The 282,500-nt window shown below is 36.1% G+C and overlaps 9 protein-coding genes and 3 long non-coding RNA genes across 20 annotated transcripts; 4 read left to right on the forward strand and 8 right to left on the reverse strand.

Moving 5' to 3' along the window:
• Positions 1 to 14,325: 14,325 nt before the first annotated feature.
• On the reverse strand, positions 14,326 to 20,494 carry LOC127855522 (dipeptidase 1-like). 4 transcript variants are annotated; one of them, XM_052391182.1, is made up of 9 exons: positions 20,338 to 20,475; positions 19,856 to 19,968; positions 19,410 to 19,512; positions 18,765 to 18,912; positions 17,561 to 17,693; positions 17,002 to 17,152; positions 16,365 to 16,437; positions 15,839 to 16,015; positions 14,328 to 14,748 (listed from the first exon to the last, which is right to left on the reverse strand). In XM_052391182.1, exons 2-9 carry the CDS (start codon positions 19,941 to 19,943, stop codon positions 14,608 to 14,610), a joined length of 1,014 nt encoding a protein of 337 aa, XP_052247142.1. In that variant the 5' UTR covers positions 19,944 to 19,968; positions 20,338 to 20,475; the 3' UTR covers positions 14,328 to 14,607. The 4 variants fall into 4 exon arrangements, with proteins under 4 accessions (XP_052247144.1, XP_052247142.1, XP_052247141.1 ...); XM_052391181.1 differs by having other exon boundaries at positions 14,336 to 14,748; positions 19,856 to 19,980; positions 20,338 to 20,494; XM_052391183.1 differs by lacking the exon at positions 14,328 to 14,748 and adding an exon at positions 15,152 to 15,520 and having other exon boundaries at positions 19,856 to 19,980; positions 20,338 to 20,494.
• An 829-nt stretch (positions 20,495 to 21,323) lies between these two features.
• Positions 21,324 to 33,880, reverse strand: LOC127855521 (dipeptidase 1-like). The gene is made up of 12 exons (XM_052391180.1): positions 33,790 to 33,880; positions 33,181 to 33,284; positions 30,482 to 30,578; positions 29,643 to 29,790; positions 28,985 to 29,117; positions 27,857 to 28,007; positions 27,185 to 27,257; positions 26,060 to 26,236; positions 25,554 to 25,650; positions 25,084 to 25,159; positions 22,697 to 22,832; positions 21,324 to 21,506 (listed from the first exon to the last, which is right to left on the reverse strand). Exons 2-12 carry the CDS (start codon positions 33,281 to 33,283, stop codon positions 21,414 to 21,416), a joined length of 1,284 nt encoding a protein of 427 aa, XP_052247140.1. The 5' UTR covers position 33,284; positions 33,790 to 33,880; the 3' UTR covers positions 21,324 to 21,413.
• Positions 33,881 to 36,813: 2,933 nt separating this feature from the next.
• On the forward strand, positions 36,814 to 38,582 carry LOC127856592 (cerebellin-3-like). The gene is made up of 2 exons (XM_052392889.1): positions 36,814 to 37,359; positions 38,082 to 38,582. The coding sequence occupies exons 1-2, from the start codon at positions 37,128 to 37,130 to the stop codon at positions 38,510 to 38,512; spliced, it is 663 nt and encodes a 220-aa protein (XP_052248849.1). The 5' UTR covers positions 36,814 to 37,127; the 3' UTR covers positions 38,513 to 38,582.
• Positions 38,583 to 41,367: 2,785 nt separating this feature from the next.
• Positions 41,368 to 44,152, forward strand: LOC127855720 (uncharacterized). Its single transcript, XM_052391511.1, has 2 exons — positions 41,368 to 42,077; positions 42,850 to 44,152. Exons 1-2 carry the CDS (start codon positions 41,983 to 41,985, stop codon positions 43,676 to 43,678), a joined length of 924 nt encoding a protein of 307 aa, XP_052247471.1. The 5' UTR covers positions 41,368 to 41,982; the 3' UTR covers positions 43,679 to 44,152.
• A 47-nt stretch (positions 44,153 to 44,199) lies between these two features.
• On the reverse strand, positions 44,200 to 96,800 carry LOC127855719 (WD repeat-containing protein 75-like). Its single transcript, XM_052391510.1, has 18 exons — positions 96,651 to 96,800; positions 86,282 to 86,411; positions 85,374 to 85,439; positions 84,184 to 84,271; positions 78,877 to 78,995; positions 72,073 to 72,149; positions 71,259 to 71,446; positions 60,922 to 61,077; positions 59,003 to 59,199; positions 58,248 to 58,435; positions 54,839 to 55,002; positions 53,806 to 53,992; positions 53,092 to 53,183; positions 50,094 to 50,180; positions 49,438 to 49,667; positions 48,423 to 48,551; positions 47,292 to 47,383; positions 44,200 to 44,566 (listed from the first exon to the last, which is right to left on the reverse strand). The coding sequence occupies exons 1-18, from the start codon at positions 96,794 to 96,796 to the stop codon at positions 44,236 to 44,238; spliced, it is 2,667 nt and encodes an 888-aa protein (XP_052247470.1). The 5' UTR covers positions 96,797 to 96,800; the 3' UTR covers positions 44,200 to 44,235.
• On the reverse strand, positions 93,325 to 94,478 carry LOC127855721 (uncharacterized). Its single transcript, XR_008037657.1, has 2 exons — positions 94,025 to 94,478; positions 93,325 to 93,722 (listed from the first exon to the last, which is right to left on the reverse strand). It is a non-coding gene; the product is annotated as an uncharacterized LOC127855721 (long non-coding RNA).
• A 3,854-nt stretch (positions 96,801 to 100,654) lies between the features above and the next one.
• On the reverse strand, positions 100,655 to 114,043 carry LOC127855431 (1-deoxyxylulose-5-phosphate synthase YajO-like). Its single transcript, XM_052391005.1, has 8 exons — positions 113,879 to 114,043; positions 113,050 to 113,112; positions 110,440 to 110,625; positions 108,442 to 108,600; positions 107,386 to 107,564; positions 102,996 to 103,047; positions 102,073 to 102,234; positions 100,655 to 101,510 (listed from the first exon to the last, which is right to left on the reverse strand). Exons 1-8 carry the CDS (start codon positions 113,990 to 113,992, stop codon positions 101,415 to 101,417), a joined length of 1,011 nt encoding a protein of 336 aa, XP_052246965.1. The 5' UTR covers positions 113,993 to 114,043; the 3' UTR covers positions 100,655 to 101,414.
• On the forward strand, positions 114,025 to 151,659 carry LOC127855425 (sperm-associated antigen 1-like). The gene is made up of 22 exons (XM_052390969.1): positions 114,025 to 114,152; positions 115,152 to 115,284; positions 115,497 to 115,571; positions 115,847 to 115,931; positions 117,254 to 117,376; positions 117,826 to 117,896; positions 119,156 to 119,330; positions 120,563 to 120,662; positions 121,682 to 121,759; positions 123,983 to 124,089; positions 125,145 to 126,066; positions 127,110 to 127,281; positions 128,178 to 128,258; positions 128,731 to 129,121; positions 134,383 to 134,490; positions 135,019 to 135,108; positions 136,804 to 136,917; positions 139,663 to 139,822; positions 140,599 to 140,979; positions 143,347 to 143,421; positions 145,034 to 145,129; positions 146,894 to 151,659. Exons 2-22 carry the CDS (start codon positions 115,160 to 115,162, stop codon positions 146,986 to 146,988), a joined length of 3,624 nt encoding a protein of 1,207 aa, XP_052246929.1. The 5' UTR covers positions 114,025 to 114,152; positions 115,152 to 115,159; the 3' UTR covers positions 146,989 to 151,659.
• A 1,284-nt stretch (positions 151,660 to 152,943) lies between these two features.
• LOC127855430 (probable proline iminopeptidase) lies at positions 152,944 to 175,635 on the reverse strand. Of its 2 annotated transcripts, none has more exons than XM_052391003.1 (8): positions 175,499 to 175,635; positions 165,894 to 166,059; positions 162,291 to 162,414; positions 161,258 to 161,433; positions 158,949 to 159,033; positions 158,095 to 158,282; positions 157,096 to 157,240; positions 152,944 to 154,132 (listed from the first exon to the last, which is right to left on the reverse strand). In XM_052391003.1, the coding sequence occupies exons 1-8, from the start codon at positions 175,539 to 175,541 to the stop codon at positions 154,022 to 154,024; spliced, it is 1,038 nt and encodes a 345-aa protein (XP_052246963.1). In that variant the 5' UTR covers positions 175,542 to 175,635; the 3' UTR covers positions 152,944 to 154,021. The 2 variants fall into 2 exon arrangements, with proteins under 2 accessions (XP_052246963.1, XP_052246964.1); XM_052391004.1 differs by having other exon boundaries at positions 165,894 to 166,046; positions 175,499 to 175,596.
• On the forward strand, positions 175,598 to 193,321 carry LOC127855426 (probable serine carboxypeptidase CPVL). 5 transcript variants are annotated; one of them, XM_052390972.1, is made up of 12 exons: positions 175,598 to 175,655; positions 177,159 to 177,334; positions 177,707 to 177,825; positions 182,234 to 182,348; positions 183,828 to 183,966; positions 185,157 to 185,223; positions 185,832 to 185,960; positions 186,913 to 187,044; positions 188,241 to 188,339; positions 190,844 to 191,017; positions 191,654 to 191,839; positions 192,303 to 193,321. In XM_052390972.1, exons 2-12 carry the CDS (start codon positions 177,160 to 177,162, stop codon positions 192,399 to 192,401), a joined length of 1,434 nt encoding a protein of 477 aa, XP_052246932.1. In that variant the 5' UTR covers positions 175,598 to 175,655; position 177,159; the 3' UTR covers positions 192,402 to 193,321. The 5 variants fall into 5 exon arrangements, with proteins under 5 accessions (XP_052246932.1, XP_052246933.1, XP_052246931.1 ...); XM_052390973.1 differs by lacking the exon at positions 175,598 to 175,655 and adding an exon at positions 175,723 to 175,857; XM_052390971.1 differs by lacking the exon at positions 175,598 to 175,655 and adding an exon at positions 175,756 to 175,920.
• A 22,930-nt stretch (positions 193,322 to 216,251) lies between these two features.
• On the reverse strand, positions 216,252 to 219,673 carry LOC127855435 (uncharacterized). The gene is made up of 4 exons (XR_008037527.1): positions 218,880 to 219,673; positions 218,185 to 218,380; positions 217,765 to 217,973; positions 216,252 to 217,459 (listed from the first exon to the last, which is right to left on the reverse strand). It is a non-coding gene; the product is annotated as an uncharacterized LOC127855435 (long non-coding RNA).
• Positions 219,674 to 240,173: 20,500 nt separating this feature from the next.
• LOC127855434 (uncharacterized) lies at positions 240,174 to 246,941 on the reverse strand. Its single transcript, XR_008037526.1, has 4 exons — positions 246,454 to 246,941; positions 241,473 to 241,604; positions 240,853 to 240,978; positions 240,174 to 240,376 (listed from the first exon to the last, which is right to left on the reverse strand). It is a non-coding gene; the product is annotated as an uncharacterized LOC127855434 (long non-coding RNA).
• Between the last annotated feature and the right edge of the window lie 35,559 nt (positions 246,942 to 282,500).

Below are 282,500 nucleotides of genomic sequence, written 5' to 3' on the forward strand. Positions count from 1 at the left end.
CTACATTGATCGTGACTCGCAGATAACCCCTATTGATTTTCAGGTCACTAGTGTCAAAGGTCAGGTCACAGTGACAATGGCTTCCACTACAACGGACAGCCCATATGGGGGGCATGCATGTTTTCTATAGATTTCAGCAAGACCCACCAATGGATAATAGACATACAAGACCCCACTGTTGACATTATATGTTTACAAGGCATTGAGGCAACTGTTAAAGACACCCACAGTCTAGAATCTATACAGGAGTCAGAGCCTCTCATGATACAACAGGCCAGTGTTAACTGTGCTGATCATATGCAATCTACAGGTTTCACTTTGGTTCTTTCAGAGTCCATGTCAACTGCTGACAGTGAAGAGCCAGGCAGTCTGACCCATGATAGGAGGGAGCCAAGTGAAGAGCCAGCCAGTCTGACCCATGATAGGAGGGAGCCAAGTGAAGAGCCAGCCAGTCTGACCCATGGTATTTCTATTAACATATAATAAAGGCCCACCTATTGATGATAAAGACATGACCCAACTGTAGACTATATATTCTAGTACAATTTTCTGTTGTCCAAGCCAATATATATTTATGCCCCCCTTCGAAGAAGAGGGGGGATATTGCTTTGCTCATGTCAATCGGTCCGTCTGTCCACCAGGTGGTCGTCAGACGATAACTCAAGAACGCTTGGGCCTAGGATCATGAAACTTCATAGGTACATTGATCATGACTTGCAGATGACCCCTTTTGATTTTGAGGTCAAAGGTCAAGGTGACCCGAAATTGTACATGGTTTCTGGATTATAACTCAAGAACGCATACGCCTAGGATCATGAAACTTCATAGGTAGTTTGATCATGACTCGCAGATGACCCCTATTGATTTTGAGGTCACAAGGTCAAGGTCACGGTGACCCGAAATAGTAAAATGATTTTCGGATTATAACTCAAGAACGCTTTTGCCTAGGATCATGACACTTCATATGTACATTGATCGTGACTTGCAGATGACCCCTATTGATTTCAGGTCACTAGGTCAAAGGTCAAGGTCACAGTGACAAAAAACGTATTCACACAATGGCTGCCACTACAACGGACAGGCCATATGGGGGGCATGCATGTTTTCTATAGATTTTAGCAAGACCCACCAATGAATAATAGACATACAAGACCCCACTGTTGACATTATATGTTTACAGTCATTGAGGCAACTGTTGAAGACACCCACAGTCTAGAATCTGTACAGGAGTCAGAGCCTCTCGTGATACAACATGCCAGTGTTGACTGTGCTTATCATATGCAATCTACAGGTTTCACTTTGGTTCTTTCAGAGTCCATGTCAACTGCTGCCAGTGAAGGGCCAGCCAGTCTGACCCATGATGAAATGAGGCAGCCAAATCCTCAAGGTATGAACTAAATTTGAAGACGGGTTTCTCTGCATTTTCTATCATTATGTGACAGAGTCTTATGTCATGACTGTATTAAAGTAAATGAGTAGTCCAAGTCAAGTGTGATGCTCTAGACGACCTCCTCTGTGATCTACAGGGTTACAACAATGTGCTTGTAAAAGTCCTTGTAAAGTACAAAGTAGGCAGTTTGCTATGGAAGTTAATGTTAGTACTTGTTCTTCCAAGAAATGATAGTTCTGCGAACTGTCAGTTCTTATATGTGTGAAAAATTGTTTTAAACTGGTGTTAAAACAGTTTCAGTTCATTTTACCTCCTAACATGTTCAGGTTTTGTGCATTTTTATCAGGAAAACCTTGCTCTACAATATTCAATCATTGTATCACTTGCGGTGTTTCTGCCGTGAAATTTTACTGTTGGGGACCCTTTAGGATTACAAAAGTGGGGACAAAAAGAAAAAATATGGGGACACAGAAATATTTTTGTAGCAGAATTAAATGTGTGGAAACTAATAACCTTTAACTTGATTAAACTTGCTTAAACTTCTAACAGTCAGGTTGTAACATTGTTATTAAAACTGGAACATTCAAACAACTTTTTAACACTGTCAAACAGTTGTCAACATATTTACAAAACTTTGAACAGATTTATGGTCATTGGACTCCGCATGGCATGTCAAAGTACTTGTTCGATAATTAGAAATACCGATAGTAAAGGCGTTTTCTTTTTTGCTTTATGCACAATCTGCATGTCATTTTGTTGTTGTCAAACAGTGACCAAGGACATTTTTGAAGCCAATTTTCTTGTAATGTACGTTTAGGGGCAGACTTTTTCGTAATTGCTAAACAATGTAGGGACTTGGGAAGACTCTGTTGGGTTAACAACCCAACAGAGTCTTCCCATTTTCTAATTTTACTTGCCGGAGGAAAAAAAATAAATGGATTTTTTTTTCTCTGGCCTGTCACTTTAAGCCATTTTGATAGTTTCGGAAATTTCCTTGATATCTGATTGGTTGTTATAATCTCAACTTACCAATGAAATAGAGTGTTAATATTAAATAAATTAACCATTGGCTGCGAAATGAGTTATGTACAATGAAATAGTTTGTTCTGGTTACACATTCACTCGATTACTTTACCGACTTACAAATTGAATCGATTAGTTTTTATTTCTAATTCATGTGCGCCCGCGGACCCATATACAGAAAACGGGTGGGGACAAATATTTGTTTTTTGCGACAATAACACAAGGGCGCATCCACGGCAGAACACTGACTTGTTATGTTGATACTTTGTGTGCAAGGATCAATTCAGTAGAAAAGTCAACAAAATAAACGGCTTACAGTCACTGACCAAATGAGTTTGCTGCTTAGAGTGTATATTTTTCCCAAAAATATTTGAAAATTTCCCCTCTTGGAAGTGTAGTTCAATTTAATCAATAACTCGTTTAAATAATTCACAGAAAAGCCAAAAAATGTTGATCTTTGAACATAAACATAACATGTTGATGACAAAAAAAGTTGGAATAATGTTTTTCGCTCTGTGTATGGTGAATTATGGTGTTACAACTTGATTTTGTATGTTACTTGCTTAGAATTGAAATTTCCCCTTTTATGCGTGAATTATCCCCCTCTCAGGGGACCCGACCCCTTTCCCCCAAAACTGAAAAAAACACTGACATGATACTCATTGCTATTTTATTTTTATATCTATTCTTGTTTTAGGGACAGGGACAAGAAAAGGAATGAAACGAAAGTGGGCCAGCGAAGAGAACATATGTTTCATGAACTTTTTTAGAGATGAATTAAGAGAAAAATAATGCCATCTGGCTCAAAAATAATGGGGTCCCTAAAAATACTTACCGGAAGAACAGTGGCCCAGATAAGGGCAAGGGTCCATAACATTATTATGAAAAAACAAAAATGGAAAAAGAATTGTTGAACTGTGGAATATGTTTATGCCCCTGGTAGGGTGGCATATAGCAGTTGAACTGTCCGTCAGTCAGTCAGTCTGTCCATCTGGCCGAAAACTTATATGGCCATAACTTTTTCAATATTGAACATAGCAACTTGATATTTATACCCCTATTACAATTGGTAATGGGGGCTATATAGGAGTCACGTTTGTCGGTCTGTCCCGATATTTCATCCGATCTTCACCAAACTTGGTCAGTAGTTGTATGTAGATAATGTCTAGGTCAGTTTGAATATGGGTCATGCCAGGTCAAAAACTAGGTCATGGGGTCACTTAGTATGTTTTAAACTGTAAGTTTGTACGGACCATAGCTATGTCATTTATTGTTACATTTTTAAATGACTCGGTACATTTGTTCACCATCATGGAACGGTGTGTCTCGTTAAAAAAAATTACGTCAATATCTCAAAGGTCAAGGTCACACTTGGGAGTTCAAAGGTCAAATGCTTGTCCGGGCCATAGCTTTGTTTTTTATTGTGAGATTTTAAAATCATTTGGCACATTTGTTCACCATCATTGAACAGTGTGTCGGGCGAAAGAATTACGTCGATATTTCCAAGAACAAGGGCACAATTTGAGTTTAAAGGTAAAAAATGGCCATAATTGAGCTTGTCTGGGCAATAACTATGTTGTTTATTGTGCGATTTTAAAATCGTTGGCTCTTTTGTTCACCATCATTTGACGGTGTGTCGCGCGAAAGAATTATGTCGATATCTCCAAGGTCAAGTTCGTAGTTTTAGTTCAAAGGTCAAAAATGGCAATAAATTATCTTGTCTGGGCCATAAATATGTCATTCATTGTAAGATTTTAAAATGACTGTACATCAATTTTGTTCAAAGTCATTGGAAGGCTTGTCATGTGAAAGAATTCAAGAGTTCAAAGGTCAAAATGGCTATAAATGATAATGGCATAATGATTCTTAAAAAATCGCCATAAATTGTATTATCTTGTTTTGTGAAGACAGCATACAAAATAATCAATCAATCAATGCGGTATGTGGGGGTAACAGACAAAGCTCCAGTTGGCATGCATGTGCATCTTGTGAAGCTGCACATATTGAGTGGTGAAAAGTGAAGGTCAAGGTAATTCTTCAAGGTTAAATGTTAAATATATTGCTTTTGTCCGTCCGTCTGAAAACTTTAAAATTGTGCCATAACTTTTGAGCTCACCTGAGTGCAACATGCTCATGGTGAGCTTTTGTGATTGCCTTTTGTGCGTTGTATGTCGTCAACATTTTGCCTTGTGAACACTCTAGATTCCACATTTATTGTCTGATCTTCATGAAATTTTGCAGAACATTTGTCACATTGATACCTCGACTGAGTTCGAAACTGGGTCATGCTGGGTCAAAAATTAGGTCACTAGGTAAAAAAAACAACAAAAAAACTTGTGAACACTGTACAAGTCCAATATTCATGTAACTTTGTCAAAATGTTTGTCTAAATGATATTTTGGTTGAGTTAAAAATTGGTTCCGGTCCGTTGAAAAACATGGCCGCCAGGGGCGGGGCAGTTTTCCTTATATGGCTATAGAGAAACCTTGTGAACACTTTAGAAGTCAAAATGTTTGCCTTATCATCATGAAACTTAATCAAAACATTGGTTTTATTTATATTTTGGACGAGTTCGAAAATGGTCCAGATCAGTGAAAAAACATGGCCGCCAAGGGGCGGGGGAGTTTTTCTTATATGTCTTTAGTTAAACATTGCTAACACTCTAGAGGCCACATTTATTGTCCATTCTTCATGAAATTTGGTCAGAAGTTTGGTCTCAATGATATCTTAGACGAGCTGAAAATGGTTACGTTTGCTTGAAAAACATGGCTGCCAAAGGGCGGGGCATTTTTCCTTATATGGCTATAGTAAAACGTTGTGAACACTCTAGAGGCCACATTTATTGTCCAATCTTCATGAAATTTGGTCAGAATATTTGTCTCATTAATATCTTGGATGGGTTTGAAAATTATTATGTTTGCTTGAAAAACATGGCTGCCATGGGGCGGGGCATTTTTCCTTATAAAAATGGCTATTGTAAAATCTTGTTAACACTCTTGAGGCCACATTTATTTTCCGATCTTCATGAAACTTGGTCAGAATATTCATCCCAAAAAATATCGTGGACAAGTTAAAAAATGATGCTGGTTGGTTGAAAAACATGTCCGCCAGGGGGTGGGGCATTTTACCTTATATGGCTATAGTAAAACTTTGTTAACACTCTAGAGGCCACATTTATTTTCTTATCTTCATGAAACTTGGTCAGAAGATTTGTCCTAATGATATCTTGGATTAGTTCAAAAATAGTTTTGTTTGCTTAAAAAACATGGCCACCAGGGGGCGGGGCATTTTTCCTAATATGGTTATGTATCATGCTTTACTAAAACATTGTTAACACTCTGTAGGCCACATTTATTTTCCGATTATTATGAAACTTGGTCAGATGATTTGTCCTAATGATATCTTGGATGAGTTCAAAAATGGTTCTAGTTGGTGGAAAAACATGGCCGCTAAGGGGGCGTGTCATTTTTCCTTATATGGCTAAAGTAAAACCCTGTTAAAACTCTAGAAGCCATATTTATTGTACGATCATCATGACACTTTGTCAGAAGATTTGTCCCAATGATATTTGGACAAGTTTGAAATTGGTTCCAGTTGCTAAGAAAAACATGGCCACCAGTGGGCGGGGCATTTTTCCTTATATGGACTTATAAATCTTCTTGAAACTTTGTCAGTATATTAGTTTAAATGATATCTTGGATGTGTATTTCAAGTTGACATTTAAAGCTTTAACTTTGTATGATTCTAAATATGTGTCAATGCTGTCAGTTGAATTTTGAAATGTGAAGTTTTACATTTTTTGTAGATTAAATAATTTGTAAAATGTTGCAGTTTCGTCAATCAGTTTTATAAGACATTGAGCTTTAAATATGATGCAGATTGTAAGATTCTTAATAACTTTCAATATTGTGGATAAGTTTGAGATATCAAGCTTTGAATTTTATGCAAAGTGTATGATTTTAAAATGTTTTAATGGTGTTGATCCGTGTAATGAAGATTGCATAATTTTTATGTTTTAATTCTGTCTATTGGTTTTCAAAATGAAAGACTTTGATTTTGTAAGTGCACTTTTATCTCCTGAAAGATTCTTTTCTAGTGTTTAGTTTATATTTTAAGGCTGTTTGCAAACTCGAAGTGAAAACAGTTCTATTACAATTTGGTAAGGACATGACATTGCATATCTGATTTTAAAATGTACTTTGCTGGCAACGTGTAATTTTCTGAAATGTCTTAGTAAGACTGTTGTTTGCAATCAAAAGGTCTGTGCTTCATATCCAGGGTAATGCATGTTTTTTGTCCAAATTTATGTCGATTCAGACATTGTTCTATGTAAATATGGGGTTTGCTTGAAGGTTCAGTCTATTTTTATGTCCCTCACTATAGTAGTGGGGGACATATTGTTTTTGTCCTGTCTGTTGGTTGGTTGGTTGGTTGATCTCTTTACGCCAACTTTAACATTTTGCAATAACTTTTGCAATATTGAAGATAGCAACTTGATATTTGGCATGCAAATGCATCTCATGAAGCTGCACATTTTGATTGGTGAAAGGTCAAGGTCATCCTTCAAGGTCAGAGGTCAAATATATGTGGCCAAAATCGCTCATTTTATGAATACTTTTGCAATATTGAAGATAGCAACTTGATATTTGGCAAGCATGTGTATCTCATTGAGCTGCACATTTTGAGTGGTGAAAGGTCACGGTCATCCTTCAAGGTCAGAGGTCAAATATATGTGGCCCAAATCGCTTATTTTATTAATACTTTTGCAATATTGAAGATAGCAACTTGAAATTTGGCATGCATGTGTATCTCATGGAGCTGCAAATTTTGAGTGTTGAAAGGTCAAAGTCATCCTTCAAGGTCAGAGGTTAAATAAATGTGGCCCAAATCGCTTATTTTATGAATACTTTTGCACTATTAAAGATAGTAACTTGATATTTGGCATGCATATGTATCTCATAGAGCTGCACATTTTGAGTGGTGAAAGGTCAAGGTCATCCTTCAAGGTCAAATATATGGGTCAAAATTGCTCATGTTATGTTACTTCTGCAATATTGAAGCTAGCAATTTTATATTTGACATGCATGTGTATCTCATGGAGCTGCACATTTTGAGTGGTGAAGGGTCAAGGTCATCCTTCAAGGTCAAACGTTATATACGGGGACATGGGTTTCACAAACGCATCTTGTTGCGTATGTAATTAATTTTGCTTAATTTTTGTGATCCCCCGCCAACAGCGGAGGGATATTAATTTGGCGTTGTCCGTCTTTCCGTCTGTCCGTCCGGCACTTTGTGTCCGGAACCATATCTTGGAAGTGCTTTGGCAGATTTCATTGAAACTTGGTATGAGTATATATATGGATAAGAGGATGATGCACGCCAAATGGCATTGTACATCCTTGAATAATAGCGGAGTTATGACCCTTTGTATTTGAAAAAATGCTTTTTTTGTGTGTCCAGAGCCGTAACTTGTATCCAGAAGTATAATGGCGGGGGATATCAATTCAACGAATTTGCTTGTTAAATCAGTTTTTATTTTCATGATAATCATTTAGTTCGTACTGCAACTTATGATGGATTGTTACTACTATCTCCAGTTATTTGTTTGTCATGGGTCCGTCACCATTTATCTCTTATTAGCTCATCTATTTTTTGAAAAAAAATTATGAGCTATTGTCATCACCTTGGCGTCGGCGTTGGTGTCCGGTTAAGTTTTGCGTTTAGGTCCACTTTTCTCAGAAAGTATCAATGCTATTGCATTCAAACTTGGTACACTTACTTACTATCATGAGGGGACTGGGCAGGCCAAGTTAGATAACTCTGGCGTGCATTTTGACAGAATTATGTGCCCTTTTTATACTTAGAAAATTGAAAATTTTGGTTAAGTTTTGTGTTTAGGTCCATTTTATTCCTTAAGTATCAAAGCTATTGCTTTCATACTTGCAACACTTACTAACTATCATAAGGGGACTGTGCAGGCAAAGTTATGTAACTCTGACTGGCATTTGGACGGAATTATGGGCCCTTTATACTTAGAAAATTGAAAATTTTGTTAAGTTTTGTGTTTTGGTCCACTTTACCCCTAAACTATCATAAATATTGCTTTCGTACTTCGAACACTCGCATACTATCATAATGGTACAGTAAAAGGACAAGTTGCATAACTCTTGTTGTCATTTTTACGGAATTATGGCCCTTTTTTGACTTAGTAACTTTGAATATATGGTTAAATTTTGTGTTTTGATCCACTTTACTTCTAAAGTATCAAGGCTATTGCTTTCAAACTTCAAATACTTTCATGCTATCATGAGGTTACTGTACCTGGCAAGTTGAATTTTACCTTGACCTTTGAATGACCTTGACTCTCAAGGTCAAATTATTAAATTTTGCAAAAAATGCCATAACTTCTTTATTTATGATTAGATTTGATTGATACTTTTACAAAACTACTCTTACCTGACATACCACAATAGACTCCACCCAAACCATTCCCCGTGCCCTGCCCCCCTCCCCCCCCTTAATTTTTTTTTTTTAAGATCATCTCACAAATGACCACCACACCCTCACACTATACCCCCGACCCCACCCCCCAATTTTTTTTTAAGCGGTTATTATTTTTATTATTTTATGTTTGAAATACCGTCCAACCATCGCACCCAAGAATCCCCCCCACAACCCCCCCCCGGAATCCCCCTTATTGTTGTTTTTTTTGTTTTTTTTTTAAGATCATCTCACAAATGACCACCATCCCCTCACACTATAACCCCCCCCCCCCCCCAATTTTTTTTGTGAAACTTAAAAAACAAAAATATTTATTTTTATTATTTTATGTTTGAAATACCGTCCAACCATCGCACCCAAGAATCCCCCACCCCTCCTCCCCGATTTTATTTTATTATTGCATTTTTTTCCCCGCATTTTTGGAAGATAATGTAATAAATGTCCACACCACCACACTATACACCCCTCTTCACTCCACCCCTCCCTCTTTTGTGATTGAAAATGAAAGTCCCTTCACCTTTAAAAAGAAAATAGATGAGCGGTCTGCACCCGCAAGGCGGTGCTCTTGTATAATACTTGAATTGAGCATTTCACAATCTGACAATCATGCATATCATTTATTAGTTTCATAATAAAACGTCTGACAAGGGTCAGATAATTTTAACATATATTGTTGTTATAATTTGTCATGTGTTGTATGAATAAATGACACTTCCATGATAGAGAAAATTTAAATATATTTTTAGAGACATTTGTAAAATGAAAATGAAATAACTATACATTTTACAGTGGCTAGTCGTACGGCTAGACAAGAGGCTAGCCGCACGGCCCCGTACGGGTAGACAATAGGTTTGCCGTACGGCTCTGTACGTATAGCCTTTCCTATGGATATTGTCTAAGTTAAAGACAACCATTTTCAGTGAACTGATATATTGCTTGTATGAAACCATATATTTATCCATTGTCTGAACGACAATTAAATTATTTGTGTGACTCCATTTCTGAGCAGTACCTTGGCCGTCATTGAATTTCATAATATCGATGCCGCAACTAATTAAAACAGTTTTCACTCCTTACATAGGAAAGTCGTCTTATCAAAGAATCAAATTAGAAACCGATTTAAATTGTGTGTAAGTCAATTTCTAGAACGTAACTTTGACGGCTGTCGTCATTAAATTTCAAAATATCGATGCCGCAACTCTTTAATACAGGTTTTTCACGCCTTAGGAACGTCGACTAATTAATGAATCAAATAAGCAACCGTATGACATGAAAGGAAGCCGTGAAAGATGAAGAATTTTTAAAGCGAGATTATACGATTTTTTCAAATATTTATTAATTTACATAAAATGTGTATTAAAAAAAACAACTTATTAAACATATATTTGAACATAAACTTAAATAAAAGTTAAGAAGAACATGTGTCGATATATGCAAAATAAGCCAGATATTAAATTCTGAAATCGAAAATGTATGTACAGTCGAATTCGCCAGCATGTAAATCGTGCATGTACGATGTGAATCTAAATTTAGTTTAACGGTTCATTTTTAGTGTGAGCGTCAGCTAACGCTAATGTTTTTGCAAATCGGTATGTGCGTAGAAGCCTTAAATGGGCCTTTTCACAGATTTTGACATGTTTTTAAGTTTGTCATTAAATGCTTTATATTGATGAATGTAAACATTGGATTTTTAACGCTCCAGAAAAAAATCAAAAATAAAATTTAAAAATGGAAAAAAAAAGAAGCCCGTACAAGGGCTCGAACCAGTGACCCCCGGAATCCTGGAGTAAAAAACGCTTTAGCCTAATGAGCTATCCTGCCAAGCATACATGAGAGGTGTATTCTATACCTGATATAAGCAATCTTCGTAGTTTCACAAATTTAAACGATAACAACAGAACTCTCCAAATTATTCAATCGTTTCGCGTTGCAACGCTCTATAATTTTTAGGTTTTTAAATCGTGAAAAGATGCATATAATGGCTATATTAGACCATGGTGAATGTTCAGTAATACTGATTCCTCACAAATATCATAACTAAAACGAAAATTTGCGAATCTGAAACAACTATTTTCAATTTTGTCAATTTACCAAACCGTGAAAAGATCCCTTTAACTATGACATGGAAAGACAACCACTGTCCGTTGCAGCAGACTACACATTCTTCTAGCGTCTGCTAGGAAAGATAACCACCACATTTGCCTGTTTATAGTCCACCACTCACTGGTGCACTGCAGTTGGTGTATATGAGTAATAGAGTTTAACAGCTTGTAAGACGATATTGGCCAGTCTAGTGTTTATCATTGAAAATCTGCACATACTGGCTGCTTTCAGAGAAAACAGGGCTTAATGCATGTCAAATAAGATAAGCCTGTGCATACTGATTAGCTTGTGCAATGCAAACACGCTAAACAAGGACGACATGTCGTATTTTATAATGTTTAAAGGGTCTCTTGTACTGGGATGACAATTTATGCATAAGCATTTAGCCCTGTTTTCCCAAAACGAAGCTAAAAATTTATTTTTTATTAATGATTTAAAAAAAACCATCTGAACCTGTGCTTTAAGACACACTCTTTATAATTTTGAATGGATTGTGTCCATTCAAAACTTGCAATATAAAAAGCTATAACATAATTTTTTAAACTGATGTGCGTCTAAACTTATACAACAACGAACACCTACAGTGACGTCAGCGCTTTGATAAATTCCTGCAACCATTTATTCGCCACACGAACACTAACTAAAAATACGAATGCTTCAGTTATAGGCTACTATTCCATCTGTCCGCAACCGCATATCCGCATCCGCAAAAAATAAAACAAGTAGAAATGCACTGCACTTATTCCATTCATCCGTATCCGCACGCGAATAGGCGTCCGCAATAGAACGCTCAAGTGAGCATTCTTGGGCTACTATTCCATCTATCTGTAAATGTATCCGTATCCGCAAAATATACGGACGCTATATTCCATTTATCCGCATACGTCGAACGTATCTTTATTTTTGTATATGGATAAAACTAAAAATTATAATTATTGAGATAATTATAATGAAGGACAAGCTGCTAAGCGTGAATTTAAGTAGATATAAGGTACAAATCATCGTTCTGTCCGTAAAAGGATACAAATGGTAAATACCTGAAACATCTTCTTTTAGTGCCTTGGCTATGATTTTCCATACATTTAAATTTTAAGTATAATCAGAGTCACGATATGCAGAACTGCGTTGGTTGTATAATTCCGGGTATTTTTTCACGAATTCGATAGATTTTCAGTTTATTTTTTAGATGACAGCTACTCTCATCGTGCTAAATGCCGTCCCTATCTCGTCCGCATCCGTTTGCGGATAAATGGAATATAGCGTCCGTATAACGATTTTGCGGATACTGACGCGGATACGGATGCGGATGCGGATTGGTGGAATACTAGCCTTATTTTAGGAAAATATGTACGAAATATCTTCGTCACAATCGGCTCGGGCGCTTATTTGTCTTTGCTGCATATTACTGATTAACAGCACTAAATGACAATTCTATACTTTATAAGCCGTACGGCTAGACAATCTCAATAGGAAAGGCTATAATACGTACAGCGCCGTAAGGCTAGCCTATTGTCTAGCCGTACGGGGCCGTACGGTTAGCCTCTTGTCTAGCCGTACGGGACTGTACGACTAGCCACTGCCTTTAGTTATTGGAGGTTCTTATGTATTATACCCAGTCGCAAGTGTTATAGGCTATACTCAAATCTTTTCGTCCGTCTGTTATTGGATACTGTGATGGGTTATGTATCACATTCAATGTTTTTTTTTTGTTTATAAGACAAAATCAGATTTTTTTTCAAAATACCTTCCTTTTAACTAATTTGAAAGCATTTTTACAGGTCCATTCTTGCGAAGCAATAATGCAAGTTAAAAAACTGGTTTTACAAGTCCCTATTCGATATTTATGACATAACTATGACTAAAATCTTCAGAATAGTTCAAAGCACGAAATGAATATCTTTCTGTTGGACATGAGGAAGTGGACCGAATATCGATGACTGGATCATTTTCCACGAAGGCACATAAAACTACAGTAAAGTTCCGCTACTTTCAGCTTGGTCTTAATAGCATGTCGGACTTCATAATTAACAGGGTATTTTGTTCTTTATTCAATACTTTGGGACCATGCAATCTTGAAAAATTGCAATTTACAGTGTTCAATGTGGTCTTAATAGCGGTACTCTTCTTGTACTAGGAATCGCTGCGTGTTTTAGTCATTATCTTTGAAATCCTTTTCGAAGCTATCATAAAAAAACATTTATACTCGTGTCACGCCAGGGTGACATCACGTCAGGTTTAAACACAATAAGTAAATACATATTGTTATAACGTTTAAATATTCGTTTGACTTCTATTTTTCATTTCAATTTAATAATCCTATAAATGTTTTGTTTTTGGTTGTCATATCTATTTACCATTAACGATCCGCAACTGTTTTACCTTTACGTATCTTTGCAATGAAACTGTTATAGCGACAACTGTTTCATTATAGCTGCTTGCATCACACGGACACCACTGTTATATAATTCAATGATTTCTACAAGGATGATTCTATCCTACATTATCTCAATTGTTTAACCAAGGACATTGTGCTTTTAAAAGTTCCGGCGACTACAAAATCACGCAACAGGAGAAAATAACACGATACGTAGTCAAATAATGCAAAAATTCAAAAAAATATTAAAATAACATTAAACACATATTTAGTTCACCATTGTGTCATTCCCTCTGTAAAATGAATTCGACTCAAAATGTTATTAAATGTATTATGCAAGGAAACCATGCAGAGCGATTCATGCATAGGCCACACAAATACAAACAAATCTGATCGTGAGGATTTAATATATAAAGTTTGAGGTCGAGAAGATCTTAACCACAATTCTAATGCGAGTGTCGCAAGATATAACTATGCTCAAGGCCAACTCATTTTTTAGCAAACAATGTTTCGTATTTCAAGTGACACTATCTCAGGGACCCGGTATGTCGGTATCAAGTATCACAGAGTATACATATATAAAAAAATAATTGGGTCATGGGGACCCAGATACGAGGTTTAAAGTAAAAAAATGTATATGTTATTTGTCTGCAGAAATAACTAGATATATTAAGTTTTGAGTTATATATAGGTTGTTGAAGGTAATTCGCATAAAACACGCTATTTTTCAGTTGGATACTAGCATGGGAAAGGGAAGTACCCAACACTCCGGAAATATATCACAGACCCTATAGTTAACCCAGTATGAGTATATATATATATATATATATATATATGATACTGAAATATTTTTTTCTAAGATGTTGATTTTTTGTTATAATTTGATTATTTTGCATTCGAAATGGTATTTTTACTAATTAAAATCAAAGCAACAAGCAAACCGCCTGTGATGTAAACCATCACTTTTCACATTATTTACACATAAATTCATTTAAAGAACTGATGTTTGTTGATTGTTTTTAAGTATTGCTTGGCTAATTATGCTTAACTAAACATACATATATTGTTTAAATAAGAAGAGATGCTACGGTTTCGGAATATATGGTATTTCCCATATAACGCTTTAAATAATAATTAATAACGCGACGCATGGTTTTATTTTGGACTAACGATCAAACATTTATATTATTTTGCGTATTCAGTCATAAAATTGACTTCACTTAAGAGGCGCGATGTTATGGTAATCAGAGCAATACATACCTGCGACGTCAGAAAGTGTAGCTTCGGTTTTGTAATTTGGTGAGCACGTAACAAAGAACGTGTAGAAATTGACCATAACAACTCCACCGTTTGCTTTCTGAAACGCCACATAAAGACTGCAAACTTATAATAAAATAAGATTCGCAAATTTTCATCGTAATCATGATATTTGTACGGCGGCATAAAGGAGACATAGGAAATATTTTTATTTAACTATTTCTATGACGTGCGCACTTCATAACTATGACGTGCGCACATCATAACTATGGCGTGCCCACGCCATAGTTATGGCGTGCCCACGTCATAGCTTTGACGTGCCCACGTCATAACTATGACGTGCGCACGTCATAGAAACAGTTAAATAAAATATTTCCTATGTTATATTATTTAACTATTTCTATGACGTGCACACGTCATAGCTATAGCGTGCGCACGTCATAGCTATCGCGTGCGCACGCCATAGCTATCGCGTGCGCACGTCATAGCTACGACGTGCGCACGTCATAGAGACTGTTAAATAAAATATTGTCCCCTTTGTGCCACCGTATATTTGCGAGGAAACAGTACTACCGAATATTTACCATTTCCCAAAATATCAATTATAAACATGTTTTGACTTTTTCAAAACCTGAAGTTTATCAAGTCACACGATTGAATAATTTAGAACCTCTGTTGTTATCGTTATATTTTGTGACACTACAAGTATTGCTTATAAATATAAGTATAAACTACACTCTCACTGTATGAGCATGGATGGCCGAGTTGTTTACGTGTTAGACCTTCAATCCAAGGATCAGTGCATCGAGCCGTGATGACGATTACTATTTGTTCTTTGTTTCATTGTATTCTTGTGCTGTTTTTTACTCGAGCTATTTAGTTCCAATGTCAACTTGTATCAATTGAAAGCATTTTATGACAAACTTCAATACATGATAAATTCTATGAAAAGATCCCTTATATAAATCATGTTTTATTTTAGTTAAGTTTATTTTTATTATGTCCGAAAATTGTTAACTTAGTGGTTCGAAATTCATTTATCTTTTAAATAACTGTTTAACTTAACATATTTCAACTTCTTTTGATAGGGTTAGGGTTAGGGTTAGGGTAAGGGCTGACCCTAACCCTAAACTTGTATTGTTAGTTTATCTAAGTAAAACATGAAACAGGGCAATAGTAAAGTTAAATACCGTCTTGAGCAGTACGTCATCCTGCACGTTTCTGTGGTGGTTACACAGGCTGAACACGGAGGAGTGCGTGAACAGAACCGGAGCACGTGTCACATTGAGTACGTCCAACATGGTCTTCTTGGCCACGTGCGCGAGATCTACAATCATTCCCAGGCGGTTCATCTCCAGGATCACTGTCTGAATTCATATCAGGAATCGTTGTTTATCACTTCAGAACCATGTACAACAAAAGTGGATCGTATTAACTTATCTACCTATTCGTTGATTCATGCTAAATAAATCTTTGTAGTTAATCGTGTCTTGTTTAATAAATAATATTATTTTGAAAATTGTTTACAGCAAAGGTCAATGAACATAACAGCCTGTCTTGACAATTGTTATTGCATACAAATCGATTAATGTCGATTGTATGCTAACCGTTTATATTTATAGATGCACATGCATTTATAAATAAGGCGATTGCAAAATTTAAAATGGCAATTTGATTCAGAATGGTTGCCAAAAGGAATATAAAGTTAAAGATGACCTTTCCGAAAGGTGTTAAACCGTTCAAGACCGTCCCGTTGTAAGTGGGCTCATCAACCATCCAGTTATCAGCCCTTGAAAATAAATAAGTCTAGTTTATGGTGTGTTCTGTTATTAGTTACGTATATATAATATATTTAATTCAGAGTATATTGAAATCAATTTCAGATTGTCTTTAGTTATGCACGAAATGAACGCATATTTTAATAAAGTGTTTTTAAACGCATGTGTTTTTCTTTAAGATCCTCTTAGTAATGGAAAGTCAATACACATTGTAAGTATAATACTAAACTAATGTTAATTTCATTTATTTATTAAAATTCCCGTTTATCGACGTATTTAACATATGTTGGCTTTGACAAATCACCATTGAAGTATTTGATTACCGGCTTCCAGTAAAAAGGATTTGTATGAATATTGTGTAGTTAAACAGTACATACAAACTATCTTCATGCATAAAAACATACGTGTTCACAAACTAAATTATTATCCTATAACCCATCAACTTAAACAGACAAACACATACGGTTTACGTAGTCAAACATTCTGCACATTAACAACACAGACTGATGCGATAGCGTGTAACTCTAATTGAATAACTGATTTGCCAACCCGCGAATTTATTTATTTGTTCCTACCATGGAGTGTTACAGCTGTGGGTTACGGTCATGTAGCGCACACCCAACTCATAGTACATGCGCAGTGCTCCCAAACTGCTGTCGATGGAGTGACCGCCTTCAAGGCCTATCATACTCGCTATCTTCCCCGCATGGAAGGACTTCAATACATCTAAATCAAAATAAGTTATAAAGTAATTGTGAATAAATATTTAACGCCAAATATCAAGTTTCATATCGATATTTTCGATTCATATCAATAAATTTAACCTGATAATCGATGGGCCTAACATTTAATATTCGTTATGTCTATGTATTATTTATTAATTTATTCTTAATAAAATATTGACGCTATATTGTTCTTGCGGCACATTTGATGCTACGTTAAATGTAGGTGATTTTTAAGTAAAAATGTATGCATAATATGGCAGCTACATGAATATCGGTCATTGTCTGAACAATATGTACCAAAACCGAAAAAATAGCGTTTCGTTTTGACATAAACATTTCATTTAATCAAATTTAATATGACCTGCTTGTTATTATTTGAGCTGCTTTTATGTCTATGATAGTATATTACCATCAGATGTGTCGACAAATTGAAACGTTCCAGGGTAGTAGTTGATAAATCGTTTGATGACGTCAAGTTGCTCCAACGTCATGCGAACAGCGTCACGATATTGTGCGTCACATGGAACCCAGCACGACCAAAACTGGGATGATTTGTAAGAAATTACAAATGAGCGCACTGCTTCATTTCATGAATTGTATTTAAATTTTTGTGTTATATGTATTGTCTTCGACATTAAGATACAAAAACCGTATTCGCTAATTGAGTTTTCTGTCTCTGTATCCGGAACACTTTCGTATATGAAAACAATTGACTATTGGTTTATACCGGTATGCATAATAAAATTTATCACATGCTATACCCTGTTTCCCATGTAATACAACCATTACACATTTTTTTATTACACATGTGTAATGCAACATTTTTAAGCGTTTTCATTGACTTAGTTTTCGTTTATTGACCAATCGAATTTTGGTATTTTGCTGAAATGACGTTGCAACGTCAAATGACGTCACGAAATGTAAACAACATTCGGGATTTATCATAATGTTTGCGTAAATATTTATTTAATTTGCTCATTTAAAAGCAGGTGATAAAAAAGATCTGACCCTCGTTGTCATATCATACCATATTTTATTAAACTCGTCCAGGATATTTGTTAGCAAGCTCGCCAAAGGCTCGCTTACTAACAAAATTCCTAAACTCGTTTTATAAAATATGGTATGATATGACAACTCGTGCCAGATCCTATATATATGTCATTAGACATTACTACAATACTATATATATATATATATGTATATATATATATATATATATATATATATATATATATATATTGGTTTATACCGGTATGCATATATGCATATATATATTAGTTACGAAATAAACTTTCCTCCATAGCATAAATGATTAAAAACACAGATGTGTGACATCGTTTGGAGGAATAAAATGTATGGGAACAATAAAATGGGGCGTGAATTGTGTTGGTAATATGCAAAATACTATATGAGAAATATATTATTACAAAAGTATGAAGTATGTAACGTAAAGTAAAAAGTGTCAAACTCAAAAGTCGTAACTCGACTCATTCATGTTGTCAAACCACTACAAGCAAAATATTCTACAAATAGCATGCGTTACGGTGAAAGATTAAAATAATATCTATATGTCTTACCCTTCATGGGTCCACATGGAACCTGAATTCGCTTACCTGACCACCCAGGAGACCCATACGAAGCTTAGGGATGTCCACCCGCGAGTAACTATGGTTCCAGACGAACGACATGTCAGAGTTGAGATCTACGCTGTACACGGAGTCATTGGCGAAAATGCCATACAGTGCCGCCAGGTCATTATGACTGCCGAGTTTGATATGCAAGAAATTGAAGTATGTGCTTTCTTACCTTTAATAATATGTGCCTTGTTCTGAGAAAACGGGGCTTAATGCATGTGCGTAAAGTGTCGCCCCAGATTAGCCTGTGCAGTCCAATTTATGTTATTTTTCGTTTAAATGAAGTCCCTTCTTACCGAAAATCTTGTTAAGGCAGAAAGTTTCGTCCCTGATTAGCCTGTGCGGACTGCACAGGCTAATATGGGACGACACTTTACGCACAGGCATTATGTCCAGTTTTCTCAGAATGCGACACATATAGTCCGACTTATTTTAGATTGATTACAATGAAACTTACTTTGTATTGCAAAGGTTACATATGATACAAGCATTAAATGCTATATTGTGCAATGTTCAATCATGCACTTTGTTTACCTAGTATTCATTATGTACACTTTTTAATTTTTCCGCAATTTGCTGATTTCGGTTGTTTCTTTGTTATTTTGTACAGCAGAGTTCGTTTACCCGTCAATGAGAGGATATGATTCCAGTACACATCTTGCTCGATCCAGATGTATGTTTGTAGAGTTCTTGCGTAGAGCACAACGCGCAATGTGTTCGATGGTTGCTGTAATCCGTTAACACTATCTTTCACACATAATCTGTTCATCAGTGGGCAATAAGATATTATAATAAATACAAAATACATTTAAAATGGAATTTTGGTTTAATTGATTTAATTTTTTGTATGCTAACAACTGTCTGTACTGTTATACAATGTGTTATACTGTTTAAATACTTAAAAAACAAAGTATGTTCGTTATGTTTATAAATCCATGTATAGAAAGTTATACATTTTAATCAATTTAAATAGTCATTGACTATGAACTATATTTTACTATATGTCATTCATATATTATAGAAGTTCGTGAATTATACTAAGTGTAATTCGGTACCATTGTGTTACTTGCCATTAGTGGCGCCAAGCACAAATCTTGTATTGAGTGGATGACAGGATATTTGGCTCGCTATTAGTATGATCAGCAAAGCTTGCAGCATTCTGCCCGTTATTATTGGTCCGTGTCTGAATATTTATCTACCAAATGATTGGTTACACGTGTTGTAAATGCTTTACTTTTTTTATTGATTTCGTACGTTGGTTACAAACGATCTGCTATTTTAAAATTGGCTCACGTCATAATTGTATGTGTCGTGCTTGCATGCTACGCATCATTTTGTTATTGTACGACTTATTTCAATGTCATATAACAAAACTGTGAACATTTCTCTTTCTTATGTTGTATGAAATCTTTAGTAAATTGCGGCTAAATATGCATACTTGACAATATAAACTTCCCTAATGAACACTAGACAAAAAGCATAAAGTATGTTTTATGAAAGTTAAAATTACACCTTTTGCTCGAAAACATATTTTCATTCATAACAATTATACCTGTTCCTATGGTGTTAATATACCGGAGGATTGCCGCTTACTGCATTAGTCAAACCGCAGAAGATTTGTGTCGACGATAAGCAGGTGAGCAAGCTCACACACCTTATCTTTCAGGTGTAATGTCACTATTGATAGGCGCTTTGAAGGCATTTACGTTGTGTTGCTTTAAATAACCTCACACGTTTGCGATCATGCCCTACATTGAGGCAATGTTTTCAAAATGTTCTGCAGTGCGCCCATACCTGTGATCATGATATAATCTATATATGCATTTAGGTTGTACTCTGAATAATGATACTTGACACTCAGTTGTTTTAATAAACGAAAATACTATAGTTCATGTCAGTAATTTGTAAAATGGAAAACTTGCTTCATTTCTGTCTGGTTGTCTTAACCAAATAATTTGAATTCCATTTTGCATGAAAAATGATCTCTATAAATACATACACAAATAGAACTATACTCTACACCTTTTTTGATATCATGCTGACATATTTTGTCAAAGACTAAGGTGATTCCTGCAGCTTGTTGTTTCATTGACTTACTGTTAACTATATACGCATTTGGCTCACATTGGAGTTATGCATTCAATTAACATTAACCATATTCTTGAATGGTAATGCATAATGTCTACTCAATTGTTTACCAAATACAGCGTCTGACATGAGCTGACCAAGTATTAGTTCATATTGTGACGAGCAGACCGTAAGGTCTTAGGTTTGTCTACAGCAATTCCTTAACAACTGAGTCATTTCATGATGTTCAATGTATTATCTGGTGGTTCTTAAACTCCATGTTAAACCTATTTGATCTAGTCGAACGATTCTTTATCTGTTCATTGTCCTAGAGTGTATTGGTATGCGTCATAGGTTCGAAGAGATAATTATCAAGTGTGATGTTGAATTGCATTCAAAGTGTAAATAACTTTAACAAGCAAGCATCGTTATGAGAGACTATAAAGACCATATGTTAATATAAACCCTTAATTTCTTGTATTAATTTTATTTCTATTGATAATTCACTGAAAGTCTTGTAAAGGAATAAATACAATTGCAAATCGAGCAATAATATCTCGCTTAGTACCAAGTAGTTCGGCACTTCCGGTCGACCTGCTCTGACGGTTCAAGGTGGTCCTCAAGTGGGTTCATTGACTTCATGCTGTCACGAACCTGTATCAAAATAAGTATCATACTCATATTTCAAAATAAATCGACTAAGAGTAAATAAAAAGTTCTTGAATTGTGTCATTGCGTACATAATATTGCTTGCTAAATAATGTAGTACCTAAACGATGCTTCTAATTTAAATTAAAAAATATATACGTATTTCATAAGTGTAATGACTGAAGCAACACATTTGTGTATCAACATAATATCCATATGCGTGGTTTCAATACATCGAACTCGGAGCTTCACTTCCTGAATAAGTGTTAATTTTGGTGGATGCTTTTTAGCTCTACTGGCCGAAGACCTGAAGAGTTTATGTCATGGCGTGGTGTCCGTGCGTGCGTTAGACTTTTTCTTGTTTACGCGAAAAAGTCCACAGTTTTCATCCGATTCTTTTCAAAATTGTTTAGTGTCTTTATATTAATGAGGACTCAACCCCTATTGAAAATGGGTTACATCAGAGTAAAAAGTCCAGAATTATCTCCCCTTGAATTTGAGAAAATTGTGAAATAAGGCTCGTTTACGGAATAAAGTCAACAGTTTCCATCCAAGCATTTCCCAACTTGCACAGTGTCTTTATCTGAATGATGAGTCAAACCCTATTGAAAATGAGCAATATCGGAGTTATAAGTCCAGAATTATCTCCCCTTGAATTTGAGAAAAAAATGAAAATCTATTACATTTTGCCATAACTTTTGCAATATTGAAGAGAGCAACTTCATATTTGGCAAGCATGTGTATCTCATGGAGCTGCACATTTTGAGTGGTGAAAGGTCAAGGTTAAGGTCATCCTTCAAGGTCAAAGGTAAACAAATCAAAGCGGCGCAGAAGGGGACAAAGTGTTTCCGACAAAAACATTTCTTGTTTGTTTACATATAAAGTTCTATCCTTTTGAAACTTCAACGGATGTTTTATATCATCAAGGGCCAGAACCCCATTGAGAGTAAAGAAAATTTGTCCAACTTATTGCTGAAAAGGAGCCATTTAAAGTTTAAATTTTACGTTTTTTCTTGTTTATGCGATAAATTTCCCATTTTGGGTATGTTTATCTAAATCTTACTCAGATTGTTCATACTATCAAGGGCTTGAGCTTTATTGATTCCAGCCAGTAGAGCGATTCAGGCCCTCATGGGCCTCTTGTTTTTAAGTGCCATCTTATATATCAATAGCAATCATTTAATATAAACATATACCTTCTCCACTTCAAGGAACACGCGAAGGACATTTCTTCCCGCCAACTTTTGCAGGTCAAGGTCACTCCAGCCTCGTTTCACCAGCTCGGCAAAGAGCTCAGGATAGAAAGAGACATTCTCCAAACCAATTGGGAACCTATTTATATACATATTTAAATTATAAGTATTACTTATTCTTTGAAAATGTGTTTTTGTTTATTTATTATAAATGTATGTATATATTTATTTTTTATTAATTAATTAATTGAAGAAAAAACAACAACATAATGTCACGTATTTAGTAATGGCAATTAACGAAACACTAGAAAAACAACGCCACAATAATGTGTCGAAACATATACAGTAGCAATTTACATACTTATATACGGTTGGACTTTTTAATTGACGCATACTACGTAATGTTCACTCTACAATAATAATGATCTATGTTAAATAGCTGTTCCAAAGTTTTAAAATTTAACCTATTTCACTGATATGTAATAAAATGATTTGTATTGGGTATGCTGCTTCGATAATTATTTCTTAAAAAAAGAAAATGTTGCCATCAATAAATTGAACAATCAATGACATTATTGAATGACCCACTGAGACGCTACAGGAGCTTACATGATCAGAATCAAGTGATGAAATCCACGTTTCTTTGTTGCATGTTTTCTAAGCGTTGACCTTATTTCAGGCCTTTAAAATGCACTTTGAGAACACTGATAGAATATTAATTGTGTCTATATCGTCAGGTGAATGTGATTTTTTAAATAAATAAAGAATTTCCAAAGTTTTCCAGAAAAGTACCGTATACGCTGGTTATATTTATTCAGATGGATGCATATACGTTTAATCCAATAAGCTTTGGGACAATTTACAAAGCTTTCTATATAAATCATTTTAAACCGCAAATTTTATTTTCTTGTATAATTTGATCACGTTAAATCCTGTCGGGTTTCTCCTTCCAAACAAATTTGAAACTTTGATTTTAATGTTTCTATTTCACTTTCATCTGCTCTTTCTAAAATGGCAAATGGGTATATAAGGTTTGAAATGAAAACCTTTTAATTTCGAATTTTCATATAAGGAAAATATTCAATGCTTTCCGTTTAAGTAAACAGCGTTGAAATTCCACAATTTTATAACATATATTGTGTTCAGCCTTTACATATGTGTTGTTGTACATTGTTATCCAAAAAATTTCGCGCTTTCAAAGTCCCAATCAAACTTTTTATGTTGAAACAATGTTACATTCCTGCTTATAAGTGCACCTAACTTCACAACAGAACATTTATTGTTATTTAATTATAAAGATCATACAGTGAAACACATCTCAATGCTGATATTTTAATATTCAAATGATTTTTACTGCAGCGGGAATCACCTATATCTTATATAATTAGCCAGACATTCAATGCATTTGATAAACATATAAAGGGATAACCTTACCTTAATCCGTGTTTAATGGCGAGAAATTCAGAAAAATACCCATTATTAAGTACACAAGATTTTGTCTAACTTTAAAATAAATCACCCACTGTATTAGAAATTGGCTTAATCCATTCGAAACATTTTTTCATAAAGTTATGGTCTAAGCTATCAAACGCTTTTTGAAAATCATGGCAACTGATCAATCTTGTTTTAATGCAATCGTTTACTTTATCAATTACTTCATTCGCAATAATAAAGTTTCTCCCATTTATCTCTCTTTTATGCGTTTGATCCGTGTGTATAAGTTTTTTAATTTAAAGGTTGTATTCTATTAGCTACAGGTTAGCTGGACATTTTATAGTCAAAATAAAACAAAAAGACTGGCTGCCTATAATCTATAAATACAACATCTTTATTTGTTTGTCAAAGTGGAATAACACCTTGTGCTTGAAGTTTGGTTAACTTTCATGTTTCAAAGGAATAATGAATCGAACTGAAAATATGTTTTTAAGTCGGTTCTAAAGAGTTTATCATTGTTCATGTATGCTTGGACACATTTATATTCGTACCAATGGTCGGGAATTGTTATCAATTATCCAAATTCAATTAATCGTTTTTTTCTTGGTCCAAAATAACGTCTATTTAATAAAGTAAAGCGTAATATTGTTTAACAAGTGTAAATTGTACCAAAATAACATGTGCACACTTGGTAATACTGTTAAGATACAATTGAATGTACCTTACCTGTATTAAAATATGCATAAAAATATTAGAATGGCCTTGTCATACAGTCAAAATAATCAAGTGTTTACCTGTGTTTGTGACCTACATTAAATCCACTTGAGATCAATGTTAAGAACAAAAAACTTTTTTCAAACAATTGTTTGTTGTTATTGTGTTGTTGTTGGGTTTGTTTTCTCTCCAAGACACTATATGGAAAGACATATTGATACAAATAAAAAGAGATGACTTACGAGTCTGCTCCGTCATAATCACCTCCCACGCCCACGTGGTCTACTCCAATCAAGTTTTTAATGTACTCAATATGATCTAAAATCAAAAAGCATTTACTACAAATGTATTCGTTGAGAAAAGGCTTTATTATTTCTTGTTTTTGTTGTTTATAGTTCAATATAAAATAATGGTCCCAAATGGTTAACGGCTAAGCATTAAAGGCAAGTTGTTAAACAAATACAGCAAAAACAAACAAAAAACGTGTGAGGACCCTTCACACTGGCTTTAAATACATGTATATATGATTAATAACCGAGTTTATGCCAATCACACGCCCTCAAAGGGTTGAGGGTAAAAAACTTTATGGATCCTTATTTGTATGTGGTGCGTGGTAGCCATGTTCCAACGATAACTGTACAATTAAGCCCCGGTAAAATTAATGCTTTTAATACTAACACAAACTGAGATTCGGCTTCGCCGTGATGCATACCTGCGACATCTGTTAGTTCGGTCGTGGGTTTGTTGTTCGGTGAACACACAACAAACGGTGTGTAGAAATTCACCATAACAACGCCACCATTTTCTCTCTGCAGGACAAAATTTGACCACGTAAACAAACACAAAAGTAATCTTTAGTTAGATCATGTAAATGACAAGTGGACAATTGCTGAACAACAAACAAAGAGATGCAAGAAATGCATGTAAAATGTTAAGAGGGTGTATTAGTGACACGCTTATAACTCGATAGGTACCATGCTTATTAAATAATTCAGTTTCTTATTATTTGGAAATACATTTTTGATTGCAAATAATTGAAATTTTCAAAGTATATGGTCGCGCATCTTCGGCTCCAACCTCAATATGTATTTACGCTTTACAGTTGCTGGTAATCCAACTTAATACACGGAGGCAATAAGCAATGACGATCGCTCTAGAATTGAATTAAGCGAACCTTATACAGAACAACCTCTTTCTTTGCAATAACGTTCACCTTACCGTCTTGAGTAGTACGTCATCTTGAACGTTTCTGTAGTGGTTACACAGTCTGAATGCGGACGAGTGCGTGAACAAAACAGGCGCACGTGTCAGACTGAGTACGTCTAACATGGTCTTCTTGGCCACGTGCGCGAGATCTACTATCATTCCCAGTCGGTTCATCTCCAGGATCACTTTCTGAATCGATTTTTTTTAGCAGATTGCGATCAAATGAGCATAGTAGTATCGTGGCTACGTATAAATAATTCTTATAAAATATGACAAGAGATTTCATTGTACAGTTCATTATATATCGATAGAAAAAGGACACAATATAAAAAAAATGAACATAAAACATAGCTGAAATGTCGCTAACGGTACTGGACGAAAATAATGCTTTTGTATTAACCGCTTAAAGCTAGCGTTAGTTGGTTCATAGTTTTGTATAAACCGCTTAAAGCTAGCGTTAGTTGGTTCATAGTTTTGTATTAACCGCTTAAAGCTAACGTTAGTTGGTTCATAGTTTTGTATTAACCGCTTAAAGCTAGCGTTAGTTGGTTCATAGTTTTGTATTAACCGCTTAAAGCTAGCGTTAGTTGGTTCATAGTTTTGTATTAACCGCTTAAAGCTAGCGTTAGTTGGTTCATAGTTTTGTATTAACCGCTTAAAGCTAGCGTTAGTTGGTTCATAGTTTTGTATTAACCGCTTAAAGCTAGCGTTAGTTGGTTCATAGTTTCACTGAGTGCCTAGTAACGCATGTGACTGAACGCCTTATAATGACTCTACATACTTTACAACAACAAAGTGTGTGCTTGTTTAAAGCCTCAATATCAAGTTTCGTAGTAGTATTAGATGCAACTTTGAAAATCACGTACGTTCTGTTTTCATGACGTTTACGTTTATTATTAAGATTTAAGATTTAATTATTTAACATTTGGGTTATACAATATTCTCAAGAGGATACTGTATACTTGCATTATCAAAATAAAACGTATTAAACAATTTATAAACATTTGAATAAAAATATGTTTTAAACAATGCCTTAAATTATATCAAAACGTACACTTTTTCTTAAAGTCATGAGTAACACTTGGGTCTGATTTTCTGGTCAAAGATTGTAAACGGGGAATACAACTACAACGTTACTTTTCCAAAATCTGTTAACCCGTTCAGGACCGTTCCGTTGTATGTTGGCTCATCTACGTGCCAGTTGTCTGCCCTTGAAACTCAAGAAACATTATATGAGTCGCGTTTTGAGAAAACTGGGCATAATGCATGTGCGTAAAGTGTCGTCCCAGATTAGCCTGTGCAGTCCGCACAGGTTAATCAGAGACGACACTTTCCGCTGTTATGGTATTTTTCGTTTGAAGGAAGTCCCTTCTTACCGAAAATCTTGTTTAGGCGGAAAGTGTTGTCCCTGATTAGCCTGTGCGGACTGCCCATTATGCCCAGTTTTCTCAGAACGCGACTCATATATTTATATATTCAACATATGCTATGTTTTATTAGCTGTGTGTGAAATATTGTTGTTAATTAAATTCAAAAGATTTTTATCAGAAAGTCTTTGTTTAAACATGTCATGTAACAGATAATATTGTTTTCTAAAACAATTCATTCTTAACCATAATTGTTTAACTGGTAGTTTGTCAAGTATGAAATCTGTCAAATATATTGCTGTGATAAATAGCACGCTAAAACGCTTTTAATTTATCATTTAATATATCTGAAACGACTCATCCATAATATTAAAGCATCGCTGACATCGACTTTAACCTATTGACTTTTAAATTGAAAAGGAGAATAATTAGTTTGAACTACCAAGGAGTGTTACAGCTGTGAGTGACGGTCATGTAGCGCACACCTAACTCATAGTACATGCGCAGTGCTCCCAAACTGCTGTCGATGGAGTGGCCGCCTTCAAGGCCTATCATACTCGCTATCTTGCCCGCTTGGAAGGCCTTCATCACATCTAAAGTGAATGTTTAAAACATGCAAATTCTATTTCATGTAAATAAACAGCAATTATCTAAAATATTGTTCCATGATTAACTAGTTGTTTCTTAAATATCCCCACCATACAACGACACTAATACAATGATTCACATGCTATCATTTAAATTGAAGGAGTAAAGGGGAAAAGAGCACAAAGAACAATAAACATGTACTCATTTCCTGCGGATACGTAAGTTCACAGAGAAACTCGTGATTCATAATTACCAATAAATGCTTACAGTGATGATTTTGGAATATTTAAAAACTTGTTAACCTTGTTTTCATATTTCATTGAATTTGTGTGCTTTCTTTATAGAATTTCGTTTACATTGAGAATATATCACACAAAACATCCATACGATCATGCCTAGAATTGTGACAGTGTTAGAACAATATTAATATGGGGACGTTTGTCATCCCATTTTGCTTATACATTGTCTTGTGAACTCACAAATGCGCTGGAAAGAAATAGCGAACTAGTAAAACGTCTTAATTATATTAAACGTGCTTGTTAAGTAATGGAAGTGTTCATGCTTTATATTTGAGATGAACCTGTAGACAGTTTTCTATCTTATTGGTGCATGGTCATTAGTGTGTTCACATTAAAAGGCTGACTTAATTTTATAAGTTCTGAAAACAGGCTCTTTCTTCGGCTTTCAAATATTCAGAAATACTGTTACGTTATTTTATCATTTGAATGACAATACTGATTTTGATATTTGATTGTTCCATTCAAGTTCCAAAGCTATATGTTCTTCGTAACGTGCCTTAAAATCCCTCGAAAAGACCACTGCAATCCAGAAAAATAACGGACCGGAGAAAACGTGAGATATAACCAATACGAACAAATCGCTAAACGAGTTCCAGATGTCGTATTTAAATATGCGCTGACCTTGACAACCAATCAATTATATGTTATGCATTGATTGTATTTGAAAGAGATATTATGCGAACCATCGGCTTTATCGACGAACTGGAATGTTTCTGGGTAGCGCGTTATGAACTTTTTGATGACGTCAAGTTGTTCCAGTGTTTGGCGCACTACGTCGTGATACTGAGCTTGGCATGTGACCCAGCAAGACCAAAACTAAAATGCATAATATTTTCCATTTACATCAAGTACATGTATAATTAGTTTGGTTTGATTAAAACACTTTCAAGCACTATATTCTATGAAAGTCCACTAAATCGTTATACATCATATAATTGCATTGTATTGGCTAGTGAAGTCTGATACATCATATGCCATAATCACGTAATAATCAGAGAAGTCTAACATTCTACCATGACAACTTCTTTTTGCAATTTTAACAAGCACAATCAATACTTATGTTGACTCAAGATCAATACTCGATTGTTTGTGTGTTGTTGATTTTTTTTATCAATTATCGTCATGTTCAGTTTTCCCTATTTAGTTTTTTTAAGTCATTTTCCTTCTTTGTCGACATTCTCTGGAATATCGAAATTTTATCATAAGCAAAAATTAGTACGGACGCAGAACCATGATCGGCCCAGATCATATTTAAACTAAGTTAACACACTGACTCAAACAATATGTATTTTGTGCTAACCTGTATGCCCAGAGCCATCTCACTTTTAGATCTAGACTTACCTGTCCTCCAAGCATTCCTTTACGCAGCTTGGGTATGTCAACTTGAGAGAGAACCTTACCCCAGACCAAATCCAGGTTCGAGTCTAACTCTACACTATACACAGAGTCGTTGGCGAAATATGCGTATTGCTCGGCCAGGTCGTTGTGGCTATGTGATACGGAAAATTTAACCCATGTATGCCTAGTGGACTCTCCCATCCTTCTAAATTGGATCAATTTATTCCCAAAATTAGGGATGTCTAGTATATTTATTTCTATGTATAGAATATTTCTTACAGAAATTCCTTTAAACAAACAGCGCAGACCCAGATGAGACGCCGCATCAAGCGGCGTCTCATCTGGGTCTACGCTGTTTTCCAAGTTCTTTTTTCTAGACGCTAGGCATAAATGGTTTAAAGTACAGAATTTGGTAATACTTTCACTATAATTTTTTTTAATTGACAATACAATCTAAAGGCCAAATAGGGTCATCACAGGACTCAATTGAAAGTCATTTGACGAAAACAACTATTAGTTCAAATGATCGCTTATGACGAAATTCCAGCATATCGTTATTGAAAATCGTTATTAAAATATGTGAACATTTAAGAAAGACTTTTCAATAACGATACGCTGGCATTTCGTCTAAAACGATAACACATTTATGTATTTTCACCGCATTTTTTTTTGTTCTATCGCAACAAGAAAAAACTATTGTGCACATAATTGATAATTTATATAAGTGTTACATATTGATTGAAATAAAACAATAATTTTGTGAATTTAAAAATCACGATTTCGACATTAATATTACCAAATAACTTTAAATAAGGAGGTCGAACGCTCCCAAAATGCCTTACCCATCAATAAGAGGGTATGATTGAAGCACGCATTTCGCCCTGTCGAGATCCGGATTGGTGGAATCCCTACGCGGAACGCAGTGTGCTAGGTGTGTCGCTAAAAGAGCATCAACATTACTGAAAACTGTGTACTGAAATATCAATAATAATATCAAACACCGGTGGTTTGCTTAAAAAGAAACGAAAAACCTGACAACATTGTGTTTGGTATGTACCTGAAAGTGAAATGAAAACACTGAGCACTGTATGTTAGATGGGTTGCGGAAGTAGCAAATACAACACTGAACCCAGTTTGATTGGTCGGTTGTTGAAAGGGAAATGAAAACACTGAGCACAGTATGTTAGATGGGTTGCGGAAGTAGCAAATACAACACTGAACCCAGTTTGATTGGTGGGTTGTTGAAAGGGAAACGAAAACACTGAGCACAGTATGTTAGATGGGTTGCGGAAGTAGCAAATACAACACTGAACCTGGAGTGACTTGTAGGGTTGTTGAAAGAGCAAAGACAAACTCAAAACAGTTTGGTGGATTGATTGCTAAAAACAACAAAACAATGAACACAGCAATAAAAACACTAAAAAAGTGATACTGAGCATAGTATCCTATGTGGGTTACTGAAAGAGTTACGAATACGGTATTCACGGTGTGGATCTGAAATAGCATCCACAACACTCAACAACGTGTTCTCAGTTGGTTTATGAAAGATCATCGACAACACTGAACAATGTGTGCTTAGTTGATTTGTGAAAGATCAAAGAAAACACTGAACAACGTGTGCTCAGTTGGTTCATGAAATAGCATCGACAACACTGAACAACGTGTGATCAGTTGGCTTATGAAATAGCATCGACAACACTTAACAACGTGTACTCAGTTGGTTTATGAAAGAGCATCGACAACACTTAACAACGTGTACTCAGTTGGTTTATGAAAGAGCATCGACAATACTGCACAACGCGTGCTCAATTGGTTTATGAAACACTGAACAAATAGTGCTGGTTGAGTTGAAAGATCAAACAAATGCATACAATGTAGAAGGTGGGATACGAAAGAGCAATGAAAACACTGATCAGGGTTCAGACGTAATATGCTGAAACCTAAATCACTGTTTAAATTAAACAAGAAATTTATTTAAAATAGATATACGGCGTTGATTGTTGTTGTGGTTGATGAAAGACAAAGAGTTATATCAATGAGACAGTAAATGCCTTTTTCTGAACAGTTCTTAGCAGATTCACATGCAAATCAATTACGTTGCGCCAGATTTCGTGGTTTATTTCGCATTTAATATTAGATATTATTAACGATATATCTATAGATATAAAACAGAAATACAAAAGAAGAATGGAAATTAAATGAAAATATACGCGTCAACGGACCTCACACGCATCAACCGTACATATTTGAAATATTAATAAGCGCGTTCTTCAAACAGACATGTTGTAGTGGTTTTCCGGACATTCGATTCGATTGTTTATAGTATCGCGAATCATCGCGCTCATGCATAATAAATTGGTCGCTATGGTGGAATAATTCTTAATAATCAAAACTTTTACTTGTCATGGAATTATTGAAAACAAGAAATATCTTTTTAAAAAGCTATACTGCGTTGATTGTAGTTGGAGTTGGTGAAAAGTAAAGAGTTCAATGAATGAGATCAAAGATAGCGAATGTCTTTTTCTGTGCAGTTCTTAGGTGCATCACACGCAGTACGGGATGTTACGCGGAGTTTTCGCGGCTTATTTTATATTCTTACATATTGCTGGTCATAAACATACAGATACAAAACAGAAAACCAAAAGAAGAAGTGTCCGTACATATTTTAAACATTTATACGCGCGTTCTTCGAACGAACCTGTTTTAGTGGTTTATCGGGCATTGCTATTTGATCCGATTATTAACAGTTTCGAGAATCATCGCACTCATGCTTTATACATTAGTCAATATGTTGGAGTAATTCTTGTTAAATTAATCAAAAATAATATTTATCATGGCATTGACATACCATAATTATATCGCTGAATATCTTCATTTTACATATTTCTGGTCTAAAGAAAATTCCAGTTCACCTAGTTCACGCGATAGTGTCTATTTATAACGATTATTTTACTTGCCGCGAACTGACCCTGATACTTAGCGGGTTGGAATGCAATGTATTAAAGTTAGGCCACTCTTCCACTGCCGGAACGACGGCTTTTTTAAAACTTTAAACTTTTACATGTTAAATGTTTAATTTCGAAAACAATTTAAAATGGTTGGGCCAAAACGAATATCAGGATAGTGAAAAACGATATTTTATGAACTTAAATATACTAGTACACTGACAGGAATATGGAAGTAATTACAAAATATGAGATCATAGCCTTTAAGTTCAAACGCACTGGCGCTGGCAATCCTCTGAAAATAAAAGGTGCACGCACAAACTGTATTGATGTCAAGAGTTGAGGTTAAAACTGTTCTATCTATCAATCTTTTTTATGAGAGATAAAATTGTTTCATGCTGAACACGCAGTATAACAGAATTACAAAGACGCGTTCATGTTTTCAATGTTCTAGTGGTATGCTCAAATCAGCCAATGGAATAAATGAAGTGTATTCATTCGTGTCTAGCCGCGGGAATGGTCAGGTAAGGTCAAAAGTGACTTTAAACAGCTATGCCGAAAAACTATTTTCGCGTTGTAGAATATGCACGTATTACCATTCCCTGCGCGGTCATTGTTATCCAGCAGGTATCGATTGCTCATCGTGTGACCAGAAGCATTTGACGTCAGTATCAGCAGCAACACCAATGACTTCATCATACTGTTATTTAAAATAAAATTGACATCATTTTATCAACAATTCTTATCTTAAACAAAACCGTACACCAAAGATTAAAACCTGTTAGCTTGATTGACGGTTAAAGTAAATGTTTGTAGAATATTTTTGGTACATAGCCTGATATCGATGCAACATCTTCAGTCGAATTTCACAATAACACCCCTGCTATCAATCACTAGGATATGATTAACCGATTTATGCCTAGTGGACTCTCCCATCCTTTTAAAGTGGATCAATTTATTTACAAAAGTAGGTATGTTAAGTATATTTATTTCTATATTTAGAATATTTCTTACAGAAATTCATTTAAGAAAACAGTGCAGACCATGACGCTGCATCATGCGGCGTCTCATCTGGGTCAACGCTGTTTGCCAAGTCATTTTTTCTAGACACTAGGCATGAATGGTTAAATACCATGCTGAATACTGTTATTTTGATGTGTGTCTTCTATACAAATTGAAATAATTTGCAAGTAACAAAAGCTTACCTTTCTTAGTTCCACTTAAGTGTGCACCTAGGTCTGACGAGTATCTCCAGACGTCGTCCAAGTGACACAAGGAAAAGGTTATCTCTTTCTGTGACCTTGAAGATAGGAATCGAGATGGTTTGGGGAAGATTGTGGTACCAAAATAAGCTTCCCGTTTGGCAGTATAAATTTGCATTATGATAAGTACTCCCTAACACGGCAATTGGTCCTGAACGCGTATTTACGGTTTAATTAGGAACGTACAACATGCATTTTCTAGACTCTTCAAGATTATTTTCCAGACTAGCCCATTTCCATTTTACAATTAGTCTAGTTTCTTTTTTAAGACTAGTCTAGTTTATTTTTAAGAATAGTCTAATTTATTTTTTATAAACTCTCCCCCCCCCCCCCATTCACTTGCGTGACCTAGTCGCCTCGTTTAACCTATGTATATCATATTTTAGAGTCAAACAAGTTTCGAATATTAGTACCTCGCTTGGGACGTAAAAAGTCATATATTTCTACTTCGTACTTACTACAGTCAATTACTGACTATTACAGGAAGGCCTTATTATAGGCAGATATGGACACTGTCGAGTCCATTTACTGGGAAGAACCAGTTCTTGGTGTCTATGGAGGAGATAATGAGAACGCTCCCCGAGTAGGGAGTGAACCTACGAACTCCCGGTCGCTAGGCGGACACCTCATCCGCTACACCACCGCGACCTCAGTGTAAATGTGTATCATATGTCAAGGTCAAAGCAATCAGCGGAAATGCAATAAAGTAATGGGTTGGTCTCCATTTAGTAGCTTTTCATAAGCGGGTATGTTGTGAATTACAAGTGCTGGTAGTAAATATTAATTACATACATAATCAGGGACGACACCTTCCGCCTAAATTGGATTTTTAGCAAGAAGATACTTCATTTAAACGAAAAATGTCATTAAGGCGGAAAGTGTCGTCCCTGATTAACCTGTGCGGACTGCACAGGCTAATCTGGGACGACACTTTACGCACATGCATTATTCCCAGTTTTCTCAGAACAAGACTCAAATTATCATGAGGCACATGCTATCTCTCGTAGTTATTGTTCTTCTTAATTGAATTCATTGTCAAATGTTTAGGGAGCATCACTTCATCACAGACTGACATCAAAAGTGGCAGAATTATTTTGCATTAAGAACATAATGTCTCAACATGATTAACAAGGAAAATCTCTAGTTCTGTGTACAGAAAACTTCTACACAATGTATATTACACGAACTTACTCCTTTAGCTGCACGCAATCGCCGTATTGCGTTAGAAATATAGTTACTAACACGTAACAAAATATGATTTGATAATTGTTTAACCCTAAATACATGTTCGCTTCCAAAATTACTTTTCGAATACGCAACATTTCTTAGGTCGGAAAAAGAATATTATTTTGCATGTGTACCTTGGTTTTATTTCACCGCCATGATATTTGAGTTATACACTTTTTATTAAAATTTATTTTCCAAAACGTCATGTTTTTACAGTTCCTTGTTACTGGGATAGATGGTACAATCCAAATAGTGAAGTGTTAGCGAGAATAATACTAAAGGGTATCACAGATGTCGAAGACAAAATGAGTTCTTGTGGATTTCGCGGGAATTTTCGTCAGGTAATTGTATGTTTCTACAGTGATTCATTTACCTTCGGTATAAATCGTGACTTTTGTCTGCGATTGAATACGTCCCTCTCTTGATGTATCGTGGGGACATCCCGGGCGGGCGGATCAGCTGTAAGGCGGCACATCCCGGGCAGACAGATCAGCTGTTAGGCGGCACATCCCGGGCGGGCGGATCAGCTGTAAGGCGGCACATCCCGGGCAGGCAGATCAGATATTAGGCGGCACACCCAGGGCGGGCGGATCAGCTGTTAGGCGGCACATTCCGGGCGGGCGGATCAGCTGTTAGGCGGCACATCCACGGCGGGCGGATCAGCTGTTAGGCGGCACATCCCGGGCGGGCGGATCATCTGTTAGGCTGCACATCCCGGGCGGGCGGATCAGCTGTTAGGCGGCACATCCAAGGCGGGCGGATCAGCTGTTAGGCGGCACATCCAAGGCGGGCGGATCAGCTGTAAGGCGGCACATCCCGGGCGGGCGGATCAGCTGTAAGGCGGCACATCCCGGGCGAGCGGATCAGCTGTTAGGCGGCACATCCCGGGCGAGCGGATCAGCTGTCGGCCCGAAAATACTTTTTGCTCTTTTTAGGTCGTAACGTTTTCATCGAATCTTGATCCAACTTTCCATCAGTGTTTGTTCACAAAAAGAAGAAGCCAAGTTCGATAACCAGCTAGTTGGACACCTTGCACTTCAGAGTAATTGCCCATTATTTCTGATTTAAAAACAAAGGAAGAAAAATTCGCCGTTTCCACTTTTTTAACCTACAGTATTCATCTTAACCCAACTGTATGGCGATGTTAATTGGCAAACAGAGGCCAAGTTGTATAACCTGACGAATCGTGCAAGGCACTTCAAATTTATTGCCCTTGGAAGTGTAATAATAAAGTACGCATTTGTCTCGTGATGCATTCGTTTAACGAGCCGTTATTGCATCATTGAAACAATACAATTTAAAGAGTCGACACACTCATATATGCATGACCGTAAACTAACAGACCTTGTTCATTATATTGCTTCAAGTATTAAGAATTGTTAAATTACATATCGTTATTTAACATCAATTTATAGTAACCGTTTGATAAATTGGTATGCTTTCCGACGTATGCACTTTACCCTTATGCAGTTTTAGATGTCTTCTAATCGTCGGTACTGTATTTGTTAGAAACGTACGAGAATTGCTCTATGAAACATTCAATATCTTCTATTCTTTACTATAGTTAACAAATTGACCCTCTTGGGCTTTATCAAAAAATAAAAATGCCCCTTTATTGAAAGAAAATAGGTCTTCAAGAGCAAGTACATGTTACCAATGCGAAGACAAGCACTTCTCTTGTGTTCCAACTGTATCACTACTTAGAGATAAGATATCTGCCTGAAATGTATTTATGGTGAAAACGCTCGTATTCTCGAAGAGCACTTTCATAACTAAGATGACGACCATATTGTCAGTGGGGGGCATGTTGGTTTTTATTTGTGTTTATAAATGTTGAAGCGGTAACAGATGGGGACTTTCAATCGGTGCTTGCCAGGCTTTATGCGCTCGAAGAAAAACAAGCATTTTCCGAGCAACGTTTCGCTGCGCTGGAAACGGAAAATATGTTGTCCCAGAAAAGAATCGCCGACTAAGAAAAGTACAAGACATTTTCCGAAAGAAGGGTCGCTGCGCTTGAAAGAAAAAACAGAAGAAATGATGCACTTGCTAATGTAATGAAACTGTTTGCACAACAAGCCGCGCTTGAAAACGACAAGAGACTGTCCGACAAAGCCACAACGAAAGGATTCGACAACACTCTGTCTGACGGATTATTTTCCTTGCTTGATAAGGGCAAAGTATTACCTAGCAGAAAAATGTCTTCTATTAAAAACGAATATGCAGTAACACCCAACCGGAGTGGAAATGATGATAGACACACGGAAACTGCGAATCGGTCAAAAGCTGGTAACGTTTCGTTATTTGTATTTTAATATTTGTTTCAATGAATGTTTACATCAATCTTTGCTTAACACAAGTACATATATGTATTGTGTTCGGATTTCTTAGCCTCTAACTATTATTAATGGTAGAACATAAAGTATTTAATAGAAAGCATTTTGGTGACTTTTGACTAATTTAAGGGACCTTTTCACGGATTTTGGCATGTATTGAACTTTCTCGTTAAATGCGTAATATTGATAAATGTAAACATGGGATCTAAAAAGCTTCACTAAAAAACAAGAATAAAATTTAAAAAATACAAAAAGTAACTCCCATCTGGGCTCGCACCACTGACCCCTGGAGTAAAAGTCTTACGCTTAGAACACTCGGCCATCCATGCTCATACAGTGAGTGATGTATTTTATACTTTCTATAAGATATCCTCGTAGTGTCACAAAATATAACGACAATAACAAAACTCTCCAAATTATTCAATCGTTCCACTTTGCAACGCTTTATAATTTCCAGGTTATTAAACCGTCAAAAGATGCATATAATGGATATTTTAGAGCATGGTAAATGTTCAGTATTACTGCTTCCACACAAATAGCATAACTACAACGAAAATTTGGGAATTTGTAATACTTTTTTTCAATTTTTTCGATCTACAATAACGTGAAAGGCCCCTTTAAAATCCTCGAGAATATTCAATACGAATATTTGAAACTATAGAAATTTCGTTGCAGTGCTTCAATCGGAACACAGACGATTTGTTGCAGAAGGGACTGTAGAATTTTCTGCAATAAAAACAGATCACCAAGAGCACATGGGCGTTAATCAGAACATACTGTTCGGCAATGTTCTCACGAATGAAGGAGGCGGCTACCATCCTAATCTCGGTGTATTCATAGCTCCACAATCCGGCGTTTACGTGTTCTCATCATCGATTATGACTAGCGTTAATGTAGAGCAATATGCTGCCATAGCAGTCAACGGAAACCTCGTCGCGCAGATTTATGGTCATTCAGACAATGGAAGACACGACCAAGGCAGTCAGACGGTTGTCATAAAGCTGAATGCTGGAGATGAAGTCGCTGTGCAAAGTACGCAATCAAATGGTGATGTCTGGGGGAATCAGTTTTCGTCATTCAGTGGCTGTTTAGTATGGCTGCAATAAAATAGTTACCGGCTTATGGAACATCTGTAGAATATCACTGGACCCGGGCAAATAAAACTAGTGAAGAAAATCAACTACGTGAGTTAGTTCCTAAAAATGTAAAACGTCATGTCGACCATATCCAGAATACAAATTCTTTAATGAAATGCAGTATACCCTATGTAGTTAGCTTATTTCAAGCGGTTAATTGATGTCTTTTTACCGGTAGATGAGTAAATACTAACCAAACCTCTTTGCAACTCACAGACCTTTAAATAAATGCCACACTTATGAAGATGATAATCTTTAAAATATATATTCTTCGTAGTATTAATTGCGCAGTTAATTATTAACTGATATATGTGCATACAGAAAATAACGTTTATATTTAATTAAGAATATAAACTAATTATCAAAATTATTAAATTTTAGTATAAATAAGATACATATTTTATCTATGCAAATTAGAATTTATCTGGTGGTTGCAAGGTATAAATCCGACTTTTGTGCGCTTTAAAACTTAAAAATTATCGCGTTTGTCGAAATGGACGTATACGTCTAGAAATCCTTCTTTCGGTTTTAAAAGCGGTATCGTTTGAAAAATAATAAATTACTTGCTTACTTGTCTATAGATTTACTGACAATTTTGCACACTTTCAAATTGCATCTTTATGTATTGATTAACATGTATTTTATTTCAAAGTCAGCGGCAAGGTTTGTGGCTTTAAATAACTCAACTACATTTACAAAAACTTGGTCGACTGCCGTCATTGAAACGTAGGTATCTTGTTTCAGAGGCAATTCCATTACAAATAAATCAAAGTGACACATATGGAGGAAAAAGTGCTGTTCTCAGGTGCCATATAATTCTCCACTTCCATGTACTAAACATTTAATTAATACTACAGCGCTCATGCAATCACTTCATTGAAAAGTGAATTTGAACGTGTTCTAAAACTAGGTTATCGCACAAGATCTGTTCATTATTTAAAGCAAACGTATGTATCGTATATAACGGATCGATACTTTATAATATTATAACAATTCTGAGAAAGCATGACTTAATGCACGTGCGTAAAGTGTGTCGTTCAAGATCTGCCTGTGGAGTCAGCTCAGGAGTATCAGGGAAATTACTTTACGAATTTATGAAATGTGTCCTTTAAATGAAGAATGATCTGATTTAAATCTGGTCTTGGAGGAAAGTATCGTCCCTGATAAGCATTTGCGGACTGCATAGGCTAATCTGGGACGATACTTTCTGCACGTGCATTAAAGGCCGCTTTCGATAGTGATGTTCAATTAAAATTGGAAAGTATGTGTTTTCTACGGAATACCGCTAATGCCACCGTGGTTACATATTAAAAATCCAGATCACGACAAGACGATAGTACGATGGCGACAATGCGATAGTACGATGGCGACAATGCGACAACGCGATAGTACGATGGCGACAATGCGATGGCGAAAGAGCGATAGTACGATGGCGACAATGCGATAGTCATATCGTACTGTCGCTATCGTATCATCGCATTGTCGCCATCGTACTATCGCGTTATCGTAGTGTCGTCATCGTATTATCGCATTGTCGCCATCGTACTATCGCACTGTCGCCATCGTATTGTCGCACTGTCGTCATCGTATTGTCGCACTGTCTTCATCGTATTATCTCACTATCGCAATCGTACTATCGCCATCGTATTGTCGCACTGTCGTCATCGTCTTATCGCATTGTCGCCATCGTACTATCGCGTAATCGTACTCTCGTCATCGTATTATCTTATTGTCGCCTCGTACTATCGCAATGTCGTCATCGTATTGTCGCACTGTCGTCATCGTACTATCGCATTGTCGCCCTCTGGATTTGAATGTGTAACCAGGATGACATTAACGGTATTCCGTAGTTTTCCGCCAAGTACAACAAAATTTAAATAGAAACTCCAGGCAAATGATTACACGGAACACATAATGAAGTACCCGGTAAAACCTATTATAGCGTACCGGGGTTTCCCGCGTATTAACATGTTCATTGTTATTATAATAGTTTATATGATGTACTCTAATTGTTTTAATTACGAGTATTATTGAAGATATTTCAAACACAATTAAATGTAAATAAAACGCATCCGTTATCAATTATCAGGACATGAATTCACGGTGATAATAAATCGAGTCATCGGCTATTGTTATGAATCTGATCGTTATCTTGCTAGTTTAATTGTACTTCGCAATATTTTATGTAATAAGAAGACAATAGACACTAACTGCGACTTTCTTTTAAACAGTTAAAGGGGTATAGTCTACCAACAACAACATCAGGACACATAATTTCTCTTCCAATCCCTTTTCTGCATATTGTATTACACTAACCTCGGTTTCGTTACGAATACATATATGCATGTATTCGTATTCTAATACTTTCTATTAAGTCTTTAGGTCTCGTCGGATATGACGACATCACAACCATCTCAAATGTTGACCTATAACCCGGCCCAGGGCCTTACGAGGGCCTTACGAAGCTTCGGCCAATACAAGTGGGATCTTGCATATGTACGCATCAATGACGGTTCGTTCTAGGAAAACTCATGCAGTCCGCACAGGCTAATCAGGAACGACACTCCCCATTGACTGGTTGTTCGTTTAGAAGAGACTTTCTTAAAACTTAAATTTCCAAACAAGTGGAAAGTGGCGTCTCTGATCAGCATGTGCGGACTTCAAAAGCAAATCTTGGACGATACTTTATGGATATGCATTTAGCCTGGTTTTCACACAGCGAGGCTCATTTCTTTTTAAGAAACGCACAAACAATGATTGTAGAACTGTTATGTACAAGTTATATTTAGTTACAACTTTCATGACACATTCCACTTCTATCATCCACGTCGAAAGAAATGCATACGATGCGTTGAGCTAGTTTGAAATGTCCCTTTAAATGGGTAATCTATTGCGTGCATTAACAAGGTGGTGAACAATAATTAGTATTCACATATCATTATGTCGGATGATTGTTAAATTTAAGGTTACTACCAGATGTGGGATGTTATACATATAATGTACATGGTTTAAACAATAACCAAACAAGTGCGCATTCGTTACATATTATTAACATGTGACGCCATATTCCATTGTTAATACGTTGTATATATTACCGCAGGAGCTGTTTCTAGTGTATGTTAAAATTATGATTATACAGACTACGAATCTTCGTCTGGTATGTTATTTCTTTACAAAATCAGATGAATTATAAATCAATTGTGGATTACACAAAAATAATAATGCATACAGCAATTAAGCGATAGTGTTTCGAGGTTGTACAACTATTTAGGTTTGGTGTAATCTGTTCGATTGAAAGAGGACGTCATCCCTAACGGTTTTGTACAGTGCCCCTTAAAGATATAGTGAACAATACCACAAAAGGGAATAACGTTGAATGCATTTTTTTAAATTGGCGAACACCTCATCACGACAGTTTCGCTGCTAACGTGTCTAGCGTCATGGACTTCGAGGAACAGATAGCTGTCGGCATGGCAGCAGCTATATCTGGTCTGGCTGTCGCTATAGCTAGCGTGGTCGCCGCAATGGTGTACAAGTAAGTACGTGAAGATGAGCGAGGATCGTCATGTAAATTTAAATCGCAGGATTACAATGATTATCGACAAATATAAATTATTAGGTTTAACTGATTCGATAACTTATCAATATTCTTAAGGACTTTCTTATAAATGTCTTAATTTTGTAATATGACATATTGCACGTTATAGGGATGTTTGATGACCAGTATGTGGCAAATAAAGAAAAGGAGCCTTGCTCTGGAAAACGGGGTTAAATGCATGTGAATAAAGTGTCTTCATATATGAGCCTCTGTAGCCCGCACGGGCTAATACGGGACAACACTTCGCCTAAACTGGATTTCGTTTGGAAGACTCTTCCTATAAACGTTAAATTTGATAAAAGTGGTAAAGTGTTGTAAAGACTAATCTGGGACGACACTTAACGCATAGGCATTAAACTCCGTTTCTACAAAGCGGCTCAACTAATTTTTAACAGTAAATCACTTTACAATAACGTATCAAAGTTAAGGATAGTAAGCATAGTAATGTACTACAAAGCAGTATTTGTCTGCAAATAAATATGTTGAAAATACGTGAATACCTGCAAAATATGCAACACACCACAATTATGCCACTAAAGAACGCTTTCATTAAAATGTTGGTAAGCTGAGAAAATTATGTTTATCATAATTAAAAGCGTTGCCATATATCTGCTGAACTTACTTGTCTGCAACTAATTGTACGGATCTGGTTCTTCAAAACATAACAAACATCTTTTAACCTTAACAGATGTATTGCAATACATTACAGAAGACGCAAGTTAAAGCAACGACAAAAACTACTAGACGCCAACATGCAACGAGGTACTTCCAGACGTATTCAAAGAAATCCCAGTTTCAACGCGCAATACCAGGGCATTTCTGAGACGACATTGTCTACTGACGCACCGTTCATTATTTCGGGAAACTTTATCACACCAACTTCGGAAAGAGTGAACCCAGTCTACTTGGACGAAGATGGCTTGACATTGAAGAGAAACCAGTCTCTGCGGCTCGATAACAGCATTTCAAGCATCCCTAGAGCGCGCGTTGGAGACGCCAGGAAAACATGGGGATATGAAAATGATACCGATTTTGGTGAGGTCGATGTGCATTGTGGGAACTCAATGACCGCAAACAGACACGAACCCTATTCGGCGTCTCAGTGTCAAAATCGTGACCGATATGATGGTAGACCAACTTCCGCGGTTACATCGCCAGCAGACGCTTGGTTCAAAGGAAGACTGGGTTCTTTTCGCTACATGGATGACTCGTCTGCTACTGGTACCGACAGACATATTACTCATGGGACCGGCAGAACACTTTATGGGAATCCGATGTTAAAGCGGGTACAGTCTACGCCCGCACGCAGACAGGGTCAGACCGCAAAGGAAAACTCCGCTTTCAATCGCAACCAGTCGTTGATGTCACGTGACCAAATAGTCCCTGCCCCACAGACACAATCAGAGAAGGCGGGCGTTCATTTTTATCGCGCAAACACCCCGGGAGTTGAACAATCGGATGACAACAGGACGCAGTTTTCAATGAGGAGAAGTGGAAGTCTACTGTGGCGGGATAACCGCATCGGCAACTTTTCATGAGGCATCAAAAAGATGATGTTAATGAAGTTAAAATATCTTTGGAATGCTTATTATGAACTTGTTTATGAGCGCAAATTAATACTGGACACATACGCTATAAAGATATTTTATCCCTACACGTCAAATTAAAGAAGTGCAATGTCTGGATAACGGTAGCTGTAATCTGCATACAATTTGATCTTTTGTTTACCGGTAAATATCTTTTAAATACAATTTTAAAACAGACTGTGTTCTACTAGACATTGTAGAAGAATACATTTTGTATAAATTTTATATAATTTGCATATTGTACAATAGATCAGGTAGGCATTAAGAAATTATGTTCATTGTTAATAACATCATTATGTGATCTGTAAATGTTACATGTGTATAGAGCTATATAGCCCTAAATATATTCTAAACAATTTATATGTACCAGTATATATTTTGTACATCAAATGTCAAAATGCAAGGCAATAAAAACTAAAATAGTAACTGTTTCTCATATACACAGTATTTATTCATAAGATGTGTTCTTATATAGATCATGAAATATCAGTTTACACAAACATACTGAATTAATTGATCCAGTCTACGTTTTCTGACAGAATTTCATCTAAATCAGTATCAGTTGTGTCCACTGACGATACAGTTTTATCTGAAACCATGGAAACCAAAGGGAGCTTTGTTGAACCTGACTGTTTAAAAACATGTTGTTTGACATTATTTCTTCTCATCCCACTGTCTGTATCTGATGCGTCACTATCCTTGCCACTGGCAGACTGGTTCACAGATATTTCTACATCCATGTCTGAATCCAGTCCAGAGTCCTGTGACACAGTCTGGGAATGGTATAATGCAGTCTCCTCCTCCTCATCATCATCACTGTTACTGTCTCGTTGTTCTTTGCTAAAAACAAAAACAGTAAAAAGTATGAATAACTTGAAGCAACTTTTTGTATGCACATAAAGTAAAACATAAACAATTTCTTTATTGTTCTTTTAATATTTGTTTACACTTAGGAAACAATTGTTTTTATTTCAATATGCATCATCAACTATCCTCATTCAAAAATTGTGTTTGTTAATTCGTATTTTCAACTCTAATTTAGTTATAATCCGTCCTATCAAGGCAGTCTGTTAACCTACTCACACTTTTTCTGGGGAAGACAGATTAACAAGTACTGAGTGCATATACTATACTGACAACTAGAGGTACAGCAAAGGGACTAGAATGGCCAAAAAATAATTTCAAGACGAAACCCCCAAACAAATTATGTGGCTAAGCCAGAAATTGCAGCTGTCATCCTCATATTTGTGGCTCAGCGTTCGAAGAACTGCGCCCGCCCAATGCTACTATAATCCTTCAAAATAAGTACAATGAAGACCTTATTAGAGAGAAGCATCTCTCCAATATACTACATAACTAGTGGTTTACAACTGCTGAATGGGGTTATGAGGTATTATCAACAATGGCCATGCTTACCAGCAACAGTAATAAATAATTACTTAGCCTGACAGGCTAATCTGAGGATTGCACAAGCTAAAACACTTAACGCACATGTATTAAGTCCACTTTTCCCAGAATGCTATATAATTGTCAATTGACATGAACTGGGCTGAGGGGATGAGTAGAGACTGTATGAAGGGTCTATGCTACATAATTGTCAACTGACCTGAACTGCGTTTAGGGGATGAGTAGAGACTGCATGAAGGGTCTATGCTACATAATTGTCAACTGACCTGACAGGGCTGAGGGGATGAGTAGAGACCGTATGAAGGGTCTATGCTACATAATTGTCAACTGACCTGACAGGGCTGAGGGGATGAGTAGAGACCGTATGAAGGGTCTATGCTACATAATTGTCAACTGACCTGAACTGGGCTGAGGGGTTGAGTAGAGACTGTATGAAGGGTCTATGCTACATAATTGTCAACTGACCTGAACTGGGCTGAGGGGATGAGTAGAGACTGTATGAAGGGTCTATGCTACATAATTGTCAACTGACCTGAACTGAGCTGAGGGGATGAGTAGAGACTGTATGAAAGGTCTATGCTACATAATTGTCAACTGACCTGAACTGAGCTGAGGGGATGAGTAGAGACTGTATGAAGGGTCTATGCTACATAATTGTCAACTGACCTGAACTGCGTTGAGGGGATGAGTAGAGACCGTATGAAGGGTCTATGCTACATAATTATCAACTGACCTGAACTGCGTTGAGGGGATGAGTAGAGACCTTATGAAGGGTCTATGCTACATAATTGTCAACTGACCTGCACTGCGTTGAGGGGATAAGTAGAGACCGTATGAAGGGTCTATGCTACATAATTGTCAACTGACCTGAACTGCGTTGAGGGGATAAGTAGAGACTGTATGAAGGGTCTATGCTACATAATTGTCAACTGACCTGAACTGAGCTAAGGGGATGAGTAGAGACTGTATGAAGGGTCTATGCTACATAATTGTCAACTGACCTGAACTGCGTTGAGGGGATTAGTAGAGACCGTATGAAGGGTCTATGCTACATAATTGTCAACTGACCTGAACTGAGCTGAGGGGATGAGTAGAGACCGTATGAAGGGTCTATGCTACATAATTGTCAACTGACCTGAACTGCGTTGAGGGGATGAGTAGAGACTGTATGAAGGGTCTATGCTACATAATTGTCAACTGACCTGAACTGCGTTGAGGGGATGAGTAGAGACCGTATGAAGGGTCTATGCTACATAATTGTCAACTGACCTGAACTGAGCTGAGGGGATGAGTAGAGACCGTATGAAGGGTCTATGCTACATAATTGTCAACTGACCTGAACTGCGTTGAGGGGATGAGTAGAGACTGTATGAAAGGTCTATGCTACATAATTGTCAACTGACCTGAACTGCGTTGAGGGGATGAGTAGAGACCGTATGAAGGGTCTATGCTACATAATTGTCAACTGACCTGAACTGCGTTGAGGGGATGAGTAGAGACCGTATGAAGGGTCTATGCTACATAATTGTCAACTGACCTGAACTGCATTGAGGGGATGAGTAGAGACCGTATGAAGGGTCTATGCTACATAATTGTCAACTGACCTGAACTGCGTTGAGGGGATGAGTAGAGACTGTATGAAGGGTCTATGCTACATAATTGTCAACTGACCTGAACTGGGCTGAGGGGATGAGTAGAGACTGTATGAAAGGTCTATGCTACATACCGGTAATTGTCAACTGACCTGAAATGCGCTGAGGGGATGAGTAGAGACTGTATGAAGGGTCTATGCTACATAATTGTCAACTGACCTGAACTGGGCTTAGGGGATGAGTAGAGACTGTATGAAGGGTCTATGCTACATACCGGTAATTGTCAACTGACCTGAACTGGGCTGAGGGGATGAGTAGAGACTGTATGAAGGGTCTATGCTACATAATTGTCAACTGACCTGAACTGGGCTGAGGGGATGAGTAGAGACTGGATGAAGGGTCTATGCTACATAATTGTCAACTGACCTGAACTGGGCTGAGGGGATGAGTAGAGACTGTATGAAGGGTCTATGCTACATACCGGTAATTGTCAACTGACCTGAACTGGGCTGAGGGGATGAGTAGAGACTGTATGAAGGGTCTATGCTACATAATTGTCAACTGACCTGAACTGCGTTGAGGGGATGAGTAGAGACTGTATGAAGGGTCTACACAGACTCTTCACTGACGGCTGTACATGGCAGGCCGAACTGAACAGCTGTACATGGAAGAAGTAAAATATTGTAAAACATCTCTATACACATGATAAGCGAGGGGGGTGACTGAATCAAGAAATGGGAAAATACTACATGAATTTATGTGAAGAGCTTTATATGGTAGAAGTATTGTAACACCTATCTATACACATGGTTACTGAGGGCGGTTTCTGAATCAAGACATGGGATAATATTATTTAATTTTCAATTTACAACTGAAGACCTTAACATAGTAGAAGGAAAAAACATCTCTAAGCACATGTTAACTGAGCAGTTTCTGGAACAGGAAATTGAAAATATATTTTATTGACTTCAATTTAAAAATGAAGAGCATTACATGGATGCACGAAGACATTAAAAACATTTCTATATACATGTTTTATATGTTAACTGACAGCATTTTAATCAAGAAATGGGAAAAAATATATGTTTTAATTTACAACTGATAGCTGTTTCTTGTAAAACAAGAATCGGGTTAAATACAAATTACTTACATTCTTTGTATTGTTAATAATTTTTAATTTGGAGTCGGACAAAAAACAAACTTCAGAAAAAAGTCAACAAATACTCTTCTTTCAAATGAACATTTGCAGACCGCACAAACAGGCAGTGAACTGTTACACTGTTTGAGTATGTCAGAATCTCGATAGCAACCAGCATTTACACAGTGGGTGCATAAAATATTAAACAGTACCACAAATAACCCTCTAACAATATCTCCCAATGGCAAACTAGTGCTAACTACCATATCTTTGTTCAGTGTGGATTGAGATCATTAATCAACCTTTTTCTTAACCCTTATGGTGATGATTACAGAACCAATATTCATACATTTGAACACTTTTTACCACCTCAGAATCCCAAATAAAAATGTGGATCTAGGAAATTTAAGCGGGTTGGTCGGGATGGGGGAAAAAACTTACTATTATTTTTTGACTAAGGTGAATAACAAAGACCCATTTTCATGTAATATTCATTCTAGGCCCTAAGGTATTTTTTTACACAATTAGTTAAAACAATGCACATAGCCCCATATCTCACCTCTCGTAGAAACTTGCCAGTTGGTTGTCTTGTAACCTTCTCAGTGTTGACCTTTGAACCAGACTTGTTTCTATGGTGACTCATTAACAAACTTAGTGCTGACCTCGGAAGGTTGGACTCGAATTGAACCTTGAACAGAACAACAAAAACAATCACATCACAATATTGCATTACTATCAGGCAATTACAGTTCAAACTAGACGTTGTCATAGCAATGAGGAGCATTCCAGACGTGACATGTAGTTATATGTAGCAAGTTGTACAAATGACCAAACTTACCCCTATACAGTAGGTAGTCAGTTTTGTCTACAAGGGCAATAACGTTACTGAAATTCTAAGTAGAACAAGCAAATTCGTTGAATTGATATCCCCAACCAAAATGCTTCTGGACACAAAAGTGTTATATTTGACACTAAAAAAAGCATTTTTTCAAGATACAAAGGGCCGTAACTCCGTTATTAACAGATGGTGTACAATGCCATTTGGCGTGCATCATCATTTTATCCATATATATACTCATACCAAGTTTCAAAGAAATCCGATAAAAAGCACTTCCAAGATATGGCTCCGGACGGACGGACAGACAGACAACGCCAAAACAAAACATCAAAAGTGCAATGATTTGTAAGGTAGGACGATACAAATCCCACATGCACAATAATTTAATGTGTTTTTTTGTTGTTAAAAACTGACATACTAACATATGATACTTACAGCCATGGGGACTCCAGTAAACCCCTTTTAACTTGGTATCAATATTGTATGCAGTGATATAGCAATAAGCAACTGCCAAAAATGTTTCAATCATGTATATTTTAAGTCTCAAAATTAAACACCAAGGAAAATACTGATAGGTTTAAGATAAAATATAATGTAACTTTAGTAACCAGTTTAATGCCAACAACACTTTACAGTTATTTTTTTTCTAAATTTGCTGTTATTTCTTCCAATAAATCATCCATTTATAATTATCAAGATAACCCCACACAGATAAAGAGACTGTACCATTACGTACCACATCCTGCTTATTCCTAGCAGTCTTCGTTGTGTCATTCAAAGCCACTGTGATTAGCTCCTGATCGTTATTCATGAAGTATAACTCTGACTGCGCCTGCCATGACAGAGTTGTCCCCCTGTAATGACTCTTCTTGGTGTGAGGTATGAATGCTGCACTGGCCACTGCACTCTTACTTACAGCAACATGGCTAAACAGTGGTGTCGGGTCAGAGGGGCGGAAGACAAACACTGAAATTATCATAATGACTTGAAGGACCAAAACAAAAGTTCAAACAAGGTCTACACCTTACAATTGTTTGTATATCACTTATAAAGGTTGATGTTTTATATGACAACATCAATCTCAATATAAAGACTGACATCAGTTCTCAACAACAAGATGACAAAATGATGCCACACTATGGCTATCTACAGTCATGAAAATATAAACTTTTTTCAAGTAATGTTATATACCAGGCGTGATATTTTAATCAATATAAACAAATTATTGTAAAAAAATACGGTATTTTAGAACTTTTCTTTTTTCGTCGTTTGCGGTTGACAGCCCCTTAAACAATTAATACACAAATGTTTGTTTCTATTAAAAACAGTTACGCAATGTTATGTCTCCATGACAACAAGACAGCATAGTTATTTGTCTGTGTGTCAACTTACAGTCCTTGTTTGCGGTGAAGAGAGCCACGACATCAGACAAGGGATCCTGGGCCACACACTGCACGCTGATATCCACTGTCCATAGGACTGCAAGCAAACCATCAACACACTGTTAGGAGCTGCCTGATGGGAAAATGAAGCTTACTGCATGAGCATAAAGTGACGTCCCTATAAGCCTGTGGAGTCCGCACTTTTGCTTAGAGAATTTTCATTTAGAAGAGACTTCCTTTATATAACAGGTGCCAAAGCTCGGCTGCGGATGCAGTTTTGAATAAATGAAAACTTGTAATTTTTTTTTTTAGAGGTCACAGTGACCTTGATCTTTGACCTAGTGACCCAAAAATGGGTGTGGCGTGTAGAACTCATCAAGGTGCATCTACATATGAAGTTTCAAAGGTTTTATCACGGCGGATGGCAGACGACGAGCTGGCTATGACAATACCTCGGGTTTTCTCCGAAAACTGCCGAGCTAAAAATTCCATAAAATGGGAAATGTCATCCTCACAGGCTTTTTCAGGATGACCCTTTATGCACACACGTTAAGCAATCTTTTCCCGGAGCACGTCTCCAATCAACACACTGCTTGTCCTTGAATGACTAACATTCACCATGTGATTTCTTAGTGAAAAACGATGCTAAAATCCACATGTGGCAAATATACGAGTTTTTGAACAAACAATTAAACACTTAAGTATCAGTTTTATTCATTTTATTTGTCGAACATTTAGAAAACATACCTACATAAAGATAAGAGCATTCAGTCACTAAACAAAACAAGAGGGCCATGATGGCCCTGAATCGCTCACCTGACTAACCAAATACAATCCCAACCCAGTTTTCATCAAGATAAACATTCTGACCAAATTTCATAAAGATTGGATGAAAACTGTGACCTCAATTGTCTACACAAGGTTTTTCTAATATTTGACCTATTGACCTAGTTTTTGACGCCAGGTGACCCAAATACAATCCCAACCCAGATTTCATCAAGACAAACATTCTGACCAAATTTCATAAAGATTGGATGAAAACTGTGACCTCTATTGTCTTCACAAGGTTTTTCTATTATTTGACCTAGTGACCTCGTTTTTGACCCAAGATGACTCAAATACAATCCCAACCCAGATTTCATCAAGATAAACATTCTGACTAAATTTCATAAAGATTGGATGAAAACTGCGACCTCTATTGTCTATACAAGGTTTTTCTATTATTTCATCTAGTGACCTAGTTTTTGACCTAGTGACTTAGTTTTTGACCCCAGATGACCCAAATACAATTCCAATCCAGATTTCATCAAGATAAACGTTCTGACAAAATTTCATAAAGATTGGATGAAAACTGTGACCTCTACTGTCTACACAAACAAATTGTTGACGGTTTTTCTACTATTTGACCTAGTGACCTAGTTTTTGACCTCAGATGACCCAAATACAATCCCAACCCAGATTTGATCAAGATAAACATTCTGACCAAATTTCATAAAGATTGGATGAAAACTACGACCTCTATTGTCTACACAAGGTTTTTCTATTATTTGACCTATTTTTTGACCTAGTGACCTCGTTTTTGACCCCAGATGACCCAAATACATTCCCAAGTCAGATTTCATCAAGATAAACATTCTGACCAATTTCATAAAGATTGGATGAAAATTGCGACCTCTATTGTCTACACAAGGTTTTTCTATTATTTGACCTAGTTTTTGACCTAGTGACCTAGTTTTTGACCCCAGATGACCCAAAATACAATCCCAACCCAGATTTCATCAAGATAAACATTCTAGGTTTTTCTTTTATTTGACCTATTATGTGACCTAGTTTTTGACCTAGTGACCTAGTTTTTGACCCCAGATAACCCAAATACAATCCCAACCCAGATTTAATCAAGATAAACATTCTGACCAAATTTCATAAAGATTGGATGAAAACTGTGACCTCTACTGTCTACACTAACAAATTGTTGACGGACGGACGCACGCACACACGCACGCACACACAACGGACGCCGGACATCACACGGTCACATAAGCTCACCATGTCACTTCCTGACAGGTGAGCTAAAAACACTTCATTATGAAAAAGATAAAACATACGAGAATTAAGTATAAAATACTCCTAGAACCACATTTATTTGTAGCTAATATCTAAATTATTTTATTTGTTAAAATGTATCTTGTGAATTTTCTGAATACATATGAGCCTCAGTTTTTAAAAGAGATTTAATGCATGTGTGTACAGTGCAGTCCATGTGCATACAATGCAGTCCATGTGCATACAGTGCTGTCCATGTGCGTACAGTGCTGTCCCAAATTAGCCTGTGCAGTGCCCACATGCTTATCTTTAATGCATGTGCATACAGTGCTGTCCCAGATTAGCCTGTGCAGTGCTTGCATGCTTATCTTTAATGCATGTGCATACAGTGCTGTCCCAGATTAGCCTGTGCAGTGCCCACATGCTTATCTTTAATGCATGTGCATACAGTGCTGTCCCAGATTAGCCTGTGCAGTGCTTGCATGCTTATCTTTAATGCATGTGCATACAGTGCTGTCCCAGATTAGCCTGTGCAGTGCTTGCATGCTTATCTTTAATGCATGTGCATACAGTGCTGTCCCAGATTAGCCTGTGCAGTGCTTGCATGCTTATCTTTAATGCATGTGCATACAGTGCTGTCCCAGATTAGCCTGTGCAGTGCTTGCATGCTTATCTTTAATGCATGTGCATACAGTGCTGTCCCAGATTAGCCTGTGCAGTGCACACATGCTTATCAGGGCTGACACTCTATACCTAGACTGAATTTTCATTTAGATAAGACTTTTTTAGAACAAAAAAATCCACAAATGCGTTAAGTGTCGTCCGTGATTAGCCTGTGCAGACTGCATAGGCTAATCAGGGAAACACTTTACGCACATGCATTTAGCATCGTTTTCACAGAGACAAGCTTGTGTTCATTGAATTTTTTTAATAAACATGTTTGTAACCATGGAGATTTCACTCACTTCCACATGTGATAAGACTCCACACTGTGAGAGTGTTTTGTGTGGTACTCAGCAGGTACTGGCTGCAACCATGACGACCAAACATCACGTGTCTGAAATGGAACACATTTTATACAAGTACTCCAACATCACATGTCTGAAATGGAAACCCAGTATATACAAGTACTCCAATAACCATTAACACTCAGATACGTATTTGACTCATTTACAGTCGCTTAGAAAATAAAATTAAATTTAAGAGCTTTCATTATAGATTTATATTTTTAGACTTTATTTCCATCCAAAATGTACTGATGAGCAGCAAACAAAATTAAACTTAAAGAGACAGTAAGTTACTCCCAGGCTGTTCTGGTTTTATGATGGTTGCAATTTTCACTTTGCTTCTGAAAGCATTATACAAGTTTTCCAATAACCAAGAAATATTTTATTGACAATTCTGCTGTACTCGCATAAAAGATAAATTGAGAAAACTCCTGAATATATAAAAGACTGTAGCATACAAAAATTCAATTGTGATTGAAGTTAGAACTTACAACAATTATATTATCTGTGTAATACAATACCTGATTTACATCATTTAATGTTAAGTTGATGTTACCTTTCAAGACCCATTCACTAACATTATATAATACCTATGGCAAAATGCAGTGTGGGGAGGGAGAAATAAACAATCATTCTCTATCTAATCAACCTAAGCAATTCCCTAAGTCTTACTTGACACAGTGTGAGGAAGTGTTGGAGACCAGAGTGTGCCTGAGGAGATTATTGTCTGGTTCCCACAGTGTGATGCAGGGCCCAAACACCACAGCAAGCAGGGAACCATCGTCCGAGAACTCCACACTTCCTGCTGCCAGGTCTCTATAGAAACCCACAGACTCACATGTCCACTTCGTGTTGGATCCTGCAAACATGGAATTCAATGAGTCTTGCTTTGGGAAAAACCTTGGCTAAATCCAGGTGTGAAAACTGATTAGCCTGATCAGTTAGCACAGGCTTATCAGGAATGACATTTTTCCGTCTAAACTAGATTTTTGTTATGAAGAGACTTCCTTCAAAGGAAAAATACCATAAAAGCAAAAAGTGTCATCCCAAATCTTGGTGTACAAACCAAGCTGACAGATGACCCATTTCAAATCTAAAATTCACATATGGGAACAACTTTAATTATATGATTCACGTTCTGAGAAAACTGGGCTTAATGCATGTGCATAAAGTGTCATCCCAGATTAGCCTGTGCAGTCTGCACAGGCTAATCAGGGACGACACTTTCCGCTTTAATGGTATTTTTAGTTTCAAGGAAGTCCCTCCTCACCGAAAATCAAGTTTAGGCAAAAAGTGTCGTCCCTGATTAGCCTGTGCGGATTTCACAGGCTTATCTGGGACGACACTTAACGCACATGCATTAAGCCCAGTTTTTTCAGAACACGACTCATTAATTGAAACTACCAGTGGTAAACAAAATTTGCTAACCCTGTTTGTAACTACGGATAAGATGAATTTCCAAAATTCTGGAGGTCTACATAACTAAATGAAAAAGTTAATATTGCAGAACAATACAGACTCTAACAAAACATTTTATGTGCATTATCAAGATCTATAAATTTATCTGCCTCAGCAGTCACTACATTTTTGTAAGTATGATAGCAATTATATTCATATCTAGCTATCATGTTCATGCACTTGTTTGTAAGCTACAATGCGTATTTGTAATTATTCAAACAAATGTTTCCCACTCAAACACACTTACTGTAGATATCAGTGTCATCAGTCACCCGCCACAGTTTGAACTTGCCATCATTGCTTGCAGTCACTGCCATGGCCTGTGACCCCTTGACCCCTGACCCAGGCCTCATTTTCAGCGTGTGCACTGCCTCCACGTGTGGTGCCTCCACTGTTGTGTTCAGTACATAGCTGCAATCAACAGGTATTGGTATTCAAACTCCCTTATAAAAGAAAAGAGATTGCCAAGCAATATTGTCCCCTACAGGTGAGACTCCACCATTGTCAGAATTTAAAAAATATATATATTTGTTGCCATAGCAACCAGAATTCTTGACGTAGAAACAAAATGAAATGACGTGACTAGGACAACTAGATAACTTAACACATTCAGTCCACTTATAAAGTAAGTGGTCGCCTTTACAAGGTCGCTGTGGTGTAATGGACATGGTGTCTGAGGTTTGATCTCCACTGAGGGAGCGTTGCTTAGATCGGCCAAAAAGACACCAAGTATTGGTTCTAGACCCAGGCCATTGACTCAAGAGCGTTCCAAATTAGTAGCTTAAAATATAGATTTAAATTAAACTGAAACTACTGTAATTACTCTATGTTTTCGGACACTTAAAAATAATATAAAAAATTCGTGTCCGAAAACTTAGATACGAAAAATATTCACAAAATACAGATGTCAGAAAACTTAGAGTCGAAAATTGAAGTGTTCGAAAATAGCGTCAATTGTATCAACGACTACCGGTAATAGCACGCGCTTGTAAAATACCATGCCGTATAGTATAAATTACAGTTATAAATGTTTGCACTGCATTTAAAGTAATTTTAAATGCTTAATTTATTTGACAGAAAGTTACTACAAGGCTGTACTTTGACCAACGAGTTCAAAGATGAGCATGTGATGTACCGATACTCACTAGTATGAACCTGTAATTAGCGCAATAAAAAAGCAAACTATGAATTCTTTGTTTGTTTATTTCCGATAGTTGTTGTCTAACACCTTCCATTGTTCGTAAAACTTGCAATAGGGTGCATTACACTTTGAAGCGTTTAGTATTTGTCACAGTTATTTGACTAAGAAGAGGTAGTACCATTGCGGTAGATAATTGAACTGTTAATTGGCACTACCCCTGGTAATTGTCATAACGCTTATTCTATCGGGCGAAACCATTGTTTAATACCGGTTTACAAGGTTATTTACCCAATAACACAAATGTAATGGTCCGTTGCCCTCAGGCATGCACCTGCCATGTTTTATGATGTTAATCTGGTTGTAAAACCCCATGATCGAAGTGTCATTAGATCTTGAAAACAGGACTGAAATTTGGTAACATAGCGCTGTAAAATATACTGTCCGAAAACTTAGAGACATTAATTATGGACGAAAACTCATGTGTCCGAAAATTAAGAGTCACGAAAAATAATTATTTTTGCTAAAAAAAGGGGTGTCCGAAAACTTAGTGTGTCCAAAAACAGAGAGTTATTACGGTACATATGAAATACTAGATATCTGAGCGCAGTTACTTCCCCTATAAAGTACTCCATAACTGAGCAGTTATTTCCCTTATAAAGTACTACATAACTGAGCCAAGTTTCACAAACCAATAAGGGGTTTTTAAACTAACATGCTGTTAACTTAAGATATTAAATAAATAGAACATGTTATACATCTGAGAAAATGTGAATAATGTTTTTAGTATACCTTATATATTGAAGTTTATGCATAGTTTTGTCATTTAATACATACAAATTATAATTTTTTTTTTAAACTAGTTAAGGTAATTTTAAAAATGTTCGAGGCTGATGACACAATATGTCTTATAGTGTCATATAAGTGATATCAGGGGTGTGATTGAGGCAAAGCCAGAGGGGAGGAAAATTCTATCGACTGATTTTGACTACGCGAATGGCACGCATAACGCAACGACAAACCTTAAAACAGACTTTAAAATAAATAACTTCTTGAACTTCATAACAATATTTCTTCATTAAAAACCTGTTAAACTTCACATTTAACATACTGAGGATGCAAAGTAAACAGTATTTATTGTGATTAATAGCAGCAGTTTTTTAATGTATTGAATTAAAGTAAATGAACTAAATATAAACAAACACACTTGAGTGTTCTTCTTGTGTTAATGATGTATTAAACAGAGTTAAAGTAATATATTTAATTTGTTTACCTTTCAAATATCTTGCATTTCACATCTTCAGTGCAATGCTATTTCAGTTAACTGAACAGCGTGACAAACATAATAAAGCAGAATATGCATATGAATCTGATTATACACAGATCCACTATCATATAAATCAAATCATGCTTGTCTATTTCCCTGTTCGAACGATAATCTTCTAAATTGTTTTACTTCGCGAGTAGACTGAACTCCATTTTGCTAACTCTGGTTTCCGTGACACAAATTCACTGTGCACATTTCTAAACAAAATATGTGGTGCTTGTATATAAAACGTAGTCTTTTTCGTTGACAAACACATTTCATTATTCCTATCAAACTATATGATGTCAGTCGTTAATTCGATTGCTATTTGTCATTTCAATAATCGTAATTTTCGCTTCACAACGGCGCCATTTCCAAACGAATCAGCTTAAAAATACCAAACACATTTTAAGAAACCGATTTTAATTGGAAGATTGGGAAACGACAGCCAATTATATCGCTCGTTTTAAAAATGCTTAGGCAGAATCTACCAGTGTAAAATAAGGAGAGATTTCGCGAGCCGCGGATATTTCGGGCCGCTTATGAAATACGTCTGCAGAATCGGTGGTACAAATCCGCGGATCCGCGGAAAAATCACACCCCTGGATATAAAATGTTGTATATGAATATGGGTAGAATGCTGATATTGGTCTTGTCTTTCAAGCAAACAGGAATTATTGATTTTTACTAATACTTCTGTAAGTCAGTTTTCAAGGAATGCTTTTAAACTTATTTTTGTCTTTTCTATAAAATCTGTATAAATTATGAACATACTTTTTAATATAAAGGCAATTCCAAAAGAACAACTCATAACAAAATACGATGTTGTTTACATCTAAATTTTTCCATTAAATTGGTCTAAACCTAGCAAAGAAATTTTAAAAATAAAGTTTGACAATCAGTTGAGTCCTTCAGTGTAAGGCCTTTATGTTGCAAGCTCAGCTATAGACCGGCCCTCCCTTACCTTCAGTGTAAGGCCTTTATGTTGCAAGCTCAGCTATAGACCGGCCCTCCCTTACCTTCAGTGTAAGGCCTTTATGTTGCAAGCTCAGCTATAGACCGGCCCTCCCTTACCTCTGTGTTGAGTCCTTCAGTGTAAGGCCTTTATGTTGCAAGCTCAGCTATAGACCGGCCCTCCCTTACCTCTGTGTTGAGTCCTTCAGTGTAAGGCCTTTATGTTGCAAGCTCAGCTATAGACCGGCCCTCCCTTACCTCTGTTTTTCCTCATCAAAGAACCAGAACTTCAGCGTGATTTCCGGTGTGATGATGTCATCGTTCCAGTACTCCACTGTTGCCAGCCACGTGCCAGTGTCATCAAATGCAGCACATGTGACATCTGTCACCACCAGGGGTCGGTCCAGATTCTCGGCTGAGATGAAGTTCTGGCAGACAATGTCAAGCTGCAAGGAAATGATCAAATTGATAAGCATAACTGAAAAGCCTTGATTATCTCAATGGTGAATGTGAGTCCATCTTTGGGAAAACAGGATTTAAAGCATGTGTAAAATGTATTATCTGATTATCAAGGCAGCATTAGTGGATTTTTGTTCAGAAGGGACTTACTTTAAAAGAAAAACTCCATTACATTCGGAAACATCGTCACAGATACAGACTGAACATTTTGGGAATGGGGCCGAGACCTTTTGGATTGGGAAATTGATTTGACTTAAATTTAGAAATTGCTGATATTGTTTAGTTTTTTTCTAAAAAAATAAAATAAAAAATAAATAAATGTGTTGTCAATACCCTATTTACCAAGGTTCAACTTATAGAGCTGGATAAGAAAATGAACTTAAAAAAAAAAAAAATTAAATTTAAATTAGGAAATTTAGGCAGTGATTTAGAAATAATTGGGAATAACACATGTATATATTTTTTGAGGTTTGAAATGGGGCCAAATTTCTGCCACAACTTTGACCACTTAATAACACTCAGAAACCTATCAGCAACAATGCAAATCCACTCACATTGTACATCTGTCTGTCAGCATGCACGGAGTAGAACTGTAGGTGTCCATGTTTCCCGTTGAGTACGAGAGCCCCTGACCGCGGGTCACACAGCAGGCCCGTGGGACAGGGGTGGTGTGGCCCGTGCAGGTTGTGGGTGCGAGTCAGGCCCTGGTACACCTGCTTGATGGTGAACGTGCTGCTGATCACTTGGATAACTGCAGAGAGGGTGTAACACATTTAAGATGAGCCTCACTGCAGAGAGGGTGTAACACATTGAAGATGAGCCTCACTGCAGAGAGGGTGTAACACATTGAAGATGAGCCTCACTGCAGAGAGGGTGTAACACATTGAAGATGAGCCTCACTGCAGAGAGGGTGTAACACATTGAAGATGAGCCTCACTGCAGAGTGGGTGTAACACATTAAAGATGAGCCTCACTGCAGAGAGGGTGTAACACATTGAAGATGAGCCTCACTGCAGAGAGGGTGTAACACATTGAAGATAACACATTGAAGATGAGCCTCACTGCAGAGAGGGTGTAACACATTGAAGATGAGCCTCACTGCAGAGAGGGTGTAACACATTGAAGATGAGCCTCACTGCAGAGAGGGTGTAACACATTGAAGATGAGCCTCACTGCAGAGAGGGTGTAACACATTGAAGATGAGCCTCACTGCAGAGAGGGTGTAACACATCGAAGACAAGCCTCACTGCAGAGAGGGTGTAACACATTGAAGATGAGCCTCACTGTAGAGAGGGTGTAACAAATTGAAAATGAGCCTCACTGCACAGAGGGTGTAACACATTGAAGATGAGCCTCACTCTGGGAAAACAGGGCTTAATGTATGTGTGTCTAATGCAGTTTCAGAGGAGTCTGTGCAGTTGGCACAGGCTAATCAGGGACAACATTTTCCTACACTTGATTTTCGCTAACATGAGACATCCCTCAAATTAATAATCAATAACAGCGAAAAATGTCGTACCTGATTAGCCTATGTTGACTGCACAGGCTAATCTTGGACAAAACTTAATGCACAGTATGCACGCATTAATCACATTAAGCCCAGTTTTCAAGAGCGTTGCTTAAATTTATTAAAAAGTAAATGCACAAAAAATAGTTGCCAAAATCTTTATTTCAGGGTGCAATCCATGTCTGCTTCATTCAACTTGAAAGCTAAGAACTGTGTACATATTAAGCTAATTGCATTGACTGGGCACAAAACATCCATGCATGATCTTCTTTGTAATAAAAATTTGCAAACATAGGTATTAAGGTAGTTGTTTGATTAAATATAAACTTACTTAACTTCCACTAAATATAAATTAACATTATCTATAACCTGACAATAGCTCATTAAGTTGATGAAAATAAGATGCTGTGTTCAATAAACCCATTCTCCCCAAGTGGGAGCCTTGTCATTATTGATAGATCATTAACCCTTTGCATGCTGGGAAATTTGTCGTCTGCTAAAATGTCGTCTGCTGAATTTCTAAAATAAGCATTTTCTTCGATTTTTTTCAAACAATACTATAAGAAAAGCAAACAGTTTGGATCCTGATGAGACGCCACATTCTGTGGCGTCTCATCTGGGTCCAATCTGTTTGCAAAGGCCTTCAAATTTCGGTTCCAGCACTGAAAGAGTTAAGTTGATAAAAACATTCTCCTCCAGTGGGAGCATTGTCAGTATTGTTTTTTTGTTGGCCAATTTGAATAAGTTTAAGTCCAAATTGGTCAATTTCAAGGTCAAAATGAGATCAGATGATGCAGTTGTGTTGAAAGTGTTCATATATAAATTCCATGCAGGTAATAAGAGCTTAGTAGCACAAGAGCTTTGTAGAACTTGGTATCGATGTCAGACAAAACACGTTATTTTGGTTCAACAAGAATTTTGACCTTCTGAAATAAGTCAAAGTCCAAAATAATAACACTGTGTTACCATTTTCTGTGTGGCATGTGGCGTACAGCTGGTTGTCATGGGAGCAGGTCACATGGTTGATGGGTGAGCCCAGGCGTGGCAGGAAGTCTTTGTAGCCCGAGTCCATGTGCCACTTGACCAGGACACACTCGTGACCACCACTGAGCAGGTACGAACCTGCAAATGTAGGCACAGGCTAATCAGGGATGACAAACTGGATTTTTGCTAAGAAAAGATTTCTTTCAAACAAATATAACAATACAACAGATTGCCAAGCAATATTGTCCCCTACCGGTGAAACTCCACTATTGTCAGTTTAAAAAAATATATATATGTGTTGCCATAGCAACCAGAATTCTTGACATAGGAACATAATGAAATCACATGCATAATCTCCATATTGCCATCTATCCATGTTTCAAGTTTTATGAAAAAATATGAAGAACTAAGTTATCACAGGATCCAGAAAAGTGTGACAGACAGACAGACTGACAGACGGAGCGCAAACTATAAGACCCCTCCGGTTTCACCGGTAGGGGACAATAAAGGGAAAGTGTCATCCCTTATAAGCCAGTGCAGACTGCACAGACTTATCCAGGACATGACTTTACGCACATGCATTAAGCCCCGTTTTTCAGAGCAAATCCTCTGGTCAGCATGTAAGAACCTGCAAATGCATGCATGGGATTTTGTAGAGCTTTGTTCTGTGAGAACTGGGCTGAATGCGTGTGCATTAAGTGTCATCCCAGAGTAGCTTGTGCAGTCCACACAGGCTAATCTTCTAAAGAAGGACTCTTGAAAACAAAAATCTAGTGTAGGTGGAAAGTGTTTTTCCTGATTAGCCTGTGCAGACTGCACAGGCTTATCTAGGATGACACTTTACACATATGCATTAGGCTCTTGGAGATTATTTGAACTAGAGCTTGTAAAAGCAGTGACATTTACCCCTGATGCTTCATGTCATTCTTGTAAAAGCAGTGTCATTTACCCCTGATGCTGCATGTCATTCTTGTAAAAGCAGTGACATTTACCCCTGATGCTTCATGTCATTCTTGTAAAAGCAGTGTCATTTACCCCTGATGCTGCATGTCATTCTTGTAAAAGCAGTGACATTTACCCCTGATGCTGCATGTCATTCTTGTAAAAGCAGTGACATTTACCCCTGATGCTGCATGTCATTCTTGTAAAAGCAGTGACATTTACCCCTGATGCTGCATGTCATTCTTGTAAAAGCAGTGACATTTACCCCTGATGCTGCATGTCATTCTTGTAAAAGCAGTGACATTTACCCCTGATGCTGCATGTCATTCTTGTAAAAGCAGTGACATTTACCCCTGATGCTGCATGTCATTCTTGTAAAAGCAGTGACATTTACCCCTGATGCTGCATGTCATTCTTGTAAAAGCAGTGACATTTACCCCTGATGCTGCATGTCATTCTTGTAAAAGCAGTGACATTTACCCCTGATGCTGCATGTCATTTTCGCAATTCTTATTGTGTCATGATAAACATAAATGAACAACAGTTTATGAAATTGTACATAAACACATGGGTGCTTACTAAAAGAACATTGATAGCAAGTTTAGCCGAGTCAACAACCTTGATTTCTGGCATAAAACAATACTTACAATCATTATAAAACAATACAGTGTAGAATATGTAATCAGGCTTTTTACGCTCTTCCATGAGCATAAACATTGAATTTATAAACGCCACAAAGGCAACATGAGTGATCTTTCATCAAGTCTTACAAATATAGAGTGTTGTATGTAAACCCCAAGTAGTGAATCACTAGTTGAGACAACAGGTGTTTCACATAGTTTGTACACCTTTTAAACCCACAACCAAACTTGCTGTACGATTATTGCTTTTGTCAGACCTTATCTCACGGGACAGATTTGCATATTTACATGTAGTTTGCAGTTTGCTTGTATAACAAGAGCTGTGTTTGTGAAACACAATGCACCCTATACTGCGCTTTGAAGCCGCATGGCAGCTATTTTAGAAAACAAGAGGGCCTGAAAGGCCCAAAGTCGCTCACCTGAGATAACAAGATATTATTGGGACAAATCTTCTGATCAAGTTTCACGGAGATCGGAAAATAAATGTGGCCTCTAGAGTGTTAACAAGGTTTTACTATAGCCATATAAGGAAAAATGCCCTGCCCACTGGCAGCCATGTTTTTCAACCAACAGGCATCATTTTTGAAATCTTCCAAGATATTATCGGGATGAATCTTCTGAGCAAGTTTCATATAGATCGGACAGTAAATGTGGCCTCTAGAGTGTTAACAAGATTTTACTATAGCCATAAAAGGAAAAAATGCCCCGCCCCTTGGAAGCCATTTTTTTCAAGCAAACATAATTATTTTCGAACTCATTCAAAATATCATTGAGACCAATCTTCTGACCAAAGTTCATGAAGATTGGACAATAAATGTGGCCTCTAAGGAAAAATGCCCCGCCCCTAGTGGCCATGTTTTTAAAGCAACCAAAACCATTTTCGAACTCATCCAAGATATCATTGGGACAAATCTTCTGACCAATTTTCATGATGATCGGAAAATAAATGTGACCTCTAGAGTGTTAACAAGGTTTTACTATAGCCATATAAGGAAAATAGCCTTGACCTTTCACCACTCAAAATGTGCAGCTCCATGAGATACACATGCATGCCAAATTTTTGGAAATTCACACACACACACACACACACACACACAATGACAGACAGACAGGCCAAAAACAATATATCCCCGATCATTTGATCCGGGGGCATAAAAAAGGGACGTTTTAAGCGACCAGCGGCTCCTGCATGAATATTTTAATGAAAATCTGTTCATATCATCATTTTAACTTCTTTCCTTTGCATTTATTAATATAAATAAATAATAATATTTCTAGATTAAACACGCCATGTAATTTGTCAGTTATCTGTGGAAATAGAAAATACCCCTCAATATTCCTAAGTACCCTTTATGGCTGAAACAAAGGAGTAAAATATACTTTAACAATAATATCAGGGGGTAACATACCCTTGCGACTAAATACTTATCTGGAGCTCTGGCATCCTCATCAAACTCATATACTTTTGATAAAAGGTGTGACTTTAAATTAATTTACAGATATTAATTTGTAATTTTCATTCAAATTAATGTGTTTCATTAATTATCAGCAATGGGTCTTTGTTAACATAACATTGATTGCAAAACAACTGGGTGGGGTAACCACCTGGCAATACTACCAACTGACCGACAATCTAAAAAGTGGTCACCTGAGAACAACAATCACCTGTCTACAAAGGTCACTCTGGCCATTTCCCTTAACTGACATCTGCTTTCAGGTTGAACTGTACTACAAATGGTAGAGTACGATACTGATTTGTATATAAAATAACAGTTTTATCTCCCCTGAGAATGAAATGCTGAAAGGGAGCTATTATCATGCTGTATAAGTCTTGGGTCATTACGTCTTTACTTCTCTAGTGCCACATTGTTCACTTCATGTTGATGACATTAAAATATTTATATTGAGAATATCTAGGTCAAGTTTGAATATAAGTTAAATTTGTCAAAAACACTTGCTCACAAGGTCAAATCTAAGAAATACCTTGCGACCACTTTTGAAGTCTCATGTACGATTAACTATTTTCGAAACAGGCCAGATTTTTATTATTACAATATCAAGGTAATGTTCAATTCTGGGTCAAAATCTTGTCCATCAGGTCAAGCTCTCGACAATCGGTGTCCATTAACCCTTTGCATGCTGGGAAATTTGTCGTCTGCTAAAATGTTGTCTGCTGAATTTCTAAAATTAGCATTTTCTTAGATTTTTTTCAAAGAATACTATCAGAATAGCAAACAGTTTGGATCCTGATGAGACGCCACGTTCTGTGGCGTCTCATCTGGATCCAAACTGTTAGCAAAGGCCTTTAAAATTCGGTTCCAGCACTGAAAGGGTTAAACCCAGGTGTGCTGTTTTGGGCCATCATGATCTCTTGTTGAGTGGTTTGCAGCAAAAGGAGGAAAAGCATGTTATGACGTTGAATGCTACAAATGTGGGTATCAGTAACTGTGTTCTTTTGACTCTCATCTTCTTTCAGCAGAAAATGCAAGGTCCAGCCCAGTATATACATGGTAATGTTTCTTGTGCAGTCAAGCACTTTTTATCATTTAAAATATTTATCCCAGTGCTCATCATAGATGACAGCTTGGGAGAAATAATCTTCTAAACAAGAGTGCCAAACTGTCACAAGATACGCCCATTTTAAGGCTTTTGACAACTTGATAACTTTACCATGACTTATATTTGAACTTAACTTACATACCATCTAGACACAACTTCTGACCAAAGCTGGTGAAGATCTGATGAAAACTACTTCATTTAGAGAGCGGACACCATGCTAAATGCTTGAAATGCACTAAGTGACCTCGTGACCTACTTTTTAACCTGGCATGACCCATATTTGAACTTGACCTACATGAAGATATTGTCTAGACACAACTTCTGACCAAATTTGGTGAAGATTGGATGAAAACTACTTCAATTAGAGAGCGGACACCATGCTAAATGCTTGAAATGGTTTAAGTGACCCTGTGACCTAGTTTTTGACCCGGCATGACCCATATTTTCGAACTTGACCTAAATATTGTCTAGATACAACTTTTGACCAAGTTTTGCAATTATCGGATGAAAACTACTTATATTAGAGAGCGGACACCATGCTAAATGCTTGAAATGCACTAAGTGACCCCATGACCTAGTTTTTGATCCGGCATGACCCATATTCGAACTTGACCTAGATATTGTCTAGATACAACTTCTGACCAAGTTTGGTGAAGATCGGATAAAAACTTTTTGAAATAGACAGCGGAAACTGCTTTGGACACCGCCCGCCCACCCGCCGCCAAGGTGAAACTATAATACGTCCCGTTTTTTAAAAACAGGCTTAAAAGTAGGACTTTCTTCTGGGGAAAAAAATGTTTGATGAAACTGCTCCCTTAAATTTTTACAACTTCTCCTTTTTTCCCCAAATCTATACGAGGCTTGATTTATATGAAAATGATCCACACTCTGGGCAAAACAGACTTAATGCATAAAGCACGTCCCAGATTAGCCTGTGAACCATTCACTTTCCTAGTGAATAAACTTACTTTCTTTTAACTAAAAAAGTTCAATGAAAGTGGAAAGTGTTGTCTCTGATTAGCCTGAGCAAGAATGACAATTTACCCACAAGCATGATTAGCCTGTGCAAGGATGACAATTTACCCACAAGCATGATTAGCCTGAGCAAGAATGACAATTTACCCACAAGCATGATTAGCCTGTGCAAGGATGACAATTTACGCACAAGCATGATTAGCCTGTGCAAGGATGACAATTTACCCACAAGCATGATTAGCCTGTGCAAGGATGACAATTTACGCACAAGCATGAAGCCCAGTCTTCCGAGAACGCGGCTCAGCCTACCTTCAGCAGTGAATGCAAGGTCCAGCACAGGCAGAGCGTGCCAATGTAGCTGACTCCTCACTATTATTTCTATCTAAGCCTACCTTCAGCAGGGAATGTAAGGTCTAGCACAGGCAGAGCGTGCCAATGTAACTGACTCCTCACTATTATTTCTATCTCAGCCTACCTTCAGCAGTGAATGTAAGGTCTAGCACAGGCAGAGCGTGCCAATGTAACTGACTCCTCACTATTATTTCTATCTAAGCCTACCTTCAGCAGTGAATGCAAGGTCCAGCACAGGCAGAGCGTGCCAATGTAGCTGACTCCTCACTATTATTTCTATCTAAGCCTACCTTCAGCAGTGAATGCAAGGTCCAGCACAGGCAGAGCGTGCCAATGTAACTGACTCCTCACTATTATTTCTATCTCAACCTACCTTCAGCAGTGAATGCAAGGTCCAGTACAGGCAGAGCCTGCCAATGTAGCTGACTCCTCACTATTATTTCTATCTCAACCTAGCTTCAGCAGTGAATGTAAGGTCCAGCACAGGCATAGCGTGCCAATGTAGCTGACTCCTCACTATTATTTCTATCTCAGCCTACCTTCAGCAGTGAATGCAAGATCCAGTACAGGCAGAGCCTGCCAATGTAGCTGACTCCTCACTATTATTTCTATCTCAACCTAGCTTCAGCAGTGAATGTAAGGTCCAGCACAGGCATAGCGTGCCAATGTAGCTGACTCCTCACTATTATTTCTATCTCAGCCTACCTTCAGCAGTGAATGCAAGGTCCAGTACAGGCAGAGCGTGCCAATGTAGCTGACTCCTCACTATTATTTCTATCTCAGCCTACCTTCAGCAGTGAATGCAAGGTCCAGCACAGGCAGAGCGTGCCAATGTAACTGACTCCTCACTATTATTTCTATCTCAGCCTACCTTCAGCAGTGAATGCAAGGTCCAGTACAGGCAGAGCCTGCCAATGTAACTGACTCCTCACTATTATTTCTATCTCAGCCTACCTTCAGCAGTGAATGCAAGGTCCAGTACAGGCAGAGCGTGCCAATGTAGCTGACTCCTCACTATTATTTCTATCTAAGCCTACCTTCAGCAGTGAATGCAAGGTCCAGCACAGGCGGAGCGTGCCAATGTAGCTGACTCCTCACTATTATTTCTATCTAAGCTTACCTTCAGCAGTGAATGCAAGGTCCAGTACAGGCAGAGTGTGCCAATGTAGCTGACTCCTCACTATTATTTCTATCTCAGCCTACCTTCAGCAGTGAATGCAAGGTCCAGCACAGGCAGAGCGTGCCAATGTAGCTGACTCCTCACTATTATTTCTATCTCAGCCTACCTTCAGCAGTGAATGCGAGGTCCAGTACAGGCAGAGCGTGCCAATGTAACTGACTCCTCACTTTTATTTCTATCTCAGCCTACCTTCAGCAGTGAATGCAAGGTCCAGTACAGGCAGAGTGTGCCAATGTAGCTGACTCCTCACTATTATTTCTATCTCAACCTAGCTTTAACAGTGAATGTAAGGTCCAGCACAGGCATAGCGTGCCAATGTAACTGACTACTCACTAATATTTCTATCTCAGCCTACCTTCAGCAGAGAATGTAAGGTCCAGCACAGGCAGAGCGTGCCAATGTAGCTGACTCCTCACTATTATTTCTATCTCAGCCTACCTTCAGCAGTGAATGCAAAGTCCAGCACAGGCAGAGCGTGCCAATGTAGCTGACTCCTCACTATTATTTTTATCTCAATACCTTCAGCAGTGAATTCAAGGTCCAGAACAGGCAGAGCGTGCCAATGTAGCTGACTCCTCACTATTATTTCTATCTCAGCCTACCTTCAGCAGTGAATGCAAGGTCCAGTACAGGCAGAGCGTGCCAATGTAACTGACTCCTCACTATTATTTCTATGTCAACCTACCTTCAGCAGTGAATGTAAGGTCCAGTACAGGCAGGGCGTGCCAATGTAACTGACTCCTCACTTTTATTTCTATCTCAGCCTACCTTCAGCAGTGAATGCAAGGTCCAGTACAGGCAGAGCGTGCCAATGTAGCTGACTCCTCACTATTATTTCTATCTCAGCCTACCTTCAGCAGTGAATGTAAGGTCCAGTACAGGTAGAGCGTGCCAATGTAACTGACTCCTCACTATTATTTCTATCTCAGCCTACCTTCAGCAGTGAATGCGAGGTCCAGTACAGGCAGAGCGTGCCAATGTAACTGACTCCTCACTATTATTTCTATCTCAGCCTACCTTCAGCAGTGAATGCAAAGTCCAGCACAGGCAGAGCGTGCCAATGTAGCCGACTCCTCACTATTATTTCTATCTCAGCCTACCTTCAGCAGTGAATGCAAGGTCCAGTACAGGCAGAGCGTGCCAATGTAGCTGACTCCTCACTATTATTTCTATCTCAGCCTACCTTCAGCAGTGAATGTAAAGTCCAGCACAGGCAGACATTGCCAATGTAACTGACTCCTCACTATTATTTCTATCTCAGCCTACCTTCAGCAGTGAATGTAAGGTCCAGCACAGGCAGACATTGCCAATGTAGCTGACTCCTCACTATTATTTCTATCTAAGCCTACCTTCAGCAGGGAATGTAAGGTCCAGCACAGGCAGAGCGTGCCAATGTAGCTGACTCCTCACTATTATTTCTATCTAAGCTTACCTTCAGCAGTGAAGGCAAGGTCCAGTACAGGCAGAGATTGCCAATGTAGCTGACTCCTCACTATTATTTCTATCTCAGCCTACCTTCAGCAGTGAATGCAAGGTCCAGTACAGGCAGAGCGTGCCAATGTAACTGACTCCTCACTATTATTTCTATCTCAGCCTACCTTCAGCAGTGAATGCAAGGTCCAGCACAGGCAGAGCGTGCCAATGTAACTGACTCCTCACTATTATTTCTATCTCAGCCTACCTTCAGCAGTGAATGTAAGGTCTAGCACAGGCAGAGCGTGCCAATGTAACTGACTCCTCACTATTATTTCTATCTCAGCCTACCTTCAGCAGTGAATGGGAGGTCCAGCACAGGCAGAGCGTGCCAATGTAGCTGACTCCTCACTATTATTTCTATCTCAGCCTACCTTCAGCAGTGAATGCAAGGTCCAGTACAGGCAGAGCCTGCCAATTTAACTGACTCCTCACTATTATTTCTATCTCAACCTACCTTCAGCAGTGAATGCAAGGTCCAGCACAGGCAAAACCTGCCAATGTAGCTGACTCCTCACTATTATTTCTATCTCAACCTACCTTCAGCAGTGAATGCAAGGTCCAGCACAGGCAGAGCCTGCCAATGTAGCTGACTCCTCACTATTATTTCTATCTCAGCCTACCTTCAGCAGTGAATGCGAGGTCCAGCACAGGCAGAGCGTGCCAATGTAGCTGACTCCTCACTATTATTTCTATCTCAGCCTACCTTCAGCAGTGAATGCGAGGTCCAGCACAGGCAGAGCGTGCCAATGTAGCTGACTCCTCACTATTATTTCTATCTCAGCCTACCTTCAGCAGTGAATGCAAGGTCCAGTACAGGCAGAGCGTGCCAATGTAACTGACTCCTCACTATTATTTCTATCTCAGCCTACCTTCAGCAGTGAATGCAAGGTCCAGTACAGGCAGAGCGTGCCAATGTAACTGACTCCTCACTTTTATTTCTATCTCAGCCTACCTTCAGCAGTGAATGCAAAGTCCAGCACAGGCAGAGCGTGCCAATGTAGCTGACTCCTCACTATTATTTCTATCTCAATACCTTCAGCAGTGACTTCAAGGTCCAGTACAGGCAGGGCGTGCCAATGTAACTGACTCCTCACTATTATTTCTATCTCAGCCTACCTTCAGCAGTGAATGCGAGGTCCAGCACAGGCAGAGCGTGCCAATGTAGCTGACTCCTCACTATTATTTCTATCTCAGCCTACCTTCAGCAGTGAATGCGAGGTCCAGTACAGGCAGAGCGTGCCAATGTAACCGACTCCTCACTATTATTTCTATCTCAACCTACCTTCAGCAGTAAATGCAAGGTCCAGTACAGGCAAAGCGTGCCAATGTAGCTGACTCCTCACTATTATTTCTATCTCAGCCTACCTTCAGCAGTGAATGTAATGTCTAGCACAGGCAGAGCGTGCCAATGTAACTGACTCCTCACTATTATTTCTATCTCAGCCTACCTTCAGCAGTGAATGTAAGGTCTAGCACAGGCAGAGCGTGCCAATGTAACTGACTCCTCACTATTATTTCTATCTAAGCCTACCTTCAGCAGTGAATGCAAGGTCCAGCACAGGCAGAGCGTGCCAATGTAGCTGACTCCTCACTATCATTTCTATCTCAGCCTACCTTCAGCAGTGAATGCGAGGTCCAGTACAGGCAGAGCGTGCCAATGTAACTGACTCCTCACTATTATTTCTATCTCAACCTACCTTCAGCAGTGAATGCAAGGTCCAGTACAGGCAGAGCGTGCCAATGTAGCTGACTCCTCACTATTATTTCTATCTCAGCCTACCTTCAGCAGTGAATGTAATGTCTAGCACAGGCAGAGCGTGCCAATGTAACTGACTCCTCACTATTATTTCTATCACAGCCTACCTTCAGCAGTGAATGCGAGGTCCAGCACAGGCAGAGCGTGCCAATGTAGCCGACTCCTCACTATTATTTCTATCTCAGCCTACCTTCAGCAGTGAATGCAAGGTCCAGCACAGGCAGAGCGTGCCAATGTAGCCGACTCCTCACTATTATTTCTATCTCAGCCTACCTTCAGCAGTGAATGCAAGGTCCAGCACAGGCAGAGCGTGCCAATGTAGCTGACTCCTCACTATTATTTCTATCTCAGCCTACCTTCAGCAGTGAATGCAAGGTCCAGCACAGGCAGAGCGTGCCAATGTAACTGACTCCTCACTATTATTTCTATCTAAGCCTACCTTCAGCAGTGAATGCAAGGTCCAGCACAGGCAGAGCGTGCCAATGAAGCTGACTCCTCACAGCACTCTGTGGCTCCAGGAACTTGTACCAGAGCAGGATGCGGCCGTCCTTGCATCCCGTTGCTAGGCAATGCCCGTTGGGGTGACAGGCCACGCATGTGAACTCTTGACCTTCCTCTAGTCTATGGCTGTAGATTTGGGAAAAGAGAAATTGATCAAAACTTTCCTTAGCAGGGCTTGCATTCAGTAGAGTTTTGGAGAATTTTACTCATTTTTTTTAAATATGAGCCATGTTCTGGGAAAACTAAATGCATGTGCGTAAAGTGTCGTCCTCAGTCCCAGATTAGCCTGCTATAGTCTGCTATTCAGACACAACATTTTATGCCTAAATTGATCTTTTTTAAAGAGACATCATTTAAACTAGGGCTTTTTTCTTGATTTGGGGAGAAAGGGCAAAATGGAAGGCCAAACAAAAATTCCATAAAAGCATAAAGTGTTGTCCCTGACTAGCCTGTGCAGGCAGCCCTGTTTTTCCAGAACGAGGCTAATATAATTGTCAAAATTGCAGCCATGGGAGAGAAATCAATCTAAAACAAAAAAGCAAGAAACCAATGGAAATCTTTTGGTAAACTCATCTTAAACAAATCTTATTGTTTTAGTTCTCAAATGTTAAGGAATACATTCAATATATAAAATTGCTTTGTGTATTCTGGATATATGCTACCCATTTTAAGTGATATATATCAATTAACACTTGTCTAAGTTATTTTAATTACATGTACATTTGATTTCTTGATGGAGCCAGAAGACTTACGTTATAATTTTCTGCTTTTTTGCTGCTAGGTTTTTCACAAACAGTTCCCCTTCGATGGTGGTGACACAAAAGAAACCCTGGAGAATATAAACATGAGAACTATATACAATGTTTAAATCATTGAGAATCACTCAACTTTGTAAGAAAAGAATAGAATAATTCATTTCATAATGAAATATTATTCACAAATAACCTTCTTAGAGACTTACTTCAAATGATACCATACAAGAGGGCCATGGGCCCTAAGGCGCTCACCTGAGACCCAAAGGAACTAAACTATTCTGGGAAGGTGGAGTTCAAAATAATAAAAGTACTTCAGACGGGCGTACATACTTAACTTGCGCTTTATAGATCGATTATTTAGTGTAAAATCTTCAACAGAGGACGAGTGATGAGCAGATAGGCGGTAGTACAGACTTAGTGTGCTCTATTATTTAAATACGGTTTCACTGTGTTTGCATTCAAAGTTATTTAGAACAGTGATACTCTGATTTTCAAGTAATACTGCATTTCACATATCTTACATGACATCTGTATATAAAATTAATTAGAACAAGACTATTGCCAAGCAATATAGTCCCCTACCGGCTCCACCATTGTCAGAAATTCCACCATTGTCAGATTAATTTTGTATTTGTTGCCATAGCAACCAGAATTTTTGACGTAGGAACAAAACGAAATGACGTGCATAATGTCCATATTGCCATCTATCCATGTTTCAAGTTTCATGAAAAAATATTAAGAACTTTTTAAGTTATTGCAGGATCCAGAAAACCACCATTTTCAGCAGTATTTCTAGTCTATTTGTTGCCATAGCAACCAGAATTTTTGACGTAGGAACAAAATGAAATGACGTGCATAATGTCCATATTGCCATCTATCCATGTTTAAAGTTTCATGAAAAAATATTAAGAACTTTTAAAGTTATCGCAGGATCCAGAAAAGTGTGACTGACTGACGGACTGACAGACTGACAGACAGACAGAGCGCAAAATATAAGTCCCCTCCGGTGAAACCGGTAGGAGACAATAATGGTATTTCTGACTTTCACATAATACTGTATTTCACATATCATCCATGTAGGCCTACATGACTTTTGTATATTAATCTGTATTGATGCAGGTTTTTTTTTGGCCCGATTTTATAGCCGAAATGCGGCTATGTTCCCAATCCCAAAAAGTATACTTTTTTCCCAAAATGTAGGAAAAAAATCCCAATTTCCAAAAAAAAAAAAAAAAAAAAAAATTATTTTTTTTTTTTTTTTTAGAAAGAAGTGTCTTATGCGTATTTTATCTCAATTTTAATTCAATTACATCTAACAAAGTATTTTATGATTTTGCTCTTTTAATTCTAATGATTAGAAAGTGTTATATCAAATTTAGTATTTCCCTAATTAGTGGACTTTTCATGTGAAAAAAAAAGGCTAATGAATTAATTTTCCCAATTTCATGAAAATGCCGATAAAATTCCCAATTCCAAAGCCATGGGCTATCTTCCCAAAAAGTGGAAAAAAAACCCTGTGATGATTTAAAATGAAATTTCATACTTCATTTAAGAGTTAATTTTTGTTAATTATTAACATTTGTAAGTGTTGTTTGTAAACAATTCCTCTACGCTTCTACTCTTTATTTACAACCAGTGCAAAACTAAAATGCATTTTAATTGTGAAATTTATTCTCAGATACAAGCTGCATTTAATATCATAAGTATCGCAAATAGTTGGTTTTAAGTACATTTTCTCTATCTCTTTAAATCTTGAACAAAGTATATCTGTGATATGATATGTGTACATGTAGACACGATAGTTTTTTGACAATAAATGTTTAACAGTAAAGTTGGAGAATATTTCACTCTATTTTTTATTGATCAATATAATTGAATTTTGACAACAGTTGCTACCTAAGCTGTAAACGATATTTTTACGTACATATCTTTACTTTCACTTCTTGATATTCATAAAATACATTGGGACTTTGTGATAGTTATAAGTTAAACAATAGCCATATTGAGTAAATTCAATCAGGCATCACTGTACTTAGAGCTAAGAAATATAAAATATTACGCCCATAAAATTTATATATATTGTATAAACCTTTCTTGGAAATATATAAGTACATAATTTTGCTATTTCAAGAGCTTGCTTCAATGTTGTAATTGTTCTTTTTATGCAGTCAGCATGCTGATTTTTATACGAAAATAAATGCCAGACAGATGTATTTATGTGTTTATCTCTATATTGATACCACTGTATAGCAATTGCTGTTCCATGCTGTTCACTGCAAAGGTCTGTAAACAAGGGGTTAGGCATCAAGCAACTGTCAGAGATATCGAGGTACCTGCTGTGGCTAATGGTTATTTCATTGGTCTGTGGTCATTCAATTACATGCAACAAAATGTGTGAAAATCGGCCAGCACGGGAATTTGGGGCCTGACTCTAAACTGTACAGGTATAAATGAGTTTTATATAGAGTAGCCTAGGATAAGTGAATGAAAAGTCAAATAAGATTCATATGTAACACTTCTTGTTGTTTTATTGGTTTTACCACTATGTTAAATTTCTGCAAAGATATAGATAACAATCATAAGTAATGGCAATAATTAATTTGAGTAATGCAATAATTATAATTAGATATTTGAGTTGTGGTTAATGTTTCTGAATCCATTTCCAGTATCATCATAATCATCATCATTATCATCATCATCATCATCATCATCATCATCATCATCATCATCATCATCATCATCATCATCATCATCATCATCATCATTGTGCACAAACATCCGCATTACAACTAGATTGTTAACATGGTTTTAATATAGTCATATTATGAAAACTGCCGCTACCCTGGCGGCCATGTTTTTCAACAAACTGTAACCATTTTCTAACACAGCTATGCTATCAATACAACAAATCTTCGGACCAAGCTCCATGAAGATTGGGCTATAAATGTTATTTCTAGCGTGTTAACAAGGTTTCACTATAGCCATGTAAGCAAATCTGCCCCGCCCCCTGGCGGCCATATTTTTCAACAGACCAAAACTATTTTCAAACTCAGCCTAGCTATCATAAAAACAAATGTTCAGACCAAGTTTCATGAAGATTGGACAATAAATGTGACTCCTAGAGTGTTAACAAGGTTTAACTATAGCCATATAAGCAAAACTGCCCTGCCCCCTGGCGGCCATGTTCTTTTACCGATCTGAACCATTTTCAAACTCAACCGTCATTTCCAGGAAAAAAATGTTCTGACCAAATTTCATGAAGATTGGACCAAAAATGTGACTTCATGAGTGTTCACATGTTTTCACAATATACATATAGAGAAAACTGCACTGCCCCCTGGTGGCCATGTTTTTTCACCGATCTGGACCATTTTTGAACTCGTTCGAGATATCAATGAAACCAATGTTTTGACCAAGTTTCATGATGATTGGGCAAAAATTGTGACTTCTAGAGCAGGGATCATCCTAGAGGGCGACGTAGGCGACTTTGTCGCCTTAAGATGCTTGATATCGCTTTCTGATTACATCAAAGCGAAAACAAAATCGCCGACATTTTTTAATATTTTCTCCTTTGATAATCTGCCGCACGTGTGCGCAATGCTGTCACTAATACTGCCATTGTTTGCTGTGTGCAATTATCGGTTATCTGATCTACTGATAGCGAGAGGGTTTGCTACGCATCACTGACCGCTGATGCAAGTCGCCTTGGTTTATTCCAGTTGAGGCATTGTGCACATGCCGGTCTTACCGACAATAGTGTAATTGACGTAACCATCTATGTATAGAATGCCAGGCTCCCGACCTCATTTTTTCAATCGGCTCTTGTTATTTGTCAAGGCTGCCGGGAACCAATACAGCCATTGTTCACATGATGGTCATTTATTGTTATGCTTGACGATTTGTACAACTTAAAACAGTCCGAATCTCACTGCTAAATTTCAGTCATAATATATTTGAGTACTGAGCTTAACAAATATCACAAACAGAGAAACAGACTTACCGTAATTACTCTATGTTTTCGGACACTTAAAAATAATAAAAAAATTTCGTGTCCGAAAACTTAGATACGAAATATATTTACAAAATACAGGTGTCCGAAAACTTAAGAGTCGAAAATTGAAGTGTCCGAAAATAGCGCCAATTATATCAACGACTACCGGTAATAGCACGCGCTTGTAAAATACCATGCCGTTCAGTACAAATTACAGTTATATATGTTTGCACTGCATTTTTAATAATTTTAAATGCTTAATTTATTTGACAAAAAGTTACTACAAGGTTTTATATTTGACCAACGAGTTCAAAGATGAGCATGTGATGTACCGATACTCGCTAGTGTGGACCTTTAATTAACGAAATAAAAAAGCAAACTATAAATTATTTGTTTGTTCATTTCCGATAGTTGTTGTCGAACACCTTTCATTGTTCGTAAAACTTGCAATCCTGGGTGCATCACACTTTGAAGCGTTTAGTATTTGCCACAGTTATTTTACTGAGAAGGGGGAGTACCATTGCGGTAGATAATTGAACTGTTAATTGGCACTACCCCCGGTAATTGTCATAACGCTTATGCTATCGGGCGAAACCATTGTAAAATACCGGTTTACAAGGTTATTGACCCAATAACGCAAACGTAATGGTCCGTTGGCCTCAGGCATGCACCTGCCATGTTTTATGATGTTAATCTGGTTGTAAAACCCCATGATCGAAGTGTCATTAGATATCGAAAACAGGACCGAAATTTGGTAACATAGCGCTGTAAATTATACTGTCTGAAAACTTAGAGACATTAATTATGGACGAAAACTCGTGTGTCCGAAAATTAAGAGTCACGAAAAATAATTATTTTTGCTAAAAAAAGGGGTGTCCGAAAACTTAGAGTGTCCGAAAACATAGAGTAATTAAGGTACACATTAAAAGTTAAATCCAAAAACGCAGTCAAGCACGTGGGAACATTCCATTTAAGTCAATGACGCCATTTAAACATAAGAATTACCGGCACGCGACACTCAGTTGGGAGAATTACAATTTGGGGTATTTCAGAATGTACGGGTGTGTTACATCAATTTATGTATTTATAATCGAATAAAACACAACAAATCTTGAAATAATTTAGCTATGGCCGGCATAGAACATAAACATGTATTGTTGAAGAATCTCCCACGAAATGTTCGGGAGGTTTTTAAGAGAACAAGTTACTCTCTGTCGTTAGTCAAATTGCAAATTGAGACTGCTGCATAATGCGGAATTAATTGGGATAAATTGCCAATTTATATTCAGTTAAAAATGTGCATATGCGATAAAAATCGAATAGAAATAACCAAATGCTAAAGAGTGACTTATTGTGGGCAAAGGGGATAAAATATAGCATTACGAATATATACTATTTGTATTTTTATTGTTATGCGTTTATTATATGGCCATGAGACATTGTCCGTTCTTTAAATTATTGATTTCTGATTGGTACTGACATGAGCAGTAACTGATGAAACCTCTTCGGTACTATCCGAAACCCGTACAATCTATGGATGTTGCTAATGTCTGTAATCTTGCTATTTTAAACTATCTTTTAGCAAAGTAAAGCACTGCAATATTGTATTTTAAAGCAATATGTCAACCAAATAATATATTGATTGCGTATTTGCTAGGTTACAGGGTACTGGTTTTAATTTTCTGCCGTCAAATGATATGCATGTGCAGAAGACGTATATCGCCATGTTTTTGGACAGTCGTTTTCGGATACGAATGGATTGTCGATTTTAATTATTTTTGTACGTCCTTTATTACATTTTTATAGAATGACGAATAAACATGCAATGTTACGGATGGTCTGGTTGACAATATTTCGCAATGTACTAACCAGAAATTGCATCTAGAAAGTCTAAAAAAACAACAATATGCTAGGGCTCTGCCCTATATTCCCTTAATCCTACATCCTCAGCTCAGGCTTTTGGCTTAATTAGTAATTACATATGAATGAAATTTGTATTTTGGCCAAATTAAACACACGTTTCACAGTTTTTAAGAGAGCAATATCTCTTTAACATCATGGCTGTTTAAATGAAATGTTTAGTGTTAGTAAGTGTTTCAGCATATATTATTGCAGATATATGTATGGTTATTTAGTTATTTATTGTGAAACATAAATATTAAAGTACCTTTACGCGTGTGATCAAAGGTCCGCTCACTTCTCCCCAATACAATTGGAAGGAGAAGTTACTTCTCTCTAAAATTTTGGGCTAGGATGATCCCTATAGAGTGTTCACAAGGTTTCTCTATAGCCATATAAGGAATACTGCCCTGCCCCCTGGCGGCCATGTTTTTCCACGGACCGGAACCATTCTTGAACTTGACCAACAAATCACTAAGACAAACATTTTGACAAAGTTACATGAAGATTGGGCATTAAATGTGACTTCCGCAGTGTTCACAAGGTTTTTCTTTTTTGTGACCTTGTGACCTAGTTTTTGACACAGCATGACCCAGTTTTGAACTCAGTCATGGTATCATTGGGACAAATGTTCTTACCAAGTTTCATGAAAAGCGGACAATAAATGTGGCCTCTAGAGTGTTCACAAGGCATAATGTTGACGAGGAACGACAGACGACGGACAAAAGGCGATCACAAAAGCTCACCATGAGCACGTTGTGCTCAGGTGAGCTAAAAAATAGAAAGTATCCTCCCTGATCAGCCTGCACAGACTGCACAGGCTTATCTAGGACAACACTATACGCACTTGCATTAAGCCCAGTTTTACCAGAGCGCAGCTCAAATAACAACAACAAAGCAGCAGTTTGAACCTTTGGTCCCACAGCCACATTGTCTGGACTCGAGTTGCAGTTGTGCAACAGCGTAGTTGTAGCTGAAGAACTGGTAGAACTGGTGTTCTTATCTAGCGTCATTTCACACAGGTTGTAGCCTTAAATTAAACATAGAAAACATACTAATAGATTTTAAATAAAATGGGTTAAGTACCATACTATCCAACATGTAAAATGTCCAATATGTTAGGTCACATTGTAATAAAGGCAGGAGTTGAACTTTCATTCTTTAAAATGATGCTATAATGTTACATTTTATATTGCCCCCTTGGTTCAACAAGAGATGAGTTTGTCAGAAACACAATGCCCCCTACTGCGCCGCTTTGATATATTTATTTTTATTTTTGATTACCGTAAAAAGTTGTGTATAAGGCGCACTTTTTCCCCAAAATTTCATTTTAAAAACTTGATGCGCGTTATGCACAACTACAGCCATGCCAAGACATTTTTTCCCTGTCAGTTACCCAGTTGCGGTAATTCGTATCATTCTGTTTCCCGGTGTTTAAACTGTAACTATGTTAATAATAGTGTTAAATTAACGATCTGAATAAGATGGACAATCATTATAAAGTTAACATAAATATTTTCTATCTTTTTCAGGTACGTACAGAGCATTGAAATCAAATAAATTTGAAGAAAAGAATGAAAAACAAGGAAGCCATTTTTATTGAAATGTTATTGTTTTCCCAAAATATTATACCCTACTGTACTTGGGTTACACAATTTAATTTATTTGGGGACACATGTCGGCAAGGTCTTTTCCGATATATTAATGATTATTTTCTTGCTTTTTAATGTGTTAATAAAATTGATGTTGTGTTTGTTTACACGTTTTCATACGTCTTGTCAAGATTGAGGATGTGGTTATCGAGCAATTTGCGTCACCTGTCAAGTTTTGTGTGGCTGGGCTATTATCAAAACATGCGAACCGGCAAACGGCTTCACACTTCCATTGTTTGTTTATCGCCGGTAATGTCGTAAAGGTGTTGAGAAGTTTGAGTCGTTAAAGTCTCCTGTCAATTATAGACACTCGAAAAGAACGCATGATATCAGCAATGTAAATAAACGCGCGGTTGTGAATAAGTCATGCATGAATAACCACGTGACAATACCAATCGATAATGTCAGTTTCTTAGTTATAACTAATCCATCCGTTATGTGAACTCCTCCACAATAAAATCGTGGACAGTTACTTCGGAGACATATGATGAAAACCTTGATGGTATCCTCGTGGAAAGTGTGCATTTCATGCATAATTCATTTAAATCCAAACATTTTTACGCATAATATGATTGTAAAAAAAAACACACAAACTAGTTGTATCATTATCGTCTTTAAAATAATAAATAATTGAAGCAATAAAAGAACACGGCTAAGCTTAAAAAAGTCGATGCGCGTTATACATAAATGCACATAATACACAGCGTTTTACGGTATATCCCTTTAAAAAAATATTACTTCCCTTGTTACTTCCCTTGGATTTTTTTTACCTTTGACCTTGAAAGATCACTTGACCTTTCACCACTCAAAATGTATAGCTCCATGAGATACACATGCATGCCAAATATCAAGTTGCTATCTTCAATATTGCAAAAGTTATGGCCAATGTTAAAGTTTTCTGACGGACGGACCGACCGACAGACAGTTCAAATGCTATATGCCACCCTACATAAAGGCATAAAAAGGTACCATATGACATTGAAAATAGAGCTTTGTCACAGACATGACGAATACCCCCACATGCTGCATTGACACAGAATATTTTGCATGTTGTCTTCACAAAAAACAGCGGACACCATGCTCAATGTTTAAAACGCAATAAGTGAACCCGTGACCTAGTTTGTGAACTTGCCCTTCACATCATCTAGATACAACTTCTGACCAAGTGTCGTGACAATCGGATAACAAGAGGCCCATGAGGGCCTGAATCGCTCTACTGGCTGGAATCAATAGGGCTCAAGCCCTTGATAGTATGAACAATCTGAGTAAGTTTTAAACAAACAGACCCAAAATGGGAAATTCATCGCATAAACAAGAAGAAACGTAAAATTTAAACTTCAAATGGCTCCTTTTCAACAATAAGTTGGACAAATTATCTTCACTCTCAATGGGGTTCTGGCCCTTGATGATATAAAACATCCGTTGAAGTTTCAAAAGGATAGAACTTTATATGTAAACAAACAAGAAATGTGTTTGTCAGAAACACTATGTCCCCTTCTGCGCCGCTTTGATTTATTTTTTTACCTTTGACCTTGAAGGATGACCTTGACCTTTCACCACTCAAAATGTGCAGCTCGATGAGATACATATGTATGCCAAATATGAAGTTGCTATCTTCAATAAGGCAAAAGTTATGGCAAAATATTAAAGATTTTCTTTTTTTTGACCTTTGACCTTGAAGGATGACCTTGACCTTTCACCACTCAAAATGTGCAGCTCCATGAGATACACATGCATGCCAAATATGAAGTTGCTATCTTCAATATTGCAAAAGTAATGGCAAATGTAAAAGATTTTCATTTTTTTCTCAAATTCAAGGGGAGATAATTCTGGACTCTTATAACTCCGATATTGCTCATTTTCAATAGGGTTTGACTCATCATTCAGATAAAGACACTGTGCAAGTTGGGAAATGATTGGATGAAAACTGTGGACTTAATTGCATAAACAAGCCTTATTTCACAATTTTCTCAAATTCAAGGCGAGATAATTCTGGACTTTTACTCTGATGTAACCCATTTTCAATAGGGTTAGAGTCCTCATTAATATCAACACACTGAACAAGTTTGAAAAGAATCCGATAAAAAATGTGGACTTTATCGGATAAACAAAAAAAAGTCTAACACAAACACACACCCACAGACAGACAGACGGACACCATGCCATCCCATAAGCTCTTCTGGCCTATGGCCAGTAGAGCTAAAAACTACTTGAATTAGAAAGCGGACACCATGCTGAAAGTGTAAAACGTACTAATTGACCCAGTGACTTAGTTTTTGATCTGGCATGGCCCATGTTCGAACTTGGCCTTAAGATCATCTAGATAAAACTTCTGACCAGGTTTGGTGAAGATGGGAAGAAAACTACTTGAATTAGAGAGTGGACACCAGGCTGAATGTTAGAAAACGCACTAAGTAACCCCGTGACCTAGTTTTTGGCCTAGCATGGCCCATGTTCAAACTTTGCGTAGAGATCATCTAGATAAAACTTCTGACCAAGTTTGGTGAAGATATTGGATGAAAACTACTTGAATTAGAGAGCGGACAACATGCTGAATGTTTAAACAGCACTAAATGATCCTGTGACCTAGTTTTTGACCCAGCATGACCCATATTCGAACTTGACCTAGATATCATCTAGATACAACTTCTGACCAAGTTTGGTGAAGATGGGATGAAAACTACTTGAATTAGAGAGCGGACACCATGCTCAAGTTTAAAACGCACTAAGTGACCCGTGACCTAGTTTTTGACCTGCTGTGACCCATGTTCGAACTTGGCCTAGACATCAACTAGATACAACTTCTTACCAAGTTTGGTGAAGATGGGATGAAAACTACTTGAATTAGAGTGCAGACACCATGCTTAATGTTAAACATGCACTAAGTGACCCCTTGACCTAGTTTTTGACCCGGCATGACCCATATTCGAACTTTACCTAGACATCATCTAGATACAACATCTGACCAAGTTTGGTGAAGATGGGATGAAAACTACTTGAATTAGAGAGCGGACACTTAATACGGATCGACCGACCTACCGACCGACAGACAAGCTCACTCCTATATACCCCCCTAAACTTTGTTTGTGGTATAATTTGAAGGCACATGGTACCTTTTTGCACCAATGGGGCGATTAATGCAATTACTTTCAATGTGACAATCAAACCACTTTTGAAATGATAAAAGGTAAAGATTTTTAATACACTATGTAAAAGATAATATAAATGACTGCATTGATATTATTTTGCAACAAAACACTGCCATTTTATATTAAAGCTATCAGGAATCATAATTTTTAGACAAGTCCAAGTTCCAAAATTTACAAACAAGTGCATGTCAAACATGTGCATTTTTGTCTAATGCCTCGGATTTTTAGCAACTAAAACACATTTAAAGTTTAATTATGTATGTTCCTTGTGCGTTTAAACTACACAAAAACAATAGGATTAGGTTTACAAAACGCCTATATTTTGGTGTCCAATTTGTGCATACCTAAAAAAAGTGCAACAGGTATTTTTCGCTGTTTTCCAGCCAAAATTGGCAAGAAAGTGATAAGCTTAGATATAGTACATGTATTAATATTGGCTCTATATCTCAACTTAACTCGCTGCAAAATTCTAAATGGGTCACACAATTACAGCCCCCCATAAAACAATATGCAGTGACTGAAGTTGAGATAAAGAGCAATTATTAATACAAAATAACCACTTATCACTTTCTTGCTGATATGGCTGGAAAGCGGCATTTAAAGTAACAATCACGCTCCAAAATATCGAATATTTCGTTAAATAAAGCTAACCCATAAAAAAATCAATGTTCCTTTTAGCAAAATGCAAAATTTTAACGTTAGATGTTGTCTGGTAGAATTGATTTAACGAGATACAAAATGCTCGTTTTTATTTTTTTGTGGCCACAAATAATTCCCTTTATATCTCCCGTGAAATATCCAAACATTTACGGGCGAACACGAGATTGGATACGGTAAGCGTCGGAAGCATGACGTAGCTCTCATGAATAATCATTCTGTGAAATCAAAATGAATTCTGGGTAACTGGAACTTAGCGAATGCGAAAATGGCTTGTATAAATTTTGCAAATGAACGCAACCCGAATGAATCCGATCCTGACTCGAAAGTGAAAGTAGATTACATCGTGGAACGATATTTAGATATTTACATGTAGATGCTTAAAACTTGCCGAATGCTTGTAATATAACGTTTTTACATCAATGTTACTTGTTTTTAGGGTCTTCCTATTGTAATTAACCATCGTATGCCTATGGTACTACTTGTTGTCGAATGTTTTTTTTATAGCATAATGCAGCAGCCGTATGTATTGGTGAGCGTGATAGTGACTTTAAACAATTATTACAAGTCATAAAGGGTATATAACGGCGAAAAATAGCTGTCTTGGTACAGACGTACCCATCTTTTTCGTAACTTAATTACGCCCTCTGTTTCTAAACAATTTAACAACATAATAAACAGCTGTCAGTTACTAAGTGTATAAATCAATTTGTCAGTCAATGGCACTGTAAAGAGGATATCACCCAAGCTGAATGTGTACCTGACAGGGCGTTCTGTAGCAGGAGATAGACACTGGGTCTGCCTTCCACAGTGTAGATACCATGAACTGGACCCAGGGCTCTAACTCTCTGAAACATCACCACACAAAGCAGTCAGTCATATAATAATACAGAAATGGCACAAACATTTAAAACAACCTTAGCAAGAAAAACACAGCAGTATATTTTTTTTCATTTCTACATATTATAAAAAATATATAAAAAAATAAATAAATAAAAAGTATGTTGTTTTTGTGTTGTTGTTCTGGGTTTTTTTTTGGAGGAAGGTATACATTAACTTAGTATTAATATGTATGTCTTGTCTACTTCCAGATCTTTGTGGACATCCTTTAGACGATTAATAAATCCATATAGAGGAAGATAGGATCTTAGATATTGAAACAGCAAACCCTAAAAAACTTACCTCTATGAAGGGAGATAACTAAGTATTAATATGTATGTCTTGTCTACTTCCAGATCTTTGTGGACATCCTTTTCCATCTTCCACATTTTAATCTAGTCAATTTGTTTTACAGCATACCATACAAACTTTAAAGCTTGGGTAGGAGAGGATTCTTGTAATTTGTTACATTGTCTGATTGCTGTATAACTGTTAAATTTGTGTGATTTATGTAATTGAACTTGTTTTATAATGTCGTCATTATGGAAAAGTTATTCCATCCTTTGGACGATTAATAAATCCATATAGAGGAAGATAGAGACTTTATTTATACATGTTTGTTGCAATGCTCCATCTAGGTCTTTATTGAAAGCACCATGTCGCCCCAAGGTCCCACACTGCCCGCTTATGCCTTTTTTTAAATCTGATCACACATTTGTACATATACATACTTGTACAGCAAATCTTTAATTAGTTTAAATTAATGCTCTAAATTTACAAAGTAACACTGGTTTAATTAATTATATAAACAATGTTTAAAATGACAATACATTTATTATGAAATATATAACACATTTATATTTAAAATATGCCACAAGGATAATTTGATCTTATGCACTGAAGTAATTTTTTTTTACAAACTAGCTATTTCAGCAAAAATCCTGTCTTTTTCAAATCATAACTTGAGCAAAATTTTCTCTGAACAGAATATTTATTAATTTTGCACAATAACACATTGTTTTAAAACAGTTCCCACATACTTAGGATATTTCTTTGCCAATAATTACTCACGCGCAATAGAACGCCATCTTCGTAGTCCCAGATGATGACCTCTGTATCCAAGGAACAGGAAATCACCTGAGAAATACAGTATACACATATTTTTGGTTCAACACTAATTAACCACATGTTCGAAATGTACAATTGAGCCGCGTTCTAGGAAAACAGATTCTAATGCATGTGCATAAAGTGTCGTCCAAGATTAGCCTGTGTAGTCTGATAAGGCTTATCAGGGAAGACACTTTCGGCCTCTAGTGGATTTTTATTTAGAAGAAACTAACTTTAAATACAAAATTCCATAAAAGCAGGAAAGTGTCGTCCCCGATAAGCCTGTGTAATCTGCTCATTTATACATTGTATGATTTAATAGTAATAAACAACATGTTCCATTTATACACTTGTTTTTGTTTATTAAATATGTTTTTTTGTTAAGAATCTACAAATTAATCATTCCATACTATATATTTTACTATTACAAGTAATCAAATATACAAATGCATCATTCCATACTATATATTTAATTATTTTACTATTACAAGTATTTAATCTACAAATGAATCATTCCATACTATATATTTAACTATGACAAGAATTCAATTTGAATCATCTTGAATCTTTCTCTTGGAAAACAGGGCTTAATGCATGAATGTTAACTGTAGCCCCAGACTAGCCAGTGCAATCTGCACAGGCATATAAGGGATGACTCTTTTATGGAATTGTTTGTTTGAATTAGTCTTTCTTTAACAAAAATCAAATCAAGAAGGAAAGTGACATCCCTGGCCTTATTAGCCTGTGTTGACTGCACTGGCTTATATGGGGTGACACTTTACTAACATGTTGACTGCACTGGCTTATATGGGGTGACACTTTACTAACATGCATTAAGCCTGGTTTTGTCAAATCTAGGCTCATTTTAATACCTGAAGTTTATTCTTTGGGTGTAGAACGAGACCAGTCACATAACTTGTATGTCCACACAGCTCACGCACACAGAGACCACTCTCTGTGCTGAACACCTTCACTGCTGATCCAGAACAAACAAACAGGTATCTGAAAAACAGAAACTCGTAGTGTTCCCTCGTCCATTTTTATTTGAGGTTGAAACTACGTTTGGTGCTGGTTTAATAAAGTTTGTTTGTAAAATTGGACCATGTAGAAGCATGCACATGTCCACCAAGTAAATTTTGTAGTTGTTCATTTGACCTGCATAAATAAGCACATGAAATTGCATAGTTATGTAATATTATGATCATTAATTTTGGTGTTGACTAAAGATTCTGTTTGTTTATTTGATTTTTTTCCAAATTTCTTCAAACAATGTCATTGTGAAAACAATTAAAGTCAGGAACCCAGTGTTTATTGATCTTTACATATAAAACATTTGTGTGGTCTTATGCATATGAATTGAATATCTACATAAAGATAAAAAGGCATTGGTCATTGTGTGAGTTAGAACACATAAAGACACATATATTTTGTTATTACAATACCAGTGATTCATTTTGCCCTGCAACCCACATCCTATACACAAGTTTTTTTCCTGTGAGAACATCAATCTCAAACATGTGTGTTCGAAAGCATGTGTGTCTTTCGGACACATTGCATAATATTCCGAATTAAAACATTTAAAAAGTTTTAAATACCAGTTCGGTTCATGGATATCCTTTATTTCATGATGTCCCATAAATACCCAGTCAGCTGTTGACCCCCTTTTTTTACCCCCTTTAATTTTTTGCATAATCCTACACTGATAACTAAATCCAGTTAGGTCCAGTTGTTTGTGCCTTCATTGTACATTTCATTCAACAGCGTTTTATTCACCATTTTTGTTTGGACGGTTTCCTGACGTTCCCCCCCCCCCCCAAAGACGTTTCCTCCCCCAGACGTTTCCCCCCCCAAGACCCAAGACGTTTCCTCCCCAGACGTTTCCCCCCCCATTTTAGTTTTAGTGCAGACGTTCCCCCCCCCCCAATAAATTTATAATTGTTTGGTTGAAGTATTATCTTGATTTATTATCAAATTGATTACTTTGTTTATGAAGTCTTTAATAAATTTTATCTATGAAGCAGCTTGTTTGTGTTTTTTTGGTTCTAGAGTTCTTTAATTTTGTTAAACTGTGTAAGGAATGCATGTAAATCATTAGTAAGTGCATGTTGGTGTACTAGTGGAATAAATGGAATATTCTTAAAATCTTACTGAGTATCTTATACATGTTGCTCATTTGGGAGCACAAATGCAACCAAGAATAGTGTGTCATCCAGACCCATTTTGAATATACAATTAACACATTATTTCACTTTGAGTAAACCTGGACAGGGTTGTGGAACTTTAGTTGTTTTTAATCCAATTAAATAGGGTCAATTGGTGAATTGAAAAATGGTTAAATCACATTTATATTAATTTCAAAACTGTTTTGACAACTATTCATTAATACAATAGTTATAATTGTTTAATTTGTAACATACTTTTCCACTTAAAATGACCATCAAAGAACATCAAAGATGTGCTTTTACTCAATTTTTCAATGCTCTCAATTAATGAAAGCAAAATTGCAGGCACTTATAAACACAAGAGGGCCATGATGGCCCTGTATCGCTCCACTGTTTTTTTTATGCGAAAACAGCCTGCAATGCACATGGGTTGAAATGTACTCAAGCATGTGACTTTCTCTTTCTATCCCTCATCTCATTGGGCGCTTAAAGTTGGAAGGGTGAGCATTTTTATATATGGAAAACGTAACTACCGTGTTAATTAACTAAACAGACTACAAAGCCCGGGAATTGTCGCACAGGTCCATTGCTTATAATGTAGGTACATTTATCTCTCCAATAGATATTGTCGTTCTTTCTATTTCACATATTTTTAGATGCTGAAGATCAAATCTACGCATTCGATTTGAAACTGATTCACAAGACCATAGGAATCAAAATGCCTTAACCCTTTACCAACCAACACATTTTGGACTTTCCCCAATATGAAAGAGGTTGCAGACGACAATTGACCAGTCGCCAAATTATTGATCGCTCCGCCCACATAGTCACGTGGTCTAGTGATTAGAAAACTCCGACAAGCAGATCGCAATTATAGCACATTACGTGAGTGAAATACTATACTTGTAACGATGTATCATGCTCTTTTTATTAAAACCGCACACTAAACTAAACTGCTTTGTACAACTTTAATACAATCATAAATGCTTTAGAGAGAAATGGCGTAATCAAAATAAATGAGTTAACTATCAGAAACGTTTCTTATACATATTATAGGAAGTTGATGAAAAATCAGTGGTAAAAATGAGCATTTATTTCATATTGATTTTGAACTTGTATTAAACCGTCTGGCAGTTGCTATTCATATATAATTTTGAAAATATTTTTATTAAATGCAAATGACACATCCATATCATGATGGGTTTTTTGTTTATTAAAAATGTTTAGATCTTTGTTTTATTGTGTTATTTTTAAAAAGACACTGATTTTTTAAATTTAGATATAAATTAAATTTTGATTGTAACCATAATATAATACAGGCCTAATTTCGTGGTTTCATTAACAGATCTAATATGCATTTTATTTCATTTATGTTTAATGGGAACCTGCTACATTTCACTATCGAAAAATGAAATTTTGGTATTACGGTGCTGTTCACGAACATTCGAATCGAATACATTTAGCATATTATGCATTTGTTTATTTATAGCAAGATGGCCCTTATATGTTAATTGCAATTTTCACATTTCTCCCCGTATCAATATATGTTGTATTAGAAATGTTGTTGTATTATAAGCCTTACATTTTACACTTGAAGTCGCTTTAAGCTAGCTAAGCCGCGTTGAAATCACCTTTTTGTCGTTTTTACTTTAGTTAAAACAATATTTAAGTTAACAATTTATAATGATTTCCATTGTTTATGATCCACAGAAAATAAATATATAATTGGAAATCATTTAAGTAATTAAATAGTTCTTTTCTTGTGTACAGTACCTAACAATGCCTTAATGTTCATTCATTCTGAGATCCAAGCAACATACTGTCATTTGTTAATCATCGACAATTACGCTGAGATTAATAAGCACGTGTGGCAATTATTATGTTGCCCAAACTGCTTAATAATATTGTGCATCAAACGGTATAACACGTTTTATAGAACACACAACTGGTGTGGTTACACTATTTATTGTGTTTGTTTTCTCATTACTCGTTCATATGTTCAAGAAATAAAGATAAAATAATAACCTTTTATAAAGTATGTATAGCACCTACAATTTTGAATAATGATCGAACAGTAATGATCATGCATTTGATATAAAATCTGTGTAAACTCTTAAAAATTACGTCCATTCCATATGTACGATACGCTTTGTTTGTCGGACAAAATGGTGGCCAGATAAGCGTTGCTGAGGGGTGTGTGAAAAATCGATATCTGATTGGCTGATCGAAGAATGTGGGCGGAGCGATCGATACTTTGGCATCTGGTCAATTAAATTGCAATGGAATATGAAGAAATGATCAGGTAGGGTAAAAATAATTGTGATAAAAGGAGAAATTGCTCATCTTGAGCAATTTCTCCTTTTATCACAATTATTTATTTGGTCGTCAGCTACAAACCCGTAAAATCCTGTTAGTGTTTGGTAAAGGGTTAATAATTTTTGGTTCCTTCTCAGAGCTTTTCACACATTTATAACAAATACAATAGTAGCATCTTTCTTTGTAAACAATCATCTCAAAATATAATTAACAACCCACACATCCCTAAGACCAATAGGCCTGAGAATATTATGATAATCTAAAGATTATTTCTTTTTATTTATAAATGTATTTAATAAAGTAATACATTTGACTTCTAAGATCAATTCAGAACTTATATTAAGAAAATTATAAAATGGTCAGAAATATATATGGATCGTTGAGCAATTGACAATCATATCCACAATTCATGAGTAACGATTCACAAATGGAACAATAATCATTAGTAATTAAAAAGCAGCATATACGATAGTTAAGAACATTGCACATCATTAATTCCAACACCTCTTGGATACGAAGACGTTTGAGTTTACCATGCAGTATCATATATTGACTTTTCTTGAAATAATTATGTTCATGGAAGTTGTTTTTTTTAAATCAATAAGATATTATTAAACTGGTTTAAACACTCCAAAAAAAGACATGAAATTAACATGTCATCCGAAATATGTTTATCCGGATATATGGTCACTTTCGACATATTTAAATAAAACCCGACTTTTTTCAGTTTATAAGAAAAACATGCATAACACATGTTCTTACTTCAATTCCTTTGTAAGCAGTCACCATCTGATCTAAAATGGCACTAAATGACAGGATTTTATCTCATGTTTACAAGATGTTGTTGATGTTGTTGGTCACAGCCACACGGCCGCAGTAATCTCCCCTGGTAAACGTCATATGTTCAGTTTTGTGACCCCCGGGGCAGGGTCAAATTTGAGCCCAGGGGAATAATTTGAACAAATTTAGTAGAGGACTATAAGATGTCACTACATACCAAATTTAGATGCCCTAGGCTCTATAATTATGAACAAGGAGATTTTTAAAGTTTGCACATAAATGGCCTTATTTAAGCATATTTTCATTTTTATGACCCCAGGGGTAGGGTCAAATTTGAGCCCAGGGGCATAATTTGAACAAACTAAGTAGAGAACTATTACATGTCACTACATACCAAATTTGGTAGCCCTATGCCATATGGTTATGGACAGAAAGATTTTTAAAGTTCTCACAAAAATAGACCCTATATAAGCCTATGTTCAATTTTGTGACCCCCGGGGCAGGGTCAAATTTGACCCCAGGGGCATAATTTGAACAAATTTGGTAGAGGACTATTAGATGTCTCTACATACCAAATTTGATAGCCCTAGGCCCAATGGTTATGGAGGAAAAGATTTTGAAAGTTTTCAGCAATTTTTCAATTTTGTGACCCCCTGGGTAGGGTCAAATTTGACCCCAGGGACAAAATTTGAACAAATTTGAAAGAGGTTCACCCCAGGAACATTCCTGAGAAATTTTATCAGAATTGGACCAGTAGTTTAGGAGAAGAAGATGTTTAAAGAAAAAGTTAACGCACGGACGCACGCACAACGGACACAGGACCATGACATAAGCCCCGCGAGCCTCTGGAGCTAACAATTATAATAAGATCCATTTAATTGGTAAAATTTGTCAGAGGCTTCCCTACAAACAACCATCAAAAATCATTAATTAATATTTTAATCAGTCAGGACTCAATTTATCAATTTTTTTTAATGATTAATTATTAAGACACATAAAATGCACTCAATTTTAAAACTAATTGATAAAGTGTTTTTTTTCACATTATGTAGAAGTTTCACCCCCAAAATGGGGGTGAAACGTATAGGGAGGAAACGTCTGGGGAGGAAACGTCTTGGGGGGGAAACGTCTGCCACCCTTTTTGACAGGGGCTGGGTCCTTTAAGATTGGGAAACAGCATTCTAGATAAGCTGCGTATCAGCGTAATATACGCATTAGAAATATCAAGATACGCTCAATTTATCATTTCCGTGCGTACATTTAAGCAAGTCAATCTGGACTTAGGCAAATGATATAAATTCTCTGCGTACAACGTAAACAAAAAATATAAACAGCTGATTGTTTTTTGCCAAAATATGAGATTGGTTATCGCAGTGCTCTAGATAACATGCGTAAAGGCGTAAAAACGAATTAAATTTCTTAAATAATGATTTAGATTTAAACTCTTTGCGTTAAGTTACGCATTGAAAAACTAAAACAGGAATTGAAAATTTTCGAACGTGCGTAAGACTTCCAGTAGCAAATTATATACGGTAAACATTTCATCCCGGTTCTGACTCGTCTAGGCACTCAATTAAAACTACAACTTTAAGTCAACGTCACTCAAGCGTTTGCTGTGAGGAAGAGCAACACCTAAGAACGGTCGAAACCAAACGGTCTCGATTCTGTTCTCCTAGTATTGCAGGCGAGTCATTACTGTTTAGTGTACCTTTTTAATTACCCTTATCGTAATTTTTATAAACAAGTAATATACTGTATACCATTTCAAAATGTCATTAAAATTAAATGTTAAACAAGAGCGCCAAACTGTCACAAGATACGCCCGTTTGAAGGTTTTGGACACCATGCTCAATGCTTGACATGCACTAACTGACCTCGAGACCTAGTTATTGACCCGGCATGACCCATATTTGAACTTGACCTAGATATCATTTAGATGTAACATCTGACTAAATTTGGTGAAGATCAGATGAAAACTACTTCAATTAGAGAGTGGACACCATGCTTAATGCTTGAAATGCACTATGTGACCTCTTGACCTCGTTTTTTACCCAGCATGACCCATATTCGAACTTGACCTACATATCATCTAGACATAAATTCTGACCAAATTAGCTGAAGATCAGATGAAAACTACTTCAATTAGTGAGCGGACACCATGCTAAATGCTTGAAATGCACTAAGTAACCTCGTGACCTAGTTTTTGACCCGGCATGACCCATATTTAAACTTGACCTACAGATCATCTAGACACAACTTCTGACCAAATTTGGTGAAGATCGGGTTAAAACTACTTCAATTAGAGAGCGGACACCATGCTTAATCCTTAAAATGCACTAAGTGACCCCGTGACCTAGTTTTTGACCCGGCATGACCCATATTCAAACTTGACCTAGATATTGTCTAGACACAACTTCTGACCAAGTTTGGTGATGATCGAATGAAAACTATTTGCATAAGAGAGCGGACACTGCTGTGGACGTCGCCCGCCCCCGCCGCCCGCCAAGGGTGAAACTATAATACGTCCCGTTTTTAAAAACGGGCGTATAAAAATTGATTTTAGGTTGATGACAATGATAAACAGTTGCCTTTCTATAGTACCCATGCACAGTGAAAAACTCATGTACCTGTGGAAATCATGATTAGATTGAAGGAAAAATGAAACTTACCAATAAACATGTTGTTAAAAATAACTCGTTTCAAAAATCGCGAAAAAAATAAACCCGATGAAAATATCGCAAAATAAAACTGGATAAAAATATTGCATAAAAATATTGCATGTGTTAATCGGTTGCATGTCTCCAATCAGACCTGACTGATATATAATCTATATACTACCTCTGACCAAGTTTGGTGAATTCAACTTGAACTAGAGCTTTGTCACTGAATGTGACTTATACCCCCATACCACTTTGACGCAGGATAAAAAGTTGTTTAAAAGTTTCGGATGAATACAATTTGAATTAGAGTCCGGACAAAGTGGCGCCGTTGAAAATGCACTAATTGACCCTATGACCTAGTTCTTGACCCGACATGACCCATATTCGAACTTGACCTAGATATCAACTAGATGCAACTACTGACCAAGTTTGGTAAAGATCGGATGAATACAATTTGAATAAGAGTCCGGACAAAGTGGCGCTGTTGAAAATGGACTAATTGACCCTATGACCTAGTTTTTTACCTGGCATGACCCATATTCGAACTTGGCCTAGATATCAACTAGATGCAACTACTGACCAAGTTTGGTGAAGATAAGATTTATACAATTTGAATTAGAGTCCGGACAAAGTAAAATGCACTAATTGACCCTTTGACCTAGTTTTTGACCCAGCATGACCCATATTCGGACTTGACCTAGATATCAACTAGATGCAACTACTGACCAAGTTTGGTGAAGATCGGATGAATACAATTTGAATTAGAGTCCGGACAAAGTGGCGCCGTTGAAAATGCACTAATTGACCCTATGACCTAGTTTTTGACCCGGCATGACCCATATTCGAACTTGGCCTATATATCAACTAGATGCAACTGCTGACCAAGTTTGGTGAAGATCGGATGAATACAATTTGAAATAGAGTCCGGACAAAGTGGCCCCTTTGAAAATGCACTTATTGACCCTATGACCTAGTTTTTGACCCGGCATGACCCATATTCGAACTTGGCCTAGATATCAACTAGATGCAACTGCTGACCAAGTTTGGTGAAGATCGGATGAATACAATTTGAATTAGAGTCCGGACAAAGTGATGCCTTCCGCCTGCCGCCCGCCACCCGCCCGCCCGCCCGCCAAGGGGTTTCACATAATACGTCCCGTATTTTATACGGGCGTATAATATAGTTTTTGATATGACTTTAACGGCGACCAAAATGCCATTATGACCTAAGCCGAAGTGTCAGTGACCGTTTTACATAAAAAAACGAAATGGCCGACCGAAGCGTGGAAGGCAAAAAAGCCATTGCAGTGTCAAAAGCCCACGCTGCATGCATTCTTTCAATTAGATTCAAATACCCAAAGCATGGTTTCGTCAATAATTGATGAATTTATAAGCTCTTGCGTAAATGACTCAATTTGTTGATGTGTCAAAAACAATGAATAAACAATTATTTTGTAATATATTGTTAAGAATTAATTTTAAAAATAGACGTAAAATAAGAATTAAGTTTTAAAATAGGGAGTAAATAAGAATTAGACCAAAATTTTATCTGGAGCTCTGGGTTATCGTAAAAATTAGAGCTAATTTGTGCGCTGGATTTTAGAAATAGTTAGCCAGTCCGTATGTATACTCTGTATCATCTAGACGCATTGTAAATTTAGTATTGATTTTTTTAAACAGACAGTCAAGCGTTTATTTACATGAAGAGGTCAGCAAGGCTTCTTCATAGCCAAAACAAATTACCTCTCAAAGTTAAATTGATTATTTTTATACGGCACAAGTTGTATCAAGTAAAAACATTGTACTTCCAATACTGAATGATTTAATTTCCTCTGTTTTCAAATAAAAAAGGACACACTTGAAAGCTAATAAAAGAACTGTTGAAAGTTAAGTGTGTTCAGACCTGGCTTAGGAGGAAAAAACGAAGGAGGAAAAGGCTCATGGAAGCCAATAAACCAAGGACAGTTAAAAAAACAAACTTGAAGAAACCTACTACTATGAAGGAATACACATAGTTAATGGTTTATTGTGTTTAACATGATCAAAGTAGTGAGTCTGTACCACGGCTATATTCTTGTTTTACTTTAAGCAAATTACCCTTCAAGCAAGGCAAAATTTGACCATTTACCCCCATGCTTTGAAAAGTTGGGGTATTTACCCCCAATGGGTCAAAAATTATCTATAACGCTGGCGAAAACATTACGAGCTTTTTACTACAATTGGGAAATTAGTGCTGTTTTGTTTATGAAGAGGTGCATATGGACTCCCAGAGCCCCCATAGCAAAAATTAAGGTTCTGTGAGTACGGTTATATAGACTACAAACGTCCCTTGCTTTAGCTATCAATAAGCTAGTTCTGGCTACCATAACTTTAAATGTTGCTTTTTATGATTTTTGACAGGCGTGACTTTATAGTTATGGACCAACCCCATTAGGAAAGTCAACCAGAAATTCCCGAAAAGTTGACAGTTCACAAAGACCGTTCCAAAACAGCTTTAAAATTCAGTTATTGGCCCAAATCAAGCACTTGATGGAAAGATTGACATTTTTCACATTTAACTGATATATTCTTTCACAAAATACTATATTAAACATTTAAAATTTATCTATTCTGCTCTTACATATCGAGAAAAACAGCGATGTGACAGACTTTCTTGAAATGCGAATCTCCAGAGATTTCACGGTCATATGATGTTATTTCTATTTTAGTAACATACCATATGATCAAGTGTTTTCAAATTCAGAATGACATTTCCCAGTATTTTAGATTATTCTGGCTTGTTTTGTAAACAAATTGTAGTGTAAATACAAACTCAAGGTAAATAGTATTTAAAACTACCTGATTCACACTGAAATCAGTCTTATAATCCACCAGAAGTAAGTTGTTAATCTCAAATAATAGATTTTAAAAAACGAAAATAATGTTTACAATTTCAGCAAAATTTGTTAAGATCGATCCGAAAGTATCCAAATGAAAACTCGTCACGTGACAAAGCGACAATGGCGTCAAAATTGTGAATTTCAGACCGAAGAGAGTTATTTACATCTATTGTAAGATGCATTTGAAACATTTGAACCTTAAAATATTCCCCGATGCAGTCATTTATATTCATTCACCAATATACGTAGAAATGTATCCAAGAAAATTAGCTTTCTTTGATTTATAGCGTGACATAAATATGTTACGGCTCTGGTTGACTTTCGATATGGGGTTGGCTCAGCGTACAGGTATGTCAATACTATATAAACTGTACGCTGAAGTTTCTTTAGCTATCAATAAGCATGCAAACATCTGAAACTTTTCAGTCGAGATTGAGTACCTACTTATCATCATTTGAAAATATTGGCTTAGCCTTAACTAAACTCGCTCCTGACTTGATTGGGAAATAAATTTTATCTTCTTTCCTAATCGTGTCATCGGAAGAATACATGCTTGTTTCTGTAAACATGTTCTCTATGGGCGCAGCCATGTTTAGCAGTGATGTTTTGTTTCAATACGCATGCGCAGCAATCAGTCGAAACGGCCAAGTAAATAAGCACTCGGTCAACACGGCAACTAAAATATATGGTCTGAAAAACGACAGCTCTGCATATTCCCAACTGAACTTTTATTCTAAAACGGTTAAAGGCATTATAACGTTGTAAGTGATGAACATAAAAATTCAATTTCCTCTAACTCGACTGTTATAATTTACATTTTCTGTCACTTACTTTATATAAGATGGTGAAGATATATTTGAAATGATTTAATAATTAATGTTGCAAAAAAGGTCTTTGTGCAAGTGTGCTATATCTAATGTTTCATCAAGGTTGGTCAATGCAACCTTAAGTGTATGACTGGAAAACGCAAATCAAAGTACAATACGGGATTATTCTTTTTATTGAAGAGTTGCAGTAGATAAATTAATACACGCTGCTCTGTCATTTCTGGGCTATAAAGGTGTGATTTCCTTATTTTGAACAGGCACATAAAAATATGATTAACAATATATTCCTGATTCTCATTAGTTTTTTCTTTGGAGAATTTGATTGACAAAAGTGTTCAAAATAACTAACTGGTTGATAGCCCCCCCTTAAATCGCCAAAGTAAAGTCAATTCATTTGATGTTTCACACTTAACTAGATCTAAATCACCTATTTAAACTCATTTTTCTTCTTTTTCGTACAAAAAAATTCCCACTTATCACAGAAAATCGCTAAACATTTTAACTTTAGACTCTCTGTCGCCCGGTTTTTCAAGTCGAACTTTGCGATTCTAATGTATTCCTCTGTTTGCACATTGATACTCTTACTGAACAGCCTAGTGATGCCTTCAAAAACACTAAAATCGTGGAGCTTTCAGGGGGCTTTGCCACCCTCGACCCCCTAGCAGGACTTTGCCCTGCACCCACCAGGGGCCCTAGTGGCCCCCTGGACCACCAGCAAATCTGTCAATTTCCCTTCCCCTAACCAGAAATCCTGGATCCGCCCCTGGATAGTAAAAGAAGCCATGTAGTTGAGCTCATGCACCAACCACACATGCAAGTTATGTATTACATTAGCATCACATTACACCTAGTGAATGTTTGCTCCACTATCAACTTGTCTCTGTCAAAAAATCATCAATCATTTTGTTACGAGTTGTGATGAGTTAAACAATCGTCAGACACCCCCGGTCTATTCATTATATTACTCTCCATTCCTATATATATGAGTGGAGTGTAATCAGCAGCCATGGGTATCCGACCATGGAGTTAAACATGGTTTTAACAACTCGATCTTCAACCCTTTTGTCTACAGGAACTGAATGGACCCATATACCCCGGTATTCGGGAATGTATTAACATTCCATTGGAATTCAGCTGATATTGTTAGTTCACAAATTAGACATATATCTGAATCAAAGTATTTAGTTGATATTAATGATACTGAGCAAACAGGAATGGATACTTATTTAGTGAATGTTTTAATGAGATTAACTATTTAATGATTTTCATTGGTAGTTGACATTTTTTATTGCATTATTTTGAGACATTCTATTTTGAGTGATATTTCCGATTAAATCACAATTCATTGAATAGTGGATCAATTAAAATTAGAATTTATAGGTCATAAAATAATAAAATATGTGTTCATATTCCAAATTTTGAAGAAATCTGTTCATAATCTGTTGATTAATAATCGAGAAAAATATTAGTATTGTGTTAGAGGTGAGACTGATTAATACATTCAGTACATATATATAAATAAACATTGATTTTAAGCAAAAAACAAACATTTTTTACAGTTCCAAATTTGAGCATTATTCTATTTAATTGTATATCAGAATAATAGGTCCTGGGGTGTAACCTCAAATACTGAGTGAAAGAAATTCACAAAGAATGTATTAAGTTTCAATTGGATACCAGCAGTAGAACAAGAGATGTGTTTGTCAGAAACACAATGCCCCCTATTGCGCCGCTTTGAAGCCACAAATTTGACCTTTGACCTTGAAGGATGACCTTGACCTTTCACGACTCAAAATGTGCAGCTCCATGAGATACACATGCATGCCAAATATTAAGTTGCTATCTTCAATATTGCAAGTTATGACCAAGGTTAAAGTTTTGTGACACAGACAGACAGACGGACGGACGGACGGACGGACGGACAGACAGACAGACAGACAACAGACGACAGACAGACGACAGACAGACAGACAGACAGACAGACAGACAGACAATATATCCCCAATCATTCAATCCGGGGGCATAAAAACAAAATGATGAAAACTAAACAATGATGCCTTAAAAGGCTTATATAAAAGGCAATAAACAAACATTCCCAGTGCAATTTATAGAGCTATTCAATGTTTCTAAGATATGAGCCTCATTCTGGTAAAACTGGGCTTAATGCATGTGTGTAGGGCGTCATCCCAGATAAGCTTGTGCACTCCGCACAGGCTAATCAGGGACAACACTTTCTGATTTTATAGAATTTTCATTAAAAGAAAGTATTTTCTAAACCCAAAGTCTAGGTGGAAAGTGTTGTCCCTGATTAGCCTGTGTGGACTGCACAGGCTAATCTGGGATGACACTTAACGCAATCGTATCACGCACAGTTTTATGAGAATGCAGCTCATATTATCATTTTGAACATTTCTTAGAGTTAATTGAATATAAGATGAACACCTTTAGACAATTGAATAGTCTTTAGTGCCAATTTTAGATAATTCAAGAGTCATAACTCAACAAATAATGAGGATTTTAGAAAATCATTGAAAATCTATATTATTCCTAAAAATGTTCATGTAGTCAGAAACTGTTTGGATGAAATCTATTGTAATATAATTACAACAAGAGCTGTCACCATAGGATGACTTGTGCCCCCTATAAACGCTTGATAGAAGTTATGAGCTTTTTTTGAAACCTAAACACAGATTTCGAAACCTAAACGCGGACCCTAAATTCAAGGTCAAGGTCACAGGGGTCAAAATTTGTGTGCGTATGGAAAGGCCTTGTCCATATAAAAATGCATTCCAAATATGAAGGTTATATCTCAAAGGACATAGAAGTTATGAGCATTTTTCAAAACCTAAACGCAGATTTTGAAACCTAAACGCTGACCCTAAATTCAAGGTAAAGGTCACAGGGGTAAAATTTTTGTGCGTATGGAAAGGCCTTGTCCATATACACATGCATACCAAATATGAAGGCTAAATCTCAAAGGACATAGAAGTTATGAGCATTTTTCGAAACCTAAACGCAGATTTCGAAACCTAAACGCGGACCCTAAGCTCAAGGTCAAGGGGTTAACTTTTTTGTGCGTATGGAAAGGCCTTGTCCATTTACACATGCATACCAAATATGAAGGTTATCTCAAGAGACATAGAAGTTATGAGCATTTTCGAAACCTAAACACAGATTTAGAAACCTAAACCCGGACCCTAAGTTCAAGGTCAAGGTCACAGGGGTAAATTTTTTTGTGCGTATGAAAAGGCCTTGTCCACATACACATGCATACCAAATATGAAGGTTATATCTCAAAAAGAAAGCCAAGCAACTGATATATATGCACACTTATATGCCATTCCATCTTCAAAGTACATAATAAACATTGAAAAGCTACTCGTCTTTCATTATGCACCTTTATTAGTTCACAATTTGCATTAATTACATATAATTTGCTATTTATATAAGTACACATTAGTAAACATACATCAAATCAATATTATGGCAATCTGTTCACAGAACAGTAAACGACTGCAAATAATTAGCGTAAACAATCAATTATAGAATCACATAAACAATCAAATCCTGCTTGATTAAAACACCTAACCACATATAAGATATAGATGCTTCAAATTGAAGCTACCATTTGGATTAATAAAACAAAACTATTTGAACACAAAAATTGAAATTAAAAACTAACATCATGACAAATTATCTGGAGCATTATTTTATTACAATAAATATTGAACCCATGTTTCTCAGTGTACAATATTTCAAATATAAATATTGATTTTAATTTGTAAAGTTTCATATGATTGTATTATGGAATTAAATATTAAAAAACAACCCATTTTTCTTATAACCTAATCGACTTGGGCTTTAATCTGGAAAATCAATAATAAGTAATGCTCAGAAGAAAAAACGTTTTTAATAAAATAATACATTAAAATGTCATGACTAAAATGATGTTTTTCCAATTTTAGACGCATAGGAATAAGTGAATGTATTTTATAAATGAGTCTTGGTTTGGGGAAACACTGGGCTTAGTACATGAGCGTAAAGTGTCATCCCAGATAAGCCTGTGCAGTCTGCACAGGCTTATCAGGGACAACACTTTCTGCTTGAAATGGGTTTTGGTAAAGAAGAGACTTCCTTTTATCAATGAAGACCACTTACGCTGAAAGTATTTTCGCAGAATTAGGCTCAAATTACTTAAATATGTGTCATGTACCATCCATTGTCCCTATCTAGTGTTAAAAATGGAAGCATTCATTATCAGGCAGGGGGTGTCATCACCCACAGTTTTTATCTGGTGTTAATATTTGAGGTATTCATTATAACGCAGAGGTGTCACAGTGCCGAATGTAACCATTATCGAGCTGTGATGGGGGTGACAGGGTCATTCACATCTGTCAGGGTGCATCCACTGATCCATGGTGGTCCCAAGCTTCTCCTTAACCTTCTCTGTAACCAATGACAACTGGTGCATGAGCTCCTGAAATGGAATAGGCAGAATCTGTAAAAAAGCCACGCTTTGGGAAATCAGGGTTTAATACATGAGTGTTGTTGTCAATGCATCTACAAGATTTGAAGTTTAACCTTCATTGTCACACTGTCTGGCCTTGTTTCCTTGCCATCAAAAGGACCTATATTAAGGTTTTTCCTTTGCCTAAGTTCCGCATTGTATATATTTTGAAATGGCAATACCAGATCAATATTTATTTTCTCAAAAAAACAAAACATTTTTACAACAATTACAGTTTAAAAGAAACATGTCCAAAATTGGGGAATCTCAGAAATTCTGTGCAGATAGTCAATCAAACTCTTTGTAAGGTCCATTAAACCTGTTCTGGGAAAACTGGGCTTAATGCATGTGCATTAAGGATCATCAAAGATAAGTCTGTGCAGTAATAACAGACTATTCAGGGATGAACACTTTCCACTTTTTTGGAAATCTTTCCTTCAAAGAAAGTCTCTTCTAAACAAAAAACAAGTTTAATGCTTTACGCACATGCATTAAGCCTGGTTTTCCCATAACAAGACTCTTCTGAACTTACATCAGTTATCTTCATCACATTGTAGTTGTCTACAACCTGCTCAGGTGAGCTGCAGCCAACGATGACCACCGGCCGTATCTCTTGCTGCAGAATCCAAGACAGGGCAGCCTTTGCCATCGGAACATCAGCCTTGGTGCACAAATCCTTCATGGCATGTAGGGCCTATAAATAAAGGAATACAAGATAATTTTATTCAAAGAAGTTTAAGGACATCAGTCCAGTAAAGTATCAGATTTTGTTCCTTTACCACTTATATACCTATTGTTTCACTTATGTAGTCCCTTAGAAAGTTTAATTTAATAAAAGACCTGTCTCACTGGATTCAAGTTTTAAAGGCTTCATTTCCAACCCTTTGATACTGATAAGCAGCAAACAGCATGAAATCTGAACAGACTGCGAGTTACTTGCAGGCTGTTCTGGTTTTATGCTGTGTGCATATAGCCATTTTCACTTTGCCTCTAAGTGGGAAAAGGGTTAAATTAGACAATTCATTTAGGAAAATCAGCAGAAGATTTTCAGAATGAAAATATTTTGAAGATGTTCATACTAGAAAAATAATTTTTATTTTAAACATTAAGTTTACACTCTAGATTTGAAACAGTGTTTGCCACAAATACATACCATTGCCAGTTCCAGATATGAACTCTTTACTCAAGATGATTACATGAACATGGGTGTCAGCAAAAACAAAAGTGTGCCTCAAATTCAAAAAAGATACATAGTGGATACAATGTGTGTGTGTGTCATAAAGATGTTCTGGCTTGATCCCTTGATCCCCTCTCCTTGATAGTTGTTAAGCTCAACCCCAAAAGGCAATACACCAAGTACTGGTTCACCCCAAGAAACAGACTCAAGAGTCCCTCAGCTTTTAATGCCATCAACAAACAGATTTTAGTGGTCTGTCACAGCTTGCAAAATCTCACCTCAAACATTTCTGGTTCACAGCCTGGTTGTCCATGCCTGCTCTTCTCTGTGCTGAAACATATGAGTTGAGCTCTGAGGAAAGGGGGTTTAATGCATGTGCATAAATCGTCGTCCCAGATCAGCCTGTGCAGTCAGCAAAGGCTAATCTGGGACAACACTTTCCATCTAAATTTGATTTTCGACAAGAAGATTCTTCTTTTAAATGAAAAAGGCAATACAAACAGAGAGTGTTGTCCCTTATTAGCCTGTGAGGATAACACAGGCTAATCTGGGATGACAATTTATGCACATGCATTAAACCCCCTTTTCTCTGTGCTGAAGCATACAGACAATATAGCTTTCAAGTTATCAAGACTCTCAAACGGAGGACTTCAAGTTGGACATTAACTCACTTCAAGTTATTACATAAAAATCATCACTATGAAAAAAACAGTGGTGGAATTATACAAATGTCATTCAGAAATGCCTGCAATGGTAAATTAAATTTTGAACAAGGCATGTTCAGATTCTAACTTAATATCGACATAATACAAATGATATATGATTTTGATTGGTTTGGCGAAAATGCTCACCTTGATTATAACTTATAAAGATCATTTTTACAACAAAGTAAGTCAAAGCTTGCAGTTAAACCTTATATTGAAAACAATGAGAAACACAATGCCCCCTACTGTGCCGCTTTGAAATAAAATTTGTATTTATCATTTGGCAGGTATAGAAATCATTTCCCTTTAAAGCTTATTACTTCCCTTGGATTAAGTCCAATCCAACCGGGGGGGGGGGGGGGGGGGGGGTTGTCTACAGTCAAAAATGACCAAGTCAGACATCACTGACAACCAAGGCCTGTGGTTTATCAAAGAGATCATAGCCAGAGTTCATCATGCATCTATGGACATAAGTCCACAGGTATGTAATGAACCCTACCATTCACAAATTAGTACAGGAAAGAAATGATAATTATATCATTAAAAAACAAGAGTTCCGCGGTCGGAGATGACCGCATTGAAGCCGGATTTTTGATTTAAATGACAGGAAAGTACCTTTCGTGTTTTTGTCAATGCAATACTTAAATTACTGAAATATTGTTCAAAGGTCAAAATGAAATGTAAGTACTTTTCAAGGCATGAGCAAACCTTGTGTTATGTTTTGACATTTTTACCTACCAAAGTTATAAGAACTTTAACATTTTTACATTCAAGGTCACAGTGACCTTGACCTTAGAATGAATGACCTTGAAATGACCAGTGGTCATCTAAGTGTGCTTGCAAACCTTCATGTCAAGTTTGAAGACTCTATGTCCAAGCATACCAAAGTTATAACAATTTTAACATTTTAACATTTAAGGTCACAGTGACCTTGACCTTCAAATGAATGACATTGAAATGACCAGTGGTCATCTTCTAGTACTGGCCAATCTTTATTTCAAGTTTGAAGACTCTAGGTACAAGCATACCAAAGTTATAACATGAAATAAGAACTTTAACATTTTTACATTCAAGGTCACAGTGACCTTGACCTTCAAATGAATGACCTTGAAATGTCCAGTGGTTACTTACTAGTTCTGGCCAACCTTCATGTCAAGTTTCAAGACTCTAGGTCCAAGCATACCAAAGTTATAACAACTTTAACATTTTTACATTCAAGGTCACAGTGACCTTGACCTTCAAATGAATGACCTTGAAATGTCCAGTGGTTACTTACTAGTTCTGGCCAACCTTCATGTCAAGTTTCAAGACTCTAGGTCCAAGCATACCAAAGTTATAACAACTTTAACATTTTTATATTGAAGGTCACAGTGACCTTCACCTTCAAATGAATGACCTTGAAATGACCAGTGGTCATCTGTTTATCCTGGCCAACCTTCATGTCAAGTTTGAAGACTCTAGGTCCAAGCATACCAAAGTTATACCATGAAATAAGAACTTTAACATTTTTACATTCAAGGTCACAGTGACCTTGACCTTCAAATGAATGACCTTGAAATGACCAGTGGTTACTAACTAGTTATGGCCAACCTTCTTGTCAAGTTTCAAGACTCTAGGTCCAAGCATACCAAAGTTATAACAACTTTAACATTTTTTATATTGAAGGTCACAGTGACCTTGACCTTCAAATGAATGACCTTGAAATGACCAGTGGTCATCTGTTAATCCTGGCCAACCTTCATGTCAAGTTTGAAGACTCTAGGTCCAAGCATACCAAAGTTATAACATGAAATAAGAACTTTAACATTTTCGAGCACGCCGCCACCCCGCCACCCCGCCACCCCGCCACCCCGCCCGCCCGCCCGCCCGCCCCGCCCGACAACATCAATCTATAAGCCGAGATTTTTTCGAAAAAAATCCGGCTAAAAACTTTAACAAATCAATCATTTGAGTTATAAATAATCAAAATAAAAAATATGTACAGTAACTGTGAAAAGAACTTAAATTCTTGGTAAGAAAATATATACTCTGAGATTTATAATTATATAAATTACTTCCCTTGAAAATAATTGTCTCTAACAAATCTCTATTTTTAGTAGCAAATAATTAAAAGCCACTACCTTGACTGTAGATTCACCACTCAAAATGTGCAGCTCCATAAGATACACATGCATGCCAAATATCAAGTTGCTATGTTCAATATTGAATAATAATCTCCCTTTAAAGCTTATTACTTCCCTTGGATTTGTATTTTTGACCTTAGACCTTGAAGGATGACCATGACCTTTTACCACAATGTGTTTGTCAGAAACACAATGATTTATTTAACAAAACAAGGGCTGTTTGTAAAACATGCATGCCCCCCATATGGGCTGTCAGTTGTAGTGGCGGCCATTGTGTGAATACGTTTTTTGTCACTGTGACCTTGACCTTTGACCTAGTGACCTGAAAATCATTAGGGGTCATCTGTGAGTCATGATCAATGTACCTATTCAGTTTCATGATCCTAGGCGTAAGTTTTCTTGAGTTATCATCCGGAAACCATTTTACTGTGTCAAGTCACCGTGATCTTGACCTTTGACCTAGTGACCTGAAAATCAATCTGCGAGTCATGATCAATGTACCTATTCAGTTTCATGATCCTAGGCATAAGCGTTCTTGAGTTATCATCCAGAAACCATTTTACTGGTTCGAGTCACCGTGACCTTTGACCTAGTGACCTGAAAATCAATAGGAGTCATCTGCGAGTCATGAACAATGTACCTATTTAGTTTCATGATCCTAGACGTAAGCATTCTTGAGTTATCATCCGGAAACCATTTTTCTGTGTCGAGTCACCGTGACCTTGACCTTTGACCTAGTGACCTGAAAATCTATAGGGGTCATCTGCAAGTCATGATCAATGTATCTATGAAGTTTCATGATCCTAGGCCTAAGCGTTCTTGAGTTATCATCCGGAAACCATTCGGTGGACGGACCGACAGACGGATCGACCGACATGTGCAAAACAATATACCCCCTCTTCTTCGAAGGGGGGCATAAATATATAATTTGGCAGGTCAGATAATTATGTCCATTTAAAGCTTATTACTTCCCTTGGATTTGTTTTTTTCAACCCCGAAACCTAGTTTTTGACCCGGCATGACCCATATTCGAACTTGACCTAGATATTGTCTAGATACAACTTCTGACCAAGTTTCGTAAAGATCGGATGAAAACTATTTGAATCAGAGAGTGGACACGAAAAGTGTGACAGACCGACTGACGGACAGTGTGAATTCTATATACCCCCTTTTCTTCAAAAGGGGGCATAAAAATGTGTACCTCCTACGGCACTCTTGTATGTCTTAAAGGGTAAACTGGTTGCCACTTAGCAGCCTTACCTTGTTGGTGCAAACAGTTTTCCCCTCCTACGGCCCTCTGGTACATCCTGCAAGGTCATGTAGTTGCCACTAAGCAATCTTACCTTGTTGGTGCAAACAGTTTTCCCCTCCTCCAGCCTTCTGGTACGTCCTGCAAGGTCATGTAGTTGCCACTAAGCAACCTTACCTTGTTTGTGCAAACAGTTTTCCCCTCCTACGACCCTCTGGTACGTCCTGCAAGGTCATGTAGTTGCCACTAAGCAACTTTACCTTGTTGGTGCAAACAGTTTTCCCCTCCTCCGGCCCTCTGGTGCGTCCTGCAAGGTCATGTAGTTGCCACTAAGCAGCCTTACCTTGTTGGTGCAAACAGTTTTCCCCTCCTACGGCCCTCTGGTACATCCTGCAAGGTCATGTAGTTGCCACTAAGCAACCTTACCTTGTTGGTGCAAACAGTTTTCCCCTCCTACGACCCTCAGGTACGTCCTGCAAGGTCATGTAGTTGCCACTAAGCAACCTTACCTTGTTGGTGCAAACAGTTTTCCCCTCCTCCGGCCCTCTGGTGCGTCCTGCAAGGTCATGTAGTTGCCACTAAGCAGCCTTACCTTGTTGGTGCAAACAGTTTTCCCCTCCTCCGGCCCTCTGGTACATCCTGCAAGGTCATGTAGTTGCCACTGAGCAGCCCCTGCTGTAGAGGGCTGTAGGCCAGGACCGCTATGTCCTTGTCCTTGCATATAGGAATCACCTCCCGCTCTGGGGATCTCCATAGTAGGTTGTAACCTATCTGATGTCAAAGAGGTACCACAGTACATTGTAACCCATCTGATGTCAAAGAGATACCACAGTAGTTTGTAACCTATCTGATGTCAAACAGATACCACAGTAGGTTGTAACCTATCTGATGTCATAGAGATACCACAGTAGGGTTGTAACCTATCTTATGTCAAAGAGATGCCATGTTGTTATATTGAAGAATTGTTTATATAAAGGCCGTGCATTTTTTTAACAGTTGAGCTACATGTTATATAATAAATAGCTAAATGTATAATAATGTCATTATATAGCAAGTGATCATCAATTACGCCTTCGTCGTCACATATAGATTATTTAAAGCAGTAACATGCAAGTGTATGAAATATTCATGATACACTATATTGATTAGAATTGTTGAGCAGGAAAGTTTGCATTTCAGCGTGTGTCTGAGTTATGTAGGCTTAATGGTTAAGTCCATCAATATATTATTGCTAATTCAACAATATTATAAAAAACTTTATTTTTTAATTGATGTGTTGAGTTGAAAATAATACGCAAAATCATGCCCACATTACTATTTAGATTCTCTTGTTATTCATCCAATGTTAATCACTCATGTGACCCTTTAAATTGTAAGACTCAATAGTTATTACTAGAAAACAATTATTATGACACAAATAAGCATCAAATTAGTAAGGTGTCCTCGGTTTAAAAGGGGCTTAATGCATTTGCAGTCCACACAGGCTAATCAGGGATGACACTTTGCTTTTGTGGTATTTTGTAAAAGAAGTCTCTTCAAAACAGAAATCAAGTCTAGGCTGAAAGTGTCTGCACTCGCTTATCTGGGAAGACACTACGCACACGCATTAATCCCATTTTTCCCAGGACAATGCTAAGGTAATACCTACTTGGTTACTGACTGGAATTTCTCCCATGTCAATCAAGGACTTGAGGTTTTTGGGTCCGAAGTTGCACACCCCCCAACTCCTGATCCTGCCTAGGGAGACCTGCCTCTTCAACTCTGTGATGGCCTCCTCTGTGTTAGAGATGAAACTCGGGAAGTGAGCCTGAAGGATACCATAGCACCCATGTACCACAGTCCGCATATAAACACACATATTGACCATGGCCTGAAGGATACCACAGTACGCATATAAACACACATATTAACCATGGCCTGAAGGATACCACAGAACGCATATAAACACACATATTGACCATGGCCTGAAGGATACCATAGCACCCATGTAAACACACATATTGACCATGGCCTGAAGGATACCACAGTACGCATATAAACACACATATTGACCATTGCCTGAAGGATACCATAGTACGCATGTAAACACACATATTGACCATGGCCTGAAGGAAACCATAGCACGCATGTAAACACACATATTGACCATGGCCTGAAGGAAACCATAGCATGCGTGTAAACACACATATTTACCATGGCCAGAAACCATAGGTGGCATGTAAACACACATATTCACCATGGCCTGAAGAAAACCATAGTACACATGTAAACACACATATTGACCATGGCCTGAAGGAAACCATAGCACGTGAGTAAACACACATATTGACCATGGCCTGAAGGAAACCATAGGTGGCATGTAAACACACATATTGACCATGGCCTGAAGGAAACCATAGGTGGCATGTAAACACACATATTGACCATGGCCTGAATGAAACCATAGGTGGCATATAAACACAAATATTGACCATGGCCTGAAGGAAACCATAGGTGGCATGTAAACACATGTTTTCACCATGGCCTGAAGAAAACCATAGCTGGCATGTAAATACATGTTTTGACCATGGCCTGAAGGAATCCATAGCTGGCATGTAAATACTTGTTTTGACCATGGCCTGAAGGAAACCATAGGTGGCATGTAAACCCACGTTTTGAGCATGGCCTGAAGGAAACTATAGGTGGCATATAAACGCACGTTTTCACTACGGCCTGAAGGAAACCATAGGTGGCGTGTAATACATGTTTTGACCATGGCCTGAAGGAAACCATAGGTGGCATGTTAACGCACGTTTTGAGCATGGTCTGAAGGACACCATAGGTGGCATGTAAAAACACGTTTTCACCATGGCCTGAAGGAAACCATAGGTGGCGTGTAATACAAGTTTTGACCATGGCCTGAAGGAAACCATAGGTGGCATGTAAACGCACGTTTTGAGCATGGTCTGAAGGAAACCATAGGTGGCATGTAAACATACGTTTTCACCATGGCCTGAAGAAAACCATAGCTGGCATGTAAATACATGTTTTGAGCATGGCCTGAAGGAAACCATAGGTGGCATGTAAACGCACATTTTGAGCATGGCCTGAAGGTAACCATTGGTGGCATGTAAAAACATGGCCTGAAGGAAACCATAGGTGGCATGTAAACGCACGTTTTCACCATGGCCTGAAGGAAACCATAGGTGGCATGTAAACACATGTTTTTAGCATGGCCTGAAGGAAACCATAGGTGGCATGTAAACGCACGTTTTTAGCAGCCTGAAGGAAACCATAGGTGGCATGTAAACGCACGTTTTGAGCATGGCCTGAAGGAAACCATAGGTGGCATGTAAACGCACGTTTTTAGCATGGCCTGAGGGAAAACATAGGTGGCATGTAAAGTCAAGTTTTGAGCATGGTCTGAAGGAAACCATAGGTGGCATTTAAACGCAAGTTTTGAGCATGGCCTGAAGGAAACCATACCATTTATGTTAACACACATACCGGTATTGACCAGAGTAGCCCACACTGAGTTCTTACCAACCTTCTTGTATCGTGAACATAAGGCAGTGTTTTTTATGGTGATATATGGGGCGGAAATGCGGCCCCATTTTAAATCTCAAAAGTTTATACTCTCCCAAAGGACTAACTTATCCACACCCACCTGAAGAAGGTCAATGTAGTCTGTCTGCAGCTTTCTCAGGCTCTTAGTGATGGCCTCATCAATCTGCACAGCTGAGTATGCTGGGGTGCCAATACCATCTCGGAAACCAAACTTGGTTGCTATGATGGCGTCCTGGCGACGACCTAGAAGGCATCTTCCTAGAATCTCCTCTGAACCAGCGTATCCCTGAAGAAATTTTTTTGGACTTGTTTTGTTTTTTTAGTGTGTTTCTAAAGTAATTTTTTCAGAAATAGGTGCAAATAAGATTACCAGCTGTCTAAATCTTTTTTGAACCGATTGATGGCCGGGGGGGGGAGATGGGGAATGTTGATGTTGTCTTGTTACTGTTAGCAAAAGCTGTAAAGAAAGATAACCCTCTTCAAATCAAATTTGTATTAACAATTATATAACAAGCAAATTCGTTGAATTGATATCCCCCGCCAATATGCTTCTGGACACAAAAGTGTTATATTTGACACTCAAAAAAGCATTTTTTCAAGATACAAAGGGCCATAACTCCGTTATTAACAATTGGTGTACAATGTCGTTTGCCATGAATCATCCTCTGATCCATATATATACTCATACCAAGTTTTAATGAAATCCGCCAAAGCACTTCCAAGATATGGCTCCCGACACACAAAAAAGCATTTTTTCAAGATACAAAGGGCCATAACACCGTTATTAACAGATGGTGTACAATGCCATTTTGCGAGCATCATCCTCTTATCCATATATAAATTCATACCAAGTTTCAATAAAATCCGCCAAAGCACTTCCAAGATATGGCTCCGGACGGACGGAAAGACAGACGGACAACGCCAAAACAATATACCTCCTCCTATGGCGGGGGATTATAACTAGAGTATACAATTTCATAATTATATATTTTTTAAGAAGTGTCTTATGATTTTTATATTATATCTCAATTTTATTTCAATTACATTTTACATGTAACAAAATATATAACTATATTTTATATGATTAGGTTCTAATTTGCAATATAAAAAAGAGGTATACAATATTTTATTCCAAAATCTGTGGATTTTTTTGTACCAAAAAATTCCCAATCCAAAAATTGCATTTTTTCCCAAAATAGCCAAGAAAAGGATTGAATGCTGCCGATAACATTATTGTAATGAGTATTATTGCTTAAGAGAGATACAATAGATTATTACAGTTTCCTGCAATTGTCAATAAAATGTCAATCACCAAACAAAATTATGCAACAAACAGCACATTTGATAAATGTTTTGCAGTTAAATTATTGTGTGAATTAATGCACGTATATTTCATGAGAGATGTACTTGAATAATTGATCATATCAAGTTACCATAAACTACTGTTCAACACGATAAGGCCAAAAAAAATAACAGGTCCGTTTAGGGTCTCCTTGAAAAAAAAACAGGGTCAGTAGGTAGGGATTTTATTTTATTTTTTTATTTTTTTAGGGGGGGGAGGAGTACTAAAATGGAAGGCTACTAAAGCTTTTAATAAGAAATACATGTATACATATGCTTTGTTTGCTTGATATTACATTTTATATGAACGAAAATGAAAAAAAAATAATAAAATAATTATTTTTTTATTTTTTTTGGCGATCCCAATAAAATGTTGAGGGTCGGCGCCGATTTGGGAGACACGGTCGGGAGAACCGAAACGGACCTATTTTTTTTTTGGCCTAAAATGAATTTGCAACTCAAGCATTAATCAGGAGATAAGAGACAGTGGCTCAAGATGACTCTTGTTCAAATAGTACTGAAAGATAACCTTGTATGTGGCTACCTGTTATACAATTCTTCACTAAATTACTGCTGTAACGTCACATACTGATAACCATAAGTGTAAACAGACAACTGATAAAATGAATCATGTTCCTGACCTGGATTCAATAAATGTGAAACAGTATACGTTAACCAAAGAATTATAGCAATCTGTCCAGTGTAAACAATCTTTTTTAAGGTGTATTAAAAACACACATCAACACAACCTCTTAAACAAGGGACAAAATTGTCACAAAACCAGGTTTTCATTGTGAAAAAAAATCTGATAAAGGGAGACAACTCAAACTGAACTTTTGAAATGAACAAACAAAATTAACCCCCTTTGTAAGTTTGTTTTAAAATAAATCTATTTTTAGTCGTGGCGACCTTGACATTGGAGATATTGACGTGATTCTTTCGTGCGACACACCGTCCCATGATGGTGAACAAATGTGCCAAATGATTTTAAAATCTCATAAGGAATGACATAGTTATAGCCCAGACAAGCTCATTTATGGCTATTTTTTACCTTTGAACTCAAAGTGTGACCTTGACCTTGGAGATATTGACGTAATTTTTTCGTGCGACACACCGTCTAATGATGGTTAACAAATGTGCCAAATGATTTTAAAATCTCACAATGAACGACAAAGTTATGGCCTGGACAAGCTTGTTCCGCCAGCCCGCCAGCCAGCCAGCCAGCCCGCCCGCATTCGCCAATCTAATAACCAGTTTTTTCCTTCGGAAAATCTGGTTAAAAAATGTAAATAGCATAAAATGCTAAATAAATTTTAAATAGCATCTATTAAGAATAAATGTCTTGAGTCTAAAAGTTACTTCATTTTACCTCTGCTGTATCGAAGAAGTTAATACCGAGTTCTAGACATTTGTCAACACAGGCCTTCGAGGTCTGAAAAAAGAAACTTTAATAAATTGTGTGTACAAATATATAACAATTGCTTTTAGATGGGAGTTTTTAAGTAGAAAACTATTACAGACACTGATGATCCCACAACACATGTTTGAGCACAAATAACTTTTACTTTATATTCAAGAGTGGACAATAAGACATAATTCTGCCAACACTTGTCACAAGCAAAAAATTACTTTCTTCATGATCATCTAGGCATTTATTTATAAGTGAAATTTTGAGCAATATGGGTCATGCTGTTAAAGAGTAGTTGAGAACACAAGCTTTAGAAAAACAAACAACGTGCAGTAATTCTGCCAACAATTATGTTCTTTACAATCATCTCTAAATTAAGGTCAATCAACTGCAAAAATTTAAGCAAGATCTTTACTGCAATAAAAGGGGAGTAGTAAATTCTACCTTTGGAAAGTAGGAACAGACAGACATGTGCAATCCTTAATGGCAAGTTAATGCTTTATATTAAAACAATACTGTACAACTTAGGAAAAACTTAGTACTAAATGAGTGACTCATTTGAAACTGAATAATGCCAACATAAGAAATACGTTATTAAATATTGATTATACATTGCTTCTAAAATCGGCAAGTTTATGTTCATATAAACACATACAAATATGACTGTTGAGTTGAAATCTGTTCCGTTGCTTTCTGCTAATTAATTTTCTTGTCACTCATTTTACAAACAACCGGCTTATGCGTAATTTTGCAGCGAAAAAATATGTACTTATGGGTTTATTAGACTTACTTCATACGGCTGTGCGTCCCAGTTGATGTTGGCATTGTTGCCATTCATCTGCCAGCATCCTAAACAGATGCGAGACACCTTCAAATTTGTCCGTGGGAGTGTAACAAAATCCATCTTTGCGTTAATTTTCTTTCCTTCGGTTCATACTAGCCACTTCCGCTTGGAAACGAAACCCGAACGAGCACGCTCTTTTGCCTGTCGGCTACTAATTACTGGATATATGCTGTTTTAAGACATATTAATTAGAATTGTTTAAAGACATTCTGTTGTTATAGTGAGTATTGCTTACATTTAATTGCAAAAGACTCTTTAATGTAAACCTAATTTGATATGTCAATCTACTTTCTGTTTCGAAACCGATGTCAAAATCAATACAATTTATCAGCTGTCAAACACTAGAAAAACCTGGTTGGGATAATCAAGTGTTTTATAAGGGAATGTTTTATTGAGATGTGCATTCGAACATCAGAACGTTCATTCATAACACCAAAACAGCTTTTTTTTATACAAAACATCAATTTTTTAATTTTTATGAAATGACCCTCAACAAAATAAAATCAAAACAAAATGTCTAAAAACTTGTTCCTGACTTTCAGATAAAAATAATTTCTAGAAAATGATTAATTTAATTGATGTCGCAAGATATTTTGACTGCTTGTTATACCATGCTTCACTTAAGGATGCTCAATTCGTTGTTGTCTACTCAGGTACGGAAAATATACATAAAGGCACCAACCATACTTTTAAATATTACCAGGGCAACCCATGCAAAAGACTTCTTACCTCGGACATTTCTGATTAAATTTGTTGAGGTCTGATTATAGTTTCAAAACTGTAGAATCTTGTATCCGAAAAAAACACAATATGTAAAGCTTTTGGTTAAAAATGAACACAAGATTATGAAAAAAACTACGGACTGGTTTAATTTTTATTTTACTTTGACATTTTTGTTTAAATTAAAAATTAAACAGATTTTAGCAACCAGTTGAAAAGTGATTCTCGTTTATATCGTATTAATATTCACTCTATATCTCGATGTAATATAGTGTCTTTCTGGTTCGGTTCAATGTCTAATTTCACTATGGTCAGTATATAAAACTTAAAACAGTTTCTTTCAATAATATTGTATTCAAGCTTTCAGCCATTCTCCAGGGTACTTTTAAGTATATTTTCAGTACCCAGGGTTCTTTGTAGTGAAAAAGGACCAGTGAAGCTTTAATGACTGCTCTAGTAAAGGTCACATACCAGTAACCAACTAAACATTTTTTTACAGAACTGGAAATGGACAATCCTATTATGCAGGGGTCAACAAAAAAATATGACATTCCACTTGCACATCTGGACTTCAGTTACATCAGACAGTGCAAAGATGTCAAAGAGCTGGAGAAGATATACAGAATTCTGAAGTAGGTTCTGCTTACAAAAAAACACCCACTAATATCCCAATTTTAGTCAAAACAGAGCATTCCCAATCCAATGGGACCTGGCCACTTTATCAAAAATGGTTTAAAAAAAACACGGTCATTAATATTCAAGCCAAGTTAACCGAATTCAATTACTTTTGATTTATATTTATACATTATTTATAATGTTTAGCTTCATATGTACATTTATCTAGGTCCAATGAGGAAGGTTATTTCCCAGATCTGGAGAAGTGTTGTGAAGAAAAAATATTGGAACTTAATCCTAACAGGTAAGTCAAGAAATGAATTGAAATCCCTTGTTAAGAACACTTTATTGTAGCATAAATTGAAATTGCTTTTTAAGAACAATTTATCTTAAAAATATCAAGGCAATGCTGTTACTTTAAAATACAATGTAAATTGTTTTTTATTTTTTTAAACTTGATTTAAAATGAAAGCTGTGTTTCATGACCATGTTATCACACTTTTTACTGATCCATTATCGTAAAAGATTTATTTCTATACCCTATACATTGATGGATATTTGCTCTGTTTTGTTTATCAGTCGATTGCTCAGAAAGGAGACTCCTCTCTTCACTAAAAGAGATCTGGATCTGGATGAAAGACAGCAAATTGATGAAGATGTTAAGGTATGACAAAGTTTACAGAATTTAACATTTTACAAATTGAAATAGTCTACATCAGACATGGTGTTTTCACACCGGCTGACTGTCTTATAAAAGATCTACCAATACATTTGGGTAGTGCTCTGTCAAAAGGGTGTTTAATGCTTGTGCCCAAAGTGTCATCCCAGATTAGCCTATGCAGTCCTCACAGGCTAATCAGTGATGACACTTTCCCCCTAAACTGGATTTTTGCTAAGAAGAGACTTTATGTAAACAAAAAAATATTAAAGCGGAAAGTGTTGTCCCTGATTAGCCTGTGCGGACTGCACAGGCTTATCAGGGGTGACACTTTACGCACAGGCATTAAACCCCCTTTTCAATGAGCACAGCTCATTTAAGTTATGACTGGTTGTAGGCTGACAATAAGTAAAGATCCATGATCACTATGTTCCTTGAATTAAGAGCATGGAAAAGATTTTAATTGAATTATTGAAATATTCTTATCATAGAGGCTGCTGCTTGTCAAATAGTTTTCTTCAAAGATTGAATCTGGGTTTGAATCCCATTTGAGTTGCACTGTGGGAAAACTCGGCTTTATGCTTTCATGTAAAGAATATTGTCCCAAATGAACCTGTGCTGACTAATCTGGGACAATACTTTAACCCTTTCCCTCCATAAGAACTAAAGTAAAAATGGCTTTTGCAACCAGCACAAAACCAGAACAGCCTGCGAGTAACTCGCAGTCTGTACAGGTTTTATGCTGTTTGCTGCTCATCAGTAAATATGGGTTGGAAATATAGCCTTTAAAACTTGAATTGAGTAAGAAAGGTATTGGATTAAATGTAACTTTCTAAAGGACTTCATATGCGTCAAAATACGTTTCTAAGTGGTTAAGGGTTAAAATACGTATCTAAGTGGTAAAGGGTTAAAATATGTATCTAAGTGGTAAAGGGTTAAATACATATCTGAGTGGCAAAGGTTAAATAGGTATCTAATTGGTAAAGGGTTAAATACCTACCTAAGAAGTGGTAAAGTGTTAAATACGTATCTAAGTGGTCAAGTGTTAAATACTATCTAAGTGGTAAAGGGTTAAATACATATCTAGGTGGTAAAGTGTTGAATACTTATCTAAGTGGTCAAGTGTTAAATAATATCTAAGTGGTAAAGGGTTAAATACATATCTAGGTGGTCAAGTGTTGAATACTTATCTAAGCGGTAAAGTGTTAAATAATATCTAAGTGGTAAAGGGTTAAATACATATCTAGGTGGTAAGGGGTTTAGCGCATGCATTAAGCTTTGTTTTCCCATAGCAAGGCTCATTGGACAAAGTTACCAACAAATTTCAGACCTGGTCCAGTGACATGAAGATGATGGAGGGAAATGTTGCTGGTGGCATCGCTTCTGGCACAGATTATGTACCTGATCTACCGCCTGTTCGCTCAGGAACCATAACTCTCACAGCAGAAGGGGTAAGAATTCATGGTTGTTTTACTGCTGTTTCAGGTACAGAAAATCAAAGACAAGAGCTGTGTTTGAGATTGCTGTTGCACCATGACCTCACTTGTATCCCTCCTTGTGAAATAATTCAGCAGTTAGTGTACTGTCCACAGGCAATGAAAACCACAAAACAATCTTGCTAACAGCGGACTGATCTATTTTGATTCACTTTATTAATTTACTATTTTCTTTGTTTGTTTTATGATTTGTTGAATCATACAATTATATTCTGAAACTAAAATTATTAATACCATGTTTAAAAGCTGGCCACCATTTAATTGCTTGAATTTTACATTTTATCCGTGAATGATAAATATAAATGATGTATTTTGAATTTTAGAGAACAAGAAAATTGTATCATATTGTAGAATATTGATTTTGGCAAATACAATTGTACTGTTGCATTATGTATATATTTTAGGCAAAGAGTAGTAAGCCAGCTGGCCAATCAAACAAAAGGGTGACACCCAGAGATTACAGAGAATGGGATAAGTATGTCTGTTTTATTACAAAATAAGCCTCGTTATGGGAAGTGACACCCAGAGATAACAGAGAATGGGATAAGTATGTCTATTTCATTACAAAATAAGCTTGTTATGCGACTGGGCTAAATGCATGTGCATAAAGTGTCTTCCAAGATTAGCCTGTGCAGACTAATCACGGACAGCACTTTCCGCTGACACTGGATTTCTTTAGAAAAGACCTCCTTTAAATGGAAAATATCACAACGAAAAGTGTTTACCCTGATTAGCCTCTGCAGAATGCACAGGCTAATCTGGGATGACACTTTACACCAATGAATTGAGCCTACTTATCCCAGAACCATACTAAAATATTCACTGTATTTTGAATGTAATTATTTGTTAAATGTAAAGTTTAACTTGTGATTATTCTGCAGGTCTGTTATTTTGCAGTTTGCATATCCACGGTTCGCAAACTGGTTTGAAAATATAATATACTCTTATATTATTTCTAAATAGTCCAAAGTGAATATTTTTTTCCATCAATAACAGCTAATACATTTAATATGTAATCATAATTATGGGTTAGCATGTTTACTTCGTTACAAATCTTATTTATTATTTGAACTAATGGTAAGATAAAAGTAACAATACTGTTTACATCAGGACATTATTATCTCACGCTTAAAGTCATGGGGGAGTTATTGCCCTTTATTTAAAAATACTTATAAAAGCACCTGTTACTTCATGTTCATTTTCTTCAACAATGCATCTGTGACATTGAATACACTTTCTGTGACTGCTTCTTGTTTTCTTTGAAGAAAGAAATGTTGAATATGAAAAGAAATGAAAACTGCAGATTATGTGCCCATACAAAGTGGAAGGCATTCAGTGCATTGGAATGTACATGTATACATATCTGGAAAACTTTCATTGACTGTAACTTTATCATCTATCATGTAATTTTAAAGTAATTTGCCACAAATGATAACTATTGAGGGTCAGTGTTTACAGTCATCACATGTGTTATTAGCTCTAATGTCAGGTGAGAAGACATCAGCAGTAATTTCTTAGAATGTATGAGACCTGCATATGTATTTAAGTCAAACTTGTGTGTGTGTGTTTTAAACAAACTTATGCACAAAGATCTGGAATGTTTTTGTTATTCATGAATGCCTTGAGCAGTTTGTACCCATTTGTCAGGGTTACATGGAAGTTGTGAAGTTTTATTTATGAATGGAAAGAAAATAAGAATGTAACAGTTTGAAAAACGGTAGACATTTTATCTAGGATCAATGTAGACAAGGAGCTAGAAAAGGTGGATGAAGATGACAAGAAGAAGAAGGAGAGGACATTTGTGGGCAATAAGGAAGTAATTAATCTGGAGGACACATTGGACCCTACAGGGCTCACAGAGGCAGAGAAGCTGGTGAAGGCAAACAGAGAAAAAGACAAGGGCAATGAGGTAAGAGCCATGTATCATGAACATTTAACCCATTACCACTTAGATACGTATTTTCACACATTTGTAGTCTCTTAGAAAGTTAAATTTCTTAAAAGGCCTTTTTGACTAGATACAAGTTTTAAAGATTTCAGTTCCAACTCTTAGATACTTAATATGAGCAGCAAACAGCATAAAACCTGAACAGACTACAAGTTACTCGCTGTTCTGGTTATATGCTGTTTGCCCATAGCCATTTTCACTTTGCTTCTGAGTGGGAAATGGTTAACTCCGAAGATGAATTTTAAAGTTTCTACTCACCTGAGCAATGAGAATGATGGTCAGCACATTCTGAAATTTCAGCTGCAGGAATATGTACATGTTCTTCCTCAAACTCAGGGTTGAGTCAGACTTAAAACACATCAAAAAGTTTCTGTTATTGAACATTATGGTAAATTTTATCTCAAAAATTGAGAGAAAAAGTTGAGTCAGACTATTGACTTAAGTATGTACGGTAAGTGTTACTTAGCAAAGGAGAAGTGGAATTAGGATTAGACCAAAAACAGAGAGGTAAACCATAGCATTGAGATAAGAGATAATGGATTTTGGTGAAGGCCAAAAACCAAGAGGTAAACCAGGATTTGGATGAGGGATATGTGAGTTTGGTCTAGACAAAAAAAACAAGAGGTAAATGAAGGCATTGACATAAGGGCTAATGGAGTTGTTTGATACAAAACAATAAAAAGGTATACAAAGGCAATGAGGTTAACGGCAGTTTAGTTTGGTTAAGACCAAAAACCTAGAGGTAAACAAAGACAATTAGATAATGGGTAGTGGTGAAGACCAAAAGATACTTGGCTGTTGTTGTTTTTTAAATAACTCTTATTTTCTTGTGGTAAGTCTTTCTCAATTTTGTGAATGAGACTTTCATTGTATCTGTCTCTATTGAAGTTTCAAGTAGCACTATGAGTAACAATGTTAGCCTCATTCTAGGAAAACTGGGCTTAATGCATGTGCATAGTGTCTGGTAGAATAGCCTGTGCTGTCAGCTCAGGCTAATCAGGGACAACACTTTCTTCCTTGACCAAACTTTTGTTTACAAGAGACTTCCTTTAAACAAAAAGATTCATAAAAGCAGAAAATGTTGTCTCTGATTAGCCTGTGCTGCGCAGGCTAATTCCAGATGACACTTGTGGCTCATGCCTTTATCCCAGTGTTTCCAGAACGTGGCTCATATAGTGTGTATGTTTTTGCAGGCGTTCCGGTCCAATGACTTCAAGGAGGCTGTGACGTACTACTGCAGAAGTATCTGCCTGCTCCCCACTGCTGCTTCATACAACAACAGGGCTCTTGCACGTATGCTGTTTATATGCTTTCAAAATGACTAATGACAAGAGTGTTTTTTTTCTTGTTTTCAAGGGAAGATAACAACACTTTTTTGCTTATATTTTCTTTATTCCCCTTATTAGAGCTTATTTACTTATTAATAAATTATGCATTTATATATGACTCTAATAACTCTAAGCTTTTGGACACTTGTAATAACAATGATTTGTGTCTGAAATTTTAGATACAAACAATATTTAAAAAATACAGGTGTCCATAAATTTAGAGAAAAAAAGATACAGGTGTTAGTTAGAGATGCTGTAATTAAACTATCGCATGGACGATCAGATAAGGGTATGCTATGTACATCAATTGTTTCAACAAGTAATACATCATGCTTGTAAAATACCACTCCGTACAGTATAAATTACTTTAAGAATTGCTTCATTTTAAGCTGTTGGCTAAAACCAATACATAGTTATTTACCAAATTACGCAAATGGTTGATCGCCTTAAAGCATTTGTCTGCTAGGTTTTATTACCTTGATCTGGTTGTAAAAAATGATCAAAGTGTCCCCAGATAACCGCAACCGTGCAAATTTCTGGTATAATAGCATCGATAAATAAACTGTCTGAAAATTTAGAGATATTTATTATGGACGAAAACCTGTATGTCTGAAAATTTAGAGTCCCAAAAAGTAATTAATTTTGCTAAAAACGTGGATATCAAATAAGTTAGATTGTCCATGAACTAAGACTAATTACGGTCACATATACCTTAAAAGTATTACTTGATCTATTTATTGGTTCATACGTTTGACATTTCAAAATTAACAGCTCAGAAATGGGGAAAACGATGGAAGCTTGGCAACTTACAATGTCATTATGTCTGAGAATCCTAAATTTTATAGTTAAGTACATTTTTCTTAAACTTCGATTTTGGATACAGGATAATATAACAAAAAATAGGACATATGCAAGGAAAGAACAGTTAATCAAATTGTCGTATTACAGTTAAAATGTTTAGCATTTCTTTGTTTATATTTGCAGACTTGAAACTGTCACAGTGGCATGAGGCAATATCGGATGTGAATACTGTGTTGAAAATGGAACCAGACAATGTTAAAGGTAGGAACCAGACAATGTTAAAGGTTGGAACCAGACCATGTTAAATGTAGGAACCAGACAATTTTTAAGGTAGGAACCAGACAATTTTAAAGGTAGGAACCAGACAATATTAAATGTAGGAACCAGACAATGTTAAAGAAAGGAACCAGACAATGTTGAAGGTAGGAATCAGACAATGTTAATGGTAAGGACCAAACAATGTTAAAGGTAGGAACCAGACAATGTTAAAAGTAGGAACCAGACAATGTTAAAGGTAGGAATCAGACAGTGTTAAATGTCGGAACCAGACAATGTAAACAGTAGGAAAAAGACAATGTTAAAGGTAGGCCATTGTTACTGTATTAAGGCTTGTTACCAAACTTAATAAGTAAATCCTAAATCCAAACCAGACAAAAATAAAACCAGAGCTTTGTAACAGACAAATTGGACCTCCATGACTAGGTTTATGTTGTCCATTAAAAAACAAAATCTTCCTCAACCTTCTGTCAGTAGTTTTGAGTTATTGCAAGAAGCAGATTTTAGTACTCAATTGTTTCTCTAACCATGCCAACCATAATTTCATACATGCCATAAATTTTCATACCAATTCCGGGACATTGAGCTCAATTTTCCGGGACTTTTGTCGATTTTCCCGGACATGTTTACATATAGCGATATATATAGACATATATGCATTTTTGATACGCATTTTTTCACATCGTAAATTGCTAAGTTCGAAAGACATTGTAAATTGCTAAGTTCTAAAGACTATCTAAAATACACAAGATCTATTAACGTCAAATTAAACATTACTACTTCCGTTACTAGATAGAAGCCACGTGCTTTTCGTGTGAAAAAAGAGCACCAAATTAGTTTTGTGTACCTGTCACATATCTGCAGGAAACGCGTGGGCGTATTCACGGCCGCATAAAAACTTCGTAGCGCATTTGTTACTATTTAAAGATTTGATGAAATAACATCTAATCGGGCGTTTTTTTCCCACTGAACGCGCGTAAATCGCCTGACGTGAAGTTAATTTTTTTACACAACACAAAATACACCCACACTTTCCACTCGACGTTCTACATGTCTGCATGACTTTCGCGCGCTTTTTATTGACAAAGGATAAAATACTGTTTATTTGATGCTAGAATTTGTTAATGTCGCGTAAGCATTAAAATTCGGAAGCGTGTTTCGGATTGCAAGTTGAATAATGCTCATTTGAGAATCGAATGAAACATTTACAGTTGTGCGTAATTAATTCATCAAACTGCCATAAAATCACACGCTTATGAAAATTATGTCACTCGTCGTCTGCATGACTTACTGCAGGTGCTCTGCTTACGAGTGTTGTCGCTCATTCAAAGCGTGCGCCAACAAAGTGCCATCAAATCAGTATATTAAAGCCAATTAACAACCACATTAAACAAAGCCGCCTTTTGGGTTTGACAGCCAACATGAGACAATCGATATGATAACAGGACCCTTGTTAATTGATCGATTTTGACACTTAGCCTAGTAACCTCTTCAGGTAGGTATTGCCATGGAGACTCTGCGGATTAGTGGGAACGCAGTGATTCGAGGTGTAGTTCAGCCTAAAATAAGGTACATGAATATATGGATTTTGTAAAATCCGGGACATTTGACAGATTTTCGGGACTGTGGGACATGTTCTTCATTTCCAGGACAATCCCGGGCAATCTGGGACGTATGGCATGTATGCATAATTTTGAACTATGGAACAATTTACTGAAATAATATTCACATTCACAATACGGCCCTCTATTCACATACCAAAATAAATAAGCCTATTACTTAAGCAGGATCCATTATTTCTAGCAATGACCATTTTGTCTGACAACAAAATACATGAATATTCCCCATATGGCACTGTACCCACTTCCTGAGTTTCATTTACCTAGCTTTAGTACTTTTTGACTTATTGCAGGAACCAGATTGTTTGGACGGACTAACGGACAAACAGGCAGACTTAACTGAAATAGATATGCATATTCCCTATAGGGGGTCCCTAGGACAACATGTTTCGCAAATGTTCTATGTCCAGTTTTTCTAGAATGCAGCTCAGTTGGTGTCTGAGAAAGTCTTAGATCCCTCAAATGATCTTTGATTAGATGTCATCAATTCATTTACTGTCCACTCTGACTATACCACTGTTCTATACATTTACACACGTATAACATCATCAAGGTACATTAAATAATGTAACCTGTATATCATGTTCAGCCCTTATGAGACGTGGCACAGCCTACAAAGGCCTGAAGATGTTTGAAAAGGCCAGGCAAGACCTGGAGATTGTAGTCAGCAAAGAACCAAATAACAAAAAGGCACAGGTAATTCTCTTATATACATAATTTTGCATAATTTTGTTAAAAAATGTGTGGTCATTTGTGCTGCATATCCTGGTATTTTACCAAAATGTTTTAAGAGCTGTTAAAATTTTTATGTCCCCCACAATAGTAGTGGGGGACATATTGTTTTTGCCCTGTCTGTTGGTCTGTCTGTTGGTCTGTTTGCGCCAACTTTAACATTTTGCAATAACTTTTGCTATATTAAAGATAGCAACTTCATATTTGGCATGCATGTGTATCTCATGAAGCTGCACATTTTGAGTGGTGAAAGGTCAAGGTCATCCTTCAAGGTCAGAGGTCAAATATATGTGGCCAAAATCGCTCATTTTATGAAGACTTTTGCAATATTGAAGATAGCAACTTGATATTTGGCATGCATGTGTATCTCATGGAGCTGCACATTTTGAGTGGTGAAAGGTCAAGGTCATCCTTCAAGGTCAGAGGTCAAATATATGTGGCCCAAATCGCTTATTTTATGAATACTTTTGCAATATTGAAGATAGCACCTTGATATTTGGCATGCATGTGCATCTCATGGAGCTGCACATTTTGAGTGGTGAAAGGTCAAGGTCAAGGTCATCCTTCAAGGTCAGAGGTCAAATATATGTGGCCCAAATCGCTTATTTTATGAATACTTTTGCAATATTGAAGATAGCAACTTGATATTTGGCATGCATGCGTATCTCATGGAGCTGCACATTTTGAGTGGTTCAAGGTCAAGGTCATCCTTCACAAGGTCAAGGTCATCCTACAAGGTCAAACATCATATAGGGGGACATTGTGTTTCACAAACACATCTTGTTATTTGAAAAAAAGGCATCCCATTTGAACTTACGTCACCAATTCAATTGGCATGTTGGATGTATTTTTCAAAATATTCTCCTATGTCGTTAAATTTGTTTTGGCAAGATCTGTTTTATTTTTGTTATGATAACTTAAATAATAGATGTAAAGTTGTAAGGTGATTATCATATGCCATCAAATTTATGAATAATGTAATAATGGTTGTCTAAAGTGTGACATAATTGAAATTTAAGGAGGCATTAGCAGAAATAACCAAAGCAAAAGAAGAGAAGAAGAAAACAGGCAGAAGAATGCAGATTGAAGAAGTTGATGAAGCCGAGGATCAAGAAAAATATACTTCCAAGGGAGTTAATCAATCCCAAAAGGGAGAGAATCATATTGGAAAGGGAGATCACTTGACAAATGCTGGAAATGTCAATGGTCTTAATGAAGCTAAGAAGCCTGCTAGAAGAATGAAAATTGAAGAAGTTGAGGATGACGATGATAAGAACAATGAAATTGAAAATCATGGAGAGAGGAACAAACTGAATGGAAATGCAGAAACTAGGTTTGAGTGCACAGAATATACAATCGCAAACAATAACAGTCAAAGAGCAAAAGATATATGGAATGAAGATGAAGTGACTAAAAGTAATGACAATGCAATTACCGGAGTTCCAATTGTAGAACAAGAGTTGGTAGCTAGTGATATGGCGATAAATAAATCAAACAGTGCACATCAGATGGCAAATGGTTCAGTTGAAATGACAAATGGTGAACAAAAGACTGAAAGCAATCAGAGAAGTGGTTCTCCTGTTGAAATAAAACCAGATATAAATATGTCAGAGACTTTTGACAGTGAGTCAAAAGAGAACAAGGATTCAGTATTAGCGGATAATGGGGTGAATGATGATGACAGCAAAACTCCAGAAGTTCAGTCTGATAAAACAGAAGACAATGATGTGGATGAATTTGCAGATAATGAAGGTGTTGAGAATGATAAAAAGGCAAAGCCAGAGCCAGTAGTTCAGCATGTGAAGCGTCCTGTGTTCTACATGACAGATTATCCACTGGACTGCCTGAATCTGAAGGAAGAAGCCACCACCCTGTTCAGGAGCGGTCAATATGGGGACGCTGCTAAGGTGTACGGAAACATTATTGACATTTTAGAAAAAGGTATTGGTCAGTATTTGAGCGACCTTCTGGGCGAACTGAGCTTTATACATGTGTGTAAAGTTTTAGTAACAGATTAGCCTGTGCATTGTGCACAGGCTAGTGAGGGATGACACTTTCTGTCTACATTTGATTTTTGTTTTGAAGAGAATTCCATTAAAAATAAAATCCATACAAGCAGAAATTTGTGTCCCTCATTAGCCATTGTGTACTGCAAAGGCTTATTTGGGATGACGCTTTACGCACATGCATTATGCTCAGTTTACCCAGAATCCCACTTGTTTGATACATGTTTGGTTTGAAAATTTCTGTTCTCTTGCAAAAGTCTGTCTTACCCCAGACAAAGCCTGTAAAACTTACTGCTGGCGAGGATAGTTTGCTCTAATTGTAGTTATTGAATAAAATCTACAATAATTGTATACAAATCTATCATGGTCACAAAGTGATGTTTCAAAACCAAGCAGCCAACAGAATATTGTATCTGCACCAAATTTGATTTTATAAAGAATGATCTTTACCTTACGTTACACATAGCTCGTGTTTAAATGGCTTCACATGTAAAGCATCTTAAAATCTTATACAAGTGGGATGATGTTATATAAGAGTCACTTTGTCAGTTTGTACTTTGGTTGATCAGTCTGTCCATATAAGTTTATGGAGTGAAACTTTCACAATTGATAAGTCAGGTATGTGACAACTTTCTAGTTAAGGTTGCTTTAGAAGGGTCAAACATGATTTACAAACAGCTCCTATTAGCCCTTTCTCATTTAGAAGCAACATGAAAATGGCTATGTGCAACCAGCATAAAACCAGAACAGCCTGCGAGTAACTTTCAGTCTGTTCAGGTTTTAATCTGTTTGCTGCTCATCAGTATCTTCAGGTTGGAAATGAACCCTTTAAAACTTGAATCTAGTAAGAAAGGTCTCTAATTTAATTTGATTTTCTAAGGGACTTAAAACATGTCAAAGTGTCTGAGTGGTCAGGGGTCAAAATGGTGTCAAATTCACTGCTCAAAACTTATAGTTATTCCTTGCCCATGTCCCCAGCACCAGACCAGCAGGTGAACCTGTCCCTGATGTACAGCAACCGCGCTGCATGTCACCTGAAGACAGGGGACCTCCCCGCCACTGTACGGGACTGCACCACCTCCCTTGATATCATACCCCATATGGTGAAACCCCTTGTCAGGAGGGCCAGTGCGTATGAGCATCTAGAGAGGTAGGTAGGCTCAGCTCACATGGTGAAATGCCTGTGCTTAAAGTGTTGTCCCAGATTAGCCTGTGCAGTCCACACAGGCTAATCATGGACCTCACTTTTCGTCTGTTTTTTTCTTTAGACAAAAATGTAATAACAGCAAAGTTTAGTCCTTGATTAGCCTGTGCTTTCTGCACAGGCTAATCTGGGACAACACTTTACACTTAAGAATTAAGCTCAGTTCTTATGTGAGATAAGATGGCCTTGTTTTGCTGTTACCTTGAGTGAACACAATGTTTTTGGTTTGCATGTAAATTAAGTTTTGACTAGAAAGTGATGTCATAATTAAGGGAAGAACCACATGGAAGGAAAATTACCCCCCCCCCCCCCCCCCTCCCCCTCTCTGGCTTTATGTATGAGAGGAACTCTTACTGTTGGACAGACCAAGTAATAGTTAGACTGGCTTAGTTCACTCTGCTTTTCTGTTTATGCATGGTTGTTTTTCGCTTTTTCAAACATAAGAAGTTTATCACATCATGCAATGATTGACCAATAAAATATTAATGGATGTTTTGCCAGAAAATACACCCCCACATGCTACATATGAGTTGTTTTTTGTGAAAACTGGGCATAATGTATGTGCATAAAGTGTCATCCCAGATTAGCCTGTGCAGTTCACACAGGCTTATCAGGGACAACAATTTCCGCTTTTATGACATTTTTCGTTGAAATGAAGTCCTTTCTTAGCAAAAATCCAATTTAGGCGGAAAGTGTCGTCCCTGATTAGCCTGTGCGGACTGCACAGGCTAATATGGGATGACACTTTACGCACATGCATTATGCCCAGTTTTCACAGAACACGACTCATTTTGACATTGTATGTTGTGCTTAACTGGACCTATATGTATTTCATGTTGCAGGTATAAGCTAGCCTACAGAGACTATCGCCATGTGTTGTTGCTGGACAGTCGGGTAGAGCAGGCTCATCTTGGAACTAAAAGGTCTGTCAGTAGGCAGGACTCTGAAATGGTTGGGATTGTAGCATTCATTATTGTTTACTGATAGTGATTGGTATAGAAACATTATAAAATCTCTCGGTCTTTAAAACTTGATTTACAGAGATTTTTATGAGACAATTATTTAACTTTTAGAATGACCATCTTTTTTATCAAATAACATTGTCACTCATAAGACCTGCAATAGCCATGAATTATTTGAACAACAATTTGTGCCTTTTTGAAATTTTCTGTAGAATTTCAATAAATTTCATGAAATGGAAGGCAAATATAGCATAATGATCATCACTATATAAGAATATCTAGTAGCAAGAATATTAAGTGACAAGAATATCTTTAACAAACCTTTAACAATTTTGTTAGCCAATAATTTGCAACAATCTAAATAAAAAAAAACCAGGAATGTGTGACTTACACATGAGTGATCTTATTACAGTTATGGTAATGATTGTTTCAGATGTCAGGGCTATTTGACTGAAAAAGATGGACCTCACTGGAGGGCAAACGTTGAGCTACCAAAAGTGAATCCTACAGAAATACCTGACATAGTAGGTCTAGATGGAAAGTCTACCTCACAGATGGTTTATCCATCACTTACTCCCAGCCAATCAGATCAGGACTTTGCCAGCACTGCTCAGCTATTGGCTAGCTCTCAAACATCCAGCCACCAATCAGATTCCAGTTTAGAAATAAACAGCAAATCAGATGTGAGCTCAGAAACAAATAGCCAATCAAATGCAACCACAGGTTCTGGTGACAGCAGGGATGCCCAAAAGGAAGTTCAAAAACTGTCAACTCAGGAGTTGTTTGAGAAGCTGAAAGCAGAAGGAAATGAATTAGTGAAACAGGTAATGTTATTTTTAGCTCGGCTGTTTTCGAAGAAAACCCGAGGTATTGTCATAGCCAGCTCGTCCGCCGTCCGCGTCGTGCTAAAACCTTAGCATTTGCTCTAAAATCAAAGGGCTTCCATCTACAACTTTAAAACTTCATATGTAGCTGCACCTTAATGAGTTCTACACGCCACTCCCATTTTTGGGTCACTAGGTCAAAGGTCAAGGTCACTGTGACCTCTTAAAAAAAATAAAATCTGACAAGCTTTCATTTAGTAAAAAATGCATCTGCAGCCGAACGTTGGCACCCATTATGCGGTGCTATTGTACAGTTTTACATTCGTGGATCTGTCAGCTGAGAAATCTAAGGAAATTAATGTTCCACAAATAAAAAACATTTTACAGTATGTATCTTTACATTTACAGAACTTGTTTATGTTGGCTCTTAAGAATGTAATTCTTTATTATGAAAGTCACATTTTACAAATCATAGTGGAAGCAATCTGGCAGATAGTATATATGAGATGGCTGCAAAAACTGCCTTTTTTTTGTGCATTTTATTTGTGCGTGCAATGATAGATAGTGCAAGGTCAAGTGTAAATTGTAGTGACATGCATGGATTCCTCCAATCTTGTTCAGAGGGAAAAAAAATTTACAATTTGAAAGAAAATAACAAGCAAACACCAATCAGCTTTGCACATGCCCTGATAGCAGACATCTGGTTTTCTAAGGATATTATACACTGCAGTTCCATTATATCGCGATTGACGGGGTCCAAAGATCGCGATCGCGATATATCAGGAGCGCGATATAAATCCAGACATGTATGACTTAGTTGTTAAGCAGTTGATGTGCTGTTATTGTGTCAAATTTCATCGGTGTTTTCATTTTATGTACGGCGCTGCTTTATCTTTGTAACGTAATAATTGCAAACCAATTTTACATGTACTTTTGTACAACAACAACAAAATATTTATTTGTATAAAAGTAATATCGTAATTAAAGTTTTGATTACCGTGGAAATTGTTATGCCATTATTAATTTTTATTTTCAGGTATGATCAGCGTAATATACACCTACATTTGTGCAGTGTATAAAAGATATACACCTACATTTGTGTAGTGTAGAAACCTAGATTTACGCTACTTTCCTAGTTATTATTTTCACGTGTTAAAAAGCGATATGGCACGTAATGCGCTTAAACAAATTATCGTTGCATTAATTACGCACAATGTTAATGTTTCGTTTGATTCTCAAATGAGCTTTACTAAATTTGTAATCCGAAACACGCTTCCGAATTTAAATGCTAATGCGACATTAACAAAATCTAGCGTCAAATAAACAGTGCTAAAATATCCTTTGTCTCCATAAAAAGCGCGTGAAAATTATGCAGACAAGTAGAACGTCGCATGGAAAGTGAGGGTGTATTTTGTGTTGTATAAAAACATGAACATCACGTCAAGCGATTTACGCGTGTTCAGTGGGAAAAAAGGCCCCGATTAGACGTTATTTCATCACATTTTTAAATAGTAACAAATGCCAAAATGTATTTGATATTTAGAATAATTGCGAATGTGTGTGTGTACTGAGCACTTTTATCGTAAATATTTACCATAGTTTGCTTTAAAACTGGAATATACGGGATTATTGGGTAATGATGAGCGATATCAACTATATAATATAAACAAAATGAAACGACTGTATATACGCATAGTCAAACAATAGTTATAATAAGCTGATAATTAACAAAACGACAATTAAGTGTTGATTATTGATGTGGCTTCAAACCGCTAATTGTCTCAGCTAAAATATAATAGCAAAAACAACAAACTGACATTATTATCGAGAATGAGACACTAATAACTCAAGTGCTGCAAACAACTCAATCAGTGTTAAAACAACACTGTCACTTACGGTCTGTTTTCACGCTTCACTGCGTGTCAAGTATAAGCCGCAAAATAACGGGTGATCAATTTCTAGCCAGAACCGGTTGTTATCGCAGTTTGCATATTGTCAGATTATAACTTGTCAACGAATTTTTTATTTTAATGTGTTTTTGTGATCGTTCTTGCCGGATTTTTTGGGAGCCATAGCCGACTCGCGATATTATGGACAGCGCGATATAACGGATTGCGATGTAACGGAGTTGTAGTGTATTGTTTTGGCAACATATCTTTTTTGTTCTCACATTAGCAATATGCTTATGTATTTATTTTATCCCACTTTTACAGCGAAATCGGTTGATTAAAGCCCCGTTTATTAAATTTCATCTATAATCAACGGCAAGGCTATAATCAATGGCACGAAATGACGTCATCAACTGCCGAACCGGGACTACTTTTTCCCACGCACCTCGTCACCTGTGTTTGCCAAGTGCATCAATAATAAAAACAATCTCAAATGTTTGTCAATCTTAATGACCTTAAAACAAAGGAAAGTAGCAAAAAAACATGTTTTTTTGTCATTTATTTTTATTAAAACCTCAAGTATTAGGTAAATTTAACACTATGCAAATAGGTTCTGTTGTTGTTGCTCCCCTTTGAAGAAGTCAGTGCGAGTTGCTCCCCTTTGACCGTAGAAAACAATCGTCTGGACCAAGAAATCCTGTGTTAATTTACAAGCTGTACTCGGATATGCATCCATCTGATTTTTCTTCAAAGCATCTTTTCTACCTGGCAATACGCACAAATGACTCTGCATCCCGGTGATTCTTGCGTCAACAATTGGGTGTCAACAAGTTAGGTCAGATGCTGAAGGCCATGGCAAAAGACTCCGGCTTTCTCAAGCACAAGAGAATAACGAACCACTCAGTTCGCAAATTCCTGGTCCAAAAATTTCGAAATACAAATATCCACCCACTGAAGCCATGGCAATAACAGGGCACAAAAATGTCCAGTCCTTAACCAATTATTCCAACATATCTGTTGAACAGCTGCAAAAGTGTTCATTCTTGCTCAGTCCAGTAAATGTAACAATCCAACAGTTCCTCTTGTACACCTTCACGCACCGAAACTATGGCCGAAATGCAGCCTAGACAACCACTGTCTACCGTCGAACAAGTTGATCTTGATGTTCGCCCCACCCAGTCACTTCACGGTTCACCAGCGTTCGAACAACTTTGCCTCACAATTCTTTGGTGCCACTTTCAACATTCAAAATGTTAATGTATATAATTAGCTTAAATCCAAGTAATCTTTGTTATTTCGTCACGAAATAACCACATATTATAACAAAGAAGCAAATAATGTGCACCTCGTGATCGACTCGATAGTTTGATATCGAAAGTGAATTGTGTGTGGTGTTAGGCTACGTTGTAAACAAATGTAGTTCCTTGTATATAACAACTTAATGTCATATTGATATCATGAAACTTAAAGATTTGCAATTCAATATGATTAAAATTGTAATTAATAACACTCGACACTTTGTTACAGAACGATATTCTGATTTAAAAAAATGATTATTTGATCAGCGGTTATTTTTGGAACGCGTAGTAATACACTGACCTTGGTTACACTACAGTCATTATCAAAGTACGACAAACACTCGTGAAAACTTATTTTGTTTAAATAAAAAAAGTTTACTGAATAAAAAGTGGGATAAATAGAATAATAGGTCAGTGTTGATTATAGATCAGGTTTATCATGCTCGGCACGAAAACGAAAAAGCACTCGCCAAGGCTCGTGCTTTTTGTTTTCTAAGCCTCGCATGATAAACCTGATCTATAATCAACACTAACCTATTATTCTCTATATAATGCCCAATAAGTACAAATCTTTCAAACATCATTTTAAGTGTAAAGAATGCTTGATCAAAACAAGTTTTTCAAACATTTATATCTTACCATTTAAAATTAGCCTGGCTGCCAAACATCAGAGCTTAATTCATATGAGTAAAGTTTCCTCTTATTTTTAATACAAAAATCCAGTTTAGACAGAAACACCCGTGTGTGTTTTTCCAGTATGGGAATGGGGCCAGGTCCTTTTGAATTGGAGAATGTGCAGCGTTTTGGACTCAAATTGCGAATTAGTGTTGTTGCTGTTTTTCCTAAAAAATGCTTCAAATGGATAATAGAAGTGTTGTCAGTATTATTTTTTATGCCCTCAGTAGGGTGGCTTATAGCAGTTGAACTGTCCGTCTGTCTGTCTGTCTGTCTGTCTGTCCGTCAGTCTGTCCGTTCATCCGAATGCATGTGTATCTCATGGAGCTGCACATTTTGAGTGGTAAAAGGTAAAAGGATAAGATCAAGGTCATCCTTCAAGGTCAAATGTCAAATATATGGCTTCAAAGCGGTGCAGTAGAGGGCATTGTGTTTCTGACAAACACATCTCTTGTTTACTAAAGTTGAATGGCTGGGATGAACAAAATAGTAAAACCTAAAAAAAATAATCCTTCAATTGTGAATATTAAGGTCCCATTTGGGAAAAATATCTACTTTTTATACTTTTTTAACGGGCGGCGTCCACAGCAGTGTCCGCTCTCTAGTTCAAATAGTTTTCATCCAATCTTCACCAAACTTGGTCAGAAGTTGTGTTTAGACAATATCTAGGTCAAATTCGAATATGGGTCATGCCGGGTAAAAAACTAGGTCACGGGGTCACTTAGTGCATTTCAAGGATTAAGCATGGTGTCCGCTCTCTAATTGAAGTAGTTTTCACCCGATCTTCACCAAATTTGGTCAGAAGTTGTGTCTAGATGATATGTAGGTCAAGTTTAAATATGGTTCATGCCGGGTCAAAAACTAGGTCACGAGGTTTCTAAGTGCATTTCAAGCATTTAGCATGGTGTCCGCTCTCTAATTGAAGTAGTTTTCATCTGATCTTCACCTAATTTGGTCAGAAGTTGTGTCTAGATGATATGTAGGTCAAGTTCGAATATGGGTCATGCAGGGTCAAAAACGAGGTCACGAGGTCACATAGTGCATTTCAAGCATTTAGCATGGTGTCTGCTCTCTAATTGAAGTAGTTTTTATCTGATCTTCACCAAATTTAGTCAGATGTTACATCTAAATGATATATAGGTCAAGTTCAAATATCGGTCATGCCAGGTCAATAACTAGGTCTCGAGGTCACTTAGTGCATTTCAAGCATTGAGCATGGCGTCCAAAACCTTTGAACGGGCGTATCTTGTGACAGTTTGGCACTCTTGTTTACATTAGGAATGGGGCTGAATACTGGACCCAATTTTAAACATATAAAAAACACTGGAAAGTGTCGTCCCTGATTAGTCTGTGCATACTGCAAATGCTAGTCTGAGATAATACTTTATGTTGGTTACAGGGCATGTTCAAGGAGGCTATAGTCCTGTACACGCAATGTGATGAGACCCTGCCCAACCAGACAGTCGTCTACACCAACAGGGCCCTCTGCTACATCAGGAACAACCAGGTACAGCAATTTGGCACAGCTTGCAGAATGCCTTGTTTATAAAATAAATATAGTGAAATCTGTTCATTTTGTAATGGGCAGTTGAGCCCAGTTGGTTGGTAGACTGCTGGATTTTAAATCTGAGGATTGCGGTTTTGATTCTCTTGTTTTATCATAATCATTTAATGAAAATATTACATACCTGATATTGCTATTGATCATAGGCTTTGATGGCTCAATCAAGGTTATGCTCTCATATGGATTTAAATCTTATTATGAGCCTTGTTTTGTGAAAACTGGGCTTAATGCATATATGTAAATTGTCATCACAGATTAGCCTGTGCAGTCTTCACAGCCTTATCAAGGGTGGCACTTTCCCCTTGTGTAGTATTTTTAATTTAAAGGAAGTATTTCTTGAGAGAAAGTTTTATCCCAGGCTAATCTGGTACAACACTCTACCAACATGCATTAAGCCCTATTTTCCTAGAACAAGGCTCATCAGAATTTGAATGTCAGCATTAATCTCAGATTTTGTACCTTGTGTTGTAGGCCAAAGAGGCAGAGGGGGACTGTACAAGGGCGTTGGCACTGGAAAAGGACAATGTTAAGGCCCTGTTCAGACGAGCGCAGGCTAGAAAGGTACACATTTCATTCTGCACATGCTTATCAGGGACCACACTTTCCACTTTTATTGAATTTTCTTTTAAAGGAAGTCTCTTTGTAAATGAAAATTCAGTCTTGGCAGAAAGTTTCGTCCCTGATTAGCCTGCATGGACTGCACAGGCTAATAAGGGACAACACTTTATGTGCTTGCATTAAGCCTTGTTTTTCCAGAGACCAGCTCATTTGCAATCTTAGGCAAATGTCTCTCTATATTACACAATGCTCACAAACTGTCAGTCCACTGTAGAACACTTAGGCAAATGTCTCTCTATATTACACAATGCTCACAAACTGTCAGTCCACTGTAGAACACTTAGGCAAATATCTCTCTATATTACACAATGCTCACAAACTGTCAGTCCATTGTAGAACACTTAGGCAAATGTCTCTCTATATTACACAATGCGTACAAACTGTCAGTCCATTGTAGAACACTTAGGCAAATGTCTCTATATATTACACAATGCTCACAAACTGTCAGTCCATTGTAGAACACTTAGGCAAATGTCTCTCTATATTACACAATGCGCACAAACTGTCAGTCCATTGTAGAACACTTAGGCAAATGTCTCTATATATTACACAATGCTCACAAACTGTCAGTCCATTGTAGAACACTTAGGCAAATGTCTCTCTATATTACACAATGCTCACAAACTGTCAGTCCATTGTAGAACACTTAGGCAAATGTCTCTCTATATTACACAATGCTCACAAACTGTCAGTCCATTGTAGAACACTTAGGCAAATGTCCCTCTATATTACACAATGCTCACAAACTGTCAGTCCACTGTAGAACACTTAGGCAAATGTCTCTCTATATTACACAATGCTCACAAACTGTCAGTCCATTGTAGAACACTTTTTATAACGTAATGACAGTTCTAATCCCTTTTGTTATTTTTTAACTAAGGTTGATTATTATAAACAGTGTAAAATATGCTCTTGAGTTTGATTTCAGGTTTAAAGGCTTAAAGTCTTTGCATTTAATTATTAGTAAGTGATGTTTTAAGCAGTTTAATTCTTGTCTGATGAAAAATTCTTTGCTGAACAATATTGTTCTATTCACACATAATCACTTTTTTTAATGACAAATGTAGATCTGAGAGATATGACTTCCTCCAAAGTTTTTGTGTTGTCCCTTTGTCAGTCCGTTTGTCACAAACTTTTTAGGGATATATCTCAGAAACTATCCAAGAATTCAACTTGAAACTTCATGGGTCTTTGAAAATTATGAGATCTATAACCCTACCCTTTCTAAAATATGAGTTATTGCCCTTTGTTGTTTTTGTATGATGTAAGTTTTCAGGCCTATAAATATCTCAGATACTATACAAGATTCCAACATGAACTTTCATGGGTGTATAGATTATCAATGAGAAGAATTGCAATGAATGAAGTCAATAAGCCTGCACTCTGTTATTTTGCAGTTATTGCCCTTATCTAAAATCCGCAAAAAAGAAAATCAGGCATATATTTCCCTTTGTTTTATGGTTGAATACATACATGTTACATGTTACATAAATGTTACATCCCTTCAAATAACCTTTAATTTAAATTTTTTACCTGTCAATAAACAAAATTTATTTGACCGGGGATATCAATTCAACAAATTTTCTTGTTACAACTCACACCTTGCTCCCTCTCAATATTGTGCTGCATGTTTGACAGATATTGAAGAAGCACCGAGAGGGCGTAGAGGACCTGAGCCATCTACTGAAGGTGGACCCCAAGAATACCGCGGCAAAGCAGGAGATGGAAGTGCTCAAGAACTACTGGAGGGAGGTTGGTAGCCTGGGGACGGGGAATAGATAGTTCCTATACTATATGAGACACCTGGGGACGGGGAATAGATTGTTCTATACCATATGAGACACATGGGGATGGTGAATAGATTGTTCTTATACTATTTGAGACACCTAGGGATGGGAAATAGATAGTTCTTATACTATATGAGACGCGCTATGGGAAAACAGGGCTTAATGCATATGTGTTAAGTGTTTCCAAGATTAGCCTGTGCAGTCCTTACAGGCTTATCAGGGAGGACACTTTCCATGTTAATGGTATTTTCCGTTTTAATGAAAGTCTCTTCATAAAGATAATTAAGTTCAGGTGGAAAGTAATATCCCTGATTCACCTGACAAGAATGCACAGGCTTATCAAGGACAACACTTAAGGCTCATGCATTAAGCTCAGATTTTCCAGAATGCTGCTACGAGGCTCATATAAAAGTCCTAAGTTTAAAATTAGTCAAATATATACGGAATATTAGGCTAGTCATTTGTTCCATTTGTTTGTATCAGTCAAGTGGCTTGTGTGATGACGTATCTAACAAGAGGCAGAGTCTCGAGTGTGATACCAAATAGCGCAAGCCACAAGACTGATACAAACACTTGTAACAATTGACTTGCGTAACAATTGACTTGCGTAATATTCCTTATATTGTTTTGCACATGTTGGTCAGTCGGTCAGTCGGTCGGTCCGTCCACCAGATAGTTTCAGGATGATAACTCAAGAACGCTTAGGCCTAGGATCATGAAACTTCATAGGTACATTTATCATGACTGGCAGATGATCCCTATTGATTTTCAGGTCACTAGGTCAAAGGTCAAGGTCACAGTGACTCTAAATAGTAAAATGGTTTCCGGATGATAACTCATGAATGCTTAAGCCTAGGATCATGAAACTTCATAGGTACATTGCTCATGACTGGCAGATGACCCCTATTGATTTTCAGATCACTAGGTCAAAGGTCAAGGTCACAGTGACTCGAAATAGTAAAATAGTTTCCGAAAGCCTAGGATCATGAAACTTCATAGGTACATTGATCATGACTGGCAAATGACCACTAATGATTTTCAGGTCACTAGGTCAAACGGCAAGGTCACAGTGACTCGAAACAGTAAAATGGTTTCCGGATGATATCTCATGAATGCTTACGCCTAGGATCATGAAACTTCATAGGTACATTGCTCGTGACTGGTAGATGACCCCTATTGATTTTCAGGTCACTAGGTCAAAGGTCAAGGTCACAGTGACTCGAAACAGTAAAATAGTTTCCGGATGATAACTCAAGAATGCTTTGGCCTAGGATCATGAAACTTCATAGGAACATTGATCATGACTGGAAGATGACCCCTATTGATTTTCAGGTCACTATGTCAAGGTCTTTGGTCACAGTGACTCGAAATAGAAAAATGGTTTCCGGATGATAACTCAAGAACGCTTTGGCCTAGGATCATGAAACTTCATAGGTACATTGATCTTGACTGGCAGATGACCACTATTTAATTTCAAGTCACTAGGTCAAAGGTCAAGGTCACAGTGACAAAAACTGTATTCACACAATGGCTGCCACTACAACTGACAGCCCATATGGGGGGCATGCATGTTTTACAAACAGCCCTTGTTATATACATCTTTGAATCATTTAAGTTAAAAAAATTAGTTTAAGCGTTCATTATTAACCAAGAATGCTCATATAATTTTCTGCATTCAAAGAGACGTCATTTAAAGTAGTCTGGCTAGTATGGTAATACGGAATTGGAAGACTAGCGAGTAGCATAATGCATAAATTATTTCTGTGCAGTTGTATTTTACTGATTGATACAACTTGAATTTTTGGGGGAACATAAGGCAGTTATATAGTAAAAGAGGGTATAAGCCCATTCCCTTTAGTTGGATTGTTGTAAAAGCCTTCAGCTTACCGAGTCAGACTATGGTCTTTTCACAGGAAAGAACCAGTCCTTGTTGTGTTGTTTTTAAGAAGTTTCTTAAAACTTCTTGAGCAGAATTGAACCCACTACCCCACCATTGCTAGGTTCACACGGTATCCACTGTGGCCACTAGGCCAACTTAGCCGTAAAGGCCTGATAAAAGCCATATGTATTTGACCCTCAACCAAATCAGGGATTTTTTACACCTTCGTCTTCACATCTTGCTATGGTCGCAATCTGGTGATCAGAGGTCTAAGCCTCTATTTTCAGGACAGTTCTATATCTCCTCCACCCTAAAAAAGGATTTTCTCGAAATTTTGCATGGAATGTTTATTACGTTTGGCAATCCAACCATTTCAAGGTCACATTTTATGGTCACACCGATCAAGGAAGGCGATATAGCTGTCCTTTGGGCTGCCTTGTTATCTTTTAATTTATAAATAAAAATAAATATTAAATTGTGTGTGAACATAATTATGTATTAAAGAGACATTTCTAGTTGCTGCTGTTTTTTGTTACTTTCAGTCACTTAACAATGAACACTCTGTTTAATAGATCCTTGTTCTTGGAATACTGGTCTTTATATATGTGTGGAAAGTGTTGTCCCTTTATATATGTGTGGAAAGTGTTGTCCCAGATTAAGGTAGCCAGTGCAGTCTGCACAAACTAATCAGGGACAACACTCTACGCTTTTATGGAATTTTCTGTTTATATGAAGTCTCTTCTAAGCGAAAACCTAGTTTAGGCACATGCATTAAGCCCAGTTTTCCTAGAACACAGCTCATTATAATTTAATATTCAATACATTTTGTAGGAGCTTCAGCAAATGAAAAATAAAAAATCAGATTTACGAGACAGGAAGGAAGATCTGGAAAAAGAAACCAAGCCTTTGGCAGCTGAAAATAAGCCCCGAAAGCGCATTGTGATAAAGGAAGTAGAAAGCGATGAAGAGTCAGGGCAGACAGCTGGTAAAGGTAGGGGAACTAAAATAATTTAACCTGCTCTGATACATATTTTGATATTATTGTCCCCTACCGGTTTCACCGGAGGGGACTTATGGTTTGTGCTAGGTGCGTCTGTCTGTGAGTCTGTCACACTTTTCTGGATACTGCGATAACTTTAAAAGTTCTTCATATTTTTTCATGAAATTTGAAACATGGTACGATGGCAATATGGAGATTATGCACGTCTTTTCATTTTGTTTCTAAGTCTAGAATGGCAACAAATATAAAAAAATAATAATAAAAAGAAATTCTGACAACAGTGGAGCCGGTAGGGGACATATATTGCTAGGCAAAAGTCTTGTTATATTAAAGACCTTTCTTACAAGATTCAAGTTTCAAAGGATTTCAAGTCCTACCCTAAGTTACTGATGAGCAGCATACAGCATAAAACCTGAACAGACTGCGAGTCACTCATAGTCATAGGAACGTCATAAACAACAACTTGGTAATTTCAACTGTAAATGAGCCTTGCTCTGTGAAAAGGGGGTTTAATGCGTTTGTGTAAAGTGTTGTCCCAGATTAGCCTGTGCAGTCAGCACAGGCTAATCACGTACAACACTTTCCTCCTAAACTTGATGTTTGCTAAAAATAGACATTATTGAAGCAAAAAATATCATAAAAGCGGAAAGTTTTGTTCCTGATTAGCCTGTGAGAACTGCGCAGGCTAATCTGGAAAATACTTTATGCACATGCATTTAACCCACTTTTCACAGAGCTATGCTGAAATATGTTATAATTTATTGCAGAAACTGCAAAACCACCCTGTCAAACATCTAAACAAACATTGAAACAATCATCACAACCTGACAAATCCCAAACAAAAGCAACAGGAGTGAAATCAGCTGCAGATCCCAGCAAAGAAGAAAAGCCAAAACAAATCAGCAAGACACAGTCACAGCCACCAAAAACTGAGCCAAAGCCTGTCCCTGTCAGCAAAACTGCCAAGAAATCTTCGAAGATAAAAGAAACGTCCACAGGGTTTCCTTCAGCTCCCAGGACGGCTCCAAAGTTGGAGAAAGCCACGCCATATGAGTTTATATCGGCCTGGAATGCCTTGAAGAAGGCTGAGTCCGTGCAGCCATACTATGATCTCCTGAAGCAGATCAACCCTGCTGATATAAAAACTGGTTGGTATCTTACTATATATTGTTTTCACTTATATACTTATTGGTGTGTTGTTTTCCTTCAAAATTGGGTCCGGTTATCGGCCCCATTCCCAATGGAAAGAAGTATATTTTTTCCCAAATAAGAGCTAAACATTCCCAATTAAAGGTTTCAAAAAAAAAATTGTTTTAGATCTCAATATTTTGTTCAACTCCCATCCATATAAGTTCAACCTTAGTAAATATAATACTGAAAACATGTGTATTCTCACTTTTGAAGCATTTTTAGGACAACAACAACAACAGTTATTTCCCAATTTTAAAACGCCGCAAATTTTCCCAATCCAAAGGGACCAGGCCCCTTTCCCAAAATGGTGAAAAAACATTGCTTATCTTATAAAAACTGTTTGATATCTTATTGTATAGGCACTCTGGGATAACATGCTGAATGCACATATAGGCACTCTGGGATAACATGCTGAATGCACATATAGGCACTCTGGGATAACAGGCTGAATGCACATATAGGCACTCTGGGAAAACATGCTGAATGCACATATAGGCACTCTGGGAAAACATGCTGAATGCACATATAGGCACTCTGGGATAACAGGCTGAATGCACATATAGGCACTCTGGGATAACAGGCTGAATGCACATATAGGCACTCTTGGGATAACAGGCTGAATGCACAGGCAGATCTGATAACAGGCTGAATGCACAGGCCGATCTGGGACGACACTTTCCACCTAGACTGCATTTTCATTTATAACAGACTTTTCTTTAACAAGATTTGTTTTCTTCATAAAGGCAGAAAGTGTTTTTATGTCCCCCACTATAGTAGTGGGGGACATATTGTTTTTGCCCTGTCTGTTGGTTGGTCTGTTGGTTGGTCTGTTGGTTGGTTGGTTTGCGCCAACTTAAACATTTTGCAATAACTTTTGCTATATTGAATATAGCAACTTGATATTTGGCATGCATGTGTATCTGGTGGAGCTGCACATTTTGAGTGGTTAAAAGTCAAGATCAAGGTCATCCTTCAAGGTCAGAGGTCAAATATATGTGGCCAAAATCGCTCATTTTATGAATACTTTTGCAATATTGAAGATAGCAACTTGATATTTGGCATGCATGTGTATCTCATGGAGCTGCACATTTTGAGTGGTGAAAGGTCAAGGTCAAGGTCATCCTTCAAGGTCAGAGGTCAAATATATGTGGCCCGAATCGCTTATTTTATTAATACTTTTGCAATCTTGAAGATAGCAACTTGATATTGGGCATGCATGTGTATCTCATGGAGCTGCACATTTTGAGTGGTGAAAGGTCAAGGTCAAGGTCATCCTTCAAGGTCAAAGGTCAAATATATGTGGCCCAAATCGCTTATTTTATGAATACTTTTGCAATATTGAAGATAGCAACTTGATATTTGGCAAGCATGTGTATCTCATGGAGCTGCACATTTTGAGTGGTGAAAGGTCAAGGTCGAGGTCATCCTTCAAGGTCAAATATATGGGTCAAAATTGCTCATGTAATGTCACTTCTGCAATATTGAAGCTAGCAATTTTATATTTGAAATGCATGTGTATCTCATGGAGCTGCACATTTTGAGTGGTGAAGGGTCAAGGTCATCCTTCAAGGTCAAACGTCATATAGGGGGACATTGTGTTTCACAAACGCATCTTGTTTAAGCTGTCGCTAGAATGATTTTTCTCTTCATTTTTCAATCTCAGATACCAACATGTATATAAAACTTGTAAGGATCATGTCAACAGTTGTGTAGCCATGCTTCTATGTTCTCATTTCTGTGTGTAGCCATGCTTCTATGTTCTCATTTCTGTGTGTAGCCATGCTTCTATGTTCTCATTTCTGTGTATAGCCATGCTTCTATGTTCTCATTTCTGTGTATAGCCATGCTTCTATGTTCTCATTTCTGTGTGTAGCCATGCTTCTATGTTCTCATTTCTGTGTGTAGCCATGCTTCTATGTTCTCATTTCTGTGTGTAGCCATGCTTCTATGTTCTCATTTCTGTGTGTAGCCATGCTTCTATGTTCTCATTTCTGTGTGTAGCCATGCTTCTATGTTCTCATTTCTGTGTGTAGCCATGCTTCTATGTTCTCATTTCTGTGTGTAGCCATGCTTCTATGTTCTCATTTCTGTGTGTAGCCATGCTTCTATGTTCTCATTTCTGTGTGTAGCCATGCTTCTATGTTCTCATTCCTGTGTGTTGCCATGCTTCTATGTTCTCATTTCTGTGTGTAGCCATGCTTCTATGTTCTCATTTCTGTGTGTAGCCATGCTTCTATGTTCTCATTTCTGTGTGTAGCCATGCTTCTATGTTCTCATTTCTGTGTGTAGCCATGCTTCTATGTTCTCATTTTTGTGTGTTTCAGTGATTTCCAACAAACTGGACGACTCAATGCTGAAAGTGATAACAAGATGTGTTGCCGAGCATTTTCTTCCAAATGGTATAAACTCATTCCCTGTTGGATACATATAGGCCGTGCTCTGTGAAAAAGGGGTTTAATGCATATGAGTAAATTGTCATCCCAGATTAGCCTGTGCAGTCGGCACAGGCTAATCAGGGACGACACTTTCCGCCAAAATTGGATTTTATCTAAGAAGAGAATTTCCTGAAACAAAAAAATCATAAAAACGGAAAGTGTTGTCCATGACTGCAGACTGAACAGGCTAATCTGGGACGACACTTTACGCACATGCATTAAACACCTTTTTCACAGAGCACGGCCCAAATTTTGTTATTATCAGCCGCACTCTGGGAAAACTGGGCTTTATGCATGTGTGTAAAGTGTTGTCAGGTTAGGCTAATCTGGGATTACACTTAATGCATGTGTGTAAAGTGTTGTCAGCTTAGGCTAATCTGGGATGACACTTAATGCATGTGTGTAAAGTGTCGTCAGGTTAGGCTAATCTGGGATGACACTTAATGCATGTGTGTAAAGTGTTGTCAGCTTAGGCTAATCTGGGATGACACTTAATGCATGTGTGTAAAGTGTCGTCAGGTTAGGCTAATCTGGGATGACACTTAATGCATGTGTGTAAAGTGTTGTCAGGTTAGGCTAATCTGGGATTACACTTAATGCATGTGCATTAAGCCCGGTATTCACAAAAATAATTCTCATATATTTTAGCATTGTTGATTAAGATCAATGGTTACCTAGATGTGCAGGGATTGGTTTACCCTATTCCATGGTTTAATTTATAATTACTGTAGATTGAGTGTCATAGACTTTCGTGGATTCCTAAAATACTTATCTTAACCCATTTCCCATCAGAAGCAAAGTGAAAATGGGTATGTGCAAACAGCATAAAACCAGAGTAACTCGCAGTCTGTTCAGGTTTTATGCTGCTTGCTGCTCATCAGTATCTAAGGGTTGGAAATGAAGCCTCTAAAATTTGAATCAATAGTAAGAAAGGTCTTTAATTCAACTAAATTTTTTAAGGGACTACAAAGGCGTGAAAATACGCATTTTAGTGGTAATGGGTTAAATACCTGGATAGTTTTTAAATGTAAAAAACTGTAAACTTGAACCTTTGTTGGACATTTGATTTCGTGGTTGTGAGGAATTTCCCCTAAAAGAAAAAGTAATGTCCTACAAATAATTTTTGTTTTACATTAACTCTTTCTTAGCCTGTAGAATGCTTAAATCTAAACATTTGTTGTTGTTTTTTCAAACTTTAAAAAAACTTTTTTACAATTGATATGCGAGTATAATGGCAAATATTTTATGCAATACATCCACGTTAATTACATTTGAGCCTTGCAGTTGGAAAATGGGGTTCAAAATCATGTGTGTAGTGTCATCCAATAAACCTGTTCAGTCTGCACTGGCTGATCAGCTTATCAGGGAAGACACTTGCTGCACAAAAGCTGATTTTAATTAAGAAGAGATTTCCTTTTATAAACAAATGTCATTAAAGCAGAGATTGTCATCCCTGATTATCCTGTGGGGAGTGCACAGGCTAATCTTGGACAACTTTTTACGGACATTTTAATCCGTTTTCCCATTTTGTGATTGGTGAAGATGGTCACTATATAAACCGTGTTTTTATTTTCAGATGAAAGGGAGGAGAGTTTTGCCATTCTGAAGCACTTATCCACTGTCCCGCGGTTTGGAACTGTGTGTATGTTCATGTCAGAAAACGAGAAAACAGGTATGTGGTAAACTTGGTCACAGTTTACACTTGGTCTCTGTCGCAGATAGCAAGCGTTATTAGTTAAGTATTCTTGGTTGCTCAGTGAGTTTGTTTGAGCTCTCTATGTGCAACATTTTTTGCTCTAGTTTATTAAACCTTGGCTGTGGGATGCTGTCAAAGCTTGGACTGCCCAGAAGATTGTGGTGTTGTTGCCCTTAAATTGTCCTAATTACCTTTGAAGTATCTTCAGTTTCCAATTTCCTTACTAATTCCATAGGTCCTCAACCAAACTTCAAAATCAAAATATTGTGGCTATGTGACCTTGGCAAATCACCCTAGATATTTGTGGAGATACGATCCTTGAAGTGTCATATTTAGCGGTCTCATCTCTCAAAATATCGCTACAGCTTTTGTCAAATTTTCATCAAAGTATGTACACAGGGTTAAGGTTATAATGTCTAAGAATAATTGGGATCCTGTTTGCTATAATGAATCTAGAGTTACGGCTTTTGATTATTCAAAGCTATTCTTTACAGCAGTTTTCAGTTCTAATTATCAAAACTGTGCCTCTGATCTCCAAAATTGAAAACTTGACCTGTGAGGTGTTTTGTGTCGAGTGTTTGAACCTAGAGGCTGACAGATAAACCTGTTTAATAAACTGCTGTTTTTCTTTTGATAAATCACATAATATTAGCCCCGTTCTGGTAAACCAGGACTTTTCACCGAGCAATCCTTACTTTTATAAGTGCTTAATCAAGATGACAAAGTTCTGTGAATGATGCATGCATTTATCATTTGATAATATTTCAGCATGTTCAACTGTGGAGTTACTTCCCTTAGTTTTATCGAAACCATTTTAGATGCTTGACCCTCATGTTTGAAATGTGCATTATGTCGTTTGAAATGTGCATTATGTCGTTTGAAATGTGCATTATGTCGTTTGAAATGTGCATTATGTCGTTTGAAATGTGCATTATGTCGTTTGAAATGTGCATTATGTCGTTTGAAATGTGCATTATGTCGTTTGAAATGTGCATTATGTCGTTTGAAATGTGCATTATGTCGTTTGAAATGTGCATTATGTCGTTTGAAATGTGCATTATGTCGTTTGAAATGTGCATTATGTCGTTTGAAATGTGCATTATGTCGTTTGAAATGTGCATTATGTCGTTTGAAATGTGCATTATGTCGTTTGAAATGTGCATTATGTCGTTTGAAATGTGCATTATGTCGTTTGAAATGTGCATTATGTCGTTTGAAATGTGCATTATGTCGTTTGAAATGTGCATTATGTCGTTTGGTTCGTAGAAATTGTTTGATTCTCAGCTAGTTTATTGCTATAAATAAAGCCTTTCTATTTTACTGAGAAAAAGCTTATTAACTAACACATTTAAAACTTTCTCTGTTTAATTGATTGCTTGAAAATGCAAATGTTATGCAAGAAATATTTGTGTATAGTTTTGTTTCAATTGAGCCTCATTCTGGGAAAACAGGGCTTAATGCATGTGCGTAAAGTGTCGTCCCAGATAAGCCTAAGCGGTCCACACAGGCTAATCAGGGACCACACTTTCCGTCTTAACTAGATTTTCATTTATAAAAGACTCCCTTGAAACAAAATATTCCATAAAAGCAGAAAGTGTCATCCCAGATTAGCTTGTTTGGAATGCTTAGGCTAATATAGGACGACACTTTACGCACATGCATTAAGCCCAGTTTTCCCAGGACGAGGCACATATCAATTCACTTTGCATTAATGACACAAACATGCACATGTGATTTCAGTTGTACGACACATTTTGACTGACTTGGAGACGTCACCTGCCACTGGGTTTACAGCATCTGATGTAACGAGCCTTAGGACAGCATATGGTGTTTAAGGAACTTTAGTATGAGCAACGATCTGGTAAAACTGGGCTTAATGCATGTGCGTTAAGTGTCTTAAAGTATGCGCAGGCTAATCAAGTACTACATTTTCCGCCTAGACTGAATTTTCATTTCGAAGACTGCCTTCAATGGACTGCATAGGCTAATCTTGGATGGCACTTTTTGCACATGCATTAAGCCCTGTTTTCCCAGAGTTCAGCTCAGTATAATAAACAAGAGTTGACCTATGACATGCTTACATGGATCTTTTGCCATATGTGACTGGCGTAGCTCCAGAACAGCCTGCATGTTTGGAGCTACTCAAAGATGACTTGAGTCATTTTCTGAGAAAACTGGGCATAATGCATGTGCGAAAAGTGTCGTCCCAGATTAACCTGTGCAGTCTGCACCGGCTAATCAGGGACAACACTTTCCGCCTAAATTGGATTTTTGCTAAGAAGAGACTTCATTTAAATGAAATATGACTATATAAAAGCGAAAAGTGTCGTCCCTGATTAGCCTGTGCTGACTGCACAGGCTTATCTGGGACAACACTTTACGCACATGCATTATGCCCAGTTTTCTCAGAGTGTGACTCACTTTATAGTGGACAGGATAGCTCCTGAACAGGCTGCGTACATGTATGAGATTTCATGTGGCCATATTCTGCATGATGTAACAGGCTGCGTACATGTACGAGATTTCATGTGGCCATATCCTGTGTGATGTAACAGGCTACGTACATGTATGAGATTTCATGTGGCCATATCCTGCATGATGTAACAGGCTGCGTACATGTATGAGATTTCATGTGGCCATATCCTGCATGATGTAACAGGCTGCGTACATGTATGAGATTTCATGTGGCCATATCCTGCATGATGTTACAGGCTGCGTACATGTATGAGATTTCATGTGGCCATATCCTGCATGATGTTACAGGCTGCGTACATGTATGAGATTTCATGTGGCCATATCCTGCAAGATGTAACAGGCTGCGTACATGTATGAGATTTCATGTGGCCATATCCTGCATGATGTAACAGGCTGTGTACATGTATGAGATTTCATGTGGCCATATCCTGCATGATGTAACAGGCTGCGTACTTGTATGAGATTTCATGTGGCCATATCCTGCATGATGTTACAGGCTGCGTACTTGTATGAGATTTTATGTGGCCATATCCTGCATAATGTAACAGGCTGCGTACATGTATGAGATTTCATGTGGCCATATCCTGCATGATGTAACAGGCTGCGTACATGTATGAGATTTCATGTGGCCATATCCTGCATGATGTAACAGGCTACGTACATGTATGAGATTTCATGTGGCCATCTCCTGCATGATGTAACAGGCTGCGTACATGTATGAGATTTCATGTGGCCATATCCTGCATGATGTTACAGGCTGCGTACATGTATGAGATTTCATGTGGCCATATCCTGTGTGATGTAACAGGCTGCGTACATGTATGAGATTTCATGTGGCCATATCCTGTGTGATGTAACAGGCTGCGTACATGTATGAGATTTCATGTGGCCATATCCTGCATGATGTAACAGCCTGCGTACATGTATGAGATTTCATGTGGCAATATCCTGCGTGATGCAACAGGCTGCGTACTTGTATGAGATTTCATATGGCCATATCCTGCATGATGTATATTTGTCAGTTATACTATTTAATGGTAATTTAAAGAGTTTCATGAACAAATTAAAATCATTTCATTATATTTTATTGATTAGCATTTGTTTAATAATATTTGCAAAGGATAACATTAAAAATGATTTAAGCTACTGTTTTAAATGAAGTTTGATCTTGCTTTAAATTATCTTGGCATTATTATGCAATTATCATGGTTTAATCAACCTTAATCTTTTTTATGCTCCCCCAAAATTTATTTTGGGGGGAGCATATAGTTGCCGCTTCGTCTGTCCGTCCGTGCACAATTTTTGTCCGGGCTATTTCTCAGCAACTAATGACCGGAATTCAATGAAACTTTATGGGAAGCTTCACTATCAAGAGGGGATGTGCATATTATCAGCGGGATTTGGTCGGATGATTTTTCACAGAGTTATGGCCCTTTGAAATTTTCTATAAAATAAGTTCTTGTCCCTCCACCTACTGTGCCCTCAAGACGTTTCCTTTTATCTGAATATATAGTGCAATATTGTGACCAAAAAAACCTTTGGGGAGCATCACCCGTCTCTGACGGTTTCTTGTTCTTTCTGTTGCATATTTGGTGTTTTGTTTGTGCTTTTTTGACAACCAAAAGTGGAATATACTACAGTCCGAAACCCGATGGCTCGAACTAGCCTGCCTCGAATTTCCGATGGCTCGAACTGTTGATCATCAACACACTGATTTTTTATTGCTATATATTCATATAAAATGTTGCTGGATGGCTTGAATTCACGAGGCTCAAATTATCGGATGGCTCGAACTGTTTTCACAGTCCCGGTCACAAGTTTCACACATTCTTTTGTTCAGACGGCTTGAACTCGCTTCGGGTCGCATAAACTGTTAATTGATTAGCCTTAGGACAGCTAGATGAAAGGCACTGGTTGCAAATATGTCATCAACTACATTGTTAATTGATTTTAGTAAAAGATGACATTAAATGAAATAAATATTGGTACATAAAGTATAAGAGTATTTATTTGGTTCTTATTAATTCAAAAGCAGAAAGTTTTACGAAGTAATACAGAGTTTAAGCAAAATGTGTACTCTTCAACTGGAGGTGAAAATATTCATAAACAAAAATCTATTAGAAATCGGATGGCTCGAATTCTGGATGGCTCGAACTTCTGTTGCAGAGTTTGAGCCATTGGGTTTTGACTGTATATATTGATTCCCTGATCCACCCACTCCTATATAGTGCTCAACAATAGAACCACGCTCTCTGAAAACTTGGCTTAATGCATGTGGGTAGTGATTTTCAAGATTAGTCTGTGCAGTCCACACATGCTTATCAGGGACGACACTTTCAGCTTGTCTGGTTCTTATTGTTTTAAGGAAGTCTCTTCTTAGGTGGAAAGTGTCTCATTGTGTTGGCCTGTGCAGTCTGCACAGGCTCATCTGGGACAACACTTTACGTACATGTATTAAGACCAGTTTTCACAGAACACTGCTCATTAGAATTCAAATGAATAAATAAAGCATAGACTGTGGTACATAAAGGACAGTGAGAAGTGCTATGAACAAGGACCACAACTCGATATTTTCAGACTTATTGCCCTTTGTTGAACATGCATATTTCAAAACACACCCCAGGAAACATGAAAACAAGTGTTATTCTCATAAAGAATACTTCTTACTTGATACATTTTGCACATTCATACACCAACTGTATATCCATATTATGTTGCTAATCAATGCTGTCAAAACCAATGATAAATTGCACGCATATTTGTGTTCAGTGCTTAGTTTATTGTGCTATTATTGTATTTGCATATGTTGTGATTTTTGTTAATGGATACAATAACATTTAATGCAATTGTTGTGTGGGAGAGGCACTTCATTTTCTATTATTTTGAAGGTGTTAAATACAAAACTGTATTATGTTATTTTTTCATCAAAAGATTTAGTCAGATATAGTTAAATCATAATTCATGAAAGGCGCAGTATTTTTGTTTTGACACAAAATTATAATTGTTAATTAAATAATTATTTAAGATTAAATTTATCTGTAAAAGTTCTTTGTTGATGACAAAATACACTGTATCTTGGTAATGTTAATATTGATATTTGAAGTCACTGTGGGAAAACTAGTTTTTATGCATGTGCATTATGTCCTCCCAGGTCAGCCTGTGAAGTCCACACAGGCTAATAAGGGATGATACTTTCCGCCTTAAACTTTTTTTGCTAAGAGGAGACTTCCTCTTCAAGAAAAATACAATAAAAAGGACAAGGCTGATTAGCCTGTGGGAACTGCGCAGGCTAATCTGGGACAATAATTTACATGCATGCATTTAACCCCCGTTTCCCATATTGAAGCTTATTTATTATTGGGTTTATGAATCAGTGTCATCACATTTAGGTGTCATTTTTTCAAGTGCATGCATACACTGAGTATGTTGTTAATCATCACTTTTATCATGTGTGGCAATAAATGCTCTAAAGGTGTTTGCTTTAAGTTTGATTTGAATGAAAGTTCTGTGTTGTGTTCATATGTTTTTCTTAATAACATGACAAATTATATAAATAGGAATACATGTATTACCAAATTTATGTTCAGAGTTTTATTCAAGTCATACCAAAGACATGCTATTCTCTATAGAACAAGATTTAAGATAATTGATTTAAACACATTTTTATTAATAAAAAGTTTTACTTAAATTTGACCATCAAGTTTTTGTATTATGCAATTTGAAACATGCATGTGAAATTTAATTTGTATGTATAACATAACATTGTTTGCTATGAAATCTAATTGTTTGTATTTGCTTTTGAAAAATAAATCTTTTTTTATAGACCACATTATTGTATGGTTGAAGATTAAAGAGCGAAGCGCAATAAGGCAAGTCATTGGGATGCATTAGTATTTATGACCTATGTATTTGACTGTTACCAAAATGGTGCATATCATATTTGTATGATGGGTGGAAACAAATGCTTAAGTGATCTATGATGTTTGGATGTTTCTGTTGTATAACAATATTGGAGTAAAAACTGAAACTTACTGCTTCTTGTTACTTTCTTTTAGTTTGAAAAAAAAGTGTTGTGTTCTGAGAAAACTGGGCGTAATGCATTTGCGTCAAGTGTCGTCCCAGATTAGCCTGTGTAGTTAAGACAGGCTAATCAGGGACGACACTTTCCGCTTTTATGACATTTTTTGTTTAAATGAAATCTCTTAGCAAAAATCCAATTAAGGCAGAAAGTGTCATCCCTGATTAGCCTTTTTGACTGCACAGGCTAATCTGGGACGACACTTTACACACATGCATTAAGCCCAGTTTTCTCAGAACACAACACAAATAATGGGTACTATCTATAAATCATGAGTGGCAATCTGTACAAGCTTACCCACCTTGGAGTTTTGAGAATACATTTCCAATATTGATATCAAAGGGCCCACTGTTACCCTGGCAAAGCACATGCAATTTGCGTCACAAAAGGAGGCATAAAACAACAATTGGCACTATTTGCCTCTTATTTATAATAATGTGCCTTTATTATCCTTTAGTAACAAAGTCTTCTACTGTATGACAAGACACAGTCAATATTCCTGCTGTCAGATCACAGAACCTAATACTTATAGCCGATTCCTTAACTTGATGTGCATTAAATGTCCTTGAAACTTCTACTGTACGACAAGACGCTGTCAATATTCCTGCTTTCAGATTACATAACCTAACACTTGGCCGATTCCTTAACTTGGTGTGCATTAAATGTCATTGAATCTTCAACTGTATGACATGACGCTGTCAATATTCCTGCTGTCAGATTAAATAACTTTTAACACCTAGCTGATTCCTTAACTTGATGTGCATCAAATGTCCTTGAATCTTCTACTGTATGACATGACACTGTCAATATTCCTGCTGTCAGATCACAGAACACAAGGCTGATTACTGCATGCGGTCTTGTGGTTTGAGTGCCGCTATGACCAGGAGAGGATGCCAGCTGGCATGTAAACTGCTGACAAGGATTCCCAAATTGGACAGGTTGCAGGATAGAGGACAGACAAGTATCAGTCATTTCTCCTGGAGATTAAGAGGTATGAGAACAAACACAAAGACAGTAAAAGCGAGGGCAGGAGTTGCTCTTATTCCTTGGATAGCAAGTCTTCTACAACTAGGAAAAGTGGAAAATTAAACCATCGCTGAAGACAGTTGCACTGGGCCAAAGTGCGAATAATGACAGTACAACGCTTTCCACTCCAATGATAGTGACTGACAGGAAGAAGAGATCACATAACTGATTGGGGATACATAGAGGCTTCATATGAACACAACAAACAGTCTTCAAAGATTTGTTTATTAAAACACTATATCTGTCTCAGTATGTAAGTCAACATACTAGTTCATATGTAACATAATGTACTTATCAGTACGCCATTTGTAAATCTGTTTAAATAATTTCAAAGTAATTTGGGAAGTCCAATACATATGTAAACATGGTACAAGCATTATATTGCACAAGCATACTGATATTCTACATTAACCCATTGATGCCTAGCGTCTAGAAAAAAGGCCTTGGCAAACAGTGTAGACCCAGATGAGACGCCGCATGATGCGGCGTCTCATCAGGGTCTGCACTGTTTGCTTAAAGGAATTTCTGTAAGAAATATTGTAAATATAGAAATAAATATACTAGACATCCCTAATTTTGGATATAAATTGATCCAATTTAGAAGAATGGGAGAGTCCACTAGGCATAAATGGGTTAACATTTAAATTTTAACACTTGACCACATATACTTCTAAATCTGTTGCATACCGCAAAAATGGTTCCTATGTCATATGCAGCCAGCGTAGCTCAAGACTAGCCTGCGCAGTCTAGTCAGAATTTATGCTGTCCTTTGTAAAGTCACACAATATTTCCTGGCCTCATTTTTGCATGACGCAGTTCATATGGCAAAAAAATTTCTTTGCAAAACTTGCACACACAAAAACTAGCTCTCCAGAATTAAACCTCAATGCAACAAAAAATTCAGCTGATCAGTGTTGGAAATAACTGCGGTTTACTAAATACAATAATACATTTCATATTTCTGGAATGTAATTTTGTGATGTTTTGTTTTTATTTCTGGTATATACAAATAACTTGATTTTTTTAACGAAACAGAAAATAGATTTACAATTCAGTAATAATCATTGATGCCAATATTATTGAAACTTATTCAGTTACATAACTGTGCTTGTTTTTCAGATTGCTCCTTGAAACAAACATTGAAACAAGTGTTATAGAAACTGCATACATATTTATTTATAACGCATCTCAATAAATAGATTAAAGAAGATAAAAATCAATCCATGTCTGTCACAAGTGTCCAGATAATAAGTGGAAGTAATGTTCACATGACAGACAATGTTGTCATCTCATAGGTGCTTGTATTTGTCACAAGCATCAAGAAGCTTGGATTGGGTGCCTGGTTCCTTGTTGCTATGTCCTGCATCTGGTACCCAGTGGAATTCGGCTTCCGGGAATGCCTACAACAACAACAACCACAACACCTTTAGCAACCAAAAACGTGAATCCATGCTCTGCAATTGAGCAGCCATCTAAAAAATGTGCTTAATGCATGTGCATAAAGTGTTGTTCCAGAGTAGCCTGTGCAGTGTGCACAGGCTAATCAGGGATAACTTTCAGTTTTTATGACATGTTTTGTTTTGTAAGGAAATCTCTTCTGAACAAAAATATGGTTGAGGGGGAAAGTGTCGTCCCTGATTAGTCCAAACATGCTTAACGGGGACAACACTTTCCTCACATGCATTAAGCCCAGTTTTTGTTCATTTATATATTTTGCCATGTAATATTTATAACGATTGGCATTGGCATGTAAAAGAATAAGGGCTTTTATAACACAAGATAATTTCAAAACCTGTCCATTCTCAGCCAATTTATAGCCAGGACAAGCAGATTCCAACTGTAAGATCTGGAGTGACTTGTTTTTGATAGTTTGCAGTCATTTACACTTCCATTGATCTAAACAATAATTTAAAAATAAAGCACTACTAAATAGGGGAACAAAAGAATGACAAACAGACAACAAGAGGGTCAAGATGGCCCTAGTTCGCTCACCTGAGAGGAGTCGGTTCATTCAATCTTTACAAAATGTCAAACTTGACCTAGATATTGTCCAGACAATCATCCTGAACCAAAACTCTGGCGTATGGAGTGTTATTGTATTTGTAAGATTTGACCTGGTTACCTATATTTTGAGTTAACCCCCCTTACCAAACATCAAACTTAATTGCTTACAAAAATAAATATTATGACCAAGATTCAGAAAATCTGAAACAAAATTGTGACCTCTAGAGTGTTTACAAGGATTTTGTATAATATAATGAAAATTTGGACAATCTAAGGGCAATAATTATGGCATTAATTATGTGATTTTGCTAATTATCAAACTTGACCGAGATCTTTCAGCAACTTTGATAAAGAATGCTTAAGAAATGTGAATGCTAGAGTGTTTACAAACCAAATGTGAACTGACGGCGGACAAAAACCAATCCTAAAACCTCACCTGAGCAATCAGGTGAGCTAAAAAGTGTGTTTCACCGATCTGAGCAATTTTCTAACTTGTCAGGGAAATCAATAAAACCTATCTTTTGACTAAGTTTCACGATGATTAGGCAAAAAATGTGACTTCTATAGTGTTCGATCACAAGGTTTCTCTCTAGTCACATAAGGAAAACTGTCCCACCCCCTTGCAGCCATGTTTTTTTACTGATCGGGACCATTTGCGAACTCATATGAGATATATATAAAACCAATCTTTTCACCAAGTTTCATGATGATTGGGCAAATAATGTGACTTCTAGAGTGTTCACAAGCTTTTTTTACTATATAAATAAAAGAAAACTGCCCCCCCCCCCCCCCGGCAGCCATGTTATTCAACTGACCGGAACCATTTTTGAACTCAACTCTAGTATCAAGGAAACAAATGTTCTGACCAAATTTCATGAAAATTGGGCCAAAAATGTGACTTCTAGAGTGTTCACATGTTTTCACTATATACATATAGAGAAAAAAGCCCCGCCCACTGGCGGCCATGTTTTTTCACCGATCTGGACCATTTTCAAACTCGTCTGAGATATCAATAAAACCAATGTTTTGACCAATTTTCATGATGATTGGGCAAAAATTGTGACTTCTAGAGTGTTTACAAGGTTTCTCTATAGCCAAATAAGGAAAACTGCCCCGCCCACTGGTGGCCATGTTTTTCAACGGACCGGAACCACTTTTGAACTCAACCAACATATCAATAAGGCAAACATTTTGACCAAATTTCATGAAAATTGGGCCAAAAATGTGACTTCTAGAGTGTTCACATGTTTTCACTATATACATATAGAGAAAAATGCCCCGCCCACTGGCGGCCATGTTTTTTCAGCGATCTGGACAATTTTCGAACTCTCGTCTGAGAAATCAATAAAACCAATGTTTTGGCCAACTTTCATGATGATTGGGCAAAAATTGTGACTTCTAGAGTGTTTACAAGGTTTGTCTATAGCCAAATAGGGAAAACTGCCACTATATACATATAGAGAAAAATGCCCCGCCTACTGGCTGCCATGTTTTTTTACCGATCTGGACCATTTTCAAACTCGTCCGATATATCAATAAAACCAATGTTTTGACCAACTTTCATGATGATTGGGCAAAAATTGTGACTTCTGGAGTGTTTACAAGGTTTCTCTATAGCCAAATAGGGAAAACTGCCCCGCCCACTGCGGCCATGTTTTTCAACGGACCCGAACCACTTTTGAACTCAACCAACATATTATTAAGGCAAACATTTTGACAAAGTTACATGAAGATTGGGCATGAAATGTGACTTCTACAGTGTTTACAAGGTTTTTCTTTTTTTTGACCTAGTGACCTAGTTTTTGACCCGACACGACCCAGTTTCGAACTCGACCGAGATTTCATTGGGACAAAGCTTCTGACCATGTTTCATGAAGATTGGACAAGAAATGTGGCCTCTAGGGTGTTTACGAACAAATGTTAACGGACGGACGGACGACGGACAAAGACCGGTCACAAAAGCTCACCTGAGCAATCAGGTGAGCTAAAAAGGCTACATTTATACTAGTTAAGTTAAATAAAGCATACACAAAAATTGTCTTAAAATATTATGACTCTTTGAAAATTGAGATAAAAAATATACAAACAAAAACTTCCAGCAAGAGAGAATGTGGTCTTTATTTTTTTTTTGGCAAGGAACCAAATGCCAAAAACAGCACACAAATACGCAACAAACAAACACAAATAAATAAAATCAACTTTCAATGGAGACGCTTTCACGGAAAACTTGTGTGTGCAGTCCACACAAGCTAATAAGGGACAGTAAATTCTGCCTGCACTTACTTTTGTTTTAAACAGACTTCCTGTAAACACAAAGTTCATAAGAGTAGAACGCGTTGTCCCTGATTAGCCAACCTACCTTGTGCAGATCCCAGGCTGTCACTGCAGGGCAGACCATGTCATAGCGACCTTGAACTATGGTGGTGGGAATGTGACGAATCTTGTCCACGTTATCCAATATCCAGCCTTCCGTCTCAAACCAGCCCCCATTCACAAAGTAGTGGCTTAAAAAGTATCAGACATTTTTTTCTTAAACCTTGCCAGCTCAGAAATGCACTTTGATGAATTTGATGCCCCTTAGAAAATCAAATTATTTTAATCATATTATATAGACAGCTATTAATACACTAAAGTTGTAAAGGCTTCATTTCTTACTCATAAAGCCTGAACAGACTGTGATATACAGGTTGAATTTGTACATTATTTTAAAATTACCTGTTGAATCATGAAGTTACAGTTTTTGCAAGCCGTTCTATAACATAATTTAACCTTTGACCTTAAATTTAAGACCGGGGTTCTTGTCCCTAGGGAGACATTGGTAACATGTTCACACCACCTCCACATGGTGAACATTTATCACACTATTATTTGTGATACATTATTTTTAAATTGCATGATGAATGCGAATGTTGGAGTCCAAACAAGCTTGGACACACAAACATACTCAACCATTTTAACTGTTATATTGAGTTGTCTGCATATTATTGTAATACATCACTTCAGATTTTTTTGTCTGATTTCATACCTGGTATTGAGTCACTTTCCTAATGGCAAAATGTATCTTTTTTTACCCAACCCAGTCCTTAAATTCCCATTTGATGGTTTGACTTTAAGATGTATGGAAAGTGTAGAAAGAAGGCGTTTTTAAGTTTAATATTCATTTCACTAATATGTTCATGATTAGAATTTTCTGTTGTTCTTTTGTTTTATCAATAATTATTAAAATGTAATTGATCAAACAATATTGCCAATTACTCATTTTAAAGTTAAATGACACTAACTTTCACTTTTTGACAGGTATGGATCATATTACCAAAATGGTAACAAAAGACCCTGCACTTCTACTGGGAACATTTACCACTCAATCCTGGCAAACTGCAGAGCCCAGCTATCCTCCTCTGCCCGCTGCAGTAACGTTGGGTCGACGTGAAGCCTTGACGTGGCCATCTCCCACTTGCTCCACGCCTTGGCACACTCTGTCCTGACGTTCTCATCCTCACAGGTCAGCCTGCGATGGTACGCACCCATCAGGTCACCCCTCTCCACCTGCAGGACAAAGGAGGTGAAAAACAACACTTAAATACAAGCAACGTCAACAATTTAGGAAACTAAAGTGAAATTTAAGCAACCACTTTGATGTAGGAAAATAAAACCACGTAAATTGCTGACTTACATTTTACCTTAATCTTCATGATTTTTAATTTAACATCTAGAAACTTTGAAATGTTCATCAGATTTTGATACATTGATATAAGCCTAGCTCTGTGAAAAAGGGGGTTTAACACATGTGCGTAAAGTGCCATCCCAGATTAGCCTGTGCAGTCTGCACAGGCTAATCAGGGATGACACTTCATGCTGTTATGATATTTTTTGTTTTAAGAAAGTCTATTTCTTTGCAAAAATTTAGTTTAGGCGTAAAGTGTCGTCCCTGATTATCCTGTGCAGACTGAACAGGCTAATCTGGGACGTCACTTTACGCACATGCGTATAACCTCCTTTTCACAGAGGGCAGCTCATGTATTGTTACAGAGTTTTCTACAGATGCCTTATAAGATCAAGTGAATTTAATTAAACCTTGTTCTAGAAAAAAACTAGCTAAATAAAGGGTGGCATAAGTTATACAGTTTTTTCTGTTCAATTAACCAACTTATTCGATTATCCGATATTCAATTAAGTGGAATCTACTGTATTAGCCTTTGCAGCTGTTCTTACCTCTGGGATTGGCTTTACATATTCATCCATGGCATCTGGGAAACAATAGCTGGCCCCTTCTTGGTAAAACCATAGCAACTCCTTCCTAAAAATAGCAGTATTCTTAACGAAAAACTCAATAGTCTTCTGGACCAAGATTTGTCACACAATTGGGTGTTAACTTCAGTACACTACTATCATTGTAAACTTTTTGAATCTTATACTTGCTATCCAACTGTTGTGGGCAAGATGCCATGACCAATGCCAATGATGCTTGGGATTTTCAAATAAGCTGCAACATACAAATATTTCAACTGTGATCGTAGAGTGACCTTACAATGTAAGATGAATGGTGAAGTTACAATCCTGACAAGCTGTCGCAGAGGAAAGTTTGACCTTTGACCTCTTAATGTGACCTTGATTTTTGAGGTAGGGATACAAGTTGTTCATGCAACTTGTCATCTCCTTATAGTGGTCATTTGTGATAAATTATTTTCAAATTGAATGATGAATAACAAAGCTACAGTCCGGACAAACTGTTTTAAGCCAAATTTGATCTTTGACCTCTAAGTGTGACCTTGACCTTTGAGATAGAGACATGGGTATTATACTTGACACATGTACTGGTCATGTACATAATACCAGCCTGTACGTAAAAAATGACCACCTGTGTTTAATCATTTTCATGATCTAAACACACATATTTTGATTATTTTTTTAACAATCGACTTGAAAACCAACCCTACTCTCAATATTTTGCAAATTAAAGATGCATATCACTGTAAACGTCTGCATTAAAATGTCTAAAAAATAAGACGTAAAATTTCTCACATGGAAAAAGTGACGTCATCATCCATAGAGAAAATTATATTCATATAAGAAACAAATATATTTGATGAAATTATTATTATTTCTATCTGATAAACTTTAATTAAGGTATTTTCAATTAATTGTATAAAACCTATATTTAAAACATAAAAATCAGGACCTAAATAAAAACTTTTAATATATTAATTACCTCCCTTGATAAGAATATTAATAGGTTCCACGTTGTAAAATTAAATATAAGCCTTTACTAAAAATCAACACTAAAGTCAACTTTTTAGACAAAATGTTTTTACTTCCTTAGCTATGTTAGAAAAAGTTGATAAAAACTATTAAAAATAAATATTTTTTTTATGAATTTGCAGTTCCCTATTAAAAGTGCCTGTTTATATTTATTAAAATAGGTAGGGGGAGTAACTGGTTTAATCATGTTGCATATATTTTAAGTTTCAAGTCGAAAAATTTTGTTTGTGTAAAACTTTATTAATACTCTTAAAATGGGGACATTTGTCTAAAGATATTGCTTTGTAATTGTACCTGCAGATTAAACTGAAAAGTGGACGATTTTTTAGGTACAATAGCCCTACGAAAATTGATAGTTAATATGTCATTAATTACTGTTGATAAAAGTAACATACACTGATCTAATTCTTTTGAAATTTTCATGCTAGGGGTGTTTTGAACCCAGGATTATATATGTGAATTTTAGTTTCAACCAGTTGCCTAAAACAAAAGATTTTGTTAAAATAGTCCCAAAAGTGGCCGGAATTACGTACAAGACCAGTACTTCAAAGTACGGTTGCAAAAGCAAATCTCAGCACAGAAATAATATGGTATCAAATTTATACAAACAGCCCATTAACAATAGATCTACTAAAACTGAAAAAAGGTCTGTAAATCAATAACTATAATGTCTAAGTTTTTCTTCTCTAATTAATGTATCTTTTAAAGTTTTTGTCTCACATACAATAAACTCAAACCAGTATGATGATTTTCACTGAAAAGCCCTGCTTTATTTATATCAACACCACTTAAGACAAGTGCCCTCACAAGGTCATGTGTTCTAGTATGAAAGTAATTCAGCAGGATTTCAATGAAAGCTTAATGTTATTCAAGACACTATCAAGTCCGTTTCCTGGGAAGAACCAGTTCTTTGTTTTTGTTTTTTAAGCAATAATCTTGAGAATGCTCCCAGAGTGTAGATCGAACCTTGGACTTCCTGGTCACTATATGGACACCATATCCACCACGCCACTGTGACCTCTAGTGTTCTGGTGGGATTAAGGCTAGCAACAATGCCATCCGAGTGACCTTACACAACTGATGTCAAGATTGGAACAAAAGTGACGTCTCCATCACAAACAAACTTTGATTACGATGGCAGACAATCAAGGCTGTAGAGGTCACCTATAGCAATAGCTTGCCAAGAAGAAAATCACCATGCACTTTTTTGTACTCAGGCGAGTCAAACAATACCAAATGATACATCCACTAGCGTGCTGTACCGTCTGAGTGTGAAGATGCCCCTCAAGATCAAGGCCTTGACCCGGTCTGGATGTTTCTCAGCGTACGTCAGGGCTAGTGTTGACCCCCAACTGCCCCCAAACACGACCCACTTCTCGATGGCCAGCTCCTCCCTCAGTCTCTCAATGTCCGCTATCAGGTGCCATGTCGTGTTGTCCTGAAAACAGTCTAAAAGTGGGTATTCAAGACTAGTTCTTGGTTATAAAATATAATATTTTATCAACCACTTGATAATCAGTTGTGTTTTGTTACTTATTGCATTATAACAAAGGACTGTGTTTTTTTATTTAAAAAATTCAGCAACTTAAGATTCAGTGATATTGTTGCAGCTAGTGTTGGCTTATTAACAGTCAATGCATGGTATACGTTCTTACAGTTAAAACTTAACATCATAATGCCAGACAGAAAACTGACCTTTTATACTATATTTGAAGTCAAATCAAGTTTTTGTATATTTAATACCAAAGAAATAATAAAATTATAACATGTTGGGTAAACACAAGGTTGTTGCTGATATTACATATTTTTACTAGGGATGGCAATGGTTATTTGGTTAACCGGTTATCCGTTTCTTAAGGAGGTTAACCGGTTACAAAAATAATATTCGGTTACTCTTGAAGAAAACACAATTTTTGGTTGATCACATTTGCATATACATGTTTATAAAGTATACGTTTTTCAGATGTATTTTTTTCATTTATGTGGTACAACAACAGTTGGTTAACCGGTTAACCGCTCGAATATCTAAACAGGTTAACCGGCTACGGATTTGCTTAGGTTTGATATCCCCAATTTTTACCATTGAGTCAACTTTGTTGTCTAAACCTATTTATTTTAGCTTGATTGAATCGAAAGCCTCAGGCTTATTGAAATGCTCTGTTTCCTGGGGAAAAACCAGAACTTTGTGTCTTTGGGGAAGATCTAAAGAAAGCTCCCACATTATGGATTGGACCCTAGACCTCCCAGTCACTAGGGTGACACCTATTCCACTATGCATCAACTTGACTTGATTACCTTGAGTTCAGCTGCAGGTGTTGACTTGCCGGCCCCCCGCTGGTCCATCAGTATGATCCTGTACACAGCCGGGTCAAAGAATGTCCTGTCTCTTGGAGATATACCTCCACCTGGGCCCCCATGTCTGTGTGTAAACAACATGGCAGTAATAAAGAAAGAACAAGATGCTGCTTTAACCCTTTCAGTGCTGGAACCGAATTTTAAAGTCCTTTGCAAACAGTTTGGATCCAGATGAGACGCCACAGAACGTGGCGTCTCATCAGGATCCAAACTGTTTGCTATTCTGATAGTTTTCTTTGAAAAAAATCGAAGAAAATGCTTATTTTAGAAATTCAGCAGACAACATTTTAGCAGACGACAAATTTCCCAGCATGCAAAGGGTTAAATAAACCTTGATGCCTCCTGGTGAAAGCCTCGTCAGTATTGAATCACTGGCCCATTTGAATAAGTCTTATTTTACAATTAAAGGGACCTTTTCACATTTTGGTAAATTGATAAAATAAAAAAAACTGTTTTCGATTCGCAAATTTTCATTGCAGTTATGATAATTGTGAGGAAAAAGTAGTACTGAACATTTACCATGCTCAAAAATATCTATTATATGCATCTTTTGACGATTTAAAATACTGAAAATTATAAAGCGTTGCAACACGAAACGATTGAATTATTTGGAGAGTTCTGTTGTTTTGGTTATAGTTTGGGACACTATGAGAATTGGTTATATAAAGTATAAAATACATCACTGATTGTATGAGCACAGATGGCCGAGTGGTCTAAGCGTTAGACTTTTACTCCAGGGGTCAATGGTTCGAGCCCCGTTGAGGGTTACTTTTGTTTGTTTCTTTAATTTTATTCTCGTTTTTACTGGAGCTTTCCAGATCCAATATTTACATTTATCAATATAAAGCATATAATGACAAACTTGAATTATCTGCCAAAATCTGTGAAAAGGTCCCTTTAAGGTAGCGCACCTCTAATGGGCACATATCCAAATATAATCTAATTAATTATTATCAGCATCATTTTACTAACTACATGCAAATTTGTAGGTAGGCTTTCCATGCTTTTTAAAAAAATATACCGATTTTTTCAAAACCACCCCCACGCTCGGCTTTTGTCCAATTTATTTTCACCCCTGGGGTATATAAAAGTTCCATAATTCATTCAAATTTCCAAATACGGGCATGCAGTTGGTGTGTACAGATGCTGTAAAGGTGTTTAAAGTTTAAACAAGATGAAATAAGTATTCTTTTACAGACATTTATTTTTTACAAATTTTTATCTATGGAAGAGCGCCATGAAATGTAAGTGATTTCAGCCAAGTAAAAATTGGGTCGGTTAAAAACAAAGTGTCATAAAATTCAAAATAGTATCATTTAAGTCATATTTTAAACTTAGTTTTTATAGAAACACCATATACAGCAAAAATACCAAGAAATAGACAGATTTACCGTTTACTTTTTGAAATAAAAATAAAATTTGCAACATGCATGGTTAGTATTTTCAACAGTAAATCACCCAATTTCGCCATAACGTTGTTTTAATTTTAATAATTGAAGAATGTGCATAAAAATTGCAACATATTTAACAATAAATATAGCTTATATGCCATATTAAATCAAATTACGTTCGAAAATAAATAAAACGCGTCACAAAAAAGTATACGTCGTCGGCAGGATTCGAACCTGCGTGGGAATATCCCAAAAGATTTGTAGTCTATCGCCTTAACCACTAGGCTACGGCACCTAATAGTAGGCTCTTCAACCTTCGAAGAAATCGCGGGAAAACATTAGAGGTGCGCTACCTTAAGTCAAGGTCAAAGTGAGGCAAAGTGATATGAGTGTGCAGTGTGCTGTGTGGTGAATGGAGGTATGAATGCTTTACAAAAGGTAGTATAGATATTAACTGAATGGTTAATTTAGGTTTACCAAGAATTTTGACCTTTTAATTATTTCACAAATCAGTCAATGTCAAGGTCAAAATGAGATGAGGGTAGGTGGTTGTGTTGATAGTGTTCAAACATCATCCACGCAAGTATTAGGGCTTTGAAGGAAGCATTATTGATATGTCAAACAAAACACATCATTTTGGATAAACCAAGAATTCAGACCTTTTTAATAAGTCAAAATCAAAAAGGAGGTTGATGTAAAGGTCAATACCGGGTTAAACAAGAGCTGTCAAAGGACAGCGCGCTCGACTATTCCAGTGCTTGACAGTATAACGTAAGCCATCATGGAGAGGGGGGGGGGTATAATGTGGGTGTGTGGTCATTTAATAGATGATCTTTAAAAAATAAGGAAAGATTTTTTTTAATTTTTTTTGGGGGGGGGGGGGGGGGGGGATTCTAGGGTGGGGCATGGGGGATGGTTTGGGTGGAGTGCATTGTGGTATGTCAGGTAAGTGTTGTTTTGTCAAAGTATGAATCAAATGTGATCATAAATAAAGAAGTAATGGCAATTTAAGCAAAATGTTCAATTATCTAAGTATAACAGGGGCCATAATTCTGTCAAAATGCTTGATACAGTTGTCTGCTCTTGTTTATAGATTGGGGTCATGTTGGTAAAGAAGTATGCAAAATATAAAAGCAATATGTCAAAGGACATAGGAAATATTTGGGGAAGTACGCAAACTTTAACATTTGCACGCAAACGCTAACGGGAACGCTAATGCCCACGCCAGGGTGAGTAGGATAGCTCCACTATATATATTTCATATATAATAGTTGAGCTAAAAAAGCATTGTCACTGTAAGTCACCAATACCTCTGAAGAGGTGCGACTTGAAGCTGTAAAATGAAAACAATTGCATAAAAAATATCTGTAATCATACTTGATCATTATGATGATTAACAAGGGATATGCTTTCTGAGTTATGCTTGCAAAAGCAAAAATCCACCATGGGAAAGATTCCGTAAGTATTGAAGCGAGAGTTATGGCTCTTTAACTCTATACTTCCTGTCAACGTCTTGTATTAAAATATGTGGTTTTATTCTAGATCCCTTCAATATTAATTTATTTATGCTGGGCACAAGAAAATTAACTAAAGTGGAATAATTCCATAAACATTGAAAAAATAACTATGGTCCATGTACTGCACACTTCATCTCAAAACCCTCTTAAATGATATAACATATAATTTGATCCCCTTAACACCTTATGATTTATACCCATGATATAAGTTTCATATGATGCAATCTACTCAATCTACTCTCACTAAACAAATGACAACCTAAAATAATATGACAGGATTGTGTGAGTACCTACAAGAATATGACAGGATTGTGTGAGTACCTACAAGAATATGACAGAATTGTGTGACTAACTACAAGAATATGACAGGATTGTGTGAGTACCTACAAGAATATGACAGGATTGTTTGAGTACCTACAAGAATATGACAGGATTGTGTGAGTACCTACAATAATATGACAGGATTGTGTGACTACCTACAATAATATGACAGAATTGTGTGACTAACTACAAGAATATGACATGATTGTGTGAGTACCTAAAAGAATATGACATAATTGTGTGACTAACTACAAGAATATGACAGGATTGTGTGACTACCTACAAGAATACGACAGGATTTTGTGACTACCTACAAGAATATGACAGGATTTCCATCCTTGTTTCCGCACTGTTCATAGTAGAGAGTGTGAAGGTCGGACACTATCAGCATACCGGTCTGGAAGGGCTCAATGTCAGGGTACATGGCCCTGTTGCTGCCAGTGGACTCTACTGAAGACGCCATCTTTCTGCAGTATGTGACTGTTAGAAATAATGCAAAATGTTACATGAATTCTCAGAACAACACAGATATTCAATAATATTATGATAGGGAAAAGACAAGGCTGATGTTACAATTATTTGACAAAGACAAAACCTCTTGGTCATGCATATTCAAAGCAGAAGATTTTCAATGTTTTCAGTATGTTCATATAACCAATTTGGAAAACAAGTAGGCCCCAAGGCAGATCAAATTTTGACCTACGGATCATGAGTAGAACAAACTTGGTAGAGTTATAGCCTAATCTTAAACCTCTGAGCCTTGTGGTTTCAGAGATCTTGTAAGTTTCCATTTTTAAAACCTATTTTCAGCTCTGGTTACCAACATATGCGGCTTACCAGAATGATTTAAGCAACTTTTACAGAATGTCACTCAGGGATAATGGCTGTGAAAATGTGAAAATCTGCCCAGCAGCGACTTAAGAAGATATGTCACTTGAACCCAAGTGTCGAGGACAGAAGAATACATGTGACTTGAATGCCACCTACCACAAAAGTGTACAATGACCTACTCAGGTTAGCTAAAAATTCAAATTGAATTAATCTTATTTTTTCATTCAATTCTTCATTCATGTTGAATAGTAACAAAAATTAAACACATACAATTACTCTGAGCAAAATATCCCACAGTGAAACATAATTGAGATCGAAACAACTACGGGGCATAATCCAACTCCCAGCTACTGACCCTCCAAGTCACTCCAGTTGCAATTTGTAAAGGCTTTTTTCATGTGAACTCGCTGCGTGAAATTTATTCAGGTGGCACTTGAATTGAATATATGAGCCACATAACATGTTTTTTTGGTATAAATAATAAACACAACAAGAAATGTGTCCACAGGACACGGATGCCCCCAACTGTAACTTTGTCACTACATAAAAGTATAACTGTGTAAACACTTGGTAGAATTTATTAGCTTTTTTCAAATCCTAAACGCAGATTTCGAACCTAAACGCGCACCCTAAGTTCAAGGTCAAGGTCACAGGGGTAAAAATTTGTAAGCGTATGGAAAGGCCTTGTCCATATACACATGCATGCCAAATATGAAATTGCTATCTGAAGCGACATAGAAGTTATGAGCATTTTTCGAAATCTAAACGCAAAGTGTGACGGACAGACGGACGGACAGCCAAACGGACAGTCTGATCATTATATGCCCTCCTTTGAGAATATAAAAATAAATCAGAAAGTCACATAAACTAAGTGACCCCGTGACCTAGTTTTAGACCCGGCATGACCCATATTCGAACTTGACCTAGATATTGTCTTAATACAACTTCTTACCAAGTTTAGTAAAGATCAGATGAAAACTACTTCAATTAGAGAGCGGACACCATGCTAATCCTTGAAATGCACTAAGTGACCCAGTGACCTAGTTTTTGACCCGGCATGACCCATATTCGAACTTGACCTAGATATTGTCTTGATACAACTTCTGACCAAGTTTAGTAAAGATCAGATGAAAACTACTTCAATTAGAGAGCGGACACCATGCTAAATCCTTGAAATGCACTAAGTGACCCGTGACCTAGTTTTTGACCTGGCATGACCCATATTCGAACTTGACCTAGATATTGTTTGGATACAACTTCTGACCAAGTTTGGTAAAGATCGGATGAAAACTATTTGAATTAGAGAGCGGACACGAAGTGTGACCGACCAACTGACTGACCGACAGACCGACCGACAGACAGTGCGAAAACTATATACCCCCTTTTCTTCGAAATGGGGGCATAAAAATATCATAAATATATCTCTTTTGTGCAAGTCAAAACAAGTTATATATGTTCGCAAATGAATGATTTTATTAAAAGTTCAAAACAAGTCAACTGTTGCAGAAAATGACTACATTTTTTAAAGGGAAAATACAGAGAAATTAAGAATGTTAGTTTATTTAAGCAAAAGGAAAGCTGCAACAATTTATCTCATGCTGTGTGTTTACACCATGTACAAATAAACCTATATCAACTATAACACCGCCATAAGAATATGTAAGAATATGTCTTAATTCAAATAATATGGTTATACACTACAAACTTCCAGCATAAAACTAAACCATCAGGCACTTGGGTGAAAAAAAATTAGTGCAGTGTAATATTCTCTTTTCCTTATAATCATCAATTCAAAACTTCCACTTTTGGTTTGATAACGTTTTGCAAGTTTTTATGTAGAGCATTTCTCCACAATTGCATGTGAATGATAACAAGTATGTGTTAGTTACAATGTTTTAGTTTGATTGAACTCTATTTTATAGACATACTTGGGCTCGATTGGTCATTGTCGACTAGGGTACTACTTAACTGTACCCCAGGTACAAGTAAGTATACTTAAATGTACCCTGGTACGGAAAATATACTGCCACATACCCGGCCAATTTAGACTGTACCCGAGTTTTACTTCCGCCGCAAATCCGATGTCAAAAAACGCGCTACCAAATACGAAACAAAATTCTCTTTGAAAAAAACCTTCCTTAACATGCTTTTGTGAGTTAAAGCTTTGATAATATACAGGCCACTTAAAAGAATATTGACATAAATATGAACATAATTTATTTGAAAAAAAAATAGCTGAAAACAACAAATTTAGTGCAAGAATTCCTGGGTACGTTTCCATATATTTTCCTTACCTGGGGTACATTAAAGTAAATTTAAGAGTACCTGGGGTACATTTAAGTAGTACAGTTTGGTCGCCAGTAACAGATCACTTCTGGTACATAGAAGAAAAAAATGCACAATGTCTAAAAGATATTTTTATTAAAAAAAGAATGCTATTTCAAATACAAATATTATTTACAATGAGAATTACAAAACCTTTCTGCAAAATAAAGTTTCATCATGTTGTACATAGGCCAGGATTTCCCCTTTAGCAGACCATTTTCTCCAGTCTAGAATCACATGACATTGCAATGTGGGGGGCATGTCAAAACACATAAATATGACAGAAATCAGCTGCTGTATTAAAAATTGCATGGAAACTGACAAAAAAAACATTAAACCTACAAAAAACATGTTTTTCAAATGCAATGTTAAAAACATACCTTAAGCCTTGATCACAGCATTAGTATTATGCTGTGCGTTCAATAAGCATCAAAATCAACATTTAATTATAGTGACAAGCTGTTGCTTTTTAGAAATTGACAATCTGTTGTTTTACAGCAGCAATATGTGTAATACACAAAAACTTAATACAAGCATAGGATTTTAGTTATCCAATAAAACTATATTAATATAAACTTTAAACAAAGCTACACACTGTTGTTGAGCACAGACAAAAAATCTGCAAAGATAAATGAACTGTTACAATAGAGGAAGGAAATGATTAATGTTCCTTCTCAATTTTCATGTATGTGCAATCCATGGTATCAAGCAAGACTGTCTTTAGTTTACTTAAGAACACATCAATATCAATATCTGTGGAAAAAAAAATCACATGGCTGGACAAAAATCCACCACCTTCCTGATATTTCGCTGGCCATGGGGAATAACTGGCCACTGGGTCTCCTGTAATTGCGGAAAATATCTTGCCACCATTAACCATTATGTAACAAAAAGTCACTGGTATAATTTTGTGACAGGGCCAATAGGTAAACCTGCTAAATTACTGAACATTAGTTGTCTTTTTATGCCCCCCTTCGAAGACTAGAGGGTATATTGTTTTGTTGGATGTCGGTTGGTCTGTCATTCTGTCGGTCGGTCTGTCAGTAGACCAGTTCGTTTCCGATCAATAACTTGTCAACGAATTGACTAACTGGCTTGATACTTCACAAATGCATTGGCCTTGGATAGTAGATGACCCCTATTGAAATTGGAGTCACTAGGTCAAATGTCACTGTCACAATAAGTATGAAAATTGTTTCCGATCAATAACTCATCAACGAATTGACCGATTGGCTTGAAACTTCACATGTGCATTGACCTTGGACAGTAGATGACACCTATTGAAATTGGGTCAACAGGTCAAAATCATTGTCACAATAAGTGTGAAAATCTTTTCCGATCAATAACTCATCAACAAATTGACTGATTGGCTTGATAATACTTCTCATGTGCTTTGGCTTAGGAAAGTAGATGACATCTATTGAAATTGGGGTCACTAGGTCAAGTCACACTAATTGCGAAATCATTTCTGATCAATAACTCGTAAACTGATTCACCAATTGGCATGATATTTCCCATGTGCATTGGCCTTTGACAGTAGATGACCCCTATTGAAATTGAGGTCACTAGGTCAAAGGTCAAGGTCACTGTAACAATAAGTGTGAAAATCATTTCTGATCAATAATTCGTCAACTAATCAACCGATTAGCTTGATAATTAACATGTGGATTGGTCTTCGACAGTATACGACCTCTATTGAAATTAGGGTCAATAGTTCAAAGCATGTTTGTGGGGGCATATGTCTCTGACCGTGGAACTCTTGTTTCATTAGTAACCTGAATATGAAGATCCTTAGGAAAGGATTCTAATAGTGCGATCCGCACGAGACAAGCTAGGTCATCATGAGTATTTGTGTACTCCCAATCAATCATTGAACTGTGTAAAGAGGGAATGTTTGGATGAGAAACAAAGTTTTTCTGCAAAAGTTTAGATGCAGGAGTTGTCTTCTCAGATGAAAAACTACTGTTCGTTGCCTCATCTTTGAAAGTACAACTCTTGGATGACTGAAAGCCATAAAGCATTACAATACCTATTTCTTTAGTAAAGCATATTCCATTACATTGTATAATAATATCCATAATTATTATTTTTGATTGTTTTATTATTGTTTATTCTTTAAGTTTATATTTGTGTAATATAGTTTTAAATATGTTTTTATTTTGTCGCCGGGTGGTGAATAGTGTGCAGCCAGTCCGGGACTCAAACCCGGAACACATCGCTTACAGGGCGAGTGCTCTCCCAACCGAGCTAACTGGGCCGCCACACATCTTCCCACCAATCCCGCTTTAGTTCGGTACCATGACATTCTCCCATGCCAAGTTGGAATTCGTCCTCTAAATCGAGACACAGAACAGTGAATTACTGATCTTGACGAACCCACGGGCAAGGTCAATGGAGAACTGTACCCGCCACGGTCCCCCGTTGAGTGCTTTCCCGACTGAGCTAACCGAGTCGCCACACATCTTTCCACCAATCCCACTTTAGTTAAGTACCGTGACAATTTTATTATGTAAATGAATTGAGAGTCGAATAATGATTAAATAACTTGGCAATTTGTAACCAGTTTTGTTAATGTATTTTGGTATTGAACCAATTTCCTGAAAATTAGAAATTGAAAATACAGTTTGATCACAGGAGTTTGAAATTCTATCAATATAGCTAATCTAATGGCTAAATAAATAAATAAAATTATACCCCTATATAGTATAAAGACTTTATACTATATAGGGGTATAATTTTTTTTTTATGAACATAAATAAATGGCTAAATAAATAAAAAAATTATACCCCTATATAGTATAAAGACTTTATACTATATAGGGGTATAATTTTTTTTTTATTTAGCCATTAGATTAGCTATATTGATAGAATTTCAAACTCCTGTGGTTTGATCAGTAATTTTTATAGGGGTAACAGCAATCGACTTCGATGAGGTACTTCACAAAATCCAATTGGACATCGGGTGAAGGTGCGGGTGACTGTACAGGTGCGGGGGGTCGGATGCTCCCAAAAATAAAATGTGACTTAAAATGTTCAACTTGTATGTACACTTTACATTGTTACTGATAGCCGATTACACCACCACTGCTGGCTGAAGAGCAGCCTTAAAACTGTCTACAGTGTCTAGCTGAAGCACTTGGTCAGGTAGGCGATTCCACGGGACAATAACTCGCGGGAAGAAGGAATGTTGATAAGCATTTATCTTACAGTGATAAGGAATGAATTTCATCTCGTGCCGAACTGATGGAACAGGCAGAATAGATGTTGGAACTGCAACTAGGTTGTGCACAACTTTATACATAAGTACTAAGTCAGCGTTGTATCTTCGTTTTTCCAAAGAAGGCCAATTCAACTCCTGGATCATAGATGTTACACTTCTAGGGTTCTGGTAATTAAACGGTTTGCCAAGTACGAATCTGGCGGCATTACGTTGGATTTGTTCAATTTGCGACACTTGTGTTTTTTGTTAAGGATTCCAAATTGTAGAGCTGTATTCCAATTTTGGTCTCACTAGTGTGTGGTAGGCGCGTTCTTTGACTCGTTTAGGACAATGTCTTAGATTGCGTTTCAAGAAACCTAAGGCACTGGAGGCCTTTGAGGTGATGTTGTCGATGTGTAGATTAAATTTCAGTTTTTCATTGAGTTCAACTCCCAAGTAGGGGTGGTTTTTAACAATTTCAAGTGACGTTCCTTGCATTTTATAGTCAAATTTTGAGATGTTTCTCTTTGTAGTTATATTCATGATTGCACATTTGTCAATGTTAAATTGCATTTGCCAGGTAGTACACCAGTTGACTAAGGTGTTTAAGTCGTTCTGAAGTAGACGATGATCATCTTTGGATCTTATTGGTGTATATACAACACAGTCGTCGGCAAATAGACGAATAGATGAAGAAATGTTTGTGGCAATGTCGTTTATGAACAAAAGAAATAATGTTGGTCCTAAAACGGTTCCCTGCGGCACGCCTGAAGTTACCTTGGATAGGTTAGAAGATTCGCCATCTATTACAACTTGCTGTAGTCGGTCATTTAAGAAATTGCTCACCCAGGACAAGGTGTTGTTACGTATGCCATAAAAGAACATTTTTTCGGCTAGTCTACGATGGGGGACTTTGTCTAACGCTTTAGCAAAATCGAGTATCGCCATGTCTACCTGAAGACCTTGGTTCATATGTTTGGAAATTTCATCAGTTGTCAGTAGTAATTGTGTCTCGCAAGATCTTTTAGTGCGGAACCCGTGTTGGTTTTCATGAAGTATGTTGTTAATATCTAGATGTTTCATAATTTGAGAGACAACTATATGTTCAAGCATTTTTGAGACGACTGCTGTCAGACTAACAGGTCTATAATTTGACGGTTTTGTTCTGTCTCCTTTTTTGAAGATAGGTACGATGTTGGCCTGCTTCCAGTCTTTTGGTATATCGTGGGTGTCTAGAGATTGTTGGTAAAGGTTCTGTAGGATTGGAGTTATTACTTCCGATGTTTCTTTTAGTGCAAAGATTGGCATTTTGTCTGGTCCACTTGCTTTTTTTACGTTTAGTCGTTTGATGTAGTTTGATACCCCTTGGGCTGTAACTTGAATATTTGGCATGGTTGGGTGTGGTGAACAACCTTTATTTGGAATGTTATCACGGTCTTCGTCAGTAAATACAGAGCAGAATTGTTCGTAAAGCATCTCGGCTTTGTCTTTCGCGCTTTCACCAATCCGTCCGTTGTTTTTTAAGGTTCCAATGCTCATAGTGTCCTGTTTCCTGGATTTAATATATTTATAAAAGTTTTTACCCGCTTTGTCATTTTCTGGGTCAATTAGCCTACTGATGTAATTGTAGTAAGATGTATGTAGTTCATTTCTGACAGTTTTTCTATATTTATGAAATGTTTCTTTGTCTTCGCTGCTTTGAGATTCCCTGGCCCTATTGTACAGTTTTTGCTTTTTATTTATCATCCGTTTCAATTTATGTGTCATCCATGGTATGTCTGGTTTTCCTTTCAGTACTTTTTTCGGGATGTTTCTTTCCATGGTTGAGAATAATGCGTCTTTGAAATTAGTCCAGTTTTCTTCTACTTTTTTTGATGAAGCCGTTTGAAGGTAGTTAACACTAAAATCTGACATATCTTTCCGGATTTTAATCCAATCTGCTTCTTTGTACTTAAAGATAGTTCTCGGGGCTTTCTTGCTAATAATCGGTTTAATGCTGGTAACAACTGATAGAATATCATGATCGCTCAATCCAATTGGAGGGCAGGTGATGTAGCGTTGTATTAGGGTTGGATGACTTGTGAGTAATAGGTCTAGTATCCTGCCTTGTCGGGTTGGTAGAGTGTTAATCTGCTCGAGTGAATTATTAGAGCTTATCTGGATTAGCTTATCACACTGAGCCTTGTCTCTTGCTCCAACGCATGTACCACCTACATCCCAATTGATGTCGCCAAGGTTAAAGTCGCCTCCTAAAAATATTTTCATGTTTTTGTAGTTTTGGTTGTTTTGTATGAAGGATAATGATTTGTTTAGTTCATCTAGTGCATCTGTTTTGGATTTTGGTTCTCTGTAGAATGCGCCGACAAGTACCGTTTCGTTAACCGATGTTGTGATTTTGGTCCATATGATTTCACAGTTAGAGTCTAAGTCTAAACATTCTTCAGCGGGTAGTTCTGGTCGTACCATTATCATGCCGCCTCCGCCGCCTTTGTCAATTAGTTCCTTCCTGTCTTTCCTAAATATTTGGTATTTATGTTCAGCTGGTATGTTTGGCGGTAAGATTTCTGCGTTTAAGTATTCGCTGTTAGTATGGGTTTCCGAGCCTATGATTATATCGGGTGCACAGCTCGATATGATGTTATAAAGTTCCGCTCTCTTGTTCCGTACACTTTGAAAGTTTATTACGAGCAATCTAAGATAGTTTTTATCTGCTTGCGTGATCGGGTCTTGATGGTTACTGTTACTGTCCTCACTGGATGGTTCAGGGACATAAGAGGTACCTAGGTATGATGATGTTGGTTCGCTTTCTATGCTATTTGAGTGCGAAGAAATAGTGTCGATGGTGATCTTTGAAATGTTGGAGGTTATGTCCTGTGTGATGTTACCGCGCTTAGGGGTTGATGAATAATATGCCTTGTTCGTAGTATAAGGTCCTACACTGCTGTGTTCTGTAGTTAGTATATCTGGGTTCAATGGTTGGAAAGGGTTTTCTATGGCGAAGCTATCTAAGTCAATACAATGGGATGACGAGAGGTTAGGGATTCCGCAAAGTAAACAAATCCAAGATACATTTGACTGATTAAGTGCCTTAAACGAGTCAGGTCCTATGTTTGCACATTTTGCATGGTACCAAATGTCACAGCCGTCGAAGGATTGTTTCGTTCATCTATTTCCGAAAAATGATCCGCTACTGGGGAAGATCTGTTACTGCCGACCAAACTGTATCCGAGCAGATAATGACAAATTGAGCTATACTAGGGCATATTTTTACATGAATTTTGCCATTACTAGGAAGTAATTTGACCTGTAAGCCATTTGTTCTTTAATGCTTTAGCTTGCATGGTGTAAATATGTATCGTTCAAACCCGGAGGGTCAGTAGCTGGGAGCTGGATTATTCAATTTATTGCAACTAAGATGTATTCTGTTTTCGTAAAAGCTCGAACTCAAAGCAATGTAGAAGAATTAAGCGCGTGTTACACGTCAAAATGCTTATTAACGAGATACTAACACTATGGTAAATTTATGTTAAGAATAAATAAGTAAAAAATCAACATAAAGTCATACGTGTCAATGTTCTGTTAAGCTTGATGATGAATCGAAAGCGCATAAAAAGGGACGTTCAGAGTCCAAACTAGTTGTTGTTGTTCTATTATATAGAGTGATGTCCCTTACACCCATTTTCCCGCAAAATGTCGTAATCGGAAGTCAACTTCATCAAGATGTAAGGAAGTGATAAGAATTGATACTTAATCTTTTTATCATATTTGAATGATAACATTCGCAATAGCGGTATTGTCATGCAATCTTGCACTTGATAATGATTCATAATCACATTACTTCAAGCCTAATGACTGTCACATTGTTCTAGTTTTAGTTCTCCAGTTTGGACTGTTATCATTGTCTGCATAGAAGTTGTCATAAAAGTATTATACCTAATACATCTGGTCATATGTTCTAATTAGATCTATACCACATTCTGTCAAAAGGTTAGATATATAAACGTGTCAATCACAAGCATTTGTTTGCTGTTTCTTGATTAACTAAAGAATAAGGTAAACTTTATATGAATAAAATACATGTTGCGTGTAACTATATAAATATGTCATTGACAGTGTCTTCTTTTTAGTATTGGATTTACTGGATTATTTATATTTACATCTCATTTTGAGAACCTTTGATATAGAGAGGGATTATACAGGATTCTGAACCAATTACAGATTTCAATTGTTCAATCTATTATTTTGCCAGCTTATATGGATGCTGGCAGCTGTTATTGCAATTAATATTGCTTTAATGCAAGTTTGATTAGTTAACTGGGTCTGTCTGTCTGTCTGTCTGTCTGTCTGTCTGTCTGTCTGTCTGTCTGTCTGTTTGATCTTTTAAACTTTGAAGAATTGGGCATTTATTTCGTTGCACCTCTCAGTCTGCCGTTGGACCATTTTGTGCAAAATGTTGGTTTCTGCATGATATTTAGAGAATGCTTTGACCTTTGATCAATAATACCCGAAAGGGGAGTTAGACAGTATAGATAGATAGATAGATAGATGATCGTCTTAATCATTAAGTTGGTTTCATGGGAGAAAAGAAAGATACTCTCACAGGTCAAAGGGGCTTGGAACAGGAATTTTGTTTCCACATGATACATAGAGAAGGCTTTGACACAATAATCCAAATAATGGTTTGCTGGTTACTCATGAGGAAAAGAAGACATTATAACATTCATTTTTGTGTTCGAAAAGGTCAAAGTTTTAGCTGACATGGGGAAACATGAAACTTGTTTTAACATATGATCATGTAAATAAGTATGCTAGCTGGTCTTGAATAAGGATCACCCCTAACAGTTTTAAAATCAATAGATCCAAGGTCTAGGTCACAGGGACATACACTTCTAACCCTTTACCACTTGGATATGTATTGACGCATTTGTAGTTTTGTAGTCCCTCAGAAATTTAAATTTATTTAAAGACCTTTCTTTCTAGATTCAAATTTTACAGGCTTCATTTCCAATCCTTAGATAATGATGAGCAGCAAACAGCATAAAACCTGAACAGACTGTGAGTTACTAGCAGATTGTTCTGGTTATATGCTGTTTGCACATAGCCATTTTCACTTTGCGTCTGAGAGAGAAAGGGTAAAGAAAATCTCTTTACATTTGCACATATAGACAACTTTGATACATGTGTCTATTTATGTACAAAACTGAAGTATTGCTATTGAATTTCAGCATGAGGATGCTGGTAGTGTCTATTCTCTGGCTAGGCCTGGTTGTGTGCTCAGAAGGCAAGGGTGCTTTGCGTGGAATGTTTCCTGACAAGTACCCGCCCATGAAACACACTGATGTCGACCCTGGTCAGCCTGTGTTCCTGTCACCGTATATTGAGAAAGGCCAGTTTGATCAAGGTATGACTGATTAAAAAAATAATTAATTAAGCCTTGCTATTAGAAAACAGGGCTCAATTCCTGTAAAGTGTCATGGCAAGGACAACCCTTACCTACTAAATCGGAAGCCAAGAGTGTTGTCCCTGATTTTCCTGTGTGGACGCAGGCTAATCTTGGACAGTACTGTACACATTTATCCATTAATGCCATTTTGCCAGCGCACAGCTCAAATCAATTTCATATTTAACTCGAGTATTCAAAAAAATATTTTTATAAATTTGTAAAACTTGCACAAATAAATTATATATCTAACTAGTATATTAAAACAAATATTTGTATAAATTCGTAAAACTTGCACTGTACATGTTGTCATGATGGATTTTTTTGTTTCAGCCCAGAAAGCCAGTCAGGTCGGCCCTATCCCAGGTGTGGACCAGCCCAGCTATGCAGGCTTCATCACTGTCAATGAGTCCATGGGTAGCAACATGTACTTCTGGTTCTTTCCAGCTCAGGTTGGTAAAAATGTTCACAAGTTGAAACTTGTATTTAAGAAAGGTTTTGAATTTATAAATTACAGCACAAGGTGTCACTATTTTTCAAATTTATGAAGATCAACTTAATTTACAAAACATTTATTTGTATTCATTCGTTCACAAATTGATGTTTTTTAATGGTAAATTATTACTCAATTTCTGCAAATTCCTGAACACAATTGAGACATTCAAGAATGCTTTTCTGGTAAAACCAGAGTTTTGATAGTTTTATCTTAAGAGAAATATTATTTGAACACCGACCTAACACAATAGCAACCATAAACAAGTCAGTACCTCAACCAGCGTATTGCTGGAGATAAATTTATGAGATCTTTTCTTTTACATTAGAGTCAACATTAATCAGTATCAAAATTCGCAGGGGCCCACTTGCAAAGGCCCCTCCCCCCAACCCAAATATGTTGGTGGGCCCTAAGGTAGATTCTCTTGGAAAACTCATATGTCCCTCAGTGTCCGACAAATTTCTTATTTTTCAGGTAGCCCACTGGGCTACCAATAAAAATATTTGGTAGCCCATGAAATTTTCCTACAAAATGATAAGAGGCAGGTTTTCATCTTTATTTTATTTCTTCATTTACATATACATAATATGTATACATACATATACATAATACAGCAAGTAGTCTGATGTACACAGTCAATATCATTAATTAATGTTACAGTACAGGTACCGTGTACTTAAATGTAAATGTACAAAAGAAAATCATAAACTACATGTAGATATTACATGTATGTGCACATGTATGTGTACTTAAATTCGGACAGCACGTTAAGTTGGAAACGTAAATAAAGCGTTTAGATGATCAATACGATTGACTGGTATGGTGTTAATCAATGAAATTGCCCTTTTTAACAACAAATACCGAGTTTCAAGAAATCAAGAGTATTAAATCATTTATTTACTTGTGTCCGACTTTAAGTACTGTCCGAATTTACGTATTGCATCCGTATGTTACGACACTTGTGTGCAGTCAGTATACAATACAATAATTGTTTCAATAATGAAGGAACTGATACAGTGTAGCGGTAACGATACAGCGTGATTACATTATATTTTATTAAGAGGAAATGTCAATGCCAAATAATTTGCGAGATACCCCGGTAATTTAGTTGAAATTCACAACGAAACTTTTAATGGAAATTAAATGATCTTAATTTTGTACCCGCTACGAAATTTTTATTTAGAAATAAATACACCCATGCCAATTTTTGCGCGCTTTTTATCTGGACAAAGATTTTCATTTATTTAATGTAGAATTTTGTAACCTAAAATAGCTGTACACAGCGCGTGCAAACCGTGGCAGGTGATTTACGCATGTTGCAATTGAACGGTCCTGATTTGGAGCTTATTTCATCATATCTTTAAATAGAACCATATGCCGAAATTCATTTGACACTTTAGAAAATTTCAAATATTTGTGTTTATGACTCTTATCATCTATATTACCCTCCCATAATTTGGTTTAAAAAATATAAATTGGGCATATATGGGATTATTGATTAACAGTCGATTAATCCAATTATTAATTGACAATGCAAACTTATTAGCAGGTGTTAACCGCGTTCACACAGTTGTTATTAATATTCATTTTCGGTTTCGTTACCGTTTTGAAGAATCCGCTATTGTTTTGATTTATTTAATGTTCGGCGACCCTGGATATTTAACGACATCATAAACGTTGTCGCTATTACTCATTGTTGCGGTTAACAAAGAATTCCAAACTGCGAAATGATGTTGCATCATGTGCGCCAACTATCCAACCGGCTCTCATTATATTATTAGCAGACGACAAATGTTGATTCTGATTGAATGATTAAAATACACTGTTACTGTTTACGACATTACCTCAAGTGATCGGTGACTGATTAGATAATTGATTGCACTTTGTTATCGGATTATAAGCAATACACGGTGTAGAAACGCATGGTCAGCGTGTTTATTCTACTAATGTCTGTCAATAAAACGGGCTACCGCTCTTATAGATTTATAGTAGCCCGCATACCCCTAGCCAGGGGGGGTGCGTTGGGTGCGTTTGCACCCAATCTTTTTGGACGAGTAAAAAAAGTGTACTATAAGTTGCACCCAACTTTATTGGACGCAAAACGGTTATTTATTTTTTCCAGGAACCCAGTGAGTCTTCGTATTTAAGCGTTAAAATAATGTTGTATTCAATATGCAACCGACAGGTCATAATATTTCTCGATTATGTCATTTCCAAGATAGCGCGTGATTTTTATTTACAAGTTTTAACCGTAGAATAGTTGAAATCAACAGAAGTTGTGACAGCAACATTTGAGATGATCTAAGAAGCCGGTCCCCGCAAAATGGAATCTGAATCTTTCTTACAAATAGATATTTGTTTTCTGTATAGTGCAAAATTATGAACCTGGCAATCTAATCCGTTTAAAATCGATACTTATTTATAGATAATTTGATACTAAATGATTGTTTTGTACTTTTGTCATCGTTATTAATGTCTATAACTGTAATAGATACCATAACAATATGTTGAAGCCTACTAATTGCGAGTTGTAATCCCAGTCCAATAACCTTTTTCGACAATTATCTAAATGGCTGGAAAAATAATTTGATTAACTTGAATAAATATATAACCTTTAAAATAAGAAAATAAATTTTAGATGATAATTAACGGAATGTTATGTCAGCTTCCGAAAACAGCTGAAATCAAAGGACACCCTTCGACTATTGCTGAAGACTTATGAGCCACTGGCTAATAACTTTGCATTAATACCACGATTTATAACAAGAACACATTGTGCACAGCATTTTCGACAAACTGAGTCTTTTTGTTATATCCCGTACAACTATTTTCGTATCCCCTAAAGGGTTTTCCAGCAAAAAATATCAGCTATGCTCAAGTTATGATATTTTTTTTGTTGAATGACAAGAAAACAAATCATTGTTACAGAGCAATGTAGCTTTTTTGTAGTTTACCAACACTTAATGGCATCTGTTCTGCTACACATACATAACTTTCCACAATGTTTTAATTATGTTAAACTTGACACTAGGAATGTCCTATTCTTAAAAAGTTGTTATAATGAATTTTAAACGTTATAACATATGATCAGATGGACGTTAACGTTTAGTTTTCATCAACTGTGACGGACCTTGAGCATATAATGGGCAAATAAGTTCATCTTTTTTCTTCAACATCCTGGTATACATTGTTAAGGACTTTGATACCATAGGGCCAGTAGTTTTTGGTTATAGGGTCTTAATGATGCCTAAAGCGTTATATGTTTCTGAAATTCGTTTAGAAAAAGATAGCTAATTTGTTAAAAAATAGTTAAAAAATAAATAAAGTAACCAGTTATACCATATTGATTTCTTTTTAGTATTGATGCACATAAGAGAAGACCCTGTTTTGTTAATCAGTGTTTGTTGAACAAATACACTATTAGCATGTTTAGAGCAAAGCTAGAGTGTTTTGATATTTTATACCGTTGTTATTGTTGATTTTACATTCTATAAATTTGTTGTTGCATATGCAAACAAAGTGTGTGCGCGCATACTAGGGTCGCGTTAAACACCGTATAAAATGATGTATATCCTTGACTGATTGAAAAAGGTGGTAATTGAAAAACGTGGTGGGGAATACATGTATGCTATATCATATTCATGTCGATCAGTCACTGAGTATGGTCAATGAAAGTGAAATTTCATATAAAAATGCTCTATAGCTTCAGTCTCTAAATACAGTTAAAAGTGACCAGAATGCAGGAGTTTACGTTTCATGTTCAAAATTCTCTAGGGGGAGGACCTCCAAAGCCACCGATTGCAGGAGGAACATCCCCTCCCGCACATACCCCCTTTGACACTTCGTTGCTCAATAACAATCGTCGATGGCAAAAATTCGCATCCCCCTTTTCAAAACCCTGGCTACGGGCCTGGCCCGGCGGGCGTCAGCTGGAAAATTTCAGTAGCCCGATGAAAAATTTCGGTAGCCCCCGGGCTCCGGGCATTGGATTTGTCGGACACTTGTCCCTTTTCAAAATGTATTGAAAGAATAAAGGCTGTCAACCATGAGCAGTTTTTTTTCTATTCCATCTTTGAATATTTTTTGTATTTTTGGTTAACCTTGTACTTCTCTGATATGCATTTTGACATGTTTATAGTCCATTAGTAAATCAAATTAAATGAAAGCATTTCTTACTAGATTCAATTCTTAAAGCTGTCATTTCCAACCCTTAGATAAGGATGAGCAGCAAGCTGCATAAAACCTGAACAGACTGCAGTTACTTGCAGGCTCTTCTGTTTTTTTTGCTGGTTGCACAAAGTCATTTTCACTTTGCTTCTGAGCTGGAAGATGTTAATGAGGCTGGTGACCCCTGTTTATTATTGCAGGATGGTGCTGCCGATGCCCCAGTTGTCCTGTGGCTGCAGGGGGGCCCAGGGGGATCATCTCTGTTTGGACTCTTCATTGAGAACGGACCCATCTTTGTTAATGAAGACATACAATGTAAGTCATGATAGACTCTTCATTGAGAACGGACCCATCTTTGTTAATGAAGACATACAATGTAAGTCATGATGGACTCTTCATTGGAACAGACCCATCTTTGTTAATGAAGACATACAATGTAAGTTATGATAGACTCTTCATTGAGAACGGACCCATCTTTGTTAATGAAGACATACAATGTAAGTCATGATGGACTCTTCATTGGAACAGACCCATCTTTGTTAATGAAGACATACAATTAAGTTATGATGGAGTCTTTATTGAGATCGGACCCATCTTTGTTAATGAAGACATACAATGTAAGTCATGATGGACTCTTAATTGAGAATGGACCCATCTTTGTTAATGAAGACATAAAATGTAAGTCATGATGGACTCTTCATTGAGAACGGGCCCATCTTTGTTAACCATGCAAGACATACAAAGTAAGTCATAATGGACTCTTCATTGGAACAGGCCTATCTTTGTTAACCATTGAAGACATGCAATTTAAGTCACAAGTAATTAATAATTGAGCCATGCTCTATGAAAACTGTGCTTAATGCATGTTTGTTAATTGTCGTCCTAGATTATTCTGTGCGGACTGCAAGGGCTAATCTGGGATGACACTTTACACCCATGCATTGGGATGACACTTTACACCCATGCATTGGGATGACACTTTACACCCATGCATTGGGATGACACTTTACACCCATGCATTGGGATGACACTTTACACCCATGCATTTGGATGACACTTTACACCCATGCATTGGGATGACACTTTACACCCATGCATTGGGATGACACTTTACACCCATGCATTGGGATGACACTTTACACCCATGCATTGGGATGACACTTTACACCCATGCATTGGGATGACACTTTACACCCATGCATTGGGATGACACTTTACACCCATGCATGAAACCCAATTACCCCATAACGAGGCTCAATGAGTCAGTTGGGTGTTTGTAAATGTGTTAATGAAAATATTCCCTAAAATAACTTGGACACTGTAATAAAATGGCGAGTAAAAAGTTGTAAAGCTGATTGCCGTAAAAAAGGAAATCTTTGTGTAACATTCTTGATGAAATCAACAGTATGATATTTACTTGATCATTTGAAAATTTATCAACATCATGCTGTTGACTGTGTGAGCCATGCTATTGGCTTTCTTCAACATTTGGAAAGGGATTATCTTGGTGTTAAAACATTGTATAGAAAACAGATTAATGGGGGATAATATTGAACGGTGATAATTATATGTTAATATTGCTTTTTAAGAAGAATATTTTTGTATTGTTTGTAGGGGCAATTAGTTTAATGCTAAACTAGTAAGCAAGGCAATACAAAAAAATAGTTCAATGTAATTTGTATAATTTTATTGATAAAAATAAACAACAACAATATATAATCTTTGAAAACCTTTGCAATTGGTTTGTCAGCAAGTATCATTCAGTATTAAGTTATGTATTTGTCTTTCTGTCAGTTGTGAAGCGAGACATAACCTGGAACATTAAATACTCCATGCTGTACATTGACAACCCAGTCGGTACAGGGTTCAGCTTTACTGGGACTGATGACGGCTATGCCAAGAATGAGGTGGACGTCGCTAGGGACCTGTACAGGTGAGCAAGTTGCTAGGGACCTGTACAAGTGAGATTGTTGCTAGGGACCTGTACAGGTGAGCAAGTTGCTAGGGACCTGTAAAGGTGAGCTTGTTGCTAGGGACCTGTACAGGTGAGCTCGTTGCTAGGGACCTATACAGGTGAGCAAGTTGCTAGGGACATGTACATTTAAATTCAGGTAAATTCATAAGTTAAACATTGAAAATGTAGTCTTCTGGTATTGCCATGTTTCTTGTAAGAAATGATTTTCTAAAACCTAGCTAATCTGTTGAACCTTTTAGTTCATATCTCAATGTTTGGTAATCTTATTAGTCCCCTACCGGTGAAACCAGAGAGGGACTTATTGTTTGCGCTCCGTGTGTCTGTCAGTCTGTCACACTTTTCTGGATCCTGCGATAACTTTAAAAGTTCTTTATATTTGTTCATGAAACTTGAAATATGGACAGATGGCAAAATGAAAATTATGCACGTCATTTCATTTTGTTCCTATGTCAAGAATTCTGGTTGCTATTTCAACAAATAAACTAGAAATATTGCTGAAAATGGTGGATCCTGCAATAACTTTAAAAGTTCTTCATATTTTTTCATCAAACTTGAAACATGGATAGATGGCAATATGTAGATTATGCACATCATTTCATTTTGTTCCTATGTCAAGAATTCTGGTTGCTATGGCAAACATCATTTAACCTTTGATGAAAATATGTTTGTTTTTTGTTACTAACATTGTATTTGTTAGTATGATTGTGATAAGCTACTTTATTTACCATGATCAACTTAAAACATTGAGTTAGGGAGAAATCGCCTTATAGTGGGAAGAAATTGAAAGGTCTGTTAGCCGTCTAGTCTGTTTTTGTCTTTGTAGTTACATTTTTGTGCCTGTATTTTATGTAACTTCAAGTATCATTAAATCATGTATTAAATCATGTATAAATATTTCACAGAACACCATCATGAAATCATTACGGTACATTTCTGCATGGTTCAGTTATAACTATGAAAATCATCGTCAAAATTGAAATTAATAACAATTCTTCCATGTAATTAACCCATTTATGCCTAGCGTCTAGAAAAATGGCCTTGAAAAACAGCGCACACCCAGATGAGATGCCACATGATGCAGATGGGAGAATCCACTAGGCATAAATGTAATAAACATCTATACATGTGTATGTGTTTCTTATTTGCAGCTGCCTGACCCAGTTCTTCCAAGCCTTCTACCAATACAAGAACAATCCTTTCTATGTGACTGGAGAGGTCAGTAAAAATACAAAAAAACACATTCTAGTTTTGCAATGCTTTATGGGTTTGATAACAAGCTATTAAATAACGTTTTTAGGAGATATCACTATCAATTTTTTTAAATATTAGCTCTATGTTTTTCATCTGTCTGTTTACAAAAGCGTAATTCTCTGAACATCTTTGCAATAATTTAATATGCATTACTGGTGTTTTAAAACATTTGAAAGTCTACGCACAAATAAATGATCTAAGAAACTGAATCAAATTATCAAACTCAAATTTTCCGTTAGAAATGTTTAGAATACAGGCTCGATTTTATTCACTTTTTATGCAGCCATACAGAAATATAAATCAAGCCACGTGATGGAGGTTAGTAATTTTGAGCGATGTTCTGGTAAAACTGGGCTTATTGCATGTGCATTAAGTGTCGTCCCAGATTAGCCTGTGCATTCCACACAGACAAATCAGGGATGGAACTTTCGTCCTAAACTAAATTTTCGCTAAGAAGAGACTTACTATAAATGAAATACACCTTAAATCTGGTAGAACACTAAACAAACATGCATTAGGCACTTACAACCATGCTCAAGTTGCTGATACTTTGTCTTGTACTTCATTTGTAGTCGTATGCCGGGAAGTATGTGCCAGCCATCAGTTACAAGATCCATATGGAGAACCATAGTCCTTTTGTGAAGCAATGGATCAATCTGCAGGGGCTGGCGATAGGGGACGGGCTGTGTGACCCAGAAACTGTAAGTACATGGGCCATATGCCAGAAATACACTAAAATATTGTTTGTAGTCTTAATTGTCCCCATTTTTATTAAGTATTTTATCCCTTGTACTTGTATTCACTTCTGCATATTTTCCACTAATCATCAATATATTAATAGCAGCTACATTTGTATTAATATTACTGCAGTGGATTGGGCTAATATTACTGCATTGGGTTGGACATCATAGCTGTTCAAACAAAATATACCTTTTTACTAAACCCGAGTCCTGTTTTGATAATGTTAGTCATGTTAAGTTTGTTATCTGTCAGAATACAAAAATAGAACTTAATGTGGTCCACACAAAATATGCTGTCTGCTTTCAGATTTTAAATTAACCTGTTTTACTATTGCTATGCTGTCTCATTTCTTATCTGAAATATCTTATCTGAAATATTGTTGCTTTACTAGGGCCATGCTGTCTCCTATAATATCTAAGGAAAATTCTACTTTACTATGGCTATGTTGTTTCAGATATGAATTTTATCACATGCTATACCCTGTTTCCCATGTAATACAACCATTACATATTTTTTATATTAAACATGTGTAATACAACATTTTTAAGCGTTTTCAATGGCTAGTTTTTGTTTATTGACCAATCGCATTTTGTTATTTTGCTTAAATGACATTGCAACGTCTAATGACGTCACGAAATGTTTACAACATTCTGGATTTATCATTATGTTTGCATATATTTAATCAATATGCTCATTTAAAAGCATGTGATAAAAAAGATCTGACACTCGTTTTCATATCATACCATATTTTATTAAACTCATCCAGGAAATTCGTTAGTAAGCTTGCCAAAGGCTCGCTTACTTACAAAATTCCTGAACTCATTTAATAAAATTGGCATGATATGACAACTCGTGCCAGATCCTATATGTATAATGCGTGTGCTTTACAAGGCCTATGCTGTCTTGTTACAGATGATGCTCCAGTACGCAGACTTCATGTTCCAGATAGGCATGTTGGATGAGAACCAGCGCGACTACTTCCAGGGCTACGCTAAAATGGCCGTGGAGCACATCCAGAACAAAGACTTCCTTAAAGCCTTTAATGTAAGATTGCATTGAGAACACACTGTTTGTTGAGTATATACTACTTGCTGGGGATGATTTGTGTCTTGTTCTGAGAAAACGGGGCTTAATGCATGTGCGTAAAGTGTCATCCCAGATTAGCCTTACACTTTCCTCTTTTATGGTATTTTTTGTTTAGAGGAATTTCCTTTTTTTTCCGAAATTATAGTTTCAGCGGAAAGTGTTGTCCCTGATAAGCCTGTGCGGACTGCACAGGCTAATCTGGGACGACACTTTACGCACATGCATTAAGCCCAGTTTTCTCTGAACGCGACTCATTTTATGAAACCTATTTTGTGACTTGAAAACTATTACTTGAACTTAGAAGATCAATCTAGAACCAATGTTTATTATGTCACAAATAAAAAAATATACATTTGATGCAAGATTTGCTGTAGTGTGTTTATTAACCTGAAACATTGCTTTATTGCTAGTAAATTTTCAAAAAGAAACTAATTGATTTATACTTTAAGGACAATCTAAACTGAATAGAACAAGAGCTTTTTAATTGATTATTCTAGCATGATATGAAAATAATTTTACAAACGCAAATTTAAAAGATAAGAAGCGTTGTAAAATAGTCAGTAAACAAGACCTTAATTACATAAAAAATTTTAGAATTATGTTTGAATTAGTAAGCTTATGTAAGAATCTAAATACTGTTTTTCTTTTTGTGTTGTCAATCTGTAAATAAACCATGTATCTAGATGATTTAAGGCTGTTTATTTAAATGCAAGTTTTGTGTCACCAGTTACTGTAAGTAAGCTCATCACTGAAGAGATTATTTGAGTCGCGTTCTGGGAAAACTGGGCTTAATGCATGTGCGTAAAGTGTCTTCCGCTTTTATGGTATTTTTTTGTTTAAAGGAAGTCTCTTCTACATGAAAATCCAGTTAAGGCGGAAAGTGCAGTCCGCACAGGCTAATCTGGGACGACACTTTACGCACATGCTTTATGCCCAGTTTTCTCAAAACGCGACTCACATTATTGTAAATTAATTATTACTGTCAGTTTTATATGCCTGTTTCAGGTATTTTCTGAGCTCATACTTAGTGGTCGCTATAGTTACTTTGGTAATGCCACCCAGACTGAAGATTACTACAACATTCTAAGAACAAAGGTGTGTTTGATTCACATATTTATCATGGCTGTGCTTGATTTTCCAACCGTGTGTTTCAGATCTTTGACTTCTTACTGAATGGCGACATTTATCCATACAGGCCGTACTTCTACAATGTGACCCAAACTAACAATTACTACAATTTCTTGCTAACAGAGGTATTTACAAAGATAAATTCCATATTTGTCAATTTTTATGCCCCCAGTAGGTTGGCATATAGCAGTTTGAACTGTCCGTCAGTCAGTATGTCAGTCAGTATGTCTGTCCAAAAAAACTTTAGCATTGGCCATAACTTTTTCAATATTCAAGATAGCAACTTGATATTTGACATGCATGTGCATCTCATGAAGCTGCACATTTTGAGTGGTGGAAGTTTAAGGTCAAGGTCATCCTTCAAGTTCAAAGGTCAAAAAAACAAAACTTTTTTCAAAGCAGCATTCTCATGAAGCTGCACATTTTGAGTGGTGGAAGTTCAAGGTCAAGATCATCCTTCAAGGTCAAAGTTCAAAACACAAAATTTTTTTTTTAAGCGGCGCAATAGGGGGCATTGTGTTTCTGACAAGCACATCTCTTGTTACTTATTACTATTTAGTTTTGGTATTGTCCGTCAGTCCGTGCCTCAAACCGTCAAAAAAAAATCTGGGCTATATTTCACTATAAACTATAAAAGATTTCCACATGAAACTTAATGGGTGTACACTACACTTTCTTAAATCTAAGTATTTGTTCTTTGATGTTTTTTATGATGTCACTTGTTATGCCCCCGGTAGGGTGGCATATAGCATTTGAACTGTCTGTCCGTCCGTCCGAAAACTTTAACATTGGCCATAACTTTTGCAATATTGAAGATAGCAACTTGATATTTGGCATGCATGTGTATCTCATGGAGCTGCACATTTTGAGTGGTGAAAGGTCAAGGTCATCATTCAAGGTCAAAAGTCAAAAAATACAATCCAAGGGAAGAAATTAGCTTTAAAAGGGAGATAATTTCTAAACCTGCCAAATGATATATTGAAATTTTATTTCAACGCGGGGCAATAGGGGGCATTGTGTTTCTGACAAACACATTTCATGTCTGAGTAATATTTCAGATACTTTACTAGATTTAATCATGAAACTACATGGGTGTATGAATATCAATGATTAAAAGTGCCATGCATAAATACCATAACCCTACACTTGCTAAAAAAAAAGAGTTATTGTCCATAGATAGGATTCAACTTTACATGTACATTGAAGGAATTGCACCCATCCGTAAACGTTATTTATCTGGCGGGGACATCAATTCGACTAATTTGCTTGTTTTTGTTGCGTTTGTCATGTTCCTGCTTGCTTATTTCTTGCCTGATTTTAGATGTTGACGAAATTTCTGTTGTTAATAATTGTTTGTACCGTATTATATTGATAAAATTTTCTGAAAATATGACATCCCTCTGAAATAATGTCAACATTTTTCTTTTATTCTTTATATCAACCCTGTTAAGTTTATTATTAGCAACAATATTTAAGCCTCACTCTGGAAAAATGGAGTTTAATGCATGTGCGTGAAGTGTCTTTCCTATTAATGCATGTGCGTGAAGTGTCTTTCCTATTAATGCATGTGCGTGAAGTGTCTTTCCTATTAATGCATGTGCGTGAAGTGTCTTTCCTATTAATGCATGTGCGTGAAGTGTCTTTCCTATTAATGCATGTGCGTGAAGTGTCTTTCCTATTAATGCATGTGCATGAAGTGTCTTTCCTATTAATGCATGTGCGTGAAGTGTCTTTCCTATTAATGCATGTGCGTGAAGTGTCTTTCCTATTAATGCATGTGCATGAAGTGTCTTTCCTATTAATGCATGTGCATGAAGTGTCTTTCCTATTAATGCATGTGCATGAAGTGTCTTTCCTATTAATGCATGTGCATGAAGTGTCTTTCCTATTAATGCATGTGCGTGAAGTGTCTTTCCTATTAATGCATGTGCGTGAAGTGTCTTTCCTATTAATGCATGTGCGTGAAGTGTCTTTCCTATTAATGCATGTGCATGAAGTGTCTTTCCTATTAATGCATGTGCGTGAAGTGTCTTTCCTATTAATGCATGTGCGTGAAGTGTCTTTCCTATTAATGCATGTGCGTGAAGTGTCTTTCCTATTAATGCATGTGCATGAAGTGTCTTTCCTATTAATGCATGTGCATGAAGTGTCTTTCCTATTAATGCATGTGCGTGAAGTGTCTTTCCTATTAATGCATGTGCATGAAGTGTCTTTCCTATTAATGCATGTGCATGAAGTGTCTTTCCTATTAATGCATGTGCGTGAAGTGTCTTTCCTATTAATGCATGTGCGTGAAGTGTCTTTCCTAATCCTTATTTTTATATGGAGAGACTTTATTTTAACAAAATATACCATAAAAGCGGAAAGTGTCTTCCCTGATTAGCTTGTACGAACTGAACAGTTTAACGACACCTCTTTGCAACACGTACTCATATGAGCACTTTGTTAACCCTTTGCATGCTGGGAAATTTGTTGTCTGCTAAAATGTCGTCTTCTGAATTTCTAAAATTAGCGTTTTCTTGGATTTTTTTCAAAGAATACTATCAGAATAGCAGTTTGGATCCAAACTGTTTGCAAAGGCCTTTAAAATTTGGTTCCAGCGCTGATACCAATATCTTTTCTGTTGCAGGAGCCAGAAGACTTTGCCTACTACGGTCAGGCCCTGGCTGACCCTGCAGTGAGGAATGCCATCCACGTTGGTAACCTGACCTACAACAGCGGGGATCAGGTGGAGAAACATATCATCAATGACATCATGGACACAGTAAAACCATGGGTGGCAGTACTCATGGATAACTATAGGGTAAGTACATCATGGACACAGTAAAACCATGGGTGGCAGTACTCATGGATAACTATAGGGTAAGTACATCATGGACACAGTAAAACCATGGGTGGCAGTACTCATGGATAACTATAGGGTAGGTACATCATGGACACAGTAAAACCATGGGTGGCAGTACTCATGGATAACTATAGGGTAAGTTCAGGCGGGTTCTGGGAAAGCTGAGATCAATACATGTGTGTTAAGTGTCATCCCAGTCCAAGTACAGCCTGTGCAGTCTGCAAAAGTCAGGGACCACACTTTCTGCTATAATGGTAATTTAAGTTTAAATCAATTCACCTTAGCCAAATTCCAGTATAGGCTGAATGTGTTGTCCCTGATTAGCCTTTGCTAATGACACAGAATAATCTAGGATGACACTTTACACACATGCATTAAGCCCTGTTTTCTCAGAGCTTGGCCCATGCAGGGCAGAAATTCCTACACACATTGTATTTAAAGAGAGTGTATTTAAAGAGAGTTCGTTAAAACATGAAATACCATTAAAACAAAAAGGAGGTTTTGGATTAGCCTGTCTCATTTGCATGAACTCATTCAGGGTCACACTTAAAGCTCAAATCTGTGTTTCCTATGAAAAGCTTCATATATTTTCAGGTTATGATGTACACCGGTCAGCTGGACATTATCGTTGCCATCCCTCTGACGGAGGCATTTCTGTTGACCGTCCCCTGGAAGGGGCTGGAGGCATACAAGGCTGCTGATAGGATGGTCTGGAGGATCAACCCTGGGGACAGGGAGGTGGCCGGCTATGTACGACAGGTCGACGACACCTTCTATCAGGTAATGGCTGGCTATATACGACAGGAGGACAGGTTCTCAGGTAATTGCCGGCTATGTACGACAGGTTAACACCTTCTATCAGTAAATGGCCAGCTATGTATGACAGGTTAACACCTTCTATCAGGTAATGGCCGGCTAGGTACGACAGGTTGACACCTTCTATCAGGTAATGGCTGGCTTTGAACAACAGGTTGACACCTTTTATCAGCAAATTGCAGGCTACGTTAGACAGATATTTCATAATAATGTGATACTCTATGATATTGGGGCTAAATGCGTGTGAGTCAATTGATGTCCCAGATAAGCCTGAGCTCTAAGAACTGGTTACCCATGGTTACCCAGCTATCCCAGGAAAAAATTGATTTGGTGAACGTACTGCTTTGATATGACTGAAAATCGAACTAAATATTATTAAAAAACAATCCAAGTCATTAAACCTGTTATGTTATGCTTTTGTTTTCAGGTTATAGTGCGTGGTGGAGGTCACATTCTACCATATGATCAGCCTGCGAGAAGCTTGGACATGATTGACAGATTCATCAACAACAGGGGCTTCCATTAATCACATCTTTACAATATTCAGCACCATTTGCCATCCTATCATACAGCAACTAATATGTGATTATGGAAACTATGATGACTGAATAGTTTCATATAAATATCATTGTATCATGTGATAAATTATTGGACAATGATAAAAGTTGATACTAGATATGGTTGCTAAGACAATTTTTTATGGGAACATTGTACTGTTAACTAAACTTGATACTGGAAAACAGTCAGTTAGGGAAATATCCATAGCAAAACAGCATCTCTTTCCCTTTCGCTCTCATTTGCTTTGTACCCTCAAATAGTTGATCCTCACTCTGGGAAAACAGGGTTTAATGCATGTCCATAAAGTGTTGTCTCAGCCTGTGCAGTATAATCTGGGACAACACTTGTCATTTCAATCGATTTGTTGGATAAGCCTGTGCATACTGCATGACACCTGTTACAACACTTTAGGCACATGCATAAAGCCTGTGCATACTGCATGACACCTGTTACTACACTTTAGGCACATGCATAAAGCTCCATTTTCTCCGATACATTCCCTGGATTAAGCTTATTGTTAAAACATGTTAGCAGACTAGTCTTGCTAATCTGTCTGTCCCTTTCAAGCACACTGACTTAGTGAACCTATATCTTTCCCTAAATTGGTACATCCTAAACATTGTACATGATAGACCATGATATCCACCTGTAGTTGCAGTTTAATTGAGGCATTGCAGCAATTATAACGATAATGATTAGGATGTGGTATCTAAACTGATTAAAAAGTATGTATTATATAGGACAAGACACATTACATGCATTGCTATTTGAACATAATTTGCGATTATGTACTTCAACATTGACTTGTTGTTCCTGTATTTATTTGTTGATTGTTTGCACCATATTTTAAGAGAACTTATTTTATATAAATAAACTGTTTTAAAACTGTATGTTTGTACATGCTTATATTTTTAACAGTAGTGAATGGTTGAGTTGGTAGGCAATTGTACTACTGGTATATCATAGTGTTTTTTATACGCACTGCTATGTGATAATAGTCAGTTGTCTGCTCACCTGTTGAGGTACAATTTAAGTCCATCTACTTCTCGTGGGTTAAACATGCTTTGGCATACAAGAGTATACAATAGTTACAAGAGTAATTTATCTCTGCCTTTTGTTTGTATAGTCGTTTATATTTCGCCATTTTGAACAATAGTTTGATCACATAACATTCAGTGAACCAACATATTTTTTTCCTGTGCGAGCTCTTTTATCAGTACTAATTGCTCGTACTTACGGCAGTAACTGAACCATAGGTAAAGAAAGAATGGCAGTAGAAAGTATCTCATGACCAATTCCTACACACGTTATGTGGTTTGCAGTCACTAGGCATTAGCTGTTACGCACCCACCCCCATGGTTCATTTGTTATACAGAATAACAAAACAAAAACAAGAGCTGTGTTTGTGAAACACAATGCCTCCTACTGCGCGCTTTGAAGCCATATCTTTGACCTTGAAGGAAGACCTTGACCTTTCTCCACTCAAAATTTACAGCCCCATGAGATACACATGCATGCCAAATATCGAAGTTGCTATCTTCAATATTGCAAAAGTTATGACGAAGCCTTCAGTTTGTGACACATAAAATGACAGACAGGCCTAAAACAATATACCCCCGATCATTCGATCCGGGGCATAACAGTATAGAGGAACAAATGGTATTTATATAAACTATATTTAAGTGTCATGAATACTGACCTGCTCCATAGCTTTCTCCTTTCCAAGGGGAATTGAATCATCGGAATTTTAACTGGGAATCGGCCACCTCAATACCGTAATACATGCCAGGTTAAACATAGTGAAATGCAACCTAGGCAAAAATCGGTAACCAACCTTCAATATTCTTTCCGGATCGACCAGGTGTATATGTGTCTTTTACGGCTCTGAATTTAAAATTGTTTTTCGATTTATTTTACTTTGTTGATTGGGGTTTTGAATAGATAAATTGTGTTATTTATCTTTTTACTTCTCATTCGGATTCATTTATGTGGATTTAATAGACTTTTGTTTCATTTTTAAAGGTAAGCAATGATTGCTTTTATCGAACAATGTTTTTTTTCTACCATGCTGGGTGTTTTCAGGCGCGAACGACCTCGTTCAAAACGTGCTCTTCTAATACATTGCTAGAACGTGCAAAGCATGTTCTTCTAATGTGTTACGAGATCGTGCAAAGCGTGTTCTTCTATTGACAGATTGTTTATCATTTGCCATTGTGCGCAACAATGACTTTAACGTTCCGTATGGCAATCTAATTGATCGTCATTTTATTTTTCATCTGTTTTGAATTAAACTTTTGTTTAATTTATGATCTACGGCAGTGTTATTATATGTACAATTGACTTTCTCTTTTACAATAACAACTGAGAGAATGTTAATTATTTTCATTATTGGCAAATTCTCGATTCAGCCAATTAAATATTCCAATGTATTTATTTGGTTGAACTTATGTCATGTAAGGTGAAAAGCTGGGTTAAAAAGGGAAACACAATGCAATGAATGTGTGGAATACATATGTTCCAACTGAGAATTTACTTGTAAAAGAAATACGTGTTCTTGGTACCGGTAAGTCCATAATTGTACACGCTACGGCCCTGCACACGTCTAATTGATTACTCTTCAACACCCTGACAAGGCCGTTTGTTGACCATTTTCCAAGAGACCAGTTCTCAATATCAATTACTGAATTTATCTTGCGTGGCAGTGTCAATATTGGGAACGTAACTTTACAAAATATGTACAGAAGGCCACTTCTCAGCACTTCTCACGTGTCGAGAACGAAATTACTCGCGGTTTCGGAAACTAATTTCAACAATTGCGGTTATTTTTGCACTTCAGACGCGCGTGTTAGGAATTCGTCTTAATAACTGCTACAAAAGGTCAGACTTCGTCATCGATTGGCTTATTGGAAGGGCCGACATATTTTTGACAATACTATCAAGCGACTTGTTCAAGGATTTTCGTATTTTTGAAAGTATATCACTATATTACATGCAATTAAATATCGAAACAGTGACATTTGGAATAGTTTTTCAACACATAATATCACAGAAAAAAAAATGACAAAGTGTTCCTGAGATTGACATCCGACACTGGGCCTATAAAAGCAAAAACTTACTCGCTCCCACTACACCTCGCAGCTTACTCGCTCCCAATACACCTCGCATGTTTTACTCGATCCCTCTACACCTCGCATGTTTTACTCGATCCTACTACACCTCGCATGTTTTACTCGCTCCCACTATACCTCGCATGTTTACTCGATCCCACTACAACTCGCAGCTTACTCGCTCCCACTACACCTCGCATGTTTTACTCGCTTCGATTACACCTCGCTGGTTTTTACTCGCTCCCAGTACACATCGCAGCTTACTCGCGCTCCTACAACACCTCAATGTTTTACTCGCTCCCACTACACCTTGCATGTTGTACTCGCCCCCACTACACCTGACATGTTTAACTCTCTCCCACTTCATCTCGCATGTTTTACTCGCTCCCACTACACCTCGCATGTTTTACTCGCTCCCACTATACCTCGCATGTTTTACTCGCTCCCACTACATCTCACATGTTTTACTCGCTCCCACTACACCTCGCATGTTTTACTCGCTCCTACTACACCTCGCATGTTTTACTAGCTACCACTACACCTCAAATGATTTACTCGCTCTCACTGCACCTCAAATGTTTTACTCGATCCTACTACACCTCGCATGTTTTACTCGCTCACATTACACAACGCTTGTTTTACTCGCTCCCACTACTTCTCACAGGTTTACTCGCCCCCACAACACCTCGAATGTTATACTCGCTCCCAATACAACACAACTATAATATATAACACGAATGGGAACAACTGAGGAGGCTCATGAGTTGAAAAGAACTTTTTAAAGAACATGAACACACCGGCATAACCATCACAAGAAGAAGAACGAAACAACATGATGGATAAAAACACAGATTCATATGACCAATCTCATTACAAAATATTTTTAAATCATAGCACAGTAATGACATTCCCTTTACTATGTAAAAAAAATAGCAAACCAAGAACTATTTGACATCAAGTCATTGAAGTCATTTATATATTTTTTAATCTCAGAAATAAAACCAGTATAATAATTGACTTTTAAAAATCACACCACTACAAAAAACAGTTACAAACCCTCTGGTGTATCCTTTAGGGACCGGTATCGATGCTTACAGCCGGTTGTTTCTATTCTTAGTGCTGAAAAATAAATGTTTCTCAGTAATCGGCTAAACATTATGACAGCATTCTGTTCTGAGATAAACAGAGGATAAACTTCAGTGTTTTAAAGCAACAGAACGCAAAGGCAATGGAGTTATTACTCGCAGACCCATTAAATGATTTCCCAAATGGACGGTCTGTCTATGACCAGACGCTGACCTGATATTAAAACAACAACATATGTTTTATTCACTTATTCACAACACCAAAACATACCAGCAGGATACATTTATGCCCATGCCTTACTTGCAGTTTCAATTAGAACAGCTCCCATAGAAATATCTCCCGTGACTATTTGTATCAATTGGTTTGTATACACATCATTAGTCTGATGTATTTGTTGTTTTCTATATCGTTGAATCACAACCAAATGACACTATACTACAAAAATGTGCAACGCTTTCATGAGTGCTTTATTTTTTGTTCCAACTAATTTTTAGCCGGATTTTTTTCGAAAAAATCTCGGCTTATAGATTGATGTTGTCGGGCGGGCGGGCGGGCGGGCGGCGTGCTCGAAAATGTTAAAGTTCTTATTTCATGGTATAACTTTGGTATGCTTGGACCTAGAGTCTTCAAACTTGACATGAAGGTTGGCCAGGATTAACAGATGACCACTGGTCATTTCAAGGTCATTCATTTGAAGGTCAAGGTCACTGTGACCTTCAATATAAAAAATGTTAAAGTTGTTATAACTTTGGTATGCTTGGACCTAGAGTCTTGAAACTTGACATGAAGGTTGGCCATAACTAGTTAGTAACCACTGGTCATTTCAAGGTCATTCATTTGAAGGTCAAGGTCACTGTGACCTTGAATGTAAAAATGTTAAAGTTCTTATTTCATGTTATAACTTTGGTATGCTTGTACCTAGAGTCTTCAAACTTGAAATAAAGATTGGCCAGTACTAGAAGATGACCACTGGTCATTTCAATGTCATTCATTTGAAGGTCAAGGTCACTGTGACCTTAAATGTTAAAATGTTAAAATTGTTATAACTTTGGTATGCTTGGACATAGAGTCTTCAAACTTGACATGAAGGTTTGCAAGCACACTTAGATGACCACTGGTCATTTCAAGGTCATTCATTCTAAGGTCAAGGTCACTGTGACCTTGAATGTAAAAATGTTAAAGTTCTTATAACTTTGGTAGGTAAAAATGTTAAAGTTCTTATTCCATGTTATAACTTTGGTATGCTTGTACCTAGAGTCTTCAAACTTGACATAAAGGTTGGCCAGTACTAGAATATCACCACTGCTCATTTCAATGTCATTCATTTGAAGGTCAAGGTCACTGTGACCTTCAATGTTAAAATGTTAAAATTGTTATAACTTTGGTATGCTTGGACCTAGAATCTCAAACTTGACGTAAAGGTTTGCAAGCACACTTAGATGACCACTGGTCATTTCAAGGTCATTCATTTCAATGTAATTCATTTGAAGGTCAAGGTCACTGTGAACTTAAATGTTAAAATGTTAAAATTGTTGTAACTTTGGTATGCTTGGACCTAGAATCTCAAACTTGACGTTTGACAAAAACACGAAAGGTACTTTCCTGTCATTTAAATCAAAAATCCGGCTTCAATGCGGTCATCTCCGACCGCGGAACTCTTGTTTTAAATTTATAACAGCCTTGTTTATGCAAACGTAAACTAACTACTGTCTACAATTTCATATGTGTAAAATGATGAATCTATAAGAATCAGAATCCAGTTGATGTGTTAGCGCTTCTTTAAAGAAAGAGTAACAAGAAATATCTTTAAAAAAGATAAACGGCGTTGAAAGTTCAATGAATGAGAATAATGATAGCGAATGCCTTTTTCTGTGCAGTTCTTAGCTGCATCACACGCAGTAAGGGATGTTACGCGGAGTTTGTGCGGCTTATTTTACATTATTACATATTGCTGGTCATAAACCTTTAGAAACAAAACAGAAAACCAAAAGAAGAATGGAAGTGAAATTAAAACATGAGTCAACCGGCCACACGAGAAGTATCCGTATTTATAGGCGCGTTCTTCGAACAAACCTGTTTTAGTGGTTTGTCGGACATTGCTATATGATTCAATTATTAACAGTTTCGAGAATCATCGCGCTCATGCTTAATACAATAGTCAATATGGTGGAATAATTATTGTTAAATTAATCTAAAATAATATTTATAATTGTATTGTTGAAAACACATTAATAATCTATTATTGACATATCTTAATTATATTGCTGAATATCTTCATTTAACATATTTCTATTCTAAAGAAAATTCCAGGTCACCTAGTTCACGGATAGAGTCTTTATTATATAACGATTATTTTACTGGCTGCGAACTCCGATGATGAACTGTATATAAACTCTGACTTTCACACACTGGCCGCGAATTGACCCGAAACTTCGCGGGTTGAAATGCAATGCATTAAAGTGAGGCCTCGCTTCCACTGCTCTTTATACTTTTACATGTTAACATGTTGACATGAAAATGAAAGTAAGTACTAAATATGAGAACATAGCCTTTAGTATAAACGCTTTTGCGCTGGTACTTCTCTGAAAATAAAAAGTGCACGCACAAACTGTATTTATGTCGAGAATTGATTGTAAAACTGTTCTATCTATTGAGCCTTTTCATTAGAGATAAAATTGTTTCATGCAGTATCACAGTGTTACAAAGACGCGGATATGTTTCCAATGTTTTGGTGTTATACTCAAATCAGCCAATGGAATAAATGAAGTGTATTCATTCGTACCTAGCCGCGGGAAATTTTATTTGAATATTATTGGACACTTACAAAGGTCAGGTCAGGTGAAAAGCTGGCTTAATACAGCACGCCGAAAAAAAAACAATCTATTCTATCGAAGTAGCTTAGTTGTGGATATTTTTGGACACAATATCTAATGAGTTAAACCAACGTAGCGTAAGCTTTAATAACTAAAGCTTAAATATCCACTTTGTTCAGCTAGAGTAGCTTGAGATTTATTTACTTTGTATAAAATATCTAGTGGGTTCAACCAAAGCAGCTTGGGGTTTTATGACTTGCTATAAAATATTCAGTCAGTTTGTTAAACCAAAGAAGCGTGAATGAGCTTTACTAACATAGGATACGATACCCTGTGTGCTCCATCAAAGTAATTATATCTTAAATAATTATGGATAAAATATCCATTTTGTGCAACCAAACAAGATTTAGCTTTATTATCTACTAAGATACCATACCCGTAACCAGGGGGGGGGGGGTGCGTTGGGTGCGTTCGCACCCAATGTTTGTTGACAAGTAAAAAAATGTGTACTATAAGTTGCACCCAACTTTATTCGACGCAAAACGGTTATTTATATTTTCCCGGAATCGAGTGAGTCTTCGTATTTAAGCGTTACAATAATGTTGAATTCAATAGGCTACCAACAGGTCACCATATAATTAAATTTCTCTATGAAGTCATTTCCAAGATAGACCGTGATTTTTATTTACATTTTTTAACCGCAGAATTGCTGAATTCAATAGAAGTTTTGACAGCAACATGTGAGAAGATCTATGCTGTTATAATGAATTTAAACCGTTATAACATTTGATCAGGTGGGCGTTAATGTTTAATGTTCATTTATTGTGACGGATCTTGAGCATAATGGGCAAATACGTCCTTTTTTCAATGTCCTGGTATACACTGTTAAGGACTTTAAGACCAAAGGGCCAGTAGTTTGTAGTAATAGGGTCTTTACGAAGCCTTAAGTTGTATGTTTCTGAAATTCGTTTTGAAAACAGATAATTTATTTGTTAAAAATAGTTGACAAAAGTAAAGTAACCAGTTATATCATTTTGTTAATGTTTAGTGTTCAAGGTGCAGAATAAGCCTGGTTTTCAGGTATTTACACACGGGCTAGACAGAATGTAAACACACCGTTCAAAACTTTATTTTTACAAATATGTCACGTTATTGAAATACATTTGCAAAAATCGTTAGTGCATAAAATACAGGTTTTCTTACAGTTTGTGCCGATCCTTGCGAATACGTCTTAAATCGGTGACAAAAAAATAAATTTGCGTTAAGGATAATTGTGCAGTATAAATGAAATTTTTGAAAAAGAACACATGCTTATTATATAAAGTAATTCATATGTATTTCACATTGACATACGCAGCTTAAAAATCTATCTTTTATACACTAGTTGAAATTCGTAAGAAAAATTGTTTTACAAAGTTATTTGGAAAAAAGCAGCACTTACCGGTGTGTTGACTTCCATTAAGTCACGTGATCCTGCACCCTGGTATTGATGCAAATTAAAGATGACCCAGTTTTGTTAAACAGTGTTTGTTGTACAATGCACAAATAGCACGTTTAGAGCAATGCTAGGCCTCTGGTACTATCCATAGTAGCAGACAAACAATTGTTTTGAAAAAAGTCAAATATTTCATTTTAATTTGCTTGACTTATGAATGGTACAATTTTTTAATGGTAAAATACACTAATTTTATCAAGATTCCAATAAATAATGATATTTTATATTGTTCTTATGATTGATTTTACTTTCTATAAATGTGTTGTTGCATATGTAAACAAAGTGTGTGCTCGCATACTATAGTGTCGGGTTAAACGCCGTATAATATAATGTATTTCCATGACTGGTCGATAAAGGTGGTAAATGAAAAACGGTAATGGGAAATACACATGCTATATCATATACATGACCATCAGTCACTGAGTATGGTCAATGAATGTGAAATTTCATATAAAAAACTCTATAAATTCAGTCTCTAAATACAGATAAAGTCACCAGATTGCAGTGTTTTACGTTTCATTTTCATTCAACTTCGTTGCTCAATAATATTCGTTGATGGGAAAATTCACACCCTAACCCCTTTTAAAAACCCTGGCTACGGGCCTGGATACAATATCCAGTGTTCAGCCAAAGTTGCTTTGGGTTAAATTACTTGTTTAAAATATGTCAAGTGGGTTCAACCAAACTGGTTTGGGTTAAATAGCTCTGGATAAATGAACCAGTGTATTTAACCAAAGTAGCTTGGGTTTAATATCATTGGATAAAATTTGCAGAGTAATCAACCAAAATAGGTTGGTTGAATATCTTCTCCGAGGGCCATTTGGACTTTACAGGGAAATAGAAGATGAGTTAGATGACATGACGCATAAGATGTCTTGCCATTGGGCAAATATACTATGGAGGAACATGATCTGGCATGCCTTGATTAACTTACACCTTAAGATAAAATGCTTCAGTTACAGACGGACTTAAAAGTTCAATGCCACTGGAAGGGCTGTTTGTTAACCCATGTTGCTTATTTTGTAACTCTACTTAAAAAACTCATTGTAGATTTTGCACATTTGAAATAAATACCTTTAAAAAAAGTGTGTTAATAGACTGAGTACTATGTTTTTATTTGTGCATGTGGATGGGCAGGGATGTGGTACATTACTCACTGTGGTTTTCAACTCAATAACTTAAGTTGGGAACGGGTTTGCATACTTTGATAAATGCAACGTCCTATCTATGGAATTTCATCTTGATACCTTATATCACTATCACGATATGCCATGGAACCAATCTCTGTATGAGCATTAACTTCGACAATAACTGTGAAATTATGTTTTTTTGCAGGAGTTACGGTTCTTATGCACTTAGACATTCCTACTTATAAAGTTTTAAATTGATACCTCTTATCATTTTCAAGGTAATGTCCAAAACTAAATTTAAGTATGAAAAAGTAATTAGGGGCACTATAAAAGTATAGAAGCCAAAGTTATGGTTATGAACTTCACACCCCCTACATGAGATGTACATGCTTATTAAATTTCAGGTTTATACCTCTTTTAGTCTTCGAGATCTGCTACGGACAAACAATAATTAAGGGCAATTAATCCTAAATAATTCGGAGGAACTGTAACGGTTCTTTTGAGTTGCACTTCGACCTAATTATGTCTACATACCTATAAATCTTTTTAAATTTTACAAGGTTGCAATGATGGCCCTTGCCCACTCAACTTAGTTCACGGACACTTATTGTTGAAGACATGACCGTGTGATATAGTGTTGACCCCTCTTAACCCAGGTTCAAGCATGGCCTTCATATTGTCAAGATAAACATTCTGACGCAGTTTCATCAAGGCTGAATCATACACGTGGCGTTTAGAGTGGCAACAAGGTTTTCGAAGATTTAACTGTCATAGTGTAACATTTACAGTTACAGTGTTTTTATAGTCGGTCGATCAAGGCTTAAGATCAATTTAACAAATCATCATTCCCCAGTACTAATCCCATTGTGATCAGCCTGTAACGCATGAGTGAACATACCATGACCACTATTCTTCATAACACTTTATGAAGTTGATGAATAAAGTGATCTCCATGTGTTACAGGTTAGTTTTACTTTTTATAATTAGTTATCATATCTTTCAGAAATGTTTATTAGATATGTTGTTATATTACCATATTACAACAAGCTTTAATTTGTTTATTACCAGTAATCATGTATAAATGTATGAATAGTTGCTATCTAGCTATGGATTATAAATAACAATATGAAATGTATAGATTTTATATATAAATAAATATATATATATAACACTTTATGAAGTTGATGAATAAAGTGATCTCCATGTGTTACAGTTATCCTTGATTTCCCACATTACCGAACCTATACAACAAGAAGAAAAACCCCCATGACATTTGGCGCCCAATAAAGGAGATGTGCAGGATTGATCAGAATAATGTGGATATCTATTGTTTACCAATAGATTACACGCGTGTGTTGAGCTATTATAAGACACACACAGCATAGAATACACCTGACGTCACAGTAGTTTTCCGATTTCATTGGTCGACGTCTGGGCGAAACCAGGACATTCGTGACGCTAAAACTTGTGGACGATTCCTATTGGTTAATTTATCGCCAAAGTGAGACTGACCTCAAACTGTTGTTTACAAAACAAACAAAAACACGTGTTACACAAACTTGTTTTGGTACCCATTGGTAACAGCTGCAGCAACCGATACCTTCCCTAAGACGAATGAGTGATGCTTTGATGAAGGACCGTCGTCGGAGGAAAGACGTGAACATTGTGTTTTAAAATTACGGAATAACATTAGTGACAGTTGGGCATTGTGTTTTATATGCCTTGTGTTCTTGTGTTGTGATGTGTTATAAATATGGATAAGGATTAATATAATTTAACTTGGATTTAGGATTTATTAGCGGTAGGAGTTTTGTCTTTTATCAGATTATTTTATTATTTTTTTGTACTAGATTTTACCTTGATGTATTAGAGGTAAACATGTGTGTTTACCTGTGACACGTGACTTAGTATTCCCCACTTATTGGCATGTCAACGTTACACAAGGTGCAAATTTGACATGTGAATCTCAACCACATCCTTTGTTGCCCTTCTAGACCCTTTTCAACCTATATTTCTATTTTCTTGGACTAAGTTTTTTTTACTCTGGCGAAATTTTAAACGCTAACACCTGTCCTGTTTATTAACCCCTCGCTTTTCTTTACCTGTAATATAAGCGATATCCGATACGAAGATATACAATTGACCGGCTAGCACAGTCGGTAGAACTATAGACTTGTAATCTAGAGATCGGTAAATCGAGTTATGTTGACGCCCAAAATATTTTTCTGGATTTTTTTTGTACATTTTGTTTTGTAATCTATTATTGTTCTTTATGTAGACATCAGTATTTTTATTGATATTTTCTGCAAATTTTAAGTTTTGAGAGTATAAAATTTACGGTATTTACAATTTTTGTGTTCAAGTTTTGTTTGACTTGATATAGTTACTGCTGTATAATTACGCTTAGATCCTGGAATTTTAGAGTTGTTCTTTTGAAATAATTTATTTTGTGGCAAAGATTTATTTACAGAATAACTTGACTGTACTACTTTATCCGTTTTGGTAAAATCATCGGTTTTTGTTGAATAAGATATAAATGTGCTTATAAGTTGGTTAGAATGTATTAGCTATAGATAAGAAAAACATATTATAATTTTTTTTGTACATACAATAGTCATACGCAATAAATAAAAGGGTTCAAAGTGTAGTGAACAACTGGGCACATAACAACATTCGTGAAACAGGAGTGAAAATGGAAGTGTAAATAAGTACTTAGAAGTGAATACTTTGAAGTGAAGAAAAATACAGAGAAGTTAATAAAAAGAAAGCATGTAGTTAGAAGTGAATACTTGAATACTTGAAAGTGAAGTGAAAAAAACTAAGTGCGTTAAAGTGAAGAAAGTGAGATAAACAAACGAAAGTGAAGAGAAGTTAACCAGTAGATTGAGAAGTGAAGAAAGCTATTGACTTTGGTAACTGTTATATTGGAGAAGAGATACTAAGTAAATAGTTGAAGTAGTGTTTAATAGAAAGAGAGCTAACACGTGTTTGCAGATGTCTGAAAATAGGACTCTTAGAGTTGGAACAATGGAGAAGAGTCGAAGTTCTTTGGCATCGAAAGAAGCGAGGGGGAGAAAAAGTGAAGAAAGAAAACAGAAGAAAGAAAGAAATAAGTTGTGTAGTGATGGAGAAATTGATGCGATTATGAAATCAAATGAAAGGCAGCGGAGACGGTTCTTAAGTGAAAGCGGTGTAACAAGAATGAGTACAGTACCAGATCTTGGATCATTTGAAAAATACCTGGATGATGAAATAGAAGAAACTGATTCAGTGTTAGTAGATACAAGTAAAAAAAGTTACGCAGTAGGAGGTCGATTTTCATACGAACAGGACCCTAACCGTGAAGAAATGGAAAGAAAAAGAGACATTATGATGAAAATAAGGAATAAGGAAACAAAAGAAAAAGAAAAGATAACGTCAGAGAATATTCTTGAAAAATAAGGATTACTTGATGAAGATATTGAGAATAGTATAGCTGAAGAAATACAAAAAATGTGAGGAAGATACTGAAAAGGCGAAAAGACACCTTAGTAGCATGGTAAAGTTAAAGAAAGAAAGAAAGATATTTGAAAGACAAACACGAACACAAGATGAACGTGAAGGTGCAAACCCAAAATTACAAAAGCATGTGACATTCCCTGATACACCGGATAAGATAAAGAAAGTAATGAAAGAAAGATATAGTAATATAAACGAAACAGGTTCAATATATGACAAGAAGTCAACTGAAATTAAAGACGAGAACCCGTTCCAGAAAACAAGAAGAGAATTGTATCAGGATGAATTAAATGACAATGAAGAGAGTGAGAATAGGTCAGAGGAAAGAAACAAGGAAAATAAAAGACCACTTTACAGTGAACCTGCGTATTCTTCTGAGTACAGAGAATCAATGCAGAAAATGAAAAGTAGGTCAAGAGAGCTTGACGAAATAAAGAAAGGCCAGGAATTGGAACTAAGTAAAATGCTTGAACAAAAGAGACAATTTGAAATACAAAGACAGAGGAAACTTGAAGAGGAAGCAGAACTTCAGGAAAGCATTGTAGAATTAGAGCTGAAAGAAAAAGAAATTGAGTTGAATCAGTTAAAAGCGTCGAAATTGAAGATGGAAATGGAAGCAATTCGTAAAGATGATGAATGCGTGAAAAAGAACCTGAAAATCTTAAGATTGAGACGTTGCGAGCTGATTGAAAGAATTCAGCTTAAAAAGACTTCACTTGAGACTGAAACCGAAGAAAAAGTAAAGAAACCGGAACCAAAGATTGAGAGTGGTATTTCGAAACAGGATCATGTTTTTGTTGGTAAACCTTTCGTTCCAGCATTCGACGGAAAGAACTTTGAAGATTGGAAGATAGAAGTCGAATGTCTAGTAAAGTCTAGTAAAGATGTACCCTGAACCTTTACTTACGCAAGGTATTCGGGCATCCTTAAAAGGAAACACCAGACGAAGCTTACAGTCCTTGAATCCATCCGCAACCTCTGCTGAACTACTTGAAAAGTTGGAAGAGGTATACGGGAGTTTAAAAGAGTCGGATGCACTCATGCAGGATTTTTATAGCTCGAAGCAGAATCCGTCTGAGTCAGCTTCTGATTGGGGTGTTAGAGTAGAAAATCTATTTATAACAAAAATTGGTTCGAAAAGGAGAAATAGATACCAGCCAGCGAAACACCATATTGAAGAGAAAGTTCTGGAGAGGGTTGTATCTTGATAAGCTACGTGAAGCGATGCGTGTCTCTCATGAGTCTACAGATACATTTGAGATTCTGAGAAAGAAGACTAGAAAAGAAGAAGAAGAAATGGATAGTGATTCCAAGGTCGTATCTCAGAATGAAACAGAACATTCATCAAAAGTCCATCAGCCAATAAGAACAATTCAGAATACTAAAGAGTCAAAACTAGATACAGTACTCAACAGAATGGAAGCTCTAGAGAGAGAGATCCAAGAACTGAAACGTGATAAAAGCCAAGGAGTTAAATACAGAGGGGGATTTTTTCGTGGAAGATCAAGGTTCAGAGGCGGACGAGGAAAATATAGAGGTCGGGGCAGAGATGGTCGAGATGAATCACAGCTAAGAGAAAATAAGAGAGAGCCACTAAAAGAGAAAGTGGACAAGCAGAAGCAAGAACAGACAAACCAAGAGAAATCAGATAAGAAAGAGCAGTTAAACGAGTAAATGTCGCTGTTGAAGGGCTAACGGACGACATAAAAGTGAAAAGCCCTAACGAAATTTACACCAGAATTATCGGATCAAGTAATGAAGGTAAGATAGTTGTGGAAGGAATAAGAACTACGGGACTCGTTGATACAGGTTCAATGATTACCACCATTTCACAGGAATTTTATGAAATGTTAGATCCGAAACCCGAGTTACGTTCACTAGAAGATTTTGACCTGGACATAAGAGTTGCTAGTGGAGAGAAATTGCCATATAGTGGCTATGTAGAGATAGACATTACAGTACCTTGCTTGACAGATAAAGTGTTCACGATACCTTCGTTGGTAGTCGGAGCTACATCGTACAACAAGAAAGTTCCCATTGTAGTTGGAACTAACGTGATTAGGCAAGCTCGTCTACACACAAAGGATGAAGACGAAATTCCTTATGTATGGAACGACGCCTTCGCTTCGATACACGTTTCAAGTGTAGGAGTGGTAAAAACGACGAAACCGATTACCATTGAACCATTTGACACCATCGTCGTCACAGGATTCGTGAGGCAGAACAGGAATTGTGGATCAGTTGTCACAGAAACGTCAGAAAAAGGGTACTCGAGCAGGATCTCTGTTTGTCCCAGAGTCGTGAAACTGAACGAAAAAACTGTGTCATCAAGAGTTCCTGTAAATTTATTCAACATGTCAGCTAAAATAGTGAAAATACCAGAGAAATCAATTATATGCGAATTACACGAAGTTGACGTTTTAAGAACAGTTCCAGCAAATGATCTTAATAATGATCTTCCATCTACATCTAAAATTCACGATCACAAGCAAACAGCAAGTAATACAGATAAAAGTAAAGCTAAGTCAGAAACATTCAACCTAGACAACACTAATCTAACGAAAGACCTAAAGGATCAAGCACAGGAATTTTTGAAGAAGTGGAGCCACATCTTTTCGAAAAATGTATGTGACTTAGGATCCTGTAATTTGGCAAAACACAGGATCAAGTTGGATACAGATGAACCATTTAAGGAACTCCATCGGCGAATTCCACCAGCCATTTTTCAAGAAGTCCGCGAACATCTTCAAGAGATGCTCGACGCAGGTGCCATTAGGAGAAGTCAGAGCCCATACTCTTCGAACGTCGTTATTGTACGTAAGAAAGATGGCTCCATTCGTCTCTGCGTCGATTACAGGAAACTGAACATGAAAACCGTAAAGGACGCATACGCCCTTCCCCGTGTTGATGACACCTTACATCTTCTTGCTGGGTCCCAATACTTTTCAAAACTTGATCTTCGAAGTGGGTATTGGCAGATTGAAATCGAAGAAGAAGACACCCAGAAGACAGCATTCACAGTAGGCACACTCGGGTTTTATGAGTTTACCCGTATGCCATTTGGACTGTGTAATGCTCCAGCCACGTTTCAGAGAGTCATGGAAAGGTGAATGGGAGAACTTAACTTGAGGGACTGCCTTATCTACTTGGATGACGTGGTCATATTCTCCAAGACGTTTGAGGAGCATCTCCAACGCTTAGATGCCGTCTTCACCAAGTTAGAAACCCATGATCTCAAGTTAAAAGACTCTAAATGCGAATTCTTCCAATCAAGAATTACCTATCTCGGACACGTGGTATCTAACAACGGCATTGAGACAGATCCCGAGAAGATAAAGGCAGTGAAAGATTGGCCAGTTCCTAAGTCTGTGAAGGAAGTTCGTGCCTTTTTTGGGATTTACGGGTTACTACCGCCGATTTATAAAAGGTTATGCCAGTATTGCCAGACCACTCAATGATCTTCTAGTAGGTTCCAGCACCAAGAAGAAAGGCAAGAACACACCGACTAAGACAAGGAAACCTCCGTTCGTATGGGAAGATAAGGAACAAACTGCATTTGATAAGTTGGTCACAGCGCTTATAACTCCACCCGATGGCAAAGATAACCACCTCCTGGCGTATGCTGACTTCACTTAGCCGTTCAAGCTGCACACCGATGCTTGCGGTACTGGCTTAGGTGCAGTCTTGTACCAGGAACATGACGGAAAAGATAGAGTCGTAGCATACGCCAGTCGATGTCTTAAACCATCGGAGCGGAACTACCCGGCTTATAAGCTTGAGTACCTGGCATTGAAGTGGGCTATCGTCGATAAGTTCCACGATTACCTCTATGGGAACACATTCGACGTAGTCACTGACAACAACCCGCTAGTCTATGTTTTAACTAGCGCCAAACTCGACGCCACAGGTCACCGCTGGATGGCTGCACTTGCGAATTACAATTGCCGAATAAGTTACAGAAGCGGGAAACTCAACGCTGACGCTGACGGTCTTTCTCGAAAGTTCATGTTCCAAGAGGGCGAAGAACAAGTGCTGTGTTTTCCAGACATTCTGAAAGCAATTCAAGATAAAAGCGACGAGGAACCTATAGCTCCTATAGTATGCACTTTGGTGTTACAGGAACCAGACAGGCCGGATAGTACATCGCTGTTGAATGAGGCAGAAACCATTCCGGAACCCTTCTTACAAAGTACTGCTCTTTCCCAACAAGATTGGATTGTTGCACAACAACAAGATACAGATATCGTCGCAGCCATTGACTACTGTCTTGGAAAGGCACCTCTGGTTAACCCAAAGCAGCAGATGAGACGTTACTTCTCTCTAAAGAGTAAGCTTACCCTACAAGATGGTATTCTGTTTCATCGAGGAGTAGTCAACGGCGACGTCTGTCAACAACTGGTTGTGCCTGTGAATCTCCGACACATCATTTTCCAAGCCTACCATAATGATCTTGGGCACCAAGGACGCGAAAGAACGTCTTCACTCATCAAGCGACGTTTCTTTTGGCCAGGGATCAACACTTACATTCGCAACAGCGTTCAAAACTGTGGAAGATGCATTCGTCGTAAGACAGCGCCGTCGAAAGCAGCCGAATTGGTGTCGATTTCATCGTCGTACCCTATGGAACTGGTGTGCATCGACTATCTGTTCTTGGAGAAATCAACTGGTGGTTAAGAGAATGTCTTGGTCATAAAACAGACCATTTCACCCGCTATGCTCAGGCCATCCCAACCAGAAACCAAAAGGCAACAACAACAGCCAAAGCTTTATTTGAACATTTTTTTATTCACTATGGTTTTCCTGCACGCTTACACAGTGATCGTGGTCAAAATTTCGAATCTAAAGTTATAAGTAATATATGCAAGATCACCGGCATCCAGAAAAGTCGCACCACCCCGTATCACCCGATGGGTAACGGAACCACAGAAAGGTTCAACCAGACGTTGCTTAACATGCTAGGCACTCTACCAGAATACAAGAAAAAGAGCTGGAAGGACCACGTGTCAACGATGACACATAGCTACAATGCTGCCGTTCACAAAAGCACCAATGTCTCGCCGTTCTACTTAATGTTCGGGAGACACCCTCGTTTAGCGATAGACGCTTTTCTCGGATTATCAGACATTAATGACTCCAAAAATTACTCCGAGTATATAGAAAAACTGCGTGAAAGACTTCGCTTCGCATACAAACGGGCATCTGAAGAAGCCACGAAAAGCAGCCGACGCTACAAGTACTATTACGACCGTAACGTCCGGCACAACAACATTCATCCTGGCGACAAAGTCCTGGTGAGGAAAGTCGGTTTTAAGGAGAAACATAAACTTTCCGACATTTGGGAGGAAAACATTTACCACGTTAAATCTCAGCCCAATCCAGATGTTCCTGTATTCGAAGTTGAAGCTGAAGGTGTTGCAAAGGCCCGGCCGAAGTTACTACATAGAAACATGCTACTTCCTTTCATGTCCCTCCCTGTGGCTGTTGAAATCGATCAACGCTGGCTAGAGTCCTTAGATGATGAAATCTTGAGTGACAACTCTGAAGTGTGTGATGGCGATCAGGACCAGGATCCTGTTCAATCTGATCAGGAAGAAGATTTGTCTTCATCCGTTCCGCGGAGTCCTATCAGCGATAACAGTGACCCTTAACCTCAACCTCGTCGAGGAAGGAGAAAGAAGAAAGCACCCGATAGGTACGGATGGTGACTTCGCAGGATCTGAAGTAATACTACCTAACAGTGATTAGTGGTGAAATTTGGATTTGTGTCTGTCATGTGGAGAAGTAACTGCTGAAGTTAGAGACTAAAGTTGAAAGTGAAAAGTGAAATACTGAAATTTTATTTTATGAGATGAACTTGAAGTGTTTTAAATGAAATGAGTGTTTTAATCGGTTTGATGTGAAATATAGTGAATTGAAATTGTGTGCTTAAATTGTGTCACGAGTTCAATGTATTGTGATGAAATTGTTTGAGTGATAATTAGCAACTATTGAGTAACTTTAATTAGCATATTTAGTTGATACCTATTATTGCCTCAAAAGTTGGTGCATGTTGTTACTTATTTAAGATGACGATATGTTGTAAATGCTCCAAGCTTGATATATATAACAATGTAAATTCATTTGTAATGTTCTGTTTTGCAATGATTGATTTTGGTTTTGTTTTTACATGTGATACATTATGTAATTGTATGATAGAAACAAATATTAGACGCTATGATACTTAGATGATATAGCATTCTGTTGTTATTTCATAGGTTGTAATTAGAAATTACATAAACCATTATAAACGATGTTTCTATTCATTCTATTTAAATTAGAATGTGTTTTTGTATTGCCAGTTTTGATTGTTGCTTCAATTGTTTTTCTATATGGAACATAATGTCAAGTTTTCATAATGCAATAGGATTAAGTTGCTTTCATATTTAATTTGCATGAATCCATTTTGTGCATTTCCTATATTAGGAATTAGGAGGTATATTACTGTTGACACGACAGTAAATTGCATGCATTATACATGTATTTACATGTACATTTCTAAGTGTGTGTGTGTTTTAATTAATAGTATTCTTAAAGTTGTTGCCAAAATATACATCACCTTTTACATTGAAATATCAACATGTATCATGTCTCATGATTATGAATTATGACCAAACAAAAACGTATTTTCAGTTTTTGTTGTTATAGTTGATTATTAGTAGTTTTGCATACTTAGTACTGCTTACTACAGCTTCTTTATAGAATTCTTTTATTGAAGTTATTTATTATGACTTCTGTAGAATATGAGATATTTAAAACTCTAATGTACAGCTTTCATGAAGCGGTTTATGTTACTATAGTAATGACGTTGTTGTGGTACTTAATTGAAACCAATTAAGTAAATTGCTGGTACATTTGAAACAGTATTATATATTGTAGTACGTTGCTGTAAACTGTTTATCTAAGATGGGATTACTCAGTTGGTGTAGCCCTTACGATATGTTCATTTGGTTTTAAAATAATGATTATTATATTTGCCTGATGTACATTGTAAATAATGAAATAATTTTTCATTAACATTATTAAAACACATAATTATATATTAAGAAAAAGTCAGGAGCCTTTTGTTTTAAAGCAGGGGAGTATGTCATAGTGTAACATTTACAGTTACAGTGTTTTTATAGTCGGTCGATCAAGGCTTAAGATCAATTTAACAAATCATCATTCCCCAGTACTAATCCCATTGTGATCAGCCTGTAACGCATGAATGAACATACCATGACCACTATTCTTCATAACACTTTATGAAGTTGATGAATAAAGTGATCTCCATGTGTTACAGGTTAGTTTTACTTTTCATAATTAGTTATTAATCTTTCAGAAATGTTTATTAGATATGTTGTTATATTACCATATTACAACAAGCTTTAATTTGTTTATTACCAGTAATCATGTATAAATGTATGAATAGTTGCTATCTAGCTATGGATTAAAAATATTAATATGAAATGTATAGAGTTTATATATAAATATATATATATATATAACACTTTATGAAGTTGATGAATAAAGTGATCTCCATGTGTTACAGTTATCCTTGATTTCCCACATTACCGAACCTATACAACAAGAAGAAAAAACCCCATGACATAACCTACTGACCTAGATGTTGGATGAACCTGACTCAGAATTAAACTCAGCAAAATATTGTCAAACCTTCTTAACAAGTTTTTATCAATATTGAGTCCTAAATTAGTACATTACCATCTTATTATAATAAATCTACATGATGCCTATTGGGACTAAGCGAATATTGCTGTAAACAAAACAATGAATATTCTTAGAGCTGTTATATTCTATAAAATTCAGCCTCGGTCTTAACAAAACTTGGCTTAATGTTTGTGCGTGATGTGTCCTCACAGATAAGCTAGTCTAGTCCGCACAGGGTTATCAGGGCGACACTTTCCGAACAAGCATTAAGTCCCGTGTTAACAAAGCGCGGCTCGACATGTATGTAATGTCGATGAGTTTTATCGCAAATGACATTATTCTTGCTGTAGAACAATTGACATGACGCCTTATCAGTGATCGCTCCGCCCACTTAATCACGTGGCTCAGCGGGAAGAAAACCTAGACAAGCTAACACCAAAATGGCTTCTTTGCCTATAGACTGCATATAGATTTGCGCGATATTCCGGATGATTTTATGGACTTGTTTAACACCATATTACACTTGTAAAGGGGTTGATGCCATTTAGTTATTCTGCCAATGCAAAAAATATACGATTAAAGAGAATATCAGCCCTATATAACGGGTAAATCGGTACATTAAACACGCTCTCAAACGCTTGCGCGCTTACCGAAATCGAACCCGTTATTACGTGTAATGGTGGTTTTTGCAATAAATTAACACTTCACCGGTATTTACCCGTGTTATTAACAAAATTATTACCGAAACATTCCCCCCTACCCGTGTATTTGACACGAAATAGCGCTTTACAACTGGGAATTGTGGGTACCTCAATCCCACATGTTATTGCGTATAGAAGTGATATTAATCATATTAAACATTGCTTATGGGACATTTATCAATCACTATAATTTAAAGCGCAAAAACAGTTAAAATAACTCTTTAACAATAGCATTTATCGATACGTCTTTATTAAAATAATAACAAAATGGTTTTCACTTGTTTCTGACACACAAAGAAACGCGATTTTTAACGGGGATTTCGTAAAGTAACACGAATTGGGTACCAAAATTCTTAATTATTTTACATGCACACGTGACATAATACATACTTAATAATGCTTACCGGTAGTTATTGCTTATATGACATTTCAAGTTTGTGAAATAAATTAATGTTCTATAAAGGGGATCTCGGTAATTCTTGAAGCTTCCACTCGCTCTTGTCAAGACCGCATTGCCGCGTTGGAAATGGTATGAATTTAATTCATCTAACTTATCTTTCTGGATACCAAATGTCAGAGTTGCATTGACCCTTTTTACACCGTTTTTGCCATATTTCATTTCCGTTTTTTAATCCGAACAAAATAAACGAAACTCGTTTAAAAAATGAGATCTAGGCATTCGAGCTCCTAGTGTGGATTAAAAGCGTTTATTGGTGACACCACATGAGTGCAAATGTGTAGATACTGTTAATAAGATAATATATCACATGTCACCTTCAAATAACATGTATGATGTCAATTAAGTGCATTACTATCAGAGTAATAAAACACAGCATGAATTAGGCTTCATGCTGGGTTTTATTTCTCTTTAAGTAATGCAGATGAACCTCGCTTCTGACCTAGTAACTGATAAAACTATTTTTAAAAAAGTGAAATATTATGTGATAATCAGATTGATAACATAAACTATTTAAATCTGCTAGTATATCCGATAAAAATATATTATAATTGTCTTTGACAGTGTTGACGTTCAGTTGTTCGTGGTGACGACCGCATGTATTTATACATCTCTTACACTTCTCAAGATCTCTTTTCGGCTTTGGAAACGATATAAATTAAATGTCACCAACTAATCTTTCAGGATATCGATTGTCCGAGTTACATAATCCCCATTGACACCGTTTAACCATTTTTAATCGTTTTTTAAAAGAGCAAAACAAAAGAAACTCGTTGGAATAAAAGTGAACCTAAACATGTAGCTTGTCTAGAAAATGGCGGACAGGTCGTTGCTAACGAGTGCGCCCGATTAATCGATCGTTGATTGGTGGATCAATTCTAGTGGGCGGAGCGATGATAGATAAGGCGTCATGTCAATTCGTTGATGAGATAAACACTGGTAGCTTGTATATCATGTTATCTATGAACTGTTGTTTTCTTGGTTTGATCGGTTCAAGTCCATTCTTTTGTCTTAATTTTCTTTGTTTGAAAGTCTGCGAAGAATGTGTTGCTGATTGCTGTACCAGAATGAACTGATCTCGATATGTTCGCTAACTGAGCGGAGTACCGCGACTATTGTACTTTCAAAATAAAGTGTCTCAATCAAAGCGCTGAAGGAACTGTAGGTGTTCGCTGTTGTAAAAGTTCAGACGCAACTCATTTAAAAAAATTATGTTATAGCTTTTTATATTGCAAGTTTTAAATGAACACAACCCATTCAAATTTATTAAAAGTGTGTTTTAAAGCACAGGTCCAGATGTGTTTTCTTAAATCATTAATAAAAAATACAATTTAAGCTTCATTTTGGGAAAACAGGGCTTAATGCATATGCATACATTGTCATCCTAGTACCAGAGACTCTCTTTAAACGAAAAATATTATAAAATCAGAAATGTCGTCCTTGATTAGCTTGTGCGCATTGCACAGGCTAATCAGTATGCACAGGCTAATTGTATTTGACATGCATTAAGCCCAGTTTTCCCTGAAAGCAGCCAATATGTACAGATTCAATGATACACACTTCACTGGTCAATCTCGTCTTACAAGCTGTTAAACTCTATTAGTAATATAAACCCTCTGCAGTGTACCAGAGCCATTCAACAGAAAATGTCCTTTTTTTTAAAGAAAAAATCCAAGTTTTAGAAATGATACATTTATTTGTGTAATTTAATACGTGTACTCTTTATCTGTGGTATAATAACAACTGCAACGATAACATTTCAATATTTATTGCTGACAATCAAATAAATTCACATAAATGTTTACATTTTTTCACTACCGTAACATTAATTAAAATTCGTATTTATTTGCAATAATAATTTTTTTCATATTGATGTTTGATTCAGTTGAATAAACGTCTTAAGTAGTTTTTATCTTTACCTTATATTCAACCAGATTATTATTAAAAATGGAAATTCTTACCATTTAATGACAGCAATGTAAAATTGGTGAAAAAGTCTGTCTTTATAATTTTCTTAAAAATTCCATATATTTCAAAGCACATGTCATACTTTGGCTTATACTTACATATGACTTTGTTTATTGAAGTCAATTACTTTTCGAGGTGTTGTATGCATCATTTGTCACTATTAAGGGAAAATGATGCTCTTACGGTAGTGAAGTTAATGTTACGGTAGTGACCGGTTGTTACGGTAGTGAACATGCATGAAGCATGCCTTTAAAGGAGTTAAAATACGTTAATGAAGCCCAATCGAATATTATCCAAGAACTCCACTGCAAAGATGTATGAAAATCTAATTAATAGACGCTAGCTTCTATCTTTTTATTGATAAAACAGATCTTATTCTATGACATTGAATTTAATAAACTCATCCAATAAAACGATAAAATGCTCGGTAGAGCCTCTTAATTTATCATTGTATCCAACTCGTTTAATAAATTCAATATCAAAAGACAATCATGTAATATCTTCTATGTCCGATATTATATTGTCGGTCAATAGTTTTACATCATAAATGTTTACTATGTTTGTTTAAAACAATTTAAAATAAAATGTGCATTCTGTATTCCGCTATTTTAAGTCTCAAACAAAAGAACAAACAACTATTTTTAACAAACAAATAAGAACTTATAAATGTATTTTATAATCATGAACAAATGTTTTAGAACATTAAATTCGTTTTAAATAAGTTTTATACTAAATTTATTGAACTCGTTTAATAAAATAATATTTTGCTAGCCAGAGGCTCGCATAATATGATTTTATTAAACTCACTCAATTAATTGTCTATGAAACTTGCACTCATTCAATATCCTCTATATGTTTTACAAGTCCAGAGCACACTCATTTAATATCCTTTATATGTTTTACAAGTTCAGAGCGTCTTTTATTTGTTCTCATTTGGCTGGCTCAATTTGTTGATGCAGACTTCCAATATTGGATGGTGGTGGAATTTGGGTTATATACTGGTCACTTGGGTACCACAACACATCCTGCATCCGCGGCCAGAAGAATCGGTTGGGACCAATGCAGTGCATAACGCTGACTTCTACCTACAAAATACAAGACACTTTATGTAATGTAGGATATACAACAACAAATAACATAAGCTAGCAGTTGATTAACATTATGTCGAACAGACAGTGTAGTAAAAACCTGCAAAATCTCGCATATACATCTTAAACAACCTTTATTTATACGACGTGAGTGTGGTATTTAAAAAAATATTGGATGATACAATGGAGCATCCTGTTAGAAGCACGCAAACAAATGTTTACAAAGTACCTATGCAGACATCATGGGCAACATACCCCGGTATTAAGCACATTAAAACATCAAGGCTAAACATTAAACTTACCTCATTATCATCAACGTCCTGAACTATTCCAGGGTATGGTTTTCCATCATAAGCCTCATTATCATCAACGTCCTGAACTATTCCAGGGTATGGTTTTCCATCATAAGCCTCATTATCATCAACGTCCTGAACTATTCCAGGGAATGGTTTTCCATCATAAGTTACAACACAGTACGTGCCCTTCAGTGTCTCGTCGAAATGTTCAAATCCTGTAAGAAAACCAGCATAAATCCATGTTACTATTTGGGAGCGATTCTAATGTAGGATTTATGAATTATGAAAAAGACGCATATTAAATAATAAAGATAAATCTCGTGCAAGTACGCGTTACGCGTTTGAAATCACAACCTCTTTATTATCTTTTAAGATTTTGAAACAACCCTGATCAAATTTGAGGTTAACATTGAAAAGATAACATACTGTGTATAGATCCTCGCGAGTCCTAAACCTCTCCGCTGTCTGCCGATGCAACTGTATCAGATGGATCACCTGTCGCCCTCTGTTCATTGATAGGAAACATGTGATGTTTTGGAGTAAAACAGTCACAATCACCGGAAAAACTACAGAAACAGCTGACATCTCTAAACTTGAACTGACCTGGCTCTCTATTAAATATCTGTAAATGTATGTTGCATAAATCAGAATATGTCTGTACAATGAGATTCCTGCTCATAAAGGCTACTTAGTGGTAAAAATTAAACAGCATTAAACTACACAGGCATCCGCTATAAAAGCTGTATTGCTTTTACAACTGAAATATGGTCGATATCCTTCTGATAATAATTTCAACAAATTGAGTTATATTATAAATTATTTTTCATTAACAACATCATCATGAACGTAATTTATTTTATCATTGTTGTAAACATTCATTATCACAAAAATAATTAATATTAATGATTTATTTATTTATTAACATCACTATTAATTACAATTATAATATATAATAATCATCATTATAAGCATTATTATTATTAGTAGTATTAGTATCATTATTATTATTATTATTATTATTATTATTATTATTATTATTATTATTATTATTATTATTATCATTATTATTATTATTATCATTATTACTATTTGTAAACTGTAAACTATGTATAAATATTTACCTGGTGAATTTTCATGGTGCCATTTACCGCCTGTAAATCTTTAGGTGCAGTTTTTTTTGTTCCTCAAACTGGCCATCCGTTATAAGAAACAGGTGCGGAGCAATGCTCTTCTTAGTAAGTGTGTCATACATAGATACTGCGTTTACAATGTCCTCGCCATGCAGCACGACCCCATCAGCAGCTCTTTTGATTACTGCCCCAATCTCATCAGGGGCACCTTTTCCGTGGCCAGCTTCCATGAACGACCAGTTAACGCATTTGAAGCCTTCCTCAAATGGAAGTGTGCTGAGCAGATAAAAGTTATCCTTGCACATGTACTGGGTGGTTTGGCCGTCACTTACAAAGTACAAGTTCTGGATTTCAGGATATTTGTCTTTTGCAAATTTCAAAACGGGCTTAAGGTGTGCTCATATCCCGACAGGTCCGTGCTTAAGGTTATCCGACAAAGAACAAAAGCTTTGGATTGCATTTTCTGTGTAAAGGACCCCGGTGTGAAGGGAAACCTGACGCTGTGATGCCCCGAAGTAAATGCTTTGGATTTCTTCATTGTATTTACATGAATAGTTTTCAGAAAAATCGATGTGACAAATGAGATCTCTTTTGGTTAGTTTCATTTTCAGTTTCCTGATAGATTCGTACTGATTTTGACTGTTAAACAGGTGCTCGGAACATTTGTCCATCTCTTGTTGAAAATCATTAACGAGGTTACCAATTTTTCCTTTCTCTTTTTCCTTAACAGTCATTGTAACCATTTTGGTTTCTTTATCAACGTCACTTTTCCTTGGGAAACGTTTCGTCTGCCATGTGTACCACTCCGTCATCTTACCTTCCTCAAACTCTTGCAAAGGCACTTTCTTGTCTTTGCAGACACAACAGTCTCTATGCATGCAATCTTTTTGTCTTGAGCTGCATCAATGGTATTTGCAATCTCATTTAGGTCAGACGTTGTTAATACTGACAACTGTTTTAGCTTTTCGGCTTTGAATTTCACATTCTCGTGACGTTTGCATTGGCAAGTTTCTCTGTCTGCGGGTTTTGGGTGTCTTATAAAAAAGGGCTTGAGACGACAGAAAAGGGCATACGACATGTTGCTAGTTGTCTCTATCAAATATTTGACATGTAATGACTTTAATGAGTCGTTTAGAAGACGCACTTGCTGTTTGTTCTTTTTTAATGTTTTAGTTGAGCGTTTTCCTGCTTTTACTCTACTATTATAATCACGGGACAGAAACTCTTCAACTGATTTCTTCAATTTACTTATAACTGTCTCTCTTTTTCGGATGAATGCTCCTCTGATTCTAGCTCTATCTAAGCGTTTCATGTTTGTTCCTCGTCCATGTGAAGCCATACTTTTCACACGATACTTCTTTAATAAAGATTTCATAAATGTCAAGCCGTCGTTTTGTTTTGTTTTCCCTTGCCGATTTGTATTTTTCTTGTAAGCCGTGAATAAGAACATTGTGAAACAAAAATTGTGAAACAAAAGAGTTTTTCTTGTTTTGCTGTGCACTTTCTGTCTCCTTAAAAGAAGATTTGTTTTTGTACGAGGCGAGTTTTTGTCCATCATATTTATTTCATCACGTTGAAGTCGTTTTTTCATATCTCTCAGCCTTTCTTGTTTTTGTTTGCAATTTTACTTTCAGTTTTTCAACGTGGCGGTATACTGCTGATCTTTCTTTTCGAACACGCTTTGCGACCTACAGCCTTTCTGGACCTGCGCCTCGCTTCAATTTTAAACGGCGGAGATGTTGTCGGTGTTGCCGGTGGTATCAGAGATTCTGTCAAATTTTGCCTTTGTTTCTGGCGTTTTTTTTCTCTCTCGCCATGCTTTACGCGTGCTTCGTTTTCCTCGACTGGTCATTTCGCTAACAAGCTTAATGTTGCCCTCTGCTTTTCTTAGTTCGTATCTTTCATGTTCTTTCTTAAGGTAATTTGTATATAATTCTGGGTTGTTTTAATTTTTCTCCATATTTTCTTGCCCTTTCGGCGGCTCTAAAAGGCATCTTTGTACGTGATTTGAATGGTTTTATTTTCAGCTTTTATCTGAAAGTTATTGATTTATAATAATAGAAAATTATGTTTAGTGTTTGTTCTTATTCATGTATTCTCAATTACGAAACAATTTAATAAAGTTTTAGGCAATTGCAGAATTATATCATTTGTCCGATCTAAAAGCGAACACCTACACCTTTGTGGCTTCCCTAGTAACTCGTATCTATACTATAGTGATCGGTTGGTCTATAATATATTGTGAATTAACAAGTTAAAATGGCTTTTATTTATATTTTCATAAATTAATGTCATATCTCTTGCTTGATGTATATGTTTTATTTTGATTTGTCATGAAAAAAAAATTATTCACTACCGTTACATAATGTTCATTACCGCAACATAAATACGTGTGACGGTTGTGAATAGTGACGGTAGTGAAAATTGTTGCTAAACAACCCCCTACATATCATACATACATACATATCCGGTTAGGGCCGCAAGCTGGATCAGCTTCTAATAGCCCCCTAATGTTCGTTTACCCAGGTAGTCTCCGGTATAACTGAGTACATTTTATCTCCCATGTATTTATCCAATCTGTTTTTAAAGGTATTAATGGATGGCGCTGTAACAACGAATTCCGGTAGATTATTCCACGGATCTATCACTCTCTGAGAGAAGAAGTATTTTCTGGTGTCCTTTCTACAAGATTTCTTCTTGAGTTTTAAACAGTGACCCATTGTCGTAGTATTGTTCATTTAAAAAAATCTGTCAAATTCAATGCCTTCTTTTTTATTCAAGAGTTTAAAAACTTCGATCATGTCTCCACGGAAACGACGATATGACAAAGATGGTATTTTCAATATTTTAAGTCTTTCAATGTATGGTAAGTGTCTAACATAGTATACTAATTTAGTCGCACGTTTTTGTACTCGTTCTACAATTTCTATATCTTTCTTGAATCGTGGGTACCAAATTATATTACCATATTCCAAGTGAGGTCTGATTAACGACTTGTATAATTTCCTTAGTTGTTTTGTAGTAATGTGAAGAAATGTCCTTCTAATTAGTCCTATCTTGCTGTTCGCTTCATTTATACACTGGTTCATATGTTCTCCAAATTTTAAATCAGGGCTGAATATAATCCCTAAATCCCTTTCTTGTATTTTACTTGAAATTTCCTTTCTTTCAGATCCTTGTCCAAGCAGGTATGTCTTGTTTGGGTTATTTTTTCCAAAATGCATCACTCCACATTTTTCAGTGTTAAATTTCAAAAGCCAAGTGTCACTCCATTTACATAATTTGTCATTGTCTCTTTGAATTTGGTCCGTATCTTGTTGTAATTTTGCAAGGTTGAATAGTTTTGTATCGTCTGCGAAAAGTCTAATGGTACTTTCAATTAAGTCCTCAATGTCATTTATGTAAACCAGGAAAAGCGTGGGCCCTAAAACACTTCCTTGTGGTATGCCACTGGTAATATTGCACAATTCAGATTCACTTTTATTTACAATAACTTGTTGTTTCCTGTTTGTAAGAAAAGTTTTTACCCAGTTCAAAATGTTGCCATTTATACCATAAGACTCTAATTGCTTCATCAATCCGGTGTGCGGTACTGTATCAAATTCCTTGCTAAAATCGTAATAAATACAATCAAAGCTATTACCCTCGTCTATCCATTTAGTCCATTTTTCCATTACGTCTAAAAGTTGTAGAGCACACGAACGTAAAGAACGGAAACCAAATTGAGAATTTGAAAACATGTTATTTGAGTTCATGTAAGAAACTATACAGTCTCTAACAAGTTTTTCCATCATTTTGCAAGGTATACAAGTCAAACTTATGGGTCTGTGGTTACCAGCTTCATCTCTGGCACCTTTCTTAAACAATGCCTTCACATGTGCAGTTTTCAAATCTTCAACAACAGTCTCACTTTCATAAGATAGTTTGAAAATCATTGTAAGTGGAACGACTAGTTTGCTTCTACATTCTTTCAAAATTCTAGGATGAATAAGGTCAGGTCCATAGGATTTCAAGGTATTCAAATTTTCTAGTAATTTCATAACTTTATTTTCATCAATCAACATTTCACCAATGTTTAAACCATTACTCCTGTCATTTGCATCTGGAATATTTTCCAAATCTTCAACAACAAACACACTTTTGAAAAATGAGTTCAGTTCTTCTGCCTTCTCTTTATCATTTTCAGTAAACCCGCCATTAGTCTTTTTCAAATTAGAAATTCCTACTTGCACTTTACGCTTTGAATTTGCATACTTATAAAAAGCTTTTGGATTGTTTTCCTCCGAAATTTTATTTTCAAAGTCATTTCTTGCTTGTCTACATGCACGTGTAGCTGTGTTACGGTCCCTACAATAATATTTAAAATGAATGTGTTCTCTAGTATTCATATACTTCTACCATGACCTATGTTTTTTTTCTTAAAGCTTTAAGAGCCAGTTTAGTCATCCATAGTGGTCTGTTCTTTTTCGATGTAACTTGAGGTTTATGTCTCTTTTTAGGAACATGCTTTTCTACACATTTCGCTAGTATCTCTTTCATTGATGGCCAATTTTCGTTTATAGTTTTGTCACTGAACTCTTCTTCCCAATTAACACTTGACAATTCCTCATTTAATGCATCATAATTCCCTTTATCGTACAAAAAAGTCTCTTTTTCAACATTATTTACCTGATTGCAACAGTCTATAATAAATGAAATCACAACATGGTCACTTTTACCAATAGGAGAATAGTGTCTCAATTCATTTATCAAAAGTTCATCACTTGAAAATACAAGGTCCAAAATACTGGGCTGTTGTGAATTTCTAAATCGTGTGTGAAAGTTAATATGTTGGTGTAAGAAGCTATCTCTCACTGATTCAATAAATTCATGGCTTATATGAGTTTCAGGTGCAGACGATACCCAATGATTCCAGTTTATGTGTTTATAATTAAAGTCACCCATTACCACTTTTTTTCACATGATTTTCATTTCCAACAGCTGCCATTTGCTCGTTCAGCTTAATATTATTTTCATTTCATGAGTTTGGCGAACGATAAACTAAACCAACAAGAACAGTTTCATTTTTGCTCAACTTTACTTCACACCAACATGCCTCTTGACTAGAAATTAAGTTCAGTTTTTCATAGCTTTCAGCTTCAATACCATTTCTTATAAATAAAATTGTTCCCCTCAATCTTGGATTAACAAATTGCTGATAACCCTGTAGTTCAAAATGTTCAATATTCAAAGAGTCACAATTTTTAGGAAACGCTTCTGTGAGTCCAACAATGTCAGGCTGGTGAATAAAAACAAGTGTTTCCAATTCAGACCATTTATTGCTTATACTATCCGCATTTGTGTATAAGCATTTTAAACCTTCTGTTTTTAAAAACTTAAGTTTGTACTAAAGTTTGACACATCTTGAGAGGAAGAATTCATATACATTTCAGTGGAACTTGAGTCAGTATGTGAAGAATCCATGTACAATTCAGTATCACTAGACACAGATTTAATGCTTGAACCATTATGATCATTTGAACTTACAGTACTTTCGTTGCTACCAATGCTACTTGCATCATCGTTCAAAGCCAAATTAAGATTTTCAGTTTCAACATGTTTTTGGATTTGTATTGTGCTGTATTGTGCTGTTTTGTACTGTTTGGGCAATCGGTCACTTGCCTTAAATAAAGGACCAACTAATTGTTTTTAATGAAAATTCAATACTGCTCCAGCAGCTGGAGTTTCACTTCTTTATATTCAAACAATTTAAGGTTCATGTAGAGGCTTCATTTTGAAAAATGTGGGACCCCTAGCATTGAACTCAAATTTGACTAAAGGAAGAGTGCCACATTGAAAATGTATACATATATGCTTTAAAGGATGTTTTTTCTTCCAACTGCTACCAATTTTGTACATCAACGTATCATAACATCCACAAAATCAATCAAAATACAAAGCGATTTTAACACTAAAATAAACATTATTTTCAAAAATCTGAATCATGTTTATTCCACGTATTTCGGCGGAAAATTATATAACTAGTGAATAATATCGACATTTACGAGGGCAAGTTACGCTTAAATAGTAAAAAAAGTTTACATATCTAGAAATATCAAAACTCGAACACATGTCATTTCATCACCATGGGGGAGGCCATTTTTAAATCAATAAAATAGAAAGAAACATGCTAAAAACTCACTAATCGCCTAATTGACATTCCAAACGGTTGACGATGACAAATGCATTGGATTGTAATCTTTCCGTTGATGTTTGCAAACTGCACGATCAGACCTCATAAACACTCAAAAGAATAACTATGTAAGAAGCATTTCACCAATGTTTACAATCGTTGTCGAATCACACGACATATATTATTGCGCATAAAATAGTACGCTTACAGACTGATAGAAAGATCGATACGTAACTCTGTTCAATACATCACGGTATACTATTCTATAGATAATATATAATAATACATCGCTTTAACAATCTAAAAGTAGAAATAATTCTTTTAAACGGAGTTTTTAATAACGAAAGTGAAAACAACGGAAGTTGGATGGATAGTCTGTGAGATGCACTTCGGCTCCAGAAAAACAATACAAATAAACTAAAAAAGACGTGTGGGGGACAATTTTCAGCTGGATAATATTTGTAATAAGGTAAGTGATGATATCTCTACGTGGTCATTTCTATTATTTAGTGCGATCTCTTGCTGATTAATGTTAAAAGTTGTTTTACTAGTTGCCACCCAACTGTCAAAATAAGTATTGTGTTTTCTCAGGTATGTGTATACACATACCCGTTTTTCTCACCACTGCACGTGGTTTCGACCGATTTGTTTTGCACGTTTTTCTACGGATCACAGCGATGGCCACGCTTTCAAAATGGGTAGAAGGAATAGAAATATAAAATCAATCGTTTGCCAATTTCTTTTTATTCCTTTACAATTTTAAATGTCGTCTGCAATCTATTTCAATTTGAGATGGTTTAAAATTTGCAATTTGGTTGCAAGGTAAATAACACAATTGTTAAGCCTTTGAAATAGAATTGTGACTCTTATTATCCACCATACCTGGATTTTTAAAAAAGTAGTTACGTTTTAGTTATTTTTAGAACTTTGTTTAGGATATTTATCCAAAAAAGGCAGTTGAATAAAAACTCATTTGTTGTTTTATGACAATAATTTTCTGTGAAATGTTGCTAACTTGACCTTGTATATGTATATAGCTTTGTATTTATTCCACTTAAGGTAGTGCATATCCTTCCTAACTTTAGATTGAGATTTTGTAAATTAGTGTAAAAATATATTGGTTTTAAACCAAAATATGAATAAAGCACACAAATATTGACTGTCAAAAATGTGTTTATGTTATTCTATCCGTCTTTAGCTTTAAAATGATATATAGTTTGACCATATTGTACCACATTCAATGAAGAAAAACCAAAGCGAAGTTTTAATGAATTTTATCCCCCCCCCCCATGAACCTTAACATCCGATGAACTATCCGAACTTTCACTTAACGTATTTACATGTTCAAAACTGGAACAATTAACTTTTTTAACTTCAAAACAAGAACTATTAACTGTTTTAGAGTCATATTTTAACGACGGTCCCTCATTGGACCGTGCCCTCCTCCCAAAGGGTGTCCAGCACTGCGAGCACCACCTTGACTAGAATGCCCTCCACCAGAAGGGGGTCCGACACCGCAAGCTCCACCTTGATTAGATATTTTTTTGACTAGACGCTGCATAACTTTGACGCGTTTCTCTTTTTGCACCCTGTTGAGATTCATATTGAGTAGGAATGGTGTTCTTTGTATTGGGACCATTGGCTCTCGGTTGTCTTCTTTGCGATAGGATTTCATTTGACCCATTTTCTGAACCTTCCATATCATTCGAATTTCCAACAATTCTACTTCTTCCATACAGTTCATCCTTTAATTTACGATAAATGAACGAAGGATCCTGTTCTCGCCTTTTTGCTACCTCATTTTTCATTTTATTATTCAATTCCTTTTGTCTTCTTGTGTAATCAGGTGTAACATGTACCTTATATTCACTATGTTTCAGTTTTTCACCATTTCGTAAGAATTTAACTTTTTCCAATTCACTTTCAAGGACTACTTTCATTGGTCTAGGTCTGGCCTTTGGATCTCTTTGTATTTCACCCAGTCTCTTGGTTTGTTTAATCTTTATTGGTTGACAATTTTCTTGATTTTGAACAAATTCACATACCTGTCTGATTTTCACGTCATCTTCAGTTTGCTTGTTTTCGTTTGTCTGAGCATTTGATTCAGGTATATTGTACATTATAATGTTGTTTTTTCTTTCATCACGTTCTTTCTGATCATACAAGGCTTGATCAACTTTAAAATCCATACTTAACTCAGAATTTGCGCCCACTTCTTGAATCTTACTTTCAATTATTTCAAGGCGGCTATTTATCTCATCCTGAGACTTTTCATGGCACTCACAACATTTAGCACTTTACGCACACCCGGTATTACCTTTTTACATCCATTACAATACCAGATACAGTTATCACCTTGGTTATCTTTATTTAACTCATCATAAAAAGTTTGTGTTACGTCAGCACATATCAAGCAAAACCAACTGTCACAAAGTTCACATACTAGCTTGTTTCTCTTCGAGATAATTGTCACACAGAGAGCATTTATTTTCATCAACAATGCTATAGCTATGTTCGTGGGGGTCATTTCTATTGCTAGGTGCCTGGGGCATTCTACCATTACTTTTTTTTGTTTGTCATGATTATATAATGTTTTTCATTTGATCAGTATGATTAGACAATTCTACCATTACTTTTTTATTGTTTGTCATGATTATATAATGTTTTTCATTCCATCAGTATGATTTAACAATTCTTAGCAATTCGGGGACGGCCATCTTGGATATTCCAGCCACGTGACATTTCTGTTTCACAACAATATTCCCTGAAATACTTCACAACTGGGGCCCTAAATTATCTTGATCAGTATTATTTGCATGTAATTCAATGTTTACAAACTTTACCCCAAAACTAAAGTGATGAAATTATTGCCGAAAAGATAAAAAATATACACATCATGCTATATACAGCGTTCGGTAGTGAATCATAATAAGTATACGGGCAAAATATCTTACTTTCAGTTTGTTTTGCATTGGCCGCCATTCCGCTGTACCATACAAAGTTTCGCGCCAATGGAATATCATAAACTGAGACGTCATAAGCCAACACGTGTGTCGTCATATCTTTGATTGACATGCATTCAATTTACAAAATAAGTGATTGTGACGGTAGTGAAGTAAAATTTAGGGTACACTCTTTTAACACCCATATTTTTCTATTCGTTTTAGTTATTCATTTGAAATAAAAAGAAATCATTTGCTTAACTACGTTTACAAACTTGTTCCGTTAAAAAATAAATAATACATGAGGAATATTTTACAAAAAAAAATTCATTTGTTAAGACAACTAATTTCGGGGACATGTCAAATCCGCAAGAGTGGTTATAATCAAAGAGTAAAATATCTCTATATATAATGGGATAACACAGTCTTATATTTTGAATGTATTATATTTATTAACAATGGTCGGTGAAACACAGAATTCTTTTAAATTACGCATTTTAGATGTTCTCATAAATGGTTTAAACACAAGGGACATAATGAGGCTTCTAAGCACATACTGATTTGCAAAATATGGTCTGTAACATTAGTAACGCTCACACTAATAAGAAAATTATTACTTTGTTTGAACTCTTTAAGTTCATGTTCGTTTGAATTTATCATGTATTTGACCAACACAGGAAATTGATCTAGATTTTTGCTGAACGTACGTTTTATAGCATGGCATTGAAATACTTGAGTTAATTTCGGACCGGCGAAAGCGCCATTGTGTTCCAATTATTTATTTAAAATGGGGAAAAACTTTTGCGTTTTTGTTAAGTATGATAATGAATTTGCACATGCTTTATTTTATATGATAAGACATATGAACATTTAATTGTGAATTTGAATAAAAAAGTGTCTGAATGCTTCGACGGTCAAACGTCCATGGTGAATATACTATACCCGCTTAACTTCGTTGTGGAGATGGGGAGGTGGTATAATACTGGTGGATGGTTGGATAAAGATAATTATACTCCTATAATGTTTACCAAAAAAAAAACGTTTACAAAATACGTACCGTCTCATTACTGTATTGATAACACCATGATAAAGATGTGATTCTGTCATGTGTGCTCGGATTAGTTAAAGGCAGCAGAGAGGTTTTTAAATGAGCCGCGTTCTGAGAATACTGGTCTTAATGCAGATGCGTATCGTGTTTAGTCCGCACAGACTTATCAGGGATGACACAGATGCGTATCGTGTTTAGTCCGCACAGACTTATCAGGGATGACACAGATGCGTATCGTGTTTAGTCCGCACAGACGTATCAGGGATGACACTCTTCGCTTTAATGGAGACTCTTTTTTAACTTCTTAACTTCTAAACTTAATTCGTGTCTATCAAAAAGTGTCGTCCCGGACTAGTCTGCGCGGACTGAACAGGCTTATCGGGGACAACACTTTACGCAATAAGCCCCGAATTTCCACGGTGATATTAATATTATTAAATATATAGAAATACCTTGCAGCATAATGCAAGTAAACAAATAAAAATTCGGTAACCGTGGTGATTATCATTTCTATGTATAATTATCTTAGAGACATATGTGTGTTTAATCATGGCTTTATGGGCGTATGCACATGTATCTGGTCTGCTATTTTACCAATAGTTTATCAATGTATAACGCGTTTTTACCGTTCATGTTTATCATCTTCTATTGCAGTTTATTTTGGTCATGTAATGTACAATAGCCACACGCTGTTATATCAATAAAATGTTTTCAACAATCAAACAACGGTCAAGACAAACCATTTCAGCGCTTTGCAAGCTGAATCACTGTCTTGGAGAGATCATCGAAAACTGGAACCACATCTTTGTAACGTTCTATTCATAGTTATATTCATCGTCTTAAAAAGGTTATTGCAAACTGAGATCACAAAATTGAAACGGTTAATGCAATCTTGGATAATGACATTCGACGGCCAATGCGAACTTGGGTGGCAGCATTGAAACGGCTAATCCAATCTTGGGTATAGCATTGACAAGTTCAATTCAAACTTGGAATACCGTATTGACACGTATTTGAAACGACCAATGCACACTTGGCAAAATGCTTTGAAAGATTCAATACAAATGTGTGTCTCCGCATTGTAATTAATACTCTAAACAGTGAACACTTGACACGGCAAAAACAAACAGAGGTCATAATCGCCTTTCAAAGGTCAATACAATTTTGAGGGTGACTGCCTTTGAATGATAAATTGTAACTGAGTTAACCGTATTGAACGTGTTCAATGGAATGCGAACTGCGGTCATCTCAGTGAAATCTTAAGTTTTAAAAGCAGTTGAAACTAAAATTGAATTCAGAAACAGATCTTGTCCACGGTTCCGGGCTACAGAGTTTGGAGACAGTGTTAACCCAAAGGTTTCATGGTAGAATGGTAATGGAAGGCCAAATAATGATTGTATTTCAAATCACCTGTAACGTAGGATAACATTTAAATTTATTCTAAACTTATTATTCATAATCCTAGTTTTATAAAAGGGTTTATGGTACTTGAAAGTCCGTTCTGCTATTCGATTAAGATACACACAAATATACTCTACCAAGGATTCAGCTAATATTGATGTTCTTTCAGCTTTCACAAACACATACCAAGAAATCTAAACTTGATGAATCCGACAAAAACTAGTATTCATCTATTAATTTTCACCTCCGGAATTTGCCAAAATAAACGAAGGACAACTTGTGCTTATAATTCACTTATAATTAACAGCCCTGCACATTAACATAGACGCAAGCCAATAGAAATACTGGATCCACTAATTAGTATTCAGTATATAAATACCCGAATTAAGAGAAAACATATACATATGGTGATTAAGAGGAGAAACCGTGGAACTTTGATTGCATCGCCTCTCTTTCTTGTTTTTTAATTATTTAAAAAATAGCTTTTCATTTGGTCTTTTTATATACGTGATGTCGTCCCAGACCAGTCTGCACAGTCCGCGCAGGGGAATGAAGGATGACATTTTCTGCTTTTATGGCATGTTTCGTTTAAATGAAGTATTTTCTTGGGGGAAATTTAGTTTAGGAAAGACGGGGATCAAATGAATTATATTTTTACATGGCAAACGTTACATACTTGTATGTGGCTCACAATGCAGGTATAAGCATTTTGCCTGCAATATATTCGCAGAACAAAGTTGAGTACACGTGCAAGTTAAGTACAAGCGTGTTTTCATTTTAACGAGTTATTAACCAGACATTGATAACCGGTAGCTAAATATAGGTATACATGCAGTTTATACACGCGTTATTTGTTTTAAAAAAAATCCGCCGTTGTCCCCACTCTCACTCCAAATCTTCCCTTGCTACGAAAGGATTGTTAATCATTTCTGATCGACGTAGCTTTCTATGACGTGTAACTACATTCTTACTTCCGTATTTGTTGTCTGCATGCTCAGCTAGACCAGGCGCTGGTATTCAACATGACAGCAACCTTATCGCTGACATCACTTTCAGTCATTTCAACGTACCATATAACATAAGGCTTTTGATACTTAATTTCGAGGATTTTACTTTCATTTTTTCGGCATAGCTGTTTAAAGTCACTTTTGACATTAGATGACCTTCATTCATGATAGATCCGAAATGAATAAACCCGAAGTGTTCATTGGCTAATAATACAAAATTACCGTAAACATTGGTACTCTGGTTCCCAAACTAAAATACTGGATGCATATCATTTGAACTGAAAATGAAATATCGCCCCATTGGTGCAAAAAGGTACCATGTAACTTTGCAATTAGAAGGCACATGGTGCCTTTTTGAGCCAATGAGGCGATATGAATATATTATAAATTAAATGTAAATTACAATAAATAAAAAACTGTCATGATACAAAACATCCTCTAAACATTACATCGAAACGTTTCTCCATAGTTTACGAAGCAGTAAAACACTAATCACATGTCTGTACAATTAAACGAATCTATTGTTTACATGCCGTAGCGGCCTCACAAAGCACTACAAAAACAGGCTAGATTGCACTTTACCGGTACGCAGTTGTTTACCACTATCGACCAAGCGGGGGTTTGGGGCGGTAGCCCTCGATACTAAGGAAATATATAGGTGTTGAAAATATATCTGTTTTGATTTATTATAATCCTAATATTTGCGTTTATTAGTGTAAATATGTTTCTTTGTACTTTGTTATGTTCATTTTTATATTAAGTTCTGTTTTTCTGAAGAAAAAAATATTATCACTATGATGCTTGCAATATTGAGTCTTTTATGTTAACATTTTATTAACATCTGTACACACTATAACACCTTATATTTTATTTCATTTTAACATTTAATATGTTCATAGTTTTTCAGTGACGAATATGTTTTCTTTTCCTATTGAAACTAATGTATTACTCGTTCAATTATGAAAACCTAGTCATTACAATACTTCTTGACAATAAAACATACAATTTCACCCCTCTTTTTTCTTCATTTTCATTTGTTAATACATTAAAATATATTATCTTATTATCACTCACTACCTTTATTAAAATACATGGTCGCTTCATTCCATCTCCTTTCACTGGTCGCAAACATTACAACATCAACGCCGTATATCTTTTTAAAGATATTTCTTGTTTCTCCTTCTCCTAATGTATTCCTTTGTTTATTAAAACAGTGAGGCTTCTGTTTACGTCTTTAGTTACAGTTCAATTCCGTCTACTGACCGTGCGTTAACCACACTTTGTCCTTAGATGATAAATATAGTTAAACGAGTAATACATCTGTGCTGGTATAGTTTAGTTGGAATCTATCGCGGTTGTTGATAGTATTTCAGTCAGATGACCGCGTTCAATTAACCGTGCACACTTTTCATGGGTGCTCCTAAATATGTACGAAGTTCACATACATATGCCATTAACTCAAACCAACCGTACCTTACACTTGAAAAACACACATCAAGTCACAAATACCGTGTTTATAAACACCGTTCTGCACGTCGTCGTGTACCAAAGCCTTATCGTTAGTGTTATATACAGCAAGGAAGCACTAAGGTTTTCAATTTAAGAAGACCTACAATTCATTAGCTATCTAAAATCCACATGCACATATTTCGTTGGCTGCAATTTGATTTGGAATTATTTCTTGAGGTCTTAAAGATATATATACACCACACCAGTTGTTCACATCCCAGCATTAAATGTCATTTATCTGATCTGCCACACATTCGCTGGTTTATAATTCTGTAAAACAAATCTTTAATTACAAGGTATGTACATCATTCTTATTTTTTGATCTTATAAAAATCTGTAAAGAACTAAACACGTTACTACTGGAAAATTGCAACGAATCATCTGTGTTTCCCGGTAAACAAGGCATGGTCAATAGAACAGCATTTAACTTTGGGGATCATAAGTAAACTACTGTTTGATATCACTCAATTCCCAAGAAGGGAGATAAATCATTGAAAAGTGGCAACAAAGGCTTTTTTACAGCTAGCATTTTTTTCAGGCAAACAATACAAACAGCAAACATATTATATTTTGACAGGCGTTGTAAACAATTGGATGTGGTGAAGAAAGAAAGAAAGAAAAGAAGGGGATAATTAATAAACTACTGTTTGATACCACTCAATTCCCAAGAAAGGGAGATAAATCATTGAAAAGTAGCAATAAAGGCTTTTTTACAGCTAGCAATTTTTTCAGGCAAACAATACAAACTGCTAACAAATTATATTTTTTACAGGTATTGTAAACAACTGGATGTGTTGAAGAAAGAAAGCAAGAAAAGAAGGTCATGATGTTCACGGAAACATATCAACATGGCCGTTTAATTGTAAATATAATGATTCATCAAGACTGAGTAATCATGATGACTCTAGAGATATTACACACGATTTCGAAACTTTGACCTTGTGACCTTGACCTTCTGACCAACTTTTCCAACTCAACTGACTCAAATTAAAACGTGGCGGACTGCACAGGCTAATCTTGAACAACACTTTACGCGCATGCATTTAACCCCATTTTCACAGAGGACGGCTCATTTGATTTTCATTTGAACCGAATGGTTACAGGACAAATATGTTTGCAATGACAACCCTTAATATCGATTATTTCAATATAACAAGATAATAAATGAAGAATATTTGGTCCATGATAATAATGTAAATAATGTCTTAGTTAATGTCACAATATTTTGACAAAGATTTTATATAAAGTTTGTATTTGGTTGTCACTTTGAGCAAACTAATATAAAGAAGTGAAACTCCAGCTGCTGGAGCAGTATTGTACTCTCATTATATACAATTAGTCGGTCTTTTATTTTGGGCAAGTTACCAATTGCCAAAACAGTACGAAACAGCACTATACGAAACAACATACACACATAGAAGAATAAAGCTGGGGTCACTAGAACTACTACTACTACAACTACTGCTACTGCCGCTATTACTACTGCTACTTCTGCTACTAATACCACTTCTACTACTTCTTCTGCTGCTTCTGCTACTGCTACAGCTACCACTACTACTACTACTACTTCTACTACTACTACTACTACTACTACTACTACTACTACTACTACTACTACTACTACTACTACTACTACTACTACTACTACTACTACTATTACTACTTCTACTACTACTTCTACTACTACTACTACTACTACTACTACTACTACTACTACTACTACTACTACTACTACTACTACTACTACTACTACTAATACCACCACTACAACTACTACTACTACTACTACTACTACTACTACTACTACTACTACTACTACTACTACTACTACTACTACTACTACTACTACTACTACTGCTACTTCAACCACTACTACTACTACTACTACTCCTACTGCTACTGTTACTGTTACTACAACTGCTTCTACTACTACTACAACTGCTTCTACTACTACTTCTACAACTACTACTACTACTACTACTACTACTGCTACTTCTACTACTACTACTACTACTACTACTACTACTACTACTACTACTACTACTACTACTACTACTACTACTACTACTACTACTACTACTACTACTGCTGCTACTGTTATTGCTACTGCTACTTCTACTACTGTTACTACTTCTACTACTACTACTACTTCTACTTCTACTACTACTACTACTACTACTACTACTACTACTACTACTACTACTACAACTACTACTACTACTACTACTACTACTACTTCTACTACTACTACTACTTCTACTACTACTACTACTACTACTACTACTACTACTACTACTACTACTACTACTACTACTACTACTACTTCTACTACTACTTCTACGTCTACTTCGACTACTACTACTACTACTACTGCTGCTCCTGCTGCTACTACTACTACTGCGGCTGACTCAACTACTAGAACTGCTGCTTCCTCTACTACTACTACTACTACTACTACTACTACTACTACTACTACTACTACTACTACTACTACTACTACTACTACTACAACTACTACTACTACAACAACTACTACTACATCGGCAACAACAGCAACCACCACCATCACCACTGCTACTACCACCATTGTATGAGTTAACGACATCGCGCATTATACCTGAAATAGATTCGCACAACACACTTTAGTCCATGCGCAACTTTATTTCTTAATTTATCCTTGCTATGGCCTTCTAGAAAATATATTTAAAAGAGATTTTTACAAGGTCATAGCTTGGTTAACGCACGGTCAGTAGACAGCATTGAACTGTTACTTAAGACGCGAACGGAAACGTAACTGTTCTCATGTTGAAGTTCGTTTAAAAAAAAACTATATTGACCAGTAAAACAAATAAAGTTGGGTACAGCAGAAATAATTATCACTCGTTTCGAAGCAATTGCGGATGTTAAGGTTGAGTTCTGGTGCGATTCCCCATTATAAATAGACAAATTCTTCCCAACTATCGTGAGTCTAGTACGTTGACTGGGAAGGAGAAATGAGAAAAGCTTCGGTCCCGCACATAATACAGCATCAAGAACGGAAGTCCTCAGAAACTTCGAAATACGAAACCATTATGAGAGCGGTGGACATATACTACACGGGTCATAGTTGAGGTACAAAGGTTTAGAATTGACATTGTGAACATGTACTGAATGTTGTATTCGAAGTTAATTGTCTGAACTGGACTTAACTGTAAAATTGTGGAGATAAGATGCTTGTTGCTAAATGGAAGTTGTTATATTGACTTTAAATTTTACTTTTTCATGTGTGCGTGCGTTCGTAGGAGCGTGCGGGTGTGCGTGCGTGCAAGCGTGCATAAGTCAGTTATTAAGTTATGTATTTGCTGATAAAAGATCGTGTGAAGGCAATTTTAAACACGATTTCTTCTCCCAATACCACGTCTATATTCTGGTATTGACCAGTCGCCAAATCATCTATCGCTCCGCCCACATAGTCACGTGGTCTAGTGATTAGAAAACTCCGACAAGCAGATCGCAATGATAGCGGATAAGGCGAGTCAAATACTATATTTGTAGCGATGTATCATGCTATTTTCTACGATATAAATTGTTAAAGTCGCACACAAAACTAAACTGCTTTTTAAAACATTAATACAAGCATAATTGTCTAGCAAAGAAATGGCGTGATCAAAATAAAGGAGTAACGACAGACTGACTGTCAAAATCGTTTCATATACATATTATAGGAAGTTGTATAAAAATCCGTTGTACAAATGAACATTTATTTCATATTGATTTCGAACTTGTATACAACAGCCTTACAGTGAATCCGGTGACTATTCATATATAATTTTTTTTTTTGAAAATACTTGTATTAATTGCAAATGACACATCTATATAATTATGGGTTTTTTGTTTATTAAAAATGTTTAGATCTTTGTTTTATTGTGTTATTTTTAAAAAGACACCGATTTGTTTTATTTAGATATAAATTTAATTTTGATTTGAACATAATTTAATACAGGCTTAATTTCGTGGTTTCATTAACAGATAAACTGATATGCATTTTATTCCATGTATTTTTATGCGAACCAGCTACATTTCACTATTGAAAAATCAAATGTTGTTATTACGGTGCTGTTCACGAACATTCGAATGAAATACATTAAGCATATTATTCATTTGTTTATTTATAACAAGATGGACCTTATATGTTCATTGCAATATAATATTTTTTCCCGTATCTATACATGTTGTATTAGAAATGTTGTTGTTGTATTATAAGCCGTACATTTTACACCGGAAGTCGCTAAAGCTGGCTAAGCCGCGTTCAAATCAACTTTTTGTTGTTTTTACTTAAGTTAAAACAATATTTAAGTTTGCAATTTATAATCATTTTCCTTTATTATAATAAGCAAGTGTGGCAATTATTATGTTGCCCAAACTGCTTAATAATAGTGTGCAGCAAACTGTTTAACACGTTTTATAGAACACACAGCTGTTGTGGTCAAACTATTTATTGTGTTTGTTGTCTCATTACTCGTTCATATGTACAAGAAATAAAGGTAAAATTATGACCTTTTATACAGGATGTATAGGACCTACAATTTTGCATAACAATCAAACAGTAATGATCAGGCATTTGATATAAAATCTGTGTAAACTCTTAAAAATTACGTCCATTCCATATGTACAACACAGTTTGTTTGTCGGACAATATGGCGGCCAGATAAGCGTTGCCGCGGGGTGTGTGAAAACTCGCGATCTCATTGGCTGATCGTTTTATTTGATTGACAGCTGGCGACTGGTCAATTGAACGACGTGTTTCGACGAATCGAGCGCGGCGAAAGTAATCAAATAAAAAAGAGTGTTATTGGTTTCTGTCTTCTTCTATATCATATTGTCATATTTTACGTCGTGTTAAAGTTCACCTGCCGCGGTTTTAAAAACCCGTAAAACACCTTTATTTATCGAATTTAGTGCATATCTAAACTATTTCGCTCATCACTTCATTTCAAATACGGTGTTATTAGCGAGAACGAATAGAACAAAGTCGCGATTTTTCACACATTCCGATGTTCTCGCCATTTTCATTCAAACCGGAAGTGACGTAACAGGCACTCAATAACGACTCAATTACGAGCCGGCATAATAAATGGATTCGGATGTATTATATCTTGCAACTTTAGTTAAAAAAATGTTGAAAAATGGAAGATGATAGCGATTACGATGAGTTTTCCGTTCAACCGTATTTGTATGAGCCAGAATTTAGTGACAGTCAATCAGATTTTTTCTGATTCTGACTCGGACAGCGAGGAAAATTTTGCCGATGCCCAAGACGACCATCGTGTTGGGAATACGGATTGGTAAATATATAATTTTGTTACATGCAGGTGTCGGCAAAAAAAATATAAATTCTTTGATTGTTATTCTACAGTACAAGCTTGTTGAATATGACTAGGTTGTATGGTCTAATTATTGTAATTAGAACGGATACTTGAACCTGTTCTGATTAGGAAGGAATGTTTGTATTGCAATTCGACGTATTTCTTTTATTTTCAGGTGTGCATGTTCATGTTGCACACCATATCGTGTGCAGATTGAGTGCAAATGCTGCACAGAATACCCAGAGCTGATGGAAAGGATGGACGAGGCAGGGGTAAAGTGCATAACTGAGCCAAAGACCTATAGATTACAATCTATAGGTCTTTGCCTGAGCACACTGGCTTCAAAGCTAACTGTCTACATCCAGATGTCATTGAAGTTTCGTTTTATGAGTTCCTTGATGTAAATGGTCCCATCGGTGATGAAGAACCAATACATGAGTAAGTTGTCATTAATTATTAAAAATGTTTATGAAACCAGGACAGATTGTTTGTAAAGAAAATACACTGTAGACATTAAATAACACAATGTTTTGACATTTGTATTTCATACTGTAAATATGTTTTGATACAAATAATAAAACAAGCAAATTCGTTGAATTGATATCCCCCGCCTATATACTTCTGGACACAAAAGTGTTATATTTGACACTAAAAAAGCATTTGTTTGAAGATACAAAGGGCCATAACTCTGTTATTATCAGATGGTGTACAATGCCATTTGGCGTGCATTAACCTATTATCAATATATGTACTCATACCAAGTTTCAATGAAATCCGCAAAAGCACTTCCAAGATATGGCTCCGGACACAAAAGTAACGGACAGACGGGCAGCCGGACGGACAGCCGGACAACGCCAAACAATATCCCTCCGCCTCTGGCGGGGGATATATACTCGTACCAAGTTTCAATGAAATCTGCCAAAGCACTTCCAAGATATGGCTCCGGACACAAAAGTGCATACAGTAAAAAGCATTTTTTCAAGATACAAAGAGCCATAACTCTGTTTTTAACAGATGGTATACAATGCCATTTGGCGTGCATCGTCCTCTTATGCATATTTTTACTCATACCAAGTTTCAATAAAATCCGCCAAAGCACTTCCAAGATATGGCTCCGGACACAAAAGTGCCTAAAGTAAAAAGCATTTTTTCAAGATACAAAGGGCCATAACTCTGTTTTTAACAGATGGTGTACAATGCCATTTGGCGTGCATCATCCTCTTATGCATATATATACTCATACCAAGTTTCAATGAAATCCACCAAAGCACTTCCAAGATATGGCTCCGGACACAAAAGTGCAGGACGGACGGACAGCCGGACGGACGGACAACGCCAAAACAATATCCCTCCGCCTCTGGCGGTGGATAAATAACATAAAAAAGACAACAATTTTAATCAACATTAAAATACGCGTGCATACAAGATGACTGGGTTATCTAATTGTAAAATGAAGTATCAATTTGCTACACAAAGATTTTTGGTTTCTTACAAATGCCAGTTCCTTATTATTTTTCAACATTTGAAATAAAAATATAAATACAAGCTGTTTAATTTTTTAAAAAGTACACTAGAATAACAACCTGCTACAACATGATGTGAAGTTGCTTACAAAATCTGATTTCTGACATATTTTCAGTAAAATATATATTATATAATATTATATTCAAGCTGAATAAGTTTGTTAAACTGTAAACTTAAGTAAGAATCTGCCACAGCATGGCTTGTGTAATTGTCAAGTTGAAAAGTACCTTTGTTTTACTAAACATACTAATATTTATCATAATGGTATCCTTATACATTTATAACTTCAGAGTATACAGATACATTGCATATATAATAGATAACTATACAACAAAACGGGCAACCACTAATTTCCATCCCTGTTCGCTAATTAAATCGCGAACGATGGTTCTGCACAGCCTCTGACTTCAGGATTCTGTTTGCAGATGAAGACGGGTGGCGGTGAAAACAGAATGTTGCCAGAGGCAGCCCTTGCATTGGCATCGCTCTTGTACTCCTCTTTCATCCTAAGCAGCTCTGCCATTAGTTCATCAACATAGTCTGAAAGTTATATTAAAATAAACTATAATTATTGATAAATTGTTCCTTCTTATTAGAGAATAATAAACAATGAATGTTTTTTGTATTGTTGTTGTCAACCATGTACTACAGAAATCTATTGCTTTAAGAAACCAAACATTTTGATAAAAGATTGCATGTAAACTCATGTATTTATTTTGATATTTTAGATAATTTCACTATCTGTTCAGAAAAAGAGACTTGTATCAAGATTATTCTAAAAACTCAACAAGTTCAACATGCAAATACATTTAATGTTGTTTTACATTGAGAATAATCACCAGATTTTAGAATCATAATTTCTAAATTTTGTTTCAACATATTGGACAAGTTCAGGTGATTTCTGTAAGCTGTAATGTATTTTTTTTATGTGCAAAAAAAAAATTCTTAACAAGATAATTCAATATTGCTATCTGTGGTTATTATTTATACAATAAAATTCATTATGAATACATTACCATAAGTGCAATTCTCTTTAACTGCTTTAACCACATGGTGTCCAGCCTTGTACTTAGGATAGGAGAGTCCTTTCCCTGTGGTTTGACAGTGAATCCCTTATGTTCTGTTGGCCGAAATACAACCGTCTGAAATGATGAACATTTTGAATTTTTCAGAAAAACACAATGCTCCCTGCTGCGCCACTTTGAAGCATATATTTGACGTTTGACCTTGAAGGATAGCCTTGACCTTGACCTTTCACCACTCAAATTGTGCAGCTCCGTAAGATACACATGCTTGCCAATTATCAAGTTGCTATCTTCAATATTGCTAAAGTTATGACCAATTTTAAAGTTTTTGGACGGACTGACAGACGGACGAACTGATGGACAGTTAAAAAACTATATGCAACCCTTTGGGAGCATAAAAAATAGAAAGTTTCCCCATGTATAGAAACAGAAAATAAAGAATAAAAACTATATCACAAGAATTGAGGATTTTTTTTCAAGCCAATGTAAATATGTAACTCCTATCACATAAAAAAACAGGCTGTTTGGAAATAATTAAACACACTTATTAATAATTGACATTGTTTGGAGATTGTTAAACAAACTAATTATTAATTGACATTATTACAAACCTCAGATGTCTGTGATGACTGCGAATACACATTATCAAAATGTGATTCAGGATAACTGATCCGAACAGGCGACTGTTCACAAGACATTTCTTCACAGACATCTGGCTCTTCCACACATGATGAATATGGGTCCTACAAATAATTGTCATGTTACTTTTTATAAATTCACACAGAATAATGACAGAATGACACAAATGTTTATATCACTTAATATAAGCCAAACTATGCTATTGAACTTTGAAATAATATGTGTCGCACTCTGAGAAACTGAGCATAATGCAGGTGCGTAAAGTGTTGTCCCAGATTAGCCTGTGCAGTCCGCACAGACTAATCAGGGATGACACTTTCCGCTGGAATGGTATTTTTTGTTTAAAGGAAGTCCCTTCTTACTGAAAATCTTGTTAAGACGGAAAGTGTTGTCCCTAATTAGCCTGTGCGGACTGCTAATATGGGACGACACTTTACGCACAGGCATTATGCCTAGTTTTCTCAGAACCTGACTGATATATTGCAATCATTAGCCTTTGAGTGGTAGTGGGGATAGTCTGATCAGTTTCCTTTTTGGATTTTGAAATTGAACGGTGCTAATTCTTAAAAGAGCTCTTCAGTGCACAAAGCCATATTATCTCATTTGCATAATTTTAATATAAAAGCATGTGTTTCTTTATAATTACTTAGTACATATTTCTAATAAAATGATTGTTAATTGAAAACATAATTTCTATTATAAATAAAACTAGTTTCAGTTTGAACATTTATATTAATTTATTGATAAATACAACTTCCTTTATAATCATATGATAAAATCCACACAAGAGCATGGTGTAGGGCATAGTGAGACCTTGGGTGGGACTTGGAACTGCACCCCTTGGTTAGCTAAGCAAGGGCACTGGTCTGATAGTAATACATTTTATGATTGTTGATTTAATTGGGCTAGGAATAATCTTTTATCTTGAAACCATTCTGTGTTCTACCATAATCTTGTGATATATCCAAAGATAAGGCGCTATTCAACAACCAAATAGCCATAAACTCCATGACACAGTTCTGTATGGATTAATACACAACACTGGTAACTGGTGTCAATTTGACTGGTAACCATGGACATTCTTGAAACTTAAGAAACTAAGAAAGCAATCATGTGCTTTGTTATATTTAATTGAATCTAGAGAATATTATTTCAGAGAAATGTCAAGCTGTTCATTGTTTAAGAAATAATAAATTGTACAAATAATTACAGTCCATGCACAAAACCCTTCTCAATTTACATTTTTATCTGAATAATTCAATACAGCATGCTGAATGGTGTTAGTAAATACTATTAATATTTTTATTAATACTACAGTATTCAAATTTACTTTTACAATGTCTTTTAATCATCTGTGTAATAGACAGTACTTTTTTTATTTTGTTCAATATATCAGTATAAGAAAGTTTACATAATTATTGTTTTACCAGCACTTTGATTCTCTCATACTTTCTTATCTTATGGAAATGTAATTAAAATAAGCCCAATATTATTTTTATACTTTAAATATTTTGGGTGAGTTAGCTAGTCTTATTTATTTATCAAATGGAATGTTTTTGTCAGTTTTAAAGCTGTTCCACTGATTAACCTATTTTTCCTTATTAATAAGAGAAGTGTTTTAATTAATTGTTTGTCACTAAGCCATTGATTCATACATGCATACAAATATAAGAAAATTTTGAAAAATATATATTAAAAGGTAAAATAATTAGGCATATCCATACTGAGCATAAGGCTGTACATGATCGAACCCATGTGTGCCCCAGCATTCCTTATAAACTGACTAGACTTTTAACTCTTAACTTTCAGTGCAGGAACCGAATTTTGAAGGCCTGTGCAAACAGTTTGAATCCAGATGAGACGCCACAGAATGTGGCGTCTCATCAGGATCCAAACTGTTTGCTGTTTTGATAATATTCTTTGAAAAAATTTGAAGAAAATGCTAATTTTAGAAATTTAGCAGACAACATTTTAGCAGACGACAAATTTCCCAGCATGCAAAGAGTTAAAGTGTGGATGAAATTGGAATTATTATATGAGCAGCATTTTCCAGCTTCTTGGTACAGAAGGATTTCCATTTTTTGCGGATGTGTTCTGAGTGGAAAGCTCACTATCCAGAAAAACCTAATCCATCCTGTATGTGGTGTCCAGTCATTACACCCCCTGGACGTTACACCCCTGGTCTTTACACCCTCTAAGCCTGGACATTACACCCACCAAGATATTGATTAGATTAGAAAGGTGTAATCAACTTATGAACCACTAATTGGATTTGTCATGTAAGATGACACTGATGAGATTAATGGTTGCTCAAATTATTTAATTGAGCAGCCATCATTTAAAACATTAATTTTTATTTCACCAAAATGACTGTAACAATATGCATCTAAATCATAAATACTTTTTTTCAAGAATATACAGAAAAAAAAAAACTTGAGAAATAAAAATAAAGATAAATAAAATGAATATTTAGAATAAACAAAACACAATCTTAATTCATATACATTTATTTGTATTTCACCATAATGTAATAATAAACATCTAAATCATAAATAATTTTTTCAAGAATATACAGACAGAAAAAACTTTGAAAATAAAATAAAAATAATGATAAATAAAAAATATATATTTAGAATAAACAAAACACAATCTTAAATTTATACATTTCTTTTTATTTCACCAAAATGTAATAATATGCATCTAAATCATTAATACTTTTTTTCAGGAATATACAGACAGAAATAACTTTAAAAATAAAATAAAAATAATGATAAATAAAAAAAATATTTAGAATATACAAAACACAATCTTAAATTTATACATTTCTTTTTATTTTAAAGCTATAAAAAAAATTCTTTATTATTTATGGAAACGGCCTCAAATACATAAGGACTAAGGCAATATCTTAATCTCAGTGTATCACATCTGTTACTTAAGTTTTATTACTATTGTAGTTACCATAGTATTTCACTTATCTATTTATATATCTATTTGATTAGCAGTGCATAAAATGCATGCAGTGTTATGTCTCTGATATTGACAATGAAGCAAATCTGCCCTTAGGCTATTTCATATCACTCAAACAAAAGGAGGTAACTTGCTATTAATTTAAAGCAAGTATTAATAAAGTAAAAATATCCTATATCTTTTGGTTTCAGTGAGTTTGTTAGATATTGAAATAGAAGTAACATATTGTCACTGTATGATATATAAAATTTTACTGCAGACCTCAAAGTGACATTTGTTTTATTGATTACAATATCATTAAACTTTAAAGTCAGAATTGATAATGAGGGATCATTGAAGAAATACTTTTTTATATTGAAACACAATTGAAACACAATTAACAGGAATCTGTCACTTACTGTAGCAATCAAACACAGTTTATGGGAGGGCCCTAATTTGGCACTAGTCTGTGTATCTTTTATGGCCCCTAATAAACAGTTAGAGGGTCTTTGCCTGGCCCTAATGTGGCCCAAATAGATCCAATGTTTATCTAAGTGGCCCAGTGTTACTGTTAGTTTTACATTATGTTAGTTTCATAAATGATGACACAAAACTGTGTTAATGATTTAAAACACTAAATTGGGGCATGAGTCTTAATGCAACATAAGATCACTTAATTATTTGAATGATAACAAAAATATATATTGCATGTATAATCCCTCATGTCTCTACCCATTTCCCTTTTCCTGCATGAATACCATTCTGTTACATATCATATCATATTTTTAGAAAAATAATGTTTTTGTTAATAAAATGTAAATCAGATAAAACACAGATACCAAGTTATACCCAGTATTGTCCATAAGACCATTAAATTGAATTTCATTTATGTAAAAATAAGAAAGTATTATTAGGATTCCATACTTTCGCCATGATGTAGTTGGTTAATATGTAACAAATAGTTTCTGATTATTAATAATTAATGGATATGTTTTTATAGAGACTAATCATTATATAAGTTATATAATTGTGTAGGTTAAAGTTTATAAATGAGTATTTACAAAAATAAATTGGTCAAGAATGGTGCAGCTTATAAGATTAAACCAAGTTGGTGTTTTAAATTATTTATCAGTTACAAGACCATTTGATAACAATGGTGTGAACAAACTCCTTTAATTTTAGGTGTTATTATTACACTTTGATAATTACAAATTATTTGAAAATATATCACAGAACAATGTTTTTCACACCAAAAAATTGTTATTTCCTAATTAACACTGCACATCAATAAGACAGACATACAGACAAACAAACAATAAAAAACACTTGGACAGACCCCCATTGGACACATATTAAAGCAGGAACATCATTAATCAAGTGAAGTGTGCCCCATGGTAGGTGTGATCACACCTTAGTAACCTAATCAATTATGTTTACATCTTGGTGGGTGTAATGTCCAGGCTTAGCGGGTGTAAAGACTAGGGGTGTAACGTCCAGGGGGTGTAATGACTGGAAATCCTGTATGTTGACCATCAACAGCTCTGACATTACTCAACAATATACAGGAAATGGCCTTGAGCTCAGGTCACCTAGCTGAGAAGGACACATATCAACCACTGCGCTTATAAGACCACCTTTATGTTATTGATTTAATATAATTTATTTAAATATAATGCATGGTTAATATTGTGAAGAAATACTTATAATTTGTTTGCGGATTCAAATGTTTGACAAAACAATGTGTGAGAATACTGTAGTCTATAGGTCAAACAATATTTCTACAGTACAGCTTCCTCTCCTTTGTAATAGCCTGACCACTCCAGTATTTGAAATAAACTTGCATCAGAGACTATTGTGCATTATTTTCTAACCAGATGTCAACGCATTTTTTAATACAAATGTCTTGAAATCATTTGTAATAATATGCTGACTAATCAGACTAAAATTATTTAGCACTGTGAATATCAAAATAAACAAGCACAGATTAGTCATTAGAAACATAATTACCGGTTCCTTTCAGAATAGGCGCCATACTTCGCTCGGTTGTGCTTCCCTGGTCCAAGGTCGTTGGGATTTAGAGGAGCTTTCTTTGAAGCTTTGTATGCCTCTGTTTCCGGAAATATCGTTGGAATTGCACCAGCTTTGAGCTTGAGCTTTAACTCCATTCCAACACTAGCCATAACACTTGGAGGATGAAAAAAACAACTGTCGTCAAAATGTTTCAAGCACAATCTAGATGCCTTACTCGGTTTGAAATCAACCAGTCTCCCATCGATTACTCTCCTGGAATTGACAGCCTTTATCCATTTCTTACAAGTAACATCATCCTTCGCAAAACGGAAAAAAACCCTTCTTTCCATTTTCCTCACGTTCTTTGCACCCGAAAGCAACACACTGAACCATATCGAATAACGATTGTCATGCAAAAAATACAGAGAAAGCACACGATTTCAATAAAACTTGTGTAAAAGAATTGTATTTTGCTAACGTGATAGATCTATCGAGTGTCAAATTTGACATTTAGCGCGAAGTGTTCACGCTTCGATTCGTAATAACAATGGACGTGTATCCGAGTCATGCGCGTTGAGTGCCGGTGACGTCACAACCAAAATAGGTGGCGGAAATACCCGGGCGGTTTACGGAAAACAAAAACATCGTTTTTTAGTATCGCAATATTTTTTGCCATAGCTCTTGATGATTCCACTTGTTTTAGAATATACATATTTATAAAAATGCATTTTTCGTTATAAAATCGACAGTTCACCTTTAATATAAATGAAAATATGAACGGGAAATCATAGTTGATATCCCCGCGCAAGTCACCTCAACAAGCTCTATTACAGCTACGGAAACTGGTCAAGTTTCCTTTAGTAGCCCTTGTCCTAGTAATCTTCCGTTGTACCGATTCTTACACAACCCGAAATAATATAGCATATTATGATGCACGATCGTTAGAAATCATAGACACTTGATGCTGCACAGATACACGCATTCATACGATCGCAAACGTATTACTATTTACCATAGACGGACTATCACAGTGCCGAGCTGCTTCTTCAATGAGGACTTCTGATATTGTCTCGTATTGAACTTATTTCTTGTTCATGTATTCTGTTACTAAAATTACCTTATAACTTAAAATATCAAATACTATAACACGTTATACTGCAGGCAAATTAATGTATATCAAACACTTATCTTGTGGGTGCAAGACTTGCAGTTTTTACCTTATTTTATAAGGCCGATGTTCGTTAACAAATAGCACTAAAACAAATGCGAACAATACAAGGATACATCCGGGCTTACTGGTGGTGAATTTAAATATTTTATTGGCGGTTGATTACGATGAAAACATGTGCAAGACAGTTACGCCGACAAACTGATCGATGCCATAGTCATCCCAAGAAGTGCTGATTAACTCCGAAGTCGACATTGTTACATCATACAGCCACTTGTTATTGAAGTCTTGAACGTCACTGTCATGATCTTTCGATCCTTCTAATCATACCGCCCTTGATTATATCGGGCCTTTTGTAGCAATAATTTAGACAAGGTCGACGCATGCGCGTCTTTTCCAGGGCATTTCTTGCGCAAATCACCATGGGTGTTGAAATTAGTCTCCGAAAGCGCGAGTAATTTGTTAAACGACTCGGGTATTGTTTCTGCGAAGTGGCATATTTTGCAAAGTAACGTTTCCAATGTTTGCATTGCCGCTGAATATTAGTTCAGTAATTGATATTGAGAGCTTGGCTCCTGAAAAGTGGTCAACAATTGGCCGTGTCAGAGTGTTGAAGAGTAATCAATTAGACGTGGGAAGAGCCGTAGCGTGGGAGGGTATGTAAAGATCGGTTCAAAGAACACGTATTTTTTTTATTAAAAGTAAATAACTAGTTTGAACGTTTATACACTCATTCATTGCCATGTGTTTCGTCTATGTGTAACTAGGCGTACAACTTAGTATAGTGTAACCTGTACATTAAGGTTGCGGTTAATTATGTTTTGGTTGGAGAAAGAAACAGAAATCCAATTAGTTTTATATATCTCAATAGGAATCAGTAAATGATAAGTAAGTTAATGTGATTATAGGTGCTACCTAATTTACGGGCAAAAGCTTGTTAAGTTTTTTTATAACCATGTATTTTTAATAAATATATGGACATGATTGTGTTCAAAATATTATAATTGATGCAATAATTAAGTAATGCATCTTAAAAAATCAATCTTAAAACGAGTTACATGTTCCTAGCTTAACGATCTAGCATCTTTTAATTTTTTTGTTTTTCTAGCCAAAGGAATTTAAAGCTGGTTCGGTGGCTGTGGTATAATGGATGGGGTGTCTGCTAACTGGCTTAGTCACTGGGAGGTCTCTGTATTGATCCCTTAAGTGGATGCATTCTTTAGATAGCCCTAAAGACATACTATGGCGTGCCATTTGGGTTGAAAGTCAAGAAGACCTACTAGGTAAAAAGAGAAATGTACGTCATAGTACAACAATTGTACGTCGACATACAAATATAAAATACACTTCAAAGTATATGTTTGTACGTCAAAGTACAATTTGTACTTCGACGTACATGTTTGTACTTCGACATACACATTTTCTGAACAGCCAATCAAAACACTTGTCTATTGAGCCGCTTTTCCTTCAGATTTATTCATAATAAATGTGTAAAATCTCTTTTTTAATTAAGGACAAAATGAATGAAAATAGCAGAATGGCAAAAAAATACAAGTATGAAGTTTAAAGTATTACATGCATTGAAATAGATTATATACAAATTTAAAGAAGATTCAATTGGTTACCTTTTTAAAATTAAAATTATTCAGCATATTGTGAGTATTTATTCATGCGGGGCGGAGTATCACGACCGTCCAGCGCATTACTGTGTAGGAAATTCCCAACGGTAACAAAGCAGTTACCAAACATTAACGGGATAAATACTTTATAATAACCTCCCCGTTGGTCGTATTTTGTAATAACCATAACTTGCATAAGTCAGAGGTTACTTCCGCCACGCCAGGTCAATAAATACGCACACTATCTATGAGTAAGCGGTCGATAGTCGCATAATTTGGTATAAATAATAATTATAATAATGTTCAATGTCGAATATCTCTAAAAGCAATGTAAGGAGTCTTCTGATTGGTTAACACTCAAAGGTTCGGTGAAAATTGTACGTCGAAGTACATTTCTCGTTCTACCTAGAAGGTCTTGTAGACTTTCGACGTCATGATACGTCAAACATGTAAAGACACTAAGTACTGGTCCTACCCCGGAAACAGTTTGTTTCATCAAACGTCTCAATCAACTTGACAGCTTGCTTAAGCAGTTGCATTTAGCATACAGTACACTGATTTAACGTAATCAAAATCATGTGGTGTGTCAAATCAATTTTGATTTACAAATTTGACAGGATTTTTTTTAATCCAATAAGTTTTAGACTGTCAAATAACACTCACTACGTATTGAAAGCCATACCTGAAGCTTTCGTCTGTATACCACTGACTTCATGAGAAAAATGATGTCTACTGTTGGGAAACGTTAACACCGCTAATTGTCTTCTTATTTATTATCAATGTATAATTATGTGTAACAGCATAACAACATACTTGTTTCGCAATTAAACTATTTAATAAATACAGGTATCTGGCAGGTTTCTAATTTTTTTTCGCAAATTATTGTTGAATAGTTTAAATTTTGTCGCCACTAAAAAACTAGCCATTTTGTAGCAATTCTTAAATCACTGTCTAAACTGCATACTCTTAGCTCTATAGTTACAATTTGAATGCAAATATTAAAATGCATCATGTTATATCATCCATATTTTTTTATTTAAACATTCAAATAACACATAACACAGTACATATATAAAAAGGTATGTGGTATTGTGTGGAGATACAAAACACTTCACATCATTTACTTGCACTAAATATAATAGTGACAAAATAAGTTATACTAAAACACTGTCATCAACCTACAGTACACGATTATTTACGTATATGAAATTACAAAGTGATGTTATTTTATTACCTTTTACAAAATTAACAATGCTGGTTTTGTACTAGCCATAAAACATTTATCATGGATTAACAAGTAACAACCAATTTATTAATTACACAATATAAAGGAAATCATATTAATTGCATTATGCATTTACGAAACAAGCTATTTGCTACTGTTTAGAGTTACACTATCTTACTAAAAATGATCACAACAGGTACTTAATGCTTTACATACTTGTGGTAAGTTTTGAATTACTAGTTGACATTTGTTGTCAGACACTTGTCGATATACAGACTAACTTTGCATGGGAACTTTCATATTTTTTCAGCATAATTGCCTTCAAATTGTTAATTTAACAACCCTTTGACATTGTTTGCACATCTGATCTGAATTTACCATAGCTGATTTTTGTTTATAGATAGACAGATATAGACTTTTCAAAGTTCTATAAAATTTCACACATGTTCCATCCAAGTAAACCAACAGAACCAATAAAGATCACCACAGATAATAACTGTGAATAGCTTGGAAACTTTGATAGTTCAGGAATCCCTCCTTTGTTGATTTCTGTAAACCCAAACTGCCAGTTTTTCTGGATAGAGTTGCTTGTGTGATGCCCAGCTCTTGCCTTGGCAGAACAGCCTCTAAAGACGGAAAACCAACACATATCTTAAAATCTGATCAATAATGCAGACAATTTATAAATGTCTTGTTTTTTGTTGACCTCGAATCTGGAAGTTTTTTTACGTAAAATTGTGGTACGAAAATCCAAAGGTATCGGATTTTGTGGTTTTAGGCCTAAACTTAATATAGTGATATGTAACCTTTCGGGATATCGGTAAAGTGCGAGCAGACGAGGTGTAAATACGTAAAAAATTAAAGCTAAAAGGCTAAAAAGTTAGATAGGAATATCTTTAAATTTTGTGAATAAATGTGTTTCTAATGGATAACAACGACAACTTACCAGAATATTGCTCATGATCACACGTACAGCTTCTTTCTGAGAGCGAATGGAAAATGCGTAACGAATTCTGACAAATAATCAGTAGGGTGTCGTTATTGAATTACCGCGATAATGCTGGAAGAATAGAGATGCCAACTATAATGTTTAAAACAAATATTTTTTTAACTAGCGTTTGTGAATTGTCAGGATAATAATAACAATAAGATATCAAAAAGATCAAAGCAAATAAATTCGACAGAAATCTGAGATTCGGCAATATATTTAAGACGGGTTATGTTCACGTAAATTATGTTTAGTGGACATCACTATTCTGCGGCCACTGCGGTCATATCTGCGGCGCTAAATGCGGCCGTTCTGCGAGCAAAATTGAGTGCGGTATAATTGATTTATTGATTGATAAGATGTTAAGATCTACCCACAGGAACGATCAACACTGTCCCTGCTACCCCTTTCCATGCTACCAAATACTGTTTTTGTTTTATAGTTAATTTTTTATTTATTTTATATATGCTGTATCAACTAACAATGTATACGGTTTGTTATTTCCCATACGGTAATACGGATAAGTGAGGAGTGTAGAATTTTGCAAAAGTAAAGCGCTTTATACATATTATATTTGTACATAATTTATAGAAAGAAATATAATGATACACGTGATGTTTTATAATTTTGTTAAGTGCGCGCGCCATTGAATGATGAGTTAAGCGAGAGAAGCGAACTGAATTACACGTTATTAAAAATGATACTATTCTGTCAGCTTGATTTATAAATCATGATCCATCGCGCCAATGTATTCAGTGTTTCATGAAATTGTGTATAAAAGCAAAACGATTGAAATTATGCCAGAAACCCAACTTTTCACATTAAATGACCTTTATGATAACGCCAGCAGACCCGAATGAATACATTTTATTTATTCCAATCAGGTAAATAACAATGATAATAATAAAACAGGGGAAGTCTACACAGTGTATTAGCAACCTGCTGTGGTGATCCCTAACGTATCAGCTCAATACACAGGCACGTGGCTACTGTACTGGAAAAATGGATTTACTGCCAAAATAACTGATTTAATTTATTTCCAAATTGTTGTGTACATTTAAAATTAACAACGAGAATGGATCCACATCACCGTTGCACATTTTTATTAAGCTCACAGTTGTTTAAATAGAGATAGCATAATTAAAGACGGCGCTAATAAAGTGTTGATGTTGATATTAAGAAATAGGATCCATTTTCGCATGACACTGGCAATATAGCATGTAGTCTTATATAAATAAGACACATTTAAGACATTGATAAAATATAAATAAGACACATTTGAATATTTCATTTCTTAAAAAATAAGCACGTAGTCACATATTAATAAGAAACATTAAATACACAGAAAAAAGACACACGTGCATCTTTCATTTCTTAAAAAAAAACATGTGAATCTGAAGAAATACATTTATTACTGACACATTATTCTACAAGTCGACAGGCAACATAAGTTCAAAGAGGGAACCACAATTAAATATGATCCATCTTCGATTGATACTGGTTGTATAGCAAGTAGTCCGTTGACCGCTAATTTGTGAAAAAAAGAGTCGCGAATTCTTCAGAATTGCGAGCTTTCAATAATTGTGAAAAAACGATGCGTGAATTTCCCAATTGTGAAATTAATTTCTTCATGATGAAATGTAGTAAATGCAAGTTTATAAAATTTATTTAATCTTACAATACTTGGAATTTCCATAACATTTGTATTTAATGATTTATTAATGTTTATAAGTACCGGTAAATATGTCGTTTCATTCAAATCTAATCCTAATTTGTGTATTTACCGAACCGATCAAAATTGATTTTTCAACCCATAAAATTGAAGAGAACCTTTGCATGAATCTTAAAGCGATGTTATTGATACTTATATGATTGGCCGGCTCATGTATAAGACCCGCCTTTTTCCCGACGTAATCAAGAAATGTAGCTAATTGCGATTTATTACACTTAAATTATGACTCACCTTCATCGCACATGACAAAAGAGGCGTTTGTATTTTATGCAAACTAGTACAGCGCAATGATCAGCAAAACTCGTTGAGTTAATATTTCAAAATGCGTAAGTGCGTAAAATAAATCAATTTAAAAACTTCACACATTTACTCTTTTATTAAATATTTCGGCCAAAGGCCTTCTTCAGTAAACGATTATTAAGACAACTTTACATAGCGTTTTCTTCTGTCGATCATAACGGAAGTAAATACAAAAATATAAACAAATGACGTAACGTTACCCGACGTGAACGTGACGTTACGCGCCAATATTCGGAAGTCGCTACATATTATGAATTATACGCTGTGTATATATAATTATATAGATATTATACACATATACCTCGACATATACGCATACACACACATATATATATATACATACATATACATATACATACACATTCATAGATACATATACATATATACACACACATATATAAATATAAACACACTTATACATATACTCACATATATATACAAATACATACATACATACATATATATACTTATGTTTATTTTATAGACATTATATATGTTATGTATATGTATATTGTGAACATGTATATGTGTATATGTGTATGTGTATATATATATATGTGTGTGTATGCGTATATGTCGAGGTATATGTGTATAATATCTATATAATTATATATACACAGCGTATAATTCATAATATGTATATGTATGTATGTATGTATGTATGTATGTATGTATGTATGTATGTGTATATATATGTGAGTATATGTATAAGTGTGTTTATATTTATATATGTGTGTGTATATATGTATATGTATCTATGAATGTGTATGTATATGTATATGTATGTATATATATATATATATATGTGTGTATATGCGTATATGTCGAGGTATATGTGTATAATATCTATATAATTATATATACACAGCGTATAATTCATAATATGTAGCGACTTCCGAATATTGGCGCGTAACGTCACGTTCACGTCGGGTAACGTTACGTCATTTGTTTATATTTTTGTATTTACTTCCGTTATGATCGACAGAAGAAAACGCTATGTAAAGTTGTCTTAATAATCGTTTACTGAAGAAGGCCTTTGGCCGAAATATTTAATAAAAGAGTAAATGTGTGAAGTTTTAATAATTTCCTCCCTCTGGAGATCCAATACATAAAGTAATCAATTTAGCTCATAGGGCCTACATGTCGAAAACACACTTGAAATCAGAACACATGTACAATGATTCATATTATGTATGTTTTCAATAATGTCGATTTTGTTTTTTGAACTTCTTTTATCCGGAAATTTAAATATCACCTACCATTAAAATGAAATAATGGCCATTGGATTATTGTGTCAATGTGTAAGATTATTTTTTTGTGAACGCATCTCCTCTTGAAATTTCAATGGATTTTCATTCAAACTCATGGTCAATCTTCATGGCGACATGCAGTTGTGCGTTAATGCGGGAAGTTATATATTTCCTATTATTAACGAAGTTATGGCCCTTGGAATATGTGTCTCTTTTAAACCCAATTGTACAGGGAGCTGTCGGACTCCACCTAATTCCCCCATACAGAGGCTATATACTTATGTGTTAAGTTAATTCATGATAACAATTCACTGTCTCAGTAAAACGGCTTTTTTAACACGGCACGTGACTTGTTTTCTACATGCAACGGAGGAAAACTACCGTTGGTTATTCTGTAACAAACCACGTGCAAAGACAAATGTTTTGAACATAGTTCTGGAAATTCCATGAATATGGTCATCAAAATGCACGTGCGCTAACGCGCGATTCGGAAAAAAAATAATTTCTGCGTACTGCAGTTCACTTCAACCAAAATAGTAGTTAACTGTCGTGCTTCGTTCATTTTATGTAATTGTGTTATGGTTATTTCATTTTAATAAATAAGCAAAATATTTTTGGTTTAATTACAGCGCATCGGAACTCCGAACCGTTGGTTATTACCGCAATAACTAACGCTTACACGTCGATTATTTCGTAATTACCGTCAAATACAGAATGTATATTAAAAATTAAGTTTTCATTTAGGAATGTATTTATGTTTCCTAATTAATAAAGAAAAAAAAAATTATATGTTGAATAAGGTGGAGAATGTAATTTAAGTGATAATGTTATTGCATTATATCATAAAATATCCATGTAAATGTTCGGCAAATATGATAATTTCTAAACAAATATAGAATATCAGAACAATACTACGGAATTTCCATTACATGTTATTTTTTGAAAGATCGATTGTGTATATTTGTTAATACTTATATTGAAATATAAACGAGTTTAATCCGTATCAACTCGCTTTTCAACTATGTTTCTGTTTCTTGATTTCTTTTCATTCGCATTGTTTAGTCGTAAAAATAAACACCATAATACACCATAGAAACGTCAGTAACAAGAGGGCCTGAAAGGCCCAAGGTATCCCCCACAACGTATGCTTTGTTTGAGGATGGGTTCAAATTGGACGGATGAACATAATGATAGATGGAAGGACGGAGGACAATAACACAAAATTAAGACAAAGGAAGGTTCTTAAGCCTTCACAATTTATTTAGGTGAATTAATAAGTCGTGCGTTTTCCACAAAAACATTCAACGTTTACATACGCTCAATTTTCAGAGTGTTGCAGAGTGAACACAACATCTGCCATGACATACCTGGAAATGTTTTGATGGTTAATCAATTATCATTGGGTACGGGAATCATTGGTGTCATTTTGGAAACATGATTAGTCACATGTATTCACTTTGTAAATCATACTTCATTTTCATGATGATGTTTGAGAGGATGATGGTTTACTTCATAAATATAATAGGTAACAACAAAAGAATTCAAATGAATCTGGTACTTTAAGGGATATTACCTACTGTTCCTGCTAATTGCCATTGCAAGGGTTATCGAGTTTCACAGCAACAAGGTGGTGGTCTGTATATGGGACAGCTTTTGTAATTGAATGGAGGTCTGGCAGGTTGCTGATGATAAGATCTAATGTGTCTCCAAGGATGTGGGTGGGAGTGGTTATATATTGCCGGATAGAATTCTCCTGTAGGAATCTGTTGAAGATTCCAGTGTTTCCAGTCTGATTAAAGTCGCCCAGTATAATTAGATTCTGTAGATTTATTATCTGTGTCTGTAAACTTTGGAGAAACATTTGAACTGGAAATTTAGGAGGTTTGTAACCAACGATGATGTTGTATGTAATTGGATTGGAATGTATCGCTATTCCCATATTCAATGTCCGAGTCTGTAAAGTTACGAATGTCATAGACAAGATTTTGCTTAACAGATATTGCAAGTCCATGCTTCCTGTTGTCAAGCTCTGTTTTATATCCAGGAATCAATATACTGCGCTTGAGGTTTTCATTTTTGTCTCTGTGAAGCACAGGACTGACATCTGCTGAAACTTTGGATCACTGATGATGTCACAAGCATGCTTACTTAAAGATCTTATGTTTATGAGTCCAATGTATAAATGTCTGGCATCCAAAGATGGTAAAAGTTCAAGGCTAGATTCAGTCTGCATTCTTGTGATTAAATCAAGGGCTTTCTTGTTCACAGTAATGTCTGATTTATTTAAATTCAAAACCTTTATACCAGATCTTGATGTTGCTCGACTAAGCATAGTGTATGCTAGACCTTGAGGTGTTGCCATATTCTGTGATCTTTTGGGCATCTGAAAGTCTCCAATCAGATGAGAATATGTACTTCCTTGAGATTTGTGCACTGTGAGTGCAAAAGCTAAAATACCAGGGAACATTTTCCTTTCAACTGGAACAACGTTCTTATCTGTGAGGAAGAATTTGGAAGAAACTGGTCTGATTGGAACTAGATGTCTAAGACCAGGTGGGCTAGTATTCTTCGATTCCTTTCCTACAATAGATGTGTGGAATTCAAAATAAATACATCCTTGAAGGGGCTTGTTTGGAGAAACATCAATGTGTTTTATTGTTCCAATTACTACATTGACTAGGTGATCTCGCGGGAATACATTCATACCAAGTTTCAAAGAAATCCGCCAAAGCGCTTCCAAGATATGGCTCCGGACACAAAAATGCCTATAGTAAAAAGCATTTTTTCAAGATAAAAAGGGCCATAAGTCTGTTTTTAACAGATGGTGGACAATGCCATTTGGCGTGCATCATCCTCTTATGCATATATACACTCATACCAAGTTTCAATGAAATCCGCCAAAGAACTTCCAAGATATGGCTCCGGACACTAAATAGGATTTTTTCAAGATACAAAGGGCCATAAGTCTGTTTTTAACAGATGGTGTACAATGCCATTTGGCGTGCATCATCCTCTTATGCATATATATACTCATACCAAGTTTAAATGAAATCCACCAAAGAACTTCCAAGATATGGATCCGGACACAAAAGTGCCGGACGGACGGACGGACAGCCGGACGGACGGACGGACGGACAACGCCAAAACAATATCCCTCCGCCTCTGGCGGTGGATAATTATACTTACGCGTGTCCGTATTTAAGCATTTTCCAACCTACCCATCTCTTATCTAGCTATTTACAATTAGGAACTTTGTTATCATTAAAAATAATTTTAAAAAATAAAATAAAATATGTTAATCAATTATTATTTTGTGTAATTTAAAATGATATTTTGGGCATTTTGCACAGTTGAATTGAGCTGAAAAGAATTAACAGGTCAAAAAATATTTGGTTAAAATGTGGTTACTGATCAATTATCTGCAACTCATCTGGCTACCAGTTGTTTATAAAAACATATTTTATGCATTATATTTCTCTTTCCGGTAAATTGTTTTAGTATGTTGATGCTGCATTATTAAATATAAATGTATATGAAATGAAAACACCAAAAATAAACAACGGTTGCGATAGACACCTATAAACTGTTAGATGTCTATAATATCACTTTAAACAATAATACTTATTTTTAAAAAATGTCAATCAATTATTATTTTGTGTAATTTAAACAAGTTGTACATTTTTTGTAAGTGTGTTCTTGTACTGTTTTTATATTAACAGAATAGCTTGAAAAAATATATTTCTTAAGATTTAAGTATTTTAAGTAGATCTATTACAATAATACACTTTTATGAGTAATATCATGTCAATTAACATTCCAATTCTTATTTATAAAATACTCTAACACTTGCACATATTAATGATAATTGTCAACAGTAAGTGGTATAATCAACAGTATGTGGTATACATCTTTTCAATCAATAAATCAATGATACTGCAATCTATTTTGCCCGCAGAACGGCCGCATTTAGCGCCGCAGATATGGCCGCAGTGGCCGCAGATTAGTGATGTCCGTGTTTGGTAAAGACTGTCACTATATATGTAGTGAACCAGTCTTCGGCTTATACCCACTGAAGATGAGTATTCAGGGGAGATAATTGAGTAATGACTTAATTACGGGAACGGTTGCGAAGAAAAAAAACAAATAATGCGAGAATATTAAGTGCGATTCGCTACACAATTATGATGTCATTGATATCATTTTTCCTGAGGTATGTATTAACATGTGATTTAGCATATGTCAAAGTGCTTTTTATTTGTTCAAGGTCATAAATAGCATCGCAAAAATATATGTCGCGTGGCAAATTTTTTTGAGACGCATCCTTATGTGGTATTCTTATGTAATGTTTATGTCTAAATTTCCATATGTATGAACGGTCAACGCCCGCTTCGCAGGCTTTTCCCCGTATAACATTAAGAGGTATACCTGCTTGGTATTTGTGTTTATCATCCCCGATTCTTTCTTCTATTCTTTTATTTCTTTACTCAGACTATCAGGCTATCGATAAAAATATGTTGTTACGAATTATCACTTTCACTTTGTAATAATTACTATTTCAGCTAGCAGAACTATCCCCACCAGCCATATATAGGAACAGAAGGTCGTGAATAGCACATATTCAGTGAGTAAATTGTGTTTAGTTAGTCATTTGTATGTATTCGTTCATGTTGTATGTTTGTAATATTGTATGATGCAGTATGTGTAGGAATTTATATCTGTGCAAGATGATTTATTGTTTTTACTTGTTTTAATATTAATTATAGTGCTTTGATTCTGGTGTGTATGCGTATTGTCATATACTCTTGAGGGGAACCACACGTGTTAATAAATGTATGTTGTGTTGTATATTTTCAGGACGTCATCTTCTGCTACTGACTTCTTATAAAAGCTATACGTATATTTACTTTATTCATTGAATAAAATTAATTGTAACTTGCTTGTTACGAGTACAAGTCATACAAAATACCCCATGTGCCAGGAGGTTACATATGTCGTCAACACCTTAGCTTGAGAGAGTATGGACATATTCTAAGAACACGTTTTTCTTAAAACTTAGTTTGAACGTATACATACACATTATTTGTCACGTGTGTCTTCTTTAAAATTAACTCCTATCTAAGACACACAACAACTGTGTTATTAAGACGTTCCATCAATTATTCACTTTCTTGCACAAGGGTAACGTTCCATTCAACGCGAATATAAGAGTGTGTAACGACAACTCTCCTTGGAGATTTATCCAATATTATGTTTTAGTTAGTTTTCTTCAACAACAAACCCATTTACAGAGCTAAGTCTTACAGCGGACAAAACTTGATGTCAATATACGATATTAAAGGTCGAAGGTTTTGGCTTGATTCCAACGACATTGTATTTCAGAGAACGTTTCGAGCGAAGATTGGCAAGTGAAAGAAATGACATCCTTGCGCAACAATAGTCGTACAACTCTTCTGACAGGCTGTCGAACAATATGATCTGACTGTTGTAAACGGATGATGTTAGCCTCCATTTTTTCTAACCTGACGTTATTTTTTGCACTTATTTAACGCGTTAATTTGAACATATTGAATTCTCCACTGCCCCTCGTAACCTCGGCAAAAAGAAATCATGCGTGTCAAATATAACTAAACAAAGAAACAAAAAGAAAAAAACAACCGTGCAGTTTACAACACAGTACATATTTACGGTTAGACACCGAGTCGAACGCACACACCCTCTAAACTTGTCAAAAATTAAACTAACCAATATTGTGTCACAGACACTCATGTTTCAAAATTCAGGTTTGGACACATACTAGTTTTTTTTCTTATTATACAGTAAAAACCCCGACCAAGGTTTTTAATTCTGCAAAAAATCCTTTTTTCACGATCATTTACACAGTAAGGTAATTCTAAGTTGAATGTTCTGACCAGATTTCATAAAGACTGGGTTCTAAATGTGGCCTCTGGAGAGGTTACACATTTAACTTAGATATGACCTGGCGACCTTGTTTTCTGAATCATTTGACTCAAATGGCCTAGATATTGTAGAGATAAACAAAACGACCAAGTCTTACGAAACTTGACTCAAAATGTTGCTCATAGAACGGTAAGAATTATTTAAAATCAAGATTTAAACTTGGTCAACATTAATATTTATACCCTGTTTCATCAAGATTGTGACATAAATGTGGCCTCTAGAATGAAAACGAGGCTTCTCTACGATAAGACCCGCTGACCCAGTTTTTGGACGCATGTAGCCCAGATTCCATCTCGGCCTAGATATGGTTTAGATAAAGCCTTGTATCACGTTTCATCAAGAATGAGTTACAAATGTGGCTTAGCTTAGCTATTGCCAAGATGAATAGTCTGCAACGGTTTCATAAAATTTGAACAAAAATGTGGCTCTAGAATAAAAACAATTTTTTTTCTAAGATTTAAGTTGGTGACCTAGTTTATGGGCGCCCGCAACCCAGATTTAGTCTAAATATTGACAACATTCTACGATTCTTCAAGTTAACATCATAAATATAGCCTCTCAAGTTGCCACAAGGTTTTACAGAGAGAGTTTTTGTTTTAAGTGACTAAGATTACAACTCGGCTAAAATATTGTCAAGATAAATACTCTTACCACCTTTCATCAAGATTGGATGAATATTCCGGCTTCTACAGTGCTAACGATCTAAAAGCTAGTGACGCATATTGTACACTGCACGACACCGGACATAAGTTGATCATCTAAAAAAGCTCAATGCAAGCAATGCAGTCAATCATGAGTAAAGCAAAAACATGCTGAGCACTTGCTGCATACAAAAACGGAAAAATAAATGAACATACTGTGTGAACAAAGGTTGCAATCATATATCAGCCTTTCACAACGGCAAAAAAGCATTAATCCCTCTCAAAATAAATTATCTAACACAACGAGTAGTACATATTGTATGACTGTCATTGCATATCTCGCTGCTACGTTGCCAATTTATTCAGTTACAGAAATTCTCCATAGCTGCAGCACCTGAGAATAATTCAAAGGTATGCTGGGAAATCAAAGAGCAATTCGGCGTACCAAATCCCCGTCCTATCAAATGTTCACTGTGGATTGCAGCAGACATCGTGACAAAACTCCTGAAAAAATGCCTACAGTACGCTTTATATCAGTGAGGACTTGAAGCCAACTGCAAATAAATAATTATGTCACTAACACATATGTCCCCTCAACACATGCATACAACAGATTGAGGTCTCTATATGACCTTTGACCTGGTAATAAGACATCCGTTGAGTTTATAAACAGAGCAAGTGATTTTTGTTTTACATTGCTTCATAAATTATTTTAGTACAGTCATAATTAAGTCTTGAACGTATATAAGAATGCATGCACAAAAAGTATGTCTCAATTATTCTAATGTTACAACCATGATGTTGTTGCCATTTCTGTCATGTTCATTAAAAAAGATGTTTTCAAACGTAAGCTGAGTCCTCTATATCACACTAACCAAATAGTTCAGAGCTATACAAACTGGATTGTGGGCAGCATGTGTTAATGAGTTTCAATTTAAAAAGGCAAAGCACAGAATGTCGTAAGACACAATCATTAAAATCAGGCTCCTGTTAATGGGGAAATTCTTGTTCAATGATATATACATGCGCATAGAAGAGACTTTTTTGAAACGAACAATATCATAAAAGCGTAATGTTGTCCCTGATTAGCCTGTGCGGACTGCACATGCTAATCTGGACTTACACTTTACGTACACGCTTTAAACCTTAAAACTTTTTCACAGAGCACTGCTCATATAGTTCATGATAATAATACAACAATATTTTGCAAAGAATATAGTTAAAGTTTGATATGGTTATCATGGTGTAGAAAACTGAAAACAATACTTTTTTGCAGGGCTTCTTTATGGAAAACAAATAAACAACATACGTTTCATGTCATCAATTATTTATCTATAATAAATCTAGTCTTCCTTCCCTACAAAGCCAACCTTGGATGGGGTGGTTTGAGGTCTCATAAATAAGTCATGCATCAGTGGTGATGGCGATTTTGATTACTGGAAATGTTGTTGTCTGGCACAGATCTATCCGATATGAACATATTTCAGGAATCTAAGAATTACGATATATGTATAACAACTTTAATAATCATACTTGATAAATCAAGTTCTGGTACAATACCCGATTTTAATTAGACAAATTCTTCTTACTATCGTGAGTCTAGTAAGTTTACTAGGTAGGAGAAATGGGACAAACTTCGGTTCCGCACATAATACAGCATCAAGCGCAGATGTCCTCAGAAACTTCTACCATTATGAGAGCGGTGGACATATACTACACGGGTCATAGTTGAGAATTAACATTGTGAACATGTACTAAAAGTTTAATTCGAAGTTAATTTTCTGAACTGGAGTTAGCTGTAAAATCGTGGACATATGATGTTTGTTGCTTAATGGAATGAAGTTGTTATATTGACTTTCAATTTTACTTTTTCATGTGCGCGTGCGTTCGTGGGAGCGTGAGGGGTGTGCGTGAGTGCAAGCGTGCATTAGTCAGTTATTAAGTTAAGTATTTGCTGATAAAAGATCATGTGAAGACGATTTTAATAACGATTCCTTTTTCCACTACCACATCTTTAATAATATTATTCTGGTATTGAACGACGTGTCTCGACGAGAGCTCGGCGAAAGTGATGAAATAAAAAAACAGTGTTATTGGTTTCTGTTATATCCTATTTCCCAATGTCATATTATACGTCGTGTTAATATAAATAGAAATGTGAGCGGGAAATCATAGTTGATAACGGAAAGTCGTTACTTAAACATTATATCCTACTCACCAGCTGTTTTACTGATTACAAAATGATCTGAAATCATTATTATTGGACAGGAAATATAAATATGAAATTAGGATCACTAACAACAATAGAAACAGGTCTTTTAAATTTGTTAGTGATTATAAATATGCAAACCATTTATTTGTAACACTTTGGTTACAGTTTATCAATATGAATAACGCAGTGATATGGAGGTATCAACCTGTGCCAACTGATGATTGCTTCAACCACTTTGTTGTTTTATATTATAATTTTGGTTAGATAATAACATACTAATTGTTTGCACAGCGGAAAAGAATTGTGTTTTTTCAATTTTAGAAGACCAAAACTTTATAAAGAGTTTATATATCAATTTCGTATGCTCTGAACGATAACACTCCACATAACGCCACAATTGAAAAGACACGACAGCATACAGTAGGCTTGCATTTCAATTTGTTGTCATTATGATCTGTCACACAACTTTAGTCTTTTATTTTAATTTTTTATGTAAGCTCGATTGCATAACAATATAAAGAAGTGAAACTCCAGCTGCTGGAGCAGTATTGAATTTTCATTAAACACAATTAGTTGGTCCTTTATTTAAGGCAAGTGACCGATTGCCCAAACAGTACAAAACAGCACAATACAGCACAATACAAACCAACATAAACACAAAATATGAATAAAGCTGGGGTCACCGCCTTGGAACGGTCAATGCAAAGCATTGGGCAGCCTTAGGCTTATATGAAACGCTCTCGATTCAGTTTCCTTGGTGTCTATAGGGGAGATCTAAAGAACGCTCTCACAGTTGGGATCGAACCCATGACCTCCCGATCGCTAGGCGGACACCATATCCACTACGCAACGGCGACCTTTGTTTAGGCTTATCATTCTTAAAAGAATCCTTAATGACAAATAACTATACTATCCTTACTTTTTATTTGTTCTTTAAATCTGTTATTGAACAAAAAAGTTATGTTCAAAGAGCGTATGTTCAGAGCACTTGAATTTCCTGGAAAATTTACTGCATCATCTGTTTTACAGAGTAATTAAGAAATGGACAATGTACCAGGATACAGCTATGGAGAATCATAAGTAAATTACAGATTGATCTCACCAAAACTCTAGAAAAAAAAGAAAAGTGAGACCAATGCCCGTTTCACAGTTAAAAATTGTAAACGACTGGATATTATGAAGTCAGGAAACAAAAAATACAGGGCTATGATAGGCTTTAATCGGTCGTCTGAGTTCACGGACACACATACTTGACCAGGTGATCTAGTGTTTATGCTACATGACCCATATTCAAACATGACCATTTTTAAGGTCAAAATTCTGACCAGATTTCATAAAGACTGGGTTCTTAATATGGCCTCTAGAAAGTTGCACAGTTTGCTTAGATATGACCTTCCGATCTTGTTTTCTGCCTCATCTGAATCAGAGTCAAACGTAGCCTAGATATTGTAAAGATAAACAAAACGATCAAGTCTAATCAAACTGAGTCAAAATGTTACTAATAGAATGGTAAGAATTATTTAAAATCCAGATTCAAACTTGACTTGAATACTTGCAAGTCTTGTATAATTCAACTCCGATAGTTCATTTAATCTCTCTGATGATTCTGAAGTTCTTTTAGCATAGAGAAATTCGTAAAACTCTTTATATTTAATGTCATACGCTTGCAATTTTGAGTTGATGTCAGTTTCTATCAGTTGCAAAGCTACCACATCTTTATTCGAAAAATCACTGTTAATGATTGTTTCAACATCATTCCACAAAACAGTCAATGTTTGATAATGTTTAATTGATTCTTGTTCAAACAGATCCATTCCTTTTTGAGTTAATTTTCGAAAACGCTTGCCATCCATTAAACAGGGGTCGTAATATACCAGTGTATTCACAAACAATAATGCGCTATTTTATTTCAGTATGAGTAACTGTAAGTCAAATATTTTTTATTTTATTTTCAACAAAACATCTTCACGGCCGTTTTCTGTTACTGCGTCCTTGTAGCGTCCCATGGTCTTTTTACTGTCACTGCCAAGACGAAAAACGAGTGCAGTTCAGTTAACCCTTTATTCAACTGTATATTGAATGTTGTATGTATGGTAAAAAGCTGAAAATATACAAAGAGAAAAGAAATACATTAAAACCTTATTATTAAATTCTAAACGATACAATGATAGTCAAGTAATGCATCACATTATTAAAAATAAAGGAGCGGAACGATGGGAACGAAATCAGGGTACGAAACATTATTGGCTAAAACATTTACTTATACGGATTACTTAAGACATTCCTATACTAACAAAATCATAAAAAGATCATATTTCAACAAAACAGAAGTTAATTTACTTACACCGTGAGGGGGAAAAGGGTAAAGACTTTATTTTTTTGTAAATGCGGGAAAAAAACTCCGCTTCGAGTACGTAAACTTTCGATCGCAATAATGAGCCCACAGAAACTAAAGACAAGAAAAAACGGTTACAACACAATTATCACTCATTACGTAGCAATTGCGGATTTAAAGTTCGAGTTCTGGTACAATACCCGATTTTAATTAGACAAATTCTTCTTACTATCGTGAGTCTAGTAAGTTTACTAGGTAGGAGAAATGGGACAAACTTCGGTTCCGCACATAATACAGCATCAAGCGCAGATGTCCTCAGAAACTTCTACCATTATGAGAGCGGTGGACATATACTACACGGGTCATAGTTGAGAATTAACATTGTGAACATGTACTAAAAGTTTAATTCGAAGTTAATTTTCTGAACTGGAGTTAGCTGTAAAATCGTGGACATATGATGTTTGTTGCTTAATGGAATGAAGTTGTTATATTGACTTTCAATTTTACTTTTTCATGTGCGCGTGCGTTCGTGGGAGCGTGAGGGGTGTGCGTGAGTGCAAGCGTGCATTAGTCAGTTATTAAGTTAAGTATTTGCTGATAAAAGATCATGTGAAGACGATTTTAATAACGATTCCTTTTTCCACTACCACATCTTTAATAATATTATTCTGGTATTGAACGACGTGTCTCGACGAGAGCTCGGCGAAAGTGATGAAATAAAAAAACAGTGTTATTGGTTTCTGTTATATCCTATTTCCCAATGTCATATTATACGTCGTGTTAATATAAATAGAAATGTGAGCGGGAAATCATAGTTGATAACGGAAAGTCGTTACTTAAACATTATATCCTACTCACCAGCTGTTTTACTGATTACAAAATGATCTGAAATCATTATTATTGGACAGGAAATATAAATATGAAATTAGGATCACTAACAACAATAGAAACAGTTCTTTTAAATTTGTTAGTGATTATAAATATGCAAACCATTTATTTGTAACACCCTTGCTTACAGTTTATCAATATGAATAACGCAGTGATATGGAGGTATCAACCTGTGCCAACTGATGATTGCTTCAACCACTTTGTTGTTTTATATTATAATTTTGGTTAGATAATAACATACTAATTGTTTGCACAGCGGAAAAGAATTGTGTTTTTTCAATTTTAGAAGACCAAAACTTTATAAAGAGTTTATATATCAATTTCGTATGCTCTGAACGATAACACTCCACATAACGCCACAATTGAAAAGACACGACAGCATACAGTAGGCTTGCATTTCAATTTGTTGTCATTATGATCTGTCACACAACTTTAGACTTTTATTTTTATTTTTTATGTAAGCTCGATTGCATAACAATATAAAGAAGTGAAACTCCAGCTGCTGGAGCAGTATTGAATTTTCATTAAACACAATTAGTTGGTCCTTTATTTAAGGCAAGTGACCGATTGCCCAAACAGTACAAAACAGCACAATACAGCACAATACAAACCAACATAAACACAAAATATGAATAAAGCTGGGGTCACCGCCTTGGAACGGTCAATGCAAAGCATTGGGCAGCCTTAGGCTTATATGAAACGCTCTCGATTCAGTTTCCTTGGTGTCTATAGGGGAGATCTAAAGAACGCTCTCACAGTTGGGATCGAACCCATGACCTCCCGATCGCTAGGCGGACACCATATCCACTACGCAACGGCGACCTTTGTTTAGGCTTATCATTCTTAAAAGAATCCTTAATGACAAATAACTATAATATCCTTACTTTTTATTTGTTCTTTAAATCTGTTATTGAACAAAAAGTTATGTTCAAAGAGCGTATGTTCAGAGCACTTGAATTTCCTGGAAAATTTACGGCATCATCTGTTTTACAGAGTAATTAAGAAATGGACAATGTACCAGGATACAGCTATGGAGAATCATAAGTAAATTACAGATTGATCTCACCAAAACTCTAGAAAAAAAAAAGAAAAGTGAGACTAATGCCCGTTTCACAGTTAAAAATTGTAAACGACTGGATATTATGAAGTCAGGAAACAAAAAATACAGGGCTATGATAGGCTTTAATCGGTCGTCTGAGTTCACGGACACACATACTTGACCAGGTGATCTAGTGTTTATGCTACATGACCCATATTCAAACATGACCATTTTTAAGGTCAAAATTCTGACCAGATTTCATAAAGACTGGGTTCTTAATATGGCCTCTAGAAAGTTGCACAGTTTGCTTAGATATGACCGTCCGATCTTGTTTTCTGCCTCATCTGAATCAGAGTCAAACGTAGCCTAGATATTGTAAAGATAAACAAAACGATCAAGTCTAATCAAACTGAGTCAAAATGTTACTAATAGAATGGTAAGAATTATTTAAAATCCAGATTCAAACTTGGTCAATATAAATATATTGACCATGTTTCATCAAGATTGAGAGAAATGTGCTTCCGGGTCAACTATGGCCGACGTTGTTTTTTTCCAATACTCTGAGAAATAAGTGATTTTGTTTTTTTTAAGTGATTGCATATTACAAAAGGATTCTGGATAGTAAAGTAAAGTGAGTAAAACTGAGCATGTGAACTTTATGTTATCTAACTAACAGGCAGGTGCCAGGAAAACATTATCATTTTGACAAAGAATGTATTAAATAATTTTAAAAAATTACATGAACGCAGCCATATTGTACACCATGTTCATTGAAGCTTGACCATTTCACTATCGATGCTTTTTTAAATCACGAAGGTCACGTTCGACCACTCTATCTATACTTCCCAAAAAAAATAAGTACCAAGAAAATGTCGACAAAGGGCAAACATGACAACAAACGTAAAAAAGAAATCAACTCGACGGGTAGCGTCAGTGAACTAGAAACAGACTCTATTGAGCCTGAACTGTCTAAAAAACAGTCTTCAAGTGATCGCGCTGCATCAATTGAAATAAGCAGCGGCGAAGAAAAAACGCGTAAAAGTGAAATCTCTGACATAAAAAACAATTGAAAGACATTAACTCAAAATTGTCGAATATTGTTTCAAACGTTGACAAATCAATCAACAAGATTAACGATAAGGTGAAAGAGTTAATAGAAAGAGACGATGAAAGACTGAAAATCTAAGTGAACGATCTCTTCGATAAACTGAAAGAAAGTTTATTAACATCATGTACAAAACAAATTGAAATTTTAGAGGCAAGACTATTTGAGAAGGAGATTGAAAATGATACAATGAAGAAAGATGTCAAAAACCTGAAGTCGCAAGTAAATATACAGTCGGAAGAAAACGCAAAACTGAAAGCTGAATTAGCGAACCAGGAAAACAACAGAAGAAGATCAGAAAATGACTCTAACCAATATAGTCGAAGCAATAATATAATTCTAAGCGGAATAGATCATTCAACCACAGAAATTGACCCCAACGGAACGCCTTTATTTGAATCAGCAGAGGAAACCACTAAAATCTCCATTGCCAAAATTAATAGCATCACCAAGGAGAGCCTTACTTTGGAAGACGTTGACATCGCCCACCGACTGAGAAGGAGTCCAAATGGCAAGAAAGATATAATCTTACGCTTCAAATCACGTATGACGCGTAACCGCGTGCTGAGGCAAAGCAAACTGCTTCGTGCGAAAGGCGTGTTTGTACGTGAGGATCTAACCCCCCTAAATCATGAGGTGTTTATGAGCGTAAAACGGAAAATGTCGGACGAAGTTAAAAGTGTCTGGTCCAGGAACGGTGCCATCTCCTACAAAGACGCAAGAGACTTGGTTCATTGCGTAGAATGGGAGGACTATCAGCACTGGCTTGATCTACCGTGGCCTAAAAAATAACATTGATACCTCAAAAAACATTTACCTAAAGTGTTGATAGATTGAAAATTAAAATTACATTGCTTGCGCTATTCTTTGTACACTTCATACTAAAGGTGCTAAATTACCAAAAACGATCATGTGCTGTAAAAGTTTTAGAGGTGTATAAGTGTTAAGGTTATCAACGCTTCTTTTTTCCGCACTTTACTTCGTACTCTCACTGGACTGACTTGTTAATAAACAAAGCTAATTGCATGAGTTGCACGAGGATCCCGTTTTTTTTATTGAGGCGGATCAATAAGATTGTTTGCAGTGCCTGATAAAATTAGATACGATTACAATCTAGACACAGGTTAAATGTACTGAGCACTATAAAATGTCACAGGGCAAAAACATGGCAATTTTTATGAAAACAGAAATATGGTTTATCATTACTTTTAACGCCTAAAAGAGTTTGTTGTTGTTGTTTATTCTTCTGTTTTTGTTTTTCGCTGAAGAAAAAAACATACTCTCTTTTAGCAAGGCATTCTTCCTTTATAAAAAAGAACTGTGGCCGTGCTGCATCTTTTATGAAAAAAAGATGTGTGCCTTTGCCTTACTGTATTTCTTTGATTTTGTTAATTCTTATAATAACACATTCTTCGTCACTACACACGAAGCAAACATAAATCAACCAAAATACATATTTTTATATCTTCATGTACAAACACTTCAATATAAGTATGCTTAATTGCCCAAGCATAAATGATATTCACTAGTGACGGATGTTTTATATAATCCGGAGCTTCTTTTTTTTTGCCTAGACTTATGTCCATCTCTACTATTTATTGCAGTAATTGCCTATATTTACTAGTGACGGTTGTTTTATATAATCCTGAGCTTCGTTTTTTTGCCTAGACTTATGTCCATCTCTACTTTTTATTGCAGTAATTGCCTAAAAAGTATATCGGGCGAAAATATCCGGAACAAAATCAAATCATATCGTTAGCATTGCTCTGTACTTTTAATTGATTAACGTTTGTGCAAAACAGTCTTTACTAAAACAGCATTACGGTATTACTTATACTGCAACTAATACAACTCCTTAATCGATCTTATATTAAAAAATGTACATATATTGTGAGCTAATGATGTTCATTTATACAGTTTCCTACTCGCTGTTGCATAATGTAAACATGATACGGTATAAACTTAGCGATGTTCACTATACATGTTCTTCTTTTATTCTAAAAAAAACTCATCATGATCTAATGTGTCATTGTGCTGTACATCTATAACATATTATTATATGCTAGCCTGTTGATTACCAACCCCACTCCTTTATGCGCAATTCACGATGCTTTGTGTTTCGAAGCAGATTAATTGAAAGTAAATTTACGTGGTAACACTTATGAAAAACTGTAGTCACACCAAATAATTAGAAAAATCATTTTTGAAATAAAATTAGAAATTGTGTGCATATCTCATCGACGAAAATTTCAAAGCATCCTGAATTATATAGAGATACTAAACGAAATAGTTTTTCCCTTTTTTATTTAAATACAAGTAAGTCTATTAAAAAATCAAACCTGAAAATAACCATTAAAGGGCCACAACAGAGTAAAATCTCAAAAGGTTTAAAATGGCGAAAATAACATTACGGTTCTTCTTTATTAAGCTTATTACACGGAAAATATATTCATAAATTGTAATAGAAAAAACAAATAATTCAATGCACCGTCTGTTTTGTTTGTTTCTTTTCGTGTTTTCGTCTAGACGTTCCTTGTTTTGAATTTTGACGTCATGATATGTACAATGTCTGTGTAATAAGAGTCTTTTCTCGTGGTGAACTTTGTTGTCATAATATGTTCAATGTAAATATTATAAAAGCTTGTTCTTGTTTGAATTTTGACCACATGATATGTACAATGTCAATGTATTGTCGTGAATTGAAATAGAAAACAATAATTCATCTAGTGAATCGATTGTTTTGTTTTGTTTGTTTCCTTTCTTGTTTACATTTTGACGTTTCTTGTTTGAATTTTGACGTCATAATATGTTAAATGTCTGTAAAATAAGAGCTTTTTCTTGTTGTGATTTTTTTCGTCATAATATGCTCTATGTCAGTATTATAACAGCTTTTACTAGTTTGAATTGGACGTCATAAAATTTTCAATGTCAGTGTAACAACAGCTTCTTCTTCGTCTAAAATATGACGTCATAATAATTTTTAATGTCAGTGTATTAATAGCTTTGTCTTCTTTGAATTTGACGTCATAATATGTTCAATGTCAGTGTAATCAACGCTTTCTCTTATTTTGAATTTTTGTTCAATGTCTGTGTAATAAGAGTCTTTTCTTGTTGTGACTTTTGTCGTCATCATATGCTCAATGTCAGAATAATAAGATCATTTTCTTGTTTGAATTGTGACGTCATTATATGGTTAATGTCAGAGTAATAAAAGCTTCTTATTCGTCTAAAATCATAATATGCTTAATGTCAGTGTAAAAATAGTTTTTTTCTTGTTAGAAAATGTACGTCATAATATGTTCAATATCAGTATAATCAGAGCTCTCTCTTGTTTGAATTTCGACGTCATAATATGTTCAATGTCAGTGTAATGAAAGCATTTTGCTTGTTTTCAATTTTAACGTCATAATATGTTCAATGTCTGTAATAAGAGTCATATTATGCTTAATGTCAGTGTAATAAGAGCTTTTTCATGTTTGAATTTTTACGTCATAATATGTTCAATGTTAGAGTTATCAGAGCTTTCTCTTGTTTTTAATTTTGACGTCATAACTATTTTGTTAATGTCAGTGTAATTAGAGCTTCCTCTTGTTTTTGAATTTTGACGTCATAATATGTCCAATGTCAGTGTAATTAAAGCTTTCCCTTGTTTTTATTTTTGACGTCATAACATGTTCAATGTGAGTGTAATTAGAGATTTTTTTCTCCGTAACAGGTAGAGTGGCTCGGTTTAAAAAGACGCCACTGTTATTTTTGCTGATGTAAAATCCTGGTACTTGCCTACCAAAACTTCTTTCTTATGTTAGATTTTTTTCTTTTTCAATCCATATTACTTCCGTTCTGTACTAAATTATGTTATTGTTTTTATAGTAGTATTGCAAACAATAAATTCTTGTCTCCTTTTAAGCTCATCTATTTTTTGAAAAAAAAAATTAGCTATTGTCATCACCTTGGCGTCGGCGTCTGCGTCGGCGTCTGCGTCGGCGTCGGCGTCCGGTTAAGTTTTGCGTTTAGGTCCACTTTTCTCAGAAAGTATCAATGCTATTGCATTCAAACTTGGTACACTTACTTACTATCATAAGGGGACTGGGCAGGCAAAGTTAGATAACTCTGGCGTGCATTTTGACTGAATAATGTGCCCTTTTTATACTTAGAAAATTGAAAATTTTGGTTAAGTTTTGCGTTTAGGTCCACTTTTCTCAGAAAGTATCAATGCTATTGCATTCAAACTTGGTACACTTATTTACTATCATGAGGGGACTGGGCAGGCAAAGTAAGATAACTCTGGCGTGCATTTTGACAGAATTATGTGCCCTTTTTATACTTAGAAAATTGAAAATTTTGGTTAAGTTTTGTGTTTAGGTCTATTTTATTCCTTAAGTATCAAAGCTATTGCTTTCATACTTGAAACACTTACTAACTATCATAAGGGGACTGTGCAGGCAAAGTAATGTAACTCTGACTGGCATTTTGACAGAATTATGTGCCCTTTTTATACTTAGAAAATTGAAAATTTGGTTATGTTTTGTGTTTAGGTCCACTTTATTCCTACAGTATCAAAGCTATTGCTTTCATACTTGCAACACTTATTAACTATCGTAAGAGGACTGTGCAGGCAAAGTTATGTAACTCTGACTGGCATTTGGACGGAATTATGGGCCCTTTATACTTAGAAAATTGAAAGTTTGGTTAAGTTTTGTGTTTTGGTCCACTTTACCCCTAAAGTATTATAGATATTGCTTTCATACTTGGAACACTCGCAAACTATCATAAGGGTACAGTAAAAGGACAAGTTGTATAACTCTGGATGTCATTTTTACGGAATTATGGCCCTTTTTTGACTTAGTAACTTTGAATATATGGTTAAATTTTGTGTTTCGATCTACTTTACTTCTTAAGTATCAAGGCTATTGCTTTCAAACTTCAACTACTTTCATGCTATCATGAGGTTACTGTACCTGGCAAGTTGAATTTTACCTTGACCTCTGAATGACCTTGACTCTCAAGGTCAAATTATTAAATTTTGCTAAAATTGCCATAACTTCTTTATTTATGATTAGATTTGATTGATACTTTGACAAAACTACTCTTACCTGACATACCATAATAGACTCCACCCAAACCATCGCCCGTGCCCCCCCTTCCTCCCCCCCCCCCGAATCCCCCCCCCATTTTTTTTAAAGATCATTTCACAAATGACCACCACACCCTGACACTAAACCCCCCCCCACCCCACCCCCTCCCTTAATTCTTTTTTTTAACGGTTAAAAAACACAACTATTTATTTTGATTATTTTATGTTTGAAATACCGTCCAACCATCGCACCCAAGAAAACCCCCCCACCTCCCTCCCCCCACCCCCCACCCGAATCCCCCCCCCTAAATTTTTATTTTTTATTTTTTTTAAGATCATCTCACAAATTACCACCACACCCTCACACTATACCCCCCCCCCCCACCTCACCCCCCCCCCCCAATTTATTTTTTTTGAAACGGTAAAAAAATTCAAATATTTATTTTTATTATTTTATGTTTGAAATACTGTCCAACCATCGCACCCAAGAATCCCCACCCCCCCCCCACCCCCCCCACCCCCCCCCGTTTTGTTTTTCCTTCTTTTCGCAAATTTGGAAGATAATGTAATAAATGTCCACACCCCCACACAATGCACCCCTCTTCTATCCACCCCTCCCTCCTTTGTGATTGAAAATGAGAGTCCCTTCACCTTTAAAAAGAAAATAGATGAGCGGTCTGCACCCGCAAGGCGGTGCTCTTGTTTTACCAAATATACTAACAACCAACTGGACTGGCGCGCAAAAACTTACCATTACCTTACTTTCATCTGGTATGAATATTAACATATGTACTCTAAATGTAAAAGGGCTTAATAGCAAGGACAAACGCACTAAAATTTTCAAATGGTTAGACGAAAAAAAAAACATATGTCTTTTACAGGAAAGTCACCTAACAATTACCTTAGCACAAACCTTGAAAAATTAATATCTATCTTAGTGGACAACATACAAATAAACAAGGAATTGCTTTTCTGATCAAAAGCAATACAGGAATAACAGTGGATAACTTTTACGAAATAATAATTGGCAGACTAGCAAGTATAGATATAAAAATACACGAAACCCAATTAACATTAATAAACGTTTACGGCCCTAACATAGATGAATCAAAATTTTACGAAACGCTTCAATCCTATATAATAAGTAACCAAGATAAAAACATTATAATCGGAGGCGATTTCAATATTGTTCTTAACCCGTTAATAGATAAAAGAAACGGAAACCTTTATACTCACTCAAAAAATAGAAACATTTTGAATAACATAATTGAAAACTACCAGTGAATAGATATCTGGCGTACAGTTAATCCGAATGAGAGAAAATTCACCTGGCACTCAAACACAAAACCAATTTTGTAGATTAGACTACTTTTTAATATCTGAATCACTTTGCAATATTATTGACACATGCAACATAAAACCAGGATTTATGACCGACCACTCGCTAGTTGAACTAAAACTGCACAAAATACAACCTGAAAGAGGCACAGTGTACTTTAAACTTAAAAATAGCATCTTATTAGATACACAATATCAAACACAAATAAAACAAGAAATAATCAATACAGCTCAAAATAACAGAGATGCAAACCCAAACACATTATGGGAAATAATTAAAGGTAATATACGTAACACAACAATAAGATACACATCATTTAAACAAAAAGAAACACACAAACTTGAAAAAGAAACCATTAAAGTCATTGAAACACTTGAAAAACAGTTGCATGAAACAACCACAAATGATTCCACCGCCATTGAAAATGAAATTGCTTAAAAAAAAACTAATATTAGAAGGAATCTATCATACACACCTCAATGGCATAATACTTCGAGCGCGGGCACAACATGTTGAACACAATGAAAAAAATACAAAATACTTTGCAAACATTGAAAAACGTAGAAGCGAACAAAAAACTATACACAAACTAGTAGTCGATGGCAAAGACATAACAAACAGAAATCAAATACTAGAAGAACAACGTCTTTTTTTCGAAATACATCCTTTTTAGAAATACGCATCCTGCTTTAAATGAAGCGGAACACGAATTATGTGACGGATTACTAACCGAATATGAATGTGGATTAGCTCTTAAAGATATGCAAAACAATAAAAGTCCGGGATCTGATGGCATCACTATCGAGTTTTATAAAATATTTTGGAACGATATTAAAACGAATTTAACTAATTCACTAAATTATTCATTTAACAACGGAAGTTTAACCACACTTCAAAAACAAAGTATAATATCACTCATTCCAAAACCTGGAAAAAACTTAGAATCCTTGTCAAACTGGCTCCCGATTAGTCTACTAAACAATGATTATAAAATAGCAACAAAAAGTATAGCAAACAGAATTAAAAAAGTATTACCATCAATCATTTCAAGATCACAATCCGGCTTCATAAAAGGACGTTACATTGGTGAAAACGTCCGTCTGATACAAGAATGCATAAACTTTTTCAATAATTCAAATAAATCTGGGCTAATATTCTGTGCAGACTTTGAAAAGGCATTCGATTCACTTGATCATTCGTTTATGTTCGCCTGCTTAGAAAATATGAACTTTGGTGAAAGTCTCATCAAATGTGTTAAACTGTTCTATATCGACATAAATAGTATATATAATTACTAACAATGGCTTCTTCTCTAACAGCTTTAACATTGAACGAGGAGTTCGACAAGGGTGTCCACTCTCATCATCACTATTTATTATATGCATCGAGTATCTATCACATCACATCCAATCAAATACACAGCTAAATGGCATATCACTAGAAAATAACAAAGAAATCAAACAGACCCTATTTGCTGATGATGCAACTTATTTCTTAAATGACAATTACGAGTCCTTTCATAACCTAATAGAGTCGTTAACCCTTTTTGGAATAACATCAGGTCTAAAACTAAACAAAAGTAAATGCACTGTGCTAAGAGTAGGTAAATTAAAACAAAGTCATGTCCATTATAAAAAAGAAATGAAATTGAATTGGACATCAGATGAAGCTACCACGTTAGGAATTACATTTACAAATAATGAAAATGATACAATTCTAAAAAAACATACTACCTAAATTACAGAATTATAAAAACTGCTTAAAACAATGGCACCATCGAAAACTTTCACTAATCGGAAAAAAAAGTATTAAAACGTTTGCACTTCCTAAATTAATCTATGTACTAACAGTTCTCCCTAATCCACCATATAGTTTATTATTAACGATATAAAATCGACAATATTTGATTTCATATGGGACGGTAAACAAGATAAAATTTAACGAAATCAGTTAATTCAATCCGTAGAAAGTGGAGGTATCCAATTAACGAACATTGACGCATTCTTGAATGCAATAAAATGCAGCCGGGTAAAAAGATACTTAGATAATACAAATACGAGTAAATGGAAACTATTCTACCAGAAAATTTAAAAAAATATGGTGATTCCCTAATTTTTTAATGTAACATCAGTAATAATATCTTACATGAAATTGAAAACGAAAACATTTTTCTATCTAATGTTCTATCAGCATGGAGTAATGTTACTCAAAATCTAGAAATCCAAACCAATAATAAAATAATTTAATGGAACAATAAAGACATAACTTCAAACAATAAGACTTTTTTCTATAAAAATTGGTTTGAACAAAACATTAAATATGTCGATCAATTATACGATTACAGAATGAAAGACTTCTATTCTTTTGATAATATATGCTACATATACGGAATACCTTCAAGTAATTTCCTGATGTACTACACATTAATCAAAAACATACCCATGCATATTAAATCTATAACAACTACGAATAACACACCATGCTCTCAAACAACATTCATAGAAAACATACTTACAAGAAAAAACAAAACAAACAAAATATTTTACATGTTACAAATTAAAAAACCTGTAGAAATCTCCAAAACTCAAAAAAATGGCAAAGCCTTTTTCGAGAACATGAACTTAAGTGGAAAGATATATTTATCATGCCATATAAAGCAACTATCGATAGCACACTGAGAAATTTTCAATATAAATACATCCATAGAATAATTGCAACAAATAAATATCTTTTTAAGTGCAACCTATCCAACACAAATTTATGTGATATATGCTGCGAACACATTGAAACAATAGAACACTTTTTCTGGGAGTGTAAACATATTCAAAATCTATGGAATCAATAAGCAACATTTCTTGAGAGAAAACAAATAAAAGTCAAACTGTCACTCTTAAATATTAGTTTCGGTGTAAATACCTTCACAATACCAGAAATTAATAACACTGTGAACTACATTATTATACTAATGAAATTTTTCATATTCAGCATGAAAACCAAAAAACTAATACCCACTTTTAACTGTTTTATAAACTATTTAAAGCTAAAGATCCAAATCGGAAAAGAAATAGCCCTCAACAACGATACACTTAATATTTTTGAACAAAAATGGAAACACATAAAAATCTCATAACCCAGTCCAGTTGTCTTCTATCCCACCTTACGCAACTCATCTATTATTCTTATTACTATATTAAAAAAAACATATATCCCTAAAATTAAAAAAAAAAACCTGTAAACACGTATTATATGTTTGACATTACTACTGTTGTATAATATAACTTTGTTCTTGACCATGCACATAAATTCATTGTATGTTTTACATTAAATAAAAAAAAAAGATTGAGACATGCATGTGGTCTCTATAATGGAAACGAGGCTTCTCTACGATTAGACCGCTGAACCAGTTTTGGGACGCATGAAGCCCAGATTCCATCTCGGCCTAGATATGGTTCAGATAAAGTCTTGTATCGCGTTTCATGAAAAATGAGTTATAAATGTGGCTTAGTTGCATCTAGGATTGACAAGATAAGCCAGTATGTTGACGCACTTTACTCAGATGTAAACTTAGCTTAGATATTGCAAAGATGAATATTCTGGAACAGTTCCATTACATTTGAGCAAAAAATGTGGCTCTAGAATGAAAACAAGTTTTTTCTTTAAGATTTGAGTTGGTGACCTAGTTTATGGGCGCCCGCAACATAGATTTAGTCTAAATATTGACAACATTCTAAGATTCTTCAGGTTAACGTAATAAATGTGGCCTCTCGAGTAGCCACAAGGATTTTCTAAGGTTTAACAGAGAGAGTTTTTGTAAGTGACCCAGATTACAACTCGGCTAAGATATTGTCCAGATAAATACTCTGACCACCTTTCATCAAGATTGGATTAACATTCCGGCTTCTACAGTGCTAACGAGCTAAACGTTAGTGACGCACACTGTACAACGCACGACACCGGACATGGGGTGATCACCTCAAAATGATAAATGCAAGCAATGCACCCAATCTTGAGTGGAAACAAAATAATGCTGAGCACTTGATGCAAATAAAAACGGAAAAAATGAACATAATGGATGAACAAAGGTTCAAAGATCAAACATCAGCCTTTCACAAGGGCAAACAGGCATTAAACCCACTCAAAACAATAAATCAAACACAACAAGTAGTACATATTATATTACTGCCATTTCATATCTCGCTGCGTCAGTGCCAATAAATTCAGTTACAGAAATTATCCATTACTGCAGCAGCTGAGAATAATTTAAGAGCAATCCGGCGTACCAAATCACTGTCCAATCAAATGTTCCCTGTGGATTCCAGCAGACATCGTGACAAGACTTCTAAAAATTGATTGTCACTTCGCTGCCGACAGTAAGCATAATAACATAGAGAGGGGGCTTGAAGCCAACTGAAAATAAATAATTATGTCGAAAACACAACACATACATACATCAGTATTAGGATTTTATCTGTGATTTGACCAGTTAATGTGACATTATCCATTGATGATCATATGTAGCAAGTGATGTTTTAAAATTGCTTGATAAATTATTTTATTACAGTCATACAATACCGTACATTAGGATGCATGCACAAAACGTTTGTCTTCATTATTTTATTGTGGAAACATCTTGTTGCCATTTCTGGCATGTTCATTTTATAAAACAAAACTCAAACTTAAGTCCTCTTTATCCCACTCACCAACTAGTTCAAAGATATATATAATGAATTGCAGACATCATGTGTAAATGGGTTTTACTTAAAAAATCCAAAGTATTGAATATATGTCTTAAGACGCAATCATCAAAATCAGGTCTCGTTAATGATGAAATTCTTGTTCACGGATATATACATTATCATATACGTTGATATCAAACATCAATGTTCTACGTTACAATACAATACATTCGTTGTTATGACAACTTCACGGTGTATCAATGGTGTTGATTATTTAAGCTCTGACCCATTTATGGTTATTAGAGCCTGATTAACGCTCAACTTCAAATGATCTCGATCTCCAATAAATGATCCATTGCGATCAACATGTCCTTTACGTACGTATATTGTTTTGCCTTTTGGTGAGATGTATTTTAATCATATATGATTTGACACAATCCACAATCATTCCGAGTCAAACTTGATCGCAGTTCATTTTATGATAATCATAAACATGTGTTAATATTTAAACTGTTAACAGGACAAATATGATTAATTGAACAAACCTCTAGGTCAATTAATTAAATAACATAATAATGGATGATAAAATATAGAGTTCATAAAAATAATACAACAATAAATTGCAAAGAATATATTTAAAGTTTGACTTGCTTATCATGTTTAAGCAAACTGAAGCCACGTACGATTTTTTTCAGGGCTACTTTTTAAAAATAAACCAGCATACATTTCATGTCATAAATCACTTGATCTATAACAAATTTAGTCTTCCTTCCCCCCCAAAGCCAAACTTGGCTAGGGTAGTTTGAGGCCTTATAAATTATTCATCCATCGGTGGTGCTGGCGATTTTGATTACTGGAAATGTTGTTGTCTGGCACAGATCTGTCCGATATGAACATATTTCAGGAATCTAAGAATTACGATGTATGTATAACAATTTTAATAAACTTACTTGACAAATCATCTGAGAATACTGATATCTTTGTTACAAGCACATGCTATGATTGCAAGCGGCCATATTTCGGATCTCAATATCACTGCAACTTCATTACATGCAAGTTTGAATAGGAATGTCGCTCCTTAAAGCTAGTGAAACAAGCTTCCACAACATGGTGATCTGTTGTAGCGAGCTTTTTTAATTGCTTGGTGAATTGTTTAGTAACACTCTGCAAACCACACATAAGGACGCATGCACAAAATGTATATGGTAATTATTTCATGACTACTACTTAACTACACAAAATCAACACACAATCTTGTCCCACGAATCAAGGACATTCTTGTTCAAAGTTATAAACGTTTCCATGTACTACGTCGTTATCAAACTTCAATGTACTTTGCAACAATACATTTGTTGTTATGAAAACTTCAGTTCGATCAATGTCAATGACCATTTAAGCTGCGACACAAATGCAACTTCATTTGATCTCAAGAATCCAAAACATGGTCATTAAACTTGATGATTTTCTCGGCGTAGAGCCACTGCAATCACGATGTCATTTAAATACAGTTACAAATGGTTTATTGCCTTTTGATCTGATGCTTTTTAACCATTTCCCGATTAGATGCAATGAACTGGCTATATGCGACCAGCATTAAACCAGAACATCCTGAAAGTAACTCGCAGTTTGTTTAAGTTTAATGCTGATTGCTACTAATCAGTACCATATAATTAGAATCTAAGCCTTTTCACTTTGAATGTTGTTCGAAAGTTTTCAATTGAATTTCTAAGCGACTGAAAATGCTGCAAAGTACATATATCTGAGTGTTAAAAGGGCCATCAACCGCTATTGACGAAAAAAGAAAAGTTCTAAAATACCGTATTTTTTACAATTATTAGTTTATATTGATTAAAATATCACGACTGGTATATTACATAACTTGAAAAAAGTTCATATTTTTGGTATATTCGTTAATAAAATTTCTCGATGTGAAATCGAAAGTACATCACGTAAAAAGGTGACGTAACTATATACACACTATAAATAACGCAAGAAGATCGATCATTTAATATATAAAATATATACAATTCACTGCTCATGCACAATTTGCATACCTGGGTTTACCACGTGACGATGATGATCAATCTTCTTGCGTTATTAATAGTTAACTGGTAGTTACCAGGTACCTGTACCCATTAAAATCTATTACCGAATATACTGAAAATATGAAAACTTAACAATTTTTTTCAAGTAATGTAATATATCAGTCGTGATTAATCGTGATATTTTAATCAATATTAACTAATAATTGTTTTAAAAAACGGTATTTTAAAACTTTTATTTTTTCGTCAATCGCTGTTGACGGTCCCTTTAAAGGGTTTATCAGATATGATATGATACAATAATTCCAACTCCTACTTGATAATTGTTGATTTCGTTATATAGAACTAATCAGTACCTTAGAATTCGAAATTAAGCATTTGAACCTTGAATTTTGTAGAAAAGTTGTTAAATTGAAATTCTTAAGGGACTAAAATTGCTGCAAAGTACACATC

The sequence above is a fragment of the Dreissena polymorpha genome, chromosome 13 (genome assembly GCF_020536995.1).
Source record: "Dreissena polymorpha isolate Duluth1 chromosome 13, UMN_Dpol_1.0, whole genome shotgun sequence".
Lineage (NCBI taxonomy): Eukaryota > Metazoa > Mollusca > Bivalvia > Myida > Dreissenidae > Dreissena > Dreissena polymorpha.

Excerpts from the sequence above, each read along its gene's own strand:
- LOC127855522 (XM_052391182.1), bottom strand. The coding sequence starts at position 19,943 with ATGCTGCAAGCTTTGCTGATCATACTAATAGCGAGCCAAATATCCTGT. Across the intron at positions 19,513-19,855 it reads TGTGCTTGGCGCCACTAATG|CAACCATCGAACACATTGCG; the intron begins GCAAGTAACACA and ends AACGGATTACAG. Across the intron at positions 16,016-16,364 it reads GTTTAACACCTTTCGGAAAG|ACAGTGATCCTGGAGATGAA; the intron begins GTCATCTTTAAC and ends ATATGAATTCAG.
- LOC127855521 (XM_052391180.1), bottom strand. The coding sequence starts at position 33,283 with ATGATGAAGTCATTGGTGTTGCTGCTGATACTGACGTCAAATGCTTCT. Across the intron at positions 28,008-28,984 it reads GTTCGTCGATAAAGCCGATG|ATGTGATGAAGGCCTTCCAA; the intron begins GTTCGCATAATA and ends CATTCACTTTAG. Across the intron at positions 27,258-27,856 it reads CACAGCTGTAACACTCCTTG|GGCAGACAACTGGCACGTAG; the intron begins GTAGTTCAAACT and ends TTGAGTTTCAAG.
- LOC127856592 (XM_052392889.1), top strand. The coding sequence starts at position 37,128 with ATGAAACTGTTTGCACAACAAGCCGCGCTTGAAAACGACAAGAGACTG. Across the intron at positions 37,360-38,081 it reads TGCGAATCGGTCAAAAGCTG|TGCTTCAATCGGAACACAGA; the intron begins GTAACGTTTCGT and ends ATTTCGTTGCAG.
- LOC127855720 (XM_052391511.1), top strand. The coding sequence starts at position 41,983 with ATGGACTTCGAGGAACAGATAGCTGTCGGCATGGCAGCAGCTATATCT. Across the intron at positions 42,078-42,849 it reads GTCGCCGCAATGGTGTACAA|AAGACGCAAGTTAAAGCAAC; the intron begins GTAAGTACGTGA and ends AATACATTACAG.
- LOC127855719 (XM_052391510.1), bottom strand. The coding sequence starts at position 96,796 with ATGGCTGCGCCCATAGAGAACATGTTTACAGAAACAAGCATGTATTCT. Across the intron at positions 55,003-58,247 it reads TTTGATGAGGAAAAACAGAG|CTATGTACTGAACACAACAG; the intron begins GTAAGGGAGGGC and ends TGTTGATTGCAG. Across the intron at positions 53,184-53,805 it reads ACTTCCTCACACTGTGTCAA|ACACGTGATGTTTGGTCGTC; the intron begins GTAAGACTTAGG and ends GTTCCATTTCAG.
- LOC127855431 (XM_052391005.1), bottom strand. The coding sequence starts at position 113,992 with ATGGATTTTGTTACACTCCCACGGACAAATTTGAAGGTGTCTCGCATC. Across the intron at positions 113,113-113,878 it reads GGGACGCACAGCCGTATGAA|ACCTCGAAGGCCTGTGTTGA; the intron begins GTAAGTCTAATA and ends TTCTTTTTTCAG. Across the intron at positions 101,511-102,072 it reads ATGTGATGAAGATAACTGAT|GAGCTCATGCACCAGTTGTC; the intron begins GTAAGTTCAGAA and ends ATTCCATTTCAG.
- LOC127855425 (XM_052390969.1), top strand. The coding sequence starts at position 115,160 with ATGGACAATCCTATTATGCAGGGGTCAACAAAAAAATATGACATTCCA. Across the intron at positions 115,932-117,253 it reads AAATTGATGAAGATGTTAAG|ACCTGGTCCAGTGACATGAA; the intron begins GTATGACAAAGT and ends AACAAATTTCAG. Across the intron at positions 117,897-119,155 it reads GATTACAGAGAATGGGATAA|GATCAATGTAGACAAGGAGC; the intron begins GTATGTCTGTTT and ends CATTTTATCTAG.
- LOC127855430 (XM_052391003.1), bottom strand. The coding sequence starts at position 175,541 with ATGCGCTTTCGATTCATCATCAAGCTTAACAGAACATTGACAC. Across the intron at positions 161,434-162,290 it reads CACCTGCAGCTGAACTCAAG|GACAACACGACATGGCACCT; the intron begins GTAATCAAGTCA and ends GACTGTTTTCAG. Across the intron at positions 159,034-161,257 it reads GGCATCTTCACACTCAGACG|GAAGGAGTTGCTATGGTTTT; the intron begins GTACAGCACGCT and ends TGCTATTTTTAG.
- LOC127855426 (XM_052390972.1), top strand. The coding sequence starts at position 177,160 with ATGAGGATGCTGGTAGTGTCTATTCTCTGGCTAGGCCTGGTTGTGTGC. Across the intron at positions 177,826-182,233 it reads TCTGGTTCTTTCCAGCTCAG|GATGGTGCTGCCGATGCCCC; the intron begins GTTGGTAAAAAT and ends TTATTATTGCAG. Across the intron at positions 187,045-188,240 it reads ACTTCCTTAAAGCCTTTAAT|ATCTTTGACTTCTTACTGAA; the intron begins GTAAGATTGCAT and ends CGTGTGTTTCAG.